We start from the raw sequence: 288,358 nt of genomic DNA, 5'->3' as shown, positions 1-288,358 counted from the left end.
TTCCTTATGTTTGAGCTCAAGCAAATTCAAAATAGACATCATTCAGCCCAATTAAAAAAACAAAACAAAAACCAAGATACAATGATCTGGGTAAGAAATTCATCCAAATCACATCGACAGAACCAAATCAACTCATGGCAAGTCTATCCAACCTAACCAAACCTTTCTTCAATGCTTTTAATAAATGAATGTAAACCATTTAAAAAAGTTCTAACAAAAAAAAAGAGTTAGATATTTACCTATGGAGAAGGAAGCCTCCAGATCGCAAAAGCGTGCATGTGAAATCGACACCAGGAGACTTGGATGCAGGATACTGCCGATATACGGCTTACCCTGCTCTGCCCAAGTCCCGGCGGCATTAATTACTATTCCCCCTCCAGGTCAATGTGGATGGTGGGGAAAGAGGTAATTCGGCTGCCAGGTATTGCTGGCGGCCGAATTACAGTGTTTTAAAAGTAACTTCAGCTCCGTCTTCAGACGGCGCCAAAGTTACTCACTGTGCACCGCTATAGCCGTAATTCCTATTATGGTCTATGGTGGCGTCGGCTACGCCCAAATCTACTGCGCTGTATAGGCCGAGTGCGTCCCCGAGTGCGTCCCCAAATCTACTGCGCTGTATAGGCCGAGTGCTTTCCCGGTCCACTCTCCGCCCCCCACGTTCCAATGCTATCCCCTGGCTGTTTCTTCAGGACTTCTTGTGCAGGCTTGGGAAGTATTTTTTTTCCCCTGAGAACTTGAACACCAGATATCCTCCAAATGAGAGTTTAAATCAAACTTACAAGGTACTTGTATACTCTGCAATCTCCCTCTCTTGTTCCCACCACAGGAACTAGGGGAAAATGTATACCTTCTGGTGTTCTGGGGGAACACTCAGAAATATTGCCATCTCCTTCTCTCTTTAAAGAGATGCTTACCTGAGGAAAATGTATGCGTGCTCTAACACCAAGTTTTAACCCTAGCAAGTCTGGCTCTGCAAATCTGGCTCAATTGGCTATTCATGAGGCAATGCTCATGCAAATATGCATTTGCTTTCGCACGCCAAACTATGCAGGGTCAAACGAATACCGCAAAGCGGTCGCCCTGCGGGAATTAGTTCATGCCACATAAGCACTATCCAGGAGCGCCACAGGGAGGCTTCTCAATGCCCCCATACAACCGAGGGACTGCGGGGTCCCAGGCACTCTCACCGCCTGGGAACCACAGCAGCACCCCGGAGGGGGAGGCTGGGTGGCGCAGGCGACCCCCCCCCCCCCAAGCGTGGCCAGCGCCGGGGGGAGCCATCCGCTCCAACCTCCCAATATTAAAAACAGGCACTTACCTTAACCACTTGAGGACCGCCCCCAGCCGATGGGCGGCGGCAAAGTCCGGGCCCAAGCGACCGCAATACGCCCATCGGCGGGGGCGGCATCAGCGGTGCCTGTGCGGCGATCGCGTCATCAATGACGCGATCGCCGCCGGCAATAGGCTCCGCCCACCCTGCACGGAAAGCCGCCGGCCAATTAGCAGCGCCGGCGGGTTTCTAATGCGGCGATCCAGCCAATCAGGAGAGTATAATACACTTTGTTATTGTAACAAAGTGTATTATACTGGCTGCCTCCCCCGCTGATGGTCACTCGTCGTGCAACCATCAGAGAGGATGGCAGCCTTGCAGCTAAGTGTAACACAACACATTTTCACCCACACAGACCCCCCGATCGCCCACGCCAGCCCTCAGAACTCCCCCTGACCACCCCAGCACACCACTGCTAGCACCCCACCACCCACCTAAGAACCCATCAATCACTCCCTGTCGCTATCTAGGGAAGCTATCCCCTAGGTTAGGTCCCTAACTGCCCCCTAGGGTCCCCTGATCACCCCCCCTACCCTCAGATCCCCGCAGACCCCCCTCCCAGACCACCCCCCTGTATGCTGTATACAGCTATATAGCTGCCTTACCCACTGATCACCTGTCTATCACCCATCTATCACCTGTCTATCACCCCTTGTCACCACCACCCATCAGCGCAGACCCTAAACTGTCCCTTGGGGGCACCTGATCACCCACCCAGACCCTCAGATTGCCCTCAGACCCCCCCTCCTGATAACCTCCCCAGTGCATTGTTTACATCTATTCTCCCCTGTAATCACTCACTGATCTCCCATCGGTCACCCCCTATGTCTGCCACCCATCAGATCAGGACCCAATCTGCCCCGTGCGGGCACCTAATCAACCCCCCATAACCCTCAGATCGCCCTCAGAACCCCCCCCCCAAATCACCTTCCCAGTGCATTGTAGTTGATTGTGCTGTAATTGTATTTCATTGTGCTGACATTCAGTTTGATTGTGCTGTAATTGTATTTGATTGTCCCGTGATTGGCTTTGATTGTCCCGTGATTGCCCTGTGATTGGCCTGTGATTGGCTTTGATTGTCCCGTGATCGGCTTTGATTGTCCCGTGATCGGCTTTGATTGTCCCGTGATCGGCTTTGATTGTGCCGTGATTGGTTTGATTGCCCTGTGATTGGCCTGTGATTGGCTTTGATTGTCCCGTGATCGGCTTTGATTGTGCCGTGATTGGTTTGATTGGCCTGTGATTGGCTGTGATTGGCCTGTGATCGGCTTTGATTGTGCAGTGATTGGTTTGATTGCCCTGTGATTGGCTTTGATTGGCCTGTGATTGGCTTTGATTGTGCCGTGATTGGTTTGATTGCCCTGTGATTGGCTTCGATTGTCCCGTGAATTGAGTGCCCTGTGATTGGCCTGCGATTGCCCTGTGATTGCCTTTGATTGTCCTGTGATTGTTTCTGATTGCCTCTGATTCCCCACTCGCCACCACCCCCCTGTCACTATCCTAGTGATCTAAAAACAGTGATCAGTGAAAACTGTCACTTTTTTAGTATCACTAGTGTTAGCAGTTAGGCCAGTTAGCTAGGCCCCTTTGTGTCAGTTAGTGCTCAGCCCACTGCACCACAGTCACTAATTAGCGTCATCACTGTCGCTAATCAACATTGGTACTATATAGTATCTGTAAGTGATCATTACTGATAGCAGTCAGATCTATTAGGGTCACTAGGATCCACAAAAAAAAAACCGCAGTGTTTGCCCGATCAGGCCTGATCGTTCGCCTGCACTTGCGTTCAGCCCGCCCCACCGCAGTGACAAAATTTTTTTTCTGATCACTGCAAAAAACACTGTACAATAGCTGTGGCACTGTAAACCTCAGTTTTGATTTATTTTTTTATCAAAACTCAGTGACTACAGCTTTCTACCTCTCAAATACTCCCTTTTGCTAGGTAGGTGCTCTTTTTTTCTGGGTAGTCTCAGAGGAATACCCCCTAAATTTAGCAGACCCCTGATCACCCCCCCTACCCTCAGATCCCCCCAGACCCCCCTCCCAGACCACCCCCCTGTATGCTGTATACAGCTATATAGCTGCCTTACCCACTGATCACCTGTCTATCACCCATCTATCACCTGTCTATCACCCCTTGTCACCACCACCCATCAGCGCAGACCCTAAACTGTCCCTTGGGGGCACCTGATCACCCACCCAGACCCTCAGATTGCCCTCAGACCCCCCCTCCTGATAACCTCCCCAGTGCATTGCTTACATCTATTCTCCCCTGTAATCACTCACTGATCTCCCATCGGTCACCCCCTGTGTCTGCCACCCATCAGATCAGGACCCAATCTGCCCCGTGCGGGCACCTAATCAACCCCCCATAACCCTCAGATCGCCCTCAGAACCCCCCCCCCCCCCAAATCACCTTCCCAGTGCATTGTAGTTGATTGTGCTGTAATTGTATTTCATTGTGCTGACATTCAGTTTGATTGTGCTGTAATTGTATTTGATTGTCCCGTGATTGGCTTTGATTGTCCCGTGATTGCCCTGTGATTGGCCTGTGATTGGCTTTGATTGTCCCGTGATCGGCTTTGATTGTCCCGTGATCGGCTTTGATTGTCCCGTGATCGGCTTTGATTGTGCCGTGATTGGTTTGATTGGCCTGTGATTGGCTTTGATTGTCCCGTGATCGGCTTTGATTGTGCCGTGATTGGTTTGATTGGCCTGTGATTGGCTGTGATTGGCCTGTGATCGGCTTTGATTGTGCAGTGATTGGTTTGATTGCCCTGTGATTGGCTTTGATTGGCCTGTGAATGGCTTTGATTGTGCCGTGATTGGTTTGATTGCCCTGTGATTGGCTTTGATTGTCCCGTGATTGGCTTCGATTGTCCCGTGAATTGAGTGCCCTGTGATTGGCCTGCGATTGCCCTGTGATTGCCTTTGATTGTCCTGTGATTGTTTCTGATTGCCTCTGATTCCCCACTCGCCACCACCCCCCTGTCACTATCCTAGTGATCTAAAAACAGTGATCAGTGAAAACTGTCACTTTTTTAGTATCACTAGTGTTAGCAGTTAGGCCAGTTAGCTAGGCTCCTTTGTGTCAGTTAGTGCTCAGCCCACTGCACCACAGTCACTAATTAGCGTCATCACTGTCGCTAATCAACATTGGTACTATATAGTATCTGTAAGTGATCATTACTGATCGCAGTCAGATCTATTAGGGTCACTAGGATCCACAAAAAAAAAAACGCAGTGTTTGCCCGATCAGGCCTGATCGTTCGCCTGCACTTGCGTTCAGCCCGCCCCACCGCAGTGACAGAATTTTTTTTCTGATCACTGCAAAAAACACTGTACAATAGCTGTGGCACTGTAAACCTCAGTTTTGATTTATTTTTTTTATCAAAACTCAGTGACTACAGCTTTCTACCTCTCAAATACTCCCTTTTGCTAGGTAGGTGCTCTTTTTTTCTGGGTAGTCTCAGAGGAATACCCCCTAAATTTAGCAGACCACCATGGCAAGAAAGGGGTATTCCGATGATGAGGTTCTCAGGTACATGGCCCAGTCGGATGAGGACGATTGGGACGCCTCATTCGACGAATCTTCCGGGTCAGAGTTTGAACCTGAATTGAGCAGTGGCTCACTGACTGATAGTGATGACGAGGTTGAGGTCCCGGCTAAAGCCAGGCGTACCACACCCCATGTTGTTGGACCGCAGGTGGCGCAGGATCGGCCTCAAGGGCAGCAGAGTGGTGTTCGTGCTGGTCTGAGATTTCATGGTGGGGCAGGCACCAGCAGCACAACATCTCCTGGACCTAGCACCAGTACTTCCATAGACCCTGGTGAAGTGGCGAGCACCAGCATGGAAGTTGAAACTGGTTCGGTGGCACGTGCAGTAAGATCCCAGTCGCAGCCACCAAGAAGATGGGCCCGTACTACCCCTAGTTTACCAGCGGTGCTGGCAAACCCAAATTGGCAATCCCCTGATTGCGCCGCACCCGTACTTCCCCCTTTCACCGCCCAGTCTGGAGTCCAGGTGGAGACAGATAATCTAGGATCGGCCCTAGACTTTTTCTATCTGTTCTTCACCCAGGATCTCTTAGACTTAATTGTGGCAGAGACCAACCGTAAGGCCACACAATATATAACACCCAATCCGGAAAAGTTCCTTGCCCAGCCTTTTCGGTGGAAACCAGTCCAAGTTTCCGAAATGAAATTTTTTTTGGGCCTTCTCCTTCACACGGGACTAGTAAAGCAGAATGTGTTGCGGTCTTATTGGTCTACGGACCCAGCATATCATGTTCCCCTGTACTCTGCTGCCATGTCCAGGACACGATTTGAGAACATCCTGCGCTTCCTGCACTTCAATAACAACGAAACCTGTCATCGAAGTGACCACTCTGCTTTTGACCGGCTCCACAAAATTCGACCCCTCATAGACCACCTGTCATCCAGATTTGCAGATGCTTATACCCCTGACCAGGACATATGCGTAGACGAGTCCCTCATACGCTTTACCGGGCGCCTTCGCATCAAACAGTACATCCCAAGCAAGCGCGCCCGGTATGGGGTGAAACTTTATAAGCTCTGTGAAAGGGCCACAGGCTATACATCTTATTTTAGGGTCTATGAGGGAAAAGACTCAAAATTGGAGCCGGTCGGATGCCCTGACTACCTGGGGAGCAGTGGAAAGGTTGTGTGGGACTTGGTGTCACCCTTGTTCCAGAAAGGGTACCATCTTTTTGTGGACAATTATTACACAAGTGTGGCCCTCTTTCAGCACTTAAAAATCGAAAAAATCCGATGCTGTGGCACCGTGTGGCCTAGTCGCCGGGGCTTCCCCCAACGGCTCATTACCACCAGACTTGAACGGGGGCAGAGGGCCGCCTTGTGTGCTGACGACCTGCTCGCGGTGAAATGGAAGGACAAGAGGGAGGTTTACTTCCTGTCCACCATTCACGCAGACACGACAGTTGAAATTCAACGGCGAACTCAGGTCATTGAAAAACCCCTTGTCGTCCATGAGTATAATACTAACATGGGAGGGGTGGATTTCAATGACCAGAGGTTAGCGCCCTATTTAGTTGCCCGAAAAACAAGACGCTGGTATAAAAAAGTGTCTTTTTACCTCATTCAATTGGCAATTTACAACAGCTTTGTTCTCTACAGTAAGGCTGGGAGAACTGGATCGTTTATTCAATTTAATAAACAGATCGTGATGGAACTCCTGTATCCAGGAGGTGCCGTGGCCCAACCCCAAGATGCAACTAGCCGGCTGCATGGAAGGCATTACGCCTATCCAATTCCGAGTACCCCAGGTCAACGAATCCGAAGAAAACGCTGTCGTGTCTGCAGCAGGGCTGGAATAAGGCGTGACACCACTGTTTATTGTCCCACCTGTCCTGACCAGCCTGGCCTATGCCTAGGGGAGTGTTTTGAGAGGTACCACGAGCAGGTACACTATTAGAGAGTAGGGAACTCCACACACAGCGGTAGGCACACAAGGGTCTCTCAGTGCTATTTCACACTGCTGCGATGCGTTAGGGCAAAATGCCTAGCAAAAGTCACACTTTGCGGTCCCCCCCTACGCCGGAAGTGCTTGACTTAACGCTAGTGCATGCCTACGGTACTGCGTGGCTTCTGTGGCAATATCGATCGGCCCGGAAGTCATGTTGGTCTATGGCGACGCAGTTCATTACTAGGCCGAATGCTACTCTTGTGGTATTGCCTGAAGGTCTGTTTTGGACGATACGGTGCGGCGGGCTCGACCCACCGGATATGTCAATATGCAGTGTGAAACCAAACATCGGGTTTCCAGAGACCCTAATACACAGGGCTGCCAGAAACCTCTCCTTTCACTTGGGACAAATTGCGTAATGTACTTCGCCACAACTCTGTGCGATTTGCACTTCGCACATTGTTCCATGGGGGAGGAGAGGTTTGTCCTCGGGAGGTAAGTTAAAAAAAAAACAAAAAAAAACAGGTAAGCAAAGAAGTTAATGTTTGGTTTGCAATGTTAAGTTTTTTATTAAAAAAGTTCAAAGTTTATTAATGTTAATGAAGTAATTGCTTTGCTGCTTGCTTGTTTTTGGGGGTTTTTTGTATTTTTTTTTCTCTTTTTCCATCCAATAACCTTCCAGGTGGACCGAGCGAACGACTAACCAGCTGCAGCACTGATGGTGCATCCTGACAGAACATTGCGCGTCTGTCAGCTTACACACAAGTCGGTGCATGCAGTGCTGCAGGACGAGATTTCTCCTCCGCAGTCAAAAAGATACGTATGCCAAAGCATATGGGCCGAGGAGTGGTGTTGGGGTTTCATATGCTTTGGCAAACACTTTGTATCAAAAAAGAACTCTGGCAATGATTTGTTCATTCACATCGATCGGTGTGAATGGATAAATCAGGTTTGCCAGGGCATATGAGCTGGTGGGTTTGGATTTTTGGGGTGGCAGCTCCTATGTCCTGGCAGACGCCTTCCCCTCCTTTTTGTATTGTTTTGTCTTTTTTCTTCTCTCTTTTTTCTATCCAGACCGACCAATCAGCTGCAGCACTGATGGTGCATCCTGACAGAACATTGCGCGTCTGTCAGCTTACACACAAGTCGGTGCATGTAGCACTGCAGGACGAGATTTCTACTCCGCAGTCAAAAAGATACGTTTGCCGAGCCATATGGGCCGAGGAGTGGTGTTGGGGTTTCATATGCTTTGGCAAACACTTTGTATCAAAAAAGAACTCTGGCAATGATTTGTTCATCCACATCGATCGGTGTGAATGGATGATAAATCAGGTTTGCCAGGGCATACGAGCTGGTGGGTTTGGATTTTTGGGGCGGCAGCTCCTATGTCCTGGCAGACGCCTTCCCCTCTTTATTTTTTTCAAATTTTTTTGGCAGATATTTTTTCATCCACATTGATTGATTGATTGTTTGACGTTCATTTTTCCTTTCAGCCCAGAGTGCATTACCCTTATGCCCAATATAAGGCGTATAGCAGAAACTCCTAATACTGGCCATACATGTAATGATTGCAGAGACCCTAAAATGCCAGGACAGACCCCACGAATGATGCCATTTTGGAAAGAGGACACCCCAAAGTATTGCAATAGGTGCATGGTGAGTTCATAGAATATTTTATTTTTTGTCACAAGTTAGCAGAAATTGTGTTTTTTTTTTCCCACAAAATGTCATTTTCCGCTAACTTGTGACAAAAAATAAAATTTTCTATGAACTCACCATGGCCCTCATGGAATACCTTAGCTTGTATTCTTTCCAAAATTGGGTCATTTGTGGGGTTTGTTAACTGTCCTGGCAAGTGGGAGGGGAGGGGGGGGTGCTAAATTGTAAGCATCCCTGTAAAGCCTGAAGGTGCTCATTGGACTTTGGGCCCCTTAGCGCAGTTAGGGTGCACAAAAGTGCCACACATGTGGTACCACCGTACTCAGGAGAAGTAGTTTAATGTGTTTTGGGGTGTATTTTTACACATACCCATGCTGGGTGGGAGAAATATCTCTGTAAATGGACAATTGTGTGTAAAAAAAATCAAAAGATTGTCATTTACAGAGATATTTCTCCCACCCAGCATGGGTATGTGTAAAAATACACCCCAAAACACATTATACTACTTCTCCTGAGTACGGCGATACCACATGTGTGGCACTTTTTTGCACCCTAACTGCGCTAAGGGGCCCAACGTCCAATGAGTACCTTTAGGATTTCACAGGTCATTTTGAGAAATTTCATTTCAAGACTACTCCTCACGGTTTAGGGCCCCTAAAATTCCAGGACAGTATAGGAACCCCACAAATGACCCCATTTTAGAAAGAAGACACCCCAAGGTATTCCGTTAGTAGTACGGTGAGTTCATAGAAGATTTTATTTTTTGTCACAAGTTAGCGGAAAATGACACTTTGTGAAAAAATCTAATAAAAAGCAATTTCCGCTAACTTGTGACAAAAAATAAAATCTTCTATGAACTCACCGTACTCCTAACAGAATACCTTGGGGTGTCTTCTTTCTAAAATGGGGTCATTTGTGGGGTTCCTATACTGTCCTGGCATTTTAGGGGCCCTAAACCGTGAGGAGTAGTCTTAAAATGAAATTTCTCAAAATGACCTGTGAAATCCTAAAGGTACTCATTGGACTTTGGGCCCCTTAGCGCAGTTAGGGTGCAAAAAAGTGCCACACATGTGGTATCGCCGTACTCATGAGAAGTAGTATAATGTGTTTTGGGGTGTATTTTTACACATACCCATGCTGGGTGGGAGAAATATCTCTGTAAATGACAATCTTTTGCTTTTTTTACACACAATTGTCCATTTACAGAGATATTTCTTCCACCCAGCATGGGTATGTGTAAAAATACACCCCAAAACACATTATACTACTTCTCCTGAGTACGGCGATACCACATGTGTGGCACTTTTTTGCACCCTAACTGCGCTAAAGGGCCCAAAGTCCAATGTGTACCTTTAGGATTTCACAGGTCATTTTGAGAAATTTTATTTCAAGACTACTCCTCACGGTTTAGGGCCCCTAAAATGCCAGGACAGTATAGGAACCCCACAAATGACCCCATTTTAGAAAGAAGACACCCCAAGGTATTCCGTTAGTAGTACGGTGAGTTCATAGAAGATTTTATTTTTTGTCACAAGTTAGCGGAAAATGACACTTTGTGAAAAAATCTAATAAAAAGCAATTTCCGCTAACTTGTGACAAAAAATAAAATCTTCTATGAACTCACCGTACTCCTAACAGAATACCTTGGGGTGTCTTCTTTCTAAAATGGGGTCATTTGTGGGGTTCCTATACTGTCCTGGCATTTTAGGGGCCCTAAACCGTGAGGAGTAGTCTTGAAATGAAATTTTCTCAAAATGACCTGTGAAATCCTAAAGGTACTCATTGGACTTTGGGCCCTTAGCGCAGTTAGGGTGCAAAAAAGTGCCACACATGTGGTATCGCCGTACTCAGGAGAAGTAGTATAATGTGTTTTGTGGTGTATTTTTACACATACCCATGCTGGGTGGAAGAAATATCTCTGTAAATGGACAATTGTGTGTAAAAAAAGCAAAAGATTGTCATTTACAGAGATATTTCTCCCACCCAGCATGGGTATGTGTAAAAATACACCCCAAAACACATTATACTACTTCTCCTGAGTACGGCAATACCACATGTGTGACCCCTTTTTGCAGCCTAGGTGCGCTAAGGGGCCCAACGTCCAATGAGCACCTTTAGGCTTTACAGGGGTGCTTACAATTTAGCACCCCCCAAAATGCCAGGACAGTAAATACACCCCACAAATGACCCCATTTTGGAAAGTAGACACTTCAAGGTATTCAGAGAGGGCTATGGTGAGTCCGTGGCAGATTTCATTTTTTTTTGTCACAAGTTAGCAGAAATTGAATTTTTTATTTTTTATTTTTTTTGTCTCAAAGTGTCATTTTCCGCTAACTTGTGACAAAAAATACAATCTTCTATGAACTCACCATGCCTCTCAGTGAATACTTTGGGATGTCTTCTTTCCAAAATGGGGTAATTTGGGGGGTATTTATACTATCCTGGAATTTTAGCACCTCATGAAACATGACAGGTGGGCGGAAAAGTCAGAGATGCTGGAAAATGGGAAAATTCACTTTTGGCACCATAGTTTGTAAACGCTATAACTTTTACCCAATCCAATAAATATACACTGAATGGGTTTTTTTTTTAAGCAAAAACATGTTTGTCCACATTTTTCGCGCTGCATGTATACAGAAATTTTACTTTATTTGAAAAATGTCAGCACAGAAAGTTAAAAAAATCATTTTTTTGCCAAAATTCATGTCTTTTTTGATGAATATAATAAAAAGTAAAAATCGCAGGAGCAATCAAATAGCACCAAAAGAAAGCTTTATTAGTGACAAGAAAAGGAGCCAAAATTCATTTAGGTGGTAGGTTGTATGAGCGAGCAATAAACCGTGAAAGCTGCAGTGGTCTGAATGGAGAAAAAGGCTCTGGTCCTTAAAGAGACTCCGTAACAAAAATTGCATCCTGTTTTTTATCATCCTACAAGTTCCAAAAGCTATTCTAATGTGTTCTGGCTAACTGCAGCACTTTATACTATCACTGTCTCTGTAATAAATCAACTTATCTCTCTCTTGTCAGACTTGTCAGCCTGTGTCTGGAAGGCTGCCAAGTTCTTCAGTGTTGTGGTTCTGCTATGAACTCACCCTTCCAGGCCCCTCTCTGCACACTGCCTGTGTGTTATTTAGCTTAGAGCAGCTTCTCTCTTCTCTCTTATCTTTTACAAGCTGGATAAATCGTCCTCTGAGCTGGCTGGGCTTTCACATACTGAGGAATTACAAACAAGGGCAAAGCTGTTTGCAGGAAGAAAAGAGCAGCCTGAAACTTCAGTGCATGAGAACAGGGGGAAAGAAACACACAAATGATCTCTTGAGATTCAAAAGGAAGGCTGTATACAGCCTGCTTGTGTATGGATGTATTTTTCTATGTGTGGACATACTGTACATCAACCTACTTCCTGTTTTGGTGGCCATTTTGTTTGTTTACAAACAAACTTTTTAAAACTGTTTTTAACCACTTTTAATGCGGCGAAATTGTGACAGAGGGTAATAGGAGATGTCCCCTAACGCACTGGTATGTTTACTTTTGAGCGATTTTAGCAATACAGATTCTCTTTAAGGGGCGAAAAGACTGTGTTCCTTAAGTGGTTAAAGAGACACTGAAGCGGAAAAAAAATTATGATATTATGATTTGTATGTGTAGTACAGCTAAGAAATAAAACATTAAGATCAGATACATCAGTCTAATTGTTTCCAGTACAGGAAGAGTTAAGAAACTCCAGTTGTTATCTCTATGCAAAAAAGCAATTAAGCTCTGTGACTTTCAAAGTCGTGGAGAGGGCTGTTATCTGACTTTTATTATTTCAAGTGTTATTGAACTAATTACTTTTCTGTTGCCAGAGGAGAGGTCCTTAGTTCACAGACTGCTCTAAAAGAATCATTTTGAATGCTGAGTGTTGTGTAATCTGCACATATTATAGAATGGTTCAATGTTAGAAAAAACGCTATATACCTGAAAATAAAAATATGAGAATATTTTCTTTGCTGCTAAACTTCTAGTAATCATTCATAGTACACAACCAATTCATTATATCATATATTTTTTCGCTTCAGTGTCTCTTTAACATCCATTGCGTTCTGCTACATGCGCATTAACTTGGGGGCACCACATGAGAAAGGAGTGAAGCATGGGTCACCCCAAGCTTTAGAGCTCAGGGCTGGCTCACACACAACACTCCAGAGGGGGGGGGGGGGGGGGAGGACAGGTGCACCACCCAGCCTCCCCCTCCGTGGTGCTGCTGTGGTTCCCAGGCGGTGAGAGTGCCTGGGACCCCGCGGTCCCCCGGTTGTATGGGGGCATTGGGAAGCCTCCCCATGGCGCTCCTGGATAGTGCTTATGTGGCATGAACTAATTCCCGCAGGGCGACCGCTTTGCGGTATTCGTTTTTTTGACCCTGCATAGTTTGGCGTGCGAAAGCAAATGCATATTTGCATGAGCATTGCCTCATGAATAGCCAATTGAGCCAGATTTGCAGAGCCAGACTTTGCTAGGGTTAAAACTTGGTGTTAGAGCACGCACAAATTTTCCTCAGGTAAGCATTTTTTGTGGTTGTATCCTTTGGAGGCAGGTGGAAGATGGCTTGCTCTGGTGGTGTGAGCCCTGGAGTGAGTTGTTTGCACCTGTCCTCCCCCCCCTTCTGGAGTGTTGTGTGTGAGCCAGCCCTGAGCTCTAAAGCTTGTGGTGACCCATGCTTCACTCCTTTCTCATGTGGTGCCCCCAAGGTAATGCGCATGTAGCAGAACGCAATGGACGTTAAGGTAAGTGCCTGTTTTTAATTTTGGGAGGTTGGAGCGTACGGCTCCCCCCGGTGCTGGCCACGCTGGGGGGGGGGGGGGGGGGGGGGGGTTGACAGCGCCACCCAGCCTCCCCCTCCAGGTTGCTGCTGTGGTTCCCAGGCGGAGAGAATGCCTGGGACCCCGCGGTCCCCCAGTTGTATGGGGGCATTGGGAAGCATCCCCGTGGCGCTCCTGGATAGTGCTTATGTGGCATGAACTAATTCCCGCAGGGCGACCGCTTTGCGGTATTCGTTTTTTGACCCTGCATAGTTTGGCGTGCGAAAGCAAATGCATATTTGCATGAGCATTGCCTCATGAATAGCCAATTGAGCCAGATTTGCAGAGCCAGACTTGCTAGGGTTAAAACTTGGTGTTAGAGCACGCATACATTTTCCTCAGGTAAGCATCTCTTTTTAAAGAAAACCTGTGACAAAAAGTTCCCCTGGGGGGTACTCATCTTGGTAGGAGTAAGCCTCCGGATCCTATCGAGGCTTCCCCCATCCTCCTGTGTCCCACGGCGGTCTCGCTCTGGCCCTCCGAATGCCGGGAATGAAAGTATTTACCTTCCTGGCTCCAGTGCAGGCGCAGTATCCGCTCTCCGCTCGGAGGTAGGTGGAAATAGCCGATTGCTGTCAGGCCAGTCTACTGCGCATGTGCAAGTCTATTGCGCCTGCGTAGTAGAGCAGACCTGACGGAGATCTGCTTTTTCCGCCTATCTCCGTCCGGAGAGTCGCAACAGCGCCCCTCCTGGAGCCAGGGAAGGTAAATAAATTTAGCTTCTCAGGCTTGTCGAGCCTGGATTACCGGAGACTTCGGGGGAGCCAGCGCTGGTATGCCCTGGGGGGTACTCACCTTGGTAGGAGGAAGCCTCAGGGTCCCAATGAGGCTTCCTGCTACCGAGGTGAGTACCCCTCAGGGGAACTTTTTTTTGTTACAGGTTCTTTTTAAGAAAAACATGTCCACATCAGACACAGGTGCTGAGAGCAGCACATGAAATTCCCCTTGCAGAACATCTTGGTTCTAAGATGACCTTAGCCTCTGTCGTCCTCTTCTTCTTTTACCCAAGCATCAAGGATTTCTTCAAATAATCTGGTCTTCTCATCATGTGACCAAAGTATTTGAGTTTCACAGGTAGTATCAGCCCTTCTAGTGAACACTGTGGCCTTATTGACTGCTTAGATCTAGCAGTCCAGAGAACTATCAGTAGCTTTCTTCACACCCACAGTTATTAAGCATAGATTTTTCTATGCATGACCTTATTTACAGTCCAACTTTCACAGCCATATGTTACTATTGAGAAGACTATGGCTATAACTATCCCAATCTTTGTTGGTAAAGTGACATCTCTATCCTTTAGTGCCTTGTCCAAACTTGCCATAGCTTTCCTACCAAGCAACACGTTTTCTTAATCTCATGGCTGCAGCCAGTCACCATCTGCAGAGATCTTTGATCCCAGGAAGAGTAAATCTTTTACTTCTACTTTTTCTCCATCTAATTGCAGATGGTTCATTTGAGTAGATAACTTGACTTTAGTTTTCTTGATGTTAAGTAGTGGACAAGCTTTAGCACTTTCTTATTTGACATTCATGATTAAAGCGGAACTGCAATATAGAAAATAAATAAATAAATAAATAAACATACCAGTAGATTCTAAATTATAAACTCTATCTGTCTGTATGATTTTTGCCGCTCCCCGCTGCTGCAATCACTGTATTTTGTAATTTTTATTCATTTCCTGGTTTCAGCCAAGATGGCCACAGTGCCTGATAACTTCCGGGTTACTGCTCCTCATTAGTATGTTTTTTTTTTTTTGTGGTAGCGTGCACGAGAGGATTACAGCACTGCACATGCGTAACTTGTCCTCTCGTGCACTCTCAATCAAGAGCCCAGCTACCATTGCGAGTACACTTGTACTGTTTGTAATAACCTCCCTAGCGGTGAGAAGGAGCCTGGCTCGTCCAGCTAACAGTTGCTAAAAGTGGTATGGACGAGCCAGGCTCGTGAACGCAGCTAGGGAGATTTGTAGCAGCTGATACACCCTCTCTCCACTGTGCATCCCTTCCTCCTCCTGCTGTTCCCCAGCGTTAGGCTGTAAACCCCCCCCTCCCACCACTGTACATTCATTCCTTCTGATTCCCCAGCGTTAGGCAATACATCCACCCTCCCTCCACTCTGCATTCCTTCTGATCCCCCAGCGTTAGGCTGTAAATCCCCCGTCCCTCTGCTGTGCATTCCTTCTGATTCCCCAGCGAGGCTGTAAATCCCCCCTCCCTCCACTGATCTCCCCCTATTGTGGGCAGTGTCCCTGGCAGCGCTGTGAATAGGGCAGGGGGTGATTTACTCACGGAGGCTCTTTCCAGCGATGAACGAGTATTCTTCTCTGCATCCAGCTCTGGGCTATTGTAAACAGCACACGTGGCTGACTGTATACAATAGCCCAGAGCTGCATGCAGAGAAGAATACTCGTTCATCGCTGGAAAGAGCCTCGGTGAGTAAAACACCCCCTGCCCTATTCACAGCGCTGCCAGGGACACTGCCCACAATAGGGGGGAGATCAGTGGAGGGAGGGGGGATTTACAGCCTCACGCTGGTGGATCAGAAGGAAGGGATGCACAACGGAGGGAGGGTGGATTTACAGCCTAACGCTGGGGGATCAGAAGGAAGGAATGTACAGAGGCCTGTCTCCTCCTCGTTCATGTGTCATATCAGCGCTCACGCTGCGCTGAAGGAACGAGTGTGGAGTGGCACTGGTGGGGCGGAGAAAGGGCGGGTACCTGGCCTGAGGGGAAGTAAACCATTTAGCAGGGAGAGGAACACTGACTCGTCTGCCTGATTTTAGCATCGACTTATAAGTCGATGCTGTTTACCGGCAGAATCTCGGGATGGAGAGAACACACAAAGAGCTCCATAGGGCGCACAGAGGTATGTCATCGTTAAAGGTACATACCCATATTATTACATTGTATTAAAAAAAGATCCTTCAGTTCTGCTTTAAGCTCTTTAATTCTTCCTCAGTCCTCAGTTTCAGCCATCAGAGTGGTATCATAGGCATATCTCAGATTGTTTATATTCCTGTGACTCATCCAAACCAGCTTTCTGAATTAAATAATCAGCATACAAGTTAAATAAATAAGGAGAAAATATGCAACATATAACCAAGTTGTTTAAAAAAAACAAAAAACTTTTTTATTGGCCACACAAGAACGTGGAAGTATTATTGCCAATATTGTGTTGTTTGTGAAATGGTGGTATGGAGATGTCTGCAATTTTCCTTTGCTTTTTGCCCGTTATAGAAGAGCACAGGAAAAAAGGGTGGCCATTGATCTAATTGAGCCACTACCCACTGTCAGCAGCTCTGGCAAAAAGTACAAATTAATGGTGGTGGATTATGTCACTTGCTACCCAAAGACATGAGCACTTTCCTCCTTGAAAGCAGAGTAGGTTATAGGTGCACAGCTTGTCAACTTCACCTGAGGAGAATTCCCTGCAGGGATGTTCAGACCAAGGTCTGCAATTTATGTCAAACTTCGTGGAGGCTTACTGTGCAAACATACAGGTGATGCACACTTTGAACTCCCATAGTAACGCCAAACGATGCTAATACAAGCATCAGGCGGCCTCCTACTATTGCGGTGAGCACTTATACAGCACTTCCTCCTTTCGTTTACTGCTTACTATCACGCAAATTTGAAGTTCTTGTGGGCCACATAAAATAGGGACAGGCCTTGAATTTGATGTGGTTTGTAGCAGTCTTCTGGCATACTGGTATCTTAGCAGTGTTTTGCCTTTTTTCTGTGTATTTTTGATGAGATGTCTGAGATTGACACAGTATGCTGGGTAAAAGGGCAAGTGTGCTGGCTGATTAGATTGTCACTGTTCAGGTAGAGATATTGCTTCATGCACTGAGTATGTGATTGTGTAAACTAGAGGCTGGTGAATACTGAATATGCGCAGTAGTAGTAGGCAGAGACAGGAGTACACAGGATACTATCCGCCTCATGTGCCGCATGTCATACAGGTCCCTGTCACCGCCAAGGTTACTGATGGAGCCAGAGTGCAGAGTGGGCGTGGCCATGTGCAGGCGTGTCACCAGCTGTCCTATGAGGAGCACATTCGGGAGTTCTATGAGCGGACTCTCCTCCCTTATTGGACGGCTCCCCGGCAGAATGGAATCCTCGGGATGGTCCACAGTGTGCAGTGTGTCCGGACTCGGAGCTCAGCAGCCTGCAGGCTGGACATGTAACAGTGGCATGGCTCGGGACTGCACGGAGAGCCGGTTCCGGGAGGTACTGAGCCGCTATGGGGGAGTGCAGCAGGTCCAGTTAGTAGGGGAATTATGGGATCGGCTGGAGAGCCGGGCTCTGCTGGATGGATTCTTGCGGGAGCTCTTCCCAGCGGAGTTGCCGGATGAAGCGGACACCCTGCGGTGTAAAGCTGCTGAGCAGAGAGCTGAAGGTGACCCGGGGCCCGAGCAGGATGCATGCGACTCCAGAGGCATCTCCCCCGAAAAGCCGCAGCCCAAGCAGGATCGGACTTTACGCTTTGGCCTGATATTCTTCCTGTGCCGGCCGGAGTCTCTCTCGCTCCCCGGGGCTAAGCGTCAGCTGCGGGAGATCCTGCGGGACGTGCGGGAGCGTATGGCTGCGGGCGGCGCAGTGGTCGGGGTGATAGTGCGGCCGGACAGCACGGCGAGGAGGAGCGGCAGTGTGAACGGGCAGCAGGAGATGGGGGAGGACGGGCATGGTGACTCCAGGGCTGAGCTGTCCGCTCTGCTCTCCATGCTGCAGTCTGTCTTCCGCCTGAAGAGTCGGGGAAAGATCGGCTCAGAGGTCCGTGCAGCGGTGCTGATCCCCGGCCAGCCGGAGACCAGGAGGGACATCCAGAGACTCGCCTGCGAGGCACTCACTGCTGCAGGTATCCATAAAATGTAGAGACGTCTTGTGGAACATCTGGGATGTTAGAGGCTCATTTATTTTTTTTGTAATGTCGATTTTATCACCATTGGGAATACTTTGCTTCTATGCAGTTTGTCCCCGTGACTGAAATCATCTCGCATATACAGTCCTGGCCAAAAGAGTTGAGACTGTCAAAAATATTCGTTTTCACAAAGTTTGCTGCTAAACTTCAGTTGTTTATGTGATGTACTGAAATATTATAATCACTTCATACATTTCAAAAGCTTTTATTGACAATTACATGAGATTTATGCAAAGAGTCAGTATTTGCAGTGTTGGTCCTTTTTCAGGACCTCTGCAAGACTGGGCATGCTCTCAATCAACTTCTGGGCCAAATCCTGACTGATAGCAACCCGTTCTTTCATAATCACTTCTTTGAGTTTCTCAGAATTTGTTGGTTTTTGTCCACCCGCCTCTTGAGGAATGACCACAAGTTCTCAATGGGATTAATATCTGGGGGGTTTCCATGCCATGGACCAAAATTTTACCGTTTTGGTCCCCGAGCCACTTATCACTTTTGCCTTATGACATGGTGCTCCATCGTACTGGAAAATGCTTTGTTCCAGATGCTCCAAACAATCAGAAAGGAGCTTCATCGGAGGAATATGACTTTGCCCCAGTCCTCAGCAGTCCATTCACCATACTTTTTGCAGAAGATCAATCTGTCCCTGGTGTATTTTTGGGGGGAGAGAAGTGGCTTCTTTGCTGCCCTTCTTGACACCAGGCCATCTTCCAAAAGTCTTCTCCTCTTTGCTACTGCTACCATCATTAGAGACTCTGAAGTCTCAAAAAAAAAAGCTTCTTTTTATTTAATAAAAGTGTTTAACCTAATAGCCCTAATTAAACTGCCGCATTCCCGCCGCTCTAATCTAACAAAATTCCCCCCCCCCCCCCCAACCCCCCGGGGGGCAATCCGGGCAGCGATTCCTTGTGAGGCAGGGCTATGAGCCGCAGCTCTGCCTCACACGCATCTGTCAGCGGTGGATCTCCGCCTCTCCCCCGCCCATCTCAGTCTTCCTTCGCTGAGAGGGGCGGGAGTGCGGCTAATAGCCCTGCCTCACACGGAAGCACTTAGGGCAGCAAAATCCACGACCAAGAAAGTTGTGGATTTTGCAGGGGAGAGGGAAGGGCGGCGCATTAGGGGGGATTTAGACAGTTTACAGCAGCGGGGATGCGGCAGTTTAGTTAGGGCTATTAGGCTAAATGCATTTATTATTTTTTTTTTTTTTTTAGGCACTTCAGTGTCTCTTTAAAATCTATGTATTTTATTTGTCCCAGTTATTACACCATTTCCCCCCCCCCCCCCCCCCTTTTCAGTGCTCATTCCTTTCATTTGCCAATAGCTTAATCACTACTAATCACAATGAAATGATTTATATCTTTTTCACCACTAATTGGGCTTTTTGGGGTTTACATTTGTTTTCAGTAATTACTTTATTTTCTATGCATTTTAAAGGGAAAAAAATGAAAAAATGCACTTTCTCCAATTTCATCCCCTATTGTTTGAATATTAACACTGCTACTGTGCATAAAACCCACACATTTTATCTGTCTGTTTGTCCTAGTTATCACAAGATTTTAATTCTGTCCTTAGTACAAAGTATAGTGACAATATAGTATTTGGAATTAAAGGTGTCTGGTGCCATTAAGAGGCTCTAGCAGGACGTTTTAATAAGTCAGGTTGTCATAAAGTGGTTAAAGTTCAGACCTAAAATTTTATTTGGGTAAATTTTGGTGTGGGAGCTAAGCAGATCATTTTAAATGTAATAATGCGGGTTTATTTTATTAAAAATGTATGTAGATGTAGTTTTACTATTTGGCCACAGTGAGATATATTTTTTTTTCTTTTAGTCCTGGAAGCGAAGTTCTCGCTTCCAGGAAGCATAAGGACGACAGGAAACGTTTCCTTTTTTTTTTTTTTTTTTTTTTTTTTTTTTTTCTGCCGGGGACTTAGATCAATGAAAGGAAACTATGTTCCCATTCATTGATCTCCGGGCTACCATGGTGGTGGCGCAGGAGCACGCAGAAGCACAACAGCAGTAGCCGCCTGGCTGTGACAACCATGTCCAGGAGGCTTAAGTGGTTAATACTGTATTGTCCTTATGTGTATTGATAGCTTTCCTATTTAAATGTGTTTCTATTCATTTAATTTGTACCTGAGATGAGTGGATGCAAAATATTTATACTTGGAGCTTCCTCCAGCCCCTTCAGGCCGAGGGTTCCTTCCCTTCCGCTCTGGTTGTCCGCTAGCAGTCCCTATTCTTCTGGTCAGTCGCACATGCATGGCCACACGTGCGGAACGGAGCGTATAGACAGGTTAAAATTTGTGATTTTGTTGTATGTGATTTCTCTCCCCCCCCCCCCCCCCTTTGAGGAGACTCTGGCAATAAATGACAGTATAACAGTTGGTACCATGACAAACCTAAAATAAAGCAAATTCCAAATATCCATTCTCTCTAGCTCCTGTTCTGGAGACAAGTGTCCCCATTTGGGAAGCTTTTGTTGTCGCTGTGTGTTGAGCCCTGCTTATTTGTCTGGTCACCCAGCTGTCACAACTAAGCCTTCAAATCTATCTGCAGACATAGGTGGTCTCGCTGTTGTCATTGGTAATTAAAGGGAACCCTGAGAGGGATATTTATGTTTCCTTTTACACAATACCAGTTGCTTGTCAGTCCTGCTGATCTCTTTGGCTGCAGTAGTGACTGAATCACACACCTGAAACAAGCATGAAACTAATCCAGTCTGACTTCAGTCAGAGCACCCGATCTGCATGCTTGTTGAGGTGCTGTGGCTAAACTTATTAGAGACACAGGATCATCAGCAAAGTCAGGCAACTGGTATTATATTAAAATGAAATAATCCTTATACTTCTCAGTATAGGTTCTTTTTAAATGACCACTGAAGTGAGAAATATATGGAGGCTGCCATATTTATTTCCTTATATACAATACCAGTTGCCTGGTAGGCCTGCTGGTCTATTAGGATGCAGTAGTGTCTGAATAATGCCAGAAACCAGCATGAAGCTTATCTTTGAGATCTGACAGTATCAGAAACACCTGATCTGCTGCATGCTTGTACTGGGTTTACAGCTAGAAGTATTAAGGTGGCCATACACTGGTCAATTTGCCATCAGATTCGACCAACAGATCCCTCTCTGATTGAATCTGATCAGAGAGAGATCGTATGGCCACCTTACGGCAAACAGATTGTGAATTGATTTCAGCCTGAAACCGATCACAATCTGTGGAGCTGCCGCCCCCCCCCCCCCCCCCCCCTCTGCATACATTACCTGTTTCGGCCGGCGCGAGTCCCCTGGTCCCAGCTGTCTTTTTCTCCGCTCCGGGCTCCAGACCGTTGCTGCAGCTGCTGAACCTCCTGTCCAGGGAAAGTTTTAACAGTAGAGGGCGCTCTACTGTTTAAACTTCCTGCCGGGACAGGAAGTTCTGTGTAGCTACAGCCGGTCCGGAAGACAGCGAGGACCAGGGGACTCGCGTCGGCCGGAACAGGTAATGTATACCCGCTGTATTGCGTCGGTCGTCGGGCATTCGACCGCTGCTATCGACGCACTACCGACCCGCCAGCGATCAGGAGAAATCTTCCGCACGGACGGATCGACGGGAATGATCGTTTTTGGATGGAAATCGATTGTTCTGTCAGCGGTGTTCGCGGCGATTTCACAGCCGATTCGATCACTGTGATCGAATCGTCCGTATATCGGCGGGAAAATCGTTAGGTGTATGGGCCCCTTTAGAGGTAGAGGATTAGCAGCATAGCCAGGCAACTGTTATTGTTTAAAAAGAAATAAATATGGCAGCCTCCATATCCCTCTTGCTTCAGTTGCCCTTTAACCTCCCTGGCGGTATGGACGAGCTGAGTTTGTCCAGCAAAAACTTGCAAAAAACGTTAATGACGAGCTGAGCTCGTCCATGCCGACAGGGAGATTTCCTGTTTCTCTGCCCCGCCGGCTGCATTTTTTTCTTATCAGAGGGATTCCCCAGGATGGCTGGATGCCTGACTGCACGCTGTGGGTAGCGATCTGTGCTACCCACAGCTTGCAGAACAAGCATTCAGCCACCCTAGGGAATCCCTGGGCAGCCAGCGGGGCAGAGAATGTGCGGGGGATCCCCCTTGTATGTGGAGGCTGTGCTGGCGGGGGATCCCCCTCTGTGCGGGCAGGAGGAACCCCTTTATATGGTGGCTGTTGCGGGCAGGGGATCCTCCTCTGTGCGGGCGGGGGGATCCCTCTTCTATTGTGGCTTTTGCGGGCGGGGGGATCCCCCTCTGTGCGGGGGGTGGGGGGATCCCCCTTCTATTGTGGCTGTTGCGGGCGGCCTATCCCCCTCCTCCCTCCCGATGTCCCCCCTCCCGATCTCCCCCCCCCCCCCCCCTTCTCTAAGCCCATTGAGTAAATAGATTTACTCACCGAGGGCTTTCTCCAGCGACGGCAGCAGCACTTCCTCCTCCATCTCCGAAGTCCCGGTCTCTGTACAGTTACATTACGAGGCTTGGTGACGTCACCAAGTCTCAAAATGTAACTGGGTGCTGGATGCTTGTTCTGCACGCTGTGGGTAGCACAGATCGCTACCCACAGCGTGCTGGGGGGGGGGGGGGGGGGGGGGTTGGGGGGAGGATCGGGAGGGGGACATCTGGCTACCTATAAATTTGGCTAAGCATCTGGCTCACTATATACCTGGCTAAACATCTGGCTCGCTATATACCTGGCTAACTATACTTGGCTAACTATACCTGGCTGCACATCTTCTACCTATACATCTGGGTCTTATACTCACCATTGGCATGCTGATCCCTCGTCGCGTACCTCTGATAGCTTCCCCAGTGTCTTCTTCCATGTCCCTTGGCGGATTTTGCTTCTTCCTCAGCGATCACATGTCCCCTGTTGATCGGCGTTGATGACACCAGGGTCACACAGCGTCAACATCTTGCAGAAAACACTTTTTTTTTTTTTTTTTTTTTAAATTGAATTCAATACAATAATCTGTATTAAATTTAATATTAAAAAAAAAATTGGTTGCAAAAAAAATGGTTGCAAATTATTGGAAATTAATTGAAACACTTTTTGCACGGAAATCCTGGGGAAACTGAACGCCAGGGTGGTTAAGAACTACTAGGGCTGCTAAGGTTAAGCTACAAGGTGCTGGTGGTGAGTTCCATGCAGATCAAGAAAGGTCTCTGTGAGGCCCAGTGCACACCAAAACCGCTAGCAGATCCACAAAACGCTAGCGGTTTTTGGAGCTGATTTCAGAGCAATTCTAGGTATGTTTAGAGACGTTTTCTAAACACACCTAGCGGTTTTGGGTGTGTTTTTGGGTAGCAGATTACACATATTGTTACAGTAAAAGCTGTTACTGAACAGCTTCTGTAACAAAAACGCCTGGCAAACCGCTCTGAAGTAGCGTTTTTCAGAGCGGTTTGCGTTTTTCCTATACTTTACATTGAGGACAAAACGCTTCCGAAAACCGCAAACATGCAGCAGGAGGCGCGTTTACGGCTTGGCAAAAACCTCAAACCGCCGGTGTGCACTATCCCATTGCAATACATTAGCCAAGCGTTTTTACAGGCGGATGCGGCCGGCGGATCGCTCCAAAAACCGCTCGGTCTGAGCGTTTGTGGGAGTTAATATACAGTGGGAACTTTGGCAGAGCACTAGGTGTGTAGCTAGGTTATGGGAGCACAAGAAAGATTACCCACACAAATGTCAACACACTACTGGTACAGCTTTGGCACACGCCAGTGGGTCACATAAACTCTAACATAAGTCAAAACCACCTCCCAGGAAAATGCGGCTCAACATTGAGTGTTTTGTTTTTATAAGTGATTAATATAAACCCATTCTAGCTACAAACATCCCCAGGAATAACGAGCACATGCTCTGACATGGCTACATCCTTTTCACATAACTGATGACAAATGGAATGTGAATATGCTGTATTGCTGTCATCAAGCGTGGAAGCGCCCTGTGCCCTTATTGTATTTTTATTGGTTTATGGGGTGGGGGGGGGCAAAGGAAGGATGAGGTGTGTTGTGTGGTTTTTTTTTTTTTGTTTTTTTTTTGTTTTTTATCAAAGAACTGGTGCTTTTTATGTACTGTAAACCATGGTTCTAAGTATAGAGCTGGATTGTATCAGTCAAGCAGCCTTTGAAATATTATGTATGGATGGTCCCATATGTAAAAAATATGATGTAATGGATTTAGTGTTGTCTTATTGTTATAATTTCATTTCCCCTTAATAGATGAGTTGAGGAAGCAGAGGCCAGAAATTAAGCCTCGGTGTTTCTCTTGGAGGAGGCGGAGATGGGAGGACTCTATACAAAAAGGTAACGACATTGAGCGGCTTCAGATTTTTGTTGTGGCCATTCAGGCCCCCCCCCTCCCTTGTGTAGCTGGCACTTGTTAGCACTGACAGGACACTTACTAACACCAGAGTTTACAATAGTAGATAACTAACAAGGAAGACTTCCATCATGCCATTTCCCCCCCCCCCCCCCCTGCTTTTCATGTCCCAAGGTTAGTTGTTGCAATCACACTTGGCGTAGCCAATATTTACTGTACAATATCCAAATGTCCTACAGGTATCTGAGGTTATTTACACTGGATTCTATTTACTTCATGCAAAAGGAGTACAGCATTGAATGAAAGAAGAACACTAAAGGGCCAGCAATGCTAAACTGAAATAGGAAAACTAGGAAACTATCTGCTATAATAAATATCTTCCAAAATGCAGTCAGGACAAATGGCACACGTAAATCCTTTGCTTATACCAGGATCAGTCCCATGTTGCTAACCTTGGGCCTAGTTTACATAAACATTGTTTTAATGGGAGGGAAGTGCATACCACTAATTTATGTCTTTATACATTTAAACCAGGCATTTATTTATTTTTACATCTGAAATTGCTATAGATATTCATGGAAAGTAAAGGGGAGATTGATCTAATGATTTAGGGCTGGTGCACACCGAGCGGCTTTTTCAGCGTTTCTGCAGCCGCTTGCGGCTGCGGATCCGCTTGGTCAATGTATCTCAATGGGGTGGTGCACACCAGAGTGGGAGGAATTTTGCAGAAACGAAAAATGCCTGGGTGAGGCATTTTTTGGATTGCGGATGCGTTTCTGCCTCAATGTTAAGTATAGGAAAAACGCAAACCGCTCTGAAAAACGCCTGTTCAGAGCGGTTTTGCCGGCGTTTTTGTTACAGAAGCTGTTCAGTAACAGCTTTACTGAAACAATATATGAAATCTACTATACTGAAAACCGCAGCAGCAATCCGCAAAACGCTAGCAAAACGCCATAGAAAAATAAAAAAAAGCGTTTCAAAATCTGCTAGCATTTTGCGGATCTGCTAGCGGTTTTTGGTGTGCACCGGGCCATAATGTGTTTTGAGTTATATTGGCTCTGTCTGTGTAGAAAAGTTTCAGCAAAGAAAAAAAGCGGTCGCGCATCTAACCAAGATGCACCTGACATTACATAGGGCTACCCAGCCTCTTAAAGGCACAACTGTGCTCATTGCAGTAAAACAGGTGCATAAGAACTAATGCATCTCACAATACAAATAATGGAAGCAAATCCATGCGTTACACATTATTAATTTATTAGGGGGCCTTACCCTTGTCTTATTGAGAGAGACATCAATTCAGTAGCAGGGACGGCTCGTGCAGCCTTCTCTCGGGGTCCCCGCCCTAACCTACGTTTAAAATCACCCAGCAATATGGGAATATGCTTGCAGCATTGCCTTGGGAGCAGCAGGCCATATAAAGGGGAAGTGGCGTGGGTGGCGCCCCAGGCTCTCTCACTGCCTGGGGACACCGCCCAGAAAAGTTTGTGCATAAGGCTGGGCAGAGGACAGGCGATTTCCTACCCGTATGCAGTTGTTTCTAAACATGGCGGTTGCTGTGCTCAGACACGACATGAAACTTTTGTTGTTGCTGGGTAATGCAGTCACAAGTCAAATGTGACGTGTAGCGTTGCTAAACTCTGACATTCCACTGCATGCAAGTTTAGCCAAATGGCGCTTTTAACTGGTAGCCCGAGCAGTTCAGCCATCCGTCTTAAAGAGCCCTATGTAAGTGAGCAATTCCAATGTAGCAGATTAGCTGCTCACAGAAATGAATCATATTCGCACGTCGGTACATTAATATATCTCTTTCTTTTTCTCTTTTTTTTTTTTTTTTTCTTGGCTGAGTACATAGAGGGCACGTTGGCTTGATAAAGAGAGGAAGCTCCTCTTGAAACGTCTTCTTTGCTTGCCCTATTTGCTGTATTCCTATTGTTGCCTTAAAGAGAACCCGAGGTGTGTTTAAATAATGTTATCTGCATACAGAGGCTGGATCTGCCTATACAGCCCAGCCTCTGTTGCTATCCCAAACCCCCCTAAGGTCCTTCTGCAATCCCTCATAAATCACAGCTGTGCTGTGAGGCTGTGTTTACATCTGTAGTGTCAGCCTGCTTTTTTTTTTTTTTTTTTTTTTTTTGCAGATAGTGTTTTTTTCCCCCGATATTTATCTGTCAGCTGATTTACTTTTTCTGAATTACAGAACACCTTGAAGAGGGAACCGCTCTAGCTGTCCTGCAATATCCCAATGGTGACTGTAGTAAAACAACTGATGCCTAGGATCTGTGGATAGCCTGATTTCTAGAACCAGATCTAGACCTATCCTGGGAGAAGGCTGGTACCTGAAAGAAGCATTGCTGTGCAATAATAGTTCTTCAAAATGGTATGACTGTAGGACCGGGTTCTTCTGGAAGATGTTTGCCTGCTCATAAAGATTGCTGCTAAAACGAGGCTATAGCAAAGACACATTATTGAACTGACATTAAAACTTTTTGAAATATAGATCCTGCTAAAAACTGGCTGGATATCCTGGAGACAACTGTAACTCATATTTTTTTTGTTTCTCTGTACATATACTATAGCTTTGAACATGTATAACCTCTGTGAATATCCTGATTTATCTGGAAGGGTATCTCCCATAAATAAGTGCTAATAGACCTGTCATCCTATAAACTGTCACTCATTATTAAGCCTAGATAGGACCTATAGATATACAGTAGGCAAGAACTCTCCTGAAGTGCCATGGAACAGCTGGCAAGATGGGAGCTAAAGATAGTTTCTACATGCTGGACACAGGCCCGGCCCACCCATGACGCCAAGTGAGGCAACTTCCTCAGGCGGCGGAAGTATGGGCACAGCACCAGGCTGGCCGTGGTGGTGAGGGGGAGGGGGGCTGCAATGACTGGGGGGGTAGCAGCACAGGAAGGAGGGGCAGCGGTGGGGAGGGGGGCCAGACCCTCCCCACCTGGGGCTCCCCCTTACCCATTCCTCCCGCCAGATATTTCAGGCAGCAGGAGCATGGCAGTGGGGGGGGGAGGAATTATTCACTCTCCTTCCGCGTTCCAGCCAGGCGTCCACTGCGTGTGAGCGTGCATGCGTCACAGGTCTCCTGCTTCAATCCCGCCCAGTGTGTACAGTACGTAGTGGGTGGCATTGAAGCAGGAGACCTGTGCCGCTTGCACGCGGTTAACGCCTGGCTGGAACGCGGAAGGGAAGTGAGTAATTATTTCCCCTGCACGCTGCCATGCTCCCGCTAATATCTAGAGGGGGAGCCCCAGGTGAGGGAGGGGGTCTGGAGCCTCTACCCACCGCTGATTGCCCGCTCCTCCTTCCTGGGAGGGGGAGGTGGAGCATCCTCACAAGTTTACCTCAGGTCGACAAAAGGTCTAGAACCGGCCCTGGCTGGACACACACTGGCAGATTGATCTGGTAGGTATCTATTATCAAATCAACATAATGTACAAACCGTGTAGGCAATAAGTGAAGCAAAGGACTGGAATCCCTTGAAACTTGCTGTAGTGAGCAAGCCTAAGGGTGCATAAACATATCAGACCATAGTCTTTGGAAAATGAAAGATTACAGACCAATTTTACCCCCTTCCATGTAGTATGAGAGCCATACCAACACAGTCTATTCTATGGAGCTGCGCTTCCCCATCAGATAGAAATATTTTCAAGATGCTGGACACATTCAACAGATCAGTATCTGCAAAAGATCTGTTCCTGCAAAATGCAATCATAGTCTGATATCTGCAGATCCTCATACACACCTTGTTTAACAGACACTCATCTGCAGATCAGATCCACCAGGATGGATCTTCAGATCTGCAGATGATTGTCTGATCTGCAGATGAATGTCTGTTAAACAAGGTGTGGTTATAGTAGCAGGAAAATACTACACAGCATATATTCTACTGTTACATAAGGTGTAATCCTGTGGAGTTCAACAAGATATTGGTTGTATGTTAAATAATATGAATAAGCAGCCTAAGTTGAATGTAAGGAGTCAAAAATGGAGACCTCATGCTTAGAATTTTGACAATACCTATTTAATACCCAAATATAAAGCCCTGTGAGTCCAGGGGAGTTGGCCTTTTTTTAAAGTGGTGGTTTCTATCAAATAAATTAGCTTTAAATTTTCTTGCTTATCATAGTGATGTATATTCGACTAAGAACGTGCATATAGAATAAGGACCTTTTAAGCCATTGAGAAGCTATGTACATCTCGTGTTTACAATCACAATGTATGAGCATGTTTTTTTTGCATAAGGCATCTGTTCAGATTGTAAACCTACAGGTGCTCGTGTCTAACCTAAGGTTACCCATACATCTAGTTTTTTCTTTTTTTGGTAGATCTGTTGGCTGCCATAAACCACTGCCACACCACCTCGGCACCCCAGCCGATGTTCTCTCAATGTTCTATGCCCTCCAACCCCTCCCCCCCCCCCCCCGGTGCCTGTGTAGTTAAACTTTACCTGTCACACTGTTCCCAGAGTGTCTGCGCTGTACTTCCGCATTCGCGCGTTCTACGTGGTTGCCGCCTTTGTAGTGCATGTGTGGCAGCCAGGATGCGAATAACGCAAATAACTGCATGGGCACTGGGGGGGTATATAAAACATTAGGGGGGGACAGCAGCTAGGGGTTTCCTCCATGTTTTCGTTTGTGATTATGGCATGCTGTTACAGCCGTGTACCCGATCGAGCATGTCGGCTCGAGATTTTCCAGCATATCTGATCCGAGATTTTCCAGCGTAACCAATTTCGGCCTGAAATGAGATCAATTGATTATCGGGCATGCACTTGGCGGCAAAGATTTTCATCAAACTCCATAATTATGGAATCTGATAGTCGATTGGATTCCAAATCTACAAATGTATGGCCACCTTAACCACTTGCCGACCGCACGCTTATACCGTGCGTCGGCAAAGTGGCAGCTGCAGGACCAGCGACACAGTACTGCGGCGCCAGCTGCAGGCTGATTAATCAGGAAGCAGCCGCTCGCGCGAGCGGCTGCTTCCTGTCAAATCACGGCGGGGGGCTCCGTGAATAGCCTGCGGGCCGCCGATGGCGGCTCGCAGGCTAAATGTAAACACAAGCGGAAATAATCCGCTTTGCTTATATTGTACGGCGCTGCTGCGCAGCAGCGCCGTAAGGCAGATCGGCGATCCCCGGCCAATCAGCGGCCGGGGATCGCCGCCATGTGACAGGGGACGTCCTGTCACTGGCTGCACAGGACGGATAGCGTCCTGTGCAGCCTCGATCGCCGGGGGGGGGAGCAGGTAGGAGAGGGAGGGGGGAATTTCGCCGCGGAGGGGGGCTTTGAGGTGCCCCCTCCCCCGCAACACCCAGGCAGGCAGGAGAGATCAGACCCCCCCCCCCCCCTGCACATCATCCCCATAGGGGGGAAAAAAGGGGGGCAATCTGATCTCTCTGCCTGCAACCTGATCTGTGCTGGGGGCTGCACCCACCCAGCACAGATCACTCAAAACAGCGCTGGTCCTTTAAGGGGGGGTAAAGGGTGGGTCATCAAGTGGTTAAAAGACACATCCGAGGACTTTTAAAAATAAATCCACTTACCTGGGGCTTCCTCCAGACCCTGTCAGCTGTCCTGTGCCCACACCGCACCTCCGCTCCATGCCGGTGGTCCGGGTCCCCTCTGTTGCAAGATGCCGACTGCGTCTGTGCGAGCGGCTCTTAGAGTCGCGCTGACATCATCCGGACTGTACTGCGCAGGCACAGTAGTTCTGTAGGGTAGGGTACAGGTCGGCTGCCAGGGGCAGGAAGCCAGAGATAAGTGGATTTCTTTTTTTATATGTTTGTTAGCCTTCCCTTTAAGATGAGGTGATAGAATTTTTTTTTTTTTTTTATTAATTAGGTTAGTTATCTTGCAGCAAAGTTTAGCCACCACTGGGCGCAACCACCCGATATGGTGCATAGTGCCAGTATTCTGGCATCCCTGGAAATGGGTTATAGGCTTGTCTGCAGATATCCAATGTAGCCTCTCAGGTGCCATGTAAAGGTAGCCATACATCACACGACTTGGTGGCCGATCAAGTGCATGCCTGACTGACAATGTGACCAATTTCAGGATGAAATTGGTTACATGAGCTGATCGCGCATGCTGCAAGATGTTGGGCTGCTTGCTCGGGTGTGTGGTGGTAACTGCGTGCAATTGTGGGACGATCGGACACAATGAACCCCCCAGCCCCCCCCCCCCCCCCAATTGGTGAGTGTCCCCCTGGTGCCCCATGCATGTTATACATTACCTGTTCGCTGCTTCCGCTGCTCTGGGAGCATTCTGCCCTATATACACACGCGTCCTACATGGTTTCCTAGTAAGTGTGCGTGTATGATGTCCGATGTCATACACGCGGCCACGTTACTAGGCAACCACAATGCGCACGTGTATGAAGAATAGCGTGTGCTCGGAGCCAGAGGGGACAAGCAGAGATTGTAGACGGGTAATGTATAACATGCACAGGGCACCAGGGGGACACATTTGGGTAAAGCGTCGGGGTGGTGAGTAGGTTGGATGCAGCGTCAAGGCCGATTCCGGATCGTTTTCAGCATGAAATTTATTGGGAATTTGCCTGGAGTGTATGGGCAGCCAACAGATCTCTCTCTCTCTAATCAGATTCTATTAGAGAGAGATTTGTCTCTTGGTTGAATCTGCCCATCATTGCTAGAGGTATGGCTACCCTAAGAATTATGCAAGAGACATAGTGATACCTCCTTATCAGTCACCTGCAAACTACCTTTAGATAATGTATCAAAACACTGCAGCCATTGTTCAGCATCCAATTTTGTGTGACAATCCATTTCCCATTCAGTCTGGAATGTTAATTTGGTGTGCTGGGGCCAAGCATTCAGTAGTGAGTTAAGAAATTGTAAAACACCTTTGCTTCATTGACTTTGGGTCAGTCGAGCCGATGTTTCAAAGGAAGTGGTTTTGACTTCCTGATCAACCCTGGCAATGGAGACAACATCATGGCATAACTGGTGCCCCCCGAAGAACTCAGCAGCAGGTACAAGAAAGTGGTCCATAAAATATTGTTTGGAGTAGAGATTTCCATTTTGGTTGACTGGGGGGGGGGGGTCCTTATTTGAAGAGTCTCGATGGTAATATATTCCCACTGCTGAGCCCAAATTTATTTATTCCTTTCCAACTCAGTTTAATTCCCCCCCCACCACACACACACACACACACACACACACACACACACACACACACACACACACACACACACACACACACACACACACACACACACACACACACACACACACACACACACACACACACACACACACACACACGTTGAGTTATTGTGCCTTCCACTTTCTGAACCGTAGTATTGCTGGTTTTCATTTTCACACATTCTTATACTTTTACTTGAGGGTTAGGCTAGGTTCACAATGCTCAGTTGCGTTGCAGGAAAAATCTGCATGTCAACTTACTGCCCATACAATTCTGTGGGTTTGTTCACAGTAATGGATCGCGTTATTCTAACTTGCTGCATGCAGGCTTTGCATTAAAGTCTATGCCCAGTCTACATTGCAGTTCACACTCATTTTAACTCGTGCGTTATGCAACTGGCCACTGTGAATCCAGCCTTAGTGAGATTGACACCCTTTCTTTCTGGATTAATTTTAGTCTTAAAATCCAGAAAAGGAGACAATTGCAAGCAAAGCTAAATCTCAAGTAAAGGTGGCTGAAGATTGAGTACAATCTAATGTCTCTTCAGCTAACCCAACAAAGAAATCCGATCCTGGCAGGGCAGGACAAACATTTGACCCCAGTTAAATGTGATTAAGGGCTGGTTCACACGGGCTTCTGCCAAGCTTCCGCTCGGCTCCACGTTCAAACGCCAGCTTTTGAAGGCTTTTGGGAAACGTTCAAGGCTAGCAGTTCTGGACTCTGCTCTTGTTTCCTGGCGTTTACCGCCTCTGAAAGCAACATGTTGCTTTCGGGACTAGACGCAACGCCGGGATCTACCGCCAGGCTTTCATGAAAGCCTGCAAAAGCCAGCTCTAAACGCTCCCATTCACTTGAATGGGACGGTGGTAGATTCTTAAAAAACGCTGCGTCTTCAATGCCATGTGAAACTCCACAAAAACACCCGTGTGAACCAGCCCTAAATCTTGAAGATGTGAAGTCTGTGATGTTAAGCTGCCGCCTCAGTATCGGTCTAAGATTTGTCAAAATGTGAACTGTCAGGTTCTGAAAAAAAACAACGCAATACTGAAGGATTTGATAGAAGTAATGAAAACTGAACTGTGTAATACTTTTCAAGCATTTTGCACAGCCATGTTTGACCCTGTAACAAGATTCCCAGTTGTTTCAGGGCCTTTTTACACTAGCAGGTAATCCCTACGTCATATTTACCCTTTTTTTCCGCAAGAGGCCGCAAAAGCAATGAAAGACTTTTACTTAAATTTTTATGCATTGAACCAGTAACGCGTAAAAATGTATGTGTTAATGTTCCTACACCAGCGGGGGACTGGAGCAGCAGTGAGTGACTACGAGGGCACAGGATGGCTGCATGGGGCTGGTAGAAGCCCCAGGTAAGTGAAACTCATTTTTTTTATTTTGCTTGGACATTCCCTTTAAAGAGTTTAGCCTGTGTACGGTAATTCACCCTCATTTGTGTCTAATCACTAGTTGTATTTTGATCCCTCCCCTGTGCCACATGACTGCCTATGGCAGATGAGCAGATAAGCCTATTTGAAAGCACAGGCTGGAAACAATATGTCTGCGTCCATGAATCAGGAAGTAGAAACTGCAGATTCATTTAAGGATTTGTATCAGCTGTAACAAAGAAATGTTTTTTGTTTAAAGGTTATTATGCTGTTGTGTAACTTTTTAGAGCAGATCTGAGTTCAGATACACTTTTAAGGCCTTGTTTACATTGCGTTCCGTTCACGTGTCCGTCTGCGGTGAGCGATTCATTTTTGTGCCTAGCAGTTTTCTAAGCGGTTTTTCCAAAGCGGTTTTGTAATTCACTCCCTGACGTCAGTCAGAAAGTGAACTCTTTCACCCGGAAAAGAATAAATACAATGTATTTATTCTTAAAAACGCAAGTGCAATCGCCTTAATGCACATTTTTGTATGCGTTTACCGATTTTCTTATACCTTCCATTGAGGCGGAATAGCCCCGAAAATGGTACATGCACCGCTTTCCTAGCCGCACAGCGCACGACCTGCGCTGATATGAACCTTGTCATAGACATTCATTGTCCATGTAGTTGGGGGGAGTTTTTAAAAACCGCAGGTGGGTGAAAAAAGCCAAAAACGCCTGCAGTGAACAAGTCCTAAGGGAGTCCAAGAAAATATTATTGAAGCAATTCTACTTATCATTAAAGCTGTGGCCTTCCTGGCAGATACTGCTGCACAATCGGTCAGACACTCTGCTAGAGCTGCAGCGCTTGAAAATGCAGTCCGAAAGAGCTGTATGTTAAAACAGGGGAAGGTCATATTACATCTGAGCAACGGTTATGCTCTAGGCCTTTTGAAGGGGGATCTTCTATCTGTCATGGGAAGAAACAAATCTTTTCCCTCCAAAACAGAGAAAGTATATCATTAACACTCTCCTCTTACAATGTGACCAGTTGCATGACAAAACACTGCTAGAAATATGTCTAAGGTAACTGGGATTTTAAAAATAACTATCAACTATGCCAAATCAGGTAAAAAGGAAAAGTTGGTAAACAAACACACTACCAGTATATGCCGTTCAACCACCTGATATTTATTGAGAATCAAAGGTTATTTTTTACCTTGATTGATAATAATTGAGTCTGTAAAAAAAGTTTTTTTGTAGCACACCATAATAATGCACAATTTTTCATTAAACGGGGTATTACCCCACAATGTCTCAAACAGAAAGTCTCAGGGGACTGTGCACAGACCAGAATATAGCCAGTTGACCATATCACTCCCTCAACATGGGGAGAGGCGGGCACAGACACCTACAATGCCAAAAGATTAAAGCATCTAATATGCTAATTGCCCGTCAAACGTGTCCGCATCACCCCATGCGCTAATATCACAGTGGTCAACAGCAATGAAAATGTGCCCCCCCCCCCAAAGCCCCCCTATGCCCCCCCGCAATCACTGGTAACTATGTGAAACAGTGCATACGGCATCTATATCCGCAAAGTTCATGTGTATATCCAATTATGGTGAAGTATTACATGCATGGAAACTTCGTTGTCACGATATATGGCTTGGCTGAAATACTGAACTGTTTTGTCCGCATAGGCCTATAACTTTATATTACAGCAAACTGGCTAGGTGCACCAGCCTAAATGGTCTGAAAAGACTCTTGAAGGAATTTAGTGATCTTTCTATGACGATCTTCCTAACGTGGAACTTTATCTCATGCCATTGAATTTTGAAAGCAGGACTTGCCGTGGGATATTTTGCATATATGCCTCTCATGGACTGTGTTCTCAAGTGTATGATTTTTCCGTGGGTGACGACCCATGTTAGTTGGTATTTTGATGTGGATGTCTGCATGCAGGGCATGGTGTTGTGATTGCGGGGGGGGGGGGCATAGGGGGGCTTTGGGGGGGCACATTTTCATTGCTGTTGACCACTGTGATATTAGCGCATGGGGTGATGCGGACACGTTTGACGGGCAATTAGCATATTAGATGCTTTAATCTTTTGGCATTGTAGGTGTCCGTGCCCGCCTCTCCCCATGTTGAGGGAGTGATATGGTCAACTGGCTATATTCTGGTCTGTGCACAGTCCCCTGAGACTTTCTGTTTGAGACATTGTGGGGTAATACCCCGTTTAATGAAAAATTGTGCATTATTATGGTGTGCTACAAAAAAACTTTTTTTACAGACTCAATTATTATCAATCAAGGTAAAAAATAACCTTTGATTCTCAATAAATATCAGGTGGTTGAACGGCATATACTGGTAGTGTGTTTGTTTACCAATTCTAGTTTTTGGACCAGTGCATGTACCCACTTGTTTAGCACACCCTAGCATGTACACTTTCTGTGTAGTAGGTTTTTGTAAAAAGGAAAAGTTATGCATGAGGAAAGGTGCAATCATGCCTTTACTGGCACAAGGATATAGTGAGTGTCAGGTTGCCTCCATGCTTAAAAATTTCAAGACTGCGGTACACAAAAGCAAAGTCAAAACAATAGGTACTGGGAAATCTAATAATAATTATAATGCTAACGTGTCTAGCGCTTTTTTCCACTTGAAGTCAAAGCACTTGAGAGCTGCAGCCACTAATGCTTTGTTAGGGAGTCCTGCCTACTGAATAGGTACTGCCAGGGGCGTAGCAATAGGGGTTGCAAAGGTAGCCACCGCATCGGGGCCCTGAGGGGCTCTCCCTCAACTGCAGTATTAGTTCTCTATTGGTCCTGTGCTCATAATAATCACTTATTTAGATACTTTGAATAGCTCCTTAGCTACACCACTGGGTACTGCTGTAGCCAGGATTCAAACCCTGGCCCCCTACAGTATCTGATGAAGAGGTAGAGCCTCGAAACGTGTAGTGGGTGACCCAGCTGAACACACAGTCAGTGAACTGTAAATTTCTTTCCATCCCTTTTGTACAGATATTGCCGCTGACCACAGTTAGACGATTTGTTGGAGGAGGTTTCTTAAGGTGCATACACACATCAGTCTATAGTCTTTGGAAAATGAAAGATCACAGACCAATCTTACCACCCTTCATGTAGTATGAGAGCCATGCCTACACAATCTATTCTATGGAGCTGAACTCCCCATCAGAAAAAAATCTTTGCAAGATGCTGCACACAAACATGCTGCACACACTCAAAAGATCTGTAGCTGCAAAAGATCTGTTCCTGCCAAAAATCCATTCCTGCAAATTGCAATGATAGTCTATGAGATCTGCAGATCATCATACACACATGATTTAACTGACATTCATCTGCAGATCAGATCCACCAGGATGGATTTTCAGATCTGCGGATGATTGCTTGATCTGCAGATGAATGTCAGTTAAATCATGTGCGTATGATGATCTGCAGATCTCATAGACTATCATTGCAGTTTGCAGGAATGGATTTTTGGCAGGAACAGATCTTTTGCAGATGCTGATCTTTTGTGTCTGTGTACAGCATCTGTGTGTGCAGCATCTTGCAAAGATTTTTTTTTTCTGATGTGGAGTTCAGCTCCATAGAAAAGACTGTGTAGAGTATGGCTCTCATACTACATGAAGGGTGGTAAGATTGGTCTGTGATCTTTCATTTTCCAAAGACTATAGTCTGATGTGTGTATGAGCCTTTAGAAACAAAGCAGTGTAAAAACAGCACCAGACATTTGGGTGCTGTCAACATCCCCATAGGCCATAATAGGAAGTACGGCTATAGCGGTGCTCAGTGAGTAATTTGGGCACCGCCAAAAGACAAAGCACAAATTACTATAAAAACACTGTAATTCGGCCGCTAGCAATAGCTGGAAGCGGAATTGCATCTTTCCCACTATCCTCGGCAGCCTGGAGCGGGAATAGTTATTACTGCTGCCGGGACCTTTGCAAGAGCAGGGTGAGACATTTTTTGTCTTTACCCTGTGCCCAAATCTCCTGGCGACTTAATTATACATATGCCTAGAAACATGAGCCATGATATGCTGATTGTTTATACATGCGTTGTAAGTGCAGTTGTAGAAGATTTACCAAATCCCTGATGGAGATGTTTTTTTTTTTTTTTATTCTCAAAGACTGGATGAATCTCTGTATCCTAAAGGCTGGTTTCACAGTGGGACGTTAAAGTCCCACGTTACAGCAGCCAGTAACGCAGCCTAACTCACAGTACTGTAAAATCAATGTTCTGTTCACAGTGCACACGTTGCGTTACATAGTAACGCAGCACGTTTAAACAAAGTGCTGCATGCAGTACGTTATACTGGCTAAGCCACGTTAACACTGTTTTCATATGCTCAGTAATGTTGGAGGAGGAGGTCTCCCCTCCTCCTCCTCCGCAGCCAGCCACCCCTCCTCCTCCTCAGCCAGCCACATGGCTAATTACTATTCAGTGCACTGTGGTGACTCCTGGTAGGACTGTAGTGTTGTCCGGATCATGAACGAATCGTTCATTTGATCCGGATCTTTTTTGTGAGTCGAATTAGCGCTATTGCAGACCTTAATTACGCACGCATAGATATGCGGCAACGCATATTTTTGTACGCGTTGCGGCCCGCAATAGCGCTAATTACAGTCGGGAATGCGGAAAAAGCGACGCGTGGCCAGTCCTGACAGGCCTGTCGGCAAAAAACGAAACTAGCTGGCAGCGGGGGACCAGAGGATTAGTGAGTGGCTGTGAGGGCACTGGACTGCTGCAGGGGGCTGGTAGAAGCCCCAGGTGAGTAAAACTCATTTTGTTTTTCTGGCTTAAGGTTCACTTTAAACAAAAATACTGTCATTAACCACTTGAGGACCTAGGGCTTTCTACCCCTTAAGGACCGGCCACTTTTTTTCCATTCAGACCACTGCAGCTTTCACGGTTTATTGCTCGCTCATACAACCTACCACCTAAATGAATTTTGGCTCCTTTTCTTGTCACTAATAAAGCTTTCTTTTGGTGCTATTTGATTGCTCCTGCGATTTTTACTTTTTACTATATTCATCAAAAAAGACATGAATTTTGGCAAAAAAATGATTTTTTTAACTTTCTGTGCTGACATTTTTCAAATAAAGTAAAATTTCTGCATACATGCAGCACGAAAAATGTGGACAAACATGTTTTGGATAAAAAAAAACCCATTCAGTGTATATTTATTGGTTTGGGTAAAAGTTATAGCGTTTACAAACTATGGTGCAAAAAGTGAATTTTCCCATTTTCAAGCATCTCTGACTTTTCTGACCCCCTGTCATGTTTCATGAGGGGCTAGAATTCCAGGATAGTATAAATACCCCCCAAATGACCCCATTTTGGAAAGAAGACATCCCAAAGTATTCACTGAGAGGCATAGTGAGTTCATAGAAGATATTATTTTTTGTCACAAGTAAGCGGAAACTGACACTTTGTGAGGGAAAAAAAAAAAAAAAAGTTTCCATTTCTTCTAACTTGCGACAAAAAAAAATGAAATCTGCCACGGACTCACCATGCCCCTCTCTGAATACCTTGAAGGGTCTACTTTCAAAAATGGGGTCATTTGTGGGGTGTGTTTACTGTCCTGACATTTTGGGGGGTGCTAAATTGTAAGCACCCCTGTAAAGCCTAAAGGTGCTCATTGGACTTTGGACCCCTTAGCGCAGTTAGGCTGCAAAAAAGTGCCACACATGTGGTATTGCCGTACTCAGGAGAAGTAGTATAATGTGTTTTGGGGTGTATTTTTACACATACCCATGCTGGGTGGGAGAAATATCTCTGTAAATGACAATTTGTTAATTTTTTTTACACACAATTGTCCATTTACAGAGATCTTTCTCCCACTCAGCATGGGTATGTGTAAAAATACACCACAAAACACATTATACTACTTCTCCTGAGTACGGCGATACCACATGTGTGGCACTTTTTTGCACCCTAACTGCGCTAAAGGGCCCAAAGTCCAATGAGTACCTTTAGGATTTCACAGGTCATTTTGAGAAATTTCGTTTCAAGACTACTCCTCACGGTTTAGGGCCCCTAAAATGCCAGGGCAGTATAGGAACCCCACAAATGACCCCATTTTAGAAAGAAAGAAGACACCCCAAGGTATTCCGTTAGGAGTATGGTGAGTTCATAGAAGATTTTATTTTTTGTCAAAAGTTAGCGGAAAATGACACTTTGTGAAAAAACACAATTAAAATCAATTTCCGCTAACTTGTGACAAAAAATAAAATCTTCTATGAACTCGCCACACTACTAACGGAATACCTTGGGGTGTCTTCTTTCTAAAATGGGGTCATTTGTGGGGTTCCTATACTGCCCTGGCATTTTAGGGGCCCTAAACCGTGAGGAGTAGTCTTGAAACGAAATTTCTCAAAATGACCTGTGAAATCCTAAAGGTACTCATTGGACTTTGGGCCCTTTAGCGCAGTTAGGGTGCAAAAAAGTGCCACACATGTGGTATCGCCATACTCGGGAGAAGTAGTACAATGTGTTTTGGGGTGTATTTTTACACATACCCATGCTGGATGGGAGAAATACCTCTGTAAATGGACAATTGTGTGTAAAAAAATCAAAAGCTTGTCATTTACAGAGGTATTTCTCCCACCCAGCATGGGTATGTGTAAAAATACACCCCAAAACACATTATACTACTTCTCCCGAGTACGGCGATACCACATGTGTGGCACTTTTTTGCACCCTAACTGCACTAAGGGGCCCAAAGTCCAATGAGTACCTTTAGGATTTCACAGGTCATTTTTGTTTCAAGACTACTCCTCGCAGTTTAGGGCCCCTAAAATGCCAGGGCAGTATAGGAGCCCCACTAATGACCCCATTTTAGAAAGAAGACACCCCAAGGTATTCCGTTAGGAGTATGGTGAGTTCATAGAAGTTTTTATTTTTTTGTCACAAGTTAGCGGAAATTGATTTTAATAGTTTTTTTTCACAAAGTGTCATTTTCCGCTAACTTGTGACAAAAAATAAAATCTTCTATGAACTCACCATACTCCGTACGGAATACCTTTGGGTGTCTTCTTTCTAGAATGGGGTCATTTGTGGGGTTCCTATACTGCCCTGGCATTTTAGGGGCCCTAAACCGTGAGGAGTAGTCTTGAAACCAAATGTCGCAAAATGACCTGTGAAATCCTAAAGGTACTCATTGGACTTTGGGCCCCTTAGCGTACTTAGGGTGTAAAAAAAGTGCCACACATGTGGTACCGCCGTACTCAGGAGAAGTAGTATAATGCGTTTTGGGATGTATTTTTACACATACCCATGCTAAGTGGGAGAAATATCTCTGTAAATGACAATTGTTTGATTTTTTTACACACAATTGTCCATTTACATAGAAATTTCTCCCACCCAGCATGGGTATGTGTAAAAATACACCCCAAAACACATTATACTACTTTTCCTGAGTATGGCGGTACCACATGTGTGACACTTTTTTGCAGCCTAGGTGCGCTAAGGGGCCCAACGTCCTATTCACAGATCATTTTGAAGCATTTGTTTTCTAGACTACTCCTCGCGGTTTAGGGCCCCTAAAATGCCAGGGCAGTATAGGAACCCCACAAGTGACCCCATTTTAGAAAGAAGACACCCCAAGGTATTCCGTTAGGTGTATGGCGAGTTCATAGAAGATTTTATTTTTTGTCACAAGTTAGTGAAAAATGACACTTTGTGAAAAAAAACTTTTGACAAAAAATAAAATCTTCTATGAACTCGTCATACACCTAACAGAATATCTTGGGGTGTCTTTTTTTCTAAAATGGGGTCACTTGTGGGGTTCCTATACCGCCCTGGCATTTTACAGGCCCAAAACCGTGAGTAGTCTGGAAACCAAATGTCTCAAAATGACTGTTCAGGGGTATAAGCATCTGCAAATTTTGATGACAGGTGGTCTATGAGGGGGCGAATTTTGTGGAACCGGTCATAAGCAGGGTGGCCTTTTAGATGACAGGTTGTATTGGGCCTGATCTGATGGATAGGAGTGCTAGGGGGGTGACAGGAGGTGATTGATGGGTGTCTCAGGGGGTGGTTAGAGGGGAAAATAGATGCAATCAATGCACTGGGGAGGTGATCGGAAGGGGGTCTGAGGGGGATCTGAGGGTTTGGCCGAGTGATCAGGAGCCCACACGGGGCAAATTGGGGCCTGATCTGATGGGTAGGTGTGCTAGGGGGTGACAGGAGGTGATTGATGGGTGTCTCAAGGTGTGATTAGAGGGGGGAATAGATGCAAGCAATGCACTGGCGAGGTGATCAGGGCTGGGGTCTGAGGGCATTCTGAGGGTGTGGGCGGGTGATTGAGTGCCCTAGGGGCAGATAGGGGTCTAATCTGATAGGTAGCAGTGACAGGGGGTGATTGATGGGTAATTAGTGGGTGTTTAGGGTAGAGAATAGATGGAAACACTGCGCTTGGGTGGTGATCTGATGTCGGATCTGCGGGCGATCTATTGGTGTGGGTGGGTGATCAGTTTGCTTGCAAGGGGCAGGTTAGGGGCTGATTGATGGGTGGCAGTGACAGCGGGTGATTGATGGGTGGCAGTGACAGGGGGTGATTGATGGGTGGCAGTGACAGGGGGTGATTGATGGGTGGCAGTGACAGGGGGTGATTGATGGGTGATAGGTGATTGGCAGGTGATTGACAGGTGATCAGTGGGTTATTACAGGGAAGGACAGATGTAAATATTGCACTGGCGAATTGATAAGGGGGGGTCTGAGGGCAATCTGAGCGTGTAGGCGGGTGATTGGGTGCCCGCAAGGGGCAGATTAGGGTCTGATCTGATAGGTAACAGTGACAGGTGGTGATAGGTGGTGATTCATGGGTGATTCATGGGTAATTAGTGGGTGTTTAGAGAAGATAACAGATGTAAACTATACATTTGGGAGGTAATCTGACGGCGGGTTTGCGGGCGATCTAATGGTGTGGGTGGGTGATCAGATTGCCCGCAAGGGGCAGGTTAGGGGCTGATTGATGGGTGGCAGTGACGGGGTGACAGGGGGTGATTGATGGGTGATAGGTGATTGGCAGGTGATTGACAGGTGATCAGTGGGTTATTACAGGGAAGAACAGATGTAATTAATGCACTGGTGAATTGATAAGGGGGGGGGGGGGGGTCAGAGGGCAATCTGAGCGTGTGGGCGGGTGATTGGGTGCCCGCAAGGGGCAGATTAGGGTCTGATCTGATAGGTAAAAGTGACAGGTGGTGATAGGGGGTGATTGATGGGTAATTAGTGGGTGTTTAGAGGAGAGAATAGATGTAAACAATGGATTTGGGAGGTGATCTGATGTCGGATCTGTGGGCGATCTATTGGTGTGGGGGGGTGATCAGATTGCCCGCAAGGGGCAGGTTAGGGGCTGATTGATGGGTGGCAGTGACAGGGGGTGATTGACGGGTGATTGACAGGTGATCAGGGGGATAGATGCATACAGTAAACAGGGGGGGGGGGGGGTCTGGGGAGAATCTGAGGGGTGGGGGGTGATCAGGAGGGGGCAGGGAGCAGGGGGGGGATAAAAAAAAAAAAGCGTTGACAGATAGTGACAGGGAGTGATTGATGGGTGATTAGGGGGGTGATTGGGTGCAAACAGGGGTCTGGGGGGTGGGCAGGGGGGGGGGGGGTCTGATGGGTGCTGTGGGCGATCTGGGGCAGGGGGGGGAAGAAATCGGTGTGCTTGGGTGCAGACTAGGGTGGCTGCAGCCTGCCCTGGTGGTCCCTCGGACACTGGGACCACCAGGGCAGGAGGCAGCCTGTATAATACACTTTGTAAACATTACAAAGTGTATTATACACTTTGTATGCGGCGATCGCGGGGTTAACATCCCGCCGGCGCTTCCGTATAGCCGGCGGGATGTTGCGGCGGGCGAGCGGTGACAGGCGCCGGCGGAGGATCGCGTCACGGATGACGCGATCGCTCCGCCCATGCCCTTAGAAGGACCGCCGCCTCTGTGGGTGAGCCGGTCCTTCAGGGCTCCACTTCCCGGCCGCCGCTGTGCGTTAGGCGGTCGGGAAGTGGTTAAGTTACATTAGTTATGTTAATTAAAATAGATAGGTAATATAATCTCTTACCCATCCTGTTTTAAAAGAACAGGCAAATGTTTGTGATTTCATGAGGGCAGCCATCTTTTTGGTTGAAAGGAGGTGATGGAGCATGAGCCACACTTCCAACTGTCCTGTGTCCTGATCACCCTTCCCAGTTGCTAGGCAACAAGAACATCAGAAATCCCATCATGCTTTGCACAGCACCAGGGGAAAAAAAGTTTTCTTTGATGGGGTGGAGCTTAGCTAAAAATTCAGCTAAAAATTAGACTTCAGTAAGAAAAGCAAAGTTCTGATGCTGTGAAACACCAAGCCTTTTCAGTGCTGCTGAGTAGATTTTAGTCTGGAGGTTCACTTTAAGAAATGACAGTTTGATACAATGTAAAGTAGCCAGGGTACAGCTTCTGTAACAGTGTAAATTTTGCCATCAAAATAACTCAACACACGGCCATTGATGTCTAAACCATTGGCAACAAAACTGAGTGCAACCAGAGTACACCCCTTAGTAAATGTCAAAATGTAAATGTTTTGTGTGCCCACCATTATTCTCCAGCATTACCTTAACTATTTGGGCATGGATTTCACTAGAACTTCACATGTTGCCATTGGAATTCTCTTCTGCTCCTCCATGATGAACCTGGTGGATGTTAAAGACCTTGCTTCTCCATCTAACGTTTGAGGATGCCCAAAAGATGCTCAATAGGATTCAGGTCTGGACACATACTTGCCCACTCCAGCACCTTTTACCCTCAGTTGCTTTAGCAACTTTGGCTATGTTTTCTACCCTCTATTTTTGTACGATGGTCCTATAATAAAGGTATTTTTCATCAACCATTGGGTGTGGACTCTTCTCTCGATAACAAAGCTACAACCTGGCAGAGGGCAAAAACTGCAAACTCATTTGAATGTCTCTCAACCACCGTAGGCTGACATTGTGTGACTTTTAAATACAGTGGCATACTGACAGAGCTGGGACAAGGTCCTCCAGCACCCAAGGCTTAGACACCAAAGTGTTACCCCTCCATCCCTCTCACCCTAGCCGTCACAAACTGATTGCTATTAGACTAAGAGCTGCTCCAGGGCCCCCAACAGCTCTCTTGTTATCTGGCTTGCATCCTTGTATCCCCTTTTTTATTTCTCTCTGCTTAAAATACAATAGGGGAATGATAGCTAAGTGAGTTGTGTGCCCAGAGGCTGGAGCCACTCTCCCCTCTGCCTCAGCCCGGCCCTGCATACTGAGACTGAAGTGAAGTACACCACAAGAACAATTCAAAACAGACTCCTACAGGCAGGGCTAAAATCATGCAAAACTAAAAAAAAAGAAGCCCTTAATGTGAACCCAAGGTGAGAGTGATATGTAGGCTTCCATTTTTATTTTCTTTGAGTGTAGAAACACACTAGGCAGAATCGCATATGCGTTTTCCACTATGTGCTTTGGAAAATGCATATGCGATTCTGCCTAGTGTGTTCCTATCCTTACGCAGTACCAGTTGCCTGGTTATCCTGCTGATCCTCTGCCTCTAATACTTTTAGCCATAGGCCCTGACAAGCATATGCTGATCAGATGTTTCTGACAATATTGTCAGAACTGACAAGATTAGCTGCATGCTTGTTTCTGGTGTGATTCGGACACTGCTACTGCAGCCAAATAGATCAACAGGGCTGCAAGGCAACTGGTAATGTTTAAAAGGAAATAAATATGGCAGCCTCCATATCACCCTCATGTCAGGTTCACTTTAATCAGTGAGGGCTGAGAGGAGCAGGGAGATTCTGGTGAAGAGGCAGAGCTACCGTGCATAGCTCTGCCTCTACCTAGAATCGACACCTGCGACCACAGAAGTCGTAGAATCTGTTTAGGGCATTTCTGGGGGAAATAATCCTTGTTCTGCCACGGGGATGTGGGAAAACAAACTTGATGTTAATGGTGAAGATGCTTGCACAAGAAAAAAAGGCAAAACAAATCCGCTTCAGCGTCTCTTTAAAGAGTCTGAAGCGAGAATAAATCTCGCTTCAGACCTCATAGATAGCAGGGGCATGTGTGCCCCTGCTAAAACGTCGCTATCCGCCGCTATCCCGCGGCTTAACGGGGGTCCCTTCACCCCCAAATCCCCTCCGTGCAGCCGGGGAGCGCTTCCGCATTGGGGCAGGGCTAACCGCCGCAGCCCTGCCTCATGCGTGTCTATCAGACGTGTACCTCCGCCTCTCCCCCGCCCCTCTCAGTCTTCCTTCACTGAGGGGCGGGGGAGAGGCGGCGATGCGCGTCTGATAGACGCGACTAGAGGCAGGGCTGCAGTAGTTAGCCCTGCCTCCAGGAAGAAAAAATTCACGACCAAGTTTATGACCAAGTTTTGCGGGGATGGGTTTGGGGGTGAAGGGACCCCCGTTTAGCCGCGGGATGGCGGCGTTTTAGCAGGGGCACACATGCCCCTGCTAACTATGAGCTCTGAAGCGAGATTTATTCTCGCTTCAGAGTCTCTTTAACCTATTTTGGTTCCTGGACGTAGAAACTACGTCCAGGAACCATGCGCGCTGTTATAATTTAAGTAGGCCTCAGTTATTTGGACTGAGTTAGTCAAAAAGGCTTGGGGAGCAGACCTGCCCTTTAAGGGGATTTTCTCTTAGATAGAAAATCTTCAGTTCTGTCAGAACTAGAACATACCAAGAAGCTGTTCTATGGACAAGGCCACAGGTCTCCCTAACCTGGGGATGTACACCACTAGAACAATAAACATCAGCCATATTTATTAAACACCACATTCTTGTATGTATGTCAAAAGCCGCATTTATTATTATTATTTATTATTATTATTGTATTTATAAAGCGCCAACATATTGCGCAGCGCTGAATATTCGAGTAGGTGTGTATGATGACACCACGAGTGGGACCACCAATAGTCTGATTTAGGGGATGGCGAAGATGATGTCATATTTAACTCTTTCTAGTCGGTATTAAAGCCCGAGTGAGCGATGGGAGCTCACTCTGCTTCTTACTTTCACACTAGCTCGCAATGCTGACTGGGACCTCTAAGTATGTTCATTCCTTTCTGTAATCTGATATAATGTATGCTGTACATAGGTAGTCTAGTGTAACGTAGGTTAGAAAGAAGGTACCTGATTGACTTCAGCAGGAAGTTTAATCAAGAAGCTTGTAACGCAACATGAAGATTGGCGTGGATAGGATATGATGAACTGTATCTATCTGTATTTCTGTTTTCTGAATAAACTCCGTAAACATTGAAGAAGCCTGAGAAAAGTCTATCTCCTGCTTGCTGTGTTGAGAGTCAAGTTATCTCACAATCTGTGAGACGCAACTATAAGAAGTTGATGGTGTCGAAGCAAGGTGATTTAGAACAGTTTCTAACAATGGTGCCGATGAACCCTTCGCCTAGCAAAACAGGCAGACGGGGCCAGGGGCTGAAGAAGTTTTCAAGATATTCAACAGCGACACAGGCGGAATAGACGCGGACTGGAAAAGCTTATCAAGCTGATAAGTGGTGTGTGCGTGAGCCAAGCACACGGGCTGCAATTCGAGGGAATCAGCGGCGAAACTCTTGGACGTTAAACTTTAACTGCAGGTGCACGGCAGTTAACAGCCTAAATTGGATCGGAAGGGACCCTCTGATGGCCAGCTGGCAACTTGCTGCGAGAGGTCGATCCGCTGTGGGGAAGTGGGAGCCCCCCAGAAGTTCCGGGGTCCAAACAGTTTCGTGGAGAACAGTTGCGGAAAGCTGATGAATTGCCAAGTGTCCGCTGATCAGGCAAGTATAGTTTACGTTGTTATATTGCATTATCTTTATTGTACAAGGAGATGATAATGTGTTCTGTGTTTTGTGTTAATTGCAGTTTGGAGTCTGCGTATTTCTTTAGCTTCGGTGTAAAGCATACATAGGACTGGATTTAATGTTCCTGTGGTGTATGTTACAGCTTATATAGTGGTTATATCCACATTTGTCACGGGCTTGTTTGTTTCGCGGGTCACAAGTTGACTGTTTTTTTTTTTTCTTTCCTCCTTCGCGTTCTGTTGGTAGGCTGTATACAAGTTTTTTTCTCTTCTCTCTCTCTGTTTTTTTTTTGTTTTTCTCTCCCCCTGCCCAGAGACTGGGAAGGATGCCAGATGTGTGTGTGTGTGTGTGTGTGGGGGGGGGGGGGGGGGGTCGGTCCCCCGCGGCAGAAAGAAGCCAGCAGTGTTTCAGTCTGTTAGTAGTGGATGAGGGGGAGAGAGGAGGGGAGACTAGTAGACAGAAGAGGGAGTGTGAGACAGTTGTGAGCCATGAGGTTTAGAAGGATGTTTTTTTCTTCGGGGAGCTGGGGAGACAGGAATGCACAGCCATGTCTCTGGGTCGCTGTAAAAGTAAGTTATAGCTACAGCTGAGATAATGGGTGAAGTGCGACTGTACTCTGGCGCGTTCTTTCCGGGCAGCATGTTTGTTTCCCTGTCCATAGGGGTGTTTGTGAGATGTTCTGCAAGCTTCTCTCGTTCCAGTCAGACCTGCTAAAATGTTTTTAAATGTCTGCATATGTTTAATGTTGTTTGGTCAGTTTCGGCTGCTAAATGTTCATTTCAGAAGAAGTTTCTAGCTGGGATGGTAACAGTTAAAGTGGTTTAGAGTTCACAGCACGCTCTAGTGGGTCTGAGCTATGTCTGTGTTAATCAGATAGTTGTGAAGAGAGAGAGCTTTCCACGTCCCTGGGTGATACTACGATGTATAGTATTTAGAATTGCAGCTGGGACAAGTTTTTTTTTCTCCGGTTTTGAAGACAGTGTGTGTGGCGGAATGCTGATTTTTTTTGCACTGTGTATCGATGCTATGTGTAACTATGCATGAAATGTTTGTTCTGTTGTTTTTGTTTTACTCCTAAAGTGTATAGGATCAAGAGGTTGCTACGGGAGATTGATAGCAGCCATTTTAGCTGGCAGTCCAGGACTCAAAATGGCGGCATAGGGGAGGGCCCGCCCCCAAGAGTCATGGCTCCCACACGTCATGGCAGGGGGGGAGAAGGGGCTGGGGGATCCACGTCACGTCAGCCTGTGCTCGCGGCTCAGGGCAGAGCAGCTGAAAGGAAGGGGGGTAGAAATAATGAGACATTCTACTGAGTATCTCGGATCCCGAATATTTCCCCATAGCCTGGGTCCAGGGATAGGAATGCCAGGATACGTGCACCAAGCAGTTGCTGTGAGTCTAGCTTGGTCACGGATAGGAAATGTTTCCCAGCTAGGTGCAGGGAGACAAGGAACAGCGCAGATCAGGAAAGGGTCTGTACTGAGTTGCTTATGGGATTATTCCTTTAAGTGAGGCACCTTACCGGGTGGTGCAGCATGAGTTCCCAATAGAGAAAAGAGGGGACAGTGCATCAAGGGGGTGCCAGAGTTGGAAAAAAAGGGAGTTGACCAATCCAGGTATCCGTCGCCGCTGCTGCAGAGCGGTAACGTTTTTTTTCCGTTTTTTGTCGTGGACAGGTCCAGAGTTTGACTAAGAGGTCTATGCTGGGCTGGGGCTGTTTTTTTGTGCATTTTTTTCCGTCCACTGATTGGTCAAATATGTTTTTTCCCAGCTCCTATCAAGTGTAGCACAAAGAACAAGAACTGACAGCAGTTCATGGGGCAATTATAGAAATGAAAGAATTGCCATTTACAGAGTGACAGTGTATCAGTACGGTGTTTGCCATATGGCTACCTACCACGTGGGCATTCAGGGATCTGCATACAGGCATGTGACCCTGGTATGCTTAGCCCTGCTCCCTGTGTAGTTTCAGTGCAAAGTGCTCCTTCCTACAGGGAGGCAGCCATTTTTTTGTGTAGTATGGGGGGTAGTAGCATGGCAAACCTTGGTCAGAGGGTACAACACACAGAACTTCTAGCAGAGCTGGTATCGTAATGAGGTTCTAGATAAGTAAATGTGAAAATGAGTAAGAGCGTTGCAGGCTCACCTGCAAAGCAGCAACAAGTGTGGCATCCGTAATCTGTGCATGCGACGGCCGTGCATGGACAGATAGGGGGGGATGTGGAGGGAGCTTGCAATGAGGTGAGAGCTTCCAAAGGTGAAGTCCGCGGGAGCATATTTTACACAGGTAAGTACTTCGGATAGTACTTAGGTAGGGGAGAGAGGTTTAACTCCAATCTACCAAAAAGAGTAAACCGAGTTCATGAGAACCATAAAGCAACGAGATCAATTACGGTATATATTGATCAATTTAAAGTGTACAGAGTACAAGCCGCAGGGCGAATCCCAAATCATTAATAAGAATTGATTTGTTTGTATTTCGATTTCAGGAGTTTGGCAATATGGACTCGAGTTAGCTGCAGTGCTGGCAGGCAGCAAAGATGGAGATGTCAGTCGGATAAGCGAAAGGTTCCAGATGCCAATCTGAGGTTGGAGAATAGCGAGATTCCTGAAATTGGAAAGAGACTAAAACACGAGATTCCTGAAATTGGAAAGAGACTAAAACACGAGATTCCTGAAATTGGAAAGAGACTAAAACACGAGATTCCTGAGATCGGAAAACGACTAAAAAAAACTGACTGAGCAAAGCATAGTGCAAATTGCTAATGTTTTTCTTTCCCAAGGTGGTGCTTTTATAATGAAGAGTACCGTGCTGATAGTGATCCTAGGTTGCCATTTCGTCCTAGGAGAACGAAGAGAGGACATTCTCATGTATAATAAGGGGTTAATGAGAACACAAGTGCCAGGTGCAGACAAATTTCATGGCACAATGTGGGTGAAAGGTCTGAAAGGTCAGGTGTGCTGGAAGGGTGACGTGAACGGCAGTGTAAACCTGCTATTGAATGTCACACTCCCAGAATCGATGCACCGATCCAAAGTTTTGTTAAAAGGTACATTGCATTACAATGGGTACATGCAAAAGGTGGAGTGTGTGATTCAGGGGTACCTTGTCTTGGTTATGCAGAGTGAGATGGTTCCAGATTGGAGAGGAACGAGCAGGAGGCGTCAATTCTCCTACCAGAGAGACGCAGGGGACAACATCACACTCTGGAACTACCAACAGAGAGTGCCTCTGAAACAACTATACACACGTAAAGGCTGGAAAGCCGAGGGTTGGTGGTTCTCAAAACAAGAAGTAAAAATCGAGATCCAGCCACAGTCTCAGGGGACCAAGAGGGTGGGGAGAGCAATCCCGAGCAGGGGAGGGTCCACACAGGTAACATCCTCACTACAGGGGTCACAACATGAGACGATATTACACAGTCCATATGCAGCCGCTTATCCTCATGCTAGTTGGGTAAGTGAAGAGGTACTCTTAATTGAAAGATGGCAGAGAGTACAGTCTTCCCGACCTCAGGTACATATTGTGCCTCAGGACATAGAAGGGATGACAGAGGTCATTCAACAATTAGGCACATTGGGACAACAGAATGTGGGTACCCAACACCATCTGAACTTGGTTTTGGAACAGTTAACGCACAACACCTATAGAGTTCAGAGGTACACTCAAAGGCACATTCAAATAATTCTTCAGAAGATGATTGAACATGCTAGGGGTACTGCATGGGAGACAGCATGCCTGTCAATGCAGACCGAGTTAACAGCAGATTTTAAGATAATGGCTCAAGCCTTATCAGAAGGTAAAACTCCTTTACAGCTGAGACTTGACAAGGAGCGATTTGTCGATTTTCCGGGGGAAGGATCTTTTGCATGGAGGCACCGAGAGGTGTGGATAAACAAATGGATGGGGTGCGACAATTTTTTATGCACCGCTACTTCCTTAGTTCCTACCGGTGGAGAAACTCAGGTAGTTTTTCCAGTAGTATCCCTGGGTACACCTGTTTCCTCAACACATGTCTTACACTATGACCTGAGGGGTCAACGGTTTTTGGTGCTAGACGGGGAGGTGAAACAAGTAGATTTGTCATCATGCTGGCAATTCTCAGAGAGGTACCTGTGTTTGCCGGGGCAAGTCCGATTTAGTGAGGAAGCCTGCTGGCTTAACCTCCCTGGCGTTCTATTTCCCCAGGATTTCCGTGCAAAAAGTGGTTCAATTAATTTCCAATAATTGTCAACCTTTTTTTTTTTTTTTGCAATCATTTTTTTTTAAATATTGAATTCAGGTTATTGTATTGAATTCAACTAAAAAAAAGTGTTTACTGTGAGATGTTGATGACACTGTGTGACCCTGGTGTCATCAACGCTGATCGCCGGGGGACATGAAGCAAAATCTGCCAAGGGACATGGAAGAAGGCACCGAGGAAGCTATCAGAGGTACGCAACGAGGGATCAGCACGCCAATGGTGAATATAAGACCCAGATGTGTAGCCAGGTGTATAGTTTTGCCAGATGTATAGGTAGGCAGATATTTTACCAAATGTATAGGTAGGCAGATATTTAGCCAGAGGTATAGGTAGCCAGATGTTTTACCAGACGTATAGGTAGCCAGTTATTTAGCCAGATGTATAGGTAGCCAGGTGTCCCCCCTCGCCCCCCCCGATCCCCCACCCCCCAGTCTCCTCCAGCCCCGATTTACTAACCCGAGGGCTGTCTCCTGCGGTGGCTTCTGTGCAGGGGAGGGGGGGGGATTCCTCTTCCTTGTGGGCTGGTGGCTGGTCGGGGATTCCCCCTTCTGCGCAGGGGGGGGGGGAGATCCCCCTTCTATGCGGGCTGGTGGCCGGGTGTCTCCTTTCTGCGCAGGGGGGGAGATTCCCCTTCTATGTGGGCTGGTGGCCGGGTGTCTCCCTTCTGCGCAGGGGGGGGGGGAGATCCCCCTTCTATGTGGGCTGGTGGCCGGGTGTCTCCCTTCTGCGCAGGGTGGGGGGGAGATCCCCCTTCTATGTGGGCTGGTGGCCGGGTGTCTCCCTTCTGTGCATGGGGGGAGATCCCCCTTCTATGCGGGCTGGTGGCCGGGTGTCTCCCTTCTGTGCAGGGGGGGAGATCCCCCTTCTATGCGGGCTGGTGGCCGGGTGTCTCCCTTCTGCGCAGGGGGGGGGGAGATCCCCCTTCTATGCGGGCTGTTCGGGGACTCCCCCTTCTGTGTGTGGGGACGTCACCAAGCCGCGTACTGTAATTACACAGACCGGGACTTCAGCGATGGAGGAGGAGGGTGCCAATCGCGGCCAGCGCAGGAGACAGCCCTCGGGTGAGTAGTGTAGGGCTGGATACCGGGGAGGATAGGAGATCAGGAGGGGGGAGGGTACGGGGGGACGCACGTGGGATGCGGAGGGAGGAAGAGGGAAGAGCCACCCCCAGCCAGCCCGCACAGAAGGGGACCCCCCCACACATAGAAGGGGGAGTCCCCGAACAGCCCGCATAGAAGGGGGATCTCCCCCCCCCTGCGCAGAAGGGAGACACCCGGCCACCAGCCCGCATAGGAGGGGGATCTCCCCCCCCCTTCGCAGAAGGGAGACACCCGGCCACCAGCCCGCATAGAAGGGGGATCTCCCCCCCCCCTGCACAGAAGGGAGACACCCGGCCACCAGCCCGCATAGAAGGGGGTTCTCCCCCCCTGCACAGAATGGAGACACCCGGCCACCAGCCCGCATAGAAGGGGGATCACCCCCCCTGCACAGAAGGGAGACACCCGGCCACCAGCCCGCATAGAAGGGGGATCTCCCCCCCTGCACAGAAGGGAGACACCCGGCCACCAGCCCACATAGAAGGGGGATCTCCCCACCTGCACAGAAGGGAGACACCCGGCCACCCCCTCCGCACAGAAGGGGGAATCCCTGCCCGCACGCACATTCTCTGCCCGCCGGCTGCACAGGGATTCCCCAGAGTGGCTGGATGCTAGTTCTGCACGCTGGGGGTAGCACAGATCGCTACCCACAGCGTGCTGACAGGCATCCAGCCACTCTGGGGAATCCCTCTGATGAGGGAAAAGTGGAGCCGGCGGTGCAGAGAAACAGGAAATCTCCCTGGCAGTATTGACGAGCCCAGCTCGTCATTACCACTTTCAGCATGTTTCTGCTGGACGAGCCAGGCTCGTCATTACCTCCAGGGTGGTTAATAACACAGAGTGCGCAGCTGCCATCCAAAATATCCCTCCTAATGCCAAACCAATATCTCCGGTGGCTGAAGGAAAAGTGTGTTTTTTAAACATGAGGTCTAATGACACATTCATTGTACATTTTCATAATTGTTCCAATAGGGTTGGTCTTTTAAGGGGAACATATTGTGTGAGCGGAGATCCCATACGGATCAAGTCATCCAGGTTTGACTACGTGATTCCTCAAATTGTTAGGAGAACTCTAAAGTTCAAAGCTCAACAGGAGGTGCCCATCCTGAGGGATAACACGCCATGGGACAAATGGGTACAGGTTTTGACACAAGATCACACTTGTTAAAACGGTTAAACAAACAGAACACTAAATTAGAGGTGATATTTCGTCATGATCAAGGTGATCTTAAAGAGGTTGAACACAAATATAATCAGGTGAGTTCTGTTAGAATTTAAGTAGGCCTCAGTTACTTGGCCTGAGTTTTATGTAAAAGGATTGTCCACAGTGTATACCTTTAAAATAAATAGAGTTTTTTGTGATGCAGGCAGAGGCATCTCAGGGTCTGCGTGTAGCAGAGGATACACGAAGATACTGAGAACATGTTCCTAAAAGAAGGCCATCGGCCTACTCTGACCTCAACACGTACACCACAGGAACAGTAAACATCGGCCATATTTACTAAATACCAAATTCCTTGTAAGTGGGGCAGAAGCATCATTGAATATTAATCGAGTAGGTGTGTATGATGACACCACGAGGGGGTCCACCAATAGTTTGATCTAGGGGATGGCGAAGATGAGATCACAGTTAACTCTTTCCTAGTCGGTATTAATAGCCGGACGAGCTGAAAAAGGGAGCTCTCTCTCTGATTCCTGCTATGCTTCAATACTGACTGGGACATCTAAGTATGTCATTCCTTTCTGTAATCTGATATAATGTATGCTGTACATAGGTAGTCTAGTGTAACGTAGAGTAGGCAAAAGAAGACCTGATTGACTCCAGCAGGGAGTTAACCAAGAAGCTGTAACGCCAAGGATTGAAACATGAAGATTGGCTTTGCTAGGGTGTGTATATATCTGTATATCTGTTTCATGAATAAACTCCTTAAACGTTGAAGAAGCCTGAGAAAGTCTATCTCCTGCTTGCTGTGTGAGAGTCAAGTTATCTCACAGTCTGTGAGACGCAGCTATAAGAAGTTGCTGGTGCCGGAGCAAAAGGTGGTTATTACAATTGGTGCCGTGAACCCAGCTGCGCTGTCTAGCAGAAAAGGCAGGCAAGGACCGGGCCAGATGTCAGTCTGTTATCTAGTTTTCAAGATATTCCACAGCGACACAAGCGGAGTTGACGCGGACTGGAATGCTTATCAAGAGGATAAGTGGTGTGTGGGAGGCCGCTAGAGAGGCCAACACACGGACTGCAATCCGAGTGATGATCAGCGGCGAGTCATGGACCTGTTTTATTTGGATTGTGATGTACACGCAATCTAGCCGAACAAAGGATTCCGTGGTGAGGTATCCCAGGCAGAGGTTTCGAGCAAGTTACCTTCGGGACCAGAGAATCCGCTGAGAGAACGCTCAGTAAACGCTCACCAAGGTCCATCGACTCATGGAAAGAACTTGCCGTCAGCTGATCGAATTGGAAGTCGGTACAAGTCTGTAGAGCCAGGCAAGTATAGTGTTTCATTTGTTTAATTCTAATGCAAGTGTTTTGGTATTACATGTTGACAGTTTGTTCCAGCAGTGTTTTCTCTCTAAATTTTCAAGTGTGTGTTTTTACTGGCTTTTTTTTTTTCTCTCTCGGGTTGTGCTAGTGGCTGCTGCGTGCAGTTTCAGGTTTTTTTTTTCTTTCTCTTTCTCACAGCGTGAGGCTGGGAGGTTTGCCAGATATGGGTGTCCCCCGCAGGAGAGATAAGGGGGGGCTAAGGCTTTCGAGTTGGAGAGGAGAAGGAGAGGGAGGGAAGAGAGAGGAGACTGGTTGTGAGAAAAGTGAGAGAGAGATAGCTGTGCGTTATTAGAACAGTTTATGACAGTGGCACTGTGTTAGCTATTGGAAGTATTTTTTATTTTCTTCTCGGGGAGCAATACAGATGCATGCAGCACACGTCCCTGGGTCGCTTTGAAGGTATGCAACAGTTAGAGTCACAGCTGAGATAGTGGGTGGTGCTACTGTATGGGGCTCGGACATAGGTTTTTTTTTTTTTGGGAGATGTTCTGCAGGGTAGAGTCTGTGGTTCAGAGATAAGAGACTCCACGGTGGAATTTCTGGTATTTCTCTTTTGGGATGTTTTTCCATCCGAGAGTGTATAGAGCGGTATGCTAAGCTTGGGGAAGAGCTTTTTCTGCTGAAATGTTTAGTGTGCATATACATTGTATGTATGTTCTGTTTTTTCTCCTAATGTGTTTAGGATTAAGAGGTTGCTACGGGAGATTGATAGCAGCCATCTTGGCTGGCATGCCATGATTCAACATGGCGTCGGGTTTCTGAGAAAGCCACTCCCATCTGCATGATGTATCAGGAGGGGAGGGGGCGGGAAGCGCCCACTGATAGGCACGCCCCGATGGCAGGGGGGAGGATGTGCTGGGGGGATTCCACGTCCCATGTCACAGCTGTGCACAAGGCGCCGTGCACGGAAGCAGCTGGTGGGAGGGGGGTCCAGAGTGGGGACAGTAAAGAGATTCTACTGAGTTTCTTGGCTTCCAGATGATTTCCTCAGAAGAAGTCTGGACACAGGGAGTGTCCGCATACGTGAGCCAAGCAAGTTGCAGGCTCACGGATAGGAAGTGTTTCCCAGCTAGGAAAACACGTATAAGTCAGATAGTCCCCAGGGAGTGATTTGCAAGTGCTGCGCAGATCAGGGAAGTATCTGTACTGGGTTGCTTATGGGATTATTCCTTTAAGTGAGGCACCTTAAAGTGCGGTGCAGCATGTGTTCCCCATAGAGATAGGGGGACAGTGCATAGTTGGAGAGGGGGAAAGGAAAAGAGAGAAAGAAAGGAGTTGACCAATCCAGGTGTACTCGCGGCGACTGCAGAGTGTTTGTTTCGGGGGTTTTTTTTGTGTCAGGGACAGGACCAGAGATTGACAAAGATGTCATTGCTGGGCTGTTAGCGTGTTTTTCCTCGCCCACCGATTGGTCATAAATATATATTTTTTTTTTCTCTCTTCTTTTCTCCAGCTCTGATTCAGTTTAACACAGAACAGAACTGGTAGCAGTTCATGGGGCAATTATACAGATGATAGAATTGCCATTTACAGAGTGACAGTGTATCAGTACGGTATCTGCCATGCGGCTACCTACCAAGTGGGCATTCAGGGATCTGCATACAGGCATTTGACGCTGGAATGCTTAGCCCTGCACCCTGTGTAGTTTAAGTGCAGAGTGCTCCTTCCTACAGGGAGGCGGCCGTTTTTTTTTGGTAGTATGAGGGTAGTGGCGCGGCAAACATTGGTCAGAGGGTACAACACACAGAACTTCTAGCAGAGCTGGTATCGCAATGAAGTTCTAGGTAAGTAAATGCGAAAATTAGTAAGAGCATTGCAGGCTCACCTGCAAAGCAGCAACAGGTGTGTGGCATCCGTACTCTGTGCATACGACGGCCGCGTATGTACAGAAGGGGGGGTGTGGTGAGAGCTTGCAATGAGGTGAGAGCTTCCAAAGGTGAAGTCCGCGGGAGCATATTTTAAACAGGTAAGTACTGAGGATAGTACTTAGGTAGGGGAGAGAGGTTGTAACTCCAATCTACCAATAAGAGTAAACAGAGTTCATGAGAACCATAAAGCAATGAGATCAATTACGGCATATATTGATCAAGTTAAAGTGTACAGAGTACAAGCCGCAGTGCAAATCCCAAATCATTAATAAGAATTGATTTGTTTGTATTTCGATTTCAGGAGTTTGGCACTATGGACTCGAGACAGCTGCAGTGCAGGCAGCAAAGATGGAGATGTCAGTCGGATAAGCGAAAGGTTCCAGATGCCAATCTGAGGTTGGAGAACAACGAGATTCCTGAAAGTGGAAAGAGACTAAAACACGAGATTCCTGAAATTGGAAAGAGACTAAAACACGAGATTCCTGAGATCGGAAAACGTCTAAAAAAAACTGACTGAGCAAAGCATAGTGCAGATTGCTAATGTTTTTCTTTCCCAAGGTGGTGCTTTTATAATGAAGAGTACCGTGCTGATGGTGATCCTAGGTTGCCATTTCGTCCTAGGAGAACGAAGAGAGGACATTCTCATGTATAATAAGGGGTTAATGAGAATGCAAGGCCCAAGCATGTTAATGTTTGGTGACCAAGGTACTAATCCTTTCACACCTCCCTCCGCTTGGCACAGATAGACCAAGCAGGGATGGAGGAAAAGAGCACTTGTGCCAGGAGAAAACAAATTTCATGGCACAATGTGGGTGAAAGGTCTGAAGGGTCAGAGGTGCGGGCAGTATGAATTGAATGGCATTGTAAATCTGCTATTGAATGTCACACTCCCAGAATCGATGCACCGATCCAAAGTTTTGTTAAAAGGTACATTGCAGTACAATGGGTACATGCAAAAGGTGGAGTGTGTGATTCAGGGGTACCTTGTCTTGGTTATGCAGAGTGAGATGGTTCCAGATTGGAGAGGAACGAGCAGGAGGCGTCAATTCTCCTGCCGGAGAGACGCGGGGGACAACATCACACTCTGGAACTACCAACAGAGAGTGCCTCTGAACCAACTATACACACGTAAAGGCTGGAAAGCCGAGCAGTGGTGGTTCTCGAAACAAGAAGTAGAAAATTGAGAACGAGCCACATTTCCAGGTGATAAAGAGGGTGAGGAGAGCGGTCCCGGGGGAGGGAAAGCCAACCCAGGGAACCCCATTCACATTACACAGGTCACAACAGGGGCCGATATTACACAGTCCATATGCAGCCGCTTATCCTCATGCTAGTTGGGTAAGTGAAGAGGTACTCTTAATTGAAAGATTGCAGAGAGTACAGTCTTCCCAACCTCAGGTACATATTGTGCCTCAGGACATAAGGGGGGAAGAGGTCCAATCAGGACAGTTGGGGGACATATTTCGTCAGGGAGATGCTTAAAGATCCTGTCCAACTGAGATTGGACAAGGGGAGGTATATACATTTTTCTGGAGAAGGATCTTTTGCATGGAAGCTTGGAGATGTTTGGGTGAACAAATGGAAACGGTGCAACATTCCTTTAGGCACCGCCACTTCCTTAGTTCCCACCTCAACACATGTCTTACACCATGACCTGAGAGGTCAATCTTTTTTGGTGCTAGACGGGGAGGTGAAACGAGTAGAGTTGTCCTCATGCGGGCAATTCTCCCAGAGGTACCTGTGTTTGCCGGGGCAAGTCAAATTTAGTGAAGAAGCCTGCAGGCTCAATAACGCAGAATGCGAGGCTACCATTCAAAAGATCCACCCCGAAGCCCAACCAATAGTTCCGGTGGCTGAAGGAAAGGTTTGGTTTTTTAACATAAGGTCTAATGATACATGCAAGGTATATTCTCATAATTGTTCCGATAAGGGGGATTTTCCAAGGGGAACATATGGTGTGAGCGGAGATCCCATATGGATCCAGTCATCCAGGTGTGATGATGTTATTTCTCAAATTGTTAAGAGAACTCTTAAGGTCAAAGTTTCACGGGTAGTTCCCGTCCTAAAAGAGAACACGACATGGGACAAAGGGGAATAGGGTTTGATCCGAGACGACCACACGTTGTTACAACGGTTAAACAAACAGTACACTAAGTTAGAGGTGATCTTAACGAGTTAGAACACAAAAATAAGCAGGTGAGTTCCAGTCTGACCTGGTGGAAAAGTTTTCCGGTGATGTTCCAGGGACACTCGGACTGGGCCTCTGCAGTTCAAAAGTTCTTCCTACACCCACTGGTCATCTGGATGGGGATGACAACTTTAGGCATCATGATCCAGGTGAGGTTGCGTGTTAAAATTACGTAAAACAAATTAACCTGGTCAAGAGATTGGTGCCTCATAAACAATCTCCTGAACTAATATTTTCAAATTAAGGGATATACAGGGTTACGGGTATAGGTTTAGTAGTACCGGTGATGGAGCTGATTGTATAAAGGCGCTCTTTTAGAAGGCACCTGGCACTGCTCCGTTTTGTAACAACCAAACGAGTTTCACTTTTCTGTGGTCATGCAAGTTTGTGAGTGATACGCAAGTGACGCAAATGCTGAGCATGTGGTATAGAGGGACTTAGAAGTAGGGCATCCCCAGAGAGCCTGGTTACAGGAAGACCAAGAGGTCTGGCTCTCTCTCCCAGGGATAACCGCCTAGAGCAGAGAAGTTGTGTGAGCACGAACATCGAAAAGTGAAACATAAAGAAACGAAACCAGGTACTGTGGGGTTCAGAAGCGGGGATCTGCGCATCAAGCCATTTTAGGGGGGATTGTTAGAATTTAAGTAGGCCTCAGTTACTTGGCCTGAGTTTTATGTAAAAGGCTTGTCCGCAGTGTATGCCTTTAAAATAAATAGAGTTTTTTGTGATGCAGGCAGAGGCATCTCAGGGTCTGCGTGTAGCAGAGGATACACGCAGATACTGAGAACATGTTCCTAAAAGAAGGCCATCGGCCTACTCTGACCTCAACACGTACACCACAGGAACAGTAAACATCGGCCATATTTACTAAATACCAAATTCCTTGTAAGTGGGGCAGAAGCATCATTGAATATTAATCGAGTAGGTGTGTATGATGACACCACGAGGGGGTCCACCAATAGTTTGATCTAGGGGATGGCGAAGATGAGATCACAGTTAACTCTTTCCTAGTCGGTATTAATAGCCGGACGAGCTGAAAAAGGGAGCTCTCTCTCTGATTCCTGCTATGCTTCAATACTGACTGGGACATCTAAGTATGTCATTCCTTTCTGTAATCTGATATAATGTATGCTGTACATAGGTAGTCTAGTGTAACGTAGAGTAGGCAAAAGAAGACCTGATTGACTCCAGCAGGGAGTTAACCAAGAAGCTGTAACGCCAAGGATTGAAACATGAAGATTGGCTTTGCTAGGGTGTGTATATATCTGTATATCTGTTTCATGAATAAACTCCTTAAACGTTGAAGAAGCCTGAGAAAGTCTATCTCCTGCTTGCTGTGTGAGAGTCAAGTTATCTCACAGTCTGTGAGACGCAGCTATAAGAAGTTACTGGTGCCAGAGCAAAAGGTGGTTATTACAAGTTCCAGTCTGACCTGGTGGAAACGGTTTCTGGCAATATTCCAGGGACACTCGGACTGGGCCTCTGCAATTCAGAATTTCTTCCTACATCCACTGGTCGTAGTGATGGGGTGGCAATCTTGGGAATCATTATTCAGGTGAGTTTGTGTGTAAAATTACGCAAACAAATTAACACGGTCGAGAGATTGGTGCCTCATAAACAATCTCATGAACCAATATTTCCAAATTAAGGGATATACAGGGTTACGGGTATAGGTTTAGTAGTACCGGTGATGGAGCTGATTGTATAAAGGCTCTCTTTTAGAAGGCACCTGGCACTGCTCCATTGTGTAACAAACGAGTTTCACTTTTCTGTGGTCATGCAAGTTTGTGAGTGATACGCAAGTGACGCAAATGCTGAGCATGTGGTATAGAGGGACTTATAAGTAGGGCCTCCCCAGAGAGCCTGGTTACAGGAAGACCAAGAGGTCTTGCTCTCTCTCTTCCAGGGATAACCGCTTAGAGCAGAGAAGTTGTGTGAGCACGAACATCGAAAAGTGAAACATAAAGAAAAGAAACCAGGTACTGGTGGGTTCAGAAGCTGGGATCTGCGGGTCAAGCCTTTTTAGGGGGGATTGTTATAATTTAAGTAGGCCTCGGTTATTTGGACTGAGTTAGTCAAAAAGGCTTGGGGAGCAGACCTGCCCTTTAAGGGGATTTTCTCTTAGAGAGAAAATCTTCAGTTCTGTCAGAACTAGAACATACCAAGAAGCTGTTCTATGGACAAGGCCACAGGTCTCCCTGACCTGGGGATGTACACCACTAGAACAATAAACATCAGCCATATTTATTAAACACCACATTCTTGTATGTATGTCAAAAGCCGCATTGAATATTAATCGAGTAGGTGTGTATGATGACACCACGAGTGGGTCCACCAATAGTCTGATTTAGGGGATGGCGAAGATGATGTCATATTTAACTCTTTCTAGTCGGTATTAAAGCCCGAGTGAGCGATGGGAGCTCACTCTGCTTCTTACTTTCACACTAGCTCGCAATGCTGACTGGGACCTCTAAGTATGTTCATTCCTTTCTGTAATCTGATATAATGTATGCTGTACATAGGTGGTCTAGTGTAACGTAGGTTAGAAAGAAGGTACCTGATTGACTTCAGCAGGAAGTTTAATCAAGAAGCTTGTAACGCAACATGAAGATTGGCGTGGCTAGGATATGATGAACTGTATCTATCTGTATTTCTGTTTTCTGAATAAACTCCGTAAACATTGAAGAAGCCTGAGAAAAGTCTATCTCCTGCTTGCTGTGTTGAGAGTCAAGTTATCTCACAGTCTGTGAGACGCAACTATAAGAAGTTGATGGTGTCGAAGCAAGGTGATTTAGAACAGTTTCTAACACGCGCTACCGCGGGCGATCGCGCGTGTGCACGCTCCCGGCCCGCGGTTCGTTAGCCAGGCAATCAGTGAATCGGGCTATGGTGCCCGATCACTGATTGCTCTCTCCAGCTGAAAAAGTGACAGCTTCTCTCGGAAGCTGCGCCTTTTCTGGCTGTTACCTCCCCCATGCGTCGCTCTAAGCGTGTTACGCTTAGAGTGACGTCATGTAAACAAACTCATGGCCAAAAAGTAATACTACAACTAAAAGTTAAAAAAAAATGAAAATTAACACACATTTACATTATAAAGCTATTGTTTACCTCCCACCCTCCCAAACTACCCAAATAAAATGTTTACTATAAAAAAAAACGACATGTAAATATTTACCTAAGGGTCTAAACTTTTTAAATATCAATGTAAAGATGAAATATTTCTATATTTTTTTTATTTTAAACTTGTAAATAGTGATAGATGCAAAACGGAAAAAATGCACCTTTATTTACAAATAAAATATTGTCGCCATACATTGTGATAGGGACATAATTTTAACGGTGTAATAACCGGGACATATCGGCAAATACAATACGTGAGTTTTAATTATGGAGGCATGTATTATTTTAAAACTATAATGGCTGAAAACTGAGAAATAATCAATTTTTTCTGTTTTTTTTCTTATTCTTCCTGTTAAAATGCATTTACAGTAAAGTGGCTCTTAGCAAAATGTACCCCCCAAAGAAAGCCTAATTGGTGGCGGAAAAAACAAGATATAGATCAGTTCATTGTGATAAGTAGTGATAAAGTTATAGGCTAATGAATGGGAGGTGAACATTTCTCAAGTGAAAACAACGGAACGCGAATAGGTTAAAGAGTAACTGTCAGGCTGCAAAAGCTAATTTAAACCTCTATTCTCCTGTGTTAAACAGTTTAGAAGGAAGACAAAAAGGCAATACTGAAGTTAAAAAATCTCTCTTACTTTTGATGTGTGCTGAACAGCAAGGCTGTTAGACCCAAGCTCTTAAGAGGCCGAGAGGCCGCATACCATACTGCAAAGCATTCTGGGGCTGCTTTTTCCCACCTTTGGTCCTCCCCTCTGCTGCTAGTGAGAAGTTACAGGCTCATGTTACAACAGCGTGTAACGCAGTCCAGCTCACAGCACTGAAAAATCACAGGGCATATGTTCAGTTAGAGTATACTGCATGAGCCCGCTATTGTTCCGAGCCACATGGGTAATTAATATTCACTGCACAGTAGTGTTGTCTTTTTTCTAAATCGAATCATCAGGAAGCAGGGAGGACATGACGACACATTTGGCTTCATAGGAGACAGACAAACATGGAACCTGCCATGAGCTGTCAGGAGCATCATTCTCTGCAAATACTATATAAAAATTCTGTGAAATCCAAACGTGGACAGTGAAATGCATATGTAATGTAAGTACGGCCAGTCTTTAGCTACTGATATATGTGTTTTTTTCTCTGAGACCTTATACCTAACAGCTCCTCTTTAAGCACCTTAAACTATTATTTATTGTATTTATAAAGTGTCAACATATTACAGAGCCCTGCACAATAGATAAATGGGGTAACATACGTGGTAGGATTTACAAAGAGCTCACAACATAATAAGATCATACTAACATTTTTTGATAACAGTAGTTCAGTGTCTTGTGTAGTTCAATGGAGTCTGCTCTAGTCTGCAAGAGGGGTGTCAGACAGCGAGATAATTAAGCTGGAAACTAGGGGGAGGGCCCTGCCAGAGGCTTACAATCTCAAGGGTAGAGGTAGAAACAACAGGTGCATCTGTTGAGAGGGTGCCCATCAGACCGTATTATGGTACTGATGTGGGTGGGGTAGGCAAGCATAAAAAGGTGAGTCTTGAGGGCTTGTTTGAAGGTATTAAAGGTGGGAGTGAGTCTCATGGTTGGTGGGAGCAAGTTCCAGAGAGTGGGGAAAGCCCTAGTGAAGTCCTGCAATCATGCATGGGAGTGAGATATGTGCTATGCGAACAGGCGCAGGTCGTTGGAGGAACGGAGGGGATGGGCCGCTATGTGCCTTACATCAGCAAGTTCCAAAGCTTACACACATTTAAGGCACGTTGCCCAACTGGGATCAAGACTTGAGCCCAGGTGGCATTGCAGGGCCAAGGCTGCAAAGAGTTGTAGGTTAGCAACATGTTCTGTTGCTGTGCAGGGAGGAAAGGAGGAGGGCCAAGGAAGCAGCATGAAAGGATGTGTTACAGCGGGAGGGGTGAGTGGGGAAAATTTTGTTCTCTGCCAAACTGATCTTCCGGGCTGATTGATGGGCAAGGCAACTGGGGCTGCTGTACACGCACTAGATTCTCGACAGAGGTGGTCATTATCAGCTGCCTTGGATGAGTTCCATCTAGTGTGTGTACACAGCTTTAGCATTGTTTAGATTGCCACTATTCACACCATGGTGCACGATTCTCTTTAAGTACCCTTTAAAGAGGCACTATGGCAAAAAACTGTAAAGTAAAATTCATGTTTTTTTTTTTTTTCAAAAGCTCTCCTTAAAGTGCAACTGAATACTGCTAAAAAAATAAGAGTTTCACTTACCTGGGGCTTATGCCAGCCCCCTGCAGCCGACCTGTTCCTGGACCGATCCTCCGTTCCCCCACTGCGGCTCACTTTTTTTCCCATAATGGAGTTAGACTTCTAAATTGACATCCATTGTGCCCTGGCCACGAGTGTCCTAGTACATGCTCCTGTAGCCAGGAGCACCCTGTGCAGGCGCAGCACGAGAAAAGATCTACTCTACACTACGCGTCTGGCTACAGGAGCAGGAACAAGGAGGCACAGTGCACTTGAACTGCGCAAAGTGAAAGTGAGCCACGGCGTGGGACCAGAGCATCGGTGAGTGACTGCGTGCGAACAGGTCGGCTGCAGGGGGCTGGCAGAAGCCCCAGGTAAGTGAAACACTTATTATTTATTTTTTTAAAGCAGTTTTCAGTTCCGCTTTAAATGACAGTAGTTTAGTTTAGCTGCCAGAATTGGTGGTACAGAATTAGGCAGGCTGCCTGGCATTTTTCTAAACCTTCTTTCTAGGGAGTGCTTTTGAAACCATTAAAATTAACTTTCAGAATTATCCATGAGGAGATGGACTAATACAAAACCTGTTGGTAAGAGGTTCAGATTTGGAAGACTACAATACTTACTGTAATTGACAACTACACAGGAAGGAAACATTTACTCTGGGACAAATGTACATCTTATAAGTGTGTTCATAGTAATTTTTACAGATTTTAACCATAGTGCTACCTTAAAGGATGTCCACCAATTATAGCTATTAATATTAAAGTGTACCCGAGGTGGAGCAAAGTTGGGCAGATGAGACACAGAGGCATGTTCCCTGCTCCATAACATTCCCCTCCCCCACACTGCTCTCTGCCCTCCCCAGCACCGTGCTGTCACTCCCCGAAACTGGCCACAAACAGCTTTTTGGCAGGTAACGGGGAAGGGGCGTCCGTTGCAAAAGAGATGGGTGAGGTACATCTTTTCAAAAAGGTATATCTCTGGCATTAGGAACACCCCTTCCTTAGCTTATTGGCCATACACTGCCTATCTACCACCCATTCCCCGCCTCCCTGCACCCTACTCTGTGATGAGACTCACAGAGCTGCAGCGTCGTGGTGACCCCAGGGTTGCGGCCATTTAAAATTTTTTTTTTTACAAAATGAAACTGCGATTTTGAGGCATTACCACAGCAGGGAGCAGTGGTAATGTATGCTACCCGATCCGGCTAGCCCCCTGGATCAAGTAGTGCGGATTGTTTTATGTTATTTTACTGCCTTAGGTTTAGTAACAACGCCAAATACTGTATAGTTAAGTAAAAAATGCATTCATTTTAGCATTTGTGCAGTGCACTAGGTTGTTCTCTTTGTTTATATACATAATAGTGGCAAAATCTGTAATTGAGTATGCAGTTAAGTCAGGTGTCTGGGTGAGGTTCACTTTCTGCAAATAAATACCATCCAGTGTAATCATTTACCAGCTGTATTCTGCTCAGCTGTCGTCATAACCATATATTTCAGCTGTCAGGATGTATTTACACTCTTATTTTACAGCGTAATCCTGTGATGATAGAAAGGATAAGGTTACAAATCACTGACGTGATCTCCTTAGTGTTTAACTCTCCCCATATGGGGAGCCTGCATGCGGCAGTTTATAAGATGTAATTAATACATTGGTGCTGAGGTGGCTCTAGCAAAGCAAATCCATGTATTATTATTTCTCTGGTTGATCTTTTAGTATAACTAGTAGACTGTCCCAGCGTAATGGTACTTAATATACAGGTGTATCTGAAAACTAGTTTAAGGCCTCTTTCCCACTAAGACGTTGCGTTGGATGCGACGTTAAGGTCGCATAACGTGCCCCTAATGCAACGCACCATGCGTTGCATTAGGGGCACGTTATGCGACCTTAACGTCGTATTAGAGGACACGTGGTATTAGAGGACACTACATAGAGCCGCGTTCGTGATGCGTACTTTTTGACGTATGCGCCGGTGGAGACCACGTGAGCGGAACACTCCGCATTACGTGGTCCCGCCAGCCAATAAGCGGCAGCTCCAGGAAAGTGGATGTGAATATTAATTAGCCATGTGGCTGGGATCACTAGCGGACTCTCCCCTCCTCCTCGTGCACGGAAAAAACAACATTACTGAGCATGTGCACACAGTCTAACGCGGCTAATAACGTGTATAAAGTACTGCATGCAGTACTTTCACTTAACGTGCAGCGTTACAATGTAACGCAACGTGGGCACTGTGAACAGCCCATTGATTTTTCATTACTGTGCATTGGGCTGCGTTACAGGCTGCTCTAACGTGCGCCTGTAACGTCCCACTGTGAAAGCAGCCTTAGGGAAAACGGAGCCTTCTGAAACAGTTTATATTGCATATTTGCGCTGCTTCCTTTTCAACTATATATAAATTGTAAGTTGTGTTAACAAATGCAGCACGCTACAGAATACATCAAATAAAGAATTACTGTGCCTCATGCTGGGTTCACACATATATCTGTACTGATTCTTTCCATTCCTGTCAGTCCTGCATCAGTTTTCTATTTGTTTTACCAGACAATAATGGAACTGTATACTTTTTATGTGTGAACCTAGCCATAGAAAACTGATGCAAACTGACAGGACTGGAACGGAACTGTAAACATTTTATTTGTGAACCCAGCAGGGTGAAATCGCAGGTGTTTTGCCACAATGTGAAAATGCAACTAATGCTTTTCTGTGGGCCTGCTGCATTTTCATGGGAACATGTGCAATTCTGTATATTGTTTTAAAAATAAATACAAAATGCAGTAATTTTCCACACCACATTCAAGATTCAAGCACAAGCGATTTCTCATAGACATTCACTGGCTAATGTAAAAACAAAACAGAATAATGCATTCTATCACAGACAAAAGCACACGTTGTGCGGAAAAATCAGCATTTTATGCAGACAAAAGTGTAATCCCTCCCTTTAGACGATATGTAATTTGGCAGGAAGAAAGAAACGATAGCTGTACACACAGTGGTGTAGCTAAGGAGTTGTGGGCCCCGATGCAAGTTTTACAATGGGGCCCCCCCAAGCACTCTATACATAGCAATTGATACACAGCACCAAAACCTGCCAAGGACAACCACAGTGTCAGAGGTGCAAGAAGGGGATGGGAAACAGTGTGTTAATGATTACCACTATTCAAAGTATCTATAGAAGTGATTATTATGAGCACAGGACCAATAGAGAGCTAATACTGTAGTTGAGGGAGGGCCCTTTAGGGCCCCTCTGGCCCAAGGGCCCCGTTGCGGTGGCTACCTCTGCACCCCCTATTGCTACGCCCCTGTGTACACATGAATGTACTTGTAGAAAGTGACACTCTAAGGTACAATCAGTGCATTCTACTTTGACACCATAGTTAGTTGGGTTGAAAAAGACATTCGTCCATTAAGTTCAAACAGAAATTATGGCACTGTAGTGGCATAACGCTAACATTGGACTACACCCTGATATACAGTGGCTTGCAAAAGTATTTGGCCCCCTTGAAGTTTTACCACATTTTGTCACATTACTGCCACAAACATAAATCAATTTTATTGGAATTCCACGTGAAAGACCAATACAAAGTGGTGTACATGTGAGAAGTGGAACGAAAATCATACAGGATTCCAAACATTTTTAAAAAATAAATAACTGCAAAGTGGGGTGTGCGTAATTATTCAGCCATCTAAGTGAAAAAGGAATGCTCCATAGTGCATTACTGTATAATTGATTTTATTCGCAAGATAAAAATGTACTCACAAGATAAAAATGAATCTGTGCTTATCAGCGGGCAACCTCCGCTATGCGTACTCAACCTCAGCAGTGCGTACTCAATCGGACTTATGCTCGTCTCGCTAGGGGGTGGGCGGAGTTAGGTCCTGGCGTGCCTGTAGCGTCATTACGCGTATCGGCGCTCTGCGCCTTCGTCAGATGACGCCACAGGCATTGGCACGCCCCATATATTCACAGCCATCGCCTGGGTAACGGCGGCGGCTGTGTGCAGGTAAAATTATTGTATACGCATGACGTACGTCATGGGGATAGGGGTAGGGCGGGGATGCTGGTGGGAGGGCCTTATGGCGTAAATGTAAATAAGCTGGCCAGCATGCTTCAGACTACCCGCACAAGGATGTAAAATATTACATAATAAAATGCAAACATAAATAACAAATAGAAAAAAGAAATCCACATTAGCATATTAACATAACCATATGATTACACAATTCAATAAAATCCATTTCTGATCAACATAATAACATAATTACATAGGTAAACTTAGTTCTATAAAACCAATTCTGAATAAAACCATAAAAAATCTTGCACTAATACAAGCTCTATGGGAGTTTTTAGGACTCACATATTATGATTAGTCACAAAATTTTTATGAAGGAACAGTGCTTAATAGATCGCTATATAAAATCATTCTATTCATATGTAAGAAAGAAGATTGTTTGTGGGATCTACTATAAATAATTTAATGACACTAACAGAAGCAGCATATTATAGCTACCAATTACCAGGAGAGTATTTCCCATAACTGGAAGTTTATGACACGGAAGCATAAATGACATTCAATATACACTCCATCTGGTCTTAGTAATAGAAGTGATCAGCTGACCAATGAAGACGTATCAGGGAAAAGCAAATAACCAAAAGCCATACTGGACTGTCAGGGTTCCTTAAGACCAGCCTGTGATGTGGCCTGCGGCCACACGGCACACAAGCACTGGCAACCATGCGTCCTGTAGGGTCTTAATGCAAAGCAGAAGAGGATGGTGGCTAAAGGGTACACACAAAAGAATATATATATATATATATATATATATATATATATATATATATACTAAATGTAATACAGTCTATTCTAAGGATCTAAGGAGTACTCACCACCTCCTACTAGTGATTGTAGTATAGACGACTACTAGATATTATAGGGGATGGCTGCGAAGAGAGGGAAAAGGGGAAAAGACATAAAGGGTTAATAACCAATAGGAATGCATACACTATTATAGCTATTCACACTTAGCTTATAGAAATGTTGAAATCTCTAGACCCTCATTCAAACCTTTGGGTGAGAGAGAGTCCATCTTAAAAATCCAAAAAGTCTCTCTTTCGCACAATCTCTTGTATCTTTCCCCATGATGAAAGTCTTTAGATATTGTTTCTAGACCCATGATCTGAAGTGAGTCAACACTACCATTGTGGTGATCTTTAAAGTGTCGGGGAACACTGTGTTTATCATTTCTATCTAGAATGTTATGTTTGTGTTCCCCGAATCTCTGCCTGAGTGGTCAACATCTGACCAGAGCACCTTCTTCCACGTTTGCTGTGTCCCCCACATGGCTTGTGGCAAACTGCAAACTGGACTTCTTATGCTTTTCTGTTAACAATGGCTTTCTTCTTGCCACTCTTCCATAAAGGCCAACTTTGTGCAGTGCATGAATAATAGTTGTCCGATGGATAGATTCCCCCACCTGAGTTGTAGATCTCTGCAGCTCATCCAGAGTCACCATGGGCCTCCAGACCGCATTTCTAATCAGCGCTCTCCTTGTTCGGTCTGTGAGTTTAGGTGGACGGCCTTGTCTTGGTAGGTATACAGTTGTGCCATACTCCTTCCATTTCTGAATGATCGCCTGAACAGTGCTCCGTTGGATGTTCAAGGCTTTGGAAATCTTTTTGTAGCCTAAGCCTGCTTTAAATTTCTCAATAACTTTATCCCTGACCTGTCTGGTGTGTTTTTTGGACTTCATGGTGTTGTTGCTCCCAATATTCTCTTAGACAACCTCTGAGGCTTTCACAGAGCAGCTGTATTTGTACTGACATTAGATTACACACAGGTGCACTCTAATTAATCATTAGCACTCATCAGGCAATGTCTATGGGCAACTGACTGCACTCAGACCAAAGGGGGCTGAATAATTACGCACACCCCACATTGCAGTTATTTATTTTTAAAAAAAATGTTTGGAATCATGTATGATTTTCATGCGCAGTAGAGCCCGGAAGACGTCCGATGACGTCAGAGCGCCGGCGTGGGACGCAGAAGTTCCGGGCCTTGGAGCGCAGAAGAGCCCGACCTAGCAGCCGGCCTGGCCAGGTCAGGCGCGCCACCGGAGACCACCGGGAGCCTGCGGAGCGGCGGCGAGGGCACCTCCTGCCTGCCACGGGCTGGAGGAAGCCCCAGGTAAGTGGAAATTGATTTTGATTTTTTACCCACCCTCCCTGAACCTTCCCTTTAACACTGGGCAGGAGTGCTCGCAGAACCAGTAGTTGGAGTAAACAGGAACTGGAGACTCCTGCAGGACGGGTCTGGTAGTGCAATAACCCGTCCACCAGTAGTACTGCAGATGATCTTGACACGCAGGTCCTGTAAGGACGACACACAGAAGCAGATCCTTGGACAGGCCGGGGTCGGTAACAGAGCGGGTAGTCAGACAGGTAGGGTTCGGCAACGGAGCGGGTTCTCAGACAAGCAAAGTTCAGAGCGGGTAGTCAAACGGGCCAAGGTCAACATGGAGCAAGATCAGAAACAGGCAGACAGAATGTCAGTCAGGTCACGGGAACCAAACTAGCTGCAATACCACAGCAAGGCAGCTTGGGATCTCCAGACTTAAATAGGCCTTTTCGCGCGCACAGCGTAGTGCGTCATGCGCGCACGGCTCAACGCGTCACGTGCGCATGCACAAACGTGAGCGAAACAAGAAGACATGCATAAAGCAGACGTCCTCATGCGCTCACGTGCCCAGCATTCACATCAACGCCTTGCAGCGCCAACGCTCCCGCCGCGCAATGCAACGCGCACTGGTGAGCACCGACAGACCGCCCCGAGAAGAAGCCTGCCGAGACCCCCCAGGACGACTGCCAGCATCCGTATGTGCCAGCCGCCTCACCTGGACAGGTAACTGACCGTGACACTGTGGTAAATGGTGTTTTCTTGTGGTTAGAGCTTCATCTTCAGTACAGTCAATCTGTCCCTTTTTTGATTTTAATACTTCCCTAAAAGGAACTGTTTCAGTCTGTTGTAATAAAATAATTTTAATGTATTATGTTATTCCTTTCTGTTTTCTTACGAAAAAAGCCTACACACTAGATAACTGTCACTGGAAACGAGCAACCCACAACTCAGAGCTGGGACAAGGGCCTCCAGCACCCAAGGCTGAGACACCAAAGTGCGCCCCCCTATCCCTCCCACCCTAGCCATCATACACTGATTGATATTAGACTAAGAGGCGCCCCAGGGCCCCCAACACCTTAATCTCTAGTTATCTGGCTTGCAGTCACTCCCATGTATCCCCTTTCCTTATTTCTCTCTGCTTCAAACACAATAGGGGAATGATAGTTTAGCGAGTTGTGCGCCCCTCCTACACTGCGCCGAGGCTGGAGCCTCTCTCGCCTCTGCCTCGGCCCGGCCACAACTGAACTTCAGTCACTTGTTGAAATCCAGCCCAACAGCAGGCATGGAAAGATAGTGACCAATGACTGTTCTTGGGTGTAATGAGTGATTTATCCTGACATATCCATTAGGACAGTTACTCTTTATATGAGATCATGTGTACAAATATTGTTAGCTCATGAATGACTGATGGTGCTAGTATTCATGCACATTTTATCTGCATGAACTTCGAATGATCAATGCCATCTTTGGGTGTGCATGTGTAATTTTGGCTAACACTACTGCATGGATAATCGTTTCTCTGCAGTCTCTCTAGTCTGTATAGTGTTGCGATGCATATAACTGTGTGTTTGCAGTATGCACAGAATTGTTGCGCCTCACATTTGTTCTCAGATGGCGGTTGTTTATATGGAACAACTTTTATCTCGTACCCTTAAAGAGGAACTGTAACCCAAGACTGAACTTCATCCCAATCACAGATGATACCCCCTTTCCCACAAGTAAACTTTACCTTTTCTCGAATAGATTATAGGGGTGTCTGTGTGGCTGATATTCTGAGGAAACCCCTCCCACAGTGTGATGTCATGACCATGGTCCTGACAGTTTGCTGTCTATGAACCTCATTGCATTGTGGGAAGTAACAGCTTTTTCCGATTGCCAAGCGAGCAGTATCTTCCTCTGTGCATAGAACGCTCAGCAAGCAAACATTCTGTGCAGATCACCTGGCAGAACTTAAGATGTCACCACCAGTGAAACATTTCAGAATGTAAATCGGGGAGAGGAATGATTTTGCAATGGGCAAACAATTACTAAATAATCTACAAATAAATATTTTTATTCATTATGTTGTTTTCACTACAGTTCCTCTTTAACTTTAATGGTCCAGTGTCACTAAGACTGTACAATAGCTTAGATATGTGGAGATGCTGTTATCAGCCAGATCATGAAGCACCAATACAAGGCCTCATTTTCGAAGCTATTGTAACTAAGCCATGCCGGCGAGGTATTGGGGTATGTTTGCGCATCAAGACCAATTGCTTTGATTTTGTTTGGCACTATTCCTGCTTACATGGTCAATAAGATGCTAATAACTTTGTTTATTTTATTTTTTGTTTATTTTATTTATGATGCAGTAGCTCATAATTTTGATTGGCCTAGTTGCAAGTTGCATACATTTGCATGTACTCCAAATTATTAGCATCTCATTGACAATATCTGAGGGAAAAGTAAATATTTAGAAAATCCTCATAATCATGCTCCATTAGGAGAGATGAGCAGAGGTGAGAGGGGTAAAATAAGGTATGAAGCACGAATGGGATGGAGGTCAAATAATGATGAGACACTGGGAGGACCAAGATCAATACATGAAGGGCTGAGGATCAGATTCCAACACAGTCTATGGAGGAAGGTGTTTGGAGCGTCTGAGCGTGCAGAGACAGTGGGGCCCATATGCAATTCATTTTTTCACCCCAGTTTTTTCCTAGGTGATATTTTCACAACTTTTAAATTAAAATGCTTTTTAAACCAGCAACAAGCAAAAAAATGCTCAATATAATTATGGCAGTACTTTTTAACCTACTTTTTGGTATTGTTTCCATTGCAAAGTGCTATAAAGTTATTTTAAATCGAAGATGAAAAAATGTCTCGTAGGAGAAAACTCAGGAGAAAAGATGAATTGCATATGGGCCTGGAAGTCATAGCACATACTTTTCCCCTCTTTGGGTGCTTGCTACATACTGAGGGGCTGAGGATCAGAAGCGGAAGTCTTGAGGAATCAAGTATTCTAGTAAAATGTGATACCTGTAATAGACTTCTATCTAAACTAGAGAGTGGGAATGAAAAGCATGGCAGAGAAGGAGGTGCAGAAATAGGAGAGAAAAATGTGACAGGTCAGCCAAAACTAGTTTTGTGGAAGGGTCTTCCACAACCACAGAAAAGCTATCTGAAAGAACAAAAAAAGGAATCCAGTAGACAAAAGGAAGTTCAAACAGATGAAGAAGAGTTAAGAATAATTAATTTTAATGTAGAGTGAGCTATCTAGTGTTTAGAGCTATTGGGTAAAAGTTTTGAGCGTCTGCCTCAACGGATTCTGATTTCCAGAAAGTTTATGTGGACTTGTATAAAGCTACTAGGCCAATTGAAATTGATACACTTTTCAATAAGCCAGATAAAATAAGACTGGTAGGACAGTTGTCAGGTGCCTATTTTTTAGCGGGGTGTTATGTGCAATGCCTCTGCAGTCATTGGAACTATTAAATGTACGAAGAATGTATGACAATTCAATGGGACTGACCCCAATCTCACAGTATTAGTAGAATACAGAAAGTAAGTAACCTTTTTCTCCTAGTTTTGTAGTTTGCCATGTCCATCCTCACTGTTTCTAGTTATCTCACCTTTTTTTAATTTTGATACAGAAATGAAAAATATTTGAATACACGATAAATGGAAGAAATTCTAGCATGAATGTGGACATTGTTTTTAATTCATTAGGTTGCTCTCTGTGCATCTTATCAGCATTCCTAGTGAATACAAGCTCTCAGTTGTTCAACTTGGAAAATGCTACTGGAATTGTTTTACTTGTTGCCATAACAATGTTCCTTTCTTTTTCCTTTTTGGAATTTAAGGAATTAATCAGAAGTCCAGTCATGTGCGTTACAGATTCTTTTGAATGACTGAACAATATTATATCCTCTCTTCTTAGCTTAGTTTGTGTGGATATTTTTTTTTCTGATGTTGTACATGTAACAAGCTGATGTAATACCTTTTGATTTTTTACATTTCTAGGATCATGTCCAAAGAATATACTAGGAAGCCTGTTGTGTTTGACTATAGTACAATTTCTTTGCCATTGAATTATTTGCATCTCACTGACCAGCTCTACTTGCAAACTGTTGAATACATAACCTAAAAGAACTGCTCACTATGCCCTAATTGTGCCCCAAAATATCTTGTTACTATATGCAGGTGACATATAATTGTATTAGCAAACTACATAATATGTCATTAACAGATGGTAAGTGATTATTTTTCTCACACAATAAAAACAGGTAAAGGACACCTGAGGTGAAAATAAACGAATTAAATAAACAATTGTATCTATCCTCCTCCTAAAAATGAAGTTTTAAGATATTCCAGTTTTATTTTATATTTAAATCTACTTTTTAAGTTTATTGTTTTTGCTCAATGACACATTCATTGAAGTATGTCAGAGCTAAAATCTATGAACTATTGACCTTTTTTTTTATCTCTGACCCAGTCCTAACTCAGACAGGAACTGCCACTTACATACCTGATGTTTAACTCTTTCAGGCAGAAAAAGAAGAAAAGGAACACAACATAGTTATTTGTGTGCTAGGCACTGTACATACACATGTCTATCTCATCATGTCACGTCACCTCGGGTATCCTTTAAACGTTGATCTCAAGTTCTCTTTAGTACTTGCTTTTCAATATTATTATTATTAAATCGCTGCCCACTTACAGAATGACCAGGGTACTGCTCATCTGTAATCCGTAGCCCCCACATTCCCCACTTTACGGTCGTACAAAAGCACAGAAGGGATAAGCAGTGAAGGGGACCACATAGGCGCCTGCGACTATATATGAGTATATTTGAATGGTGGCCATAAATTATATATTGGGTTCCTCTTGCATCCTGCATTGTTGTTGTTTTTTTTGTTTGTTTTTCTTTTACCTTTTTTTTATTTTTTATGATGCACTATTTTATTTTTGTGATACACCAAATCATTTATTTATGTTTTTTATGATTCACAATTTATTTTCTTTGATACATTTTTTTCTAATTAAACACCTTTAACCTGGAAGCAGTGCACTAATGTTAGACATACATTTACAGATTGATTCAAGTTCAATCAGCTGCACCACCAATGTGACTACATTTATAAAGCCTTGGTCTAATGTTCTTTGGGTTCGTTGCAACAAGTGTTCCAAATGACAGTTTGATCAAATTGTTGTTGCACACTCCAATAAATCACAGCCTAAGAATAGAAACAAAACTGCACATAGCGTGATACTGTTTGTCTCAAAGTACACTCCACAAGCAGCAATCCACGAAGTGTAGGGTGATCTAGGTGCTTGTCACTCTGTGCTCCACACACTGCTCACCCCCCTACTGTTGCCCAGTAGATCCTATTGGATTATATGTGAACACTAGGACCATAAGGTGGAGTCTATTTGGTAAGCATCCACAATGTGGTGGTGTGCAGTGTAGGGAGCACAGAGTGACAAGTACATTTATAGATTGCCAACTGATGTGACAAAAAGATAGATCCATATCTGATCTGAGAGGGACTGAATCCTTCCACACACTGCACATAGATTATCAATATATTTCGATCAATTGCCTAGATTGGAGCATTAGTTGCCATCGTAGCACTAACCTCCCCTCTCATCTGCCTAACACAGACCTCTCCTCTCTTGTGCCTAACACTAACCTCTTCTCTCCTCTGTCTAAAGGTGGCCATACATTTCTTGACTTGGCGTCCGATCGACCATCCGATTCAATAATTATTATCAAAACGGAAGAAAGTTGGTGCCGCCAAGCTGCATGCCCGATCGACAATGTGACCAATTTCAAGGTGAAATTTGTTGCATGTATCAATTGGACATTCTGCAAGATGTCGTGCCGTTGTGGTCGATTGGGTGCGTCGCAGTAGCAGTGAGCGATAACAGTATGAGCATCGAATGAGACTAACTCCCCGGCGCTGTTCCCCCGGTGCATAAATGTTCACCACATTTGTGCATTTATATATTACCTGTCCTGTGTCGCTTACCTCGCTGTGCCCATCCTTCTTTGAAAACCCCACTCCTTCATTATGTTGGAATATGCTAGCGCTTTATGAATCAATAATAATACACACTGCCATTGTATAGCACATGGCGCGTGTGTGATGGCGGAGTACCCGGAGGAAAAACATACTGACATGGGGATAAACATACAAAACTCCATGCAGATAAGTGCCCTGGCTTTGAAACAGGGACCCATTGCTGCAAGGTGAGAGGGCTATCTAATGACTCTAACCTTTATTCAAGGCCAGAGGTCTTAGCTAACCACTCTACAAGCCAGCATGCTTCCCACAGAGCTTCAAGCTGAGGAAGAACTCCATAGGGCTATCTACCACACTTACCTAGCACTACTATAAAGCCACTGTCGGCCTACAAAGCTCAAGGCGGACAAAGAGCTTCTTGCCCAATTAGCTCTTCTTCATGATTGGCAAATTGGATCGTTAGACTGACCTCATCCCTAGCGACACTAAGAAATAGTAGTAGATAGCCAGCCCTGTGGGAAGCATGGTGCCAGCTCTAGAGTGGCTTCTCGGGTGGTTAGAAAGCCCTCTTGCCTAGCAGTGCTAGGTAAGTGGGCTAGATAGCCAACTCTACAGTGGCTTCTAGAGTGATTAGATAGCCCTCTTGCCTAGCAGAGCTAGTTAAGAATGGTAGGTAGCCAGCTCTACAGTGGCTTCTAGTGTAATTAGATAGCCCTCTTGCCTAGCAGCTCTAGGCAAGAGTGGTAGATGGCCATCTCTGTGGGCAGAACGGTTGCCTGTAGAGTGGTTAGCTAAGCCCTCTCACCTTGAACAAAGGTTAGAATGGTTAGATAGCCCTCTCAACTGTAATGACTTAGATTTCTCTTGAAGTTCCCAGCTAGCCAGGGTGTCCTTGCCAGTGATAGCGTGGTGACTCAGGCAATAATCAGAATGGATGATTGGCGATATGTCCACAAGGTTCTGCATGATCAAGATTTGTGCGTTCTTTCAAGTAGTTTTCTTAACCTGTCTATTTCTGTGCATCAGGTTTTGTTTCAGCCAGTTGAAGTTCCCATACGTGTAAATTGTAAATTCTGAATTGCTCTTCAAGTTGTTAATGAGTATTAAAAAAGAGTCGGTATAGTCTAATATTGGAAATACCTTGTCAGACAACGCCTCATCAGTCTTGAATTGAAAAGATATTTAAACATTGTATGGTGTGTGGCCACCTTTAAGATTGCTTCTACCATCTTGGCATCTTTTTAGTTTGGAAAGGATGTTTTCTATTTCATTTAGCCCAGATATCACAGTGTTTCACATCCTGTCGGCATTGTGTGAGCAGTCATAAAATGCTCTCTGTAAACAAGAAAAAAGATGGAAGTGCGGCACTCTCTATGTGTGACAATCAGGTGGAACGCAGTGTGACCAAGTGTCTGAGTGACATGAAACGGCCGTTGCCTTTCCTCCACCAGTGCCCGCCACCCACCTCCTCCACCATGATCGCCAATTAGGTCAGATTGTAAATTTCTGCATGACTGTATAATTTCTTCCATCTGGATGTCCTGTTTTGGCCAATAAACACTGATAGCAACGGATGGAAGGTGCACGTGCCTTTTCTTGTGGAATACAAGTCATAAAATGCTCTCCATCAGTGGAGGATCTCTTTATCTGTTATGTCCACAGTGACCATTGAACCTTGCACTAGCAGGCGGATTGTTACCCGGGGTGTGGGATCTATGTGACCACAAGCCTTCATCAGAGTGCCACACAAGGGATGATGGACTTTGCAGCCTAGTGCTCACTAGGTCACCCCTAGGATAACTCCAGCTAGTGGTCGAGAGAAAGTTGACACCTCAATGCAGAAGTCCAGCAAGCCACAGGCATGACAGAGCAGGCAAGTGTAATCAGTATCCAGGCCAGTCCAGTCATCAGGGCAGGTGGCAGACAGACAGTAATGGTATCCAAGCCAAGGGTCAGGGCAGGCAGCAAACAGGCATACACGGTATCCAAGACAGGGTGTATTGCCTGTGCCCACACACTAGATGGTTCTCTGCCAAGGCAGATGGTCAGGGCTGGCTCTGCCGAGAATCGTGTGGACAGCAGTGCCCAAATCTCCTTGCTGTATCAGTAAATGATCAGCCTGGTGAACAGGGGCATTGCTAGGATCCTAAGAGATCCAGGGTACTTATGGGCACTCCAGCTGGGAAATGGGTGGGGCCAGGCACCAGCATGTGGTGTGGTCATGGGTGGAGACAAATTTACATGAACTTAACAGCGGTCTAAGTAGGCCTGCCCAGCAAAATGTTGGAAGAAGCCCCCCTCTCCATTAATAAAAATAAATAAAAATAATTTCAGCATATCACATAAACAGGCAATGACACTTAAACATAACTAGGCAGAGTTACTTGGCTTCTGTGCTGGCTGGTCTGGCTTTCTGCTGGGCGGCTGGCCTGCTGCCAGGTTGTCTGGCAGTCCCCCATAGCATCCCCTGACCTAGTTGACTCCCTCCCATGCTCCCACAGGCCTTCCATTGAGGCACCACAACTCCCGGCATGCCCCCATATAGGCTCCACAGCTCCGACTCTGCTTGGGGGACATCCAGGGAACACTAGAATAGATCCATGGCAGGTGCCATTGATCTTTGGGGCTAGCAATGCCCCTGCTGGTGAATAGTCTGTCTTGCACTGACCTGTTTGCCCTTTTCCCCCTTGTATAACAACAGTATGTGTCACTAGCTTAGTGACACATCTGTACAGCATTGGGCTCCAAACTGTCGCCGAAGAATCGAGTCCTGATCCCTGTAGGCGACAGTAATCCGTGTGTATCCACCTTAAATGGTAAATCCTTAAGATTTCTTATGCAGAGTACACATTGCTCAATTTCTGTCGCTCTTAACAACAATTAGGACAATTGCTCTGTACAGACACATTGTTTGGATGTAGCTGAGCAGTGCATGTTGTCCTATGGAGAGGAGGGACAATAGAGCAAACAAGCGGGTGGTATCCTCCAGATCAAGGATTAAAGAACACAATGGCGTCAATCCAGAAAGCATTACTGCATACAATAAGCAAAATATAACTGATTTTACCAAACATTTTGTGATACGTCACTTCACTAAGGTGTTACCACATGGAAAATTAAAATTGCTGACTACTGAGGCTGAATTGATTGCTTGGTGGGCAGTTCAGTCTCATGGCTGCCAGCCACAATTACATGCAGCCAAATAGCAGTGTTTGGTAACACCATGTGTGTCACATCTGCCAAAATACCATCTCATATTGTGTCTAAAGCTTGGCACACACATTCAGTTTTCATGATTGGCGAATCATTGACCGATTTTACCACCTCCATGTAGTATGAGGGTTTACTGAAAACTGAAACTGAAAAATAAACATGCACACATCATATTTACCTCCTGTGTACTCTACTCGTCAATCTCCTTCTTCTTTCCTATGTCCTGTTGGTCCTCTCTGAGCAATGAAATTCTCCATCCTCCATTTTGAAAATGGTCATTACCCCATAACAGCTTCCTGGTCAGCAGACTGTTAAACTGTAATATTGCCCACCTGAGCCATAGGGAAACATGGACATTACTTTGCTTATAATATATATAACTGACAGCAACTGATTTATTTCAGTTCTAACAAAATCTTGTCAGAACTGGAAGGATCGTTGTAGAAAATGGTGAGCTTCTGAGAGGAATTGAAGACAAGGTAAGTATGTACTATTTATTTGCAGGTACATCATGAGTTTATTTTAAATAATGTTACTCGGATCAGGTTCACTTTTTTATGGAACTCAAATGTAACTTCATGGGGGAGCTGCCTGTACACTGCCCTTGCCTTTGCTAGCAAGCAATCTGCCAGCAAATCGAAGCAGCTTACCGGTGGTGAATTGACAATCTTCAGTTGCCCCTAATAAAAGAGGCCTTAGTAAATTGAGCCCAATGTGCTTGTTGTCCTGTAGAAATGCTCTATAGCAAATCGTTAAATGACAGAGGAGCAACACCACAAATGCTAAACATGATTGTCTCTACCGTGGATTATCCAGGGTGTACCTGGTTTCATAAAAATGTAAGGGCGATTATGCTGAAAATGACTCGGGAAAGACGAGGTTGACTTACTGAAAGGACAGCGCCCATCTGTTCCTCTCCCTTTTTTTTCTCTAAAAATGATTTTGTGACGCATCATTCTGTGTTGTCTTTTTTTCTAAGTGAGTGAGGTCTGGTGCACACCTAAAAGCGCTAACATAATAGCAAATGCTTACCATTTTTAGAAGTGATTTTTCTAAGTGAATCTAGGCATGTGCCTAGCAATTTTCTAGGTATGCCTAGCGATATTTGAAGCATTTTGGTGTAGCATTTTTTTTAATTTTTTTTTTACAGTAGAACTGGAAATGTACAGCTTTAAACAAAAAAATGCTTGGAAAATCGCTCTGTTCTAGCGTTTTTAGAATGATTTTCCATTTTCTTATACTTAACATTGAGGTTGAATCGCCTCAGAAATGCTGCAGGACCCGCGTTTGCGACTCTCTAAAAAATCACACCGGTCTGGTGTGATCTATTCCATAGAGAATCATTAGCCAAGCGCTTTTGAAAGCGCCAGCGTTTTAAAAAGTGCTCAGAAGGGCTTTAGGTGTGCACCAGCCCAGAGTGTTGCTTTCGCTGTTATTTATACTATATGCCACTTATTATTATAATTTATGTCTAGATCCTATTCAGTGATAGTGGAGTAGGACATCATTCAGGTGTAAGTCTTTCCCAATTACTGAAAAAGATGTTATTGGTAAATCAATTTTTTTTTTTACTTTAGTGGTACTTTAATGCCTGTGCCAAGAATCTACTGTGTGTACGGCAGCCTCGCTCCTTCCCAGTACGTCGGTGATGTATCCAACTTGCTGGATCAGCCACGGAACTATGCCCAACAGTTATTCTCCCTCCTTTACCCTTTGCTGCCCATTCGCCACTCATTGTAACTCCACCCCCAAAATTGGCCAATCAAAATCGGATGAGTGTACACACCCTTAAATGCTACCTGAGAGGATTAAAACTGAATCATTTATACTTTCCTGGGGCATCCTCCAGATGGGCTCCCTTGATGTTTTCCCAGGCTGCTCCATTGTCCTGCGGTCAGCTCCAGTAAATTGACCAGTCGTGCATGTGCAACCCGACCACGTGCGCACCCCTATCACTCTCCTGTGGTTGGGAGCTTTCTGCACCTGCACAGTACAACTGTGACAGTGCATGCGAGGCCGGGCATGCGCAGTAGAGTGTGACAGGACAATTTGTCGGAGCTGACCACGAGACAATGGAGCAGCATGGGAGGACGGCAAGGGAGCCCATGACCTGCATGGGGCTGGAGGTAGCCCCAGGTAAGTATAAATGCTTTGATTTTAATTCTCTCAGGTTTCCTTTAACGTGAATCTGTAGAGAAAATAAGTAATAAAAACAGATACTTAACTAAGGAGAAGGAAGGCTCTGGGTCCTATAGAGCCTTCCCGTTTTCCTCATGGTCCCCTCATTCCCCTGCAGGCTCTTCGGTTTAAATCTCCCACCATTGAAGGCTTCGGAAATCTTTGGAAGCACTCGGATTCCCAAAGATAGACGACTCTGTACTGTGCATGCGCGAGTGTGCGAGAGAGGGTACTCTCTGCGCAGTACGTAGCGGCTGATCTTCAGGAGCCTGAGTGCTTACAAAGACTTACAAACCCAGCCAAAGCGGAAGAGAGCAGTCTCCGACAGGAAGGCTCTATAGGACCCAGAGCCTTCCTTCTCCTTAGGGGAGTATCTGTTTTTTTTTTTTTCACGTCAGACTCACGCCTTGTGCACATGGATAAGGCATGTCCCTTGGTAGTTATCAGGACTTCATCTCTCAGACATTGGGCTTGATTCACAAAAGAGTGCTAACTGTTAGCATGGCTGTTTTTGCGCGAATGTTCGCATTGCGCGCGATCGCGAATTTTCACGTGAAACGATAACGTTTTTGCGCGCAAACACGAATTTTCACACAAAATCGATATAGCTTTCGCTGGAAAATTCACGTTTGCGCGCGAAAACTCGCAATCGTGCGCAATGCGAAAATTCACGCGAAAACGGACGTGCTAACAGTTAGCACTCTTTCGTGAATCAAGCCCATTGTGTTGCTATGCAGGTAGAGGATGGCCGATGGAGCAGCAAATGAGTGATGTACACATGCCAGATTCTGTTTCATCTACTGTGTGTACGCAGCTTTACTACCAGTAGCATAATTATTGCAGGTGCTGAAATTGAGTAACAAGTTATTTAACTAATAACTCATTCATAATGGTTCTAGTAATACTCCAGAAAGTGTATAGGTTCTATGTTTGCGAGAAGTGCATTTTGAGCTAAACATTTTCGGAATTCTTGCCTGATTTTAAAAATATTTATAACAAATTACACATCTGCAATATTCTTCCTGCTCGTACAAGAGGTTGCTTAGGAAACTGGTAGCAATAAAGCAAGTGGTGTATCTTAGCTCCACCTCGTGGCTATTCAGCAAGCTGCAATCTCAAGCATTTTATTACCATAACCTGAACTTCACGACTCTTAACACCGTATATCAAATAACATGACACCATAACTACAATGTATGACCTCTTAACAAAAAGGAAGTGCTAACTGGATAATGTCCTTAGCATTGATTTTTCAAACAAGTAGTTGTACCTAAAAGACATGATCTGACATTTAACCCTATTATGCTAATATAAATTAAAATGATGCTTTCATTCCACTTGAGAAGAAATGGATTATCTGTCCAGATTATCTGTCCACAGAGTTACATATCGCCCAGAAAGCTCATAAACCAGAATTCCTAGGAGTGTGTGACTGGCTAAAAAGGACCAAACAGCCCTCTTACTAAAATGCTATGTAAAGCAGACGTATGCCAGAAGGTATTTGCGATTATTCAGGTTGGAGTATGCAAACAGAGGTATCCCACAGTGCATCACTTTCCAGCACGTAACATGGCGCAGCATTCTTGCTTTGTCACTTGCCAGAAACCGTGTAACACTACTTCCGGCCCTTGATGACGTGTACTGTGCGCCGGACATTGTAGAGTGATACAGGGATTTGCTGAACAACTTGCCGGGTCACCGTCGGAGTGCGGATAAAAGGCTCGGGACAAAATGATCACCTCGGCAGGTGAGGCGTAGAGTGTTGGTGGACAGAGCTGGAGTGCTGGCATGCAGGGCGGCATGGGGAGACTGGCACCTGCTGACTCATTGTTAAGACTAGTGGCATGACTTTCGGCCTCATTCCTGTTGCTTGCTGCTCCTCACCTGCTGTGAAGTGGTGAGAGTGAGGTGATAGTGGGTAGCGGTATGGGCCATGAAGGGGGACAGCAGAGCACGGGCGCATGCTGAGTCACCCCCAGAGGGGCCTTGTGTTGCATCTACTTATTCGTACTGAACCACCGACCCTGATTTCCCTTCATTTCATTTTTGCCTTGGTTATGGTTTTAATTTATTATTGTTGTTCTCGGTGCTAAATTGTAAAAAATGTCCATATGTGTGACTACTTTTTTTGTTTAGTCACATTTATTGCAGGAGTAGCATGGAAACCTGACTACAACAGGAAAGGAATTAAAAAGGACGTGATGTGGAAATTACAATTTTGGATTTTTTTTTATACATATCATACCTATGTAGATGGAAGGCTCAGAGCCTTCCCGACCCTCACTTCATAATGTCGTTCCTGTGCAGTTCCCAGTTGAAGCTAATTGACTAGCTCTGTCTAATAGCAATTGGACGGTTATAAAAACTTGCAAGTTTTTAACCTTTTCCCATCCTAAAGTTTTCTGCTATCTTTGTAATTGATACTTCTGCAACCCTAAAATATTTGTTTTGCTTGTATCTGAACCTTGAAGCAAACCTGAGGTGAAATAAAAAACAAAAAGCAAGTACTTGCCTAAGATGGTCCAGAGGCTTCCTGTATCCTCCTTAACTGCACCGCAGCTGGCTGGGACTCGCTTTTACTTCACGGCCGTGCTTCCCTTCTTGCACAGGTGTGGCCATACTGTGCCTGCACAAGTATGGCCAAGCGCCCAAGGTAGCACAAAGCTGCTTGTGCATGCACCGTGCGGTTGAGCTGGTACACGGTGGAGACTTGTTCAGATCCTATGGCTAAAAGTATTAGATGCAAATGGTCAACAGCCAGGCAATTTGCATTATCTATCCAGGGCTGTGGAGTCGGAGTCGAAGAGTCGGAGTAATTTTGGTTACCTGGAGTTATTCTCGCTGGTTTCAATAAACTGAGGAATCGGAGTTGGATGATTTGTAACTAAATCCATAGCCTTTGTAAAAATTAGGGATTGTTCACGCTGAGGGTTTTCTCTCTTTTTTTGGGGGGTGGCAATTTTTAAAAGTACTTCTGCAATGTTGCTCTATGTGAATGTTCTCACATGAGCGATGCTCTTTCTTTCCAATCGCAAACGCGGCTCCTGCACCATTTCCTGAGCATTTTCACATCAATGCAAAGTATAGGGAAATTGCAAAGTGCTTGAAATAGCGCTTTGAAAAGCAATTTGTCCAGAGCTTTCAAGAATAAATACATTTGTATTTATTCTGTTCCAGGTCAAAGAGGTCACTTCCTCAGTGTTGTCAGGAAGAAAAAACTAAATCGCTGGACAAAAACGATTAGAAAAGCTTACCAAAGCATAAATCGATCTGAAAGCGAAGGGGAAATCGCTTTTGAAGGTGCTTAGCGATTGCGCTAGCAGTTTATAATGTAATCTAGGAAGGCCTAAGGAGTTGGTATCGAGGCGTCAGAGCAATTTTGGGTACCTGAAGTCGGAGTTGGGGGTTTCATAAACTGAGAAGTCGGATGATTTTTGTACTGGCTCCACAGCCCTGTGTCTATCACCCGTAAACCTTGTTCAGAACGTGCACGAAGAATGTGTAATAGAGGAAGAATCCCCTCATTCCTGCAGAGTACATATACATCACTCTTACATGTACCCACAGTTAAATTGCCCAGGACCTGATTAAAGTTATTTGTTTCTGTCTTTACCTTCTACAAGTACTCTTAGCAAGTACTGGTTTTTATTTCTATTTAACAGCTACTCAACCGCTATATCCTAAGTTTAGTTAAATTGCATCTCTGGTGTACATAAAAAATACAGAAATACACTAGTACTTAATGAGACTCCGGAACGAGTCATCCTGCCATCTCAACTTACTCGGGTTTCCTCCAGCTCTATAAGCATGAATTTGTCCCTCGCCATCCTCCCACAGTCCTGCGTTCAGCCACAGTCAACCCCCGGTACACGGCTCAGTCTGACTGAGTGACGTCAGCCGGAGTCCTCTGCGCTTGAGCAGAAGGTCAGTGCATGCGCAGAAGGTCGTCCCCCCCCCGACTTCACTGAGCCGCTTAACGGAGGAGCTAAGGAGGACGGTGAGGGTCACATCCATGCTTCTGGGGCTGGAGGAAGCCCTGGGTAAGTAAAAAAACCGCCAGTATGACTCAGCTCTAAGTCACTTTAACCAGCTGGGCGGTATGGACGAGCTCAGCTCGTCCATCACCGCCGGAGGCTGCCGCTCAGGCCCTGCTGGGCCGATTTTCATGAAATAAAGAGCAGCACACGCAGCCGGCACTTTGCCAGCCGCGTGTGCTGCCCGATTGCCGACGCTCTGCGGCGATCCGCCGCGAGCAGCGGCGAAAGGGGGTCCCCCCAGCCGCCTGAGCCCAGCGTAGCCGGAACAAAAAGTTCCGGCCAGCGCTAAGGGCTGGATCGGAGGCGGCAGACGTCAGGACGTCGGCTGACGTCCATGACGTCACTCCGCTCGTCGCTATGGCGACGATCTAAGCAAAACAAGGAAGGCCGCTCATTGCGGCCTTCCTTGTTTATTCTGGGCGCCGGAGGCGATCGTTAGAACGCCTCCGGAGCGCCCTCTAGTGGGCTTTCATGCAGCCAACTTTCAGTTGGCTGCATGAAATAGTTTTTTTTTTATTTAAAAAAAACCCTCCCGCAGCCACCCTGGCGATTTAATCAGAACGCCAGGGTGGTTAAAGGAAACCTTAGCTCTAAAAAAAACAAACATGAGTTTTACTTACCTGGGGCATCTACCAGCCCCCTGCAGCCATCCTGTGCCCTCGCAGTTACTCATGGCTCCTCTGGTCCCCCGCTGCCAGCTAGTTTCGTTTTTGCCATCTGGGAGTCGGCTGGCCGCCATGCGTACCTTGTTACGCATTCCCGCTGGTGCAGGAAGCTATTGCAGACATCAACAAGTACATTTTTACGCATTACGGGTGTAAAATCAGGTCCAATCCCAGCCGTTCCGCTACTCTGCGGTCGCCACTGGTATCTTCTTCAGTCAGGGCCAGTCATGGTGTTCTCACGTTCCCACGGTCAGCCGTACAGTTCTACTGTGAAGGCACTCAACACTCCCAGCCGCGGGAGTGCCACAGGGGGTGTGCGTACACTCAGGCAACGCATGCACAGAAAAGCTCGACTGAAGAAGATACCGGAGGCAACCACGGGACAATGGAGTGGCCAGGGAGGAGTATGTTGGTTGCTTATCTTTTAGAGCAGAGAGGAAGATCTGAGTTCAGGTCCGCTTTAAAAGGTGAAACCAGGGCTGTGGAGTCGGTACAAAAATCATCCGACTCCTCAGTTTATGAAACCACCGGCTCCAACTCCGACTCAAAGTACCCAAAATTACACCGACTCCTTAGTCTAATTCTTAACAGGGCGATGGATTTGGTACAAAAATCATCCGACTTCTCGCTTTATAAAACCACTGACTCCGACTCCAGGTACCCAACATTGCTCCAACTCCGACTCTACAGCCCTGGGTGAAACTAATATATGAAATAGGAACCCTTTGCAGGTGTTTTGGATTAACTGATTAAAGTCTGAAGTTTTAATCAGGATGATACCATTTATTGGCTAATTAAAAAGGGATAAGAATAAGCAAGCTTTCGGCCTTGCAGCCTTCGTCGGGCTTACATCCTGATTAGAGTCTGACACTTTGAGCCTAGAATATTGAACATTTTCTAAATATTCTAATGCTACATACAGTGGCTTGCAAAAGTATTCTACCCCCTTGAAGTTTCCCACATTTTGTCATATTACTGCCACAAACATGAATCAATTTTATTGGAATTCCATGTGAATACTATGTGGTGTACACGTCAGAAGTGGAACGAAAATCATACATGATTCCAAACATAAAAACCCCCCCAAAAAACTGCAAAGTGGGGTGTGCGTAATTATTCAGCCCCCTTTGGTCTGAGTGCAGTCAGTTGCCCATAGACATTGCTTGATGAGTGCTAATGACTAGTGTGCACCTGTGTGTGTAATCCTAATGTCGGTACAAATACAGCTGCTCTCTGATGGCCTCAGATGTTGTCTAAGGCCTGGTGCACACCAAAAACCGCTAGCAGATCCGCAAAATGCTAGCAGATTTTGAAACGCTTTTTCTTATTTTTCTGCAGCGTTTCAGCTAGCGTTTTGCGGTTTTGTGTAGCGGTTTTGGTGTAGTAGATTTCATGTATTGTTACAGTAAAGCTGTTACTGAACAGCTACTGTAACAAAAAACGCCTGGCAAACCGCTCTGAAGTGCCGTTTTTCAGAGCGGTTTGCGTTTTTCCTATACTTAACATTGAGGCAGAAACGCATCCGCAATCCAAAATCTGCTGCAGCCCGGGAGTATGCGTTTCTGCAAAACGCCACCCGCTCTGGTGTGCACCACCCCATTGAAATGCATTACCCTAGCAGATCCGCACCCGCAAGCAGATCGCAAACCGCAGCGGAAACGCTCCGGTGTGCACTAGGCCTATGAGACTATTGGGAGCAAAAACACCATGAAGTCCAAAAAACGCACCAGACAGGTCAGGGATAATGTTATTGAGAAATTTAAAGCAGGCCTAGGCTATAAAAAGATTTCCAAAGCCTTGAACATCCCACGGAGCACTGTTCGAGTGATCATTCAGAAAAGGAAGGAGTATGGCTCAACTGTAAACCTACCAAGGCAAGGCCGTCCACCTAAACTCACAGGCCGAACAAGGAGAGCGCTGATCAGAAATGCAGTCAAGAGGCCCATGGTGACACTGGACGAGCTGCAGAGATCTACAGCTCAGGTGGGGGGAATCTGTCTATAGAACAACTATTAGTCGTGCACTGCACAAAGTTGGCCTTTATGGAATAGTGGCAAGAAGAAAGCCATTGTTAACAGAAAAGCATAAGAAGTCCCGTTTGCAGTTTGCCACAAGCCATGTGGGGGACACAGCAAACGTGGAAGAAGGTGCTCTGGTCAGATGAGACCAAAATATAACTTTTTGGCCAAAATGCAAAACGCTATGTGTGGCAGGAAACTAACACTGCATATCACTCTGAACACACCATTCCCACTGTCAAATGTGGTGGTGGGAGCATCATGCTCGGGGGGTGCTGGGGATGTACAGCATCTTTGTGTACATCATCTTAAAGATTTTTATCTGATGAGGAGTTCAGCTCAATAGAATAGACTGTGTAGAGTATGGCTCTCATACTACATGGAATAGGGTAAAATTGGTCTGTAATCTTGCCTTTTCCAAAGACTTTTATCTCAAGTGTGTATGTAGCATAATGGTCTGAGATTTTGATTTTGGGGTTTTCATATGCTGTAAGCCACAGGGCTGTTGGGTTGAGGAGTTGGAGCAATTTTGGGGTACCTGGAGTCAAGAAAAAAATGCACCGACCCATAATATGTAATTTAAGGAGAAAATATTATAAAAATGTTCTATTTCTCAGATAATAGTAATCATAAATAACTTACCGTATATACTCGCAAGCACGCCGAATTTTTGACCCCCCAAAAGTGGGCCAAAAGTTGGGGGGTCGGCTTGCTTGCGAGTCATGGGTGGATAGGTGCTGTCCCTCCCCGCTCCCCCCGTGGCCGCCGCCGCTGCTATTACCTTAGGCGGCGCCGCTTCCTCTATCCCCGTCCTCCTCCGGTAACTCATTCACAGCAGCGCGCCCCCCGCTGCTGTGATGACGCAGGAAACCATAGAGAGCGGTTCCCATAGTAACGGCATCGCCGCTACAGGTTTCCTCGTCATCACAGCAGCGAGAGGCGCGCTGCTGTGAATGAGTTGCCGGAGGAGGACGGGGATAGAGGAAGCGGCGCCGCCTAAGGTAATAGCAGCGGCGGCCGCGGGGGAGCGGGGAGGGACAGCACCTACCCACCCACCTTCCCACCCATACTGGGGCACTATGCTAGCTATATGGGGCACTATGCTAGCTATATGGGGCACTATACAAGCTATACTGGGGCACTATACAAGCTATACTGGGGCACTATACTAGCTATAATGGGGCACTATACTAGCTATAATGGGGCACTATACTAGCTATACTGAGCACTATACTAGCTATACTGAGCACTATACTAGCTATACTGAGCACTATACTAGCTATACTGAGCACTATACTAGCTATACTGAGCACTATACTAGCTATACTGAGCACTATACTAGCTATAATGAGCACTATACTAGCTATAATGAGCACTATACTAGCTATACTGGGGCATTTTACTAGCTATACTGAGCACTACCTACCTATACTGGGCACTATACTAGCTATACTGGGACATACTGGGGGGATCACGCGGCCAGCGTTTCCTACCCCCGGCTTACATGAGGGTCAATCATTTTTTCCTGTTTTTTGGGGTAAAAGTGGGCAGGGGGGGGGGGGGGGGCGGCTTACATGCTTCGGCTTGCTTGCGAGTATATACGGTATACTGTATATACAGTAATAGAAGTGATTAATCACTGATGATGCCTAATTAGAATCTGATAAACCCTGTGCAGTTTTCTTGTTCACACCTTACAAATTCTGCTTCATGAAGTATAGTGTTAGGTGGAGTTCTCACTTAAAGTGACACTGAAGCTGAAAAAAAAGTATGATATGTTGATTTGTATGTGTAGTACAGATCATTAATAGCAAAGAAAAGAGTCTCATATTTTTATTTTCACTTATATAACTATTTTTTTTTTATAACGTTGCATCATTCTGTTATATTAGTACATGTAGTCCTCGACTTACGAACGCCCGACTTATGAACGACCCACCGATACGAACCGCATGGCTTCTCTATTTCTATGGGAACAAGTCAAATTTTTTTTTCCAAATTAGACTTGTAGTTTTTGAGAAAATCGATTTAAAAAAAAAAATCAAAGAAAAAATGTCTTTTAAACTTGTATAAACAGGTACAAAGGGCAGATGTGACACAGAGGAGGTACAGGGGACAGATGGCCCAATGTTCCGACTTAAGAACAGATTCAGGTTAAGAACGAACCTACAGTCACTATCTCGTTCGTTAACCAGGGACTACCTGTAGTTTACAAACCACACTCTGTATTTTTAACTACAGGGTGGGCCATTTATATGGATACACCTTGATAAAATGGGAATGGTTGGTGATATTAACTTCCTGTTTGTGGCACATTAGTATATGTGAGAGGGGAAACTTTTCAAGATTGGTGGTGACCATGTCGGCCATTTTGATGTCGGCCATTTTGAATCCAACTTTTGTTTTTTCAATAGGAAGAGGGTCATGTGACACATCAAACTTCTTGGGAATTTCACAAGAAAAATACTGGTGTGCTTTATTCTTTGATGAGTTATTTACAAGTTTCTGACCACTAATAAAATGTGTTCAATGTGCTGCCCATTGTGTTAGATTGTCAGTGTAACCCTCTTCTCCCACTTTTCACACACTGATAGCAACACCACAGGAGAAATATATAAAATGTATCAAAGCGCTATAGCTAACACGAAATTAAAAGTCTAGTCGGAGTGCGCTACCACAAGGTCAGGCAGGACCTAAAAAACTTGTACACAATCGTTTAAGCGCACATCCTAATTCATATAAAAGTCCACATAAAAATCACTTCGGAATCCTCATATGCAGTTTCTTGGTCTCTTGTGCCACCATCACCATGGACACCCAACAGTAAACAGACTCACCAGATGTATTGCCCACTGCTAGACTGGCCAACCATGCACAAATCCAGGAGCCTCAGTACTTCAGGATCCTGGTGCCGCTTTGATGCTGTCCTTTTAGACCACCATCATTCTCCACATTATCCATGCATAGCACCTCAAAGAAATAGCCTGCATAGCGTAACTCCGTATAACACTTAAAATTTTAATTATAAAATTGCACTCACATGCTCCAAAAGGTATTGCACACATAGAGTTTTAGGGGCTCTCCCCCGTTGCCTGGCAGGGCACTGCTTGTATTGGGTCCTTCAGCTCCCCCTCCACTCAGCTTGCGGACACCACCGCCTCCACCGGCTGTTCACTTCCTGGTATATCCAACCTCCCGCCCGATCGATTTCGTCACTCCCTCGTGACTCATCAGGTGCCCCGGCCGGTGGAGGCGGTGGTGTCTGCAAGCTGAGTGGAGGGGGAGCTGAAGGACCCAATACAAGCAGTGCCCTGCCAGGCAACGGGGGAGAGCCCGTAAAACTCTGTGTGCAATACCTTTTGGAGCATGTGAGTGCAATTTTATAATTAAAGTTTTAAGTGTTATACGGAGTTACGCTATGCAGGCTATTTCTTTGAGGTGCTATGCATGGATAATGTGGAGAATGATGGTGGTCTAAAAGGACAGCATCAAAGTGGCACCAGGATCCTGAAGTACTGAGGCTCCTGGATTTGTGCATGGTTGGCCACTCTAGCAGTGGCCAATACATGTGGTGAGTCTGTTTACTGTTGGGTGTCCATGGTGATGATGACACAAGAGACCAAGAAACTGCATATGAGGATTCCTAAGTGATTTTTATGTGGACTTTTATATGAATTAGGATGTGCTCTTAAACTATTGTGTACCACAGGAGAAATTCTAGCACAGGCTCTCAATATTCGTAGTTTTAGGTGCTGCACATCTCGTCTCTTCTCAGCATAGACAATTGCCTTCAGATGACCCTAAAGATAAAAGTTTGAGTGGGTCAGATCGGGAGACCTTGGGGGCCATTCAACTGGCCCACTATGACCAATCCACTTTCCAGGAAACTGTTCATTTAGGAATGCTCGGACCTGACACCCATAATGTGGTGGTGCACCATCTTGCTGGAAAAACTTGGGGAACGTGCCAGCTTCAGTGCATAAAGAGGGAAACACATCATCGTGTAGCAATTTTGCATATCCAGTGGTCTTGAGGTTTCCATTGATGAAGAATGACCCCACTATCTTTGTACTCCACATACCACACCATTGTTTTTTCAATAGGAAGAGGTTACGAGATGTGCAGCACCTGAAACTACGGATACTGGGAGCCTGTGCTAGCATTTGTCCTGCGGTGTTGCTATCAGTGTGTGAAGAGTGGGAGAAGAGGATTGCATTGACAATCCAACACAATGGGCAGCACATTGAGCACATTTTATAAGTGGTCAGAAACTTGTAAATAACTCATGAAAGAATAAAGTTACGTTAAAACCAAGCACACCATTGTTTTTCTTGTGAAATTCCCAATAAGTTTGATGTCACATGACCTTCCTATTAAAAAAAAAAAAAAAGTGGATTCAAAATGGCCGACTTCAAAATGGCCACCATGGTCACCACCCATCTTGAAAAGTTTCCCCCTCACATATACTAATGTGCCACAAACAGGAAGTTAATATCACCAACCATTCCCATTTTATTAAAGGGGAACTTCAGCCTAAACAAACATACTGTCATCAAGTTACATTAGTTATGTTAATTAGAATAGATAGGTAATCTCTTACCCACCCTGTTTTAAAAGAACAGGCAAATGTTTGTGATTCATGGGGGCTGCCATCTTTGTTATGGGGGCAGCCATCTTTTTGGTTGAAAGGAGGTGGCAGGGAGCATGAGACACAGTTCCAACAGTCCTGTGTCCTGATCACCCCTCCCAGCTGCATACGCTAGGCTTCAAATGTCAAATAAAAAATGTCAAAAAAAAAATTGCACCAAAACAGCAGAACGAGAACAACAAAATCAGAAATCCCATCATGCTTTGCACAGCATCAGGGGAAAAAAGCCTGGGCAGTTTTCTTCTGTGCAGCTAAAAATGAGGCTTGTATAAGAGAAGCAAAGTTCTGATGCTGTGAAACTGTTAAAGAAACACAAAGCCTTTTCAGTGCTGCTGAGTCGATTTTTAGTCCGGAGGTTCACTTTAAGGTGTATCCATATAAAGGGCCCACCCTGTATAAAACAGAGCAAAGCTAATGACCCTTTGAACTTCCCTGCAGTGAAAGCTTTTCTGAAGCTGTCTCTCACTGTTTCTTAGATGTACAGTGCTGCCCATAATTATTCATACCCCTGGCAAATTTTGACTTAGTTACTTTTATTCAACCAGCAAGACCTTTTTTTTATGAGAAATTACATAGGTGTCTCCCAAAAGATAAGACCATGTACAAAAGGCATTATTGTGGGGAACAAAATCTAATCTTTTATTTACATTTGAGCAAAAAAGTGTCCAAAATTATTCATTATATTTGTATTTTTTAATAATACTTTGCACTGTTGCCACTGGAACTTGAAAACATTTAGAAATGGCCTTGTAGCCCTTTCCTGACTTGTGAGCAGCCACAATGTGCAGCTACAGGTCCTCACTGAGCTCCTTTGTCTTCGCCATGACTGTCCACAAACCAACTGCAGAGAGCTGCTGTTTTTCACCTGTTAAGTTGATTAAAACAGCTGTTCCCAATTAAGAAGGGTAATTAGGATGCTATAGAACTGCTCTATTTGGAATGGTATAGAACTGGATTTTTCCACAGACTGTGACAGTTTGTGAAGGGTATGAATAATTTTGGACTGGATCCTTTTTGTTCAAATGTAAATAAAAGCTTAGGAATGTTTTTTTTTTCTCTCCTCAATAATGTCTCTTGTACATCATCATATTATCTTTTGGAAGACACCTGTGTCATTTCCCGTCAAAAAATTACTTGCTGGTTGAATAAAAGTAACTAAGTCCAAATTTGCCAGGGGTATGAATAATTATGGGCAGCACTGTATATGTGCTTCAGAAAACAGGACGGTCTTCGACCCAAGTTGGGTCAGAGAGCTCAGAAAAGTTTTTTTTTTTACATAGGTAACAACTGAAATTTAAAAGTGGCCATCCATCAGGCAACATGGTGGCCGATCGACCATTTGATTATTACAATCGAATAAAAATCTGTGCCAAGTGCATGCCCGACCGACAATGCGACCAATTTCGATCCTGTAATTGGTCGCATAGTCGATCGCACATGCTGCAAAATGTGTGGCCGACTTGCTTGTTTGAGTGCACGGCGGCAACGGCGTGCAATTTCGGGATGATCGAACGTGACACGAAACCCCCGGCGCTGTCCCCCCCTAATGTTAAGTGTCGTTCAAACCCCCCCCATCCCCCGGTGCCCCGTGCATGTTATACATTACATGTCTGCAGCCTCCGCTTGTCCTTCGCTGCTCTGGGCACATTCCGCTGTAAATACACGTGCACCCCACATGGTTTCCTAGTAAGGATGCACATATGACATCAGACGTTATACACACGGCCACGTTACTAAGCAACCACGTGGCACGCTTGTATGAAGAATAGAGTGCGCCGGAGCCATCGGGGACAAGCGGAGGTTGCGGACAGTTAATGTATAACATGCACGGGGCATCGGGGGACACTTAAAATTAGGGTGGAAAGCGTTGGGGTGGCGAGGCTGTCGGATGTGGCGTCACAAGGCTGGTTCCGGATCGATTTCAGCATGAAATTGATCGGCAATTGGCCTGCAGTGTATGGGCAGCTGACAGATCTCTCTCTTGTCAGATTTGATTAAGTGAGAGATTTGTCTCCTGGTAAGATCTACTCATCATCACTAGATGTATGGCTACCTTTAAGTCTTCCTGTACTGGAAACCGTACGAGACTTTGCTACTAATGTTCTATTTCTTAGCTGTACTACACATACAATTCATAATCTCATATATTTATTTTTGCATCAGGCTTGCTTTAAGCTTTGTTTTTTTAAAAGAGACCCCGAGGTAGGCTCATATAAATAAAAAAAACAAACAAAAAAACCTAGACTACCTGATCCGAGGGGTTAGGCGGATCAGGTAGCCACCATCCAGGGGGCAGAGAGCAGTATGTGGGGGGACGGGACATAGAGGCATGACATGAGGCAGAGAGCAACATGCCCCCTCCCCTCCACACCGCCTCGGGTTCTCTTTCTTTAAAGTGGATTCGAGGTGAACTTTTACACATTTCATAATTGTGTTCCTTTCCTATTGTTTATAGGGCATTCCTCAAGCCAAATACTTTTTTGTTTTTGTTTTAATACTCTAATTCCCTATAAACTAAAAAAAGCCACACCAACAGGTTTTCAGAGAGCCTTGGCAGTAGCAAGGGCTCATGGGAGCTCAGTCTGGGCAGGAGGAGGGGGAGGGGTTACTAGCCATTGATTTCAGAAGCAGAGGGGAGGAGGGAGGAGGAGAGGGGATTAGGCTGATGGCTCAAAATACAGATAAGCCTGCCTCTGTGTAATGTTTACAAACAACATGGCTGCTGTCATTGTATCACAGGAATAAATAATCATATTCTATTAAAGCTGTTTGCAGCTAGATTTGCTCTGTAAACCATCTAAACTTTTTATATAAGATATATAGACAAGTTACTTGTTATAGTTAATTTTTCATCTCGGATCCGCTTTAAATAAGCTTCACAGTGATTGGTAATGCTTTAGCGCTTTCACTGAATGTTATGTTTCAGTCAGTGCTTTATGCTGGGAATACATGTTTCATTTTTGCCTTCGTTTCGATTGTGCCTTTTGTCCTTTTCGTTCCCGAAATAATCGAACGTACGGTTAATATCACCACCCACGGTTTCGTTTTTTTTTTTCCGATTCTGATGGTTTCGTTTTTCCAATAATCGAAGGCTGCAAAGAAACGAAACGAAAATCCCTTTTTACAGGGACGGACTAACATAAACGAACATATAATCGATCTGAACAGCCATCAAGCCTACCAATGGCTCGATTAGATGGATAAAGAGAGATAATATCAAACATGTTCGATCACTAGTCGTTCGTTTTTGGGGTCTATTAATCGAAACTATAATGAGATTATGACTATTTTCACATACGTTTTCAACACTCGATTCGTTTACTGAACGAATCGAAGGCTAAAACGAAGGCAAAAACGAAACGTGTATTCCCAGCATTACCCTGTTACTAATATCTGATTTGCTTTTTACATGGATGTGACTTTTTAAGGTGGTTAAAGTGAACTTCCGGACTAAAAATCGACTCAGCAGCACTGAAAAGGCTTGGTGTTTCCTTAACAGTTTCACAGCATCAGAACTTTGTTTCTCTTATACAAGCCTCATTTTTAGCTGCACAGAAGAAAACTGCCCGGGCTTTTTTCCCTTGATGCTGTGCAAAGCATGATGGGATTTTTGATGATGATGTTCTCTTTCTGCTGTTTTGTTGCAAATTTTTTTTTTTTTTTTGGTTACATTTTGAATTTGACATTTGAAGCCTAGCGTGTGCAGCTGGGAGGGGTAATCAGGACACAGGACAGTTGGAACTGTGTCTCCTGCTCCTTGTCACCTCCTTTCAATCAAAAAGATGGCTGCCCCCATGAATCACAAACATTTGCCTGTTCTTTTAAAACAGGGTGGGTAAGAGATTATATTACCTTTCTATTCTAATTAACATAACCAATGTAACTTGATGACAGTATGTTTGTTTAGGCTGAAGTTCCCCTTTAAGGCATGATAATGTTTTCTCCTCGCATCCTCCGAGGTCCTGTATATGACAGTAATTGTATTGTTTTGCACTTCTATAGCTGGTATTCTTTCCCTTCTTGATGAAGAAGAACCTCAGCTCAAGGTAAGAACATTTTTTTTTGTTCACATTTATGCTTTAAATCTGTTTAACTAAGAATAGTATTAACAGTCACTTGTGTCTAACAAACTCTCTTGTTTCACTAATCCTGTTTATGAAATTTGATTTAAACCAGCTGGAAAATGAGAGCTCTCTTTAAGACAGCCCATAACAACTTAGCACAGCAATGCAAGTGGTGTTTACTATAGTATGCTCATTATGTTTTCTCCTCAACCTCACTTAACTGTGCTTTCGAACCAGCTGTTCTTAAGGAGAAGCACTTTTAAAATGAACTTGTCACCAACTGTTATAAGTAATCTCTGCACACCCCCTAATGGCCAATATGTACCATTAGCACCCAAACACAGTTCCCGAGCCCCCCAGAAATGTTTAAACTTTACTATCTGACGTAAGTAAGAGGTCTGGCAAATGCTCAGCAGACAGTCATATCAAGTGTAGGCATAATAATCTGTAAGTCTTTGTTAAAGCCGTACTGTCACCATAAAAATCAAAATTTCAACAGCAACTGGTCTGAGTGTATTAAGTGATAAAGATGCTAATCCTGCATTCAAAACTTTTTCTGCTGTTATGGTTTGGAGTTATCACATACTCTAGGAGCACTGGCCCTTTAGTAGTCAGTGCCAAACAGTTGAATGCTGGGGGTTCTTTTTATCTATAATATATTCCTCCACTTCCATTTATTTCATGCCTAGCTTCTTATCTGAAACACCTCTTCTCACTTGTGTTTACAAGCAAGGCTGAGGTGACTCAGCGATTGGAGGAGAAACAAAAAAAGACAGTGCAGATCCTAGTATACACCTCAGTGGGAGTGTCTGAAGACTCTGGGAGGAGGGCAGATAATGAATACACAATGAGCAAGAGAAGGGAGGTGGGGGAAACTAGAGTCAGGGAGGATATGATGTCAGCATTAGCTTGGCAAGATGGCCACTGCCTAGAATAGGATTTTCTGCTTTTCCTTTATTAAATTCACAGGAATCATTACGTGGATAGCACAATATATCTGTTATGTAAGTAGAAGTAGTATTTATCTACTTATAGATGTGTTTTTTTATTTCTAGGTTAGCATGGGTGTCGCTTGTCCTTTAAAGGAAAATGTTACATTTATAGTAACAGAGGGGCCAACGCAGAATAAAATAGGTTAAAACTAGATTAAAAGGAAGGTAGTAGTGGACTTACCTCCAGGAAGTTAAGCTGGCCATACACTGGCCCGATTTGCCGCCGTTTCGACCGCAGATTCGATCACTGGGATCGAATCTGCTGCCAATCGTTCGCGCTACACGCCGAATTTCGATCCATTTCGTCCGATCGCTCCGTGCGGAAAATTACCGTCGATCGCCCGCGGGTAGGGAGCGCGTCGCTAGCGGCGTTCGAGTGCCCGACGACCGACGCTATAGAGCGGCAATACATTACCTGCTCCGCCGGCGCATCTGCTCCCGGTCACCGCTGCTCCGTCTCCGCGCTGGTCTCCGGCATGCTTCAGTTCCTCCTGCCCGGGAAGGAAGTTTAAACAGTAGATGGCGCTCTACTGTTTAAACTTCCTGCAGGGCAGGAAGAAGTAAAGCATGCCGGACCTGGAGACCAGAGCGGAGACGGAGCAGCGGTGACCGGGGGCAGTCACGCCGGCGGAGCAGGTAATGTATGCGGCGGGGGAGGGGAGCGGCGGCAGCAGCACCACCACCACAACAGATTGTGAACGGTTTCCTGCTGAAATCGGTTCACAATCTGCAGTAAAGGTAGCCATACGATCCCTCTCTGATCAGATTCGATCAGAGAGGGATCTATCTGTTGGTCGAATCTGATGGCAAATCGATCAGTGTATGGCTACCTTTAGACTTGTTTAGTCTAATATCAAAAACGGCTTTCATTTTCATAAAAAAAAACTTTCAAAGTGTGACACCTTTTTAGGTAAACCTGCTTCCTCAGGCAAATTTGTTGGAGGATCTGTATCAAAAACCTGGCACTTCTTTGCCGCATTGCATTTTGGATTTTTTTCCAAAAATAAAAGCTGTTTTTGATATTAGACTAACAGAGTCCGACTTCCTGGAAGTAATCTGGTTTTAACCTATTTTATTCTGCGTTCAGCTCAATCTTTAACTATCCTTGCTGTGAGGGTTGTGTTCCCCTTTTTCTATACTACATTCATAGCTTGCTTGGCTTAACAAGGGCGAAAAGGGATAATTTGCATATTTAGTGGTAGTGCATTGTGGGTAACCACAAATGTTCATTTATAACTGAATTATTGCAAATTTCCTTCTGTTTTAAGAAGGCAATTACACCAAGCTTTGCTTTTTTAGTAAGAGGCCTTTTTGGTCCCTTTCATCCCCCTACACATTCCTTCACAACAAACTTTATTTGAATTTTCTTTGACCATCAATGATAAGAGCATGTTTACAGGAGTGCAACATAGTCAAACCTCAATAACAAAAGAAATACAATAATCACATTTCGTTACTGTAAAGACACAGTATAAGGTTTGCAAATAAAGCACAGTGTTCTCCCCAGAGCCTTTCAGCAGGGCGGAGCGCCCACCTGACCCTGCCCTCCCGCCCGGCTGCCGTTTCCCCTGGTCTGTAGCAGAGTTACTTCCTCCTCCTTGAATCATTACAGCAGCAGCGGCTGTGTCTGTGCAGCCAGCTCGCTGTTATTCAGGGTTGCTATCTCCGCCCTCTTCCCCAGCTCCCTTCGTAGTGTAGAGGGGCGGGGAAAGCTCCTGTGAAGTAGTTACACACAGGACAGATAAACTTGCACCGCGGGACGCCAGGCTCTATTCATTCCGGCAAGTGTCTTGTCACAACGGGGGAGGGGGGCTGTCTTGCAGCCGTTGCTGTGTGGCAAATGCCTTTTATGTGCAGACAGAATTAGTTTAGCGTCACACACTTGTACTACCCTCACTAATGAGTAATGTGGAGAGGAGAGCTGTAACCTTGCAGAAGATTTCTGCTGATTATAAAACGGGACATTACTGACCTTCTAGAAAAAAAAAAAAAAAAGCAAGTTAGCTGTAATCTTAGCTAAACTTGGAAAATACTTGAGAGAGAGAGAGAGAGAGAGAGAGAATATGGTGGGTGGGTGTGTGTTTGTTTTATCCTGGGTTGTCCCAACCTATCCAGTAGTACCTGACCTCGGCACGCCGAGGTTTACGCGCATACACCATTACTCCGCATGATAAAGGAAGGTTTGCGCGCGAGCGGCCCGCGTGTTTCAAAATTTTGTGAGTCAACCCCCCAGTGTGACCCTCCCCACCCGGCTACTTTTTCATGCCACCCGGCTGGAAAAATATTCTGGGGAGAACACTGAAGCATAATTACTTGTTTCATACTATGTCTCTCTTGTTAGGATAAGGGAAATATTTCAGTCAAAGCCCTTTCAACCACCGACCCTCCCAACCCTCCCCACCCTCCCCCCTCCCATGTCATCTCCGATTGTCCTATTAACTGGTAGGATTAATCTTGTGTTATCTCTAATCTCCCTAGTGTTCCCATTAATTGCTCTGTTAGGTACCATTTAGTATCTTTAAAAGGGGACACTAGCTCTTTAAGTTCATCCTTGGTAAAGGATTTCAGCATAAACTGTCTCCACGTTTTGAAGAATGATTTAGTTTTTTTATCTTTATGCGTTAAAGCATCTAGCCGATTCACCCTAAATAGATGAATGAGTTCCTCCTTGACATCCCATACTGTAGGAGCACTAGGATAAATCCATTTGTTGAGAATCACCTTTCAGGCCGCCATTAATATTAAATGTGCTAGTTTGGATATGGGGGCTTGGGGCGTCGAGGGATTCCCCGAGGAAGAAGGTTGAGATGAGTGATAGTGGAATAACATCAAGAGAGGATCAAGTTCCATTCTAGTTCTACAGATTGTTTCCGTATAATTCACTATCTTTGTCCAGAAGGTTGAGACTACTGGACATGTCCATAGGCAATGGAACAGATCCGCCTCTGGACAAGTACATTTGGGGCATACTGGGGAATAATGAGGGGGGGGGAATTTTATATTTTATGTTGAACGCGTATATGGCTCTATGGATAAGTTTTAATTGAGATTCTCTCCAATTTTCCCCTAATATCAATTTGTGGGCCACACGGTACCCCTCCAAAATTTTTCTTCCTATGTCCTCCCCCGGTATATCCCTCGACCACCTTGTCAAGTTATTGGTAGCTTTCGTGGTTATACGAATCTGTTGTAAATTTGATTGTATTACTGATAAGGATAGCCTAGGAGTTTGTGGGGAAAGGAACTTATTGAGGTCATTTAGGGAATAAATCAGCGGTGATTTGCCTCCCTCCTCTCGGACATATGACTGGAGCTGACCAAAGTATAAAAAGTGGTGTCTAGGAATGTTATATTTTGAGCGAATCTCTAGGAAGGACATCAGTCTATTTTTTCTCAGGTCGATGATATTCCCGAGTCTCTTTATCCCTTTTTCTTGCCAATTCAAGAAACCTCTATGTGCAATACTGGCCTGAAACCCAGGAAGGCCCCATATAGGCATATATTTAGACACACGGTAAGGTACCTGAAATAATTTTCAAATTTCTTTCCAAGCTATTGCTGTGTCCCTAACTGTTCTGCTTGATTTACCGTATTTGGCGCCGTATAAGACGCACTTTTTCTCCCCCAACAATGGGAAGAAAAAGTCCCTGCGTCTTATACGGCAAAGGCAGGGAATCCCCAACTTGCAAACGCCCGCCGATCCGAACCGCCGACCCGCCGCCATGTTGGGGATTCCCTGCCTGTGTGCCCGCAGCGTTAGACTACCCCGTGCCTCAGCTTTTGCCCTCTAATCACCTCTTGCCCCCCGTGTGTGACTCCCCCGGTCCCCTCTGCGTGTCTCCGATATGCCTATTGTATGTATTTCCCCCCTCAGTGTCTGCAGCATCAGCGGCTTACCAGATCCATGCCGCCGCGAGAACTGCAGACACCCGGCATCTCCATACGCTTCCTCTATTGTGCGCTTGTACTGATGACGTCATCAGTACAAGCGCACAATAGAGGAAGCGTATGGAGATGCCGGGTGTCTGCAGTTCTCGCGGCGGCATGGATCTGGTAAGCCGCTGATGCTGCAGACACTGAGGGGGGAAATACATACAATAGGCATATCGGAGACACGCAGGGGGGGCTGAGGGATTCGCACACGAGGGGGGGGGGGCAGGAGGTGATTAGAGGGCAAAAGCTGAGGCACGTAAGGAAAGGGCACAGAATGACATGAGGGAGACGGGACACAGGAGGACACATGGGGAGAAGGGGCACACATTAGGACACATGGGGCACACTGAAACACACATGGGGCACACTGAAAGACACATGGGGCACACTGAAAGACACATGGGGCACACTGAAAGACACATGGGGCACACTGAAAGACACATGGGGCACACTGAAAGACACATGGGGCACACTGAAAGACACATGGGGCACACTGAAAGACACATGGGGCACACTGAAAGACACATGGGGCACACTGAAAGACACATGGGGCACACTGAAAGACACATGGGGCACACTGAAAGACACATGGGGCACACTGAAAGACACATGGGGCACACTGAAAGACACATGGGGCACACAGAAGGACAGATGTAGGACAGATGGGGCACACAGTAGGACAGATGGGGCACACAGTAGGACAGATGGGGCACACAGTAGGACACATGGGGCACACAGTAGGACAGATGGGGCACACAGGAGTACCATTTGGGGGATAACATGTACAAGACGCTCCTGGACCATGGACGCACCAGGTTTAGAATATATATTTTTTTTTCACTGGTTTTAGCACTCTAAACCTGGGTGCGTCTTATATTCCGGAGCGTCTTATACGGCGCGAAATACGGTAAGTTTAGGAGGGAAATTTCTTAGTGGGGTATGTAATAGCCCTGCCAAATCCCATGGCTCTGCAAAGGACGATTCAAGAGTATAATTTGAATAAAAACTAGTGCCATTTATCCAATCTCTTATATTTCGGGTTAGACAAGCTAGATTATATCGACGAATATTAGGGATAGCTAGTCCACCCCACTCTTTTGGAAGGTGGAGCTTGGTAAGTGCAATTCTAACCTTCCTACGTTTCCATAGAAAGTTTGAAAAGGCTCTATTTAGAATTTGTACATCTGTATGTTTTAATAACAGCGGTAGTGTTTGTAGAGGATAGAGTAATCTTCCAAAACTAACTGATTTTATTAGGACCGCTCTGCCCATAAGATTTACAGGTAATGTCTCCCAACTTAGCAACTGCCTTTTGATATCCGAGATGAGGGGTTGATAATTTAACGCATAAAGTTGACTGGTGTCTTTATGGAACTTTATTCCCAAGTAGGTGACTTGTGTACAAACCTTTACTGGTATTTGAGTTTTGTCAATTAAAGGTGCTGAAGGGGAAAGAAACATTAACTCGCTCTTTGCAACGTTTATTTTAAAACCACTATGGATCCCGATCTCTTGTATCACTTTAAGTACCCGAGGTAACTGGGTGTTGGGGTCATTCGTAAATAAAAGTACGTCGTCTGCAAACAAAGCTTGTGTCACCTTAGCCCCCCCAATATCTATTCCTTCATTTTCTACTGCTAATAACCTAGCCATTGGTTCTAATGCCAAATTGAATAATAAAGGTGATAACGGACATCCTTGACGGGTCCCCTTTTCCAAGGATATAGTATTAGATAGAAAACCTGGGGTATAGATCCTTGCTCCCGGGGCAGTATGCATTGCCTTAATCAATTTGCGTATTGACCCATCAAAGCCCATTTTGTCCAATACTAGATCTAGCCATCCCCAATCTACATTATCGAATGCCTTTTCGGCGTCTATTAAAAGAATTGCACTATTTTTGCATGATTTAGGGTAGGCCTTTACATGGTCTTGTACCAGCAAAAGTTTGCGTATGTTGGCTGCTGCCGATCGGTTGCGTATGAAACCTACTTGATTTGGATCAATCAACCTAGGTAATATGTTTGCAAGCCGATCTGCTATAATTTTAGAGAGTAGCTTTAAATCTTGGTTGATCAAGGAAATTGGTCGATAGGAGCTAGGTAGCATAGGATCCTTTCCTGGTTTAAGAAGGAGTTTTATATAGGCCACGTTTGCAAAATTTGGGTACTTTCCTTCTTTTAGAATTTTATCAAATAGGGATTTTAAGTAGGGAATCAATTCCAGACGCAAAAGCTTATAAAATTCGGGGGTAAACCCATCTGGGCCTGGGGATTTCCTGTTTTTTAATTGCTTTATGGCATCACTGATCTCCCCCTCCGTAATTGGAGCATTCAGCTCGGACAGCTCGTCTTCAGAGAGTATGGGAAGTGATATTTTATCCAATAGAGCTAGTCTTTGTTCTAATGATCCTCCACCAGCTGAATTTGTATATAGGGAGTTATAGAAATCGCAAAAGCAAGAATTGATTTCCTTGGGATTATTTATGATATGGCCTGAGGGGGAGCGCAGCGATGCAATCACAGTTGATTGGTAAGGGGGCTTGGCCAATTTTGACAATAAGGTGCTCATTTTGTTACTAAATTTATAATAGTATAGATCTTTGTACGATTTTACGTACATTTCCCTGCTTTTAAAATTTGCGTCTGAAATAGATTTAGCCTTTAGCCACCTCATCCTGGACTCTGGAGTTGGACTCTCTAGGTATATTTTATGTGCCATACGTAACTCGTTCAGGGATTTGGTATATGCTTCATGAGATTGCTTGCGTTTTCCCGCAATGTAACTAATAATTTTCCCCCTAATGGTAGGCTTGGCCGCCTCCCAAAATAGGAAGGCATCTTTGACATGTTCTTTATTTTCCTCTTTATACTCCCACCACCAATTAAGTAGAAGCTGGGCGAATCCCTCATCCTCATAAAGGTAAGAGGGGAACTTCCAAATAATGTCTGTCCCTCTAGGAATTATTGGGGAATATTCAACTTGGATCGGTGCGTGGTCTGATATGACCAGGTCAGAGATGGTGGACTTGATGACTTGTGACATGGCCTGTGGGGAAACAAGGAAGTAATCTAATCTTGACCAGGCATTATGTGGTGCTGAATGGAAAGAGAATTCCTCTCCATCAGGATGAAGCAGCCTCCAGCTATTATTTAGAGTGGATGATTGTAAAAAGTCTTGAAATAGTGCTGACTTGGATAGCGTTAAAGGACTAGGATGGAGTTTTGAAGACCTGTCCTCACGAACATTAGCGAGGGCATTAAAGTCTCCTCCTTGTATTATCTTAACTGGGCCTGGGGACAATGTGGCTGACAATAAAGAGGTGAAAAAGGGTTTGTCTTCCTCAGTAGGTGCATAGACATTGAATAATGTAATAGCTTCTCCTGCTAACGTTAACTGGAGTTTTACCCAGCGGCCTTCTTCATCTGAGGTTACATCTGAAACTTCTCCTTGCAAATTTTTGTGCAATAAGATAAGAACCCCAGCTTTACGGCCTTTGGCAGACGACCCGTATACCTGACCTACCCATGATTTCTTCATGAATTTAAACTGATCAGAGGATAAGTGACATTCCTGAAGGAAGGCTATGTCTGACTTCAACTTCTTCAAGTGACGTAAAACTATAGATCGTTTACCTGGGGAACGAAGCCCCTTTACATTCCAAGAGGTTATACACAGAGACATTTCAGCCAAAAGTTATGCCTTATGATGCTATAACCTAGTTTTAGAGATAGCTTGAAACGGAGAGAACCAGAGATGACCAATACCCCACAAACAACCCCAAATTTCTCTTCCTTTCTCTTTTTTGACCTTAGACCCTTAAGGGGTCTATTGCCTTGCATTTTGAAAGAGAGTAAACAGCTATAGAGAAAGAGTATCATAAAAAAAAGAAAAACATAACAAGTTAAACATTTGTTCATGACTTCACTTTTTCCCCGGATGACGACCACCCCTCACAGCTCCAAGTCCGAGAACCTCCCCCTCTTAAGGCTTTTAATTAGTATTAACAATAGTAGAAACACCTAGGACAGAAAGGGTTTAAAATGCATAGGCCTACTACCTAGAAAAACTCAAAACCTTTTGTCTAGACTAGTTATAGTGCTTGCATTTCTGTTCATTGTACAACATCACCCCCTACTGCCCAAATTGTGTAAAAACCACCAAGCTCAATAAATACTAGCCAACGCTTGTATCAGAGTTATTGTTCAAAAAGGACATTGCTTCGGTTGGCGTTGTAAATATATGAGTAGTATTAGTGTCATCGGTGATCCGCAGAATAGCTGGATATTGTAAGGCAAATTTCCAGTTCTTTTCTATACATTTTGCACATGCAGAACTGAACAACTGGCGTTTTTTAGAGACCTCCACCGAAAAGTCATTAAAGAGACGTATTTTGGCCCCTTGATAGTCGATCGGATGTCCAAGATCCCGGAAGGCCCGCAAAAGATCAGTTTTTTCCGCATAGTCCAGGTATCTAGCAAGGACTAGTCGAGGGGGTCGGGTATCAGTATCTGCTCGTGGAGGACCAACTCTATAAGCACGCTCGACTTTCAGGGGCCTTTTAAAGCCCAGCATTTTTGGTAATGTGGTCATGCAAAGTTCACGTAGGGCAGTGGTTGCTATGCTCTCTGGCAGACCCACTACTCTTAAATTGTTCCGCCGTGAGCGATTTTCAAGATCTTGCAGCTTATCACGGAATTGCTTGTTTTCCTCGAGTAGTTTTGTGTATTTCTTGCCCTCTTTAACCCCCTCGTCCTCTATGGCCTGGATTCTGTGTTCAGCCTGGTCCAGCCTTTTATTATGATCCTGCAACTTATGTATGTCCTGTATTGATTTATCCAAAGTGGCCTGCAATGTCATCTGTAGCTCAGGAGCAAGCTGCCTTGCCACCTCTGTTGCCAGCATCTTATAGTCTAATGGCAACCCAGCGAACCCAGTGAGCCCACCTCCCTCACCTGTCTGTTGCGAAAGGGATGTTTCTTCTGCCTCCCAGTCCGCGGCCCGCTGCGGGGAAGCTTCCCACTCCGGAGACTGGCTCTGTGTCTCATGTGCTGGGGATGTCCCGGCGGCCATCTTGCCGGCCTCCTCCTCCATGTGCTGGGTCTTCCGAGGTGACGACCGCAGCAGGTAACGGTCCATCGGCGGGGCTATTTGCGGCGGGGATGTCGGGGCTTTGTCCTGCAGCTCTGGTGGGCAGATCAGGGGCGCTTTGTGGGGCGTGCAGCCTTTGGAGAGTGTCACGGCATGCGGAGCTTCTTGCTCACACTCCCATCACCCGGGCGCCGGAACCGGAAGTCCCCCCCCCCTACACATTCCTATTAGTTTGGGTCACCCTGAGCTGCTTGGTTACTCTGTTGTACTCGTCCAAGCCCTATTTCATACAGCCTTATTAATCCCTGCTATGTACTGATGAGGACCAAAAGTCCGAAACAGGCTGTCTACATGTGGGTTTGATATGGCTGTGTAAAACTTAAAGCTATAGGCTTGCTATATACCAGCGGTTCTGGATGCTTGCTTGGCTTAACAAGGGTGAAAAGGGATAATTTGCATATTTAGTGGTAGTGCATTGTGGGTAACCACAAATGTTCATTTATAACTGAATTATTGCAAATTTCCTTCTGTTTTAAGAAGACAATTACACCAAGCTTTGCTTTTTTAGTAAGAGAGCTTTTTGGTCCCTTTTATCCCCCTACACATTCCTAGTAGTTTGGGTCACCCTGAGCTGCTTGGTTACTCTCTTCTATGCTACAGAGAGTGACTTCTTAAACCGGAGTGGGGTTAGGTCTAATCTCCCCACTTGCCTTCACAGTGGTTACCTTGAAGGTAACCCTGTTTTGTGAGTATTCTTCTTCTCAATTTTACAAACTAACCATCCTTTACAGTACGTAACGGTACTTCACCATATTGGTCTCTCGGTGTCCCTTGTCCCAATTTTTTGTCTTGATAGCATACCATATATACTCACAAATGAGCATGTTGTGCCTCCATACCGCTCCTTAGTAATAGGTGTCAGTAGTCTCTTGGCTAGTGATGCGACTGGACAAAAGCCAATGACAGTAATTAAGAGTGTGCATGTAGTTTACCTTACACTTAATACGTTACTCTAGATATGGTAGGCCACTCGTCTGTCTGCAGACCTTGCACAACAGTGTCTGCTAAAAAAGAGCCTACAGGCCATGTTTAGTTGACAGTCTTCAGCCAATGGTGCTGCACTGTAATTTACTTATTCACTCTTGGGTGACTTTGCCACAAAACACTATCCCAGAATTTGACAGAGAGAATCAGTCCTGGCAGGTCATTTTTGTCAGTCAAAACTACTGTTTGTTCTTGTGATTAAGTGTCATTTATTTGCATTCCTTAATTGCTTTAAAGGAGTGCAGACATGCCTATGTCTATAGCTGTATTTAAAAAAACAATAATCAGTATGTCACTGCTTAGATCTTGATTTTTAATTGCTTCATCTGTCCATCTTTTCTTTTATTGCAGGAATTTGCACTACACAAGTTGAATGCCGTTGTTAATGATTTTTGGGCAGAGATATCAGAGTCTGTGGATAAAATGTAAGTTTGTCATATTATTTTTTTGAGTAAAGTGCAGTTGTAGCAAACTTATGAATGGTACATACCAAAGATGTGATTCATTTGAAAAGGGCACCTGGAATAAGGACGCATGATATAGCAGAGATTTCGGCTGTAAAATGATGCTCAATATTGCCATTTTTTTTTAACCTTCCCTGGTGGTGCCTAACCCTTAGACCCCTCCCCTCCCCCTCAGGGTGCATAAACCGAAGACCACCCTTGCAGGTGGCTAACCCTAAGATCTCCCTGTTGTGATGCCTAATCCTAGCCCCCCCCCCTCGTGGTCCCTAAAGGCCCATACACACGCCTGATCAAAGGCAACGACTGGTCCGTCTTCTCCTCCCACTGGGTGGGCGTTCCAGCGACAGTCCGGCGTGTGTACAGTCTGTCTACAGACTGACGAGGCTGTTTCTGAGCGATCCGCCCGGCGGATCATTCAGAAACAGCCTTAGCAGTCCACCGACAGACTGTACACACGCCGGACTGTCTGCTGAAACCCCGCCCAGCGGGAGGTGACGACGGACCCGTCGTTGCCTTTGATCAGGCGTGTGTGCGAAGCTTAACCTTAATCCCTCATGGTGGTGCCCAATGTTTGCCGCATTTCATATCAAACATATGTTATTTTGAACCAGATTTAATATAACCAGATTAACTGATAAGGCCTAATTTAGTGACCTGCTGATATAACCAATCTTGTAGCCGTATTTATATAGCCTGAAAAAAATCTTTGCTGTATCCAGCGCCCTTTTATAGCAGAAAACAAATCTTGGCTATGAAAGGGCACCTTTTCATAACTGAAAATAAAAAATCTCAGCTATAAAAGTCACCCTTTTTATAGCTGGAAAAAAAATCTCGGCTATAAAAGGGTGCCATTTTACAGCCCCCCAAAAACTTGGGAGCCCTTTTTTACCACCTTATAGCTGAGATTTGCAGCAAATAGCATTGAAGTCTATGGAGGCGACCTTTTTACACAGATGGCTCAGGCACCCTTTTCAACTGATACCGCGATAGTTCCCTTGATATAAAACACTGTACATAGATAACAGAATACAGGAGTAGTAAACACACCACACAACCTTAAAATAATTCCACACACCGAGGACATAAAAAATGCATTCAGAACATACATGGGACGCATAGGCGCTAAGCAGTCTGGGTTACACATACTTACAGTCTGAGCCTGTCTTTAACCATTTCCCAATCAGCCAGACTGGGGGTGCCAAACCAGAGGCCCCAAACCCTCTCAAATATGGCTGGATGTTTCTGTGATGATAGATTCATTTTTTCCAGCTTAAAGGGAACCTTAACTGAGAGAGATATGGATGTTTCCTTTTAAACAATACCAGTTGCCTGGCAGTCTTGCTGATCTCTGTGGCTGCAATAGTGGCTGAATCACACCCTGAAACAAGCATGCATCTAATCCAGTCTGACTTCAGTCAGAGCACCTGATCTGCATGCTTGTTCAGGGGCTGTGGCTAAAAGTATTAGAGACACAGGATCAGCAGGCGATTTCAGGCAACTGGTATTATTTGAAAAGGAAAAACCCATATCCTTCTCAGTTTAGGTTCCCTTTAAGCATTACTATTAACTGCAGACATCCACAAATCAATGGATGGAGGAAACTCGTTCTGCAGGAGGAGCAGCCTAGCCTGAAATAAGGTCCTCACTATTGCCTGGAAAGGGAAATCGTCAATTGTAATGATCTCTAAAAAGGACAATAAACAAGAGTTCTCTTATGGTTGAAACCTTAAAGGGAAGGTCCAAACAAAATAAAAAAAATGAGTTTCACTTACCTGGGGCTTCTACCAGCCCCATGCAGCCATCCTGTGCCCTCGTAGTCACTCACTGCTGCTCTAGTCCCCCGCTGGCAGCATGCCGACCTTGGAGGTCGGCGGGCCGCATTGCGTACATTTTTACGCATTCCCACTAGTGCAGGAACATTAACACTTACATTTTTACGCGTTACTGGTTCAATGCGTAAACATTTACGCATTGAACCAGTAACGCGTAAAAATGTATGTGTTAATATTCCTGCACTAGCGGGAATGCGTAAAAATGTACGCAATGCGGCCTGCCGACCTCCGAGGTCGGCATGCTGCCAGCGGGGGACTGGAGCAGCAGTGAGTGACTACGAGGGCACAGGATGGCTGCATGGGGCTGGTAGAAGCCCCAGGTAAGTGAAAGTCATTTTTTTATTTTGCTTGAACCTTCCCTTTAAAGACACAATTGTGTCCAAAGATCTCAGACCAGTACCTGAAAAGCTTGGTGCACTTCCATAGCATATGGCCTAGGTCCCCTGTGTGCAGTTTGCATCTGTGACATAAGGAGTCCGCTGCATAAAACCCATCTGGCTAAGTCTCTTGGGAGTTAAAGGGGATTTATGTATTTGTCAAACATTTCTATTTGTCTTCAAAGAGAAAAAACTATTTCTAAGATCATCTTGACAAAAAATTTTCAACTCTAATGAAACGGGGCAGGACACAGCTCCTCTCTCCATTTGTTTTTATTATTGTCTCATGTCTCAGGAAGCAAGTTCCTCTTCACACTTACACAAGGAAGTGACAGACCTATTTTACTAGTATCTCCCATATATTCTTGCAAGTTATTTTCATATTCCGATGGATTATCTGCTAAAACAGGATATCTCAGATCTTTCCTAGTAGGGTCTAAAATACTTGGTTAGTATGTGGGTCTCAGCAATAGACGATGTCAAACCCAAAACTCAGCTTATTGACACTACTTATCTTGTGGGGTGTTTCAGTATGCAGTAGCTAGTGGTATAGGGAAGGACAACTGTCAACAGGGTCTTGGATGCTGGAACTTGCGGAGCAAGCTATATTTGGATAGTGTTATGACGTTGGTGGGCTGGCTAGTTTTTCTTTAATCTGGCTTTTTGGTTTTAGTTTAGCACAATTTGCTGACTGGCTTGTCTTACTATGCTCATGATTGCTCATAAGTAATATTGCTTCCAGTTAGCATGCAGATCTTTCTCAAGATTACTCTCTATTCTGTAATCGTGAAAAATTTTATGTTCAGAAAATGCCCATCACAATGAACTCCAGTGGCCATTTTGTGAGAGATCTGTGTTATTGGAAATACTACTCTCTTATATTAGCTATATATGGAATAGTAGACAAAAGGGTTTCTGCTGCAACTCTTTGGTAACAACTGAGTATTCTCCAGGAAGTTCTGAAGTTGAGAACTTTGAAAAGAAAAGCACATTTTTTCCCCAAAAATGCTTTCTATGAATATTAATATGGTTGGGCTATCTTAATTAACAATTTTTGGTCATGTAGTACTTATGTATATAGACGTTATCAGTGATAATTTGGTCATGGCATCTTTGTACAGTATATGTTTACAGTACGTACCTGCTAACTTGTGATTATTTTCCAGTGAGGTGCTGTATGAAGATGAGAGCTTTAGAAGCCGACAATTTGCTGCCCTTGTTGCTTCCAAGGTGTTTTATCACCTAGGTGCATTTGAAGAGTCTCTTAACTATGCCCTTGGTGCTGGAGATCTATTCAACGTGAATGACAATTCAGAGTATGTGGAGACTATTATAGGTAAGTTGTTGTTAATTAGTAATCGACCAAACATAGTTTGTGGAAGATCAATGCTTACAGGAAATGCTAATTGCCTGTAAGCTTACACACTGCCATTGTATAGTAGTGAAATGTTGAAAGAGTAGAGGACTTTAGTCTAAATTTAACATCTATCTTTCTGCATTAGAGCCCTGGAAAAAGTGAATTCCACCTTTTGCCTGTCTAGTGTTGTTGATTCTGATATCTGCCAGTAACAGTCTACGCTCCCCTATGCTCAAGCTCTGTTACTCAGCAATGAATGCCATTTTCCTACATCTGTTGTTAAATCCAGATCGGAGCTTCTGACATCATGGCCACAGAGAATTGAGGCACTTTGAGGATGTTGTAAGCTTCAGATTCACTTTTTGTTGAGCATTTGGGTGGAGAAGGGCGTACGAGAGGAATCGTCGCCAGGATACTTGGACTCAGGATACAGCCGGTATGGCATATCCTGCTGCTGCACAAGTTCCCGGTGACGTTAAATGCTATTCCACCTCTAGGTCTACGTGGATGGTGGGGAATGATTAAATTCGTCTTCCAGCTATTGTTGGAAGGCGAATTACAGTATTTTGAAGGCAACTTCAGCTCTGTCTTTTGACGGCGCCGAAGTTACTCACTGTGCACTGCTATAGCCGTAATTCCTATTACGGTCTATGGTGGCGCCGGCTGCCCCCAAGTCTCCTGCGCTGGATTGCCAGTGTTCGTGGAGAAGGATGGCTGAAGAAGGATACCTGAAGGCAAAAAAGAAGTAAAATTGAATACTTACCTCAGTAGAGGGAAGACTTTGCATAGCCCAGAGGCTTTCCCCATCCTTCTCAACTCCACGGTCCAGTGATGGGACCCTCTGAACATATTCAACAAGAGCTCCTGTCTGTTTACAAGCACAGGTGCAAGTACAGCCTGCATAGTAGCATTGGGTTGCTCATGAATGGCTTTTAGCTTCGTGCTACTGAGCAGGCTGTTCTTACTCCTGTGTAGTGCAGCTGCGTTCGCACACGGACCAGATCGTAGCCACGAAGAAGATGCTCCCAGCGAGCGTTGGTGTAGTGTCTAGGTAACAAAGAAGCCTCTGGATCATCCTAAGACTTCCCTTTACTGAGGTAAGTATCTAACTTTATTTTTTTCTTCCCCCACAGGTTAGCTTTAAATTCACCTCCAGCCAATGCTGCCTGGGAAATGTATGCAAAAAGTCTCTCTGTAAATAGAACAGACTCCTAAATAAATTCTATTTTTATTTGATGGGTCTGCAAATTCCTCAAAAGCTGTGCTTCTAATAGTGGGCCTGAACTCATACTGACAAGTGCATGAAAAAAAAATAATTACATCACCCACTGCTTTACAAGTCTATCCTTCCCTGATATCATCGTTCATCCTCTGCATAAATACAGAGGTCAGAGCATGGCTGTAGTGATCGCTGAAATGTCCCATTCTGATCAGTCCCTACACTAATCCTGTACAATTCACTGCAATGTAAACATAATTATTATGCATGATATCTTTATTCAGAATAATCTTAGGCTTGTTGTAACCTGTGTTGGGAGCCCATATACCACTGAAGCGGAAACAAATTATGATATAATGTATGTGTAGTACAGATAATTACTAGAACATAAGTAGAAGTATATTCTCATATTTTTATTTTAAGTTATATAGTTTTTTTTTTATAACAATGCATCATTCTCTAATATTTGCATTTCACACACTATTCGGCATTCTAAATGATTTTGCAGAGCAGGCTAGTGAACTTTTGAACTGTTCTCTGCAGGGAAAAAAACAACAATACAGTGCCAGACACTTGAGATAACCAGCTTCAGAAGACAGAGCTCTCTGCGACTTTGGTTGTTTAGTTCAATGGCTCTTTTGCATAGATAACTGGAGTTTCTTAACTCTTCCTGTACTGGAAACAATATTAGACTTATGTCTCTGCTCTCTTAATGTTTTATGTCTTAGCTGTACTACACAGGCAGATCAATATATCATAATTTTTTTCGCTTTAGTGTCTCTTTAAAACCAGAATAACATCACCTTTTATTGCAGCATTGCAAAAAAAATAAAAAAAAATAAAGTATCTTGAGATCAGTGTGCAATGGGTTAAATGGATATATACTTTAAAGTAGAACTCTGATTTTGATGTACAATTTTTTTGGACTCCTGACCCATAAACAATACTAGTTTTACCAGCTGAGTGTGAATTTTGTCATGCTGTTCAGCATATAAAGTGTCAAAAAGGCCAAGTCACTAAAGTACTAAGTGGAAACACAGAGGTTTCAGTTAATGTTGCAGGCTTATATTAATGTTTATCTTCCTAGTTATATCCAGTTGTTTATATTATTGTACGTACCTAGGTGCTCACATTTATTGCATTTGTTAATTGGTCAAACCTTTATAGACAGTGCCCTTCTTTTTTTTTTATTATTATTATTTCTGGATATTTTATTTTTAGTTTTATTGCTTTTCTGAGCTTTTAACAGTGTTTATATCCTGCCTAATTATCTTTGTAGGGATCTTTAGTAGTGATGTGTGTCATCTGTAGCATGGCTTTTAAGCAGACAGCATGAATACGTTTTATAACAGAGCTCACCCTGGGGAGTGTATTTCTTAGAACTGCTTTTTCATTATTTCCTTTCTTTTTCTTGCATTATCCTATTGAGTAAATTATAATTCTTAAATCACAGATTGATTGAGGTAGAGCATATCTTCATTGTGGGATAGATTTTGACTAGACACCTGCACTATTCTAAACATGATTTTCTCTTTTGCTTTGCAGCAAAGTGCATTGACCATTACACCAAACAGTGTGTAGAGAACGCTGAGCTCCCTGAAGGAGAGCGAAAACAAGTAGATGAACGCTTAGAGGGGATAGTGAATAAAATGTTCCAGCGCTGCCTTGATGACCATAAATACAAACAGGCCATTGGTATTGCATTAGAAACCCGCCGACTGGATGTCTTCCAGAAAACCATTTTAGAATCTGTGAGTTCTGTGATTTTGTTCTGTAGATTTCTCTAAAAATCATCTTTAGAGTCTGTATAATTTAAGATTAAACTAAACACAAATTCTATTAGAAGACAAAATAAGTGAATAAAAGAAGCATTGTGGTGGGTAGAAGCAATTTTATGGACCAAAGGTGTTTGTAAAACCGCTTCTTTCCTTTCCTCTTTAGGTGCAGCTTTTATACTTGGACTGGTCTGGGGCTAAAAAATAAATCTACTTACACGTTTGCGCTTCCGTAACTGGGAGCGTTCTGTGTAGGTGCAGTACTTCTGTGTCTGCGCAGAACGCTCCAGGCCATGTGATTGCGAGCGGCGCGGAATCGCATGTGCAGAAAAATGTCGACCTGGCGAGGTCAGCATCTGCAACGGAGGGGACCACGGGACACTGGCTGTTGTAACCAAAGTTGTGGCGAGGGACAGATAGGCTACCAATAGATTTTGTATTTTTACCCCGGACCTGTCCTATAAAGTATGAAGAACAATAGATCATCTAGTGATATTGCCTAGCATTGACACAGTAGAAACCTATATATAAGGAGGGGTAAATTGGAGTATCCAGGAAGTTTGTTGTGACCAAGATGTAAGATCTTGATCTGCTAAGAGGAAATTAGCCAGGCAGTAAAGGGCTTAAAGCAGTAGGATCAGCCATACTATGCCAGGGAAAAAAACACATATAAGTAGATAAATACTTGATCTACTTACATAACACATGTATTATACTGTCCACGTTTTGATTTCAGTGAATGCTATATAGTAAATTACGAGAATTCTGTTCCTGGTGGGGGCCATGTCTTTTGCCCACAGTTAAGGCTAACTGGTGATGTCATTTCTGCCCTTTACTTTTTTCTTGTCTCCTCCAATCGCTGAGTCGCCTCAGCCTTGCTTGTAAACACAAGTGAGTAGGGGATTAGGTTTCAGATAAGAAGCTGGCAGGGAAATAAAAGGAAGAGGAGGAATAGTTTATAGATAAAAAGAACCCCCAGCATGCAATTCTTTGGCACGACTACTAAAGGGCCAGTGTTCCTTAAGTATGTGATAACTCCAAATCATAACAGCAGAAAAAGTTTTGAATGCATGCTTAGCATCTTAATCCCTTAATACACTCGGATCAGTTGCTGTTGAAATTTGATTTTTATGGTGATGATACCGCTTTAAAGGAACTGTAGTGAAAATAACATAATAAATGAAATTGCAAATGTTTTGTAATATTCATTTATAGATTATTTAGACAGTGTTTACCCATTGCAAAATCTTTCCTCTCCCTGATTTACATTCTGAAATTTGGAGCCTCTTTGGAAATAGAGAACAGCCTGTACTAACATCAAGCCGTGTGTGTTTCACTGTGTGCCATGGAAAGTTAGTTTTTGTTAGCTAGGACCCGCTAAGTCAAGCCTGGCGATTCCAGTTCCCAGAGGAGTGCAAAGCACTGGGGAGGATAGCAGAGCCACTCACCACTACACTACAGAAAGACTGTGGCTGTGCTCGTAGCACCAGCTTTGCCAGTAGGTTGTTAATTATTGGCTGTTGATTGGCTTTAAGTCTATATAGAGAGGTGCACAGCTGCAGGCAAGCATTGCTGTGCAGTGAGGTTTTTTTTATTATTTAATTCTCATACTTCAGTTTACTGTAGTCTCATAAGTGACTAGAAATTGAGTTGATTCCATCTATAATAATAATGTGACAATTACTTTCTAGTAGTAACCAGGGCTGTGGAGTCAGTACAAAAATCTTCCGACTCCGACTCCTCAGTTTATGAAACCACGACTCCGGGTACCCAAAATGGCTCCGACTCTCCGACTCCTTAGTCTAATACTTAACCACTTGAGGACCTAGCCTTTACCCCCCCTTAAGGACCAGCGCTGTTTTTTATGATCTGTGCTGGGTGGGCTCTGCAGCCCCCAGCACAGATCAGGTGGCATGCTGAGCGATCAGATCGCCCCCCTTTTTTCCCCCCTATGGGAATGATGTGCAGGGGGGGGGTCTGATCGCTCCGGTGGGCAGGCATGTTGCGGGGGGGGGGGGACCTCAAAGCCCCCCTCTGCGGCGACATTCCCCCCTCCCTCTCCTACCTGTCCCCCCTGGTGATCGGGGCTGCACAGGACGCTATCCGTCCTGTGCAGCCTGTGACAGGATGTCCTCTGTCACATGGCGGCGATCCCTGGCCGCTGATTGGCCGGGGATCGCCGATCTGCCTTACGGCGCTGCTGCGCAGCAGCGCCGTTCAATGTAAACAAAGGAGACATACGTCTCCTGCGTTTACATTTAGTCTGCGAGCCGCGATCAGCAGGCTATTCACAGAGACCCGCTCCGTGATCTAACCAGAAACGGCTGCTCGCGCGAGTGGCCTTTCCTGATCAATTAGGGAGGCACCTGGCGACGCAGATCTGCGTCGCTGGTCCTCCAGCTACCACTTTGGCGCCGCACGGTATGAGTGTGCGGTCGGCAAGTGGTTAACAGTGCTGTGGATTTTGTACAAAAATCATCCGACTCTGACTCCCATCAACGACTCCAAGTGCCCAAAATTGCTCCGACTCCTCGACTCCAACTCCGACTCTACAGCCCTGGTAGTAACCCTTCATGATTAATTTTGATTTGTTTTTTTGGTTTGAAATAAACATTATGCTGTGTTACTAAAATATCTGCATTATGTACATTGTTCATCTTCTTTCCTTCTAGAATGATGTCCCAGGAATGCTGGCATACAGCTTGAAGGTCTGCATGTCGTTAATGCAGAACAAACAGTTTAGGAATAAAGTTCTTAGAGTCTTGGTGCAAATGTACATGAACTTGGAGAAACCAGACTTTATCAATGTGTGCCAGGTAAACTCATTCATACATATGCTGCATAGAAAGCCAAGTATCAAATTCAACAAACATTCACACTTCATATAACATCTGCCATATTTGCAAATTCATTGTTATTTGCTGACGTTCGTTTTTTTTTTTTTTTTGTTTTTTTAATATGATGTTGAGCTCAGCAGTGAGGAGGGTTATTCAGTCAGGTTGATGGGGTAGCAGTTATATGAACCTTATATATAGTATATAACCTTATACATAGTGTTTCACCTTTTAAGCATTAGTTCAGTTAGTGGCTTGTCAGTGTTCAGGTAAGAACTACAAATCAAAATCCTATCAGATGGACAGTCCTCTCTTTAGCCACCCCTCTGCTGCACATAGTGGCCAGTCCTCTTTACCCATCTCTCTGCTGAACATAGTGGCCAGGCCTCTCTTTACCCACCCCTCTGCTGCACATAGTGGCCAGGCATCACAAATTACAGATTGAATTCCTAAATACTCAGTCCAAAGAGCTTCATGGAGTTCTTCTTTTTATGGATGAGTAAGTCATTCAAGCAAACCTGAATCGAAAAATGATGGGGTGAAAAAATGTAGTCCTACTGCTACATAGGACGCCCTTGAAACCCTCTGTCTTTTATAACATATAAATCACAAGGGTTTTTTCTATCAACAATAGTTTTCACGTTACATCCATATAAAGGAACTGTCATATATAAAATTGGCAGCCTACCAGTGCTGCCTGCATATACAACCCATGAAGTGTAAAATACACCCACCAGGCTCAAGAAGTAAAACCAAAAGGCGGCATGCGCATGCTGTCCTGGGTTTAATTTGCATCCCCTCATATGTATATTATCATTCTAATGATGAATACATGGCTGCCCCCATGTTATCACACGAGAATTCATAAAACACAAGTTTCATGTTTTTATTGTCTCAGCAGCTCCCATCCTAAACTTTTGAACTTTTCCTTTCCCTACACATTTAGTGCAGACGACAAACCAACAAACTGATTTAAACTGATAACGCGTATTAATCAATGGGCTAGTTCACACTTGAATGCGTTTTTCATGTGCAGAAAAAAACCTGACGTACTGCAGCATAATTCTGCACATTTTTTCAGTTTTCTCCATCAATTACAGCTGCTGTGAAAATGCACACTTTTTTGCATGCAAACACACATAGTGTGCAGAAAAAAAATGTCCAGAAGACAAGGGTAACTCTTGCCTTACAGTGAGTTAAAGAGAAACTGAACCCAGGTCTATGCAGGCTTGAGACGGTACACAATTATCTCATCATGTCGCGTCGGTTAAAGTACCCTTTGATTTCAATTTTTTGTTATAATTTGGTATAGGAATATCTGTATACAGGTAGTCCCTGACTTACGAACGCTTGACTTACGAACGACCCATCGATATGATCGGCATGGATTCTCTGTTGCCATGGGAACAAGCTCCCCAATTGTTTTTCAAATTTTTTAGAAAATCGATTTTAAAAAAATTAAATAAGAAATGGCTTTTTAACTTGTATAAACAGGTACAAAGGGCAGAGGTGACACAGAGGGGGACACTGGAGGCACAGAGGAGGTACAGGGGACAGAGATGGCACAATGTTCCAACTTAAGAACAGATTCAGGTTAAGAACGTACTTGCAGTCCCTATCTCGTTCATTAACCGAGGACAACAATAAAGTAGTTAACAATTTAATAATGTGTCACATATTTCCGGTTTGGAGATTTCAGGATACTTCGATGTCAGGAAAATATCCTGCAGTCTTGCTTCATGGTCTATAATTTAACCAGTTCACCCCCAAGTGGTTTTTACTCTAACGGACCAGAGCAAATTTCACCTGTCAGTGCTTCTCCCTTTTATTCCCTAATAACTTTTACTACTTATCACAACAAAATGATCTATACCTCGTTTTTTTCGCCACCAATTAGGCTTTCTGTGGGTAGTACATGTTGCTAAGAATTTTTTTATTCTAAATGCTGTTTAACGGGAAAAATTAGGAAATAATGGAAAAAATTCATTATATTTCTCAGTTTTCGGCCATTATAGTTTTAAAATTAAACGTTCTCCTGTGGTTAAAACCGACACATTTTGTTTGCCCAGTTGTCCCGATTATTAAACCGTTTAAATTATGGCCCTATCACAATGTATGGCGACAATATATTATGTGGAAATATAGGTGCTATTTTTCTGTTTCGCCCTGTCCATAATTACAAGCCCCTATGTAGTAAAGTTATAGTAATATTCCCTAATAAAACAATATATTTATCAAGTTTTGTTTTTTTATTTGGGGGGGGGGGGGGGGGGGGCTTTAGAAGTATAAGTTATTTATATTATTAATATAGTGTATGTGCCTGTATGTGTAATTTTACTTTTTGGCCACAAGATGGCTCTAGGAAACACATTCCCATTTAATAGGAAGGGTTCGCTTTTTTTTTTTTTTACACTTGGTTACATTGTGACGGCTTCCTGTTTTATGAATGCACGCGGCCATTGTTCGCGGCCACGTCTATTTATTCCAGGCATTGCCATTGGGTAGATGACCGCTCGGTCCTCTTCCCTAATCACGGAACGCGGTGATCCGACTGTAAACTGCGGCGGGAGTGGCGCGCATACGTGCGGATTGGAGGCGGGAGCAAGCGACTTATTAAAATGTCCTGTCGCCTTTACAGGGTAAAACAGGACGTTTTAATAAGTCAGATTGCCGTTAATAGGTTAATTTCATTTTTATCTTGACAGTGCCTCATCTTCTTAGACGACCCTCAGGCGGTTAGTGATATCTTGGAGAAGCTGGTAAAAGAGGAAAACCTGCTCATGGCTTATCAGATATGCTTTGACTTGTATGAGAGTGCTAGCCAGCAGTTCCTGTCTGCAGTCATACAGAATCTTCGCACAGTGGGATCCCCTATTCCGTCAGTTCCTGGCTCAACAAACACTGGCACAGTTTCTACTGCTACAAAAGACAGGTGATTACACCAATAACCAGTTTTGTTTTTCAATCATATTTTAAGGCACACTTTCTTCCAATGTACGGTAACATTGCAGATTGTGTAATTCTTTTTAACTTAAGTTTACAGTACTTTGCTGTGGACAGTGGCTATGCCTACAGTTCAGGACACATGGTTTACAACATAAAAATTACTGCTAATAGGTGTAAGCCTAAGATAACCATGTGATGTACAATACATGCAGCAGTAGACTATAAACAAAGATTTATTTTTTTTATTTTTTATTTTTTTTATTTTTTTTAGAAAAGATGGCTTTCTATCAAATCTTTGTTTATAGTCACATCAGAAATGCAGCGGAGATGTGTCCGTTTCTAAACACCACTAGCCAATGGTGTTGTCCATCATTGTTTTTAAGGGCACAGTGCACAGCAGATCACGTTCCCCCACACCCAGATTTCACTAGTGTTTCTCTTTAATGCAGAGTTGTGTCCTGTGGAGATCATGCTGTAGATTGGGCACATAGTTACCACTCCTCCATTCAATTGCTGGCCTCTGCTTTTGCTCTGCTGTGTACCTGCCTTATGCTGGGCATACACGGCTCGATTTTGCCACTCGATTTCTCCCGCTCGATCAATTCCCTGCTCGATTCTGCAGGAGATTCTCTTATCTTTCGCTCGTTTTTCTTATCTTTTTTCCATTGTCCAGTGCAGAATCGAGCGGCGAAACACTCGACCGTGCATTCCCAGCATTACATCTGAATTCCAAGTCCTTTAGGATGGCTGTATCCTCTTATTGTAGCATAATTCACAAAGCTTTGACACCTGTTTTCCTCTGTTTTCACTTTATCAATGTTACTGTTTTAAGCTCCCAAGGAGCAAAAATATAATATAATAATAAAGTAAGAAAGTAATATTGAAATGAAGTTAATCAGGAACCACTTACAGAGTGATCATTTTGCTTTTAAATGTACTGAAAGGTTTATTTTTTTTATCAATCAGGTGATAAGTCATTTATGAGAAGTTTTGTGAATAGAGCCCATTGTAGCATGTTTTCCACCTCACAGAACTGGAGCAGCGGATGTGGGACAAGCAATAAAGGGGGGACCACACTAGTGGTTAGACCAACCAGAGGAAAGTGGTGATGGCCAGACCACCAGAGATAATCGGCTTGCAGGTGGAAGCAGCGATGATGCAGTAAATCCTTACTGGACAAGGATCTTTGTAGCGATCCCAAGCCGAAGCTTGGAATCAAAATAAGATACTCCCCTGAAGAGAGGAAAGCCTCAGGATCCTATTGAGGCTTCCCTCGGTGGTCTGATGTCCCCCATCGCTGAGTGCGGCCCCTCTCCACATCGGGGCCGCACTGCTCTTCTTCTTGCAGTATGGCCGCACATACACAGTAGCACAGAGCCCATGGCTCCGGCTTACTGTGCGTGCATGTGCGGGCTCACGCAGCCTTACTGTAAAAAGAGAAGCTGCGTGGCCCTGATATGATTAACGACAATCCCTAATCTTTCGGAATCCATACTCCGCAACGGAGAACATCAGAGCAGGGAGGGAAGCCTCAATAGGATCCTGAGGCTTCCCTCTGTTTAGGTAAATATCTCAATTTGTACCTGAGATTTAGCCTGGCTGTACTTTCTACACTTGATGTGGTGTGATTTGGAACATTTGCACCGCATTGGTGCATCTCGTGTTCTAGCTTTACCCAAGAAAAAAACAAAATCGGCACACTTCCTTTGTACGTATGAGATTACTGTGGAAGTTGCATGGTGATGCACTGCAGTTTCTGCATTAGCCAGAGTACCTTTGTTGCATTGCAGGCAGTGTGTCACATTCCGTTGACTGTAATGGCCATTAACACGAGCTGCGGTAACAAGAGTACCATGACGCAATGTAACGCAGTCGCAGTAAGTGTAAAAGTGCTATTACAGTTGAGTCAACCATTTTTGTCCATTCTCTTAAGTAAAAATATGGTGCTTAGTTCATACACAGCTTGGTTTATATTATTTAACTAAACAAATCTTTTAAACTATTTTTTTATCTGTGGAAAAAAGCGATATAATTTATGGGAGCTAGGATTGCCAAAGAAAGTAATAAGTCTGCTTTAATGAGATGTGAACACAAATGGAAGGAATCCTGGCAGAAGAATTTACTATATTTATATATATTTACTTGACGGACGAATATCTTTTTTCATCCGAACTGTTTAAGTCCGGAACTAAAGGGAATTGTTAGTCAGTGAATAATAAAAAGTGAACAGAAAACTAAAGCTACCCACAGACTGTTACTGTTGACCAAAACAATCACTGGGGATTGTCTGAGTGGCAGTATGAGAGTAAGAGCTGCAGGCACACTACTCTACTCCCGGCCAAGCTGGATGTTCTGCTCTTTGCAGTGGGGAGGACAAGTGAGCTTGCCCCTAATCACCACCTTCTTACTTCATATGATTCTACACTCATAGGACCCATATGCAATTCAATATTTCTCCTAGGTGATGTTTTACACCTTGTCAATAAAATGCCTTTGAGACCAGCAAGCAAGCACATAGTCCAAAATTATTTAATGGTATTTTTCAGCACTCTGCAATTCAAAAAGTAAGTGAAAAGTGCTGTCAAAATTATACTGAGTATTTTCATGCTTGCTGGTGGCATTAAGGGCATGTTACTGATAAAGAGTGAAACTATCAAGTAGTAAATAAAGTGAATCGGATAACGGCTGCCATAGTCTCTTATCATGGAAGGTCCCAAGACTTCTCTGGAACTTCCTTAATGCTCTGTTACTGCCTCTCTTATTCTGTTAGACGTGTCTATATTTTTAAACCCCCAGTTCAGTCCTCCAGTGGTTTTTCTTATGCTGGGGATACACGGGTCGACCGGCGGCTCGATTAGCCGCCGGATCGACCCCAACTGCGTCCCTGCTCGTCCGCGCGTGTGCGTATCGATTACCGCTCGCCCCCGCCGGCGCTTCCTTGTCAGTGCTCGATTCCCTGCCATTGTCCGCAGGCGGGAATCAAGCGGACGGGGGTCGAGCGGCTTGATCGGGCCAGCTGAATATTATCAGCTGGCCGGATCAGCTGGTCGATACATGGTACAGAAACGTACCGTGTATCCCCAGCATTAGATTTGTGGACACACACACAATTTGTAGAGCTTATTTATATCTGTGTGGAAATTCCTTGTTTAGCTGATGCCAAGGCAGGTCCATACTTGCAAGGATCATGTTTGTTTTCCCTGCCTGGGAATCTGCATTAGATCTGATAGCCCATGTAAATCAGTGGGCTTCTTCACATTTATTGTGATTTCTGCATGGGAGAAAAAAACTTGCAGCAACCACTCATGTTGTAATATAGACACTTGCGCATGTTGTCCACATGCTACAAGTCATAACTAATCTGGTATTCAGACAATGGCCACTTCCTACATTGCTTTATGTTCCTGTTACAGGCTGCAGACTTTAAACATAGATTCAGACATGAAGGTTCCCTTCCAGCCTGAGCAATCGTTTAATATAGACACTGGGAGCAGCCACACCCATGGAAAATGAAAGTGACCTCCACTTTGTTGCTTCTGTTCATGTAATCAGAATTCAAGACATGATTTTTAGCTGCAAAAGTAACATTTTTTTCACACAAAGGAAACATTTTATCACACTGACATCTAAGCTTTTAGATGGTGCTTTTAGATAAGTGTCTGGACGTTTGACGCTTTCACACAAACCCTCAAGGCCCACCTCTCCAAAGCTGTGTACCCATGTTCTTTTCCATTGCATCACTTCATCATTAATTAGCTGCTGTAACCTGTGTTTTTACCTACCATATTATGCTCCCCTTCATTTTCTACTCTGATGTCACAGCTTACAACTGTTATGTAGGTAGTTTGCAATTTGCACCTTTTATTATTTACGGTACAAATCTGTGTAATATGCTGCAGTTTCATAAATAAATAAAGATAATGATAAACACTGAAACGTAAGAATCACGGCATCATCCTTGCAGCTGCTATATTTCATTGGTCCATTTTCAAGCTGCATGAATTAGCATAAAGCTTGCATGCTCCATTTCCAAGCTGCATGAATTATTACCATCTCATTGACCGTACTAGTTAAACAGTTGGGAAGAGGACATAACAAAATACGAACGGTCTTCCCTCTTCTTCTAAGGTAACCTGTTGTTAGGTAACAGGAAGTTTTTATAAATGCAGTAGAGAACAAGAAAGCTTTTCAAATTCTGAGAGGAAATTTAAACCAAAGAAGAATTTGAACTTTTTCGTAAATATAGGTTCAAAAGAAGGTAACCAGAAAAAAAGCAATTTGCATAAAATAAAAACAAAAACCGATCCTTCTAATGTTAAGTCAACTGCTGCAAAACCCTCAACTGTGAAGAAAACCAGGATTACGACCTGGTAATTCTATTTTTGACAACCCTCCAGGACAGTGACATTGACATGCTTAACGGGTGGGAACTAGGGACTGTCCTGGAGGGTTGTCAGAAATAGAATTACCAGGTCGTAATCCTGGTTTTTTCATCCAACCCTCCAGGACAGTAACATTGAGATGATAAACAAGGAATCACCCACCTTAGGGCGGGACCACAGCCTGTAGAACTTTCCTCCCGAAGAACTGTTCTCCTGCTGTCATCAGATCTAGACGGTAATGTCTGATGAACGTTTTGACACTCCTCCATGTTGCTGCCCGGCAGATCTCCGATGCCGAAGCCCCAGCTCTATAGGCCCAGGAGGTTGCCATAGCTCTAGTAGAGTGTGCTGTGATCTCTTTAGGTGACTCCAACTACCTCAATTTGTAAGCTTCCTCAATACAAACCTTGAGCCATCTTGCTATCGAAGCTTTTGTCATTTTTTCTCCCACTTTATTTCCAGTGAAATTGACAAATAACCTGTCTGTTTTCCTGAGTTGCTTCACTCTTTTTAAGTATATTAGTAAGCACCTCCTTACATCCAGCTTGTGCCACTGCTTCTCTTTTGGATGAACTGCTTTATTGCAGAAGGTAGGCAATATTATCTCTTGCCCCCTATTAGACACCGATGATACTTTTGGTAAAAAATCAGTTACCGTCTTCAATATCACTCGGTCTTCAAATATAGAACAGAATTGTTCATCACTGCTTAGTGCCTCTAATTCGCTTACTCTTTTTGCAGAGGTAATAGCTACTAAGAATATGGTTTTAATTGTAAGATTCCTTAAAGTGGATCCGAGATGAACTTTTACTCCTTGCATAATTGTGTTCCTTACATATAGTTTATAGGGCATTCCTTAAGCCAAATACTTGTTTTGTTTTAATACCCTAATTTCCTTTAAACTAAACAAGCCACACCCACAGCTTCTCCAGAGTGCCTTGGCGCTTGCAAGGGATTGTGGGATTTCAGTCTGGGCAGGTGAAAAAGGTGTTACTAGCTATAGATTTCAGAGGCAGAGTTTTCACAATCTGAGAGCTGCAGTGCAGATACAGATCAGTTGCCTGTGTAATGGAGGATATAAGAGTGGAGTTTTCACAGAATATGCAGATTAGCATGCCTAGATACAGATAAGCTTGCGTGTGTGTGTGATTTGTGTAATAGTGACAAGCAGAAAACATGTCTGCTCCCATTGTATCACAGGAAAAAATATTAATATACTGTTGAAGCTGTTTGAAGATAGATTTGCTGTGTAAACTATCTAAACTTTAGATAAGATTAATAGACAAGTCGCTTGCTATATTTAGTTTTTCATCTCGGATCCGCTTTAACGAAATTTCTTCTAGAGGTTCGAATGGCTCTTCCATAAGTACATTGAGAACTAAAGATAGGTCCCACCTAGGACATGATTTCTTAACTATTGGCCTTGATCTTTCTACTGATTTCATAAATCTGATCACCAGGGGATCTAAGGCTAATTTCTTATCAACGAAAACAGAAATTGCTGCTACTTGTACCTTAATTGTACTTAAGGCCAAACCCCTCTCAATTCCATCTTGCAGGAACTCAAGAATTGTCGGTAATTTATTGTCTTTAACTTTATTTCTCTTTTTCCAGTCTAAAAAAGTCTTCCAATACTTAGAATAGATCGATCTGGTTACTTTCTTTCTGCTATTCAGAATAGTCTTGATCACTCTGTCTGACAAGCCCTTGGACTTCAGAACATCCCTTTCAGAAACCACGCTTTTAGATGCAGATTTGGAACATGTACCCATCTGTGTTCCTCTTGATCTAAAAGTAATTCCTCCTGAGGGAGGAGTAAAGGATCTTGTTTCAGCATTTTTAGTAACAACGGGTACCATGATCGTTTTGGCCAATCTGGTGCTATTAATATCAGTCATTCTGGACAGTTTCAACTTCTGTAATACAAGAGGAATCAAGGGGATTGGTGGAAAGGCATATGCTTTGCTGAAGATCCAATCTTGGGCCAACGCATCTATTGCACATGCTCCCTTTGGATCCAGAGAGAAAAACCTTCTGCACTGAGAGTTCGTCTGATTGGCAAAAAGGTCTATTTCGGGCCACCCCCATCTGGCCATTATTATTCTGAATACTTCTGGGTTGAGCATCAGCTCGGAATTTTACAGTCTTTGTCTGCTTAGAAGGTCGGCCATTCAATTTAATGTCCCTTTCAGATGGACTGCTGTTAACGATAGCAGATTCAGCTCTGCTCAATCTAAGATCTTCAGTGACATTTCTAGGAGTTTTCTGGACCTTGTCCCTCCTTGTTTGTTCAGATAGGCTTCTACTGTTATGTTGTCTGAACGAACCTGAAGATGATGCCCCTTTAGACACTCTGATGCTTGTAATAGGGCCATCTGAACTGCCTTAATTTCTCTGAAGTTGGATGACTCTTTCCTTACTGGGTCTGTCCATGACCCTTGCAGGTATAGTCCATCCACGTGGGCTCCCCAACCCATCAAACTTGCGTCTGTTGTTATAATCTTTGTTGGGGGAGACCTCCATAGTCTTCCTAACTGAAGATTTTTTTATATCTATCCACCAAGACAGTGATTCCTTTACCCAGGTTGGTATTGATAACACTCTTTCTAAATCATCCTGATTTCTGTTCCAGTTTTCCAGTAGCCAGTTCTGGAGAACTCTTACGTGAGCCAATGCCCAATCTACTGCTGGTGCTGTTGAGGTTAGTAGACCCACTATACTCATGCACTGCCGTACTGAGATGGCGTCTGCCTCTAGAAGGCTGACTATTGTCGACTGTACTTTTGTGACCTTGTCCTCTGGCAAGAACAGTCTTTGAAGGGGTGAATTTATTATGAACCCCAAAAATTTGATCACCTGGGATGGATCCAGATGTGACTTTTGGTAATTTACTAACCAACCCAGGGTTTCTAACTGACCTAACACCCTCTTCAGATCTCTTTGAAGAAGTACTGCATTGTCTGCTAGAACTAATAGATTGTCCAGATAAGGGATTATTATAATGTTCTGGAGATGAAGATTTCCTACCACCTCTGCCATTACTTTCGTAAACACTCTTGGTGCTGAAGATATTCCGAAAGGAAGGCACGAGAATTGATAATACAGCACTCCACCGTCTCCTTGTACACTGACTCTTAGGTACTTTTGAGACTCCCTTCTGATTGGGATGTGCCAATAAGCGTCTGTCAGATCTATGTTCACCATAAACACGTCTGCACTCAGTAAGTTTCTCATCGTATACACAGTTTCCATTCTGAACTTTTCGTAGACAATAAAGGGGTTCAGTGGTTTTAAGTTCAGAATCATTCTGAATTTTCCTGTTGGCTTTTTGATCAGAAAAATTCGAGAATAGAACCCTCGGTTTCTTTCCTGAGGTGGTACCTCTTTTATGACATTTCTGTCCATCATGTCTCTCAGTAATTCCTGTAATGCCATCCTGGCTTCTCTGTCTTTCGGCATTAAAGTCTTTACAAAACTCACCGGGGGCTTTTTTATGAATCTTATCTTGTACCCGTCTTTTATTAGGTCTAAAATGAATTGATTCGAGTTTATCTTTCTCCACTCTGGATAAAAGCGAGATAACCTGCCCCCTACCTTCAGCCTGGCGTCACTGGTGCTTGCTTTGGGGCTCCGCTGGCTTATGGCGCGGAGTCCTCCTAGGCCCTTCCTTATTAATTGGCCAAGTCCTTCTTTTTTGGACCCCTTTATCTCTCGCCTGGTTATTACGGCGAAAAAAGGGCCTATTCGGCTTGAATTTCTTTTTCTTCGGAAAGGATAATTTCCTGCTTGCCGTCTTCTCCAAGACTTCTTGGAGCTGAGGGCCAAATAACAGATCCCCCGTAAAGGGTAGATTACATGCCTTAGACTTGGATGATTGGCTACCGTCCCATGTCTTGAGCCACAGATTTCTGCGGGCATTATTAACTAGTGCTGTTGTCTTTGCTGTAACTCTTAGTGACTCTGTTGAAGCATCAGTAACATAATTATTAGATTTCTTAACGACACTCAGAGCTTCTAAAATGTCCTTTTTAGGAGCATCAGTTTTGACTAATTCTTCCACCCTCTCTATCCATAATAAAGTGGTCCTAGAGACACAGGTGGTGGCTGCAGCAGGCTTAAAGTTAGTTACTGCTGCTGTACAAGCTTTTTTAAGTGACAAATCAATTTTCTTGTCTGCTGGGTCTTTAAGGAAACCCAAATCCTCAAAAGCAAGTTAATTCTCCCTATTCATTAGACTGAACACTGCGTCTAACTTGGGACAACCTTCCCATAGTTTTGCATCTTCTTCTGAAAAGGGGAATCTCTTTCTAAACCCTCTGGAAATAAAACGTTTTTTCTCTGGGTATTTCCATTGCGTATTAATTAGGTTTTTTGTTGAGAGATGTACAGGAAAATTTAAATGTGGTGTGGGATCCATACCAGAATATAACTTATCATGTATGGACACAGGAGCGGGAGTGGTCTGAGTAATATTCAAGGTAGTGTGAATAGCCTGCACTAATTCATCAGTCTCTTCCACCGGAAATCTGAATCTTGAATGCATAAGTTTCTCATCCGCATCACTTTGATCTGACGTATCATCCTGTGATAAATCCCTGTTAACCTGTCCTCCAGGAAGAACATCCTGTATTTCCTCTTCTTCTTCATCTGAAGAAATTAAACGTCTTGTAGTCTTTACAAGAGCTTTTCTTGGCTTAGGATTCTCCTTGGGAATAACTGCCACAGGAGGTACCACAGGAGTTGACCCTGTAGGCAGATTTTCCCTGAATGCTCTAAATGTCTCTACCATTTCATGCCTCATGGTAGTCATAAACTCTTTGCAGGAGGCAGTATTCTCTTCATTAATTAACTTTATAATACATCCTTGGCAAGATGATTTGGTCCAGCTAGTTGGCAAAACAACCTTACAGACAAGGCAACTCCTGGACCTGTTAGAGCTATCGGATAAGTCCGAAGTCTCCTGAAAAACATATGAAGAGAATAATACCATGAGATTAATTACTATAATTCATTAAAGCCTGTAATTAATCACATAAATCTTTTCCTGAACAGATGTGATGTTTATTCATATATACTCTGTATATATACTGAGCTGTTTAACATGAAAAAGGAATATCATATTATCTGTAAAATAAGCTTAAGTACAGCAATCAGACAGATAATTTAGGATGCATACCAACTCAAGTGTAGCTCATCTAGACAGAATGTAGATGCATCCAGCTGCTAAAATATATTGCAGGAAAGAGAGAGGGAAAAATATTTATTTTTATTTTTTGAAACTTAATATATTTGGTAATACTGCACCAATAAATCCCTGATTCCTGCAAACTTAGCAGGAAAAACATCCAACATTATATGCAGCTAACCCAGTAACCAGCTCACTCCACACAATGAATGCACCATGTAGTTAACATTCATTCAGGTAGCTATGCAACAATTACTTATGCAAAACACATTGAGCTGCACAAAAAACAATCAGTCACATGTGAACTAATGCTTTTCTGAACTACCATACTTATACTGGTAACAGACCTATTGCTCCATTTAAGTAATCAATCACAAAGTAGTCAAACATGCTTTTTCTGAGCTATTAATTAAACTTAAGATCAGTGCAGTTATCCATGTTTAACTGGTGTATAATTTCTTCTCTTCCTTGTTACTATCACTATGTTCCCTATATGCACCGTGGGGTTGTCATGAAAAGTAATTTCGTTGTGTTACACAATGACAATAAAGTAAATTGAATTGAATTGAATATGCCACCACAAAAAGACAGCTTCAGCAAATATCCTTGATCTAGCCACTGTTATTAATATGCTGACTAAATACATCTGAGCAGCATAATCAAACCTCAGACCAGTGCGGCGACCAGTCAAACCGTGATCAGACGCGGATCCCCGCAAGATCTCCGCCGGCTTACCTGATCCTGAAGTTTTCGTGCGTCCATCCTCGGCAAAGGCCAAATGCTAAGTGCCACAAGGAACGCACACAACGCTGTTTTGCAGCCGCGCAAATGCGGAAGTGACGTCACTCGTCGGCGGAAATACCGCTAGACTCGGGGCAAAGCCATCCTTCCTCCGTGCAGAGCCGACATTCCCCCACCGCTGCGTCCAGGACCTCAGTCAGGGCTGCACCACGCTGTCCTCCCTCTAGCACGCACAGCCACTCAGGTGGCTGCTAGAGGGGAAAACCTGTTTGAGCAGGTAAGGAGCTTTCTGCTGCAACAATGTTCCAACCCTCCAGGGTAGTGAAGCAGGCGCCCTCAGGGAACTATTACCAGCCTCAGCACTACCAGGCTGCTGACCAGCTAGCTCCCCTTACAGAGCTCATGTTCCCAGGGAAGGAAACACACAACTGAGGTGTGGATACCTGGGAACAGATTTATAGAGCTCACGCTGGGTGTTTCCTGTTTCCCGGGGGGGGGGGGGGGGGGGGGCGGAGCCCAAGTCTCAATGTCACTGTCCTTGTTTATCATCTCAATGTCACTGTCCTGGAAGGTTGGATGAAAAATAAAGAATGTTCATACTGTAGATATATATTTGGCATCTGTAGCAGGTTCAATGTTCACAAATTTTACATATGAAATTTTTTGGGCAATCCCTACTTCTCAAGGAAGATGACTCCACATCCTCAAGGCTTTCCTGTAAAAAATGGTAATGGAGAAGTTTGTGAAGACACTTTTTTCACCAAAAGTTTAATCACATAGGTGCATGGTGGGTGGGTTATTCAGTCCAACCTGCTTTGTGTTCCAAAGCTGAATGAACCAATTCACCATCAACCTTTGGGATCTCAATTGCTTCTTGTATATACATTCAGGATAGAATCGTGGTCATCAGCAAGGACCCCGATGGGGAAAGATTACTTCACGGCATCAGTAGAGTTGTTGGATGCTTATGCTTCCACATTTCCATTCATCAGACATTCTGGAAATTCTTGAGCACCACAGTGTTGGTGGAAAACTCTTTAACTTTCATTTTTGGGCTATGCCCTTCAGACACAAGCATTTTCTTAAAGGTGGTAGTGGAGTTTGCTTGTCCCTTATCTGGACAACTTTGTCCTAGTCATTTGTAAATATCAGGGGTTGTTGTACAATCTAGATTGGATAATAAAACTCCAATCCAATGTATTCTCCTTTCTGGGAATTGTATTGGCCTAAGGCTTTTTATTGACAATTGTCATTTTAAGATGCTTTTTGCTTGGAAAAAGCTTCTTTCTTCCAATGCATGATTTCTGCATGCAGTAGCGAGCACACTGCCCGCAAATATGCATTGGCAGACAACCAAGCATACGTTACCACAGCACTGAAACAAGGAATGGAAGCTGTTCCAGGTCTAAGGTTGCGCGGGCGGTATCTCTTTGAGTGATGCATTCCAAGTGCATATAACTGGAGCCCCCCCCCCCAACCCTGAAAAAGCGTGAAACGTCTGTCAGGCCATCAGTTCCTGTACCATCAACAGGGACTGCTTTACAGCACCTGCACTGGTATGTGTACTGTAATTTTTTGTTAATAGTATGTGGCACTGTACATAAATAAATGTGCTTACTAGGAGTGCCACCTTTTCCTCTACCTTAATAATAATTTCACCCACCGCTCTCAAGTGGAATTTCAAACACAAAATTGACAAACCTAAAACAAAAAGAAAAAAAGTGGATTGCGGTGGTCCCCCACCTCCCATTTCCAATAGGATGTCAGGAATCCAGAGGGTGACATAGTTTTCAACCCCCAGGTGCCTTTGCCTTTATTCAAGGCCAAATGTTGACGCAGTTAGTGACTGTTGGAAGGTATTTATATTGTCCAAGGTTTCCAAATTTTGTGGAATTGTTGTGGGCATCCTCTTGTCATGTATGCAGCTATATAGAGATGAGTTCATCTTTTTCTGTAAGTGCTATGCAGGGGAATACATGAATTTTAATTTTAAATAGACTCTGAATAGAGCTGCAGCACTAATGCAAACACTTATTTATTCTTATCAAGCCATTTGCTTAATTATTCTGTGGCTCCATCTTGGATCATTAGGCATGAAAGGTACAGCATGCTGTATTTTCCTTTTTATCTTTCTCTCAGGCACCTGCATATTATATAAAAGGAGCAGCATTTTGCTATATTCTTAGAAGTTGTCTGATGACATGAAAATACATACATTTTCAGATATTTCTTTGACTATATTAGGATCCAGCTTCTTTGTCTGCAGCTAACAAATCTCAGTAGAAAGCTCTTTGATATGCCCTTTGGATGGAAGGTTTTGTGAGGAATGTATTCACTCTCTCTGCCACACTAGTAGTCAAGGTATATTTAGTGAGAGAAGTTCATTTAGGAAGTCTTCAGCAAATATGGCTGGGTGTCTATGTATGGCTGGATAGTGTAATGGTTAAGGGCTCTGCCTCTGACACAGGAGACCTGGGTTCAAATCTTGGCTCTGCCTGTTCAGTAAGCCAGCACCTATTCAGTAGGAGACCTTGGGCAAGTCTCCCCCTAGTGGCTGCAGTTCTGGCGCTTTGAGTCCGCCAGGAGAAAAGCGCAATATAAACGTTTTTTTGTTGTGTTTGTTTGTTTGTCGTGTATTCTAGGTGTCCAGTATTCTGCACTTTGTTTCTTCTGTGCCTTTTCTCTTAAGCTATGTACACATGCTGGTTTGAGCTGGCAGATGATAAAGACTGCCTCGGCCAAGTATCTTGAATGAAACCAGCGGCTGCCTGTTGTCTGCTAAAGATCTAGAAAATACCAAACGAACCAGCACTGGAAGAAACTATGTCTTTTATCCACGTGAAAAAAAGGAAAGAGGGTCCGCTGCAATGTCACGTAGCATTTATTGAAGAACTTGTCCCAGACTGTAAAAGGAGCACTTTGCTGACATGTTTCGGACCTGGTAATGGTCCTTAATCTTAGCCTTTAATCCACATGCACAGTGAACAAAATACAGCCAACACCAGTCTCAGTTTGTGGATGTAATATTAGCTCTGTGTATTAAAGATCATGCTGCCGTGTAATTAAATCATCACAGGGTGGTGGGAGTGGAGTCACATTGCGGCGAAGTTCCTAGGAACTGAGCTTCAATACACAGAGCTATAATTGCATCCGCATTCTGAGACGGATGTTGGCTGTATTTTGTTCACATTTTATCACACTGACATCCAAGCTTTTAGATGGTGCTTTTAGATAAGTGTCTGGACGTTTGACGCTTTCACACAAACCCTCAAGGCCCACCTCTCCAAAGCTGTGTACCCATGTTCTTTTCCATTGCATCACTTCATCATTAATTAGCTGCTGTAACCTGTGTCTTTACCTACCATATTATGCTCCCCTTCATTTTCTACTCTGATGTCACAGCTTACAACTGTTATGTAGGTAGTTTGCAATTTGCACCTTTTATTATTTACGGTACAAATCTGTGTAATATGCTGCAGTTTCATAAATAAATACAGATAATGATAAACACTGAAACGTAAGAATCACGGCATCATCCTTGCAGCTGCTATATTTCATTGGTCCATTTTCAAGCTGCATGAATTAGCATAAAGCTTGCATGCTCCATTTCCAAGCTGCATGAATTATTACCATCTCATTGACCGTACTAGTTAAACAGTTGGGAAGAGGACATAACAAAATACGAACGGTCTTCCCTCTTCTTCTAAGGTAACCTGTTGTTAGGTAACAGGAAGTTTTTATAAATGCAGTAGAGAACAAGAAAGCTTTTCAAATTCTGAGAGGAAATTTAAACCAAAGAAGAATTTGAACTTTTTCGTAAATATAGATTCAAAAGAAGGTAACCAGAAAAAGCAATTTGCATAAAATAAAAACAAAAACAGATCCTTCTAATGTTAAGTCAACAACTGCAAAACCCTCAACTGTGAAGAAATAAAGAATATTCATACTGTAGATATATATTTGGCATCTGTAGCAAAATTTTACATATGAAATTTTTTGGGCAATCCCTACTTCTCAAGGAAGATGACTCCACATCTTCAAGGCTTTCCTGTAAAAAATGGTAATAAAGAAGTTTGTGAAGACACTTTTCACCAAAAGTTTAATCACATAGGTGCATGGTGGGTGGGTTATTCAGTCCAACCTGCTTTGTGTTCCAAAGCTGAATGAACCAATTCACCATCAACCTTTGGGATCTCAATTGCTTCTCATATATACATTTAGGATAGAATCCCGGTCATCAGCAAAGACCCCGATGGGGAAAGATTACTTCACGGCATCAGTAGAGTTGTTGGATGCTTATGCTTCCACATTTCCATTCATCAGACATTCTGGAAATTCTTGAGCACCACAGTGTTGGTGGAAAACTCTTTAACTTTCATTTTTGGGCTATGCCCTTCAGACACAAGCATTTTCTTAAAGGTGGTAGTGGAGTTTGCTTGTCCCTTATCTGGACAACTTTGTCCTAGTCATTTGTAAATACCAGGGGTTGTTATACAATCTAGATTGGATAATAAAACTCCAATCCAATTTATTCTCCTTTCTGGGAATTGTATTGGCCTAAGGCTTTTTATTGACAATTGTTATTTTAAGATGCCTTTTGCTTGGAAAAAGCTTCTTTCTTCCAGTGCATGATTTCTGCATGCAGTAGCGAGCACACTGCCCGCAAATATGCATTGGCAGACAACCAATCATACGTTACCACAGCACTGAAACAAGGAATGGAAACTGTTCCAGGTCTAAGGTTGCGCGGGCGGTATCTCTTTGAGTGATGCATTCCAAGTGCATATAACTGGAGCCCCCCCCCCCCCAACCCTGAAAAAGCGTGAAACGTCTGTCAGGCCATCAGTTCCTGTACCATCAACAGGGACTGCTTTACAGCACCTGCACTGGTATGTGTACTGTAATTTTTTGTTAATAGTATGTGGCACTGTACATAAATAAATGTGCTTACTAGGAGTGCCAGCTTTTTCTCTTCCTTAATAATAATTCTGCACTATGCTTCTTCTGTGCCTTTTCTCTTAAGCTATGTACACATGCTGGTTTGAGCTGGCAGATGATAAAGACTGCCTCGGCCAAGTATCTTGAATGAAACCAGCGGCTGCCTGTTGTCTGCTAAAGATCTAGAAAATACTAAACGAACCAGTACTGGAAGAGACTATGTCTTTTATCCACGTGCAAAAAAAGGAAAAAGGGACCGCTGCAATGTCACGTAGCATTTATTGAAGGACTTGTCCCGGACTGTAAAAGGAGCACTTTGCTGACATGTTTCGGACCTGGTAATGGTCCTTAATCTTAGCCTTTAATCCACATGCACAGTGAACAAAATTCAGCCAACACCAGTCTCAGTTTGTGGATGTAATTTTAGCTCTGTGTATTAAAGATCATGCTGCCGTGTAATGAAATCATCACAGGGTGGTGGGAGTGGAGTCACATTGCGGCGAAGTTCCTAGGAACTGAGCTTCAATACACAGAGCTATAATTGCATCCACATTCTGAGACGGATGTTGGCTGTATTTTGTTCACTGTGCATGTGAATTAAAGATCAATGTGAAAGTCGTCCAGTGCTGGTTTGTTTGGTATCTTCTGGATTGATAGGGCTTGCCAGTGTCGGGCAGATTGCACTTTGTATGGATTTATTCCTTAGCTGAGGTGTGCCTTCTTATACGAACACAAGTCTGCTAAAGATCTGGCATGCATGCATCCCGAAGCCCAATTGCACTTTTCTCCTCACTTCCCTGCCCGCAATAAACTGCTCTCTCATAGGACGCTCGTTATCTCTCCACCATCCTCCACACCATCAGACGCATCACTAGTCTGGAGGCTAGTGATGCATCTGTACAGTGTCAGCTGTGTACTGTTTCTCAAGGTACCGATCCCTGCCAGGCAACAGAAATGCCTTGTTGTGTATGTGGATTTAATCTTTTGATCTTTCAGTGAGAATTTCCTCTTGCCATTGCAAAGTATAACTTTCATAACTTTCTGCAACCAATGATGATCAGGTGTTGGCGAACACTCGACCCACTACTTCTGGTTGGTGCCTTTTAAATTTTGTATTGATCATTCCAAATAAAAATAATCTTGGTTTGTTAAAGTCTTCATTCAGAGTGTAATTTGAACATTAGCACTGCTGTCAGGTCCTTTCTTTTCACTGGCCCCTGCTGCTTGCTTGTCTCAGAAGCATCTATCCCATTGGCTGACCATAGAAATAAGACATTTTCAGTTTTTGCATGGTTGCCTGTTCTGCGCCTTCTTTTTAGTCTTCAGGGAGACATCATTTTACTTTAGCTTACTGAGAAGTAGGTTATGGTTCAAGTGGGTAGTTTAGATGGTGACCTTTGAAAGGTATGATGTGCTTTTGTTAATTTTTAAGGCTATTTGAGTGACATGTGAAGGCATTTGAAATTGCTCTCTTTCTGCTTACCATATGATCACTCACATTTGTATTTTTATATCGTTGACATTTTCCCCAGCTCTTTACACAGTACATAGTCATGTCACAAACTGTGTCTCAGAGGAACTCCCAATCATATGAAGTTAACTTCCTATGCGATAGCTCATGCTCACGTCCTGTCCACTGTCCAAAGCAATGGTAAATTTAATTGGCTACTCCCTGAAATTGGTTATGGTAGGAACATTATCATTTTTGGTCTAATGAGGGCCAATGACTTTTCAGTCAAATAAAAACAGGACATAATACAGGACATAGCTCGGTAGATAGCCAGCTGTAGTTGTAAACAGAGATCATTATTTTAGTGCTTTAAACACTGAAAATTAAGATGTCAATTAGAAGGTAATTGCCTTCATAAAACTATAAATCAACTGCATTTTCTATTGTTTTGTCCACTAGAGGGTTTAATGCTAATTTATTATATCTCAAACAATGAAAAAACACTTGTATTTTAGTTTTCTTTATATACAAAAAAAAAAATTACTAACTGCTTTGTATGACTGTTTATACAGTATTGCAGTTGTTGATGCTGAATTCACTGTTGTCATAATTTTCTGTATTTTAGGTGTATTCGTTTTTACTGTACAGTATTCATTTAATTTCTGTTACATTTCTTGCTGTACATTAGATAACCCTTTCTTCTGTTTTCAGTGAACCAATGGAAGTGGAGGACAAGGCAAGCAGTACAACGGGCAGCAAATCGCCTGATGTGGTTAGTGTCAACTTTTTTTTTTTTTTTTTTTAATAAACATAACACTGTGTATTGCAAATTATTATTTTATGTTAAAAACAAAATAACCCCAGCATATCCCGTAAAATGTTCCCATCCCACCTACCTTTACTGTAGTCTTCTAGCCTGTTCTAACTAACTAACCCCATCCTCTTTCCAAATATGTTATTTGCTCCCCCATATCTGATAGTAACCATAAGCTGTACTATACTAACTGCGAATTTCCTGAGAGCTAGAACTACAGTCTAGCACTTACAGTGAAGGGAACCTGTGGTAAAATTGCATGACAAAATAAAGGTGCATAATGTGCACGGCTGCTGCCAGTAACAGAGCTCTTTAGTCCGATCAAGTTCCAGTGTTTGGCTGGACATGGTCATTCATGTTTGGAGGTCCAGCTATTCTCCTTCTGCCCCTGATTTATTTAACCTCCCTGGCGTTGAATTTCCCCAGAATTTTTGTGCAAAAAGTGAACCAATTAATTTTCAGAACTTTTTTTTCCTGTAACTTCCCAAAATGTGTCAAGCAAGGGTCTAGGATACAGTGCAGAAGAGTGACAGGTATGCATGTCAATACTGTTCACAGCATGTTTTGTATTGACATTTATATCCGTCAATAACGCTAGGGAGGTTAACAGTCTGTCTGCTAACGCCTCTTTGACTATTCATGCGAGCCCACTAAACTGCACGATCTGCCTTATAGGAAAGTTGGAGACTTTTAACAGGGATATGTGAGGGAGCAGGCTGGAGATGTACTTTGTACTGGTTGAACTCGATGGATGTATGTCTTTTTTCAACCAAAATAACTATGTAACTTCCTGCAGTGCCCAGAGACAAAGCATTGGGCTAAAACATGTGTTCTGGACCAGCAGAAGAATGCCAGTGCCTATATAGACTTCAAACTGATCGCTGAAATAATGGTTATAGCAACCAAAGCTTTGTTTGTACTCACCCTGATCTTGCCTAAACATAACTGGAACCTTCCTTTTAACACTGAGCTTTTTTTTCCTGAACTGTTGATAACCCCATCACTGGGTAGTGATCTGTCTAGTGAGATCACTGTCCCCCGATTCATATTGATACTTTTAGGAACTTTTAAATAAGTTGCCACAATGTGAAGTTGCTCACACGTTAGCCCCTCCCCTCATGTTGAATAGTATATGCTGCTCAGATGGGATCCCAACAGCATGTTTATATAATGATTATGCACTCAGTGCCACACAATCTGTATAGATCATTTAAGGTGACAAATCATTAAAATTTGTAAATAGGTTATCTTTAAAGGGGCGCTATGGCGAATTACTGTTTAAATTAATGCAGCATAAAATTAAGCCAGCATCCAAAAGAAGCTGCAATAAAAAAGCTTTAGCTTCAGAAAAATAAACAGAGCTGCTTGCTCAATCACTTTAGCTTTCAGTAGCCCGTCATTTGCATTTATGAAACTAAAGCTTTTTTTATTGCATCTTCTTTTGGATGCTGGCTTAATTTTATGCTGCATTAATTTAAACAGTAATTCGCCATAGCACCCCTTTAAATCCTACGGTGATCATAACGCTACAGGAAAATTGAATCCCTATTTCCATGGCCATAACTTGCTGTACCTTTCAACCCCTTGATTTAACCTATTGGTCCCTCTTGAGATAGTGTTCCATTTCTTAACCTCCCTGGCGTTCTATTTCCCCAGGATTTCCGTGCAAAAAGTGGTTCAATTAATTTCCAATAATTGTCAACCTTTTTTTTTTTTTTGCAATCATTTTTTTTAAAATATTGAATTCAATACAGGTTATTGTATTGAATTCAACTAAAAAAAAGTGTTTACTGTGAGATGTTGATGACACTGTGTGACCCTGGTGTCATCAACGCTGATCGCCGGGGGACATGAAGCAAAATCTGCCAAGGGACATGGAAGAAGGCACCGAGGAAGCTATCAGAGGTATGCAACGAGGGATCAGCACGCCAATGGTGAATATAAGACCCAGATGTGTAGCCAGGTGTATAGTTTTGCCAGATGTATAGGTAGGCAGATATTTTACCAAATGTATAGGTAGGCAGATATTTAGCCAGAAGTATAGGTAGCCAGATGTTTTACCAGATGTATAGGTAGCCAGGTGTCCCCTCTCGCCCCCACCCCCCAGTCTCCTCCAGCCCCGATTTACTCACCCGAGGGCTGTCTCCTGCGGTGGCTTCTGTGCAGGGGAGGGGGGATCCCTCTTCCTTGTGGGCTGGTGGCTGGTCGGGGATTCCCCCTTCTGCGCAGGGGGGGGGGGGGGGGAGATCCCCTTTCTATGTGGGCTGGTGGCCGGGTGTCTCCCTTCTGCGCAGGGGGGGGGAGAGATCCCCCTTCTATGCGGGCTGGTGGCCGGGTGTCTCCCTTCTGCGCAGGGGGGGGGGGGAGATCCCCTTTCTAGGTGGGCTGGTGGCCGGGTGTCTCCCTTCTGCGCAGGGGGGAGTGGGAGATCCCCCTTCTATGCGGGCTGGTGGCCGGGTGTCTCCCTTCTGCGTGGGGGGGGGGGGAGGAGATCCCCTTTCTATGTGGGCTGGTGGCCGGGTGTCTCCCTTCTGCGCAGGGGGGGGGGAGATCCCCCTTCTATGCGGCTGTTCGGGGACTCCCCCTTCTGTGTGGGGGGGGTCCCCTTCTGTGCGGGCTGGCTGAGGGTGGCTCTTTCCTCTTCCTCCCTCCGGATCCCACGTGCGTCCCCCCGTACCCCCCCCCCCCCTCCTGATCTCCTATCCTCCCCGGTATCCAGCCCTGCACTACTCACCGGAGGGCTGTCTCCTGCACCGGCTGCGATTGGCACCCTCCTCCTCCATCACTGAAGTCTCGGTTCTGTGTAATTACAGTACGAGGCTTGGTGACGTCACCAAGCCTCGTACTGTAATTACACAGAACCGAGACTTCAGTGATGGAGGAGGAGGGTGCCAATCGCGGCCGGCGCAGGAGACAGCCCTCCGGCGAGTAGTGCAGGGCTGGATACCGGGGAGGATAGGAGATCAGGAGGGGGGGGGGGGGTACGGGGGATGCACGTGGGATCCGGAGGTAGAAAAATAGAAAGAGGAAAGAGCCACCATCAGCCAGCCTGCACAGAAGGGGAGTCCCCGAACAGCCCGCATAGAAGGGGGATCTCCCCCCCCCCCCCCCCCCTGCGCAGAAGGGAGACACCCGGCCACCAGCCCGCATAGAAGGGGGATCTCCCCCCCCCCCCCCCCCCCCCTGCGCAGAAGGGAGACACCCGACCACCAGCCCACATAGAGGGGGGATCTCCCCCCCCCCCCCCCCCCTGCGCTGAAGGGAGACACCCGGCCACCAGCCCGCATAGAAGGGGGATCCCCCCCCTGCACAGAAGGGAGACACACACCCGGCCACCCCCTCCACACAGAAGGGGGGATCCCTGCCCGCACACACATTCTCTGCCCGCCAGCTGCACAGGGATTCCCCAGAGTGGCTGGATGCTAGTTCTGCACGCTGGGGGTAGCACAGATCGCTACCCACAGCGTGCTGACAGGCATCCAGCCACTCTGGGGAATCCCTCTGATGAGGGAAAAGTGGAGCCGGCGGTGCAGAGAAACAGGAAATCTCCCTGGCAGTATTGACGAGCCTAGCTCGTCATTACCACTTTCAGCATGTTTCTGCTGGACGAGCCAGGCTCGTCATTACCTCCAGGGTGGTTAAAGGACTTACGAGGCCAAAATGGCTAAAAAAGCTAAGTACCTGCAAGATGTTTAAACGCCGATCGTGACCCCACAGGCCGGGTCGGGCTCTCGTGCCGCTCCCAATATGGCCGCTTCCTTTGGCCGCGGCTGCGCAGTCCGCCTGGCCACGAGTGCGGCTGCGCAGCTCTAGGGCCAACCCCCCGAACCACGCACTGTAGCGTGGATCGGAGAGGTTGGCCCTAGAGCTGCCATTTTGGCCTCGTAAGTCCTTTAAAGAGAGTCTGAAGCGAGAATAAATCTCGCTTCAGACCTCATAGATAGCAGGGACATGTGTGCCCCTGCTAAAACGCCGCTATCCCGCGGCTTAACGGGGGTTCCTTCACCCCCAAATCCCCTCCGTACAGCCGGGGAGCGCTTCCGCATTGGGGCAGGGCTAACCGCCGCAGCCCTGCCTCATGCGCGTCTATCAGACGCGTACCTCCGCCTCTCCCCCGCCCCTCTCAGTCTTCCTTCACTGAGAGGGGCAAGGGAGAGGCGGCGATGCGCGTCTGATAGACTTGCTGAGAGGCAGGACTGCAGCCGTTAGCCCTGCCTCCAGGAAGAGAAAATTTTACGACCAAGTTTACGACCAAGTTTTGCGGGGGTGGGTTTGGGGGTGAAGGGACCCCCGTTTAGCCGCGGGATAGCGGCGTTTTAGCAGGGGCACACATGCCCCTGCTAACTATGAGCTCTGAAGCGAGATTTATTCTCGCTTCAGAGTCTCTTTAAGGGACAGCAATTATTATTTCACCTTTTATTTTATAGTGCTCCCAGTTTCTTTGAATCCTGCTGAATTACTGGTGGAAATAGTCTTCACTAATCGGTCTTCAACATGTTACTCTCTGATACACTGCTTTTAACTGTTGTTGGATCTGATATGACTTTAATCATTTAGGCCTGGTGCACACCAGAGGAGTTTTTCTGAGCGTTTTGAGTTTTTTTAAATCTGCTGCTAATGTTATCCTATGTGTCTGTGCACACTGGAGCCATTAGGTTTTGTAAAAAAACCCATAGCATTACATTGGGAAGAGCTTTTGAAACCTCTAAAAGCTCTTCCCAATGTAATGCTATGGTTTTTTTTTTACAAAACCTCATTTCTCCAGTGTGCACAGACACATAGGATAACATTAGCAGCAGATTTAAAAACTCAAAACGCTCAGAAAAACTCCTCTGGTGTGCACCAGGCCTTAGTGTGGCATAGCTGCAGCAGTTTCTTGCCTACATTTGAATACAATGCTGTGTGTGCTCTTTTACCAAACCGCATGGCTCGGTTCCCACTTGTTGCAAAAACGTCCCTGTTGGGTACGTTCTTTGCAAGCTCCACTCAGTGCAGAAAGCGGATCTTATTGTTAAAAATAGAATCCACTTCTGCTTGTAAAAAAAAAAAAAAAAAGACTGATCCGTTTAACACATTTTGGCAATTAAAATGCTGAACCTTAACCTGCTCCATTTTTTAGGATGCGATCACAACGACTACAGGGGGCTGGAAGAAGCCCCTGATAAGTTAAACTGGCAAGAATTAATTCATTCAGGTTCCCTTTAACGTTTAACCTTCCATTAGACAGAACATAAACCCAATATGTAATTTTACAGCAAGCAGTATACAGCTATCAGTAGTGCAATGGATATTAGACAAGATTTTTGTTGAAATATCATTTAATATATACTGGTGCAAGGTAGTAGATTCAGATAAAGCATTGCTATTAACCACTTCAGGACCACAGGCTTTACCCCCCCCTTCCCCCCCAAGACCAGGCCATTTTTCACAAAAAGGGCCACTGCAGCTTTAAGGCCTCGCTGCAGGGCTGCACAACTCAGCACACAAGTGATTCCCCCCCCCCCCCCTTTTCTCCCCACCAACAGAGCTCTCTTGGTGGGGGTCTTATAAATATTTGATTTATTTCTGAATATTTTTCCCTATTTTTTAAATTTATTTTGTAATCCCAAACAGCCAGCTAATCAGCGTGATCGGCTGTCATAGGCTTCAGCCTATGACAGCCGATCACTTTTGTGCCACCCAGGGGGCCAGCCGTGTCACACGGCTGTCCCTTGTACAGCGCTGCCACAGATCGCAGCGCTGTACCCTGTTAAAAGACGTCAGTTTCATTGTCTAACAATCTCCTAGCGGCGATTGCTGCTGGGAGACTGATGGAGGAGCGTAGCTCCATCATCCAATGCGGAGATGCACGTGCATCTCCTGCGAAACCCTGCCACAGGAGTTGACGCCAATTGGCGTTAGGTGGTCCTGGGGCTGCCGCTTTGGTCACGCCCATTGGCGTTAAGCGGTCCCCAGAAGGTTAAACACATCTTTCATTTACCTGATCCACCAATTCAACAGCTCAAGCCTGCGAAAAGGTCCTTGCTAGTCATTGCAGGTGACAGAAAATAATAATCAACAATATTCGAGAATAAAATACAAAATACTCCTTCACAACACACAGAAGAAAATAAATCCCCCTCCTTTTTCAATACCAAGTCTATAAATCAATATAACAGAATCCCAATTCTAATCTAATTATATGTTCACTATAAGATGAGAAGAGTGAGGAAAAAAATGGGGTAGGGCGGGGGAACACTGAAATATGGTTTTAATTGGCAAACTAATCATTGTGACTTAAAGAGACTCTGTAACAAATTTTTCAGCCTTAGTTCTTCTATCCTATAAGTTCCTATGCCTGTTCTAATCTGCTCTGGCTTACTGCAGTCTTTCCTAACTGCACTGTCTCTGTAATAAATCAATGTATCTTTCCTCTGTCCTGTTTGTCGGGCTAAGGCTTGATTGTGTGGAATGTGCAGGGCTGCTTGTGATTGGTAGAAGCGATACACACCCTCTGCAGGCCCCCTGCACACTCTGAATGACTCACACACTATGCTTAGCTGAGCCTATTAGAAGCTGGTTAGTTTGTTTGTAAACACTGCCTAAAACTGTTAATTACAAGCCAGGATTGCAGCAGAGAGTGGCAGAAACAGCACAGAGGGGCACAGGAGAAAATAATGAATAGAATAGTATGCTTTTTATTGTAAGAATATTAGAGTACAGATTCTCTTTAAGGGGTAACGTTTCACACTGGGTGTGAGCGGACAGTCATTATTTGCTGAGAATTTATGAATTGGAGTAGGAAGTATTTTCTTGTGCAAGGTAATTTTTAGTATTTTTTTTTAATTAGTAATTCATTTAAATAATAATCATTAATGTGCATTTACATTGCCTCAACTGGGGATATATTAGTCATCCATTCTGTACATTGTGTTTTTCTTTTTGTGTTTTAGAGTTCAGAACCAAAGGACCAGATTTCAAAAATGATAAAGATCCTTAGTGGAGAAATGGCTATAGAGCTGCACCTGCAGTTTTTGATACGGAACAACAACACAGACTTGATGATTCTAAAGAACACCAAGGTTTGTTGGCTTGAGAATTTATTGCAGTGTCACAATTTGCTTAACTGTGTCTCTCTGCATACACTGCGTCTTTTGCATGAATACGCAAAGCAGTTGAAAAGTTTTTAGCAGAAGTAAACATGGTAAAATCACAGCTGTGTGTTCTGGTCACAAAGTATGAAGGTCAAATATAACCCAACACTAGAAATTTATATATAAAAAAATATCTTTATGAACGTCTTATTTGAGCAGAATAATCAAATGCCACGCATTATTAGTATGACATAAAATGCATGATCTAGTTAAAAAACAAATAACCTAAAAAATGGTGGCTCCACTGCAATACATCATTATATAAATATGAAACATTTATCTGGCAGTTGTAGATTACGCTACTAAGTTTAACTGTTTTCTTTTTTGAAGCTTTAGTCTACCTAACAGATCCCCTGAGTGTTACATTGCTGGAGCCATGATCATTTTGTTGCTCTGTGGCTTTTCTATTTACTATTTTGGCTGCTGTTTTATATTGTCCATGAAACTTGCATAATGCTATTGCTACATAGCTTTTCCTTTGCATATGAGTAGCACTGGTTGTGATAGCCTTGTGTTTCTTCACTGAATGTTAATGCCCTTTTGTTTCAGGATGCCGTGAGAAATTCTGTGTGTCACACAGCTACGGTAATAGCAAATTCTTTTATGCACTGTGGCACCACCAGCGACCAGTTCCTCAGGTGAGCCTGCCTCCTTCCCGCCTGTAAATTGTCTTGTCAGGTTTTAGCTGCAGGAAGGTTTCCAGTGAAAGCAGAGTCTCCACTGCATCCTTCCTGAGAAATATCCCTGGGCACAGTATGCAAATGCCAAATCTTGGCTGTACAAGAAATACTAATGCTTGCTCCAAGGTGTAGGGCGCTTGGAATGTGCTTTTCTTAGGACACTTCTGTTGTGTATTTTGAAATGTCCTCCAGCCAAAACCGGATAAGTTCTCTTTATGCTGCTGTCTCAAGTGACTTATTATATTTAGTATCTCACTATTGCCTACTGAGCTCAGCCACAGATTATTGCTGACTCTGCATTTCTTTAATGTTATAGTGGATCCGAAATAAACTTTTCCTCATTGCATAGTTGTGTTCCTTTCATATAGATTATAAGGCAGTCCTCAAGCCCAATACTTTTTTTTGGTTTTGTTTTAATACTCTTAATTCCCTATAAACTAAACAAGACTCGCCCCCAGCTCCTCCAGTGCCAAGGCACTCTCAGACTCATGTAGCAAGGGCTTATGAGAGCTCAGTCTGGGCAGGAGGAGGAGGTGTTACTAGCCAGAGATTTCAGAGGCAGAGGGAAGGAGGAGAGGGGAGTGGAGTTTTCACAGGTTAAGGGCTTGAGATGCAGATCAGCTTGCCTGTGTGTAATGATCACAAACAGAACATGGCTGCCCTCGTTGTATCACAGGAAGAAATAATCATATACTGTTGAAGCTGTTTGCAGCTAGATTTACTGTGAAACTATCTATCTAAACTTTAGATAAGGTATATAGATAAGTTACTTGTTATAGTTAGTTTTTCATCTCGCATCCGCTTTAAAGAGGAACTGTAGTGAAAATAATGTAATGAATACAATTGCTTATTTTTTACATGTATTTGTACATTATGTAGTCAGTGTTTATGCATTGTAAGATCTTTCCTCACCCTGATTTACATTCTGAAATTTCTTGAATGTACTGATATCTTTAGTCCTGTCTGGTGCAGCGCCGCTGTATATTTGTTTCTGAGAATTCCAAATTCTGGTAAAATAATACCTGGCCTCCTAAATTGCTCTGGGAGGAAAGTTCTGCATAGCTAAACGGCTTAAGGCTCATACACACATCAGACTATAGTCTTTGGAAAATGAAGGATCACAGACCAATCTTACCACCCTTCATGTAGTATGAGAGCCATACTCTACACAGTCTTTTCTATGGAGCTGAACTCCCCATCAAACAGAAATCTTTGCAAGATGCTGCACACACAGATGCTGTACAGACACAAAAGATCAGTATCTGCAAAAGATCTGTTCCTGCCAAAAATCCATTCCTGCAAATTGCAATGATAGTCTATGAGATCTGCAGATCATCATACACACATGATTTAACTGACATTCATCTGCAGATCAAGCAATCATCCGCAGATCTGAAAATCCATCCTGGTGGATCTGATCTGCAGATGAATGTCAGTTAAATCATGTGTGTATGATGATCTGCAGATCTCATAGACTATCATTGCAATTTGCAGGTATGGATTTTTAGCAGGAACAGATCTTTTGCAGATACTGATCTTTTGTGTCTGTACAGCATCTGTGTGTGCAGCATCTTGCAAAGATTTCTGTCTGATGGGGAGTTCAGCTCCATAGAATAGACTGTGTAGAGCAGGGGTCTCAAACTCGCGGCCCGCGGGCCATTTGCGGCCCGCGATACAATATTTTGTGGCCCCAGGGCCCCAGAGCTTGTAGGGGCCCCCAGTGGCTACAAGAGGAAAAAAAAATTTTTCAAATCGGCCTTATAGTTTTTGAGAAAATTGATTTTAAAGTTGCAAAGGAAAAAAATACACATTTAAAAACCCGCTGACTTTAATGGTTAATAGCAAATCCACCTTAAATGCTAGAAACCCTAAATTTGCAGGATATGTTAAGGAGATCATTAGGAATAAGAGGAAAAAACAATTTTTCAAAAAGACCTTATAGTTTTTGAGAAAATCGATTTTAAAGTTTCAAAGGAAAATAGTATACTTTTAAATGCGGTAAATGTCACTTTTAGTAGCAAGCCTAACGGTAGTGTAATTTTACATGTATCAAAAGAAAGAGCAATACATTTCCTGACGGGGTTTCCAGGGGGTCCATACGCAGCCGCAGCGCTTTGGCCAGGGATCGCTATACAGCCGTAATATGGCTGTATGAAGATTCCTGGCATTTTTTCCTATTTTCCCAATTTTTTTTTTTATGTTTAGAGTGGGCGGGCAGAGGCGGCGATCCGCCGCGATTGACTTCAGGAGGGGCAGAGCTGAAGCTGAAAGCTCTGCCCCTTCCAGGAAATGCCGGCGGATTGCCCCCCGGGGCGATTTGGGGGCTCTGCAGCCCTCGTTTTGCGGCGGGGACATGTGAACTCCCTTATGCGGCCCAGCCTCATCCTGACTTTGCCTCCTGCGGCCCCCGGGTAAATTGAGTTTGAGACCCCTGGTGTAGAGTATGGCTCTCATACTACATGGAAGGGGGTAAGATTAGTCTGTTGTCTTTCATTTTCCAAAGACTATAGTCTGATGTGTGTATGTGGCCTTTGGCTAAGCAGCGCTGGGAGGGCTGGGCTACATGCCAATATACAGCAATATATAGATACAGGTAGTATTTCTGATGCTGAAAACAGGAATATTACTGTTAAAGTCTGTATCTTGAATACTTTACTGCATTCTACTGTCACTATAGTGCCTCTTGAATTCTTCTCTTTTTAAAGGGTACCAGAGACGAGGAAAAAAAAACTTTAAACATACCTGGGGTTTACTCCAGCTCCTGATTGGTCCCTCGCTTTCCTCGCTCCACCTGCTCCGCCTGGATCCTCTGTTTTCTGGTAATTTCCCAATTCGGTGCAGTCCGGCCGTGCGCAGTTCTCCGTCGTGCTCCTGCATTCAGAAGCATTATGCACCTGCACAGTAGTACTGCACAGGTGCAGAACTCTCCTGCTGATGGAAGCGTGATGGGGCGTGGCCGGGCCGCCTATGCACAGAAAGCCCCGACTTGGGAAACTATCGGGACCCATACTGGAGGATCCAGGTGGCGGAGGAGGACAGTGAGGGACTGATCAGCCTAAACGGCCTGGAGGAAGCCCAAGGTATGTATAAAACTTTTTTTTTGGCTCATCTCAGGTTTACTTTAATAACAGCAACTTTGGGAATTTCTCTACAGAATACAAATATTTGCTTCAATTATAAAAATTTGTGTCATTTTATTTTATGTTTAATTTTTCTTTGTTGGCAGAGATAATTTGGAATGGTTAGCGAGAGCCACAAATTGGGCAAAATTTACTGCGACAGCTAGCTTGGGGGTTATCCATAAGGTAAGTAATGTTATTGGAATGTATAGAACTAATTTAGTGTGTATATTGTCGATCATTAGCTATTGACTGCAGTGATAAACATGCTGCTTTGTCAAACATTCACAGCATTTTTTTTTATTAGGGTCATGAGAAGGAAGCGCTACAACTTATGGCTACTTATCTACCCAAAGATACATCACCTGGATCTGCATACCAGGAAGGGGGAGGCTTGTATGCTTTAGGACTTATTCATGCCAATCATGGAGGTGACATAATAGACTATCTACTTAACCAGCTGAAGAATGCAAGCAATGATGTAAGTGTTCTACTTGCCTTATGAATTTAGCTGTACAGTTATCCACTGGTGACTACTGCTAATTTTAGTATTCTTTCAACACCAATTTTTTTTAGCCAGTTAATGTGTATGCAAGTCTTACTAAGCTCTTATATGCCTATGTGAGGAAAAGAGGAAGGCAAGTTGAGCAGTGCAGAATTAGGGTAAAGTGAGAAATGTATTAATGTGTATGGCTAATCTCAAGGGTTTTATGGCTTACGCAATCTAAATAGCCCACATTTGTATGAATAATTAATACCCACATAATACCCTTTTTTTCTGCCCCAAAAATGCTGGGTATGTGGTCTATGGGTACTAGTTAATTTCAGTGTCAAGATATTCTTGAGCCACTGTTAAAAATATGCCCTGGGGAGGTTAATGTTGGGTAGAGTTTATGATTATAAATCAGGAAAACGAATTAGCAATGCACTGCATTCCAAATTATTATGCAAATTGTATATAAGTGTCATAAAGATTAAATATGATGTTTTCAATTAAACTTCTGATTGGTATTGTGTCTCACGGCTCTTATGATCACTGAAATCAATCTCAGACACCTCTGATAACTAGTTTGCTAGGTGAGCCTGATTAAAGGAAAAACTACTAAAAAAGGGTGTACCACATTATTAACCACCCTGGCGTTCTATTAAGATCGCCAGGGCGGCTGCGGGAGGGTTTTTTTTAAATTTAAAAAAAACTATTTCATGCAGCCAACTGAAAGTTGGCTGCATGAAAGCCCACTAGAGGGCGCTCCGGAGGCGTTCTTCCGATCGCCTCCGGCGCCCAGAATAAACAAGGAAGGCCGCAATGAGCGGCCTTCCTTGTTTTGTTTAGATCGTCGCCATAGCGACGAGCGGAGTGACGTCATGGACGTCAGCCGACGTCCTGACGTCAGCCGCCTCCGATCCAGCCCTTAGCGCTGGCCGGAACTTTTTGTTCCGGCTACGCTGGGCTCAGGCGGCTGGGGGGACCCTCTTTCGCCGCTGCTCGCGGCGAATCGCCGCAGAGCGGCGGCGATCGGGCAGCACACGCGGCTGGCAAAGTGCCGGCTGCGTGTGCTGCTCTTTATTTGAACAAAATCGGCCCAGCAGGGCCTGAGCGGCAGCCATCGGCGGTGATGGACGAGCTCAGCTCGTCCATACCGCTAAGATGGTTAAGCAGACCACCATTTTCAAGCATTATAAGAAGGAAAAATGAGTTATCTGCTGCGGAAAAGTGTGAAATAGTTGAATGCCTTGAACAAGAAATAAAAACCTCAGATATTTCAAAAAACTGTTTATGAACTGTTTGAACTGTCTATTTAAAAAATTGTGGCTGACTCAGAGCACACACAGGTTTGTGTAGATCAAGGCAAAATGAGGAAGGTTTCTGCTAGAGAAATGTATTGGATTAAGAGAGCAGCTGCTAAAATGCCATTACAAAGCAGCAAACAAGTATTTAAAGCTGCTAGTGCCTCTGGAGTCCAACAAGCAAGCATCAGGGTGCAGGATCCTCCAGAGGATTGCAGTTATGTATAAACCTTCTATTCGGCAACCCCTAACCAATGCTTAGAAGCTGAAATGACTGCAGGGGGCCCAGAACTACACGACAACACATTTTCAAATATATTAGTAGGTGAACAGAGGCGCCAGAAGGATAAAAGTACATAAAATTTTTAAAAAATTGCTGGGAGGAAGTGGTGGACTCGCCTCCGTTAAAGCAGACACCAAGGACTGTAAATATATAGATATACACATTTATTGAAAATACCCCAAAGATAGCATCTTTGGGGTATTTTCAATAAATGTGTATATCTATACATTTACAGTCCTTGGTGTCTGCTTTAACGGAGGCGAGTCCACCACTTTCTCCCAGCAATTTTTTAAAAATTGTATGTACTTTTATCTTTCTGGCGCCTCTGTTCACCTACCAATATATTTGAGTCCACCCCAGGTGGAGGGGTGATCTACCCCCTTTCTTCCTATCTACAGAGAGCGACTTCTTAATCCTGAGTGAGGACAGGTCTAATCTCCTCACCTGCCTAATGAGTGATTACCTAGGTGGTAACCCGTGTTTGTGAGTATTACCATCTCACTGTTTCATTTATCCAATCAATTTTGACATACTACACCATATTGGGCTCTCGATTTCTCTCCAACTTTAGTTTACACATTTTCAAATGGTCTTATTTACTGTTGAGTGCCATGCAACCCTGAATTATCAAAAAGGATGGATTGGTAGATGATCGCCATGTCCCAACAAGGCTGCAACGTCAACGAGGAGGTGGCGAAGTAATGTTTTGCGGAGCTGTTCAGCCCCTTTAGGGACCTTGAAAGTGTGAAAATTACCACTGAAAAGTATGTGGAGTTTGACTGACCATATTCTTCCATGGCACAAAAAGTACTGTGTTTTTTGTGATCATCCTAATGCATCATTGACTGCTTTGGCATAAAAGCAGAGAAACTCATGGTGTGGTCCCCATCCTCCCCTGACCTCAGTCCTACTGAAAACCTTTGGCGCATCCTCAAGCAAAAGATCTTATGAGGGTAGGAGACAGTTTACATCGAAGAGGCTTTATTGACATCTTTCAAAGAAGTTCAAGCAGAAACTAGTTTAATGGATGCAAGAATAATGAAGCTGCTATCAATTAAGGGGTCCTATGTTAACATGTAACTTGACCTGTTAAGATGTTTTTGATAGAAATAGCTTTTGATTTCAGTAAATTTGACTTCCTAATGCAGAAAATTCAACAAATGACCGTTTTCAGATTTTCAGTTTTTCACGCATGTTTTGAAACTGGGTTATTTGTAATAATTTGGAACTGTGCATTTTAAGTTTTTTTTTTATTGTTTAAAAATATGCAGTTATCATAAGCAGGTTTGTTCAATAAAATCTAAATTGGGTGATGATTTAAACATCATGCCGACTGCCACTGGCATCCACTATTTAGGAAAATTAGAAAAATATAATATGCATAATAATTTGGAATGCGGTATAAAGAGATGGTTTAGAGTCAGGTGCTGGAAGATGGATAATTGCTGAAGTTGATAACTTAACATCACCAAACTGCATGTAGAAAAGTATCAGCAAGTGCATTTAATTGATTTTCTTGATGATGGCTTCTCTTTGTGCCAAAAGCCACAAGCAACAAAAACATTTTTTTTCAGATCACAAAGATCCTCCTGAGTATCGCCCCCAGTTTTATGTGCTGCTCTTTTCACACCACTTATTTTTTGCATTCGCTAGGTTGGGTGAATTAAATTGAACCCAGCATAGGCTCACTCCAGTGGATGTTCGTAAACACATATCTAGGGACTGGATGGGGGGGAGAGGGTTTTCTCATCTGCTCTTTTAGGTAAAAGCTGTATGTAATTTGTCTGGAGAACTATTCAGATATCGGTTGCAGGATTTTATTGAAACTAAATTCAGTAAACCTGAATTCCTGATTGTTTAAAGTATAGTATATAAGACGTTAAAGCAGCAAGATTTGATACTTACCTGGGGCTTCCTCCAGCCCCATAAGCACATCTGAGTCCCTCGCTGTCCTCCCGCGGTCTACTGTTCAGCCGCAGTCGGCCCCGGTAACTGGCTCAGTCGGGTCCAGCCTGGGTCTTTGCATGCACGGATCTCCCATTCATGCACAGTAGACCTAGACTGATGTGACTGAGCCGGTTACTGGGGCTGACCGCGGGAAGATGGCGAGGGACTCAGGCATGCTTATGGGGCTGGAGGAAGCCCCGGGTAAGTATCAAAGCTTGCTTCTTTAAAGTCTGGTTTACTTTAAATCCTTAACCATACAATTCCATGGGTGGCAGAATACCCGATTAGGGGTAATGGGGCGCATGGCATTGGTAAAATAAGTTTTTGACACCTGTTATAATCCATGCACATGCACAAGTACTGGCTCTTCTTCTGAAACATAAAGATGTGACTTACTCTGCCACAGCACTTTAAGGGCCCGCTTCTACTAGTGCGGAAATGGGGCCGAATCCGCAGAGTTTCCCCGCAGGCAAATCGCGTGGGGAAACTCTGCCGTAGGTGATAATGCAGCAGCTGTCCGAATTGCTTGCCATAGCGATTTGGGCAACATTGCAGCAAGTTTAGACACCAGTGGCAGTGAATCCCATAGCCGCAGCTTCCGGGATTGGGCTGCGTACTTGCACAACAGTGTGTCTTGTAGGACGCACGAAAGCTAGTGGAAACGTAGCCATAGGCCTGGTGCACACCAGAGGAGTTTTTCTGAACGTTTTGAGTTTTTAAATCTGCTGCTAATGTTATCCTATGTGTCTGTGCACACTGGAGCAATGAGGTTTTGTAAAAACCCCATAGCATTACATTGGGAAGAGCTTTTGAAACCTCTAAAAGCTCTTCCCAATGTAATGCTATGGGGTTTTTTACAAAACCTCATTGCTTCAGTGTGCACAGACACATAGGATAACATTAGCAGCAGATTTAAAAACTCAACACGCTCAGAAAAACGCCTCTGGTGTGCACCAGGCCTAAAAGTCAATCTAAATTGGGAAAAGAGCAAGGCTTGGGCTCTCACAGCTGTAGCTCCCAAAGGAGAAGGGGGGGGGGGGGGGGATTGTGTAAACAGGCAAGTACAATCTGACTTGCTTGTTCAGACATGTCCAGGAATGGGTGACTGGTATGGCTGAATTCTCAAATACACCCCGGGATCGCCATATTCCTAAGCCCTGGGAACTCTGGTCTATCATGCCATTGCATTCAAAGCATAGTGCACTTTATAGACATACAAAGGTGGCCTTAAGGGAGGCGAGGAAGAGCTTTCATCTTCAGTGGAACATTTCTAAATACATGCCACTGGATGATAACTCTAGCTTCAGAATTATGTTAAATGGTCTGGTATAGCAATAATGAAACTTGGTAACCCATTTGATTTGAAAAATACTTTAAAAGGGTGGATGTCCTATAAGAAGGTTAGACAACAATGTATTGGTATCCAGGGGCTGATTTCTTAATATTCTGGCAGATACAATCATTTGTTAGAGCCGATTTGCAAAATGTCTCAGCTATAGCACGTACCGTATATACTCGGATATAAGTCGACCCCCAAAATTTGACCCTCACAAGGTGGATTTTTCCAATTATTCAAGTATAAGTCTATAGGTAAGTCTATAGAGTCTATAGGTAAGCCAGCCAGGTATCTGCCTCCAGTATAGGTAGCCAGCATAGGTAGGCAGCCAGGTATAGTTGCCCCCAGTATAGGTAGGTAGCCAGTATAGTTGCCAGTAGCATAGGTAGGTAGCCAGTATAGTTGCCAGTAGCATAGGTAGGTAGCCAGTATAGTTGCCATTAGCATAGGTAGGTAGCCAGTATAGTTGCCAGTAGCATAGGTAGGTAGCCAGTATAGTTGCCAGTAGCATAGGTAGGTAGCCAGTATAGTTGCCATTAGTATAGGTAGGTAGCCAGTATAGTTGCCAGTAGCATAGGTAGGTAGCCAGTATAGTTGCCATTAGTATAGGTAGGTAGCCAGTATAGTTGCCAGTAGCATAGGTAGGTAGACAGTATAGTTGCCATTAGTATAGGTAGGTAGCCAGTATAGTTGCCAGTAGCATAGGTAGGTAGCCAGTATAGTTGCCAGTAGTATAGGTAGGTAGCCAGTATAGTTGCCAGCAGCATAGGTAGGTAACCAGTACAGTTGCCCCCATGTATAGGCTGCAGCGGTGGGGAGAGTGGGCATGGAGGCAAACATCTCACCTTCTATCCTCCATCTACTTCCTCTCCCAGGCATCCCATGCGTTGATACCAGCGTTTCCTGTGATGACATCATCACAGGAGACGCTGGTATCAGCACAAGGGGATGCGTGGGAGAGGAAGTAGATGGAGGATAGAGGCTGTGGAAGGTGGGATGTTTGCCTCCATGCCCGCTTTCCCCGCCGCTGCAGCAGTCTCCTCTCACCATCCACCGCTGGGCGCAGTCTCCTCTCTTCTGCTCGCTTCTCCACTCGCGCGGTAACTTCCGGTCCCGACGTCATGTGACATCGGGAGCCGGACCATCTCTCTTAAGGGGGCAGACGCGCGAGTGAGGGAGAAGAGAGGAAAAGAGGACACTGCGCCCAGCGATGGATGGTGAGTAACCCCTCCACACACACACACCCCACATCCATAACACACACCCTCACCCCACTCAGGCTGTAAGTCGCAAAATTTAGGACTATGCGACTATAAGTCGACCCCCCCACTTTTTTACTTTGAATCAGTCCTAAATTTTGCGACTTATACCCGAGTATATACGGTATATTGCCTTTTGACATGTTTCTAAAACCAAGAAGGGGTAAGATGTCACTGTCTGACATTTAGAGGGAGTTGGGGGGGGGGGGGGGGGGGATGTGGGGATCCAAGAGAAGGTGATAAGAAATATGGCAAGCTGGAATAAACCTTTTACAGTCCCACAGCTTGAAACAAGCATATTGGATGGCAATAACAAAGTCAGGAGAGTAGTGATTAGTGAGAGGTGGAGGGGATCACGTTTGTTAATAATTTACCAGGCTAAATTTGCTTTCAATATTGTATAGAAAGTGCCTAGGCTAGGATTATTATTATTTAGTATTTATATAGCACAGACATCTTACGCAGCGCTGTACGCTACAAAGTATATTGTCTTGTCGCTTAACTGTCCCTCAAAAGGGCTCACAATCTAATCTCTACGATAGACCTATGTCTACGTATGTATTGTGTAGTGTACGTATCGTAGTCTAGGGGCAATTTTAAGGGGGAAGACAATTTACTTATCTGTGTGTTTTTGGGATGTGGGAGAAAACCAGAGTGCCCGGAGGAAACCCATGCAGACATGGGGAGAACATACAGACTCCATGCAGATGTTGACTAATTGGACAATTTGGATTCAAACCGGGAACCCAGTGTTGCAAGGCAAGAGCGCTAACCATTACGCCACCATGCTGCCCAGGATGTTAACTATTGCCCCAAGTGTAAACTTCCAAGAGCAGACATGGTACAATGTGTGTGTTATCCTGTCCAGCTATCCAAAGACACTGTGACAAGGTTATAAAGTTTGCGGACAAGTTGGCAAGTATAAACTCCCCAAAGGTCCAGTTAAGCTCCTTTTCAATTCCCCGGAGGAAATTACTCTGCTAACCAAAGTATGATGTGCCTTTGATAAAAATTACCATAGGTCTTATTTTGTTCCCTCTGTAAAATGATAAATAAATGATATCACTGGAAAGAACACGAGATGAATTCGAGATTATTGATTTAAACATTGTAGCAGTTATTTCACCTGCATATTTTGTTTATTAAAGATTGTACGGCATGGTGGCTGCCTAGGATTGGGTTTGGCTGCGATGGGTACTGCCCGCCAAGATGTCTATGACCTTCTTAAAACCAACCTTTATCAAGATGATGCTGTGACAGGTAAAACAAGATTTATGCTTTTTTTGTGTTAGACAGGTTTTCAGCATTTCCTGTTTGCCATAATTTTGCCAATTATGTACAGTAGTTGTGTTTTTTTTTGTTTTTTTTTTACCAAAATTATTAATAAAAAACTGTGTTTCAAGTAAGACAAAGTCTGACAATACCATGTTTGGTTTACTAGGAGAGGCTGCTGGCCTAGCTCTTGGCTTGGTGATGCTTGGATCGAAGAATGCTCAGGCCATTGAAGACATGGTTGGATATGCTCAAGAGACACAGCATGAAAAAATCCTCCGGGGGTTGGCTGTAGGCATTGCACTGGTCATGTATGGGCGTATGGAAGAAGCAGATGCTCTGATTGAGAGTCTCTGCAGAGACAAGGCAAGAAATGTGAAAGTATTTTTGTCTTAACTTTAAGATAAGGCAGAGAGTATATTACTTATAGCAGTGGTGTGAAAAACTTTTTAGGCCAAGGGCCCTATCACAATTCTTCAAAGTGCTAGGGGGCCGAACTAGTGAAATTGCACACAATTTTTGCTTATTGCCATTAGGTAGACTATTCCTGTGACATTTTGTCAAAATAAAACGTTTCCACTGGAAATAACCCAAATACCTTGTAAAGTTAGCACAGTGGCAGCAGCTAATCAGTGGCTGTTACTGCTGCTGGCATAGTGGCGGCTGCTAATAAGTGGCTACTACTGCTACAGTGGTGGCTGATAACCTACAGGCGAACAAAGGGGAGAGGCGGAGCAGGGACACGAGGTTGCCCCTGCATGCGGCAACGCTGCTCCGGCCTGCTAACAACTGTAGAGAGCTTTGGGGACCACTAGAAAAGGCTTGGTGGGCTGCATTTAGCCTTGGACTTTGGACATGCCTGCCTTATAGTAACTGGTAAAAGGGTTGATTGCTAGGACACTCTTTTTTGTATAGCTTTATACTACCCCTCCCAGTGTTCTCCCCAGAATTTTTTTTCCAGCTGGGTGGCATGAAAAAGTAGCCGGGTGACATGAAAAAGTAGCTGGGTGGAGCGAGATGATAGAATGCAAGGCTGGCGGTTCTCTGCACAAGTCTGCTTACAGCTGTGGAGGAGGTGAGCCGATGACAGCTGGGTGCTCACCAAAACTAGCCGGGTGGAGCAACCAGCTAAAAGAGCCTGGGGAGAACACTGCCCTCCATTGTACGCTACTGCAAGTAACTTTTAGGAGAACATCACAAGGAGAGGACCAAAGGCAGAAGACACTTTATGATGATCTTTGCTTGGGTGGGAGGAAAGAGAATCACCACTAAGCTGCAGTACAGGGTCACTAGTGGCTGTGAACCTGTGATAAGGAGGCTCGGTTTATACTCAAACCAGTTTCTATTTGAATATATATAGTAGTACTTTAAGCTGCATTTTTGCTTCATTTTTTTTTTAGTGGACAAAAAAAAATGCTTTAAATATTAGCACTTAATGTGGATTGCAAAAAAAGATTCCTTCTGTCTTGGCATCGTCTTCTCGCAACATCCTCCTCCAGTGTTTAGCTTGTACTCATTCCTGTAGAATTTATAAGCCATGTCTGTTTTACCTCCCTGTAGCAGACAACTCTGGCTTCCAAGCAGTCTTTAGGTATGAAGCAGCGGTATTGCATCAATTTCTGTCTCCGATTAGTCAAGTGAGATTAGCCAAGAACAAACTGCACAAAAAAACAGGGACTTCAGAGTTATTGTGCAAAACATCCCACAAATTAATGTTAATAGTATTCCATGCTCTCTGTGATGTAAGCTGTGTAGTGCAGGAGCTAACATTTATCAGTACGTGTTACAATTGTTCTCTTTTCTGTTGTTCCTCCTCTTAGGACCCAATCCTACGGCGCTCTGGCATGTATACAGTGGCAATGGCATACTGCGGATCAGGGAATAATAAAGCCATTCGTCGCCTGCTACATGTTGCTGTAAGTGTGACTTTTTTATAATAAGTAAATGCACGTCTTCCATTTCATGTTTGTTGGACAATTTATAAAAGGATGAATGTTGAATTCAGCCAGCCATCAAAACACTGTAAATTTTTTTTTTTTTTTTGTAAAGTACTATCCTCCCAAATAAAAGAACGCTTTTCTTTTTTTGCCATAAAATGTCCCCTTGTTCCTAAGAGATCATCATTCATTCATTCAGTGGTAACACTATTGAAAGATATACTGGGAAGACCTGCTTCTCGCTGAAGATGTACATATTACATGTCTCCAGTAATTTCTTATGGTTACACCTTTCAAACCTATATGTATTCTAGAGAGTGACCTTGAAGCCATAAATCTAAAGGTACTTACAGAAGGCCACACCACTCCCACCCTCTAGTGTCCTTTTACAGTGGTGTGGTGCGATTTGGAACAATTGCACTGCACTAGAGGCAAAAAGTCGCTCCGCACGTTATAGCCACGGTGTAACCAAAAGAAATAAAAAACAAAGAAAATGAACATGTAACTTCCGGCATTACCGCGGAAGTTGCACGGTAACCCACTGCAGCTTCTGTGTTACCCTAAAGCACTTCTGTTGCATCTCAGGCAGTGTGTGTGGCCATTGCGACGAGCTGCGGTAGGAGAGAGCATTGTGACGCAATGCGATAATTGTAAAAGGACCCCTAATCTTGGCGATATGGCTATTTTCATAAACCAAAAGTAATGTCCAGGAAGCAATAAAGGGCTACCAATTTTATAGCGGTTTTTAAAGCCATTTTCACAGTGCCTTTGCTTTTCTAAAAGAATTGCAATCTTTTAAAAAATGTTACATGCATCGCTTTTGGGATTTTAGTGAAAACAAATGTCTGGCGTGACATAGCTCATTAGGATTTAATTGTCCAAGCACTTTTCAAAACACTACAGAGTGTTGTTGGAGAGTAGAAAAACTGTTTAAAAGTCCTTTTGGTCTGAAACCGTCTAATGGCTGCACATCTTGGAATGGAAAGTTAAAGAGACACTGAAGCGAAAAAAAATATGATATAATGAATTGGTTGTGTACTATGAATAATTACTAGAAGATTAGCAGCAAAGAAAATATTCTCATATTTTTATTTTCAGGTATATAGTGTTTTTTCTAACATTGCATCATTCTCTAATATGTGCAGATTACACCACACTCAGCATTCAAAATGATTCTTTCAGAGCAGTCTGTGAACTAATGACCTCTCCTCTGGCAGAGGAAAAGTAAAAAATTAACTAACAGTTGAGATAATAAAAGTCAGAAAACAGCCCTCTCCACGACTTTGAAAGTCGTAGAGCTTAATGGCTTTTTTGTATAGAGATAACAACTGGAGTTTCTTAACTCTTCCTGTACTGGAAACAATTAGACTGATGTTTCTGATCTTAATGTTTTATTTCTTAGCTGTACTACACATACAAATCATAATATCATAAATTTTTTTTCGCTTCAGTGTCTCTTTAAAGACCAGTTGAATTTAAATGGGGATTTTCACGCTTATTGGAAAATCAGCTTTCAAACTTGCTATTGACACCCATCCTGTCCATGCAGCTCTAAACAGTATGTTAATGATGAAACCTCTTGAGTCATCCTTTGTTAAGCTGGCCAAACACTGGCCCGATTTGCCGCCGTTTCGACAGCAGATTCGATCACTGGGATCGAATCTGCTGCCAATCGTTCGCGCTACACGCCGAATTTCGATCCATTTCGTCCGATCCCGTCGATCGCTCTGTGAGGAAAATTACCGTTGAACACCCGCGGGTAGGGAGCTCGTCGCTAGCGGCGTTTGAGTGCCCGACGACCGACGCAATAGAGCGGCGATACATTACCTGCTCCGCCGGCGCGGCTACCCCCGGTCACCGCTGCTCCGTGTCCGCGCTGGTCTCCGGCATGCTTCAGTTCCTCCTGCCCGGCAGGCAGTTTACACAGTAGAGGGCGCTCTACTGTTTAAACTTCCTGCCGGGCAGGAAGAAGTAAAGCATGCTGGACCTGGAGACCAGAGCGGAGATGGAGCAGCGGTGAACTGGGGACTGGAGTCGCGCCGGCGGAGCAGGTAATGTATGCGGGCGGGGGGAGCGGCGGCAGCACCACCACCACCACAACAGATTGTGAACGGTTTCAGGCTGAAATCGGTTCACAATCTGTTTGCAGTAAAGATAGCCATACGATCCCTCTCTGATCAGATTCGATCAGGGAGGGATTTATCTGTTGGTCGAATCTGATGGCAAATCGACCAGTGTATGGCTACCTTTAGTCATCCACTCAGCCACCTCTGAAAGAGAGACCATTAAAGTGTTTCCTAGTCTAGTCTTACTGCTCAGTCTAGCCTAGATCGGATGTCTGAAATTCCACCTAAGTAGGTATTACTCGTTATATTCTTTACCTACTTCTCCATTATATGGACAAATGGTCAAAAAACCTTGGATCTTTCATTTGTTGCATATTGGGGACACTTTTCCAGTGTAACACATACAAAACATATACAAAACATACAAAATAACACATACAAAAACCTATCTGAAAGTCCACCTCTTAAATGAACATGGACTGTCGATCTTCTTGCTGGTGAAATTTCTCCAAGTAATACATACACTAAGCTTTTGTTTGAGAATGACCATTTTTTCTTCCTTTTTAATTTATTCTGTTATGTATCTAGAAAAGTGTGCATTTTTACAGTAGACTGTTGGTTTGGTCATGGCTGGAGGATTTTGGAGTTGCAGAGGTGCCTTTTCCTGCATTTCAATGTGGAAGGAAAATCAGGGCACTGTTAGAATTATAGTTTGTGCCTTGTACATATGATAATGCATACACTGTATAAGAAGCCCCTGGATGTGGATCCCTGTACATTTAACTACAGTGAAAATATTTGTGGTTGAAACACTTCAGAAATTCTGAGCTCAAGAGATTTGAGAAGCTGTGATTAATGTGGGTAAGCAGCATGGTAAAATGACACTTCTTTTCATCTGCATTTTTGTTTTCTTATAATCCCAGGTGAGTGATGTCAATGATGATGTCAGAAGGGCGGCTGTGGAGTCTCTTGGCTTCATCCTGTTCAGGTCAGTGATTTCTCCATTTTCCCTCCTATATTATACGGCGAGTCACCTGTTGCTCTCCGTTTTGTTGGAATTATGTAGCGCTGAAGAGTCTTGACTCATTTAGAGATGGTAAATGAGATGCTAATAATCATAGCTTGCATGCAAAGTTAACACAAATTTTGTGCATCTTGCAATTCGGGCATTCAAATGTACTTGCTGCTGACTTGGCTCAATTCCACCTTGCATATAGTTTGCATTCAGGCCCAAATGATTGGCATTTTATTCAGTGTCTGTGTGTAAAGCCTCAAACACATGTAAGAGGGCTGTTGCCTGCTGGGGTTGGTGCTCTCAGGGAATAGTCCAGGGCCAAATGCTGTACAGACGCATCACTAGCCTATGGGATTGCAACGTTTTATGTTGCTGTGGGGGAGGGCAGAGGGACAATAGTGCAGCTCACAACAGAGCAGGCGGGGTGAGTAGGAGAACAGGGGCCACAGCACACTGGTCACAGGCTGGATTCTTGGCAGAGGCAGTCCCAGCTGGCCTTCTCAGCCAAGAGCCTAGATGTGCGTGTGTACAAAGCTTAAAGGACACCTGAAATGAGAGGTATTTGTAGGCTGCCATATTTTTTTTTTTAATCAATACCAGTTGCCTGGCAGTCCTGCTGATCCCCTGCCTCTGCAGTGTTCTCTTCAGACATTTTTTTTAGCCGGGTGGCAGGAAAATGTAGCCGGATGGAGCGGGGCAGGGAAGTACAGGACTGGAGCTTCCATAAGGGCAGTCTGGGAAATTGTCCAGGGCCCCAGAGCCAGCTGAAAGGGGACAACTGAGAAATCCCACAGCACACACAGAGAAAACTCTCTCTCTCTCCCTGATAGGAGGGGAGCGAGAAGGAGACTCGATGAAAGCCGGGCACTCCACAAAATTCGCCAGACGAAGCACCCGGCTGATAGGGCTCGGGGAGATCACTGATTCTGAACCAGCATGCAGCACATCAGGTGTTTGACATTTTTGTCAAATCTGACAAGATTAGTTACATGTTTGTTTCTGGTGTGATTCAAACACTACTGCAGCCAAATAGACCAGCAGGGCTGCCAGGCAACTGGTATTGTTTAAAAGGAAATAAATATTGCAGTCTCCATATACCTCTCACTTCAGTTGTCCTTTAACACTTTATATAGCAGATTCTGTTAAAGAAGGCATATTTTCTTAAAGTGCGTTTGAGGTAAAAGTGATATGAAGGCTGCCATATTTATTTTAAACAATATCAGTTGCCTGGCAGACCTATTGATCTTATGGCATTAGTAGTGTCTGAGTTACAACTCTGAAAAGCATGTGGCTAATCCAGTCAGACTTCAATCAGAGCACCTGATCTGCATCCTTGTTCAGGGTCTTTGGCTAAAAGTACCGTATATACTCGCAAGCAAGCCGAATTTATGACCCCCCACAAGTTGGGGGGTCGGCTTGCTTGCGAGTCATGTTGGTCGGTTGGCTCGTAGGCTCCTTCCAATCCCCAGCCCCCCCGCCCCCCCCGGAGCCGCCGCTGCTATTGGCTTACCCGGCGGCTTCCAATATTCCACCCTCCGTCTCCTGCACGGGATTGTAAATAATTCACAGCAGCTCGCCCCACGGCGGTTGCTGTGTGATGCCGGAGGAAGCTGTCTGGTGGAGAACACTATCTACCTATACTGAGCACTATACTAGCTATACTGGGGCACTATTCTAGCTATACTGGGCACTATACTAGCTATGCTGAACACTATACTAGCTATACTGAACACTATACTAGCTATACTGAACACTATGCTAGCTATACTGAGCACTATGCTAGCTATACTGGGGCACTATACTAGCTATACTGGGGCACTATACTAGCTATACTGGGGCACTATACTAGCTATACTGAACACTATACTAGCTATACTGAACACTATACTAGCTATACTGAACACTATACTAGCTATACTGAACACTATACTAGCTATACTGAACACTATGCTAGCTATACTTGGGCACTATACTAGCTATACTGGGGCACTATACTAGCTATACTGGGGCACTATACTAGCTATACTGGGGCACTATACTAGCTATACTGGGGCACTATACTAGCTATACTGGGGCACTATACTAGCTATACTGGGGCACTATACTAGCTATACTGGGGCACTTTACTAGCTATACTGGGGCACTTTACTAGCTATACTGGGGCACTTTACTAGCTATACTGGGCACTTTACTAGCTATACTGAACACTATACTAGCTATACTGAACACTATACTAGCTATACTGAACACTATACTAGCTATACTGAACACTATACTAGCTATACTGAACACTATGCTAGCTATACTGGGGCACTATACTAGCTATACTGGGGCACTATACTAGCTATACTGGGGCACTATACTAGCTATACTGGGGCACTATACTAGCTATACTGGGGCACTATACTAGCTATACTGGGGCACTATACTAGCTATACTGGGGCACTATACTAGCTATACTGGGGCACTATACTAGCTATACTGGGGCACTTTACTAGCTATACTGGGGCACTTTACTAGCTATACTGGGCACTATACTAGCTATACTGAGCACTATACTAGCTATACTGAGCACTACCTACCTATACTGAGCACTATACTAGGACACTATACTAACTATACTGGGCACTATACTAGCTATACTGAGCACTATACTAGCTATACTGGGCACTTTACTAGCTATACTGAGGCACTACCTACCCATACTGGACACTATACTAGCTATACTGGGACACACTGGAGGGAATCACACGGCCAGCATTTCCTACCCCCGGCTTACATGAGGGTCAATCATTTTTTCCTGTTTTTTCAGTTAAAAGTTGGGGGGTCGGCTTATATGCAGGTCGGCTTGCTTGCGAGTATGTATACGGTATTATAAAGACACAGGATCAGGGGAACAGCCAGATAACTTTCTTTGTTTAAAAGGAAATAAATATGGCAGCCTCCATATCATTCTCGCCTCTGGTTTCCTTTAAGCAATGCTAAAGGTCGCTGTTTAAGTGGTTTACTAAAAGGTATTGAATTCTGTATTTGTTGCAGGAAAAAAGGCCTACAAATAATTTATATAGCCTTTAAAGAGACTCTGAAGTCTCTTAAAAATCCTCTTTTTATTACAAAATCCTGTGTAACATTATTGCCCTACCTAAACCGCCGCATCCCCGCCACTATAATCTTACTAAATCCCCCCAAACTCCCCGGGGGGCAATCCAGGCAGCGCTTCCATGGGAGGCAGAGCTAGGAGCCGCAGCTCTGCCTCTCAGCACGTCTATCAGTCCGGATAACCACCTCCGTCTTCATTCACTGAGAGGGGCAGGGGAGAGGCGGAGATCCGCCGCTGATAGAAGCACAAGGAGGCAGAGCTGCGGCTGAAAGCTCTGCCTCCAACAGCAGCAAAATCCACGACCAAGAAAGTCATGGGTTTTGCGGGGGAGAAGGAAGGGGGAGTTAGGGGGTATTTCGTTAATTACAGCCGTGGGGATGCAGCATTTTAGTTAGGACAGTAATGTTGCACAGGGTTTTGTACTAAAAAGATGATTTTTAAGAGACTTCAGTGTCTCTTTAAAAAGTCTTGGGTAGTCTATTTTGCTTATTGTTTAATGGAAACAATAGATTTCAATGGAAGGCATTACTGGTCTCAAAGAATATGAAAGTAGCTTTTACCGACCCTGTGACATTCTTTCTGTTTAGACATTCGACTTACTGCAAATAATATAATTTGTGATATTATTATATCTTTTTGGTATGTGTTTTTTTTTTTTTAATTACTACTATTATTATGATTATTATTAAATGAATGGATTGTTTTGAAAGAAAACAAGTGTAGTTTAGCCTGTAGTTACCAACTGATGTGGAATTTGTGCAGCTACTCTATAAGGTACAAAGTTGTAAGTAGTAGCTGTGGCGTGAAGGCTTAGGGAGTATGTACCGCCTGGAACAAGCTCTGTATTGACTGAACTTGCTGACGGGAAGTTGGTGTTTATACAGCCGGTGACAGCTCTCTCGGGATGAGATACAGGCTGGGCTGGACTTGGAATAATGTACAGGCAGCCTTGTTAATGGTGCGTTTAGGCCACAGGTAACTATTTAACTGCCGGCTGGGAGTTTGTGGCTTTTTCTCTTTTATAAAATTATGCAAATTTTCAGTGTGCATTTCTTTCTTGTGAACACTATACAGTACAAAAGATGTATAAATGCACCAACCCCTAGATGATCAATGTCAGCCATCCCCCTCAAAGCGCACCATCTCCGCCCCTAACCGCCGCCGCAAGTAGGTGTATACACCCATCGGTCCGCCGGACTTGATGGGGAACTTGCGGGGAGGCGGCGCCGTAACGTCACTGACGTTACCAGGGAGACGCGTAGGACGTGGACGGATATCCGCATGCGTCCTAAAAGGGCAGGACAGGACGTCACTACCCAATGCCGGCCGATCACGTGGAGGGAACGTGTATTGCTCCTGATTGTATTATATCAACCAGTTGTTTCTGCTCTGTATTGATGCAACATTCGCAATTCTCTGCTGGAGTTATGTTTGTGTCCCTATCCCCTCGGCGCATCCTTTCCTACCCCTTTGGTTCTTCATCGCCATGGCATTGCGGCTGTTTAGCCGATTTTTTGCGGCGGTCTAGCCGCCTTGTTGCGGCCGTCTGGCCGCTACAGCCATACAGGGAGACGCAGGGGCGGCTGATTGGTGGTTCCCTCCACGTGATCGGCCGGCATTGGGTAGTGACGTCCTGTCCTGCCCTTTTAGGACGCATGCAGATATCCGTGCGCGTCCTACGCGTCTCCCTGGTAACGTCAGTGACGTTACGGAGCCGCTTCCCCGCAAGTTCCCCATCAGGTCCGGCGGACCGATGGGTGTATACACCTACTTGCGGCAGCGGTTAGGGAGCGGAGATGGTGCGCTTTGAGGGGGATGGCTGACATGGACAGGTGGGTGAGCTTTAAATCTATTGGCTTAGACTATTTGTAACAAGTTCCCCATCAGGTCCACTTCATACATTGTGGATGGGGATTGGCTAGTGAGTTAGATAGCCTATGATTGGTAGGTTTGAATATGATGTACTATTTAAACTCATTGTTTCCATGACATATTGAGACTGTCATGGCTTGATAAAGGGGCATGTTCTAACGCTCCAAAACGTCGCACATTGTACCGATTTGTACTCGATGACAGTCTTTTTAATAAATAACCTAAAGAGCAACTTGATGGTGCCGGCTTTATCCTTTCTGCAATTCCTTGCTATGTACGTAACATAGGGATTACTGATTGGAAGTGTTATGTAGTTTACGTTATCTGAAGCATATTTAGATCTGTCTCTGCTTTCTAGTAACATGGTGGTTTTGTTTAAGTCTTTTGGCTACTTTAACTGTTATATGGGTAGAGTATATATGAAATAAAAAAAAAGTCTGAAATTGTTTAGTCAAAAGTTTATTTCCTGATCTGATTAGGTAGCTGTTCTTTCAGTACGAATTTCACCTTTTTTCTAAACTGGCCAGATTTCTATGGCTGAGGCTGTGCCACGGCTGGATTTACCATAAGGCACTGTGAGCTTGTGCCTACAGGCACCTAATTCAGGAGAGGATACCCAAATGTCCCCTTACATAGCTGACTCCCTATACTTTGGTGGGTTGGGCACATCTACTACCTAGAATAATACTCTCCTCCCTGGTGAGCCGCTGGTGGGTACTTTTCTCTTTTCACCGGGTTCGGCCAGGATGGCATGTATGCATCCCCTTGCCTCCTCAGTAACCGCACTGGTGCACAGGCCAGAGTCATTTAAGCCTTGGCCAAACAGTGTCCAGTGCTGTTTCATCTGCTACAGCCACGGCATGTTTCCCAGCTCGTCAGTCCTTTCAGTTACGCTAAGCCAGTTAAGCCAGTTCTGTCGGCCTCACTCACCAGCTGTTTCTGCCAGCCTTGTTCACAGGCTGCTTCTGGTTGGCCTCGCACCCCGGCCGCTTCTGGCAGCCTCGCACGCCAGCCAGCTGCTTCTGGCGGCCTCGCACGCCAGCCAGCTGCTTCTGGCGGCCTCGCACGCCAGCCAGCCGCTTCTGGCGTCGTCGTTAGCCAGCCACTTCTGGCGTCGTCGTTAGCCAGCCACTTCTGGCGTCGTCGTTAGCCAGCCATTTCTGGCGGCTGCTTCTGGTGGCCTAGCACGCCAGCCAGCTGCTTCTGGTGGCCTAGCACGCCAGCCAGCTGCTTCTGGTGGCCTAGCACGCCAGCCAGCTGCTTCTGGTGGCCTAGCACGCCAGCCAGCTGCTTCTGGTGGCCTAGCACGCCAGCCAGCTGCTTCTGGTGGCCTAGCACGCCAGCCAGCTGCTTCTGGTGGCCTAGCACGCCAGCCAGCTGCTTCTGGTGGCCTAGCACGCCAGCCAGCTGCTTCTGGTGGCCTAGCACGCCAGCCAGCTGCTTCTGGTGGCCTAGCACGCCAGCCAGCTGCTTCTGGTGGCCTAGCACGCCAGCCAGCTGCTTCTGGTGGCCTAGCACGCCAGCCAGCTGCTTCTGGTGGCCTAGCACGCCAGCCAGCTGCTTCTGGTGGCCTAGCACGCCAGCCAGCTGCTTCTGGTGGCCTAGCACGCCAGCCAGCCGCTTCTGGTGGCCTAGCACGCCAGCCAGCCGCTTCTGGTGGCCTAGCACGCCAGCCAGCCGCTTCTGGTGGCCTAGCACGCCAGCCAGCCGCTTCTGGTGGCCTTGCACGCCAGCCAGCCGTCTTGTTGTTTACACTCGTCAGTCCTTTCAGTTAAGCTCACAGCCAGTTCTGTTGGCCTCGCTCACCGGCTGCTTCTGTTGGCCTCGCTCACCGGCTTCTTGTGTTGGCCTCGCTTACCGGCTGCTTCTGTTGGCCTCGCTCACCTGACAGGGCACACCTGTGAAGTGAAAACCATTTCAGGTGACTACCTCTTGAAGCTCATCAAGAGAATGCTATATGTGTGCAAAGCAGTAATCCAAGCAAAAGGTGGCTACTTTGAAGAACCTAGAATATGACACTTTCAGTTGTTTCACACTTTTTGGTTATGTATTATACTTCCAGATGTATTAATTTATAGTTTGGATGCCTTCAGTGTGAATCTACAATGTTCATAGTCCTGAAAATAAAGAAAACTCTTTGAATGAGGAGTGTCCAAACGTTTAGTCTGTACTGTATGTGTTTAAATTTTTTGTGCGATTGTGGACTTTTAAAACCTAAAATGTATATTTGGTGTAACTGCAACACGTCTTTTGGTAGGGTTTTTTGGTGTAACTGCAACACCATTTGGTAGGGTCATTTATGGCACAGCCCATAAAGTTATTTGTTTCATAGAAAATATTAAAATCCAAACTTTTGGAGCCACATAGGGCCCCTTTATCAAGGCAAAACTTTCTCTAGGCAACTATCCACTGCACAAATCATTTTCTGTTCACTTCTATGAAAAATCGGTCAAAAATCGATTGAAAATCAGATTGGACATGTTGGAAATAATTGAACTGACAGCAAATATATCAGAAAATTGCATTGTGTGTACCTAGCATTAGAGCTCCTCTCTGCACTCTGCGATGTGCACTGGGCCCATGAACAGGTAAGGCAAGGAAAGGACGGTGTTGTCACATGAGTAATAAATAAATAAAACCAAAAAAAACCCCACAGAATTTTACCAGAAAAATCTTATACAAATTGTAAAATCATGGTTGGTATAAATGTTAGGTTGGGGCAGCTTTGCCAACTCAGGGCCTCGGCCTTTCACAATTGTAATATACATAGCTTTAACATTCCACAACCACTGAATGTTTTAAATAAAGGAAGAAATTGAGGGTAGGGATAATCAGTGAGGTGCAAATAGTAAGTAGATGCAGGATTATGCAAATGTACTGTATGCAGTTTGAAAATGGAATAATTGAATCTCACCTCAGCAAGGCTTGATTGGTTCATTTTCAATCTGCATAAATTTACAAACATCATTTGCATAATCCTGCATTCCTTTAGAAGGATTTGCATTTCATTGACCATCCCTAATGGAGGAGTCTGGAATGCTGTCACTGCCATCTTATGCCTATGTTGAGGGGTACTTTGTAAGGGAATTTGTGTGCAAATAAAATTCTCAAACATTGCTCAACTGTAGAAATTCTGCATGGAAGACATAGATATTTACAAGCAACACTTACCTTTACAACAGATTGCTGTGGTATACAGTCTAATTCCCTTTATAAGTACGCTTCAAGGGACCTGGCCAAATAGTTCACTATATCAGACATTTACTACCGTATATCAGAATTGGTCACACATTGTATATGCATACAGGCGCTAGACCGGGACCTGGGGACTGAGTTTACTATATCAGTTTTCTATCAGATATTCTACTGTACTTCTTGTTTTTTGTTTTATAAATTATTCCAAAGTCAAAGGTCGCACTTTTGTCTTCATTTGGTGTTTGAATGAAAACAAAATATTGGTATTCTGTACGTTAAAAGAAAAAAAAGCTTTGGCTCATTAGTTTTTTATATTGACTTATTTTTTTTTTTATCCATAAAATATTAAGCTTTTAATTTCTTATCTTTCACAAGTAGATGGTGTTTTGCCCCCTTTCCCAGTTTCATCTGAATACCCAGCAGATGGTGCTATCATGTCAATAGTTTGCCAGCACAGATCTGCTCTGATTGATTGTTCTTCATAGTCTGCATATACAGAGAGAATTCCACTCGTGCCTTCTGCAGCTTTCAGCCTTGTGTACAGATCCCTTGGCCTTCCTGTTGACAGCTATCTGCAACCCATCTGTGTAGTACTGAATGGTCTCTGTGGTCTACCTATGTATTCATATTCCTGATCCCTGCATTGGATTTTCAAACAGTTGACACATTGGAAATTGTAATTACTGCACTATTGGTAAACCGCTTTTCCATTTGTTAGAGAGGTAGATAACTTCATGAGAAATATCTGTGTATAAGGCAAAAGCAATCTGTGGCACTCCTCAGAGAATCAAAAATATTTGCATCGTACAAGGTGTTCAACAAAGGCTGTGTAGTTTCTCACCAATCCTGCAGCGCTGTGGATAAAGTTGCTGGACGTGTGCTCTGCTTGTCAGGAACAGAAGGAAGCATACAATCTTGTACAACAAGGAAGAAAAAGTGCGTGCACCACCATCCTTATTCAGTGTAATTTATTGTATCCATTGTGCGAGCCATGCACCATGCATGTAAAGAGCTCCTAGATTATTGCCAACATCCAGGCAACTAGGGCAGGCGTGGAGGTGGGGTGGTGGGCACCGAGGTGGAGAGGGCGATGGACATTTCGTATCCTGCTGGACACTTGGTCGCACTGCGTTCCATGCTTTCCCTAGTTGCTGGATGGTGGTGCACGCACTTTTTCTTCCTTGTTGTACAAAACTTCATGAGAAATATATGGGTCAAACCAAACTAGGATCTGCTGTAGGGAACTCAAGGCAATTGTGAAAAAGTACCATTCAGTCCAGTAATGTGTTCAATACAAAGCATTATGCCAGCTATGATTTATTGCTGGGCTGTCTGACTCACAGGACTGACTGGATTATTGAAAATGTCTTAATAAGTAAAACATTTCACATGTGCTCAAATACAGCCATGGCTTTATCAGTTTGCCCAGAGCTGATCTCTAAACTTTAAAATATTAAGGTGCCCATAAATGGTGACATTTTTAGTGAAAGATCAAAATCAGATTGAAAGGACAGTTGTTTCACTCCACAACATTAAAGGATCCATACAATTCCCAATATTAAAAGCAGTTGCAATGGTATGTTTTTAAAAAAATCCTTGCCGATTAAAGAGCTCTTTAGGTCCAAAAAGCTTTTATTAAGGGGCAAGTAAAGAAATATACAAAAGTAGCTCCAATAAAATGAACATAATACAGCAAACCGGGCTAATGCCTGAAAAGCGATCAGGTACAATATAATACATTAGGTACAAACTGCCCGAATGGGGGGTACAAAGGAAATGAACAAATGCAAACTATAGTCTAGAAAGACAGTTCTCTTGTAAGTACTATAGTCCTAAAAGTCACAATATGCTTTAATTTATAAATACAAAAATAAAAGCAGGGTGTGATGGGGTCACCCTCCCACGTATAAAACAAGGTCTAGTGGGGTTATCAGAACACACATCGGGGGGAGGGGGGTTCGGTCGTTGCTTATCCCACACCACTCTGTATCCAGCCAGGTCAGTTAGGTGTTGCTATCCTCCCTGTGTGTCTGTAAATCAGACCCCACTGTTGGTGAGGGATCACTGGACCAGGTGAGGTAGTCCTGGCCAGAGACTCCCAGCCCACACAATTGCTGGATAGACAAACTAAGTGCTCATAATATAATACAGTGACACAAACACATGACCCTCAACTGGTTCCACCTCAAAAGGTTTAGTCAGGAGGTGCTAAACGTGCAGTGGAGTGCTATACACATGATACAGTACAACCCATTAAAACAACAACATGCCCCCCAGCAACAATATAGCCGAAGTCAGAGCTGAATGCCGCCAAAATATGGTGGCCTTAAATATGGTTGGTGTTGGGGGAGAGTTCTCCTCCATGGGTGAATCCACAGAGCCCTTACCTATTTGTCATGCTCGATCCTAGTATGGGTCAGAGGTGCATGGCCCACTAGGGATATTGCCCAGTGTGTCCGTCCACTGAAACAAACAAACACAGAACATTTATATCACGCTTTTCTCCTGGCGGACTCAAAGCGCCAGAGCTGCAGCCACTAGGACACGCTCTAGGCAGTAGCAGTGTTAGGGAGACTTGCCCAAGGTCTCCTACTGAATAGGTACTGGCTTACTGAACAGGCAGAGCCAAGATTCCCAGGTCTCCTGTGTCAGAGGCAGAACCCTTAACCAGTACACTATCCAGCCACTATCCTTCTAGTAATGATTAGAAGTAGTTTTGCCTATACGATGTCTAGGTCCCAACCAAGCACTATTATAAGTACTGTATTTAGTAGGTTTACAGAACAAAAACCAGGGGAAAAAATACTAATCCTGGTGCATCTACGTTGTAGGAGTGTCTCATGGATCTTCTCCCCTCAATAATTTTGTCTCCCTTGTACCTTTTGTGTCCACATTATACTTTTTCTGTCCACCTGTTGTGTCCTTATCAGTTGTTCCTGAGTCCCCCTGTGTGTGGACTTTGTGTCTACCTCTCTCCCCTTATATCCTTCCTGTGTCCCCCTGTATGCTTCCAGTGTCCCCATGTCCTGATCACTCACTGTCCCCGGAACCAGGCTTCAGATCACCTGCCCCGCTGCAGCAGGCTGGCTTCGCTGCTGCTCGGGGACTGTTTTGGGATCGGGACACTGGGCTCATTATGTTGCTGCAGTGGGGCGGGTGATCTAAAGGCTGACTCCAACTGTGTCCAATCGCAGGTCATCTGAAGGTTGGCTTCACTACGCTGCTGCTCTGGGACAGTGAGTGATCAGGGGACACTGGGTATATTGGTATATGGGAGTAACCCCTGGTATAGTTAACTCTGATATAGTAGAACTTCTGCTATTTTTTTTTTGCCCCTGTGGTATTCTGTATCTGGCTATAGTGGAAAGTGGGCAGGCGCATGGGTCATATGAGCCATGGGTGGCGGGCGGGCAGGCTTGCAGCCACTTGTAGCCTTCTTTCTATTTACATACTACTCTGGGTCTGCGTGGATTACCTCAAAAGCACCAGCCAGTGAGGTTTCTGTCTTATTACTGAGGAAATTGCCTTTTATCTGTAACTTGCTTGGTCATGGCTGCAGTGCTACAGTATCTTTCAGGCTACAGAGAAATGTGGACAGATAAGGGCTCTTTCACATTAGGGCAGATTTTCTGCGTTTCAACGCAAAGGGTAAAGTTTGCGTTACCCAAGGTGAAATGAAAGTCCATAGACTTTCATTTTAGCTTTCACATATAACGCAGCCTTTTTGTGCGTTGCGTTACACTGCACCCAGGCGCAGTTTTTCGGCCGACGCTAGCTTTATGCGTTACTATGTTAGTCAATGTAAAACGCACACTATGCGCGTTTTTAATCCGTTAAAGCAGGAAATCAGTCCTAGAATGCAACCGAGGAACAATGTAGAAAGTTGAAAGCTAAAATAAAAAAAAATTACCTGCGTTTTACTATGTGCTGTAACGCATTGAAAACGGATTAAAAACGCACACTCACTGCAGTGCAACGCATATCAAAACACATTAAAACGCATACAACAAAACGTATGCTTTGAGCGTTCTCTAACGCAAGCTCTGATGTGAAAGAGCCTAAGTACTGTATCTGCATTAACCCGGCGAGACCTATGCTTCCTTTGCAAGCTGTTGCGTAAATAATTCATGCAAATCCCTGCATTTTCAGTACTGGGCATTTTGATCTAGCTTAGATACTGTCTGTGTTTGATTGCCGAAGCATTGAAGAGTGAATTCAGATACAGTACTACAGTATACTTTATGTGCTTGAGTATGACCATTTCTGATCTAGTAATCTACTTTGCCCAGTCCCTTGGAGTTCACTATAAAGGGATTCTACTGTACTATCTGAATAATCTGATAGAAAAAAAAAATCTAACTAAAATTGATACCATTATTGAGCACCTTCAAATCTGCTTAATAAGGGAGGTGTTAGGAAGAATGGAAAAGGGAATGTCCTGTAAAGCTACCTGTGAAGCGGTATGCCGCTGTGCTGTGCCTCCTGATCCTGCTGATACAGCTTCTTACTAGAGCATTGACTTCAAATTTGATTGATTATTCTAGAGCGAGTGAAGAATCAGATCACTTCTATTGCAGACATTATGTAGACCACATGACCTAACACGCTACCTTTGCTAGTAGTAGCAGTAGTGTATTGTACCATGTTAGCCATCAGCAAAGGAAGAAGTCTTGAGTCAGTAAATGGTATCATCCTGACTCAAAAGTTCTTGCTATTATCTGGACTAGGAACGCTCTAGGTCTGTACTGATTTGATGCACCTGAAACATTTCTTACCACCCCAGGTTAGCGGTAGCAAAAAAATTGCACAAAAATACGTTAATCGCATTAATAGCCATGGTCACATAACAGCTGCTGTATTCTATGTCTCGATAAGGACTTTGGTGGCACTGTACAACAGATTAGTGACTTAGTACCTCACTGACATTACAGAGCCGGCAAGGTGGGAGCTTGCTTTGTTCATGCTACATGATGCTTTGGTTTCAGTCTTGGACTTCTGGCTTTGCTGTTTTTGTATATACCACATTTTGCCATTACAAGGACTTTAACCTACCCAGCGTTCAATTTCCCCAGGATTTCTGTGCAAACAGTGATAAAATTTATTTTTAAAACTTTTTTTTTCCTGTAACTTGCCAAAATGTGTCAAGCAAGGGTCTAGTATACAGTGCAGGAGAGTATTGATGTGCATGCAAGTTTATACTGTTCACAGCATGTTTTTTTGAACGGACATTTCTGTCCATACCGCTAGGGAGGTTAATAAGTAACATTTAAATGCGTGCATACAAAGTATGGATCAGCTGTTATAGAAGCCTTCCCCAAATAATTTTTCAGTAATGAGCTTAATGAGTGTTTTATCTCATGCCAGTGGCTCAGGGCTTTTGTTGATGTGTTTACTTCTTCAATATGGATGTGTGAGAGGAAGCAAACAAGTCACCAACGTAATTGGATGCAGTTAGTGGCGTAATGGTCATAAGTTAGTGGTGCCAGCAACATGAGTCACTGAATGACAGCCATGTGCAGTCATTTGGGGCCAGCTGCTTCAAGGTTGGAGATAGAACAGAGATCGCCGAATAATTTAATTCAAATAGTGTCCGGGAAAGGGAAAAATATGATGCAGGCCGATGAGGCTATAAAGGTGAATTGTACTGTTAGTGTGCTGATGCGCTGCTTTATCAACTAGTTGAGGCTCTTTCGATTTGGGTAGGTTTAGACATTCATTAATCGCTATTAATTTTGGTTCATTTATAGGGGGCTCATATTAGGAGTTACACAAATAATTTAGGTTACAGCATGACCGTGTTGGCCAGCACAAAATGCTACAGAATGAAAAACGTTCCCGAAATAATTCTGGAGCTACTTACTGTATTGCATTGCCCTGCTGCACATTTATATTTGGGCTTTTTATATTATATGGCTAAAGTTTGAATTCCATATCTAGACAGAAGTATTTTTCTGAGTGCTTTGTAGATACTCATGGTGGATCTTGTTTTTATCTGTGTATAGCTTTTAAACTGACATCAGATTGAAACCTAGTTAGTTGACCTGTGATGACCTTCCAGAGCTGCAGGCTGCAATTTTTTTGGGGATAGCTCTGCCTGAACAGCATGGTAATATAAATGAATACTGAAGGAAAAAAAGAGCAGCTTTATCCATTACATTATTTTCACAACAGTTCCTCTTTAAACAGCACCTGAGTTCCCACGTTCCTATTTTAGTTTGAAAGGTTTGAAGATTTAACCAACTCACTGTCAGCTGGTGCTGCACTTTGAACATTTATTAAAAAAAAAACAAAAAAAAACAGCACACACTTTGCATATCTCTCTCTCTCTCTCTCTCTCTCTCTCTCACTCTCTCCCCCCCCTCTTTCTCTCTCTCCCCCCCCCCTCCTCTCCCCCCCCCCCTCCCCTCTCCTCTCTCTCTCCCCTAAAAAAAAAAGTAATTAGTCCTATGCAATCTCAAATTAATACGTTCATTTGGAATTCCAAACCTTCGCGAATAAGGGCTCAGGTTCTCTATAGGCATCCACTTCAAGGAGGTATTGGCCTCCCTAACCTCTGGAATTATTACCTTGCTTCTAAACTAAACCAAATTCTGGATTGGGGTCTCTCTGCCTCGCTTCCCCTTTGGTGGAGTTTTGAAGCCGAAGCAATTCAACCTTTTTTCTTATCTCATCTTATTATGGTGGTGACCAGCCGGGATATATCCGCTTTTTCTAAACTTAAAAAAATTGTTGCTTCTTTGGCCAAATGGGTTGACATTTCTCCTAAATTTAAGTTGGCAAAGTTCCTGTCCTCGAAATTATCTTTTTTAGGTACTCCAAGGTTTGCCCCTGCTTTCTATCACTCAACGCAATTTGGTTGGTGGATTGATGAGGGTTTAATTACAGCCTCTCATTTTTGGTTTGGTGATAACTTTCGTCCCTTTTCAGCATTTAAGATTCAGTAGATGTTCCTCTGAAGGAGGCCTACCGGCATTGCCATTTAAACATTATTTTAAATCTCAGTTCTCCTCTCCACATTCCCGAGAACTTACTACTTTTGAAAGCTTATACTTTGGTTTAACTAGGCAAAAAGGGGCTATTTGTACTTTATATGCACTTCTTTGTCATAAGTCTGAAGAAGAAAAACTAGCGTATATGAGAGCCTGGGAACAAGACCTGGGTTACCAACTTTCTTTTACACAGTGGTCCTCCAGTTGGGAAACAGTTACGAAGGTAATAAAATCTAATATTTTCAAGGATACTCCTGTGAAATTATTTAGGTGGCATCTTACCCCCGCCACGCTGCATACATTTTACCATGCTTTTTCTCCTGATTGCTTCGAGGCTGTGGTGGGCCCGGGACAATATTTCATATTTTTGGGGATTGTCCAACTGCAGGTCAATTTTGGTCTGCTCTACAGTCCTTATTTTTTTAGGTCTGTAAGATACCAATTTCTCTTGATGCCTCTCAGGCTCTCATATAGGTATCAAATGACTCTGTCCCGAGATCATAGCGTGTCTTTTATAGATATTTGATATGTGCTGGGCAAATGGTCCATTGCTTGCAAATGGAAATAACCTACACTTGTTATTGACCTGGTTAAGCACCGTTTGGATATGATCATGTTGATGGACTGGGTTCATTACTTAAGCACAGACAATTTGGATCGCTTCAATGTGATTTGGGTAGCTTGGTTATTATATCGAGGGCATAAATGAGTGAAAACTTATTTTTTGTACTCTAACGGATTCCATTCTGGGAGGTGGGGGGGGGGGGGTGTCTTGTGGGTTCGCTTGACCGTACACTGAGTTTAGTTTCGGTTATGCTTTTCTTTTAATGTTCATTTGACATGTTCTGACGTTTCTCAGATGGAGGTTCTGACTGCATTTATGTGTATGTTGTGGTGAATTTTGTAAAGATTGGCATATTTGTATTTATTCTGTACTTGCCAGTTACTATGTATTGTTATGTCTGTAATCCATTTTATTATGCACTTCAATAAACCTCGTCTATATATAAAAAAAAAGTTTGAACACCCCTACTGTAACTGAAAACAATAGGTAGGGTTTGGGTGTAGCTGGGCATATGTTAAAACTTTGTATAGCAATCTCTCCTTGTGAGATGATTATTAGTGCTGGATTTTGTTACAGTGAGGGATGGGTAAGTCAGTTTGGCTACAGTTTTTCATTTTTTGCTACTCAGTAAATCAATAAGCTGTAACCTAATGAAGTGCAGCATGAAACATCATAATTCTTTGAAAATACCTGTCCCTTCATTCAGTTGCTTGCTAGATCTGGTTGTTGCTACTTCCAGAATTTAAGTAAATAGAGCTGCTTGTCAGATGAGACACCTCTCATATGAAGGCAAATGACGAGAGGCGCCTCTAGGGACCAGCTGATAAGGCAATTGCCTGGAGTGAAGATTTATCTGGGGGCGGCATCCAGGGGGAAAAAAAGTTTTATTTTTCCTGTCTGTAGAGACTGAAAACTGAGGGTGTGGAGATAAAAAGTTCTATTGAAAGCATCTGCTGCTTAGCTTCTCATAAGGAATCTACAAAACCTTTATCTACAACACTTTGTATGACATTCCCTAATTAGTTGTTATCTCAGGATCTAGAGTGTGTCTGGTCACTCCTGTCCCGCCCCTCCTCATGACTGTGAAAAGAAAACCCATCAGAAGAGGAGGATGGTGTCTTTCTGGGAAGCAGGTACAAGGCATTCTAGAACCGACTGGCTGGGGACAAAGGGGGGAGATTTTCCTCCAGGCTGCTGGTACAGTGCCTGGTGCATTGAGGTTTTTCTTGTATAAGGCAATGTGAGGCACTAGGCTGGCCGAGAAGGCTTGCTTTATGCAGAGTCCATAGAAATAAACTGTCTGCTCTCTCACCATTGTAAAGACTGCATGTGGACAGCTTGATAAGGAATTACACAGGTTAAAAAGTTTTTGACAGTCCCTAGACTCCAGGAGGGCTGCTGCAGCCTTGTGTGAGAGATTGGCAAGGGCAGGAGTCATATTACAAGCAAGTAGCCTCTGTGTGATGTGGAACTGGAGTACACATAACCTCTCTGCTCCATGTCAGGCTATTCTCAGTATCTCTCCACTCCTCTTCTCTCCCTTATTAACCTCCGTCCCCTTCCCCTAGTGCTGGCTGTCTTCTTGTCATACAGGAAAGCTAAATAAAAGTGTTTTTCTCCCCCCTCTCTCTCTCTCTGGATAGTGTAATGGTTAAGGGTTCTGCCTTTGGCACTGGCGACCTGGCTTCAAACCTCAGCAAATCTCTGCTCTTCCTGGTCAGTTAAGGTGGCCATAACCTTAACGATTTGCAGCAGATTTGACCACCAGATAGATTTCTGTTAGATGCCTTTCAGGTCGAATCTGACAGGAATCTGATGTGTGCCACACACCAGGAATAGATTTCAGAATTAAATCTATTAAAAATCGATCTAAGGCCCCATTCACACTTAAAATCGCAAAATGCGGGAGTGATTTTTCCTCGATTAACTCAAAAAAATCACTGTACACTGCAGCGATTTTTCCACTATTGTGTTTAGCGCTTCTATAGCACTGAAACGCAATCGCCTGGAAATCGCCTGGAAATCGCCTGAAAATTGTGCAGGCTACACGTTTGCGTTTGGCGATTTGCGTTTAATGCAAATCACCCAAGTAAGAACGGACCCATAGGGTATTCTAGCACTTTAAAAAGAGCTATCGAAATTGGCTGAAAATCGATCGATTTTCTGATTTGAAATAATCTATTTCTGATCGTTTCTATAGAAGCGATTGATCGTTCTATAGCTGAAATTGACCAGTGTATGGGCCCCTTAAGCCAGCACCTATTCAGTAGGAGACCTTGAGCAAGGCTCCCTAACACTGCTACTGCCTACTGAGTGAGTCTTAGTGGCTGCAGCTCAATTTTAGTCCACCAGGAGAAAAATGCAATATAAATGTTCCTTGTCATTCTCTACTTTGCCCCCATCTTACCCTCACAATTTAATCACCCCAATCTTATTAGTAACCCTAGCCTGTAGCTGTCAATACATGCATTCATTTTTACAGACGATTATTTTACTATGATCGAATCTGTTGATTATCAACCACCCACATTGATTATACTTTCGATCAATCCGTGGCAAAAATGTATCAAAATTACGATCAAACAGTACATTTTTCAATTGGACACAGTGGTATAGAGGCGGTAGATCGGCAGCTCGTAGTATTGCACTGAGCCACTAATGTAATACGATTATTTTCGGGTGAAATGCTGCAGCATTGCAATTATTTTAATGGGGGGGGGGGGGGAGTAGGGGGGCACCACAAGTTTCCTCGCCTGGAGTGACAAAATAGCCAGAGGCGCCCCTGCAAATGACAATGAAGACACACTGCACGTTGCCCCTCCTCCACAGACAGAGTGGTGGGATTTGCTTTTTAGAATTTTTCTAAATCTTTTCTTTACCTACAATTTTATACTGTGCAGGATTCAAAGCTGTGCCTTAATTTGGTTCACATAATTCAGAACTAAAGTACCAAATGCCAAGGGAAAGAAAACAGGTTAAGTATATTGTTCAAGTGTATGTGCCACCAGGGCCAGATTTCTACTTTTTGGTGCCCTAGGCCAACTTTTAACCGCACGCACGCACACACCTGCTTCCCATGCCTGCTGCCACGACGCCCATATGTATTGATTTTCCTGGGAGATTTAAACAACCTCTCTGCTCCATGTCAAGTTATCTAATCTGCAGGGTATTCATTTCTAAAATGATTCCTTTTAGAATCCATAATAAGATATTGATCAAATCCGATGAAAGATTTAGATTAATTGGCCTGGTGTTGCAGTTGATCCACGGCCAAAAGCCTTGCACTGCACTGAACAGTGTAATGCTGCAGTTCAATCTTTTTTCAATTGATGTTCTGCTGGAATATATTGAAAATCTTGTATTGTGTGTAGTAGGAATCGATTCCACTCTGATTCGATTTTGATCAGAGTAAAATCGTTTGTTTCGCCACATTGCAGGCTTATATGTCAGGGCGGCGTGAATTCTCGCTTCCTCCTGTGTCTGGCATGTTTTTGAATAGTGATGTTAGTACATGCGTCAGTGTCATGTGGTACAGGCGCTCCAGCAGCAATAAAAAAATATGCTGGACACAGGAGGAGTCGAGGAGTCGCACTGGTGAGACAGGTGTGCTGCTTACACACACTTACCACGGGCTTGGGGGCAGAGGACACATACACTTTGAGGGAAGACTGGCTAGGGGCAGCACGGTGGCGTAGTGGTTAGCGCTTTTGCCTTGCAGCGCTGGGTCCCCAGGTTCAAATCCCAGCCAGGTCAACACCTGCAAGGAGTCTGTATGTTCTCCCCGTGTCTGTGTGAGTTTCCTCTGGGCACTCCGGTTTCCTCCCACATCCCACAAACATACAAATAGGTTAATTGGCTTCCCCCTAAAAATTGGCCCTAGACTACGATACATACACTACACGATATACACATAGACATATGGCTAAGGTAGGGATTAGATTGTGAGCTCCTCTGAGGGACAGTTAAGTGACAAGATAATATATACTCTGTACAGTGCTGCGTAAGATGTTGGCGCTATATAAATACTAAATAATAATAATAGGGGGTCCGTTGGTCGTTGACGATACCACCGCGCACCCAATCGAGCTCTGTGGACACAAATTTTTACACCTTGGAGGATTGGTGGTTTTAGCAACAAATCAATGGAAACATTCAATTGGGTGACCATGCTGTGGCATCAATCTCAGCCAGATTCGATCACTATGATATAATCGGCTGGATATTGATGCCTAAAATCAAATAATGTGTATGGGCACTCTCAATCATATAGGCTGTCAGCTGACAGACAGAGCATTCAGTAAGCAGCAGCAGCCCCCATCCCCAGTAACACAGCTTATCTAAATTGCATCTGAGTGCATTGTTTGTTTGTCCTCCCAGGTCCCTCCGTCCCCATTACACTCACCACAGCTGGGAATGGGATGTCTGTGCTAAAACTCCAAATGGTGGAAGGAGTCGGATCCAAGGGAAGGAATAAAGTTTACACATGTCTCCCGGCAGTTCTGGCAGTAGAAGAACTTAGTTGTGAGACGCCCCCGGGAGACAGAGGAGGCGGGGCGGCAGAGCTTGGGACAGCGAGGAACACAGAGCCGTGCCCTGCAAGATATCTCTGTGCTGCTGCTCTCATCCTCCATCAACCCCCGCGATGCGGAAGGGAGATCGGATTCGGCGAGCGCACACTACGGAGGACAGTCAGCTGAGCTGCAGCCAGGCAAGTAGGCAACATGTGTAAGTTGCCTGACCTGTTGCTGTGTGTTAACTCGCTGGCTGCCTCCAAGCTCTGGGCATGTTCCCCGCTGGGATATTTTATCCCGCGCCAGTTGCCCCCACATGTCGGATCACATGCCAGACTTGACTGTCCAGCCTGCCCGCGGCTATCTGCAAACTTCAAACAGCGTGGCTGCGAGTGGACTGGGTCTGTCTGCTGTCACAGCAGATGCAGAGTATGTTCAGTGGTGGAGGATGAGAGCGCACAATACAGCTGGCGGGCAGGGGGCATTAATGATAGCACGGTCGGGCGCTTTGATCTGATTGTGTTCCGTCACACTTTATAGCCGCTCTGCCGCCCTAAACCCTACTAATTTTCTGGCACCCTAGGCCGTAGCCTAGTTTGCCCTTGCCAGAAATCCGGCCCTGTGTGCCACATACATCTTTCTCAACCCCTAAAAGTCCTATGTGAAAACTGTCTGTTTAGCTTGACCTAGTTTACAGTACAGTAGTAGGGTAACAGTGTATAGTACTGTATTTGAGCATTTTAAACTGAGCAGTTGTTGCTGGTGTTTTTTTTTTTTTTTTTTTTTTAATCTCCCTGCCTAAGGTACTCGAGTCTTTCTCAGCTTACATGATAAAAACAAAACAAAACAATGAATTACTCCATTAAGTTAATGCACCTATGTGGTGCTCCGAAGAATTAAACCCTAGTGCCTTCCAAATGCTTGAAGATGCTGCTCGCCTCCAAAAAAGGGCTGGCGATATTGTTGATGAAAGATGAGCTCTGGAGATAAAGCACCATTAAATCATTATTTTAAATACGTCATCTCTTGAGCGTTAGGTACATGGAAGCCACACAAAAACAGTCTAACCTAGTGAGGCCAAATTTTGAATTGATTGATTTTATAACTACAATTAGTTCATTTTTTCCACTTCTATGTGTGTGAGGAAATATATTTTTAGAAGCAGCCTAACTGTGTTTTGTAGGCTTGTTTTTTCACATTCTAAGTTGTAAATCGGAGTGGTCTCTGATCAATAGAGAGTAATGCTTTTATTTTTAATTTATGGTGTATTACTGTTAAACATAGCCCTAAAAGAACAATTTGCAGTTAAAGTATGTGGTGGTCCGCGAAAAATAGGCCCGGTTGCCTGGTTAAGGTTGGTTAAAGGTTTAAAGCAAACCAGTCACTTAGAAGTCAACATTTATAAACATGTTTTTCAGCACATATTCTTTTAACATTAATTCATGTACAGTTTTTTGTTTTTGTTTACATTTGCCTGGACAATGAGAAGTAAAGCGGATCTAAACTTCCCTTAAAAAAAAATAAAAATAAATAAAATAAAAAAATAAAATAAATAAAAAAAACCTTAAAGTGAATGGGAACCGCATTTAAAAAAAAAATGAAGCAAATACTTACCTAAGGAGAGGGAAGGCTCTGGGTCACCTAGAGCCTTCTGTCTCCTCTCTCGGTGCTCTCTATCCTGTGCTGGCTCCCCCCCCCCCTGTTTCAATCCCCTGCCGAAAGGGTATTTGGAAGTCTTCGGGAGCCGTGTCCTCCCGAAGACGTGCGGCTCCATACTGCACAGGCGTGAGCGTGCTTGCGCAGGCGCAGTACAGGGCCGCCCTTCTTCAGGAGCATTCAGGCTCTCTGAAGACTTCTGAAGCCTCCTTCGGCCGGGTAAAGCAGTATTTGACTAAATTAGTCAAATACTGCTACCAGGCAAGCCAGCACTGGAGCGAGGGGACCAGGAGAGGAGCGGGAAGGCTCTATAGGACCCAGAGCCTTCCCTCTACTTGGGTATCTGTCTCATTTTTTTAAATGTAGTTCCCATTCACTTTAAGTCATCTCTACAAATTTTGTCCTAATCGCAGCTCCGAAGCTCTGCATAGTTCACTGTGAAACCTACCTTGCTTAGCTTTCAACTGGTAGTGAGACGAGTGTTTCCTCCCAACTGTATGTACGCAGAGCCAGCATCCCTATGAATTTGTAGGATTTCTCCTTCCTATGTTAAATATATGTGGCATTGCAGCAAAGCTGTAGGGGTGAAAAGTGATACAATATATTTTACTACCTACTTTGGGCAGATTTTTGAACCAATGAGACAGATGCCAATTCTGTGCATTTTTCACACTATGCTGCATACTGTTGTCATGGTTTCCAGCAAGTTACTTCAAAAGTATAGCAGCTCAAAGGGCCTGTTTCCACTCCACGCAGATTCTGCATGCAGAAAACTGACTCCAATGAATGCCTATGGGAAATATGCATCAGAAAAATCACGTTCAGTGGAAACAGGCCCATAGGCATTCATTGGAGTCAGTTTTCTGCATGCAGAATCTGCGTGTAGTGGAAACAGGCCCTAACACATTTTTAATTTTTAAAAAACTACAGCCTAAACTAAAAAATCAGATGGCAGATATGGAAAGATCAAATATAACCTATTAATAATATCGTCTTTTCTTGTTACGAAAGCTGGATGGGGGAGCTGCAGTCACAAAAAATACATAGTGAGTGTATGTATGGGTATATGATCCTCAAGTTGTCTTTAGACTGAGTGGCAGACAGTTGTGACTGGCCTGATATTTTCCCTAAGCACAGTCATTCATTGGCATCACAGATATGTAGTCAATAATCAATTTGGGTGCCATGATTCTCTCATGTAAGAGGCACATAAATTAGTACAGAAGAAAACAAAAGGAAGCAAGGCTATAGCAATCACTCAGGTATTGGTTTCCATTTGTCACCTGCTTTAAAAGGGAAAAAAATCAGGACTCTAGCTGTTGCTCTATGTGCCTTCACCATTTCCTTTCTTCTAGGTTAAATAAATCAGCTCTAGGGTTCTTAACAGTTTCTTACAAGTCTTAACAGCCATATCAGTCTTTTTATTTGGTACTATTTCAGTAAAGCAAACATTTACAAAGCATGGAGTGTAGGAGTAAGCAGAGGAGCTTTCCTGGCTCCCACTTGACATTCTGCACATAATTCGGCAGGAGAAGACAGGTGTTTCTGCTTGGTACCTTAGGGGAAAAAGAAAAATCTGGACTTTTTTCCATGTTCATATATTAGTGTCTCAATAATAAATTCAGAAGACAGTTTGTCCAGTGTATGTAGCAGTATGTTTTAAGTAGCCAATGCATGTCTACATCAATTGACATACATCATAAGGCTCAAAAAAGGTTAGCAACACAAACAGTATATAATAATCAGTGCATTCAGACATATATTAAAAAACATGATACAAATGCCGTAGCTGCATTATGATGATTCTTTCCTAAAGGAAAAATAATTTTAATGAGAAACACCAGTGTGTTTGCACCCACATTATTTTATGAATCTAGTACATTAAAAACATGTACAGTTAAAACCTGCATCTAAGGATAGGCACCAAAGAGTGTTGTAATTCTAAAATATCTCTTTTGCATTCATTTTTTTTAAGTATTAAGGTGACAATTGTCAGTAGGAGAATTTAATTTGGTTTTCTTTGCATTTTTGATGCTTTAATTATCTTTACACAGTATATGCTAATATAATATATACTCCACATTGGCTCAAGCTTATGACTGGACAGTGGTTATCTTTGCCTGAACAATTTTGTATTTAATTGGTGTGAATGACCATTAACATTGTTCACTATAGAGACACTCTGCCCAGCCACTGAGATGCATTCTTTGTTTAACCCATTAGCAGCTTCAGTAGAGTTATCTAGTTTAAGATAAGTGCACTGCTTTTGACCTAAGTCAGAAGTACTTGTGCTGTTAATTCTTGGAATGCTATGATGTCTCTTTTCTAGCAGAAAAGATAGAAACTGAAAGCAGAAGTCCTCTGTTATTGTCTCGCACTGCTCCATAGTGACAAGTGGCTATAAATAAACATTACAGCAGTACTAATTAGAGGCATGAAAATGTAGCAAGTAAAGAATAAAAACGTGCTAAAATAAATTGACCTGGAGTACTTGCAAGCCTATAAATAAATTGGCTGCTACATGGTTAACAGGAGAATATGAGCAGGTGGCATTGTGCAACTAGTGCCTGCAGGAACTTCAGGAACAGTGTGCTGAGGATTTTCAAAGTGGGTAAATTGCTGAAAAGTTGGAAGAGCACACCAGGATTAGCTTGAACACACCCATAAAGCCTACAGTAGCTTTCATCAGTTTCTGGTTTTGTATATTTCTGCCAATCACATTGGGCTGATGAAAAGGTATATTGCCATGGTTTAGGCCCCGTTCACATCACAAACGCGGATGGCCATGCGTGCGGAGCGCAACGCATGCGAACGCACGCCATCCACGTTTGTGTGCGTTGCGTGGCTGATCCCATCACTGAAAAGTGAATGGGACAGCCACACGTTTTTACAAAAAATGCGTGCAGCATGCGTTCCCGGACCGCACAGGTCCGGAACGCATGCAGTATGAACATCAGACAGTGCACTCTATGCACTGTCTGATGTCGTGCGTGTCTGCCTCCTGCACGCGTTTCCAAAACGCGGCTGGAAACGCGTGCAGTGTGAACGGGGCCTTGCGGTCTTCCCAGCCTTGTTTTTCAATAGTATCTGGACATATTTTTTTTTTACATTCTTATACCAAGTGTCTATTTTGCATTTGCTGACAACTGGGTAAATGTAATCAGGTTTGTAGTTCACCAACTAGATAGATTAGTTATGGTAACACTTAACTAAATATGCCATTTCCTTGTCATCAGGTAACTTCTATTTGTTTTAATGATTTGACCAACCTATGGGTAAATTGTGATGCAGAATTAATGATTGCTGCAACATGTGCAATAAAATATAAATGTATGCTTTCCAAAGTTCTCTGTAAAATGTGAATGGAATGATGGCACTACTTTGAATTTAATAATTTAATCCCACTGCAGGTTTATTTTTTGAATATTCTTTATAAACAAAGAGAAATAATTACAACATACTCAGCAGGCAGGGCCTGGTAAAGTGACTGTGCACCATGTAATGTCCTGCCATATTTTCTTCTACATGCTTTTATTTACATGAGAAAAAACAAGCATCTGTGCAAGGACAGCTCTTTTGCTGGGAATACACCTTGAGATTTTTTGGCAGATAGATAGTTCGATAGATAATTCCTGACATGTCCGATCTGATTTTCATTTTTCAGATCTATTTCTCACAGAAGTGAATAGATATCGATTGGAAAAACAATCGGTAAATCTGCTGAAAAATCTCATCGTGTATTCCCAGCATTAGGCTTGATAACCCTGCAATGATTTGCCTTACTCTGGAGCTGGACAGCGTGTAGCATTCCAGCTGTTAGGCATGTGAGAAGAGAACTGTTCGTCTTGCCCCCAAAATATTGTGGTAGCTGCTATTTACAACACCCATTATATGTGTTTTTTTTTCTTTATGGATTGTTTTTTTACACAGATTTTCAGAATAATTTTATAAAAACATAGTTTCAGCGTATATGTTAAAGTTAGCCTTTATTTTAGTGCTGTGTTCATAAATCTAAATCCCAGTAATCCCACTATCAAGCAGTTCAGAAGACCTGGAGCAATAAGGTGTGTTGCTGTCCAGGCGTAAGTGCTTTGATGTAGATAGGCTGGTCACTGCTAAGACCTTCAGTGCAGTTTGCAGTGGGAACACAGGGCTAGAGAAGACCTACTATGCAAAGTCTCATCATTTGTAGATGTATTCGTAATATAAATTAATCTATGAATCAATATCAGAGCATGGCAAGCAGTCGATGTGCATCATTGTGTAGACTTGTTTACACATAGCTTACTTGCTCTTCAGTCTTTCCAGCTTCATTTTCAGTGAGGAACAAGGTATCGAGCAGTATTGCTGAAGACTCGAGCTGTGAGTTGCGCAATCTCAGTGGACTCTGATACATTACTGGATTTATCCCGTTTTTCATTCCATTTTTCATGATGAGCTTTGAATTTTCTTTCACTGAGTTCCGGAATGATATCCTACTAGAGCAGTTCCGTAGGATGCTGACTGAGTGCATAGCTCGGAAATTACAAGTAATGTAGCGCCCAAAGGCATCTCTGAAAGTCTTGTTAAATAAAGTGTAGACTAAGGGGTTAACCCCAGAAGAAATATACCCAACCCAGACAAATACCTCCATCAGCATCTTGATTACATCGGGGTCACAGTCACTTGGGTCACAGAGGACAGAGGCCACATTGGTAATGAAGAAGGGACACCACATAAAAACAAACAAGAAAAAGACAATACCCAAGACTTTTGAAGCCCTTTGTTCATTAGTAATCGTCTGCATAGATTTCTTACCCACGCTGGATAGCCTCCGAATGGGCAGTTCATCATTGTTCATTTGTAATATACGCTCTCGCCTTGCTCCATCTAGCATAGCAACCTTCTCTGGAGAAGAGCTAGGTGTCATATCCCTCTGAAAGACAGTGGAAACTGTGGACCATGTTAGGCGCTGAGGAGGCTTATTTTTGATAAGATATGCCTTTTTTCTCAGTAAGTGAATGGTCAGAAAATAAATAACCACCATAATCCCAAAAGGGACAAAAAATGCTGCCATGGATCCATATATGATGAAATACTTGAAGTGTTCAGTCCGGACAACGCATGTGCTGTTTGAGTTGAAGATGGTGGTGGGGTCTATCAGACCTTGAATTGGGATGGGAAGAGCAATACCTGAAAGAAAACAAAGATCATTTTTTTTTTATGTAAAATCAAATTAATACTTTGTAAGAGCTGCTTTTAAGATGTTTATTGCAATCGCTATCAAGCACCTTTTGAGTTTCTTTTGCAGATATTTGTTTAATTTCTTTGATTGATGTCAAGAGAACCCGAGGTGGGTTTGAAGAATATTATCTGCATACAGAGGCTGGATCTGCCTATACAGCCCAGCCTCTGTTGCTATCCCAAATCCCCCTAAGGTCCCCCCTGCACTCTGCAATCCCTCATAAATCACAGCCACGCTGCTGACAAACAGCTTGTCAGAGCTGGCTGTGTTTATCTCTATAGTGTCAGTCTGCTGCTCTCCCCGCCTCCTGCAGAACTCCGGTCCCCGCCTGCATCCCTTCTCTCCCTGCTGATTGGAGGGAAGGAACGGGGGCAGGGACTGGAGCTATGCAGGAGGCGGGGGAGCAGCCAAGACTGACACTACAGATGTAAACACAGCCTCACAGCATGGCTGTGATTTATGAGGGATTGCAGAGTGCAGGGGGACCTTAGTGGGGTTTGGGATAGCAACAGAGGCTGGGCTGTATAGGCAGATCCAGCCTCTGTATTCAGATAATTCTTTAAACACACCTCGGGTTCTCTTTCAGGTTATCCTGAGCACTCGTGCTTAAAGTGAAACCCCACTCAAACCTTTTTCTTTTTTTTTGTTAGTTTTTACATAGAGCAGGGACCTGTCATGATCTTATTTTTTATTGTTGCACTTTGCATTTGTTTTAACCTTTGGGTCAATGGTCTTGGTGACAGCAGTTACCTGGACAGGTGGAAATATAGATGGCCGTAAAACCTGATTGAAGTTGTAACCTTTCCCCATTTTAATAGTTATGCTTCATAGCTACTAGTGCCCCGTTTGGGTAATTTACCCTCACTTCTTAGTGATGCCTGTGACGAAGGACATCTCTCCAACAGGGATGCAGTATTGAAGTCTTGGCAGAGGTTCAGTTTAAATCCTATACTATTCAAAAATAAATGTAAAAAAATACCAAAATTGTCTGGAAGTCTACTTTAAGTACTTTAGTGTTTTCAAGGCTTATGGTTTATTTACAAGAGCCTAAAATATTTTGGCAGTTAATTAAACTATTATGTGGACAGTATTTATAACTGTATGGCAGTGTAAAGCACATGGTTTTGTTACCAGTTACATCTTTCTGAAAATGTGATTTCCTGTCCTGCCATACAGCTGCTTCTGACTGATTACCAAAGCTTTATCATGCAAGACCCAAGTAATCTGATCATTATGCACTGTAAGCTATTTCAGGCCAGAGTAAATTAAAGGAAAGTGTTTCTGATCCGTTCTGTGGGGAAGCATGAGGATAGTTTTTCAGCATGCCCCAGTTATGCAGGGTACCTCCACAGCTGCAGGATTCAGAGAGGATCAGTGGGTTGTCATATCTTTTCTAACTAGCAGAGGTTGTTGCCAGTTAGTCTACTTGCCTGGGATTAAAAGCGGAGGTTGCACTAAGTGTGACATTTGTATAACCTCCAGCTGTGCATATTAGATGTGGATATTTTCATAAGGTAGTATGAAAAACTTCTGTTGTCCAGGTATAATTTGCATGGTCTTATCTTGCCCTCTTTCCATAATAATTACCTTTAGTGATGAACATAGATGTCTCTTTGCTGTGGTTTCAGATTTAGGAGTAGGTATGTAAAAAGCAAATAAAGAATAAATTAAACAAAGTTCTCTTCATGTTTGAACAGTGCTGAGTGGGCTAGACTGCTGAAACCGAGCTTGAAAGCAAACTTGTATCTCAGGGAGCTCGTGACAAACTTTTTCATAAATGCTGCCTACAGCGTGGATGGGCCGCTTGCACTGTGGAACTTTCTGACTTCTGTATTGAAATCTTTAGCTAGTGTGCATGAGCATATGCTGCTCTGCTATAACTTCTTACTAATATAATAAGTATTTCACAATCTCACTTCTAAGAGAAACATGCCAATTTGTAGAATTCATAGTCAAGGATAGGAGAATTGAAGGGCATGTTTCAGTATTTTTGATGTGAGCCACGATGTTATCATAGAGACTTGTCAAGCTTATTCAAGTGGATGACACCACCATAAGCCAAAGTCTATGTTAAAAAAAAAATGACACCTCCAAATAAAAGTTGTTAATAAACCAGTTTAAGATTAGGCAGAAGTACAACCAACTTTTTAGGGCCACACAGGGGTTTAGTTTGTTTTTCTCCTGAGTTTTCGTACAGGAAATGTTTTTATACCACAATAAAATGCCTTTTAAGCCCGTGCAAGCAAGGAAATAAAATGTTTGATATTTATTTACCTACTTTTTAGTATTTTTTTTTCAATTATCAGGTTATTTAATATATAGATGAAATAAAAAATGATCTCCTACAGGACTACTCAGGAGATAAGGTACTTAAATAGAATGTCTTCACAAAGGAGTCATGGTGAATACAATAGTGTTTTGGATCCTGTAACCAAGAGCATCTAATTTGATTCATTAATTGTGCTCCTTTGATGTAGAGCCCCTTGGCTGTCTTGAAAGGTTTTATTCTACTTCTGCCTGTTCTCACATTGGATTAACTTTATTATATTTGGAAGTGCTAAATTTTTGATACTGTGGTTGATGATGAGGTGCAGGGAGACTTGAACTCGAAGAGATGTCAGCAATTTGGCTACATCTCCTCTATGCACATGATTGCCCTCCAGTTCCGGTATTGGTGCACAAACCAGACATTGACTTAAGCTACATACACACACGGGGCACAATTGTCCCCCGTTGCATGCATACATGTGACCAGGGAGCGGCAGCTCCCTGTCGGCGACAGCTGTCCACACGTCTTGCCAGAAAGGCAGAGACGCGGCGGAAGCTGTTTGTGAATGTGAATGGAGCATCCCCCAGCCGGATGCTCCATTCACTCGCATAGGTCTCCTGTCGCTAGCCCGCATACACACGCGGGACTAGCGACAGCTGCGGCGAAGTTGCGGCGACAGCTGTAGCCGGCGATTGAGCATGTCAATCGCCTGGCGACAGCTCCGACGGGCGACGGTTCGGGGCGCGCGCGTCATACACACGGGCGACCTGTCGCTGCAACACGCGCGTGCCACGTGGTTGCGGCGACAGCCGTACCTCGTGTGTATGCACCATTAGAGGATGGACCTGCACTTGCTTTAGCTGGATGAGAGTGGGACCTGTTTACTATATAATATGTTTGTTGGGGGAGTTTAGTTCGAATGCCACTAATGCTATGGTATTCTTGCACTTCTTTTTAAAGAGAAACTCCGACCAAGAATTTAACTTTATCCCAATCAGTAGCTGATACCCCCTTTTACATGACAAATCTATTGCATTTCACAAACAGACCATCAGGGGGCGCTGTATGACTGATTTTGTGCTGAAACCCCTCCCACAAGAGGCTCTGGTACCGCGGTACTCTGGGCAAACTGCCACAATGTAACAAGGTTCACAGACAGGAAATGGCTGTTTACAGCTGTCTGTTAAAGCCAGAACAGCTAGAAACAGCTACATAGCCTGCCCACAGTAACAATGTCACCATGTAATACATGTCAGAATGTGAATCTGGGAGAGGAAAGATTTTACAATGAGCAAACACTGACTAAATCATTTATACATAATTATGGTAAAAATGAAGCACTTTTTTTATTACATTATTTTCACTGGAGTTCCTCTTTAAACTGCATTCAGACACACTTTTTTATGTGTATCTACTTAACAGAACATTATTTTAAATTGTGCATAAAATCCAATTTGTTAAAGTTTTTCAGTTTAAAAATGAATGTCTGCTCACTCCTTCATCTGAAACCATGCTTTTCTAGTAGAAACTTCTATCCATAATAGGCTGTCTGTTACCAAGAGGCATGGGTTTTGACTGACCAGGAGTGAGCAGGCATAGAACATGTCATTGTTTAATAGTTTAAGCATATTAATCTAGTATTTAGGCTCTTTTTAAAGGTGTTGTATATTTTTGGAAACCTCCATGTAACTGTTTTCATTTAAATCCTTGGCACCAGCCTGTTGAGTCACTGGGCATTGTAAACAAGAAACGTGGCTCTTTCTATCCCAACAAGCTGCATCAAGTCCGTGAGATCATATCTCCAGCTTGCAAATTGGATACAGCTTGGAACCAGGCCAATCAAATGCATTTCCTGCTGATTTTGATTGGCCCAGTTTGTATTAAATTAGCATGCAAGGTAAATTAGCATCTTACATTTCATTGACAGTGTCTAGAAGCTATGCAGTATGTTCAGATGTCTGCTTTTTCATGCCAGGTTTCTTATGGCTGCTGGCAGCTTAGGTAACTTTGCACGAGACAGGGTTGCTCTACCAGTTAATGCAGTATAGCAGTTCCAAATCAAACAATGTTCATATACAGAGATGTTTTCTGCTCTGAGACACCTTAACATTTCGGTTTGAACATTTCAGACAATACATTAGAGTGCAGAGATTTATGGTTGTATTATATATCCCATTTGAATTTGAGTAGTAGAAAAGTATTCTTTGTGGAGTTAAGACAACTGAAGCGAGAGGGATATGGAGGTTGACATTTATTTCCTTTTAGGGCCCGTTTCCACTAGTGCGGATCTGCATGCGTTTTCTGCATGCAGATTTGGATAACCAATACAAGTGGATGGGCCTGTTTCCACTTCTCAGAAATCCTGTGCGGTTTTCTGTGCAGGAAAAATCTGCACGGCAGAGCCCTTGCGGTGTGCGATTCACATACAATGTATTTATTAGGAAATTCGCATGCGTTTTTGTATGCGAATTTTACCGCAAATTTTACTGTGAATTCGCAGGCGTTTTCGCATAAAATCAATTTAAAAGCTCACAGGCACTGACATGGTTAAATTCGCATACTTACTAACATATGCGAAAAGGCCTGCGAATTTGCGGTAAAATTCGCATCCACGTGCGAATTTGTTTTACGTTTTCTGCGAATAATTCGCACCGCACAAGTGGAAACAGGCCCTTAAACTATACCAGTTGCCTGTCTATCCTGCCGACCCTCTGCCTTTAATACTTTCAGCCATAGACTCTGAACAAGCATTCAGCAGATCAGGTGTTTCTGACATTATTGGCAGAATTGACAAGATTAGCTGCATGTTTGTTTCTGGTGGGATTCAGACACTATTGCAGCTAAATAAATCAGCAGGGCTGCCAGGCAACTGGTATTGTTTAAAAGGAAATAAATATAGCAGCATCTATATACCTCTCATTTAAGTTGCAAGTAAACGCTAATGGCCCTTTTCCACTAGCAGTCGCTAGCGTTCACGCTGAACGCTAGCGACTGCTGAATCGCAAAAGGTAAAAAATTACCGGTGATTTCCCGACGTTTGTGGCTGCGATTTTGCTATGCTATGCACTGCATAGCAAAATCGCGGCAAATATCACTCCTCGCTGCGATCGCGTTTCAGGCAAAAACAAATCGCAGTAGTGGAAATACTCTACCGTGATTCCTATGTTATTTAGCAAACCCTAGCGATTGTAAAATCGCTAGCGGTTTGCGATTTTGCAATTCCGCTAGCGCAGACGCGCTAGTGGAAAAGGGCCCTAACTGCTTACACAAATCACTCCCGTATGTTACTGTAAGATGTGACCTAGGAAAGGGCTATATTGACAGCCGTTGTTTTATGTGCATCAGTTAACCACTTTTTCCACCACTACAGTATATCTACGTCCTTTGTGTCCTTCATCTAAGCCACGAGGACTAGATATAAGTTGTGTAGCTGAACCACACCTGTGCACAATTGGGATTGCTCCTGTGCAAAACCTTCGGCACTATCTGCTGCAGAACTAATTGGTGAAAGCGAATATATGTTCCTTGAGCCAATATGATTGAATTTTACCATTAAAAATACTTTTATTTTTTCAGTTCATAGTAAAAAATACACACTGTAGCATTATTTCAGAATCCAATATCTTCACCATAAATTGTGACAGGAACATAATTTAAGTTTTGTTATAAACAGTAGAAACAGCCAAACAAAACTTGTGTCTTTTATCCAGAATAGTGCTTTTTATTTTTTAAACTGGAATTAGTAAAACTGAGAAATGGTTTTTTTTTCTATTTTTCCCCTCTTTTTCCTATTAAAATGCATAGAAAACAAAATTGTTTGAGGGGGAAAAATGCCATACAATAAAAACCTAGTTTGTCTTGGAAAAAAAACAATATATATTTAATTGATGTGTCATACGTAGGGATAACGTTAATGCTGATTAAATTGGGACATAGCTAAAATGTCAAAACTACTGGATGCAAAGTGGTTAATATATCTTTTCCACTACCTATGGTTTTGTCTTTTGAGAAGGTAAGACGTTACACTTCTCATTAACGTTGGCTGGGTAGTGTACTGGTTAGGGCTTTGCTGACATAGGAGACCTTGGTTCAGATGTCGGCTCTTCCTATTCAGTAATCCAGCACCTATGTAGTAGGAGTTCTCGGGCAAGACTCCATAACCCTGCTACTGCTTACTGTGTGCAATCTAGTGGCTTTCTCGCAAGCGTTTGAGTTCGACAGGAGAAAAGCTCTGTACAAATGCTGGAAAAATTATTATAATAATAATGTTACTACTACTAGTTATATATCGTCAAGGGCGCCTTCACCAGTGTTTGTTAGTATAGTGCTGATATAAAGCTTGTGGTTCTCTGTGTGAGGGGAGGGTGGGCAGGTTGGAGAATGCTTTAAAAAGAGTCTGAAGTAAAAACAAAAAGCAGATACTTACCTGAGGACAGGGAAGGCTCTGGGTCCTAATGAGCCTTCCTCTCCTGGCCCCCACATTCCACCACTGGCTCCCCCGCTAGCAGTGTCCGAGCGATGGGTTAGAGACTGCTCTCTGCCACTGCTGCACTCAGGCTCCCAAAGACTTCCAAAGCCTCCCGCAGCAGGACTTTCGAATGGGGGAGCCAGCACTGGACTGCAGGGACCGTGAGAGGAACAGGAAGGCTCATTAGGACCCAGAGCCTTCCCTATCCTTAGGTAAGTATCTGTTTTTTAGCTTCAGATTTCTTTAAGTAACTTGTGGGTCCCCTATTGGTGGATTTTTATTTGGTAAACCGATTCAGGGCCTTTTTCCACTAGCCTGCGATTTGCGATTTGCTTCTGATCGCAAGGTACATTAAACTAATGGAAACTGCAGCAGCAATTTCCATTAGTGCGATCCAATTTTGGTCAAATCGCAATCGTTGTCCTGTCGCGTTTTGTATGTGATTGAGCTGGACTATAATGAGTATAGTAGCTCAATCGCAATCGTAATCGCATGGTGGAAATTGAAACGCGATTGCGATCGCATTTCATAGTGGAAAAGAGCCCTAAAGTGGTATTTTACAATAGAGCAGGACACCTATATTTGACTTATTTCTGTGAGGACTCATGATCTGTCACTGGATAAAGATCAGCAATCTGTAGATGAGCTTCTTTCTGTATTATGCTTTGTCAGTTTTGAAAAGAAATCTGATTTTAGGTATGCACTCAATAAGACCAGAAATAAAACTCTAGTCATTTGCTTTGCTTACCTGCTGATATCACCCACACTACTGCAATTTTAACAAGAGTTTTTGCTCTGGTGTTGAATTGACTGGCTTGAATGGGTTTTTTGATGGCAATGTAGCGGTCTAAAGATATGGCGCAAAGGTGTATAATGGATGCTGTAGAAAACAAGACATCCAGGAATAGCCAGATGGCACACAGGCACTGTGGCAGAGGCCAAACAGGTTCTGAAAAAGACAAAAATATTTTATATTGTAATATGAAGTTGCTTTGAGGCCTTTCTTCTAAAGTGTGACCTAAATGCATTATATTCATAAAACATTACTAATCAGTCCAACTCTACAAAGAAATATATGCATGTGTTCATTTACTTTTCCATATGCTTGACAGAGTTGGTATGTTTGTAAGCCGCGGTATTTCTTTTAAGCTGCCTTTAGTCGATTATAGGGCTTCTTGTTTTGAGGAAATACAGTGAAATACGCTGGATATGAATCAAACTGAAGTAAACAAAAGCGTATGCCCCTCTTTACAGTCCTGCTGAAAATATTGTTGTGGATTTTAGTTTTTGTTAGCCCAATAATTACTGTAGTCCTTCAAAGTGTGTGTGTGTGTGTGTGTGTGTGTGTGTGTGTGTGTGTGTGTGTGTGTATGTGTGTGTTCTCCGACTTATGATTGACCTGACTTACGAACGCCATGGATTCTGTTTCCATGGGAACAAGTCAAAAAAAAAATTGAAATTGGACTTTGTTTTTGAGAAAATCTATTTAAAAAAATTCAAAACAAAAATGGCCGCCAGGACAGCCTAACGCTGATCAGCGTAAAGTCCTGGGGCATGGATTTGCAGGAGATCGCGCCTGCTGATGCTAATGAGACTGTTAGACGGCGAAACAGACGTCTGTTTACTCCATACAGGGCTGCGATTGACGGCAGCGCTGTACTGGGGACAGCCATGTGACATAGCTGTCCCCCTGGCAGGCTCAGGGTGATCCGCTGTCATAGTTTGAAGCCTATAACATCAGATCACAGTGATTGGCGGGAGGGGGGCGGGGGAGACAAAAAAAAAATACAAGCTTTTATTAAAAAAATAAACCTATAAATATTTGTAATAAAAAAATAATGTCCTGGGAGTGATCATAGCCCACCAACAGAAAGCTCTGTTGGCGGGCAGAAAAGGGGGGAATCACTTTTTGTGCTGAGTTGTGCAGCCCTGCATCGAGATTTTAAAGAACAGGCGACACCCATGCTAACCTAGAAATAAAAAAACACATATATAAGTAGATAAATACTACTTCTACTTACATAACAGATGTATTGTGCTATCCATGTAAGATTCCTGTGAATTTTATGACTCTAGTTTCCCCCCTCCCTTCTATTGCTCATTGTATATTCATTAACTGCCCTCCTTCGCAGAGTCTTCAGACACTCCCACTGAGGTGTATACTAACAACTGCACTGTCTATTTTTCTATTTACACATCCAATCACTGAGTCACAGCAGCCTTGCTTGTAAACACAAGTAATCAGATGGTGTTTCTGATAAGCAGCCAGGCAGGGAAATAAATGGAAGAGGAGGAATATATTATAGATAAAAAGAACTCCCAGCATTCAACTGTTTGGCACTAGGGCCAGTGCTCCTAAAGTATGTGATAACTATAAACCATAACAGCAGAAACAGTTTTGCAAGTTTTGAATGCAGGATTAGTATCTTTATCATTTAATACACTCAGTTGCTGTTGAAATTTGATTTTTATGGTGACAATACCGCTTTAAAGCTGCAGTGGCCCAATTTGTAAAAAAATGGCCTGGTCTTTAGGGGGGTTTAAGCTCGTGGTCCTTAAATGGTTAAACTTGTGTAAGCAGGTACAGAGGGAGACACTGAAGGCACAGAGATGGCACAATGTTCCGACTTAAGAACAAATTCAGGTTAAGAACGAACCTACAGTCCCTATCTCGCTCGTTAAATGGGGACTACCTGTATACATATATTCACACTTGCGTACATACATACACATATACATACACACAAATAATTGTTTTTCTGTAGCTATCCTAGATGTGGTGACTTTGATTTGTATGGCTATGTTTTTGAGTAAATATACACACATAGGTGCCTTTTTCTACTATACGCGGTGCAGCAATAGAACTAAAACTAATGCATGGCAATGGAACAGTATGCATTGCGTGCTGGTTAAGTGGTGCAGAACGATCCAAGATTCTGCAACATGCATCCCCGTCATGAAGTTACACGAATGGGAGCAAAAGTGATGCGTAGCTGCATCACATCCCTTTGGATCCCATTCACCAGTGGAAACTGGCTCTTACTGTAGTCCTTTATACACATCCATGGGTCTGTGCAGAGTTCCAGGCCTACAGGTGTCAGGTGGTCTGTGAATGGTTACTTCCTGGGTATACGTGTTTATGTGTGATAAATCTAATTGCTCTTTATAAATGTAGTTCTCTTTTGAGACTATTGATTTTTATGTAAAAATACATGGCTAAGTAATTTGCAGATGTTAACTACCATATTAGAGTACTACCATATTGGAGTACTCCTTTTCTTAGGACTAAGGTGCATCAGCTCTAGATATTTAATTTCACTATTTTATTTCTGTTGCTTTGCTTGCAGAGCTAATAAACACAGCCTGGCCTTAGAACATTACTAGAGAGGAACCTTTGCATAGAAATCAGAAACGTTTGGCTTTGTCTTATGACTGGATGATAGAATGACAACCAATGCCTCTTGTACTTTGAACTTCGAAGCCGAAGCATTGTAGATGCAGGAGAATCTGCTATATCCATCCAAAATTATATATATATATATATATATATATATATATATATATATATATATATATATATATATATATATATATAATTACGGTTCACCAATGATCATCGGTCGCTTTCTGATAATTGTCCTTCCATGGAATACCGCGGAAATCGGAATTTCCGCATACCAATTTCAACAGAATTACTTTTTTTTCAGAATATATATATATATATATATATATATATATATTCTGAAAAAAAAGTAATTCTGTTGAAATTGGTATGCGGAAATTCCGATTTCCGCGGTATTCCATGGAAGGACAATTATCAGAAAGCGACCGATGATCATTGGTGAACCGTACTGTTCAGATGCAGTGCACTAGCTTCTACTGGCTCTGATAAAGTGGATTGTTTTGTTGTGTGTAAACTGTTACTTCACTACACAGAAACACTTGAGTTTGAGCAGAAATCTTAAATTTATGACTGCTTTGACCTAAGCTTGTGAAAAGTGAGGTCTAGCTTCTGAAAGAGCTGCTGCCTGACACTTCTCTTTGCAATGATTGATACATTAGTTTGAAGCCTGCTTTTGCATACTTTGGCATAGGCTAGTGGCTAATGGCCGTTTTGTGAAGAAAGTCTTTATACTGAAAATGATTTAGATGGAAAGGTTTTTGTCGCCAGTGAGGTTTTATCATATTTTTTGTGCCTCTTTTATATTTTTGTCAAGCAATATTTAAGTGCATAGATGTAGTACAGCCATTATTGACTGAGTAGTATTGTTTTGACTTTTTTTGATGCTGGGAATACACAGAGTTTTTTTTTTTTTTTTTTTTTGCCAGATTTACTTTCCGATCGATTTTCTGGTCCTCTCACTGATCGATTTTTTTGATGTTTTTCCGTTCGGTTTCCATTCACTTTGATGATAAAATCGATCAGAAAAACGATTGAAAATCAGATCGGACCTGTCAGAAATTATCTATCGAGCAAACTATCTTCCCAAAAAACCCATGGTGTATTCCCAACAATTACATTTTGCTGTTTATTTGTATCCATTGTAGTGTAAATTGACTTTTGCTTTGCACCGCTGTAGCTGTAATATGTGTTAACTTTCATTAGCTTATAGACTATTTCCCCTCCTTGGAAACATTTAGACTTTTTTTTTATATTTTTATTAGGCACTAAATTATGTGCATAATATACCAGAGATGAGAACAAGCTGCAGGCTCCTTAAAAATTGAAGTAGAGTTGGCATATAGTATTAGCCTGGACAAAGCCTCCATAATAATGAGGGTGAGAAGCCTGCCTCCAAACCCATCCTGCAGACAAAGAAAAACTTTCAGATCGCAAACCTGGTCTTACACCTTTCCTAGAATTAAGCATATTACTCTTCCTTTGGTTTGTGCTTGGTACAATAACAGCAATTTCATGATTACAGAAACCTTTCACTAAATAAAGTAAACTTAGATTTGTGAAGCAAGAATGGTTTATTTAGCTTGACTTCCATTATTATGTAGACTAATCTGCCTTTGTGAAAATACAGGGACTTGGAGAGAAGTAGTGAGTACTGCACATAACTCAGTATAGATGGAATAATATCTGAGGGTCCTTTTGCACTGACCATTTTGCTTCAAGATTTGTATTGCCTTCGATTCGGCCACACTTTGGACACTGATGCATGCTGCACTTTTTTTCTGTTTGCATATGGGTTAGTCAATGGGAGCATATAAGTATATTGCATATCAAATGTGGTGCTCCCTGTTTGAACTTTGGGGGGGTGGGGCCTCCATGGGCATATTCCAGGTTTAGTTTGCACACACGGGCCAATATGCAATTCACTTTTCTCCTACGTGATAAAATAAAACACATTTTGAATTACCCACAAGCAAGAACATACTCAAAATAACTTTGATAGTAGTTTTTCAACTACGTTTTGGTACTTTTTCCATTTTAAAATGCTGAAAAGTTATTTTAAATACAAGATGAAAAATTATCTCCTAGGAGAAAACTTTAGGAGAAAAAGTTAATTGCATATCGGTCACTGAGAGATATATTTTAATTGTTTGATATCTTGTTTTGCACATTGATTATTATTTATTAATTATTTTTTTTGCAAGATTTTTGCATTACTCAGATGGGGCCCAGTGTGAACGTACCATAGAAATATTGCATTGCCTTGGGGTGCAATGATATTGTCCATTGCTTTTGATGGAGTAAAACAAGAGTTTTGAGATGGCACACGTCATTGTTAACATTATTTCTGCCAAATTTATAACGCATATACTGGAATATGAGGAAACCTATTTTACCCCATAAAATGCTTGTTTTATATACCTGTAGCCTTTAAGAGTGCGCAGTGGAGTTTGCTGGTTCTGCTACCACTGCCACCCTTGTAATGCAAAGGGCATAGGAGGAAATTGGCATAGCTTCTTGTTCTGCCATCAGGTCTTAACAACTCACTCCCTGCCCACCCCCTTGCCATCTATTTCCAGCTGCATTGTCTTCTGCCTTCTCCTGCTATCCAGCCTTGTTCTCCTGCCATACTCCCACCTCGTGCTGAGTTCTGCTCTCCACTGCCAGCAGCTATCCTAGTTCTGGGTTCCGCTTTTCATCACTGTTATTCAGCCTCCTATACCCATAATGGGGCTGTGTGATGGTGAAATCAATGGTGGCAGGGCAACATGGACAACACTCCCAAGTGCACATGGACAGGCAGCAGCTGAACTGAGGAAGCCTGAGGGCTATAGCAACCTCACTTCACCATGCATTGTCTACTGCATTATTGGAACCATTTTTAACTTTTGTCTCAGGTAAAATAAATAGAAATTCAGTAACATAGGAATGGGAGAAAGTGAAGAACGGATGAAAGTGAAAGTGTCACTATAACATTTCAGTTTACATTTGTCATTTATTAATGTGTTACAAGCTTGCAGCGTGTATTTTATAGGAATTAAGCACTGTTGCCTGAGTTTTATGTCTTTTCATTTAAGTGTTTCATATTTATCTTAAAGAAGTAGCTTCTTTAGTTACACTTTTTTTTTCCTTTTGAAGTAGTCGCTTGTGTGAAGCCTGAACCCATTTTTTTATATACTGTATAAAGTACAGTGAGTGCTCACAGCCATACGCAGTAGCAGAGATTGCTATATAACTCTAACGGTTTGTTCTCAGTGTATATAAACATACATGAGATTTGTATATGAAGTGCTATCCTGTGCTCACAATTCTGTCTGTGCCTACACAGCATGTGTAGATTTATTGGAGCATTGTATAAACTGTCTACTAATGCTGTGTTTTTGAGAGCACATTTGAAAACCCAAGTGAGATTTCAGGTTTGTGTTGCCGAGGTGCAGAAGGAGGCCCGTAGTTCTAGAGTTCAGGAGATTAGCAATTACATATTCATTTTTTTTTTTTGGTCCCACTTTTTAGATTCTGGTTATAGTTGCAATGTTTACACCCAGTAATAACTGGAAATTTATTGGTGTTTTTTTTTTATTTTGTAAAGCATATTGCTGGGCATATATTTTTGGGTCTTGGGCTGATATTTTCCATTTGCAGTTCCTTTACTGGAGACTATATCATTGCCAGACTCTAGTAGTTTATCTAAGATGCAAAGGACAAGAGCAAAAAGTGGAGTAATCGCCCGGAGCAACTATTCAAAATTCATTTTATACAGCAGCCGAAACCTGATTGGATGCCCTGGGAAACTACCCAGATTTTGATCCTTTTCTTTGCAACTGCCTTCAAATTCAGCCCCAGGAACTCCTTTAGATGCAATTTCCCATACTGTTCTGGAGAACAAAACTATTATCAATTATGAATCCTGGAATTACTTTTGGATTACCAAACCTCAAGCAGCATTTGTTAGATTTACTTGGAAAAGTCTAGATCAGTGCTATCATGTTTGACCACAGATTTTTGTTTTCTTGTGCAAGTGCCTTAAGTTATGTTTGCAACCCAGAGAGTTTCAGTTTTAAAGAGTGACTTTGCTGTTTAGCTGCCCTTAGGCAACTTGTAAGAACTCCATTGTAACAACATTACACATGAGATAAAGATAGTTGGCAGTAATCTGCAGATGCTGAAGAACTGTTTACAATATCTTGAACATTTATATCTAGTGTCCAATCAACAACTTTTACTTTGTCAGATATTCTCTTTAGTAGACTGCATTTCTGATACTTACTGAACATAATGGTGAGGAGTGCGATTGGCATCACAAATATCCCAACCAGCAGGTCTGCCACAGCCAGAGACATAAGGAAATAGTTGGTGGCATTCTGCAGTTTCTTCTCCAGTGATATTGCCAAGATTACCAGGATGTTGCCACCTATTGTAGGCAAAATAACCATCAGTGTGAGAAGTGCCAGCCAGCACTTTGGAGGTCCAGTTTCAGAGCTGGTATCGTTTGACTGGCTGCCAGTGAAGGATTGGTTGAATTCTGGCATTTTGTACAAGAGGACATAGTCATGAGGTGCTCCAGATAAATGGGAGTATGTCATAACATCTTCTCTCATGTCTTTTTCAGCATTTTATCCAGCCAGTCCATATCCTTACCATTCACATAAATTTATATCCATCTTTTTTGTGCTTAGAAAAGCGACATGCTTTTCCCCATACATTAGCAAGCAGTTTTACTGCAGTTTTGATACCAGAATCTTATTAGTTGCTGAAGTATTTGTAACCACCTGTCCTTCCAGTATAGCAGCTAAAGGGGGTAATATTCCCTTTGAGACCGGTTATCGCTAGCCTTCACCATATTTTCTTGTACCACATGCAAGTCTTGATATTGTTTATCTGAGGTTCATCTTTTGCTCTTTCCTGTTCCACGGACCTTGCTCAGAGCGACAGGTTGTTGTTTGGATGTGGCATGGTCGTTTTTCTTGCAGAGTTTGTCTACACAAGGCAGAGAAGAGATCTATGTGAATAGCACTATAATGATTTTTAGAATATCCATGGTACTTTGTTTTTAATATCATTTAAATGCTGTGCTCAGCCCTTGTAATGAGGCAGATGAGGGATTTGCTTTATTTAAATCCATCTGTTTTAAGCAAGCTTGCTCGTATAGCTTTGCTGTCCCCCGCCTCCCGAGACTAACGTTATCTGCTGTAACATAACCCTGTATGAAAGCTTTAACTCTTGACTTTAGGGCGGCGTGGTGGCACAGCTGCCAGCTTTTTAAGGTCATTTATGGGGACACTGTCCAGCTTTGCTTGTGTGCCATACAATATTGTTATAAGAATCAAGACATATTACATTCTATTTTTATATGCCAGTGTATACTTTGTGCATTTTAATTGCCTTTTGGCAGTTTTATTACCACTTACCTACATTTACCTCAAAATATGATGTTACAATTGCCAGGGGCATCACTTCAAAGTTTGGGGTTGTTCTTAGAAATCAGAAATAATTGACGTTCACCTTATTAAATTGAGTGTTTTTGTCACTAAATTGAACAGTACTTATTTATCCTGCAGCCAAAGTTGACCTGCAATGATCTATATACCGTAATGATCTGCTGTTTATAGGGTAAATGGAATTTGTTGCCTCATAGTATGTAGCCACACATGGGGATGTTTTAGCTAGAATGTATGCATGTGGCTGAACATGGCAAATACTTACATATAGGAGAACTAAATATCAGTGTCGGTTCAGTAATATTCCTGATTTAGCACGTTTAGTGTTAGCATTTTACATTTAGGAAAATGTACTTTTTGGTAACAAAGCACATATCACACATTAGGTTTAACAGACTAGATGCTAGTTTTGTATAAAATGTAATCACCATCAAGCTTCGGCTACACAAATCTTTGGTTACAGGTCATAGAACAGTGACATTAAAGCACAATATTTTTAATCATACTCACCACAACTGAACAGTTGTTTGCTGGGAAAACTTCTCGTTCTGAGATTGTAAGTAACTCCTTGACATCCTTCTGTGTACTTTTCCTTCTTCACATTAGAAATCTGAGTAATCATTTGTCACTTTCTTCTCATGCAAGGAGGAGGCTGCAGCTTTCACACATGTCTGTTGCCCCAGGGACATGACTGTCAGCAACTGCAGTGTCTGTTGCATCTGTTCTCCTAAATTGAAATGTGCAGTCTCCTTAAGAGAATCCAGTGGAGGTTGAGAGCTGGAGGTCAGCCAGAAGCCAGGCTCTCTTGATTTCTTATTAAGCCCCCTCCTTTCTTTTCCTTCTGTCCCTCCCACCCAATCCAGCTGCACCCTTGGGGGCTTCACTGTCAGTTACGGACAATACAGACCCCAACCTCACATGCGGGAGGAGGGGGATCGTTAACACATAGTATTCTAGCAATAGTGCAGATTATTGTGGCACTTAATATCAATTAAAAATGCATACGGTGCATTTTCGTTTTGTTTCCCTTGGTTTCCACTGCATTGCCCACACTTGTCCTTTCCCTGCTTTATTTCACTCAGTGGATTAAAGGGTGATTCTTACCCTAGTGTATGATGTGGTCTCTGTTTTGAAAAAGTGCAGTTTTGTTATTAGCGAGTTTGTTAAACTTTCCTCAGGCTGATTCTGAGCCTGCATAGCAGGTTGGCTTCCTATGAGTTAAGAAAGAGAAGTGAAGTATAGTGTTATTACTGGGGGTCAGCACCTCTGCACCCTATGAGTCTGGTTATGTCTGCGGAGCTAAACAGTCTGGACAATTTCATGTGCAGATATTGTATACACAGGACAGGCATGGAATATACCTCTCCAATGAAAATGAACGTTTCTCCGCTCATAGCTTCAAAGGCACTTCCCACACATTAACCCCTCGATGACCTCTGTAATCCCCATCAAAATGTAAAACCTGTTCTTGGTGCATTCAGACATGTTTTATCCACTAGGTAAGCATAAGAATCCTTTTCTATTCTGGCCATCAGCCTTCAATGAGTGCATTTGTGACTTGTTTATATAGTGCAGAGATATGTAGATTCCTGAAAAGAAGTACAAAAATGGTTTTTTTTCTCTCGTATGAATACTGCACATAGTGGAACGTATGTCGATGACTCACAAGGTTATGGTGTGTTGTTTACTGAGTTTATAATATGATGAGCAACAGTTATTCATGAATAGTAAGGTTCCTAAAGCGTTTTGAATGAGATGTATTGGCATTGTAAGACTGCTATGATTAAGGACCAGTAGGTCTGGTACATGTCAGCAGTGCACGATGTGATGCTGTGATTGGATACGTCTGGAAATAAAATGTTGAATTGTGGCATTGTGCAGACCTCCTCTATCTTACATTTGTTACCACCAGGATCAGCCACCTTCTGTTCAGCACTGCCCGTTCATTGTGGATTGAAGCATTTTTTTTTTCACCCTCTTTTACACTTCCTAAAGAGTGGTTGATCGTCCACATGAAAAACTCTGGCCACGTGTATGCTGCTGTCTTCAAGGACTTGCATTAAAAAGCTTCCTTGGAATTACCTCTTTGGGCCACTGAAATAACGTTTTTTTGTCTGCTTATTCTCCCCCTCACTTGTTGTTATTCATTTTATAAAGCTCCAACATATTCTGGGGAGCTTTTTAAGAAATATAAGCAGTACATAATAATTCAGAAATTCAGACAATTGGTCTGAAGCCTCTGGTTTAGAGGCGTCCCTTTGCTTAGTTAAGTATCTAACTTTTTTTTTGGGGGGGGGGGGGGGGGGGTACAGGTTTGCTTTAAAAATGGATTTTAATTAATTAGCCAGAAAATACTGTTTTGACTTCTATTTACTTTTCAGAACATGCGTAGATAATGCTAGTTTATTAACACTTACCGTGCTGGAAAACAGAAAGGGACTTCAGACAATTTCTTAGTTAGGACTAAATCTATATATACCTCCAGTGTTCTCCCCAGAATTTTTTTCCAGCTGGGTGGCATGAAAAAGTAGCCGGGTGGCATGAAAAAGTAGCCGGGTGGGTTGAGATGAAAATGCAGGGCAACTCTGCTTACAGCATAGGAGGAGGTGAGAAGGTGAGCTAATGACAGCCGGGTGGTCACCAAATCTAGCCGGGTGGAGCACCCGGCTAAAAGAGCCAGGGGAGAACACTGACCTCTGTTTATCTCATCCTGTCACGTCAGGTCAAGGTACCCTTTAGGCCCCTGGCACATTGCGTCGCACCGTGGTACTCTTCCCAGCCGCAAGGGCCGTGCAAGTATTTGGAGACGTGCACAGTTCATGCAAAGCAGCGAGCCGGAAGAACCCAAATTGCCGCAATGCTGCTGCAAATTCTGCATCGCCTTACCGCATTATTAAAAGTTAATGGGTGACACAGGCAGTGTGCACGACAGTAGCACAGTGTGCATGTGTGGACTGATGGGAATCCCAGTGACGTACTTTTTCCCCAGCAGGGAGCATGTCACTAGCTGGGGAGACAGGCCTATGCATATGACCCTATCGCCGAACCTTGGCACCAGGTGAAATGAAGCCTCATCTCTGCGGTGCGCACACCGCATTGCAAAAAGTGTAAAACCAACCTAAAGCTATGTATACTTCCAAGATACCTGTCAGCTGAAAAATCTTTCAGTTCAGGTTATGGTTTGCTAATGCTAATATTCCATACATAATTGTACTGAATATTTACAGGCAAGAGGTAGCTCAAGCAGGAGAGCAGCAATTTTCAACTATGCAAACTGCTGATGAGGGAGGAGCCGATGTCAAGCGACCTCTGTACACGTGGCAGGTTATTGGCAGAAAAATAATCATGAAAGGTTGTGTCATGTATTCAGTTTATCATCTTTGCGTAGCTTTACTGCTGGATTTTTTCTTTCCCTTTGAGTTCTGAACTGTTTCAAACAAGCATTTTCTCATCAAGAGAGAGAAAAATGACTCCAAAATAAGTTAACAGTTCATGGATAGTAATTTACATTACATCTCTGGATTTTTCCTTTCTTTGATATAAGTTATAACTTTAAAGGTGGACAGTTCACATAGGCAATTGTACAAAAATAAAGTTAGCGAAAGGATCAGTTAAACCTTTCCTTGGCTGGGTGCATTCTTTCCAAACTGATGATCTGTGCTTATTTAGATAGGTGTTCTTAATCTTATGTTTAATTTTCAGGGATGATGGCTTGGCAGACCTGGTACGGTTTGATTATAAACTGAGTCAACATAAAAAAAGTTCTTTTTACCTTAAAAGATTTGTTTGAAATGATCTTCTGAGTAATTTGTTGGCGTTTCAAGCATGTATAGTCCTAAGCCAGACAAAATGAGACATCAGGCAGACAAACCATTATTTTCTATGGTAAAAATTTGGAACATGGCAGCTCAGAAGGTTCATGCCCACAGACATTGCATGTCCCTGAAAACTTTTAACAGACTGTAAGCACCCAGTGCACATTGGCACAGTAAGGCAGCTGTATTAATTATGGATTAACATGTTTTGTGTTAGATATATGGGATCAGACCCTGCCAAATTCTTAAAATAAAAGTAGCAGTTATTACACCTCCCAAAATTTTCTATCGATATCTGGCTAATTTGATCAAATCTGTTAGAAATCTATGCCACAGACCATTCCAGTACGATCGATTTCTGGCTGAAATTGATTGATTTGGTCAATCATAGCGGTAGGAAGATTTCATTAGAATGGTGGTGGGTTAGGAGTGTTTCGCTACCGGCTTTTGATTTAGGACCAACCAACGCAGTGGAGAGCTACTCTCACTTGTCCACCGTTGCTTTCTTTCACGTGTGTATTCTCTCCCTCTCTATAGGCTTCTTCCTGTCTCTTCTCTCCGGGGCAGCTGTGTATCACATATCAAACACTAGAAGCCAGATACTAGAGGCCTCTAGTGGTCCGGTAAGGTATGTGTAATGGTACTCCTAGTGTTTGGCCTCTAGTGTTAAGTCAGGTGATACCCAGCTCCATGAGAGTGAAGAGACAGGGAGAAGTGCCAGCGGTAAACAGAAGACACGAGAAAGCCACGGCGAACGGGTTGGTGAACCCCCGCTGCCCCCACAGGCTGCATGGGTCAGGGTGGAGGAGAAAGAGGGTGGGTGCTAGGACTGGAAGACCAGGGGAGTCAGCAGGCAGTGCGCACACATTTTCTATTAATGCTTAAATCTATTGAAAACCATTGTATAGTGTGTGGAGAGATCCTTCTCTGATCAGATAATGATCTGTGAAGGATCTATCTGATGACCGCATCGTCCAGTATATGGCCAGCTTAATATTCCTGTGGCTCCCACCACCACCACAAAAGAAGTGAAGTCTCATTTTGTTGACCATATATAAGAGTGGTAGACATAAAGGCCCATACACACGTCGGATTTCCACGAACGACGGGTCGTTTGAACGGGCCGTTGTTCGTCCGCTAAATCGGGCGTGTGTACAGACTGTCGTTCGCTTGATAAGAGTGAGTTTGAGCGATCCGCCGGGCGGATCGCTCAAACTCACTCTTATCAAGCGAACGACAGTCTGTACACATGCCCGATTTAGCGGGCGAACGACGGGACGTTCAAACGACCCGTCCGCGGAAATCCGACGTGTGTATGGGCCTTAAAAGTCTCTGATTTTTGCTTATATACCCCGGTATTTTGTTCCATGCCACACATGAAACAACACCACGATTCACGCTTATTTTAATTGCATCATATATCTTTTGACCCTGCATTTGCTGGGTATTCTATGGGAGTGCTTAGTACTAAATGATTTGGCTAGTCTCTAAACACTGCAAGTAGTTGCTAGCAGTAAATTTCCACACAAAACAGTAATCAGCAGTCGCTCCTGAAATGCTGGCAGCATTCCATCACTAGGCAACTACAAGTAGCAACAGCAGTAGTAGAAATTTGACATCTATTGATTCTAGTAACTAGTTGTCACTCACCACAACTATGATTCAGACATGACAAGGCCCTAATTGTGGATCCCACTTGGGAGAGCATTCTTATTAGCTGGATTTTATGCAGCACTGTACATTTAAGTGTTTATTACTTAAACTTGAGAAAATCAAGTACATTAACCTGACACAAGAGCAAGAGAGCTGACAAGAGAGCTTACAACCTACAGGGGATACAGAGACATCAATTTATTAAGCGTGCAGTAGTTTGAGATTAGCTTGTTTAGGATGGAAGATTGTTTTTGCAATTTTTTAGGTCTGTTTGAAGTTGCCAAAAGTTAAAGGTAAGTGTAAAAGATAGGAGAAGCTGCTCTAGAGAAATCCTGTAGCCATGTATGGGATGAGGTTATGAGATACAAGGACACTGACAGGTCAGTGCTGGTGCAGGGAAGGATTCTTGGGGTCCGTCTGTGAAGTTAGGGATAAAGAGGATAGGAGTTGTAAAGAGATTTAAAGGCTGGTAATGCTGGCAATACACCATGAGATTTTTTTTGGCAGAGTCCGACATGTCCGATCTGATTTTGATCGTTTTCTGATCGATTTCTCATAGAAGCGAATCTTCTGAAAAATCTTATCATGTATTCCCAGCATTAGTCATTTGAATTTTAGCATCAAGTGGATTGGATACCAATGAAGGGATTACCTGAGAGGTGCATAAGATTAGGATTTGGGTTAGGAGTGGCTGTATGATTGTAGTACTGACAATCGTTTTATGTAGGAGGATGTTAATTAAAGGTAATTTGTAATACTGGATCCAAGTTGATTTAAAACTGTGACTATAAATCCTATAGTGATTTCTGAGGGGGGTGGGGGGGGGGGCCGCAACATCGCTTCATGTACTTGCAAATGTGGAGGGTGGTCAGAACACACCCTAAAAGGAAAAAACACAGAGACAACAGGTGCCCCCTGTCAGGAATATACTGGGGTGCTTATGATGTAAGGATAATATTTTCATTTTCCTGTCTGCTATGTACTTCAGATGCGTATGTATGGGTCATCATCTGGTTTTGGGGAAGCTGTACTTGTCTGTGTGACAGTGTGGAATACAATTACCCTCAGTTCCTCTGAGAGCAGGGAGCTAATTACAAGCCCTATTGTCCCATTATACAAATCAGGACAGAGTCAGGGAACTTCAAAGGCTAACAAAGGACTCTAGAATTTACATCTGACAGGCCTGCTGGGATGGGGAGGAAGCCTCTATTGTCACCTGGAGTGGGGAAAAGACCTTTTTGATGATCTGAAAACTGATACAGGAAAGGTTTTCAATTGGCATATCACAGGAAAGGATATGACGTGCGTTATGTATGGACTAGGCCTCTGGAAATCCAATTATGACTGAGGATGTAATTAAATCTAGCTCCCCCCCCCCCCCTTCCACACAGGCTTACAGCCTCGAGGCGAACATTTCATTATAAAAACCAGGGGACAGCTACCTCAAATCAGTCCTCTCCTGACGGTAGCGGCAGCTGGTCTCCTGGCCCAAGCTAGTGGACTCCTGGTCTAACCAGAATTGTGTCCGTCCACAAAAGTCCAAGGTTCTTCTATCTGGATTCCTGTATTTTTGGTAAGCAAATTGCTTGGTGTGTATCTTTGTAACCTCTTATTTTTGTAACTTTTATCTTGTAACTTTTTTAATTTGTTTTTTGTACATCTTCTGTATATATTATTTTCTGCATTGTTCTATGTTTTTATGGAATATTAAATCGTTATTTAATAAGCTTGACTTCTGCGGTACTAAACTAACACTCATAGCCTAGAGGAGACTGCAGTGTAGCTGAGTATAAGTCCGTGCCTAATTGTATGTTTGAGCAACACTACCATATGAAATTGTAATTGCATTGTGTGTATGGGGCACTTCTGCGCTCGACAGCCGAGTGGGAAGTCTAACAGTATCGTTCGGAATGACTGCTAGTGGGTTTGCTGCACGACAGTGTAACTTGCATTACAAATCATTGTCTGATTGTGCTGTGTTACTGTACAACTGTACTGTGTGTGTGGGTGCGTGGCATTCTCGTATTCGGCCTAAGCGCAAAGCTGACCCAAATACGAAAACGCAGATTGCGTGTTTAGCCCTCGACAGCGGAGGGGACGTGTCTAGCAACGCTAGTGGTGGCAGTGGGAAGTGTTTGAGGGGTTCCAGCCTTGTTTGTAGCTTAAATAAGGCTGTTCCCCGCTTAATCTGATCAAACCCGCAGTCGGAACCCGTATACGCAGGCGTGCCGCGGGCCGGTTCCTGACCCCCCCCCCCCCTGTTTTTAACTCCATTTTTTCATAACTTGGGAGCATCTTTTGCTCATCGTTTGTATAGACTTGGGCACACCAAAACAGTTGCTTTGCGTGTTAATACTTTGGGGACTGGTGCTTGACTGCTTCACCTGCATTGAGGATTTACATTTTCTTTGGGATTTACTGGAAAAACTTTTCCAATCCATGGAGGCCTCATGTCGCAGTGTAAAGCATTAGTTCCTTGAAATGTTGACCTATGAGGTCTGGTGGAGGCCATTATTTGATGGCTGGAGCTATTTTGGTGGTACGGTGGACTAGAGATGGTTACTGAGATGCTAATAATTCTGGCTTGCATGCATATTTCATTCAAATTGTGTGCAGCTTTGAACTGGGACAATTGGATACACTTAATGCTGAACTTAATTGTGCCATTTCCAAGCCAAATACAGTGTAAACTTAATTTACATGCACACCAGGATTATAAGTATTTTACGGATAATCTGTACAAGGGAGCTACATAATATTAGGCGGTCTTCATGTTTTGGCTGATCATTGTATGGGTTAGTTTTGGTGAAGACATGGCCACATGGACACATGTCCTGTGGAAAGGTCTAGACATTATTTCCGAGGTTGGCATACCGTCAGTGGTTAGAGCGCTCTACGATTGAAATCATAGTTGGCAATGCAGTGTGACATCATGCACAGGGTGACAATGGAAGAAGGATTTCACCATTGTCACCACATCTGATAAACAGGAGTTGGCAGGACACAAGGCAAATTGCAGTGGGGATAGTATTTTACTTGTGTTTTTTATAAAGCAATTTTTAAGTTGTTTGCCCGAAGTACTTCAGTCCTCCAGCTTTACCATCTATAATTCTTGGGGATAAGCAGTGTCATCTTCTACCCATTAGTATTTTCCAGGGAATGGTCTAACATTTCTTTCCCTGAAATATGAGCCAGTGGAGACCTAAAAGACTAGTCCTTTTTATTCCCTGCTGAGCACTCCGCTATGCTTCTGGCTAGAGCTGTGTATATTTTTGTTGTACAGCTCTGAACACAAACACAATCAGCGCTCTAATAACGTGTGATATTATAGTAGTCTATCAGACCCTGGGCGGTAACGACGGGCGTAACCTGCAGAAGGAATCCAAGGGAATTAGTGCAATAGAAAGTGTTGAAATGCTTCTCGGGAGACTCAAAGTACAGTCTGTTTCAGAAACCCCTGTATTCTTGAGCTGGAATGTGTATATAATATCTATTTATATGTATATTTGTACAGACTCAGAGAATGGTACCATGTCAGCTGTTTAAATGAAGAGATAAACATTCTGCTGTGCTTGTCTTCTCTTTTTTCATTATAATTGAACACATTCACTAGTGCACATGCTTACATGATGTTTTCGTGTTCTGCAGTGTGACTTGCAAGACTGATCTGGAAGCTACCTTGTTTTTTTCTCTTCCATTCATAAAAAATGGTGTTTACTGAATTGCCATGGAATTTTACCTGAGTCATTTTCAGCGTGTTTGAAATTACAATGACATTTTGTTTACACGTTTGATGGCATCTCTAACTGTTTACACTCAGAGTATAACGTTTTTTTTAAAAGCTTATGCATTCCTTTCTGCTCCATCCTGCCAGTAGGTACGTGATTTGTTTGATGCTCAGATTAATTCGTTGTCCGATTCAAACCATATAAAGTAAAGAGCTGTGGAGTCGGTACAAATATCAACCGACTCCTCTAATTTGCATATTAAAATCTTGTTTGAAAGTATGTAACATAAAAGTAATTTCATCACAGCTAAAGCTTAGGAATTTTAAAACTTTATTAAGGTGGCATCGGCTTTTGGGACCAAAAGGCTCCTGGCCAGGAGGCTGACATTCTACCCTGTCAGCCATCCTGGCCTGTGATTGCCAATGTGAATGTCTCAGCATGTCTTTTGTATATTAAGATTCACCAGAGCCCCATATCAGTTGGGTTTCAGCGTGTAGCCTTGCCACCTTGCAGAAAAAGGCTTCTGCCTTTTCTGCATCTGATACAGAAAAAAGGCCAGGGCCAGCTACTGCAAGGGACAGATCTACCACTGTGTCCCAGAACCAAGCTGTTACAGGGTTCCAGTGAATCTTATTAAACAGACAATGTGTTGGGACATTCTAACTTTTAAAGCACTAGGATCAGCCATACTATGCCAGGGAAAAATAAATATATAGATATAGATATAGAGAGATAGAGAGATAAATACTTGATCTACTTACATAACACATGTATTATACTGTCCACGTTTTGATTTCAGTATATGGTAGTAAGTAAATGGCGAGAATTCTGTTCCTGGTGGGGGCCATGTCTTTTGCCCACAGTTAAGACTAACTCGTGATGTCATTTCTGCCCTTTCCTTTTTTTCTTGTCTCCTCCAATTGCTGAGTCGCCTCAGCCTTGCTTGTAAACACAAGTGAGTAGGGAATTAGGTTTCAGATAAGCAGCTGGCAAGGAAATAAAGGGAAGAGGAGGAATAGATTATAGATAAGAACCCCCAGCATGCAATTCTTTGGCAACGACTACTAAAGGGCCAGTGCTCCTTAAGTATGTGATAACTCCAAATCATAACAGCAGAAAAAGTTTTTAATGCAGGATTAGCACCTTTATCACTTAATACACTCAGACCAGTTGCTGTTGAAATTTGATTTTTATGGTGACGATACCGCTTTAAGCAGTAGTGTACTTCTGTGTTTTTTTTTTTCTTAGGTACACCAGAGATGTATTTTAACATAAAGGGAAGGTCCTGGGAGACTAAAAATAAAAAATTCACTTACCAGGGGCTTCTGACAGCCCCTGGCAAGCCGTCCTGTGCCCTCGCCACAGCTCTGGTGGCTCCCGGGCCCCTACGGTGCAAATGCCGACCTCGCTAGGTCGTCATCTTCCTGCACTCCAGCGTGTGACTCATGGAGTCACACTGACGTCATACAGGCTGTACTGCGCAGGTGCAGAACTACTGCACCTGCGCAGTACAGTCCGGATTATTTCAGTGCGACTCTGAGAGCCGCTCCCGCAGGCGCAGTGAGCATCTTGTGCCGGAGGTGACCCCAGGCCACCGGTGGGGAGCTGTGGCGAAGGCACAGGACGGCTGCAAGGGGCTGGAGAAATCACCGGGTAAGTAGAATTTTTTTTTTCCGGGATCTTGGTTGTGTCCTTTAACTTAGGATATTGCTGTAGAGTAAGCTGTGAAATAGAAATCAAAACTAGTCTTTGGTAAGAGTACTTGTAGAGGGTGCAGATAAAAACAAAAAACATCTATCCGACCCTAGGCATTCTAACTGTGGGCATATCTAAAGGTGACTATACATCAGGTGACTTGGCGGCTGATCTACCATCCAATTCGATTACTATAATTGGATCAGATGAAAATCTGTGCCACCAAGAGCAAACCCGATTGGTGATGCAACCAATTTCAAACTGAAATTAGTTGCATGTGTTGATAGGACATGCTGCAAGATGTAGGGCCAACATGCTTGATCGGGTGCGCGGTAGTAACTGCCTGCAATATCATGACGAGTGACGGGAGCCCTGGCGCTGTACCACCTAGTGTAATGCTATGAATGTTTGCATGTCTGCACTATGCATGTTACAGGGCCAGCGTTAGGACACCTACGTTTACCCGGGTACTTCTGCACAGTTTAGGTGACTAAGCATAAGAATGCATTCTTCTATGAACTAAGACCACGGCTTTTAACTTAGCTGTAGGGATAACAGTGGTGCCTGGATGAGTGGATGAGTGAATCTGTGAATGCATTTGTTTGAACATTTGCATGTGAGTGTGCGAAGGGTTACTATATGGGTGTCACCAGCTTTGTATCTGGTCTCACAGCTACAGTCAGAAAAAAGAGTTTGCTCTTTCTATTCAGTGGTTTGATATATTAGTGCACTCTACAAAAATTATCTGGCCATTAGCTGGACTGCCCTAAAAATTAAGTAAAGATGCACAACAAAATATAACATTTTATACCATCAAAATGCAGAAGCCGTTTGTAAAAAAAAACAAACATTAAGGTCAGGTGCTACAAATGAAATGTACTCAATCAGCAAGTGTGGCTATTGGACTATTTTATACTACACATGATTTGCTGCATTTTGTGATCTGTTTCCATTAGTTTGCCAATTGCAAAACACAAGGATGTATAAAATAACAATTGCTGCGAAAACCCTCTTACACTAGTGTGATCCAATCATGCCGGATCGCAACAGTCAGTCTTGCTGCATTTTTTGGGAGAAGCAATTGCTGCTGTCCATGAATCTCGGAAAGGTTATAAGGCCATCACCAAACACTTTGAAGTGCGTCATTCTACAGTGAGAAAGATTATTTGAGTTGACAGTATTCAAGACAGTTGCCAGTCTTTCCAGAAGCGGATGTCCCAGCAAATTTACACCAAGGTCAAATCTTGCAATGTTTTTAGAAATTGTGAAAAACCCAAAAGCTACTTCTCATTTTATAGACCTTAGTTATGGTGCCCATACACATTTAAATTGCCCCCCAATGTGGCAAACATGTCAATCCCTCTCTGAACTGAAACTGATCAGAGAGTGATTGAATCCACCCATAGGCCCAGTGCACACCGAGCGGTTTTTGGAGCGATCCGCCGGCCGCATCCGCCTGGAAAAATGCTTGGCTAATGTATTGCAATGGGATGGTGCACACCGGCGGTTTGAGGTTTTTGCCAAGCCGCAAACGCGCCTCCTGCTGCGCGTTTGCGGTTTGCTAAAAAACCTCAAACCGCCGGTGTGCACCACACATTGAAATACAATAGCCAAGCGTTTTCACTGGCTGATGCGGCTGGTGGATCGCATACAAAATCCGCTTGGTGTGCACCCGGCCAAATATCTGCTCTCTGCTCCCAAAACCGCTAGCGTTTTGACGATCTGCTAGCGGTTTTGGTGTGCACTGGGCCATACACTGCACGCAGATTTTCAGTACGTTTCACCATAAAGGTATTGAAAATCTATTTCACTACAGCATTGCACTGTTAAAACAGTGAAACACTGTGGGCTGTAGATCTGCTGCCACTCCCCCTCCATGTCCAATTGACCAAACTTTTTCATCTGATCATAATTTAGAGTGATCAAATCTATTGGAAAAAAAATTAATGCATGCGTTGCCTGCTTTAAAGAGACACTGAAGCGAGACTAAATCTCGCTTCAGGTCTTATAGCAGGGGCACGTGTGCCCCTGCTAAAACGCCGCTATCCCGCGGCTTAACGGGGGTCCCTTCACCCCCAACCCACCCCCCGCAAACCTGGGTCGGAAAAAGGTCGCTGGAGCTGATCTTCCTGGAGGCAGGGCTAACGGCTGCAGCCCTGCCTCCAGTCGCGTCTATCAGACGCGCATCGCCGCCTCTCCCCCGCCCCTCTCAGTGAAGGAAGACTGAGAGTTGCGGGGGAGAGGCGGAGGTACGCGTCTGACAGACGCGCATGGGGCAGGGCTGCGGCGGTTAGCCCTGCCCCAACCAGGAAGCGCTCCCCCGCTGCTCGGAGGGGGTTTGGGGGGACAGGGACCCCCGTTAAGCCGCGCTATAGCGGCGTTTTAGCAGGGGCACGCATGCCCCTGCTAGCTATGAGGTCTGAAGCGAGATCTATTCTCGCTTCAGACTCTCTTTAAGATGTTAAATGTTTAAGTTGAATCAACCATGAACTCCTCTGTATAACAATGTATTCTAGAGACAAATGTGAGGACATCCGTGTAATGGCTACATTTTGGCTGGAGCTCAATCAACATGACCATGATCCCCAGCGCACTAGCAAATTTACAACACAGTGACTGAAAACGAAAAGGTGTCACAATGGCCTTACTCAGTCCAGATCTCAACCTTATAAAAATGGTATGGTGGGACACAAGCATAGCTGTGAATAAACAAATGCTTACAAACCTTGGTGAACTGAAGCAATGTTGTAGAGAAAAGTTTGCAAAAAATCCCTCCTTAGTGAAGTGAGAGACTGATAGACATACAGAAATATACACACGGCTTCTCTATTTTGGCCTACTTTTTGTAAACGAAGTAACTACAAAGTGTAACTTGGTGTGTGTTTTACACCTAAGCTTAGAGCTTAATCAATTTAAAGCCTACTGAGGACCAGATGACTTTTAGTTTTTTTAAACTTGTCCTGGTATACATAACCTTACAACTGAAAAAAAGGGCGTGCTCTTGACTGTATTTGATTAGTTTTAACTGTCAGTCACTGTCTGAGTAGCTGAAATTACATATGTGCGCTTTCCCATCACTAGTGATGCCCAGTAGTCTTTCTGCTTGCTGGGAAGAATGGAATCCGGAAGCAGTCAGAGCTAAGATGTTGTAAGGAAAAGAGAGAGCCTTACTGCCCAGAATGTTGAAACTCTTTCAGTGGTTTTAGAGAGCCATACTTCTCCTTTCTTACCAGAATCTGTATCTAGGTCACAATGGGTTCTTTTTGAAGTAAAATTGTGGCATCTGTAAGCATATGCAATGTGGTGTTAATATGTGGGCTTAATGCGATATTTGGTGTAATGACAGGTTTACATTAATTCATTTATCACTTCCAAAGATTACTGACAGAGTTTTATTTAATTTTTTTTCTGGCAAGGTTTGTAAAAATATACTATATTAAAATACATAGGGATTTGGAAGAGGTCCAAATAGAACACCTATAGTGTTACTGCTTCTTTTAGATTGTGGTTAGGAAAAGTAAAGCCTCACTTGAGTGGAATAAAAGCTTCCCCTAAATGCTCTGTTGCACTGTGTTCTCAAGTTTCATGAGTCCATCTGAAAAAGATACTGAATAAATGTTTTTTAGTCAAAGTCTAGGAAAACAAATGTAATTTTAGTTTTTGGTAGCATGAAGAGATGTTAAAACTTTTTGTTTCTTTTTAACTGCTGTTTGTGCACCCATCTGAGAGACAGAGACTTTTATATTACCGATATTAGAGATACTGTTATATTACACAAAGAAAAGTAAGAAGCGACAGAATGAAATAAGCGCAAAAGAGAAAAATCTGTTGGTGAAAAAGCTGGCATATACACTCACTGAGCACTTTGTTAGGAATAGTTTCACCGGCAGTAATCTTCCATCACATAATTCCCAGCATGACTTGTGACCTGAAGCCAGTCAGCTGGGCAGTGGTGTTCATGAACCTGCTTGTCCTAACTGTCCAGTTGACTGCAGGTCAGAGGTGATGCTGGGTATTTTGGGGTGGAAGTTTGCTGCTAGATGTGTTTTGGCAAATTCCATCCCTAATCTATGAGCAGTGCCAGTCCTAGATGGAGCCCTCTTTTGCTTAAAAAATGGCCTCAGCTCCACAAGATGTTGGAAGCATTCTTTTGAGATTCTGATGACTCATGTTGACATGAATGTTGACATGAGTGCATTTGCAAGTTTGATTTGCTAGCTACACATGCTAGAAATCTATTTTACCATGCATCAAACTACTACTGTCCTGGACTGTTGACAAATAATGAATTTGGACATGGATTCAAACGGTTTGTTGCAAATTGTGGTCCTAACAATTGTGTGCCCAAGAAAAAAAAAATCAGGATTTATCAGATTAGAGTTGCTGTACATTTTTCCAGTCCTTGTAAGTCTTTGCTTTACCAGAACTCTTTCTGTTGATGGCTGAAAAAAGTGAAATGTAGGGTCTGCTGCATGAAGCAACCTGCGTGCAACCCCAGTAACACACTCTACCCCCTGCTGTTGGTACCGGTATAATTGCTGTGCTCAGCCAGCACACAGCTGTTTCACCGCTGCTTCGGGCATCAGGCCCTTAATGTGCTATGCATTTGGAGATACTTTTCTGTTCTTGACAAACTCAAACTACACTGACCATTTTCCCTCTCAGCTTTCTCATCAACAAGACATTTCTGTTCAGAGAACTGACTCTCTCTGTGTATTTTTAAGATCATCCTCCATAAACTTTATACGTTTTTGTTTGTTCAAGAATTCCAAATCTTCAACCATTATTGTAACTTGTATGACACCAACATACATGTCACAGTCAAAGTGACCTTGAGGTGAAATGGAGCCCGCCATATTTATTTAGTTTTTGCCTGGCGTGACAATTGCCTGATCCTTGGCACTTATTAACAGTTGACTATAGTAACGGCATCTTGCTAGCTCCCCTCATGGAGACACATCTGAATGTGGCTGCTCAGATGCAACAAGCCACGCCTTTTTTTTTTGCGGTTGAGTAACACCACCACATGTTAACTGGCTGCCAATTCGCTGCATGGAATAGTAGCCTAAAGGCACTCGTTGCCAGCAGCTAGGAGGCTGAACTGCCAGACGAGCATGTAGTGTTGTCTGTGGAAAAAGGGCCATACTTATCTGCATAGTTTTATGCATTGCAACGTTGCCACCTGATTGGCTGAAAAGCAACTGCATCACTAAGCAAGTGTATCTGTGCACGGTGTGCTTGTGTCGTTACAAATAATTTAGGAAATGTACTTAAGGGTGCTGGATGTCTCAGTATTTTCAGTGCTCACCCCCAGGAGATTGGCTCAGCAGTTCAAGAGGTTGCAGAACAGACCCTGCAGCTTATAAGACAATACAAAATGCTTCTGTGGTGAACATCATGCTGAGTTTGCAGTAGGTCCACCATCCATGCTAAATACAAGTGTTGGCACGATTGTGTGGCGTTATGGACCATTTATTTCTTGTATGAAATAGTTTTCTTGTTCATGGTTTTTAGAACAGCTTGTTCATTATTAATATTCAAAAACAGTAAACCATCTGTGACATCCACTTGTATCCATGAGAGAAACTACCACTTTTCCACTCCAGTTTGCTATTCCGATAACTGTGCAAGACAAGGATTTTCTTTGACATCTAATTGTTTTAGTATATGAACAGGACCAGCAAATCAGTCTGAAGATGACCACACGGCATACAATAAAAGGGTCCAGTTTTACCGCAATTCTATAAAAATGAATGGTTGTACAGGGAAAAAAAGTCTTTTATTTGTTCAAGCAAACTGAATTTCATGTTTTTTTGTTATTTTCTTTTTATCAAAGATGATCAGGAGTGGTGGATTTTTTAATCCGTTTTTATGGAAATTTAATGGTGTAGGATGGATTTTTTTAATTCTAGACCCAAGCATTTTTTTCAGAGTTTCCAGTCAGTGTGTTTTCATGGATGAGGGAAAAGTGTGTGTGTGTGTGTGTGTGTGTGTGTGTGTGTGTGTGTGTGTGTGTGTGTGTGTGTGTGTGTGTGTGTGTGTGTGTGTGTGTGTGTGTGTGTGTGTGTGTGTGTGTGTGTGTGTGTGTGTGTGTGTGTGTGTGTGTGTGGTGTAAGTGTGTGTGTGTAAGTGTGTGTGGTGTAAGTGTGTGTGGTGTAAGTGTGTGTGTGTGTGGTGTAAGTGTGTGTGTGTGTAATTTTTGAATTGAACGTGTGTGTGTAGTTTTTGAATTGAACGTGTGTGTGTGTAATTTTTGAATTGAACGTGTGTGTGTGTAATTTTTGAATTGAACGTGTGTGTGTGTAATTTTTGAATTGAACGTGTGTGTTTGTGGTGTAAGTGTGTGTGTAATTTTTGAATTGAACGTGTGTGTGTGTGTGTAATTTTTGAATTGAACGTGTGTGTGTGTGTGTGTGTAATTTTTGAATTGAACGTGTGTGTGTGTGTGTGTGTAATTTTTGAATTGAACGTGTGTGTGTGTGTAATTTTTGAATTGAACGTGTGTGTGTGTGTAATTTTTGAATTAAACGTGTGTGTGTGTGTGTGTTTGTGTGTAATTTTTGAATTGAACAGAAATTCTAAAAATTGTATGGTGTGTGGTCAACTTTACAAGTCTGCCAGCTGATCAAACTGGTCATTTGTTTCTGCATGAGCTTTACTACACACACAAAAAAGTAGTGGAAAACACTCACCCCTATTTGTCTCAATCAAGAGCAATCCAATGCCAAACCACCAGCTTTTAAATGTGCACAAGGTGCTTAAAGGCTGCAAAGTTTGTTTCTGTATACGTTAACCCACAATCTTTTAAAGGGACTCCTTTAGCTGTATCTCTAACAAGACACTAAATACAAGGACAAGAGCGTTCTATGGTGATGTACCCTTTAATAAGAGCCTGCACTCATAATTTACACTTGCATTAAAATTCTCTCAAACAAGAAAGTACCGTAAATGTCATAATCTCACACACCAGGATCTCCCTCCATACTCCGACAAGCCATGGCCAGCAGATTCTGATTTTCTAGACACTCAAGTCAGGGACACTCTTTTTATTACCAGGGTACTTTACCAAAGAGCACTTTAGTCTTTGAATTTAGGAATCAGATACCAGCTGCCTATGTGTGTGCTTTGTACATGCATATAAGGACTGTTGCTTGCTGTTAGGCTAGCAGCAAGACTGTTACAATGGAGCAGGGAGGAGGGACTGTGCATGATGGAATGACATCTGATGGGCGTAATATGAGTAAGAGAACAATGTGATTGGGGGTCAGTCCGACGTTGCTAAAGATCTGGCTTGTGAAATCTTTATGCAAATTCTGTGGGGTTAGTGAGGGGGTGGTATCCTGTCCACATGCTAGATTCTTGACAGTGTTTATCGGCTGAAATTAATCCAGCATGTGTTTGTAACTTCAAGTGTGATCTCACTATCCGTATGCTTACTTCAGGTGTGTGACTCAGACATAACTGAAGCCAACACAAACATTAGAACAGCCAGGACTTTTGCATTGTTTGAAATGGAATGTCTATGGCAGTCTCCATACACACTTCCATTGTCCAGGATAAACAGTAAAGGGACCCATACACTCAGCCAATTTTTGGCCAATCGATCTATCAAAATCGATCGATTGGTCGATTGCAATTTTCGATCGATTTCAATCGATCTGGCAGGCTGTAAAATCTAGGTGGATCTGTTGAGATTGCTTATGATTTTGCATTGGCCCTAATGGAAATCTAATGGCAAAAAAATGACATCAGATCGATTTTCAATAGATTTCAAACTGAAATCTATTGTAAATGTGTTCCTAGTAAAAAATGTTCCTAAACACATCAGATAGATCAGAAATCTATCTGATCTATCTGCTGCTAATCTAACGAATGTATGGCCACCTTAACTTGAGCCTACTGCCTCCCCACCATGACATGTTGACTACCAACCCTTTTTAATGTGCTTATATACCACTGTCTGTATTTTTTTTATGTACACCTTTTATTTATTCTGTATAGCGCCCCGTAAGATCATCATCATGGCACTATATAAATTAATAATACCGGTAATCATTTCGTGTTCGTAAGTCTTGGCATAAGAAACATATCTTTTTATGTAATGTACATCACACTCAGAAAGTAATGACAGGTCACATGCTGGCATTAAAAATCTGCAGTTCATCTTATGATCGTCGCCACTAGTTGCTCTGCTTACATTCTTTTGCAACACTGCTGTTAAACCAGCTGGATATTTCATTTAAAAAAATAAACAACCCCCATACAAGAAGCCTTTGTGGGGGTCTGTTGTCATTTATTTTGTCACACTGCATGGAGAACCTTGGCTAGTTTTCCCTGCCTGGGTCATCTCTATTGTCAAGCATATAAATAACTGTGGAAGTCCTTTTTTTTTTTTTTTTTTTTTAATTGTCATCAATGCCTTTTTAGTTTGTTGTACATATTTCATAAGTCAAATTATGTTTTCAAATAAAAACATAAATGTGTAAAAAATCTGTTTACCAACTGCACTTTGGGTGTTAGGTGTACGAGAGCTCAGTTCCAGGAATAATTTTTGTTTGTTTTAGATATTTTGGAAAAAAAAAGTTGGAACGTAGTCACTGTTTTTATTGCTGTTGCATGTTTCCATGTCTTAGTATTTCCTTTCTGTCCTGACAGGGAGTGTGGAAATCTCTAAGGCATCTAAAAATCCGACCTTTTTTGTGAAGTGAGGAGAAGTTAGAATCCTCAATAAGTTTGTATTCCTGTCCCTTATACTACCAGATTTTATATTAAAGCCAGGAAACACCATGGAGGTTCCAAGGCCAGGAATCCCTGCTATGTATACACAAACAGCAATAACAACTATTAAAAATTGTGTAGCCTCTTTCCACATCATCAAAAAAACAAAACAAAAAGAATATTCCTAGAACTGGGGTTTGTTAAATAGCCTTGGAACTGTTTTGGACAGTAAGGGCCCATTCATGATTAAAAGCGCAAAATGGTAGCGCTTAGCTTTGAGCAGGTGATTTTACAACGATTAGCACTGTAAAATCACTGTATACTTCTGTGATTCAGAGCTTGTTTAAGCACTGTACCGCGATTGCTCGAGAATCGCTGCAAAATGCTGCAGGCAACATGTTTCACGATTGCCGTTAATCACGGAACGCCCACGATCGATGGCAGTTGCGGCAGTGAGATCACTGCCATATAGTAATAATTGCAATGGAGCTTTAAAAAGCACTAGCGCTTCGGCGATTAGCCAAGTGAGAAGGGGCCCTAAGAGCTGTTTCACATGAAAGCATTGCATTTGTGCTGGCAAAAAATGCAAATGCATTTTCTTTTTTAATGCTTATATAAGCGTGTGTGTTTTTAAAGTTTTCTTATTCTGAACAGGAAATAAAACATGTGTATGAATAGTGCCATTGCATGATGTGCTGTTGTAAAAGCCCATAGTTCTTACAAATCCTTTATAACACAAAAATATGGTGCGAAAGAACCCCATTTCCCTGTGTGCCTTATAGTACAGCTACAGCTTGAGATTCTTGGGCTAAATAGATGAGCAACAAACTGTTTTCATACAGATATTACCTGCCTTGAATTCCGTGCAACAGACAAATCTCTTATTGTACTCTTTAGGCACTTTTAAGTTTGTTCACTTTTCAAAACTCATTCTGATCCTAAAGTATCATCCTTCCACAGAACGCCTGAGCAGTGTCCAAGTGTTGTGTCCTTACTGTCGGAGAGCTACAACCCTCACGTGCGATATGGAGCTGCTATGGCCCTGGGTATTTGCTGCTCTGGAACTGGGAACAAGGTAAATACCAATCCCTCATAATCGTTCACCCAGAGGTGACATTTGCAGTATACACATTAATGAAAGAGACTTACACTTATACATTTTCCCTTTCAATGCAGGAGGCCATCAACCTTTTGGAACCAATGACAAATGACCCAGTGAATTATGTGCGTCAGGGTGCACTGATCTCTTCTGCTTTAATCATGATTCAGCAGACTGAAGTTACCTGTCCTAAGGTCAGTAAACCTAAAAAGATTACTTGTCTCACCCAAATTCTTTTTAAAGCCCTATTCTATTGAGAGCTGGGTAGCTTTTTTTCTGTGTGTATTTAGCTTCTTGTGTAAACACCATCCACCAGTTCAATCAAAGAATAAAGGCCCGTACACACGCCGGACTGGAGGCAACGACGGGTCCGTCGTCACCTCCCGCTGGGTGGGCGTTCCAACGACAGTCCGGCGTGTGTACGCGCTGTCGGCAGACTGATACGGCTGTTTCTGAGCAATCCGCCGGGCGGATTGCTCAGAAACAGCCGTATCAGTCCACCGACAGCTCGTACACACACCGGACTGTCGTTGGAACGCCCACCCAGCGGGAGGTGACGACGGACCCGTCGTTGCCTCCAGTCCGGCGTGTGTACGGCCCTTTAGTCTGTCCTGAATCAAGGATACTCTCTTTAAAGTTCTCTTATGCTTTGTTTTAAAAATTATGCCATGTGTCAGTGCTTCACGAGCTGTTTTATGTTAGTTTACATAAAAAGTATCTTGTTTGTTTGCAGCCTGCCATGCATGTCCTAAAGATACTATAAGCTGAAATAGCAGTTCTGTACAAGCATAAAATCAGAACACTTGTGTGCAGTGTCTAAAGTACTCACCCAAGAAATTCCTGAGTTTGTGCATTAGTAATGAGCTGCACAGAGCAGAATGCAAATTTATACGATGACCATTGCAGATTGCAAACTGGAGCCCATCTCCGCCCCCCCCCCCCCCCCACACACACACACACACACACATCTCCTGCAGTCAGTGCCCCCTTCTCCACATGCACTAACTGCAGCTTGCAAGGGAATCAAATTCGGCAGCATGAGGTGAAGATTTATGGGTGCTGTGACTGGCCAGCAATAAGAGTCTGAGCTCCCTGCATAGTGACAGGCACCCCCACTATACTATAGAAAAAGGTGACTAGGGCCAGCACAATGTGAATATTTACTTTAGTAAAGATTATACTTTGTCTATATTCTTCCTTTGCCATATCAATGGTGAAAGCAGTTGAAGTAGATATATGAAGGTTTTGTTTTTATTCACAGAAGAAGATGGACATTTTTTGTTGTTGAAAATTGTATGATTTGGTAATACTGTCAAGCCCTATTGATGTATGTAAAATATAATTTTTGGCTTCAGGTCTTCAGACCCATGTCCATATTTTTGATGTTGGAATGGATGACGTCAGTAGGTTTACGTAGTGCTCAGATTTTCGCATTCATTGAGCTTTATTGCTAGTTCAGGAGACTGTAGCAACTTGCGCATATCATTGTAATAATGTCATGCCCTGTCTGAGTAGCTCAAAGAATTTGACAAAGTTCGATGAGCCATAACAGTAAAGCACACGGACCTCAACTTGCAGATCTTCACAACGTGGCCTTGACGTTGCTTATGTAGTTAAGACTTTTTTTCTTCTGCATAAATATTACATCAGCTTTCCATGCAGCTTCCTGCTGGTATTCTAATGCATATTTAGGCTGAATAGCTCTTTTCCTTACTTTCGATGTTCTGTCTTGGACGCAGATTGTCTCCACACCTTGGTATGCATCTCTCTCCAGCATGCTCTGTCTGGGAGAATCCACGCTGAAATTAAATAAACAGTCTATAAAGGAGATAATAAATTCTGTGTTTCCAAAGTTGGATTCAAGCATTGAACAGAATCCTTATAGTGAGTCAAATCTTGGCAGTCTGTCTATGGAAGATCCCTCAGCAAATGAACAAATGGAGAATTTGAGGAAGGCACAACTGGAATGTCAGAAAGACAGCTTGGTTTATGGAACTGTTTACTGTAATCATCACTATATTTACTTTTTGAAGCTATTCTTGCTCATGAGCTCATCATTTATGGCTGTTGAGAGGTTAAGTTTGACGACCATATACCATGCCTTGTCAGTGTGCCATTACAAGCTGTAGGCGTGACGATGCCCATGTCCAGCATCCTGAACATGGCTCTTCAAGCAGGCAGGCGCCAGCAGAGCGTTAGGTCTGTTGTGCATCTGCCTCAATGTATTCCTGCTTCCTGAAGATGTGGTTATAATGCAGAGTAATCTGGGCGCTGTTCTTGTCACTCTCTTTACTGACATGGATAGTGTTCACCTTGATTTTAGACACCATTCTGTATGTGAGGTAACGATATTCATGTTAACTAAAACTATAAAGGAAATGTATAAATATTACAGCCTTATGCTGCGAATACACGGGTCGATCCGGCTGGCAATTAGCCGCCGGATCGACCCCAGCCGCGTCCCTGCTTGTTCGAGCGTGCCCACGGATCGATTACCGCTTGTTGCCGGAGCTTCCTTATCAGCGCTCGATTCCCTGTCATTGTCCGCCGGCGGAGATCGAGCGGCTTGATCGGGCCAGCTGAATATTATCAGCTGGCCAGATCAGCTGGTCGATACACGGTACAGAAACGTACCGTGTATCCCAAACATAACAGTACATCTTCTACACTTAAACTTTCAGATGCAGTAAGAAATGAATGCACTTTATTAAGTTTAAATGTGATAATTGTAGATGTGTGTGTATATTTTTCATGCATGTTTCTGATCCTCTCTCTACCTGATTTACAGGTCAGCCAGTTTCGGCAGTTGTACTCCAAAGTGATTAATGACAAACACGATGATGTCATGGCAAAGTTTGGTGCTATTCTGGCACAGGGGATCCTTGATGCAGGTACTGGGATATGTTGCACTGGACAGATATGTTCTTTCTGTAGTCCTTTCTGTTATACACTGGAATAGAGGCTAAACCTTTTACTGGAAACCATCCAGAACTCAAAGGGTTATTTATATTGGGGGATGTCACTGTATATATTACTTCTTTCTAGAAGCCAGTCGATAATGGCTTTATAATGATATTAGAGGACTGCACCTGGCCCCTTGGCGGTAATGACCCTGCCTGCTGCCCTCTTCACCCTGCTTTGAAGAAAAAGAAGACTGGCCTTCAGCACAGAATTAACCTCTTGTTACCACAAACAGCTGTTGCTTGATTTTGTCAACATACTGATACTTCTACTGTCATTGGTTTTGAAGCATCAATGAGCATAATGTTTTTTCTTTTCTCTTTGTGCAGGAGGACACAATGTTACAATCTCATTGCAATCTCGCACTGGTCACACTCACATGCCATCTGTGGTAGGGGTCCTGGTCTTCACTCAGTTCTGGTTCTGGTTCCCACTTTCACACTTCCTGTCCTTATCTTTTACTCCGACCTGTGTCATCGGCCTAAATAAAGACCTTAAGGTAGGTAGCCCGAATTCACAACAGCAGATTATGCAGTACGTGTGGTGCATGCATGTCACTACTTATTGTAGTACTTGTAGTTTGTTATAGTTAGGAACGGGTTACTGTAAATGTAGCATCAAAAGTCCCCCTAAACTTAAAAGAGAAATGCATAATCCTCTTATAGACCTTATGATGCAGAATCACTCACCACTCATTAGCAACTCATAGTAATGACAGACGGCACCATTAATGAGATTTATTAACTCCTCCAGTCTCTTACTGAAATGTCTTCAGCTTATGTTGTAGAAGAATGGAGCCTAAAGTATTGTAAAAATTAGCTTCGTGGTCCTAGCTCTCATTAGAAAATCATTTGATTCTGAAATAGTAAGAATGCTAATTGTACAGTATACCATCGAATTAGGCAGCTATTGTTAAGTTAACAACACTTTATAATGCGACAGTGTATCCGGAAGGAGGTGTTTATTAAATGCTACGTCATCACTAAGCAGGGATCGTGCCAGGTGTTAGACACATAATAAAATGGTTGAATATGTTTCTGCCTTACCATATTTTCTGGAGACCTAATTAATTGAGTGATAATGCTTTGATCATTACTGGTCACATTGTGTTGCTAAGATGGGCAATTTAAGGACATGGGACTCTAATGCACATGTGCTTCAAATAATCATGTTAACCATTGCAATCAGCTTAGCTGGAAAGCTGTCTTGCTTATACTTTACTGCCTTAAAGGGCATGTGTGTTGTTTTGGAATATTTTTACCTATTATGGTTGACACAAACAGAAGTGTTTGTTTTTTGAAATGTATGAAATATTACATGTTTTTTCCCTGTGAAGCTTAATTTCTCTATAATGTTTATAGATGCCAAAAGTTCAGTATCGGTCAAACTGCAAGCCCTCAACGTTTGCCTACCCCGCCCCTCTTGAGGTACCCAAGGAGAAAGAAAAGGAGAAGGTATGACCACAGAGTAACAAGCCTATACTGCATATCAGGCTTTCTCAACCAGGGTTCCTTGAGTACTCTGCAGGGGTTCCTTGACATTTTTCCCTATCGTGGGGGAAATATAACAGAGCATATTATAATAGGGGGTACTGTAAAAAAGAAGCACTAAATTGGGGGCTAGAATAGTAAGCACATTAATAAAAAGCACTAGAATAAGGAGACAGTACAATGCGTGGCAGTGTAATAGAGGGTAGTGAAACAAACAGCCTCACCAACTTTTAAAGACCATGCCTCCTGCAAAATAAAAAATATTTGCAGGGTTCCTCCAGGGTAAAAAGGTTGAGAAAGGCTGCTGTGCGTACTGGAAGTGACCATCTGTATTATGGAATGAGTTTCAATAACAGTAAGGAAAGTATTTTGCATCATTGATCAGGGCCTAATTTAGGACATTTTAATCACACCTGCACTAAAATACACTTGCAGCGAAGTCTCCATTTTATTTTGACACGTTTATTACCCAGACATACTTGTACGATCTTACTTTGGTGTTTGTCTAGGTTAGCATTTTAAACTCTGCATTTTTTTAGGTAAAGCTGCATTGCACACTTGTGTCATTTGATGCATCGATGGAATGATTACATCCAACTGTGTGCGCACATATCCAGCATCACTGCAGATGGCAGTTAGCATTAGATATGTTAGCTCCCTCCTTTCTGTAGAGTCATTGAAATATTACATTAAAACCAGCAAAGTAGTTGAATTGTAAAGGAATGCAGTAAGCTTTATAGTACCTGTTTCCACTAAATGCACATTGGTGTTGCGATTCTCTGCAATGGATCTGTACCCAATGCATGTCAATGGAGTAATTTCTATTAAATGCGGTTGTGTCATTGTGGAGGCAAACGGTGCGCTGCAGGGGGGAAAATGGGGATTTCTGCAGCACGCATCCGATTCCCTAGCAGTGCAGTGTACACCCGCATTCGGACTTCTGCATTGTCCCCTAAGACAACCACAGGGAGATGCGATGCGGAAAGTTGGATGCAGAAAGCATGTGGCTAGTGGAAACGCATCCTTGTTGTCCTGCTTTGTGGAGACCTATAAACCAGTGAAACTTCTCAGACAGGAGTATTCCAGGTACACCAAGCCATTTAACACCAGGCATTCCATACAAGACACCGTTATGACACAATTTACACATCAGAATGTCTGCTGTTTTTATTCAGCATTTTTGGTTAAACCAGGACTATTAACTGTTCGTAATAAATGGATTAACTGGAACTTTGAGGGACTAATTACCGGTATATTCAAAAGCTGTTGATTAATCATATGGCAGTTGGTTAAAGCGTACCTGAACTTACATGGGACACATATAAAAAACATGGATACTTGCAGTACTATAGAGCTTGCCTGTGTTCATTTTCTATGTTTTTGCATTGCAAGAGTTAATAAACCAATGCTTTTGTCTATGTGACTGAAGCACCAGTTGAATGCAGCCCAAGGTTCTGAAAGGTAAATAGAAGTCAAAACGTTTTCATCTATCTGAACAAAGATTGTTGATAACACTATGTTGAAAAGTTCAAATGGTTGTTAATTTTCTGCCCTGGAAACTTGAGTGAACCAGATTCTACCCCACATTGTTTTGGCTTATTTTTACACTTCTCATTGGAATTGGAGTCCTTAAACTGGAAAAAAAAAGAGAATGCAAAAAAGTTTTACCATTAGTAAAACACATACAATTATTTTTTTCAATTCAGGTTTGATTTAATCATCAGCTCTTGAATACAGTTATTCCACTGTAATGCTATGGTTTAGCCTGTGGTAAGTGTGGAAGTGGTCTGCTAGCCCACCTCCTCCTATGTCCTGTATCTTCTCTTCATCACATGTACTCAGTGACCCAAAGGCACATCCGTGACCTTGCACATGCTGATTACTTGGCACTGGTGCCCGGCAGTGATGTAGAGAAGACACAGGACATTGGAGGAGCCACACCAGTGGACAGGTAAGCTAAGCACCACTTCCACACTCGCCACAGATCCGGGGGGTACTTATTACACATAGGAGGAGGCCGGCCAAGTAATCAAACACTGCTACTGCAGCACACCCGACAAGCCCTTTTGATTGATAACTTTTTAGCATGCCGGATCGGTTTCCAGTGTATACAATGCTACCATTAGATGAAAGAAATGATTGACTTTCTGGTGCCCTTTAACATTGCTTATTTACTCTTTAGGTTTCTACTGCTGTCCTGTCCATCACAGCAAAAGCCAAGAAGAAGGAAAAGGAGAAGGAAAAGAAAGAAGAGGAAAAGATGGAAGTGGTAAATTGTCTTTTTTAACCTCTGTATAATGAGTTGTATTACATGCTGAGTTTCTGATATCTTGTAATGACTATGGCTCTTATACCCGAACTCTATGAATATATGCAAACATACACAATACTTCCTGATATCTGATGAGCTTTTAGAATAATTTATGTAATGCATACTGATACCCAGTAGTCATGTCCTAAAGCAAGGGCTAATTACAAGTAGCAGCAATTTAAATAAGTGAACATCTTAAATACAGTTCTCTTATCATTTCGATCCTGCCTGGCAATTGCATCCCCTCCTTTGTGGTTGCTTTTTAGGCCAATGTGTTGTCTTGGTCTCCCAGCAGTGGCTGTAGGCTTCCCACAGACGTTGCCTTTTAAACACTGGGCCATGTGATTTGAAGGAAAAAAAAAAGCTGATATTTCCTTTGGGCCTTCAGCCACAAGTCCAAGTAACACTATCAGCACTGGAGTATTATACTGTTTATAAGTCTGTGGTCAGAATGCAGACACTTTATTGAGGCCAAGGAATACAATGAGGGAAAACAGTTGCTGACGTTGACTTTTTTAAAAGACAGGAAATGGTGAAAGTTCACTATCCTTTAAAGATGAATTTTTGCAAATCTTAAAAAAATTGGATATATTTTTATGTACAACTAGTAAAATGCATGAATCTGCCTTCAATAATTCTCCAAGTTCAGTGGTTTATCAAACATTACTCAACTGCAAACATGCCCCAATTTACTAAATATACCATTGGAAAATACACATTTATAGTGTCTTTTATTACCAGACCTTTTTGTGTAATTCTATGTTACAGGATGAAACAGAGAAGAAAGAAGAGAAAAAGAAGGAGCCAGAACCAAACTTCCAGCTCCTAGAAAATCCAGCCCGAGTTATGCCAGCTCAACTCAAAGTGCTAACTATGCCAGAAGGCACCCGTTATCAGCCTTTCAAGCCTGTGAGTACCACTCAGGTTTATACAGTGTTAGGTACACGGAGGAACAGTGCCTAAATTACCATACACTAGGACACACACAGTTTCGGCTCATCCATGGCAGCTTGGGTTTCTAGCACGCAGCTGGCTCGGCAGTGGAAGGCCTAAACTAGCACATGGGTGGCCGAGTGGTCCCGAGCTGCTGATTGTTCCCTCGAGTGTAGTAGCAGCAGGATTAGTCTGATTATAATGCCGACTGTAGGGCTAACTAAAAACGGAGGCTAAAAACAAGAAAAGGTGCGAGAAAAGGCAGTGGAAGGCCTAAACTAGCACATGGGTGGCCGAGTGGTCCCGAGCTGCCGATTGTTCCCTCGAGTGTAGTAGCAGCAGGATTAGTCTGATTGTAATGCCAACTATAGGGCTAACTAAAAACGGAGGCTAAAAACAAGAAAAGGTGCAAGAAAACACATATTAGAAAAATCCAGGAGCTCTTTGTGCCATTGCTGCATTTATAGTGACTTGGAAATTGGTAGCAGGTGCCTTTTTGCTTTCTAAGGCCTCTTGCACACTGCAAGCGATTCAGATTCCGCTTTTTAATCAGTTTTTACATCCGATTTAGATTCAGATTTGCAGTGTGCAGGGAGCAAACTGCAAATCTGAATCGGAATCAGAAGTAAAAAACGATTAAAAAGCGGAATCAGAATCTAAATCGCTTGCAGTGTGCAAGAGGCCTAAGACCAGCATAATGCTAAGCAAGTCTGAAGACTGTCTTGTGTGATTCACCAACATCATTTTTGTTTTATTTGTGTCGTACAGACTATGTACAGGCTATTTACACTGTGTACATAAAATTGGGAACAAAACATAAAAAACACTTGCCATTAGAGGAGCCACTAACTAAACTTAAAGTTGAGAAACCTGAAATCCAACTCACAAACAAATCTTGTGCAGCACAAGCTTGATACCTATTAGTTTGTTCTGTCCAGTACATTAAATGCCTCCCAGATTGTGACTGATTTAGGCTGTGCTAGCTCAGCCTTCTATACACACCCGAGTAACTCTCTCTTATGCTAATGCTGAGCATACACGGGTCGATTGATAATTTGCGACAGGTCCGATGACCCGCCGGATCGATTCCCTGCTCGATCCCCGAGCGGGAATCGATCCGGGCGGGGACGTGGCAAGAGTCGATCCGGCGGCTAATCGAGCTGCCGGATCGACTCGTGTATTCCCAGCATAAGAAAATAGCAAATTCTGGGGTGGATTTGCTTACTCACCTCATGGTGAACACAGTATCCCAGAGCGGTTTTTTAAAATGGTTGTGCAGAGGAAAGAAATCTGAGACATCTATAAACACCACTGATCACGTTCCCAGATATATCCCTATCCCTTTTTCGCACATTAAATCCTCATGCTCTGGGGCAATTGAGACTAAAGGTGGCCACATACCATACAATTTTTTAAATATTCAAGAATTGCAATACATTTTTCTGACTGATTGTAACATTTCAAACATCTGACCAATGTACCGCACATGTTCAATTATTCCCCAATCATGAATAAAAAAATTGAAAACTCAGAAAATCAGGTTGGATCTGTAAATCAAGTAATTGACAATCTACCCCACACACCATTAAATCTTCATAAAAATTGATGAGAAAAATCCAACACTTCCAATCTTCTTTTATCGAATAATGGAAAATTCAATCAGACTTCTCGAACGAATGAAGAAAAAAAAAAAAGCTTTCCTTTTTACAAGACAACCGATTGTATTTATGGAATTGGTGTAAAATTGGATATTTTAATTGCATGGTGTGTGCCCACCTTTTAGGCTACAATTCACAAAGCAGTACTGCATTAAACAGTTTATTTTATAGAACATTTAGTGAAATGTCAATTTGTTAAAGAGAATCTGTATTGTTAAAATCGCACAAAAGTAAACATACCAGTGCGTTAGGGGACATCTCCTATTCCCCTCTGTCACAATTTCGCCGCTCCCCGCCGCATTAAAAGTGGTTAAAAACAGCTTTAAAAAGTTTGTTTATAAACAAACAAAATGGCCACCAAAACAGGAAGTAGGTTGATGTACACTACAGTATGTCCACACATAGAAAATACATCCATACACAAGCAGGCTGTATACAGCCTTCCTTTTGAATCTCAAGAGATCATTTGTGTGTTTCTTCCCCCCTGAGGGGGGAGTGCATAGCAGAACCACAACACTGAAGAACTTGGCAGCCTTCCAGACACAGGCTGACAAGTCTGACAAGGGAAAGATACATTGATTTATTACAGAGACTGTGATAGTACAAAGTGCTGCAGTAAGTCAGAACACATTAGAATAGCTTTTGGAACTTGTAGGATGATAAAAAACAGGATGCAATTTTTGTTACGGAGTCTCTTTAAGCATGCAGTGGCATTGGCAGACAGCAGAGAGCCAATAGGAAGAACCTCCTGCTTCTCACCTCATTTGATCCCAAGCACTTACAGGCGGGACTGCAGAACAGCGGAGAAGGAGACATTCAAAAAGGCATTTCTGCATCACTTTAGATGTGCAGCTCTATGTACAGTAGTTATACACAGAAGAGTGGCCTCTAGTGACATGTAGGCACATGTAAAGTGATGCTGGAAGCCTTTTCCTCTCTAGCTGTCACAGGACACATGAAAGGCTGATATAGACCAGTCCGCACAGCTTGCAGCAGAAACCTACTCCACTGGTAAGACTTCTACATATCGAACAGGGCTTGGTAAATTGAAGCAACGGTTTTCAGTAAATTACCAAACTTCTACCGCACCTGTGAAAGTCTTTGTAAATTTGGAAAAATAAGTCGACCTGATTTTTTGTTTTTATTGACAAGCCCTTGGTAAATTGTAGCCTTTAAACTCCACAAGATCTCTGGATGTGCTGTGCCATATTTGACACCATGATGTTAGACACATCGTTTAACTTTTCCTGCAAAATAGTTTTATTTATGTATTTATTTAAGTACTTATATAGCGCCGACATATTACGCAGCGCTGTACAGAGTATAAATTGTCTGGTCACTAACTGTCCCTCAGAGGGGCTCACAATCTAGTCCCTATCATAGTCATATGTATGTATCATGTAGTGCATGTATCATAGTCTAGGGCCAATTTAGGGGGAAGCAAAATCGCTTATCTGTATGTTTTTGGGGTGTGGGAGGAAACCAGAGTGCCCGGAGGAAACCCAAGCAGACACGGGGAGAACATACAAACTCCTTGCTGATGTTGACCTGGCTGGGAATTGAACCGGGGACCCAGCGCTGCAAGGAGACAGCGCTAACTACTACGCCACTGTGCTGCCCAATAGACCGGTCTCATGCATAGCTTATACTGATTTGCTGTTCCATACTCCTGTTCCATATTCCTAAGATTTGCTCTGTACCTTTTTTTTCCCCCTTGTCTGTCTCTTGTAGAGCAGTAAAATATAGAGTTTTTTATTTATTTTTATTATTGATTTCAGTTTCCTTTTCCCAAACTAATTATGAAATAATGATCTTGTGATTATGCCTACCATTCTTTGCACAAGGAATCTTTGCAGACTGTTCAATCTAAAAGGTTTCCTCTGTTAACAGCTTTCAATTGGTGGCATAATAATACTGAGAGACACTAGCGAGGAAGAAGAACAGCTGGTGGAACCCGTTGCTGCTCATGGTCCCAAAATTGAGGAGGAAGAGCAAGAACCAGAGCCTCCAGAGCCGTTTGAGTACATTGACGACTGAACTCAGGTACCTACTAACAAGTATAATTATACTAATGTGAAGAGCTGTGAGTAAACTTATAATTTCGTCTGTTGAGAGCATTTTATAGAATATTCATGAGATGTAGTGATGCCATATAGGCAGTAAACACATTTGTCTGTAAGAAGACTTGCAGGTACTCGGAATTTTAGTCTACGGTTACATAGTTATGTGATTTGCTTATCTATGGGTACAATACCGCCAACAGACACCCTCCCGCCTGTATACATTAGGGTGGTATTGGAGAGTTCGCTTAACTTCCTGTTCATTGGGATCTCTATTGAGCTTTGTCACTTTAATATGAAAACTGGTAGTTCCAAAGATCCAAAATTAGTGGCTGCAATAAAAGATTTCAGGGTTTATAATTCTTCACACTACTACCAATTTTTTTGTTTCATTGTGGTTTGTCCCTTTCGGAGCGATTTCTCCACCTATTTACTGGACAGGAAATGATGAAAATTATTACAGGTTGGAAAAAAGCACAATAAAATAACTGTTCTAACCAATTGCCAATCTAATCAAATTGAAAGTATTTTTTTTCTGAAACTGAGCTTTAAAAGATGATGATTGGCAGCCCATCCCTAAAATCTGGGAAAGATTTGGGGATCTGGGAGTTACAATACTGGGCACTGGAAATCTGGGACTTATTTTGAAGAGCACTAGAAAAATATAGCCTAGGGATCACTGGAAAAGGCACTCTAGAGTAATCTTGGCCAAAGCAGATGGTCAGGCCCATCTCTGCCAACTATCTAGCATTAGAACAGCCGCCCTGATGCATCACTGAATGATCCATGGGGCCAATTCGCCTCAGCTGAGCACATTTTCCTCCCCCTTACCCTTCCCATGGGAAACTGCTCCATATTGCGCTGCACCTTCATCCCTTCTATGTGGCATTAAGTACTAGATACTCATGCAAAAGATCTGACCAAACAGCTAGGCAATGCACTGTTTCAATGCAAATAAATATGGCAACCTTCTCTTTCACATCAAGGTCTTTTTAATAAGTGTCCTCAATCTCTGTAGAAACCGACTTTCTGTCCTTATTATATGGGCGTGGGTCAGGGAGTTCCTAAAGTGGAACTAAACTCAAAACTTCCTCCCTGCTCCAAAAGATTAGCCACAGAATGATAATGCTTATTGGGGGGGGGGGGGGATATTCATTCAAATTTGTGAATCCTAAAAAAAATTATTTTAAACTTTATTTCACTTTGCAGGGAGCACTGAAAGGGTTAATCCTCTGTGTTTACTGTATAGGGAGACCTATGTAGGCAGAGCTCCTGCAGTCTATTCACAGTTGCTGATAAAAGCTAGTTAGCCACCTTGATCTGGCCAAACAAACATAACACAGAGCAGTGATTTTCTTCAGCAGCTATATGTGGTATAAAGACTTGTAATTGTGTGTTTTGCAAGAGATTGGGTTCACTTGGTAAGTTTTCCGGTTGTCAGCCTTTAAACAAGAACTGTCACTAAACATTTTAATGAAAAGGTAAGATAGCAGACAAGCCACCAATATACGCAGCTACTGCTTTTTTTATTCCTATGTTAGCTGGCCATACATGTCAGTGTTTGATGCAAAAACTGACAAACCTGCCTTTGCTGCTCCTCTTTTACTTGAATAATAAGCAACAGATAAATACTGTAAACAAAAAAAGTGTCTCTCAATCTACTTTTTACATTTCATTTGTTCCTTTGAGTGTCCTCAGTATTTACTAAAGAGTGCCTCAGCTTCACTTCTCAGCTGTATAAATATCACAGAGCACTTTTACTCACATACAATATGGTAGTTTTGTAAAGTGCTTTTCTCCCATAGGACTCCAGGTGCATAAATAAGTGTTAGATCATATAGGGTTGCAGGCTGGACTGTGTTACAGAGGAAATAGGTGTTCATAAATACAATATTATACAGGTGGCTTTTCAGTTTGGGCTAAAATGCTTCCAGGGATGGAGATGTCCTGATTGGGAGTGTCAGGAAGTTTCAAAGTGTAGGGGCAGCATCGGGCTTCTGTATGAGTTTGACTGTATATGAAGCTTGTTAGTGGACTCGTCCCCCACCATAGCAGAGGGAACTCTCTGTACTGTGACAGTAAACATGGAGGTACGGGGACAGCTAACCCTCATAGCAGAGTTTTTCAGAAATAGATCTCATCTTGGCAGGAATGCTGCATTTTATAGATAACTGTACAAGGGCATGTGTAGATGAGGGTTTAGAGTGCACCAGATCCCAATATGCTTCTTGCCGCACTCTGCACAACTTGACCTGCAGCTTATAGGGACCACATACTTTTGTGGGGTTCTTTGAACCCAGCTGAAATGCACTCTAGCAGGTTACACTTCCTTTGGTAGTTTTCCCCAGGACGGTAGTAGAAAGAAACGTGCAGTTCAGCTGCATTTCTTCTATGCTGGAGGAAACTACCAAATGATATTGTCCTCTGTCAGAGGGCTTTTGCACTAAAGCTTAATAATCCCTAAAGGCAATACATGGATGATCCTCTACAGATGTTAGACTGCTAGAAGTAAGCTGACTCCGTAGCTTTCAAAATTGCTATCTACTTGCAATCTAAAGTATGCATTTGGCAATTATGGTAATTGTTACAAGCAGAAACTATTGTATTACATCTTAATGTTTGAAGAGGCACAGGTTCCTACATTACAGATATGGCAGTCTCTGGTCACCAGTTGATGCCTATCCAGGCTACCTATGTTACTAAAGTAAATATGAACTAAAATTCTCTTCACTTCATTTCTTACATTCCTTAAAAAAAAACAAATGTTGTACAAAGTCTCGATACCTCATTCCCTGGAACTTTAACCTTGTACACATGCTAGATTGAACTGTGCCAGGCAACCGTCTGGGGCTGGATTAACAGTCTAGCGTGTGTACAGCGGCCCTGATGCATTGTCAAGAGATCCAGAGTGCTGGACCAACTTGGCCAAGCACATTGAGTAGAGTTAATACCATATTCCTGAGGTGATATGTATTGAAGCCAGTTGTATTAAAGAGAACCCGAGGCAGGTATTTTGAATCTTAAGAGAACACAGAGGCATGTCCTGTGCATAATCACATGCCTCTGTGTCTCTGTATTGCCGCCTCTAGTGAGATTGTCGCCAGCCATGCACTTTTTTCAGGGGGGCACAGCATACCCGGGGGGGGGGGGGGGGTGTGACTTGAGGCGGCAATACAGAGACACAGAGGCATGTGATTATGCACAGGACATGCCTCTGTGTTCTCTTAAGATTCAAAATACCCGCATCTGGTTCTCTTTAATACACACCTCCACAAATATTTGATATATCATTTTTTTCTTTCATTTGGTTTGTAATATTTTTCCTGTATACATATCTGCAGGAAAAAGTGTCTATTGAAAGGGGGAAACTGAAAAGTGTATTTTGTACTAACAGTGAGTGTTTAAATTCCACTGTAAAACTGCAAACTTAAATATAAACAGTAGCAAAGACTTGAAGTATAACATGCGTCATGAAGTAAGGTGACGTTACAGTATGTATCCATGTACACAAATAGTTTCTTTCTGGAAATAGTTTTATCTCCTGAAGGAAAGTGGAATCTCCTTTTCAGCTATGTATTGTAATGATGCTCTGAATTATTTGTTGTCTTTACTATATTCATTATGTTTGAAGGGAAGGTCAAAGCAAAATAAAAAAAAGAGTTTCACTTACCTGGGGCTTCTACCAGCCCCATGCAGCCCTCCTGTGCCCTCGTAGTCACTCACTGCTGCTCCAGTCCCCCGCTGGCAGCTTGTCGACCTCGGAGGTCGGCGGGCCGCATTGCGTACGTTGTTACGCATTCCCACTAGTGCAGGAACATTAACACATACATTTTTACACATTAGTGGTGCAATGCGTAAATTTTTACGTGTTGCACCACTAACGCGTAAAATTGTATGTGTTAATGTACCTGCACTAGCGGGAATGCGTAAAAATGTACGGTCGACAAGCTGCCAGCGGGGGACCAGAGCAGCAGTGAGTGACTACGAGGGCACAGGATGGCTGCATGGGGCTGGTAGAAGCCCCAGGTAAGTGAAACTCATTTTTTTAATTTGCTTTGACCTTCCCTTCAAACTGTCACAAAATGCATCTGCTGGCGAATTTCCTGAACTATTGATGAACTTCCTCCATTTCGCCAGCAGATGTCATCTGTGTCCTCAGTTTGAAACTGCTGGAAGTATCTTCTGCCACCAGCAGAGGTCTCACTCACAAGAACTGTTATTGCAGATTTAATGAGGGCAGCTCTGTGATCACCTGGACTCTGTCATCTGACTTTTTGGACACTATTTAAGCTGCCTTTACAGACCACTCTGTGCTAGCTCATCAAAGTCAGTTCCTGATCCTGAGTCCTAGCCTTCCTGTCTTGCTCAGCTTTGTATTTGTAATTATCGTGTTTGACCTGTTTTCTGTTTTTGACTAACCCTTTGCCTAAGTGATTTGTATCTTGTTTGTATCTCAGGTTTGACCCTGCATGTTTGACGTTCCGTTGCCTGCCGATTATAATTCTGATGCTTTGTCTCTGTATATAATGTATATGATTCTCATGTGTATATATTAGTCAGGTTTGGGGTTCAGTGTGCACACTATATTGTTATGCTTGGATACCTTTGCATATTATCCTATATGCAGGGGGTCCATAGCATCTGCAATACCTGATATATTCTGATTATGTGTTAGTTTCCAGTTGCTCCATTGCTTATATTACTTGCCTGATGTCTGCATGATTCTCTGCATAAACTTAATACTGATTGTTTATGCATCCTGATAGAGTAATTCTCTGCATAAACTTAATACTGATTGTTTATGCATCCTGATGGTCAGATTCTCTGCATAAACTTAAGCTTGTTTATGCGTCCTGTTTGTTTGACTCTCTGCATGATCTTAATGCTGATTGTTTGTTTGTAAGCTGTGTAACTGTTTAGTTGCATAACTCTGTGCATGAACTAAATGTGCAACATTTATGCTGATTACAATAAATCTTTATGGTTATTCCTTTAATTCCAGTCTCAGTGTTTCTTGCATACTGACAGAGCAATCTTCCGTGCGATTCCCTTGCATTGTATACCAATGCAACAGAATCATGACACAAACATAATGAATATAGTAAAGACAACAAATAATTCAGAGCATCATTACAATACATAGCTGAAAAGGAGATTCCACTTTCCTTCAGAAGATAAAACAATTTCCAGAAAGAAACTATTTGTGTACATGGATACATACTGTAACTTCACCTTACTTCATGACGCATGTTATACTTCAAGTCTTTGCTACTGTTTTTTATTTTTCTTGGACGTTTCCTTTAAAGCACACCTGTAATCAGAAAAAAAAGTTAGATACTTAAAGAAAACCTGAACTGAAAATTAAAACTCAAAATAAGCATACACAAGTCATACTTACCTTCCATATAGTCTACTCCTCAGTGTCTTTCTCCTGTCCCGCGTCCTGTTTGTTCACTGTGATCAAGGGAATTTTCCGTCCTCCATTTTGATAATGGCCATTACCCATAACAGCTTTCTGGTCACCACACAGTTAAACTGTAACATCGCCCACTTGAGCCATAGGGAAACATGGACATTACCTGGTACATCAGTTTTCCTCTCAGCTATAACTGACAGCAACTGATATATAACTGACAGCAACTGATATATTTCAGATCTGACAAAATATTGTCAGAACTGGAAGGGATTATTGTCAGAAGAAAATGGTGAGCTTCTGAGAGGAACTGATGGCAAGGTAACTATGTAATGTTCATTTGAAATTACCTCATGTGTTTATTTTAAATATTTTTACTCAGTACAGGTTCTCTTTAAAGAGAGACTGCAGTCTCTTAAAATTCAGGTTTTTATTTTAAAAAATCTCTTTAATATCGATGCCCTAACTAAAACGCTGCATCCCTGCGGCTGCACACAAACGAAATCCCCCCAAACTCCCTGGGGCACATTGCGGGAAGCGCTTCCGTGAAGAGGCAGAGATTTGGGCTGTAGCTCTGCCTCTACACATGTCCATCAGCGCCACCTCTCCCTGCCCCTCTGTCTTCTTTCACTGAGAGGGGCGGGGGAGAGGCAGAGATGCACGCAGATTGACGCGCTTGGAGGCAGAGCTGTAGTTCAAAGCTCTGCCTCCCTGAGTAGCTAAATCCACGACCAAGAAAGTCGTGGATTTTTGCTGGAGAGTGATTTAGTTAGTGTTCAGCCGCGGGGATTTTAGTTAGGGCATTGATGTTAAAGAGATTTTTAAAATAAAAACCTGAATTTTATCAGACTTTAGAGTCTCTTTAAAGGTTACCAGAGCCAACGTAAATAGGAAAAATGGGGGAAGCAGGCATGTAGTGGATGCTGTCCTGATGCTCTCCACTCTGCCCATTCTCCTCTCTGCCTCCCAATCCTACTTTAATGCGCCCGACAGCCTCTCAGGTCGCCTGAGTTGGGCATCAGTGCATAGGCCCAGCTGCACACATCCTACATTGCACGAGCGGTCTGGAGCACACTGCGCATGACATCATGTGCAGTGCGCTCTCAGGTGCTGGCGTGTGAAGTAGGCTGTGAGCAGCTGGGCCCCTGTTTTTCCTATTTACTTTAGCTCTGGTATCTTTTTAAACTGCTGAAGAGGGAGGCCTCTGGATCCTCTAGAGGCTTCCCAGATCCTCCATGACCCCTCCACTGCCGCTCAGGACCCTCTTCATCTTCATGGCAGTGCTCCCTTCCGTGTACAAATGCAGCCACACTGTGCAGGTGCCAGGTGGGTTCGCGCCCACACCGTAGCACAGAGCCGTTTATTCTTGGAGAAAATCAGCTGTTACTGTACAGGCGCGGACCTTCTTTATACCTGCGTCGTGCGGTCCCGCTTGTACATGGGTGACTTCTGTGCTGTTACAGTTGTTCAGCCTTTTTCTGTAAGGTGGGAATTTGTTAAAAGAAAAAAGTGGAAGTGAATTTTAACTGTAAAGTTAAACATTTATGAAATGGTACTGCAGTAAACACTTGAAAAAATTCCTCCAAGAAGTCCTTGTAACCCCATGGTATTTTCTCTCTGCAGGCCTCCTGTGGTTTATTGTATGATGCTAGAATCAGTGCCACCACCAGCAATACCACCTAGGCTGCATGTTGACTGTCGTGCTGTTCTGTTTCCCCCCTCATGTAGACAAGCCCTGGATTCAGTGTTACCAATTCAAATGGTCTGTTTTCAATAAAATTTTGAAAAACAAACTCTTATGTGTTTCCTTTTTTATGTTTTGCTTTTGCTAGTAAAGTGAAAGTATTAAATTACAGGTTGCAGGTGTGTATTTTAGTGTAACCATGACATGGCTGTGAGCTAGGGGTGAATCAGAGGTGGTATATCTGCAGATTTGTATAGTAAGACAAGAGTTGGCTGAGGACATAAAAGTAATTCGTGACTGGGGGAAGTGTGTGTGTGTGTGTGTATTTCAAACTATTGAAATAGTTTGTAGAGCAGTGTACAAAATGTTTATAAGGGGCCCATACCCTGGTCCATTTCAGCCATCGATCGATTGATTCTATGGAATCGATCGATCAGATATCGATTCTATCAAATCTATCGAGTGCAGTGTTCTCCCCAGAAATTTTTTCCAGCCGGGTGGCATGAAAAAGTAGCCGGGTGGGGCGCAACAGGGGGAATGCAGGGCCGTGTAAGGTCTGCTGACAGCATAGCAGTAGGAGGAAACGAGCCAATATCAGCCGGGTGCTTACCAAAATTAGCCGGATAGAGGCCTGGGGAAAACACTGAGCCTCCATATGACTCTTGCTTTAATGCTAGGTACAGAGATGCTAGGTGAGATTTTCTGCCCGATTTACTGTCAGAACGATTATTTCCAACATGTCCGATCTGCTTTCTGATCAATTGCCGAGCATTTTCCGATCGATTTCCGTTCACTTCAATAGGAAATTGATTAGAAAATGCTCAAATCGATCAGAAAGCAGATCGATCATGTTGGAAATAATGGATCTGACAGTAAATCAGCCAGAAAATCTCATAGTGTGTACCCAGCATTAGATATGCACCATCTGTCTTAAAAGTGAACCTGCCAAGTCAAAACCAGGAAAACCGGTTGTTTGGTTGTTTTTAATGTGCTATTACTGTGCTTTTTGTTTGCGTTTGAAAAAAACAGAACAAAAATAGGCTTGATTTGCAGTACACAAATCCGGTTCACAGTGCAGGTGAAACAGACATCATATTGTTATACGTATTGGGCATCATTAATAGTTCTGATCAACCACTATTGTTCCGTCAATGTTTTTGGGGTTGGTTCCTCTACCAATCATCTGATTGGTAAGGTTTTCATTATTTGTGGACCCCATTGTTGTGGAACCACAAGGCTCAGCATGTCCTACAGATTTAACTGAGAAGCTGCAAATTCACACATAGGTATGAGCTGGTTTTTTTGAGAAAATGCAAAGCTCAGCATGGTCTGAAAGGACATGCTGGCCCCTTGAGAGTCCAGAGATTAGTGTATCTTAAGGGCTAAAAAAGAGGGGGTGGGATTGGGAATACACTTCAGGACAGAGCTTTATGTGTGCAAGCTGACCGAAGGTCACAGCTTTTTTTTTTTTTTTTTGCCTGTACCTATCAGATCAGACGGCTTTTTCCCTATTCAGTGCTGCTGTCTGTGTGCTCTGTTCTCTGGGCAGCCAGGACATCCCGCTCTCTGCAGCGAGTGGAGATCTGCTCCGTGCGTCTGACACCCGGGGGAGGAAGTGAGTGATTGCCGGCTGCACTCCTCTCTTCAGTCAGACGAAAGTGCCGTAATTCACAGAGATGGGAAAGTTAGTACGGCACGTAAATGTACAACAATTGTAAGGTGGGGAGGGAGAGAGACAAGTGACACAGCCGTGAGGGGGGAAGGAGGCACTAAATACCCGATAGTTTGCCCAGCTCTGCTTTGTCACAGGCTCCAGCATCCCTTCACGATCGTGCAGGCAGAGTGAGAGACTGCCTGTAATGTGCCCCGTTCCTGGAGGAGGAGCACTATGCAGTCAGTATGGTCCCGCCTATTGCCATGCTGAGGCAAGGAGTGTACGAGCCCGCCAGAAAGCGCGAGATCTCGTACGTAGAGGAGCTGAGCTTGCTGGGCAATCTGCTACAGAGGAGTCAGCGCTGAGTGCAGAGAACAGCGCTGGCTTTTCTAATATGCAAAATAGCAGCCGGGCGGGGCCTTAATTCACCCGGGCGGCCCGCCCACTTAATTGATCCTGGGGAGAACACTGGAGTGATTTGATCTATCTGACAGGATGGAAAATCTAGATCAATCTGCTGCTGGCAGCAGATCAATGACCCATAGAGTTGCATTGGATCTAATGGTCCAATAATGCATTTAGATCGATTTCCAATAGATTTCATTCTGAGATCAATTGGAAATCTGTTCCTAGTGTGTGGCACACATTAGATAGATTCCTGTCAGATTCAACTTGACAGGCATTGGGAATTTGTCATACCTTATTGTCAATATCTTTGTTTATCATAATATTAGTAACTCCCTAGAGAGCTACAGCCACTAGGGCGCGCTCAAGAGGCCACCCTGCAGTGTTAGGGAGTCTTGCCCAAAGGCTCCTTACTGAATAGGTACTGACACAGGATTCAAACCCTGGTCACCCATGTAAAAGGCTTTCGGCTCTTAACCAGTAAACCGTCCAGTCAACTGCTGATTTCAAACCAGAACGCAATTAGGTAGGGCAAAATCAACCAGATGTGTTCAGTATAACCTTCGTATTTTAATCTTTTTTTTTTCTGAGTACTGGAGAGAAGTATATCCTGTAAGACAACCGCACAGATGTCTCAATAGTTGAGTACTAAAGGCCTTGTCATATATCAGGATTGACACACTACTCTAAAATCTCCTGAATAACAAAATTGTCTTCAACCCGCCATATATTAAATGTGGCAGTGTCCCCTTCAAAGTACACCTGTCACAAGTGTGGTGAATTTATATTAAACATGTAGTGAAAATCTACATAAGAGTTTACATGAAGTGAAAAGTAGTAGTTCTAGTAATACTGGATCCCAGGTAATATGTATATTTTGTAATGTTGACATTGCTCTGCCCTCCTTGTGTCGTCCTCTATGCCCCTTTGTGTCCTCCTCTGCATGGGCACAGTACAGGGAGTCCACCTTGTATGAAGATAATGGTCCGCACCACATCCAAGTATAAATCGGCTTTATTGAAGATCCATAAAATGCTGTGTATGGATCTTCAATAGAGCTGATTTATACTTTGATGTGGTGCGGACCATTATCTTCAAACAAGACGGATCTTCACCCTGTTGGGACAAGGGGTTGGTTCCCGCACACCCACAGAGGATTGTCGAAGTGCTGTTCCATCTCTCTTGAAGTACAGGGAGTCCCGGCATTGTGGTGGGTTGGAGGTTCGTATTGGCAGGCATTCACAAGTCAGGAACTCCCTGGATTTGGACTATAAGACGCCGTGACCTTTTCCCCCTACTTTGGGGGGAGAAAAAGTGAGTCTTATGGTTCAAATAATACAGTACATAAATTTTCGCCAACCTCAAACTCTCTATGGAATGTAACTCTGTGTTATATCGCTGTATGATTACTGTAGAATTACTTTCTCTTGGCCTGTAGAGATGGTCAGTGGCATGCTAATTTTGTACTTGCATGCAAATTTCATGGAAATGATATGCAGCCTAGAATAAGGCACATCATATGAACTTCCTGATAATTTGGCCTAGCCCTATTCCAAGCTGGATGTAATGTGCATTAAATTTGTGTGCAAGTTGGGAATACATACCTTCTTTAGTCTCTAATGTTGGTCAGGCATGAGAAAGTTCTTCCTTAATCCTGGAAGTCTTTGTGGTATTTTATCATGGGACTATATATGCAAAACAAACTCAGAAGCACTTTACTGAAGTCAGGGCAATAAGAGGTACCTTATTGTCTCAAAATAATAGTTTAATGTGGTCTTTTGGGTCACGTGCCTTATTGGTTTATGTGAAATGTGGCTTTAGCGTCTAGTCCAACTTAAAGGATACCCGAACTGAAATGTGACATAATGAGATAGACGTGTATGTACAGTGCCTAGCACACAAATAACTATGCTGTATTCCTTTTTTTCTTTCTCTGCCTGAAAGAGTTAAATATCCTGACTCAGACAGGAAGTGACTACAGTGTGACCCTCACTGATAAGAAATTCCGCTTTTTTTACCTCTTTCTTGCTCTCAGAAGCCATTTTCTGCTAGGAAAGTGTTTTATAGTTGGAATTTCTTATCAGTGAGGGTCACACTGTAGTCACTTCCTGTCTGAGTCAGGACTGAGTCAGCCACTTGCATACCTTATTTTAAACTCTTTCAGGCAGAGAAAGAAAAAAAGGAACACAGCATAGTTATTTGTGTGCTAGGCACTGTACATACACATGTCTATCTCATTATGTCACATTTCAGTTCAGGTATCCTTTAAGCAGCTTGAGTGAATTTTGTTTTCTACAATTGGTGAGACATGATAAATTGGCCATGAGGTCATGTTTTACCATCTTCCTAAGAATGTTTTTGAAGATTTGCTATATTTGTATTGTAGGACAATGAGCTGTGAGCAATGATATTAGTACGTGGATTTGGAAACAGAGCTAGTAAATCTCTTATGACTACAGCACTTTCGGACCACAGTTACTGTTGCCATTCATGAAACGAGTATGTCACAGACATAATTCAAAACAGCTATTCTTATACCCTGTGTTAGACTTAACTGGGGAGTTCCGCTAATATTTCTAGTGAGGCTCATAAAGCAAGTTATAAATGTTTAAATTACCAGCCTGTTCTCCGAGGCCTTTTTTTCCTATATAAAAAAAAAGAGGCTGCTCTGTGAGCTTGATGTATTGCTCTGCAAGCATTCTATTGGATGTTGTCTCCACTGGAAGAGAAAGGGAGCAGCAGGGATGTAACACAGTCGAGAGCTACTACCATTGTTGGTCCTCATGCTGAACAAGATCAGAAAAAGGAGTTTGCGCTGAAATTCACCAGAGAACAAGTGGTCAGGAATGAGATAACAGAAGAGGATCAGGTACAGAAGTTGGGATAGAGGGCTGTGAGCAAATGGAGGTGAATGAAGATTGAAAGATTAGCTGGAAACTTTCAGTGAGTAAACTGGGAATGTAGCAAAATGACTGTGATGTACTGCACAAAGGGGCTCTAACATTAAAAACACAATATTGGCCTCAATTCACTAAGCTTTATCGAACACTTTATCGAACGTTTGATAATTTACCTTGTGAGTGAAATAATTTTGAATTCACTAAGGTATTATAGATTTATCTAATGTTTTATCTATAAAATGTTCAATAAATCTATAACACCTTAACCATTTAGGGACATCGTAACGCATTAAAACGTCATGTTCGCCGCTATTAATGGCAACAGGACGTTTTAATAAGTTACATTGTAACTCTGCTGCTGTGTGCGAGCGGGCGCGCTCCCGCTGCGCGCGCACGTCGGGTCCCGCGGCTTGGTGATTGGACCAGGGAATCACATGGTCCCTGGGCCAATCAAGTGCCAGTAACAAGGCAGATCATTGTTACAAGCCAGTAACAATGATCCGTCCTGTAGTGTCAGTAAACAAAGTTGCTTTCTCCCTCCCAGCTCATCTGTCACCTCAGACTGCTGTCAATCAGCATTCAGAGGTGACAGGAGCTGTGAGGGAGAAAGACTGTGATTGTGGTAGGATTTTTATATTTTTAAATAAAATTTTATCCCCATACTTTTTTATTAACCCCTTATCCTCCCCCTCCTTTGCCATTTACTGGTTTTCTGTTTTATTTTAGTACTTTTTAGTACTTCTTAGTACTTTTCTGTACTTTTTCACCCCTCTTTTACCCTTACTCTGATATTTCTATCTATACTTTCTATCTATATTCTTTCTTTTCATCTTCATATAAAAACAAAAAAAAATCTTTCTGTTATTGATCAATCGCTTGGTTGATCGATCGATCTGTCTGTCTGTCTGTCTATCCGATCCATCCCATCCATCCATCCATCCATCCATCCATCTATCTATCTATCCCCTTTGCTTACTATGGCGAGGAGACTGTATTCTGTTGAGGAGGCAGCCGTCTACCTTCAGCAGAGCAGCAGCAGTGGGGACGATTCAGGGAGCGAATGGCACCCAACGAGCAGCAGCTCTGAGTCAGATTCTGACAGTTCAGAGAGCGTTGGGCAGCCGTCTCGCCGCTTCAGGAGGGATGATGAGTCCACTGTTCAGGGCCCTTCAGAATCCACCGCAGGGGGCTCGGTGGGTAGCACAGCTGCAGCTAGCAGCACAGGCCAGAGGGGAACCACTGTCCAGGGCCCTTCAGATGCCACCGCAGGGGGCTCAGTGGGTAGCACTGCTGCAGCTAGCAGCAGAGGCCGAAGGGGAGCCAGGCAAAGGCAGGTACGCCCACCGGTACCTGAGGACATAATTCGGGGCACCTGGTCACCCGCTAACCTTGTAGCACCCAACATCCCGCCTTTTACAGGGGCAAGCGAAATATTAGTGCCCACTGACAACTTAGGGCCTGCTGACTTCTTCCAGCTCTTTGTGGGTGATGATTTGCTGCAGCACATTGTGGAGCAAACCAATTTGTTTGCGCAGCAGTATATTGCCCAGAAGCCCACCTGCTATTTGGCTGAGAAATGGGAGCCCACCACCATACCTGAGCTAAAGGTGTTTCTGGCCCTAACACTACACATGGGCATACTCCAACAGCCAGAAATAAGACTGTACTGGTCTAAGGACTTTATGCACGCAACACCCCTGTTTCCAGCTTCCATGAGCAGGCAGCGCTATGAGGCTCTTATGAAGTGCCTGCACTTTGCCGACAATTCGGACAATGTCCCCAAAGGTGATCCTGGCCATGACAAGCTTTTTAAGCTGAGGCCCATACTCACCCACCTCAGTACAAAATTTAGCGAGGTGTACACTCCAGAGAGAGAGGTTGCAGTGGATGAATCCCTCCTACCCTTCCATGGCAGATTAGGGATAAAACAATATATCCCAAGTAAGGCTGCCAAGTATGGGATAAAATTTTATAAACTTTGTGAGAGCAGCACTGGCTACACCTATTCTTTTTTTCTGTATGAGGGCAAAGATAGCCATTTGCAACCAGCTGGGTGCCCACCATACATGCCAACCAGTGGGAAAATTGTGGTGGAACTAGCCAACCCACTCCTCCACCAAGGCTATCATCTGTACGTGGATAACTTCTACACCAGCATTCCCCTTTTCAAATTTTTATATTCTGCAGAGACTGGTGCCTGTGGGACAGTGAGGCCAAACCGCAAAGGCCTCCCACCACAGGTGGTTAATAAAAAATTATCGAAAGGGGAAACACACAGTCTCAGAAGTGGTGAGCTCCTGGCTATAAAATTCAGGGACAAGAGAGACGTCATGGTCCTGACTTCAATCCACACTGAAGAAGTGGTTCCTGTCACAACCTCCAGAGAGCGGATCGAGAAGCCAATGGCATTGGTCGACTACACAAAAAATATGGGTGCGGTGGATCTTGCGGACCAAATGCTCTCCTACTACTTTTTTTAAAAAAAAAAGAGGGCCTGGTACAAAAAAGTTTTTTTTTACCTCCTGCAGATGGCCATGCACAACGCATTTGTGCTTTATAAAAAGAAATGCCACGGTGACAGCTACCTCCCGTTTATGCGACAAGCTTTGAGATCGCTGATCAATGAAAGCGTCAACCTTATGGAGGAATACAATCCAATGCAACTGGATGGAGCAGTTCGCCTAAGGGGAAAACATTTTCCTGCCCTGATCCCCCCGAACCCAATTAAGGCGAAGCCACAGAAGCGATGCCGGGTGTGCACCAAGCACAAGAGGCGGAAAGACAGCAGATACCACTGCCCAAAGTGCCCCTCACAGCCGGGACTCTGCGTTGCCGGCTGCTTTGAGGCATACCAAACCCTCAGCAGCTATTAGACTTTATTTTTTATTTTATTTTTTTTTCTTCATTACCCTAAATTTTCACTGGACTTTTTCCTCTCTACTTTTATTTGCCACTTACTGTCCCTCAAAGGAACTCACAATTACCACTAGTTAACATTACCACCTTTTTTGGGGGTGTGGGAGGAAACCCAGAAGCTTAGAGGAAACCCAAGACTCCTACAACCTGCAAATAGTTTTTTCCCATTTGGACTTGCTGCTGCAAGGCGAGAGTGTTTGCCACAGGACTTTACTCTGCAGACCACCCCCCATCTTCTGACCACTGGCTTTCCTTGGCGTATGACCTCTGGCCTTTCTCCATCCTGTTAGACCTGCAATGGTGAGTTCCAATGTATCTGTCATTCATGTTATGGATAGTGATTTAGGCCTCACCTAAATTATTCTATTTGCAACTGAGTAGGCCTGAGTCTCTAGTTTTCAGAATGGTAACATTTGTGTCTTTTATTGAATGGTCTTAGGGCCGGTTCACACGGACGCTTGGCGGCGTCTACCGTCAAGCGTTCGGGACCCATCGGCTAAACTCTCCCATTCAAGTGAATAGGAGCGTTTAGCATTGCGCGGTTACCGTCGATTACCGTCGATTGCATAAACGCGGCGTTCTGATCCCGATTTAACGCATCGTTTCGGCCGTCCCTAGAAGCCGCATGCAACGTCTAGGGACGGCTAGCCGGCGCGTCTTCATGTCCCCCTGCGGGGACGAGAAACGCCGATCGCGACGATCTCTGTACCGCCGCCACCGAACGGGACGTCACAGGACGACGCGACTTCCTGGCCGCCCCAACGCCGCCTGCCGTCCGTGTGAACCGGCCCTTACACTCCTGGGGCTTTGAGAAGAAAGAATTACATTGTTGCATTTGGTAAAAAAAGGCCTTAAAAAATACATTGGCGCTGCTCATGATTAACAGTGTATTATGTGGCCAAAACACTATCTGATGATGTGTATAGGGTATCATTTTAACCGTGACAAGCAAGAGAAGAGAATTTGGGGTGTTTGAGAGATTATGCATATGTCATTTGAATTGTTTTTTCATGCCAAAGTAAAGAAAACTGTAAAAAAAAAACATTTTCAAAGTTACGGTGCAATTTCATCAAAACCGCAAAAGTGCAAATGTTACAAAATATGTATATTTGGGTAGGTCTGGTTCTCTAGTTTTCAGAATGGTATAATTTATGACCTATATCCAATGTTCTGAGACACCAGGGGTTTTGCTAGGAAAGTATGACTGTATTGTTTCTGGTGCAAAAAATGGCCTTGAAAAATACATTGGCGCTGCTCATGATTAACAGTGTATTATGTGGCCAAAACACTATCTGATGATGTGTATAGGGTATCATTTTAACCGTGACAAGCAAGAGAAGAGAATTTGGGGTGTTTGAGAGATTATGCATATGTCATTTGAATTGTTTTTTCATGCCAAAGTAAAGAAAACTGTAAAAAAAAAAACATTTTCAAAGTTACGGTGCAATTTCATCAAAACCGCAAAAGTGCAAATGTTACTCAATATGTATATTTGGGTAGGTCTGGTTCTCTAGTTTTCAGAATGGTATAATTTATGACCTATATCCAATGTTCTGAGACACCAGGGGTTTTGCTAGGAAAGTATGACTGTATTGTTTCTGGTGCAAAAAAATGGCCTTGAAAAATACATTGGCGCTGCTCATGATTAACAGTGTATTATGTGGCCAAAACATTATCTGATGATGTGTATAGGGTATCATTTTAACCGTGACAAGCAAGAGAAGAGAATTTGGGGTGTTTGAGAGATTATGCATATGTCATTTGAATTGTTTTTTCATGCCAAAGTAAAGAAAACTGTAAAAAAAAAACATTTTTTAAGTTACGGTGCAATTTCATCAAAACCGCAAAAGTGCAAATGTTACAAAATATGTATATTTGGGTAGGTCTGGTTCTCTAGTTTTCAGAATGGTATAATTTATGACCTATATCCAATGTTCTGAGACACCAGGGGTTTTGCTGGGAAAGTATGACTGTATTGTTTCTGGTGCAAAAAATGGCCTTGAAAAATACATTGTGCTGCTCATGATTAACAGTGTATTATGTGGCCAAAACACTATTTGATGATGTGTATAGGGTATCATTTTAACCGTGACAAGCAAGAGAAGATAATTTGGGGTGTTTGAGAGATTATGCATATGTCATTTGATTTTGATTTTTTTGGCAAACTGAATGAGAAGCAATAAAACTGTTATTTCCATATACTCTGTACCAAAATAAAACACTTGTAAAAAACACCAAAAGTGACAGAATTGAAAACCGAATGCATAAATAGTTACCTTAGGGACTCAGCTTTTAAAATATGTATGCTATGAGGGTGAACTACTGTTATATTTGCAAATAAGGGCTTGAATTCATTGGTAGTATGCAATGAGAAAACAAAAACACAACATAGGAAAAATACACCTTTATTTCCAAATAATATATTGTCACCATACTTTGCACTAGGGACATAATTTATATATTGTAATAACCAGGACAAATAGGCAGATAAAATGTGTGTGTTTTATGCACATTAGCAGTGTTTATTTTAAAACTATAGGGGATGAAAATGGAGAAATCGTGTATTTTTTCATTTTTTTCCTTGTTTTTCCCTTTAAAATGCATAAAAAGAAAAGGTATTACTGAAAATAAATATCGCCTCCAAAAAGCCTATTTAGTGGCAATAAAAACAAGGTATTGATCAATTTGCTGTGATAAGTAGTGAAAAAGTTATTGGTGAATGAAAGGGAGGAGCGCTGAAAGGTGAAAATTGCTCTGGTCCGTTAGGGTAAAAACCCTTGGGGGTGAACTGGTTAATTAGATTTTACTCATGAGGTAAATTATCAAACGTTTGATAAAGTATTCGATAAAGCTGAGTGAATTGAGGCCAATGTAGCAACAGGAATGTGATATATTGCACAAAAGGCTCTGACATTGAAGATACAAAACTTTGAACTAACCCTTCCACATGAAGAGCCATTGGCACATTATTATAATAAAGTCCTATTTCAGCCTCTCATGTTTAATGCATATGATAGTAAATTTGCAATTCTTATTCGTTTTTTTTTTTTGGGGGGGGGGGGGTCAATAAATTGATTTAAAACACCTGGTGGGTGGCTCCTGTCGTTCCTTCTTGCTAGAAGAGTGTGAAATTCCTCCCCAGCATGCAGCAGGTTACCTGCCTACACCCACCCCTTTTTATTTAACCCTTTTTTAGAACCTGGGGATAGCGCAGGATGCGTTAAATGTTTTTTTCATCCATTAAGCAGGCACAGGGGCAAATGACTACTTAGCTGTAGTGTTGTAAGGCTTGCAACAAACCGTTACATTAGAAGAGGGGGAAGTTTGGAGAGATCTAGTGATCTGTGAACGCAGGTAAAGACTGCCTGCTGCTCTGTCCCAGCTCCTTCCTTACTGTGTAATGTGGGTGATGATGGGATTGGGGAGGAGTTTGCACAACTATCTCTCCAATAGAATTGAACTGTCATCTCAACAGGAATTGGAGCTAGAGGCGCCAGCGGGCAGCTTTTTTAACATTTGTTGCAAAAAGTACAGACGCAATGCACAGAAGTATATATTAATATTTAATCAATGCTTACTATCAGATGCATTACAGTGGGAGGACTTTAAGCCCTTACACAATCGAAAATTAGTGCAGTGCTAGCAAGACACATTTAGGGAACACACAGTTGCTTACTAGGAATGTTGTGAAATAATGTCTATATAAATTGTAGTAACTATAGAGGTTCCCTTACAGATGGGTAGCATATCAATATAAACTTGAATTATTAACATTTTAGTTTAAATGTTTGTTGCCTGAGTTATGTAGGGTCCCCAGAGACTGGTGATGCCCCACTGGTAAACATTTGGGAAATTCTGACTTGAACAAAATGTTTTTAAGTAGGCCTCAGTTACTTGGCCTGAGGTTTATGTAAAAGGCTTGTCCGCAGTGTATGTCTTTAAAATAGAATTTCTTGTGATGCAGGCCTAAGCATCTCAGTGTCTGGTTGTTATTCATTTTGTCTTAAGCAGATACTGAGAACATGTTCCTAAAAGAAGGCCATCGGCCTACTCTGACCTCAACACGTACACCACAGGAACAGTAAACATCAGCCGTATTTACTAAATATCCACATTCCAGTAAGTAAAGGAAAGGTGACATTAAATATTAATCGAGTGGGTGGGTATTATGACACCACGATAGGGCTCATCGAATAGTCTGGTCTAGGGGATGGCGAATATGATGTCACGTTTAACTCTTTCCTAGTCGATATTAAACATCTAGGGGGGCGCTCAGAGCTCACTCTGCTTCATACTTTCATGCCCTCCATCTCTGACTTCTACTGGCTGGAACCCAATTATTTCTCTAAGTATGTTCATTCCTCTCTGTAATCTGATATGATGTATGCTGTACATAGGTAGTCTAGTGTAACATAGAGTAGATATAAGAATACCTGACTAACCACAGGGGGTTAGGCAAGAGCGGTAACGCCAAGAAACATGAAGATCTGCTTTGCTTGCTAGGATAAGATGAACTGTATCTATCTGTATATCTGTTTTCTGAATAAACTCCGTAAACATTGAAGAAGCCTGAGAAAAGTCTATCTCCTGCTTGCTGTGTGAGGAGTCATGTTTGCAAACTCCTGCTGATGAGTTTGCTGGTGCCGGAGCAAAAGGTGGTTATTACAATTGGTGCCGTGAACCCAGCTGCGCTGTCTAGCAGAAAAGGCAGGCAAGGACCGGGCCAGATGTCAGTCTGTTATCTAGTTTTCAAGATATTCCACAGCGACACAAGCAGAGTTGACGCGGACTGGAAAGGAAGCTTATCAAGAGGATAAGTGGTGTGTGGGAGGCCGCTAGAGAGGCCAACACACGGACTGCAATCCGAGTGATGATCAGCGGCGAGTCATGGACCTGTTTTACTTGGATTGTGATGTACACGCAATCTAGCCGAACAAAGGATTCCGTGGTGAGGTATCCCAGGCAGAGGTTTTGAGCAAGTTACCTTCGGGACCGGAGAATCCGCTGAGAGAACGCTCAGTAAACGCTCACCGAGGTCCATCGACTCGTGGAAAGAACTTGCCGTCAGCTGATCGGATTGGAAGTCGGTACAAGTCTGTAGAGCCAGGCAAGTATAGCGTTTCATTTGTTTATTTGATTTTGTAGCAGTGTTTGGGGTCTGTTATATATTGACAGTGTTTTTTTTCTACAGCTGTGTGTTATTTTTCTGTGTTATGCTGGTAGCAGCGTACATAATTTCGGTTTCTCTCTTTGCAGTTCTGGGCGGGGAGAGAGGCCAGCGATGTTTATTTTTCTCCCATGCTCTGTAGAGCAGATGGTGGATAGTGAGGAGAGCAGTTAGGGGGAGAAATAGGGAGGACACGTTGGTGGGAGTGCCCAGAATAGTGGGAATACTGGTTCCAGTCAATGCTATTAGTTAGTTAGTGCTATGTAATGTTTCTGTAATCTCAGCATGATTCAGTGTCATGGGTTTTATTGTTTTTTTGTATATACTATAAATACAACACTATCTGGCGCTGGATATTAGGATCCTAAATGATAAGCTGCGTGACCCGTGGAGGGAATCCCTAAACCCTCAAAATATAGAATTCAAATTTGTGTATAACACTGGCACGCGCTAAAAATTCTATAGCAGTTTATTAGACATATAAAATGAAAGAATTTAATCACTCTCCACACACTTTCAACACTCACACATACTTCAGAGAGGCCTCTCTGTTCCGCCTGCCTAACTACTGCCACTAACATATATCTAAAAAATCTAAAAGTCTTTTAAGGGGATTTATATTCAATCTATTGTCATATTGTTCATTTCTGGTAAATGAGTCTGATGGTCTTCAATGTTAAAAAGTCTTTCCAGTTCAAGAGTGTAGTTTCCTGTATAAATGGATTACATTCAGACCAGCGATATTAATACACTCACGTGCTCCCCGGTATTGGGTTTGTCACTCTCTTTAGATTTACTTGGGATCCTGACTGGTTACCGTTCCTATGTAGGTCTCACCAGGCTCAGCGTCCTCCGGTTTCTCTCCTATGCCCGCCGCTCGCCAAACTGATACCTTTGTGCAGCATACGTCACCTCCGCATCCACTACGGAAGTGCGCCCGCTGTGTTCTCCGTCTGTTGGCTTCTCGCGTGCACTGCTTCTTGGTGACGTCACCTCTCTAGGCTGTTGGAACTTCGCTGGCGGCTGTTGCGCGCTAACAGTCCGCTTCTTCCAAAACCTTTGCAGATTTCTGTGGGCAATTCATATGCTTCTATTGTAACCTCTACGCGTTTCTGCCGATAACTCGTCGGCCTTCTTCAGGAGGGTTTCAGATTATGGGGCACTTTGAGCCGCCAGCGAAGTTCCAACAGCCTAGAGAGGTGACGTCACCAAGAAGCAGTGCACGCGAGAAGCCAACAGACGGAGAACACAGCGGGCGCACTTCCGTAGTGGATGCGGAGGTGACGTATGCTGCACAAAGGTATCAGTTTGGCGAGCGGCGGGCATAGGAGAGAAACCGGAGGACGCTGAGCCTGGTGAGACCTACATAGGAACGGTAACCAGTCAGGATCCCAAGTAAATCTAAAGAGAGTGACAAACCCAATACTGGGGAGCACGTGAGTGTATTAATATCGCTGGTCTGAATGTAATCCATTTATACAGGAAACTACACTCTTGAACTGGAAAGACTTTTTAACATTGAAGACCATCAGACTCATTTACCAGAAATGAACAATATGACAATAGATTGAATATAAATCCCCTTAAAAGACTTTTAGATTTTTTAGATATATGTTAGTGGCAGTAGTTAGGCAGGCGGAACAGAGAGGCCTCTCTGAAGTATGTGTGAGTGTTGAAAGTGTGTGGAGAGTGATTAAATTCTTTCATTTTATATGTCTAATAAACTGCTATAGAATTTTTAGTGCGTGCCAGTGTTATACACAAATTTGAATTCTTTATTGTTTTTTTCTTGCGGATCGCAGAGCGTAGGTTTAGTGGGAAGGGGGGCCAATACAGTGCATCCTCCCACCCCCCTCTCTACAGATTGGGGGAAGCACGGTTAAGGTTTGTGTCCGCGGATATCTGCTAAGAGCTGGAAGAGTTGTTCAGTTTCTGTCACTCCGCATTCCAGGCAAAGGTTTATGATATGAGTAAAGTTTCGGTGTAGTTGTGGAGAATTCTTTCTGTTCAGGATGTTTTTTTCAGCCGTCATAAGATCAGGGTTCAGTGGGTGCATGTTTTTTTTTTTTCCCTCTATCTACATGTTCAAGATGATTTGCGTTTTTTTTTCTGGGAAGGAGATAGGAAATTTCACACGCTGCTGTGTCTGTTTTGCAGGTACCCGAGAAATATATATGCTGAAATGTTTAGTGTGCATACTATGCATTGTATATTCTAACTGTTTTTTTTCTCCTAATGTGTATAGGATTAAGAGGTTGCTACGGGAGATTGATAGCAGCCATCTTGGCTGGCATGCCATGACTCAACATGGCGTCGGGTTTCTGAGAAAGCCACTCCCATCTGCATGATGTATCAGGAGGGGAGGGGGCGGGAAGCGCCCACTGATAGGCACGCCCCGATGGCAGGGGGGAGGATGTGCTGGGGGGGATCCCACGTCCCATGTCACAGCTGTGCACAAGGCGCCATGCACGGAAGCAGCTGGAGGGAGGGGGGTCCAGAGTGGGGACAGTAGAGAGATTCTACTGAGTTTCTTGGCTTCCAGATGATTTCCTCAGAAGAAGTCTGGACACAGGGAGTGTCCGCATACGTGAGCCAAGCAAGTTGCAGGCTCACGGATAGGAAGTGTTTCCCAGCTAGGAAAACACGTATAAGTCAGATAGTCCCCAGGGAGTGATTTGCAAGTGCTGCGCAGATCAGGGAAGTATCTGTACTGGGTTGCTTATGGGATTATTCCTTTAAGTGAGGCACCTTAAAGAGACTCTGTAACAACAAAAACCTCCCCTGGGGGGTACTCACCTCGGGTGGGGGAAGCCTCCGGATCCTAATGAGGCTTCCCACGCCGTCCTCTGTCCCACGGGGGTCTCGCCGCAGCCCTCCGAACAGCCGGCGACTGTGCCGACTGTCAGTTCAATATTTACCTTTGCTGGCTCCAGCGGGGGCGCTGTGGCGACTTTCGGCACGGAAATAGACGGAAATACCCGATCTCCGTCGGGTCCGCTCTACTGCGCAGGCGCCGGAAACTTGCGCCTGCGCAGTAGAGCAGACCCGACGGCGATCGGGTATTTCCGCCTACTTCGGCGCCGAGAGGCATCAGAGCGCCTGCGCAGGAGCCAGGAAGGTAAATATTGCGTCACCGCTGCACGGAGGGCTACAGCGAGACCTCCGAGGGACACAGGACGGCGTGGGAAGCCTCATTAGGATCCTGAGGCTTCCCCCACCCGAGGTGAGTACCCCCCAGGGGCCGTTTTGTCGTTACAGTTCCTCTTTAAAGTGCGGTGCAGCATGTGTTCCCCATAGAGATAGGGGGACAGTGCACAGTTGGAGAGGGGGAAAGGAAAAGAGAGAAAGAAAGGAGTTTACCAATCCAGGTGTACTCGCGGCGACTGCAGAGTGTTTGTTTCGGGGGGGTTTTTGTATCAGGGACAGGACCAGAGATTGACAAAGATGTCATTGCTGGGCTGTTGGCGTGTTTTTCCTCGCCCACCGATTGGTCATAAATATATATATTTTTTTTTCTTTCTCTTCTTTTCTCCAGCTCTGATTCAGTTTAGCACGGAACAGAACTGGAAGCAGGTCAAGGGGCACTTATAGGGATGCAGCAATTGCTATTTACAGAGTGACGGTGTATCAGTACAGTGTTTGCCATTTGACTACCTACCAAGTGGGCATTCAGGGATCTGCATACAGGCATGTGACGCTGGTATGCTTAGCCCTGCACCCTGTGTAGTTTAAGTGCAAAGTGCTCCTTCCTACAGGGAGGCAGCCATTTTTTGTAAAGTCTGGGGGTAGTGGCACGGCAAACATTGATCAGAGGGTACAATACACAGAACTTCTAGCAGAGCTGGTATCGCAATGAAGTTCTAGATAAGTAAATGCGAAAATGAGCAAGAGCATTGCAGGCTCACCTGCAAAGCAACAACAGGTGTGGCATCCGTAATCTGTGCATGCGACGGCCGCGCATGGACAGATGGGGGGGATGTGGAAGGAGCTGCAATGAGGTGAGAGCTTCCAAAGGTGAAGTCCGCGGGAGCATATTTTAAAGTACTGAGGCTAGTACTGAGGTAGGGGGGTGAAGTTTAACTCCAATCTACCAAAAAGAGTAAATAGAGTTCATGAGAAACATAAAGCAACGAGATCAATTACGATATATATTGATCAATTTAAAGTGTACAGAGTACAAGCCGCAGGGCGAATCCCAAATCATTAATAAGAATTGATTTGTTTGTATTTTGATTTCAGGAGTTGGGCAATATGGAATTGAGACAGCTGCAGTGCTGGCAGCAAAGATGGAGATGTCAGTCGGATAAGCGAAAGGTTCCAGATGCCAATCTAAGTTTGGAGAAACACGAGATTCCTGAAAGTGGAAAGAGACTAAAACACGAGATTCCTGAAATTGGAAAGAGACTAAAACACGAGATTTCGGAGATCGGAGAGAGACTAATAAAACTGTCTGAGCAAAGCATAATGCAAAGTGCTAATGTTTTTCTTTCCCAAGGTGGTGCTTTTATAATGAAGAGTACCGTGCTGATGGTGATCCTAGGTTGCCATTTCGTCCTAGGAGAACGAAGCGAGGACATTCTCATGTATAATAAGGGGTTAATGAGAATGCAAGGCCCAAGCATGTTAATGTTTGGTGACAAAGGTACTAATCCTTTCACACCTCCCTCCGCTTGGCACAGACGGACCATGCAGGGACGGAGGAAAAGAGCACTTGTGCCAGGAGAAATCAAATTTCATGGCACAATGTGGGTGAAAGGTCTGAAGGGTCAGGTGTGCGGGCAGTGGGAATTGAATGACAGTGTAAATCTGCTATTGAATACCACACTCCCAGAATCGATGCACCGATCCAAAGAGTTGTTAAAAGGTACATTGCAGTACAATGGGTACATGCAAAAGGTGGAGTGTGTGATTCAGGGGTACCTTGTCTTAGTTATGCAGAGTGAGATGGTTCCAGATTGGAGAGGAACGAGCAGGAGGCGTCAATTCTCCTGCCGGAGAGACGCGGGGGACAACATCACACTCTAGAGCTACCAACAGAGAGTGCCTCTCAACCAACTATACACACGTAAAGGCTGGAAAGCCGAGGGGTGGTGGTTCTCGAAACAAGAAGTAAAAATCGAGAACGAGCCACATTTCCAGGTGATAAAGAGGGTGGGGAGAGCGGTCCCGGGGGAGGGAAAGCCAACCCAGGGAACCCCATTCACATTACACGGGTCACAACAGGGGCCGATTTTACACAGTCCATATGCAGCCGCTTATCCTCATGCTAGTTGGGTAAGTGAAGAGGTACTCTTGATTGAAAGATTGCAGAGAGTACAGTCTTCCCAACCTCAGGTACATATTGTGCCTCAGGACATAAGGGGAGCAGAGGTCCAATCAGGACAGTTGGGGACATATTTTGTCAGGGAGATGCTTAAAGATCCTGTGCAACTGAGATTGGACAAGGGGAGGAATATTAATTTTTCTGGAGAAGGATCTTTTGCATGGCAGCTTCGAGATGTTTGGGTGAACCAATGGAAACGGTGCAACATTCCTTTAGGCACCGCCACTTCCTTAGTTCCCACCTCAACCCGTGTCTTACACCAGGACCTGAGAGGTCAACCTTTTTTGGTGCTAGACGGGGAGGTGAAACAAGTAGAGTTGTCCTCATGCGGGCAATTCTTGCAGAAGTACCTGCGTTGGCCGGGGCAAGTCAAGTTTAGTGAAGAAGCCTGCGGGCTCAATAACGCAGAAGGCGAGGCTACCATTTAAAAGATCCACCCTGAAGCCCAACCGATAGTTCCGGTGGCTGAAGGAAAGGTTTGGTTTTTTAACATAAGGTCTAATGATACATTCAAGGTATATTCTCATAATTGTTCCGATAAGGGGAAGTTTCCAAGGGGAACATATTGGGTGAGCGGAGATCCCATATGGATCCAGTCATCCAGGTTTGATGACGTTGTTTCTCAAATTGTTAAGAGAACTCTAAAGTTCAAAGTTTCACGTGAAGTTCCCAGCATGAAAGATAACAAGACATGGGACAAAGGGGAACAGTTTTTGACCCAAGACGACCACATTGTGTTACAAAGGTTAAACAAACAGTACACTAAGTTAGAGGTAAGATTTCACCATGATCCAGGTGATCTTAACGAGGTAGAACACAAAAATAAGCAGGTGAGTTCCAGTCTGACCTGGTGGAAAAGGTTTCCGGTGATGTTCCAGGGACACTCGGACTGGACCTCTGCAGTTCACAAGTTCTTCCTACACCCACTAGTCGTCTGGATGGGGATGACAACTTTAGGCATCATTATCCAGGTGAGGTTGCGTGTTAAAATTACGTAAAACAAATTAACCTGGTCCAGAGATTGGTGCCTCATAAATAATCTCATGAACCCATATTTTCAAATTAAGGGATATACAGGGTTACGGGTATAGGTTTAGTAGTACCGGTGATGGAGCTGATTGTATAAAGGCGCTTTTTTAGAAGGCACTTGGCACTGCTCCATTGAGTAACAAACAAACGAGTTTCACTTTTCTGTGGTCATGCAAGTTTGTGAGTGATACGCAAGTGACGCAAATGCTGAGCATGTGGTATAGAGGGACTTAGAAGTAGGGCCTCCCCAGAGAGCCTGGTTACAGGAAGACCAAGAGGTCTTGCTCTCTCTCTTCCAGGGATAACCGCCTAGAGCAGAGAAGTTGTGTGAGCACGAACATCGAAAAGTGAAACATAAAGAAACAAAACCAGGTACTGTGGGGTTCAGAAGTGGGGATCTGCGGATCAAGCCATTTTAGGGGGGATTGTTAGAATTTAAGTAGGCCTCAGTTACTTGGCCTGAGGTTTATGTAAAAGGCTTGTCCGCAGTGTATGTCTTTAAAATAGAATTTCTTGTGATGCAGGCCTAAGCATCTCAGTGTCTGCTTGTTATTCATTTTGTCTCAAGCAGATACTGAGAACATGTTCCATCGGCCTACTCTGACCTCAACACGTACACCACAGGAACAGTAAACATCAGCCGTATTTACTAAATATCCACATTCCAGTAAGTAAAGGAAAGGTGACATTAAATATTAATCGAGTGGGTGGGTATTATGACACCACGATAGGGCTCATCCAATAGTCTGGTCTAGGGGATGGCGAATATGATGCCACGTTTAACTCTTTCCTAGTCGATATTAAACATCTAGGGGGGCGCTCAGAGCTCACTCTGCTTCATACTTTCATGCCCTCCATCTCTGACTTCTATTGGCTGGAACCCAATTATTTCTCTAAGTATGTTCATTCCTCTCTGTAATCTGATATGATGTATGCTGTACATAGGTAGTCTAGTGTAACAAAGAGTAGATATAAGAATACCTGACTAACCACCACAGGGGGTTAGGCAAGAGCGGTAACGCCAAGAAACATGAAGATCTGCTTTGCTTGCTAGGATAAGATGAACTGTATCTATCTGTATATCTGTTTTCTGAATAAACTCCGTAAACATTGAAGAAGCCTGAGAAAAGTCTATCTCCTGCTTGCTGTGTGAGGAGTAATGTTTGCAAACTCCTGCTGATGAGTTTGCTGGTGCCGGAGCAAAAGGTGGTTATTACAGGTAGCATATCAATATAAACTTGAATTATTAACATTTTAGTTTAAATGTTTGTTGCCTGAGTTATGTAGGGTCCCCAGAGACTGGTGATGCCCCACTGGTAAACATTTGGGAAATTCTGACTTGAACAAAATGTTTTTGTTTGCCTTGGAGTTAAAAGATTGAACAGCAGTCATTTGTGGCAGGGAAATCGCAGCAAGAACGCACACTAATATAGCTTGAAGAATCTCAGCTTTTTAGTCCAGCTCTATTCAGAAATGAATAGTTCAGATTTGTACTCTAAGGAAAACTGAGGTTAGCCTGCTGCCTTCTAACACTCTGCCAATAGCATCCAGGCCGACCTGAAAGATAAATAAGAAATGTGGTCCATCTTTGACAGAATTGTGGACTTAACAAGCAGGTAGATATTTCTGATAAGATTGCTATTCAAGTGGAATTCTACACATTTTTATTAAGGGCTATACGTTCACCATGCAGAATACACTAGTGGCTTACTATAAACCTCCTCATACTATGTGGCGTGAGCTGTCCTGTTTTGCAGACTTACAGGCTCTCCTGCTTGCATTTTCTGGGAGTGTGGCTGTCTGGGACACTTCCCACCACCCACTCCATAATGTTCTGCAGGACGGTGGGTGGGTAACAGCTGTGGTCATTCCTCTACCAGAAGATGCTATGGAAAAGAGGCAGGATGCCCATTCAATTCCCCCCTATCAGAAAGCACTAAGGGAGGGGAGGTCAAGGTACACTAAGATGACACAGTTCCACTGGCTTCAGAAGGGAGGGAAAACTGAAGAGCCCTGGGCTGTCTCATACTGCACACTGCTAGGCTGTCTCCTGCATTTTCTGTGGGCTTAGTTGTCCTTTCCAAATACCCATTCCTCACCCCTGAAGTCTGTCTACGTTCTGGTCAGATAGCCAAGCCTCAATACATATTCCAGAAGATAGTCTCCTACACTCTGTGAGCTTAGCTGTCCTGACCAAATACCCATTCCTCACCCCTGAAGTCTGTCTACATTCTGGTCAGATAACCAATCCTCAATACATGTTCCAGGAGATCCCCTTTAAACAGCAATGGTTGCTTTATATACTGCAGTTTGCTACACCAACATATGTACCCAGTACATAGCATTACATAACCAAAGATCAGTCTTGCATTTCTTCCAAATCTGGCTGCTTTGGTGTTCTGTACTTCTTTGTGCACTGCCTTATCAAATACACCTACCTCTCATGAGTTTCAAAATATGAATACAATATTATTTGTTATGAGAGTTTTTAACAAACGTATATTGTCGCTGTATTGATGTCAAGCCTTGTTTTATTGCTTGGTATATATTTTAGATGCCTTATAGCAGTATGTGTGTAAGTAGTTAAATCATGCTTCTCTGTTCCATAACTTTTAAACTGGGAACACCATTCAACATTCAGACTGCTGCACTCCGTGCATTTAAATAGTTTCCTATGGAACAGTAAAAGCAGTGGCTGTATTAAAGGACATTTAGATATAATAGTCAAAATGTTTATATAATAGTTTGCTGGTATGTTTCATGCAACAGTGGAATAAGGACAGAAATTTAGCAGTGGTAGAGGAGGTAATCAATCTTACCTTGCAGCCTTGGGGTCCCAGGCTTGACTCTTGGTGAGGACACAGTGCTCTCCTACACCAAAAACATACTGGTAAGTTTATTGGTTTCCTCTCAAATGTGCCTTGAAGGACACCTGAAGTGAGAGGGATGTGGAGGCTGCCATATTTATTTCCTTTTAATGCTGCCTGGCTGTCCTGCTAATCTCACTTTTTTTTTGGGTAATTCAATTTTTATAGTTTATTTTTTTTAAACATTTTTAACAGACCTACAGATCAGAATAAAGCCAGTAATTGTATCACAGGACAATATCAAACTTAAATGGCTTCGGGCCTATAGCAGTCCCAGAACATTGAGTGGGATAACCTAACATACAATATAGGACTTATATCTACCATATAAACATCTTAGCCCCCATACAATACTACATCCGATCTGTAAACAACAGTACACACACATAAAACCGCTACCTATAAAGCACAGTTCACTCCTTATCTGATTCCCTTGCAACTATCAGACCTTGCCAACATGGGATAATGTCTCCTTAAAGCCACATTGAACCTCAGAAATCTGATCTTCAGAATGGCCTACTGAAGGGATGGTGGTTCTCCTGCCCTCCACCTAGTAGCTATAGCTATTCTGGCCTATGTCAAAGTATGATTCAACATTTGAGTGTGCTTTCTGATTCCTTTGTGTGGGTGACCTAAAACATATACCCAGGGATCTAATGGAACCTCCTTTCGTATCACCTGTTTTCTTCTCCCTTTCTTTTAGCCATAGACCCTAAACATGCAGATCAGACGTTTGACTGGATTTGCCTTATGTTTGTTTCAGGCGTGTGATTCTACTGATGCATGAAAGATCAGCAGAACGCCAGGCAAGTGGTATTGTTTAAAATGAAATCCATATAGAGCCTACTCCATCCCTGTCACTTCAGGTGTCCTACTGTGCTAAAGACATATTACTTTGGTAGGGACTGAGGCTCCTTGAGGTTAGGGGCATTAACCACTTGCCGACCGCCCACAGCCGATGGGCGGCAGCAAAGTGGACGCCGAAAGGACCGCAATACGCCCTTCGGCGTTGCGTCCTTTCGGCATGCCCGGGGAGCGATCGAGTCACTGGTGACGCGCGCTTCCCCTGGCAACTGGCTCCGTCCACCCGCAATGACAACCCGCCGGCCGTTCGGAAGCGCTGGCGGGTTGTTAACCCCACGATTGCCGCATACAAAGTGTATAATACACTTTGTAATGTATACAACTCCTGCCCTGGTGGTCCCATTGTCAGAGGGACCACCAGGGCAGGCTGCAACCACCATAGTCTGCACCAAACACACTGATCCTGCCCCCCCTTCCCTCTGATCGCCCACAGCACCCCTCAGACCCCCCCTGCCCACCCCTCAGACCCCTGTTTACACCCAATCACTCCCCTAATCACCCATCAATCACTCCCTGTCACTATCTGTCAACGCTATTTTTTTGTTTAGGTCCTAACTGCCCCCTGGGGGCTTCTGATCACCCCTCAGATTCTCCCCAGACCCCCCCCCCGTGTACTGTATGCATCTATCCCCCTGTAATAACCCACTGATCACTTGTTAATCACCCATCAATCACCCCCTGTCACTGCCACCCATCAATCAGCCCCTAACCTGCACCTTGCAGGCAATCTGATCACCCACCCACACCATCAGATCGCCCGCAGACCCGCCGTCAGATCACCTCCCAAGTGCATTGTTTACATCTGTTCTCTCCTCAAAACACCCACTAATTACCCATCAATCACCCATCAATCACCCCCTGTCACTGCTACCCATCAGATCAGACCCTAATCTGCCCCTAGGGCACTTAATCACACACCCACACCCTCAGAACACCCTCAGACCCCAGCCCTGATCACCTCGCCAGTGCATTGCTTGCATCTATTCCCCCCTCTAATCACACATTGAGACATCCATCAATCACCTCCTGTCACCCCCTAGCACACCTGCCCATCAGATCAGGCCCTAATTTGCCCCGTGTGGACTCCTGATCACTCAGCCAAACCCTCAGACCCCCTTTCCGATCACCTCCCCAGTGCATTGATTGCATCTATTTTCTCCTCTAATCACCCCTTGAGACACCCATCAATCACCTCCTGTCACCCCCCTCAGCACTTTTATCCATCAGATCAGCCCCAATACAACCTGTCATCTAAGAGGCCACCCTGCTTATGACCGGTTCCACAAAATTCGCCTACTCATAGACCACCTGTCATCAAAATTTGCAGATGCTTATACCCCTGAACAGTCATTTTGAGGCATTTGGTTTCTAGACTACTCGTCACTGTTTTGGGCCCCTAAAATGCCAGGGCAGTATAGGAACCCCAAAAGTGACCCCATTTTAGTAAAAAAGATACCCCAAGGTATTTCGTTAGGTGTATGACGAGTTCATAGAAGATTTTATTTTTTGTCAAGTTAGCGGAAATTGATTTTTGTTTTTTTCACAAAGTGTCATTTTCCACTAACTTGTGACAAAAAATAAAACCTTCTATGAACTCACCATACACCTAATGGAATACCTTGGGGTGTTTTCTTTCTAAAATGGGGTCACTTGTGGGGTTCCTATACTGCCCTGGCATTTTAGGGGCCCTAAACCGTGAGTATTCTAGAAACCAAATGCCTCAAAATGACCCGTGAATAGGACGTTGGGCCCCTTAGCGCACCTAGGCTGCAAAAAAGTGTCACACCGTACTCAGGAGAAGTAGTATAATGTGTTTTGGGGTGTATTTTTACACATACCCATGCTGGGTGGGAGAAATATCTCTGTAAATGACAATGTTTTGATTTTTTTTTACACACAATTGTCCATTTACAGAGATATTTCTCCCACCTAGCATGGGTATGTGTAAAAAGAAGACACCCCAAGGTATTCCGTTAGTAGTATGGTGAGTTCATAGAAGTTTTTATTTTTTTGTCACAAGTTAGTGGAAAATGACACTTTGAAAAAAAAACAATCAATTTCCGCTAACTTGTGACAAAAAAATAAAATCTTCTATAAACTCACCATACTACTAATGGAGTACCTTGGGGTGTCTTCTTTCTAAAATGGGGTCACTTGTGGTGTTCCTATACTGGCATTAATATAATGGCATTTTAGGGGCCCTAAACCGTGAGGAGTAGTCTAGAAACCAAATGCTTCAAAATGACCTGTGAAGTCCTAAGGCTAGTTACACAACAGGACGTTGCATTTAGGGGACGTTATAGGGCACATAACGTGCCTCTAACGCAACGCCTGGTGCTCTCTGATGTGGACGTCAGAGTGAGGCGCGTTGTGCAGCTCACTCTGGCGTCCGTGATGCGTACTCTTAGACGCATGTGGCATCACGTGGTCCCGCCCGGGCCAATAGTCGCACAGAGCGGCCGCTCCAGGAAGTAAACACTGCACGTCACTCAGTGCAGTGAATATTAATTAGCCATGTGCCCGGCCGCTCTCCCCTCCTCCCCAACATGACTGAGCATGTGAAAACATTCTAAAGCGGCTTAGCCGCGCATAACGCACATGCTGCAGCACTTTGCTGCGTTACAATGTAACGCAACGTGGGCAGTGTGAACAAACCCATTGATTTTTCATTACTGTGCGGTGGGGCTGCGTTACAGGCTGCACTAACGTGCGCCTGTAACGTCCCACTGTGAAAGCAGCCTAAAGGTACTCATAGGATGTTGGGCCCCTTAGTGCAGTTAGGGTGCAAAAAAGTGCCACACATGTAGTATCATAATACTCAGGAGAAGTAGTATAATGTGTTTTGTGGTGTATTTTTACACATACCTATGCTGGGTGGGAGAAATATCTCTGTAAATAGACAATGGTGTGTAAAAAAATAAAAAAAAATTGTCATTTACAGAGATATTTCTCCCACCCAGCATGAGTATATGTAAAAATACACCTCAAAACACATTATACTACTTCTCCTGAGTACGGCGGTACCACATGTGTGGCACTTTTTTGCACCCTAACTGCGCTAAGGGGCCCAAAGTCCAATGAGTACCTTTAGGATTTCACAGGTCATTTTGAGAAATTTGGTTTTAAGACTACTCCTCACGGTTTAGGGCCCCTAAAATGCCAGGGCAGTATAGGAACCCCACAAATGACCCCATTTTAGAAAGAAGACACCCTAAGGTATTCCGTTAGGGTTATGGTGAGTTCATAGAAGATTTTATTTTTTGTCACAAGTTAGCGGAAATTGATTTTTATTGGGTTTTTTTTCACAAAGTGTCAATTTCCGCTAACTTGTGACAAAAAAAATTCTATGAACTCCCCATACTCCTAACAGAATACCTTGTGGTCTTTCTGAAATGAGGTCACTTGTGGGGTTCCTAAACTGCCCTGGCATTTTAGGGGCCCTAAACCGTGAGGCGTAGTCTTGAAACCAAATGTCTCAAAACGACCTGTGAAATCCTAAAGGTACTCATTGGACTTTGGGCTCCTTAGCGCAGTTAGGGTGCAAAAAAGTGCCACACATGTGGTATCGCTGTACTATAGTATAATGTGTTTTGGGGTGTATTTTTACACATACCCATGCTGGGTGGGAGAAATCTCTCTGTAAATGGACAATTGTGTGTAAAAAAAAATCAAAACATTGTCATTTACAGAGATATTTCTCCCACCCAGCATGGGCATGTGTAAAAATACACCCCAAAACACATTATACTACTTCGCCTGAGTACAGCAATACCACGTGTGGCACTTTTTTGCAGCCCAACTGCGCTAAGGGGCCCAAAGTCCAATGAGCACCTTTAGGCTTTACAGGGGTGCTTACAATTTAGCACCCCTCAAAATGCCAGGACAGTAAACACACCCCACAAATGACCCAATTTTGGAAAGTAGACACTTCAAGGTATTCAGAGAGGGGCATGGTGAGTCCGTGGCAGATTTCATTTTTTTTTTTTGTCAAAAGTTAGCAGAAATTGAAACTTTTTTTTTTTTGTCTCATAATGTCATTTTCCGCTAACTTGTGACAGAAAATAAAATCTTCTATGAACTCGCCATGCCTCTCAGTGAATACTTTGGGATGTTTTCTTTCTAAAATGGGGTCATTTGGGGGGTATTTATACTATCCTGGAATTTTAGCACCTCATGAAACATGACAGGTGCTCAGAAAAGTCGGAGATGCTTCAAAATGGGAAAATTCACTTTTGGCACCATAGTTTGTAAACGCTATAACTTTTACCCAAACCAATAAATATACACTAAATGTTTTGTTTTTTTATATTATCAAAGACATGTAGTACAATAAATTTGGACAAAAATGTATACAGAAATTTTACTTTGACAAATTTTATCACAGAAAGTTAAAAAAAAATCATTTTTTTGACAAAATTCATGTCTTTTTTAATGAATATAATAAAAACTAAAAATCGCAGCAGCAATCAAATGGCACCAAAAGAAAGCTGTATTAGTGACAAGAAAAGGAGGGAAAATTCATTTAGATAGTAGGTTGCATAACCAAGCAATAAACCGTTAAATCTGCAGTGGTCTGAATGGAAAAAAAGGCTCTGGTCCTTAAAGGAATTACGAGGCGAAAAAGACCTAAAAAGTTAAATACCTGCATGTAATAGCAATGCACGGAGGGCGCCGTCCGCGCCTTCCGTGCCGTTCCGCCGGGTCCCCGCAGCTCAATGTGCCCCCCGGCCGGTCCTGACCCCCCAGCCCGGGTCGGGCTCTTCCTCCTCCACAAAGATGGCTGTCAGAGCTGGCCGCCGCTGCGCAGTCCGCATATGCGCGAGTGCGGCTGCGCAGCTCTAGGGCCTCCCCCCCTGATCCACGCAACAGTAGCGTGGATCAGGGGGGGAGGCCCTAGAGCTGCGCAGCCGCACTCGCGCCTATGCGGACTGCGCAGCGGCGGCCAGCTCCGGTGGCCATCTTTGTGGAGGAAGAGCCCGACCCGGGCTGGGGGGTCGGGACCGGCCGGGGGGCACATTGAGCTGCGGGGACCCGGCGGAACGGCACGGAGGGCGCGGACGGCGCCCTCCGTGCATTGCTATTACATGCAGGTATTTAACTTTTTAGGTCTTTTTCGCCTCGTAAGTCCTTTAAGGGGCGAAAAGACTGTGGTCCTCAAGTGGTTAATTGTTTGATGTACTTTGTAAAGTGCTGTATAGTAATGACTTAGAACATCCCTGTTTCCTGCAACATGGATTTCCAAGTGTTACTTTCAGAAGTCTGATAAGTAGAAAACCCTTCAGATAAAAAGTTAAAGATCAAAAAAGAACAAGACTTATTTATTTCTAGCATGCTGACCAGGGGGTGACGGGATCAGCTTGTACATAATGAGTGGCCAGTGCTACAAAGTTCTGAGATTCTGTGACCGATATCAGAAAGTTTATGAACTCTGGCTGTCAGCAGTAACTTTGACAAAAGCCAGCAAAATATATTTTCTTGTGGGATTTTACACGTTGTTGACTTTAGGAGAAAAACATTATTAGCATAGCATTCAATGAAGCTTCTTGACACAACTCCAGGCTTAGCAAAGAATTAGCTGTGATTCAGACTCAATGTACTGTTTTGCTACCTAATAAGTGGTTTTAAAAAAAGTATGTACAGTATGTATATGTCAATATACTTGAAAACTGTAATTACAGAATTTAATTCAAGAATACTGCACACCGTGACGTGTACCTAAACCAACTGATGAAAAAGAGTTTCACTTACCTGGGGCTTCTCCCAGTCCCCTGCAGCTGTCCTATCCCACGCCGGTCCTCTACGATCCTCCGTTCTCCCATGGCGGCTTAGTTTAGTTTTACACTGACTGGGAGTCGGTGAGCCACTGCGCCTGCACAGCCCTCGCCGCATGTAGCTTCGCTCACATTCCTTTCCGCAATAGAGTCCTTCCTACCTCAGTACCCACAGTGATCCCTCCTTCCACCTAGCAACCACTGTCACCTCTCCATCCTCAGCACTAGTAGTGATCCTGCTTCCCCTAGCACCCACACTGACCTCTCCTTCCTCCAGCAGCCACACTTGACCTATCCCTCACCCAGCACCCACAGTGACCTTTCTCTCCCCCTGCAGCACCCCTCTTGTCCCCAGCAGACCTTTCCCCCTTCCCTCAGCAGCACCCACAGTGACTACTCCCTCCCCCAGCAAACACACTAACCTCTCCCTTCCCCAGCATCCACAGTGACCTCTCCCTCCCTCAGCACCCACACTGACCCTTCATGGTTGCCTGTTGCCTTGCCAGTTTTAACACCAAGCCTGTCAAGCATTGATAAGCAGTGGTGTTATTGGGCAGCAAAGAACCACGACATGCCGAGTCTGAGCGCAGCTGCGGCCAGGCTCAGGTCTAACTCCACTGGGGACCACCTGTACAGCACAGGTTAGCGCCCGGACGGTGCAGGAGAGCAGCTGACAGGCACTGACTTCACCACTTTTCAGCTGCTTGTGAGAAAGGGTACCAGAGATGAAAAATGAAAAAAAATTTATACATACCTGGGACTTCCTCCAGCCTCATCTGCCTGGATCGCTCCCATGCCATCGTCCTCCACTGCCCGCAGCTACGAGAAACCGGGTGCCTGCAGCTACGAGAACTGGGTCCTGTCAGTTACGTCAGTTGGAGCCAGTCTACGTAGAAGTGCTCCCTCTATGTATCTCTCCAGCGGCTGCTAGAGAGATACGCAAACAGCGCACTTCTCTTACGCTAGACTGGCTCCGACTGACCGAAGTGCGGGGACCCAGTTCTCGTAGCTACAGACAGCGGAGGACGGCGGCGTTAGGAGCGATCCAGGTGGATGGGGCAGGAGGAAGCCCCAGGTATGTATAAAATCTATCCATTTTTCATCTCTGAATCAGCTCAGAAGTTGATACCAATAGTCAGAGAATGTACAACTGAAGCAGATGTACGAGACAGTATGCAAGCATCTCATTATAAGGGGATTTCATGACAGCAAATTTAAATGGACATCTTGCCTGTCATGCTTGCATTCTTAGAGGAAAGGTAGCCTACTGAACTTTTTTCAAAACTTACTAAAATACCTTTTACAGATGGCCATTGGTTTCTCTGCAAGTTAAAGAGACACTGAAGCGAAAAAAAATATATGATATAATGAATTGGTTGTGTACTATGAATAATTACTAGAAGATTAGCAGCAAAGAAAATATTCTCATATTTTTATTTTCAGGTATACAGTGTTTTTTCTAACATTGCATCACTCTATAATATGTCCAGATTACACAACACTCAGGGCCCTTTTCCACCAGCGCGTTTGCGCTGGCTGAATCGCAAAACCGCAAACCGCTAGCGATTTTACAATCGCTACGGTTTGCTTTTTAACATAGGAATCGCGGTAGGTCATTTCCACTACCGCGATTCGCTTTTGTCGGGAACGCGAACGCGCGGTGGAGCGATAATTGCCGCGATTTTGCTATGCAGTGCATAGCATAACAAAATCGCGGCCGCAAACGTCAGGGGAATCGCCGGTTTTGCGATTCAGCAATCGCTAGCGTTCAGCGTGAACGCTAGCGATTGCAGGTGGAAAAGGGCCCTCAGCATTTAAAATGAGTCTTTCAGAGCAGTCTGTGAAGTAATAAACTCTCCTCTGCTAGAGGAAAAGTAAACAGTTCAATAAAGGCCCGTACTCACGGGCTGCAAATGTTGCCTGTCGCCAGCACACGTGAGCGTGTGGGCGACAGGCCGGCGACAGCTTCTCGCCAGGTCCCTCCGCGTACACACGCGGAAGAGGGACCAGCGGCGAGGCGGAAGCTGTCGCCGACGTTCCTCCTCCCCCCGCCGGAAGCTCCATTTGATACAATGGAGGTTGCTGTCGCTAGTCCGCGTACTCACGCGGACTAGCGACAGTTGCGGGGGAGGTGCGGCGGCGACTGTCGCCATGCGATTGAAACTTTCAATCGCATGGCGACATGAGCGGCGGGCGACAGTTCGGGGTGCGCGCGCGTGCGGCGGCCCATACTCACGAGCGACCTGTCGCCGCAACATGCGCGCGCCGTGTGTTGAGGCGACAAAAGTCCCTCGTGAGTATGGGCCATTACAGTTGAGATAATAAAAGTCAGATAACAGCCCTCTCCACGACTAAGTTGGTCGGAGAGCTTAATAGCTTTTTTGCATAGAGATAACAACTGGAGTTTCTCAACTCTTCCTGCACTGGAAACAATTAGACTGATGTATCTGATCTTAATTTTTTTTTTTTTTAGCTGTACTACACATACAAATCATAATATCATCATTTTTTTTTCGCTTCAGTGTCTCTTTAAATGGTTTTGTTCACTGTTTCAATTGAAAAATAAATATACTTAACATCAGATTACAGCAGCAAAGAATATCTCTATTAAAACCTGCCAAAGTACTTTCTCTTCTAAGGTCTTACTAAATATCTTATGAAAATATTTTTTATAGTTTACAGACCAACTGAGCAAAGAGAATAAAATCCTCTGAAAATAATGAACATATGTTATGCGTGTTAAACAGTAGAATGCACAATATTTTTCCAGCTGATGGTTGTAGCTTAATCAAAAAACATCTTCTAAATAGGTATATTAATATAGGCCTTAGATTTACTAAAATAACAACATGAGATTTGCAGACTATCATTTCGGAGCTGATAAAGAGATTTGCACCATATGATTGTCTTGCTCTGTTTTATAACAAGTACCAAGCACAAATGCTTTCATAAAGTGGTATTTCCATCCATAAAATCAAATTCCATTTACCCACTGCTTTGTGATTATTATGCAGCGTACAATCTAATCAGAAATGTTTCTGCTGTAATATATCTTATCTCAGTTAGCCTTTCTCTATTTAGTACATTCCCCACAAGAAGGAAGGTTGTCCTCACCCCTCCCACATTTCTGCTCCTCACTGATTGGCAGTTCAGTGAGCTGCTGAAATACAATCTATGCTGTGCTCACATGTGTTTACAAAATGAGCTAGATTTGACAGTGCAGTTTCTAGGAGAAAAAAAAGAGTAAGGGGGAAATTACATCAGGAATGGCTTCAGTGATCAGCAATAAAAATGGAAAATGCCAGGAACAGTTTTATCTTTATTTACGTTATAAAATTCACTGAAATCAAAATGTGGACATTACAATACATATGTTATGTAAGTAGATCAAGTATTTATCTACTTAGATATGTGTTTTTTTTCCTGGGAAACTGTGGCTGACCCTCATGCTTTAAGCCTCATATGCACATAGGGTCGAGGTCTGTTGCATGTTAGGATAGGGATTCAATATCTCGGGAAACAGTTCAAGCCGATTCTGTTCCAAACCGGGGGTGGGAAGGGACAGCGCACGATGAAGTGGGAGAGGTACTGAGGAAGGACAATGGAGTTTGGCTCAGGTGAGATGATCCGACAACTACAAATATATTGGTGCAGGCTTTGTGAACACTATACACATCAAAAACTGGTGGAACAATTAAAAAACTGATGAAATATCGAAGAGAAGTGTCAGTTTTTCTGTATGTTTTTGTGTCCCCATTTCAGTGTATTCATTGGTGCTTTGCAGAAAAATAACAACCGTACCTGTATTTTCAAAAACTAGTGGGACCAGTATCATTGGGGAAAATTGATACATTTTTGATGAAAAAAAAAAAAACGAACACAAAAAGCATAGTGTGCATATTACACTTGGGTCATACCAAAACAGTAATACCATATCCTTAAAGGGGCATTATGGCACAAAATTGTAAAATTTAAAATATGTGCAAACATAAACAAATAAGAAGTATGGTGTTTTTTTTTCCTGAGTAAAATGAGCCATAAATTAATTTTCTCCTATGTTGCTGTCACTTACTGTAGGTAGTAGAAATCTGACAGAAGCTACAGGTTTTGGACTAGTCCATCTCTTCATGGGGGGATTCTCAGGTATTTATTTATTTTCAAAAGCACTTAGAGCATGGCAGTTGCTCTGTCCAACTTCCAAAAAACTGTAGCGAGCAGGGAAGCTGGCCAGCATAATTGTTTAAATCCTTGTTAGGGAATATCTTTATAAAGATAGAGAATACCCTATGAAGAGATGGACTAGTCCAAAACCTGCCGCTTCTGTCAAATGTCTACTACCTACTGTAAGTGACAGCAACATAGGAGAAAAGTAATTTATGGCTCATTTTACTCTGGAAAAAACGTACTTCTTATTTTCGCCATAGTGCCCCTTTAATTGTAGCCATATGTTGTATGGCTCCAGGGATGTGTATTGTCCATGTGGATGTCCATTGCAGGGTCCGGAATAATATATACCCAATATGGCAGTATGGGTGGGGCCCTCTAAAGTAAACCTGAGATGGGGAAAAATACATTTATACATAACTGGGGCTTCCTCCAGCCCCCTCTAACCTGCAGCCTCTGCTCCCTTTATGCCCTCTTCTGCTGCCTACATCATAATAATAAAATGGACTATGGTAGGATTAGATTGTGAGGCGGCTCACTCCCCCTCCCTTAGTGACTCACTCCCTCCTTCCCTACAGGGTCGGACTGGGACACTAAGGGCCCACCAAGAAAGTTTCAGCCTGGGGCCCGCCCCCCCAAATCCCCCCATTTTGGGCTCACATACATATGTACTCTAGAAATTTTGCATGATTATGGTAGGGAATAGATTGTGAGCACTTCTGAGGACAGTCTCCAATAAGGATATATCCACATGCGGCGCACGCAGCGGTCGCAGCAAAAATAGATGGGTGTCACCACACACTGGAACATGGGTGTGGTCATTATGGGCCATGGGCAGACTTAAAAAAAATAAAATAAATAAGTAGCGGTGTTATTCACAGAGATTAGGTCCGACCAGATAGAGTTTAGATAAAATAATCAAGTAATGATAAGGATAATCAAGTAGTCAAGTGGCAGCAGATATCCCCACAAAATGCAATCAGATTGGCGGCAGATATCCCCACAAAATACAATCAGATTGGTGGCAGATATCCCCACAAAATGCAATCAGATTGGCGGCAGATATCTCCACAAAATGCAATTAGATTGGCAGCAGATATCCCCACAAAATGCAATTAGATTGGCAGCAGATATCCCCACAAAATGCAATTAGATTGGCAGCAGATATCCCCACAAAATGCAATTAGATTTGCAGCAGATATCCCCACAAAATGCAATTAGATTTGCAGCAGATATCCCCACAAAATGCAATCAGATTGGTGGCAGATTTTCCCACAAAATGCAATCAGATTGGTGTCAGATTTCACCACAAAATGCAATCAGATCGGTGTCAGATATCCCCACAAAATGCAATCAGATTGGCGGCAGATTTGCCCACAAAATGCAATCAGATTGGCAGCAGATATCCCCACAAAATGCAATCAGATTGGTGGCAGATTTCCAGATCATTTCCCTTGTGGTTAGCACATCACCTCCAGCCCTCTTGCCTCCTCACATGCAGCCTTGCCAGGTGCCAGTGACCAGACATTTGTCCATTCCTTATCTGTGGGGGAGGGAGCCCAGCACCAGTGAAAGCAGGATGCAGGCAGGGTCAGCAGTTCATGCAGAGAAACGGACACTCAGACTGAAAGCCAGCTGAACAGTCGGTGTCTTCTGCTGTGCAAGAATACATTGCTCTGCATCTTGTCTGTCACATCCATGTCGGCTTCCTGCAGCAGCCCAGGCACCCCCTCTGATAGCTGTACTATCATCAGCCTGCAGAGGAGGGGGAATCTTTACCACAGATAGCAGGGAAAGGGAATACACTTTTGAATGATTCCTTGCAACTGGAGTAAAGCAAGAGGGCTATGGCATAAAACTCGTGGGTGCTCTGACACATACACACTAAATATATACACACACACTTCTTCCATGACTTTGAGAGGGCTGACCTGGGCTCATTGCACACATTCAGGCAGCTGCTCCTCGTGGTCTGCAGTCTCTATGATTCGGCTCTAGTAAGTTGCAGGGTGAAGTTAACAAGTGCATCATTAGCACTGCAGCCAATGAAGGAGAAGGACAAGAGAAAAGGGAGCCAATACAAAGCCCTGCAGTCTTTGGCCTGACGTGCACCCAGGGCCGGCCCGCTCATGAGAGGGGGTGAAACTTTTGCCTCAGGCGGCAAAATTCCAGGGGCGGCACCCGCCCGTCCGTGGGTGCGGGGAGCCGGCCGCCGAGCTGGAGGGGTAGCTGGCAGGACGGGGGTATTGGGCCTAGCGGCGGGGAGGGGGGTCGGACCTCGCCTGGGTCCCCCTCCCTCGCCTGGGTCCCCCGTGCTCCGCTCCCCTCCAGCCTTAAATACAAGCAGCCGCTATGTGTAAGAGGCACGGGCGGGTAGGACTCACCTCTTCCTCATTCCAAGCGTGCGCTCCACTGACGTCACTTCACTGACGTCACTGAAATTTTTTTTTTGCTTCAGGGGGCAAATAGTCTAGGGCCGGCCCTGCGTGCACCAACAGGACAGCCTGGGCTGTGGGCGTGGCTGAGTTCCTGTACTACACTAGCCCAGCCGGCACTAATTGTTTGATGAGGAGTTGGCCAGTAGGGAAATCGCCACCCGTCGCCCGGGCCAGTCCGCCTATGATTGGGGCTGCTGCTGGCCCGGATATAAGAGAAAGAGGAGAGGGGGCCCTCTGGTCATGTGACTGGTGACGTCACAGCTCTTAAAGGGGGCCTACCGAATTTTACAACGGTAATTCGGTGGGTCAGTCCAACGCTGCTTCCCTATGCAGAGTGCCGAGCAGAGCATAAATGACAGGTTACTCACCCAGCTCTCGGCATTCCACTGACGAGATCTACCTACAGTCGGAGACACCCCTAGCTTCTTAATACTGAGGGTACCTCTGGCTACCTAATGCTAAGGGGCACCTGTAGCTACCTATGACGGGTAAGGGAGAAATGACATCTGGGGCAGCCAGCACACTTGTGGTGCGGTTCGGCGGGGGGTTTATAGGTTCATGGAGGGCGAAGTCTAGGGTGCCAGGACATCTGTGCCTATAGGCTTCTGTGATGTAAATCCGGGCCTGCCCAGCAGAGCCGGGACAAGGTCCTCCAGCACCCAAGGCTGAGACACCAAAGTGTGCCCCTCCATCCCTCCCACCCCAGCCTTCACACACTGATTGCTATTAGACTAATAGGTGTCCCAGGGCCCCCAACCCCCCTAACTCCCTAATCTCTAGTTATCTGGCTTGCAGTTCCTGTCATGTATCCCCTTTTCTTATTTCTTTCTGCTTCAAACACAATTGGGAATGACAGCTGAATGAATTGTGCACCCCCTCCTACACTGCGCCCTGAGGCAGGAGCCTCTCCAGCCTCTGCCTCGGCCCGGCCCTGCTGCCCAGGAGCGCAATTTACCATCATGCATGCGCCTTGATAAAATCTCTGAAATGTAAGGCAAAATCACACTTATTCCACCACACTAGACAGTGTTTCCAAGGCCGGTTCCCCGGTGCCAGACTCCAGCAGGTACATCATATTTCCAAGGCCGGTTCCCTGGTGCCAGACTCCAGCAGGTACATCACTCCTGCAGCACACTGGATACAATTCAAGAACGGAGACGGCACACCGAAGGTTCAGCATACAACTGTATTGGAGCAGACAAAAGTGTAAGATACACATGACGTTTCGGGCGTTGCCCTTCCTCAGGTGTCTCTCAATTAAAAAATGACAAACCGTAATCTCATCTGGGGAACTACACCATCAGGTGTCTACCCCAGTCTAAGGCTGAGGAGAGCGTCTCCCAGAACACAATACCAATTTCAAGTTTCTTAAATTTTATACAATCCTATTCAAACACGCCCGAAACATGTCGTGTGTATCTTGCACTTTTGTCTGCTTCAATACAGTTTTATGCTGTACCTTTGGTGTGCTGTCTTTGTTCTTGAATTGAAATTCCTGAAATGACAGTATTCTATTCACAGATACTCAATGCAGAAAATGATTAATATATAAAAAGGCACGCACTAATTGTGAAGCCTAAGCAGTACATCTGCATAAGGACTTTGGGTTTAGCAAAGTGAAGTGCAAGGTAATAATTAAGATTTTGCAATATAGGGGTCCATTGTGATTATCAGAAAGGAGGGGAAATTTGGGCGCTCGCTGTGCCCGATAGACATTGGGGAATTTCCCCTCCTTGCTGCTAATTACAATGGGCCCCTGTGGCGGCGCCCAAACTTCCGCCACTAGCGAGTCCCGAAATTTCCTGCTCCCATGGGGAGGGACTGCAAGCTCGGCTGCACCTCTCTCATTTTCATTTGATTGGAGAGAAGAGCAGGTGGAAAAACACTGACTAGAGGGAGGAAGGAGGAGGCTCTGTTATCTCTGCTACAGTCTCCTGGGAACCTCCTGTCTGTGACCCTCACATCGATGAGCTGGGCGCAGGGTGAGCCGTATGACTGCTCCTCCCGCTACCACTCAAACCCTTGGTGTTCTAAAGTACTATTCCCTCTCGTCACAACTCGGAGCCGGAGGGAGCTGTAATTCGTGGTCCAACCTTTACGCGCATCGTGCAGTATAACATTAAACGGTGGCGCCTAGTTTCAGTGATCAGCACTGTGCACTAAAACCACCTGCTTTGTTAACCATTACATTATCCAGCCACTACTCTGATACCCACCTCCTCCTTACCAGACCACCATTTCACTCAGTCAGGCAACACATCTTTACTAACCTCCCTCCTGGCACCAAGCTCTAAGCTCTTCTAATTCCCAAAGTTTCGATACCCCTCCTCTCATCACAGTTGCCGCCCCCCCCCAACACCCATGCCTTGCTTACCTGCTTTTTATTGGTGGTCAGTGGCAGTGTATCACTGCCCACGACCCACTTCACTATAGTATGACACCCTTTTGGCCACATACATACTCAGTACTGATAGGTGAAAAAGCCATTATGATAACCTGAGCCAGTCGGGTGCATGCATGTATGATGCATCCAGGGCCACTATCAGAAATTCCTAAGCCCCATACAAACCTACAGGGCCCCACCCCTAATCTCAATCTTCTTAAAAAACAAAACAAAAAAAACATTTTGAACAGAACAAAAAATAGTCACGTTTCCCACAGAATGCACCACCAAACATAAGTAGGCATAGTACCCTCATAAATGCCCAGTATTCCCTAGTTGTCTAGTGCCCCCACCACAGCATTCCCTGGTAGTCCAGTGGTCCACCCTCCTCCCTTATAGTATTCCTTGGCGGTCAAATGGTCGCCCAATCCCCATATAACTTTCCCTGGTGGTGTAGTGTTTCTCCCCAACCCCCTAAACTATATATTCCCTGGTGGTACACCCGCATAGCTCTTTCTGGTGGTCCCCCCATCTCCTTCACAGTATTTCCTGGTGTGGACTAATGTTCATCCCCTACCCACATAGCTTTCCTTTTCCTGGTTGTCTAGTGGTCGGAGCAGTGCTTTTCGGTGCTGCTACATTTGGGCGCAGCCAGCGCCGCCATAGACTATATTGGGAATCAGTCTATAGCGGCGCTCAGTGAGTAACGTCGGCGCCGTCAGAAGACTGAGCCGCAGTTGCTTAAAAAAAAAAAATAATTCCCCACCATCCATGGCTGCCTGGAGGGGGGAATAGTAATTAACACGGCCCGGACTTGTGCAGAAGCTGGATCAGCCATATACCGGCTGTATCCTTCCTTCGCCCAAGTCTATTGGCGCCGTTTTCATATGTACTCCTAGTGGTCCCCAGTAGAAGCAAAGCTACATGCTGCAGTGGAATTTGAGATAAGACTCTTACCAACACTAGTGCTGAATGTATCATCCATCCTCTGATTCAACTGGCCACTCTGCCTGTCTTGATTTCCTTCAAGAGAACTGGGTAGTGGACAGCTGGTGGCTACTGCAGAAGACAGACAGGATATCCAGCCCTGGAGAAGGTGTAGCTCGATCTCAAATCCCACCACTGTACAGAGCTCTGCACATGCCTGGAGAGCAAAGATCCGCCTGGCGGATTGCTTCAGCCGAGGGACAGCCAAGAGCTTTGTTCTCCCCACTCACCTCACCCACTGTAACAACTGTTCTGCTATGTTGGACCTACAACTCCTCCGCACACATAGCAACAGAACACATTGCTAGCCTGCAGGCTAGGGATACGATTGTATAGGGTCACCCTACAGTGTCACCTGAGGGATCGGGTATACCAACATTCCTTATACATGTGTACAAACTTTTAATAGGGCTATCTGTTATGGGAAAGAAGTGTTTGTTTCAAAGCAAACCTGAACTGAAAATTAAATTAAAAGTCAAAATAAACATCATACCCCCTGTGTAGTCTACTCATCCGTCTCTTTCTTCTCTCCTGTGTCCTATTTGCCCACTGTGATCAATGGAATTCTCCTTCCTCTGTTTTGAAAATGGCCTATACCCCATAACAGCTTCCTGGTCTGCACTATAGGGAAACATGGACTTTACCTTAATCATCAGTTGTCCTTTCAGAAACTGATATATAATTTAAAGCAACTGACATTTCAGTTCTGACAAAATGTTGTCAGCACTGGAAGGAATTGTAAGAAGAAAATGGTGAGCTTCTGAGAGGAACAGACAGCAATGTAAGTATGTAATATTCATAAGCAGGTACATCATGTGCTTATTTTAAACAATTTTACTTGGTTCAGGTTGACAACTAAGAATTCTGAGAAATTGGGATCAGGGTTAAGCATTTAAATGGGAAGGAATTAGGTAAAAGTATCTTACATGGAGGAGGTTAGGGGAAATTAGCATTTGGACAATTTAGGGTTAGGATTAGGGATTAGGATTATGGAAATAGTAATACAATTACAGGAAAGTATTAAGGTGGCCATACATGCATAGATTTTTTACCCCATGTGGCAAACAGATGAATCCCTCTCTGATCTTAATCTGATCAGAGAGGGATTGATTATCTCCGTGCAGAAGATTTTTAATAGATTTCACCATGAAATCTATTAAACTGCAGTATTGCACTGTTCGATACAGTGCAATGCTATGGGCTGTCTATCTACTGCCACTCCACTGCTGTGTCTAATTGATCGAAATTACCCATTTGGTAGTAATTTTGATTAACTTTTCCCCCGGATCGATCAAAATTACGATCAGTCTGTCTGGTTGATGAATGCTAGACATGTATGGCCAGCTTTAGATTAGGGTTATAACAAGATTGGGGTGATAAAATTGTCCCAGGTTGGACCCAGAAAAATCTGGTCACTGTAGTCAAACCCATTTTTCAATAGATAAAATACATACAGTATATTTACATAGATCTGCACATCAGTCCTGAAAGAGGGACAAATGAGGAAGAAAGGGGGACAGGGTTAGAGGTGTAGCGAACGGTTCGCCGGCGAACGGTTCCAGGCGAACTTCGGGGGTTCGCGTTCGCCTGCAACAGGCGAACTTTTGCGGAAGTTCGATTCGCCCCATAATGCACTATGAGGGTCAACTTTGACCCTCTGCATCACAGTCAGCAGGCACATTGTAGCCATTCAGGCTACACTAAGCCCTGGAGCCCCACCCCCCCTTATATAAGGCAGCCTCCGGCGGCCATTACAGTCATTCGTCTGCCTGCTATTAGACAGACTAGGGAGAGCTGCTGCAGACTTGTTCTTCTAGGGACAGATTAGTTAGGTTCTTGGCTGCTTAACTTGCTCCTGGCTGATAGTTATTGCTTTTATAGCACCCCTCAATAGCTCTTGTCAGAGCTCATCCTGTACTTTTTTTTTTCTGTGTGTCAAACTGACACTTTTGTTGCATGCACAGCATTGCTAATTGATAGTGTGTGTGCCACTGCCAGCAGCCCAGCACATTCAGTGACTACCTGTGTGTGCTGCACATTGTACTACCCAGTACTGCATATACCCCAGTACCTGTTGTGTATACTTAACCCACCTCATCACTGCATATACCTAGCTTTGTGTTGAGTGAACCCAGCTCACTGCATCTAACTAGCTGTTGTGTTGAATGAGAACCCACCTGGCCACCTCACTGCATCTAACTACCTGTTGTGTTGAGTGAGAACCCACCTCACTGCATCTTAAGTACCTTTACTGTTCAGTGAACCCAGCTCACTGCATCTAACTACCCAGTACCTGTTGTGTATACTTAACCCACCTCATCACTGCATATACCTAGCGTTGTGTTGAGTGAACCCAGCTCACTGCATCTAACTAGCTGTTGTGTTGAGTGAGAACCCACCTGGCCACCTCACTGCATCTAACTACCTGTTGTGTTGAGTGAGAACCCACCTCACTGCATCTTAAGTACCTTTACTGTTTAGTGAACCCAGCTCACTGCATCTAACTACCCAGTACCTGTTGTGTTTACTTAACCCACCTCATCACTGCATATATCTAGCGTTGTGTTGAGTGAACCCAGCTCACTGCATCTAACTAGCTGTTGTGTTGAGTGAGAACCCACCTGGCCACCTCACTGCATCTAACTACCTGTTGTGTTGAGTGAGAACCCACCTCACTGCATCTAACTACCTGTTGTGTTGAGTGAGAACCCACCTCACTGCATCTTAAGTACCTTTACTGTTCAGTGTACCCAGCTCACTGCATCTAACTACCCAGTACCTGTTGTGCATACTTAACCCACCTCATCACTGCATATACCTAGCGTTGTGTTGAGTGAACCCAGCTCACTGCATCTAACTAGCTGTTGTGTTGAGTGAGAACCCACCTGGTCACCTCACTGCATCTAACTACCTGTTGTGTTGAGTGAGAACCCACCTCACTGCATCTTAAGTACCTTTACTGTTCAGTGAACCCAGCTCACTGCATCTAACTACCCAGTACCTGTTGTGTATACTTAACCCACCTCATCACTGCATATACCTAGCGTTGTGTTGAGTGAACCCAGCTCACTGCATCTAACTACCTGTTGTGTTGAGTGAGAACCCACCTCACTGCATATAGCTAGCATCCCCCCGAGATGGACAAAATGGACAAACCAGGTAGAGGAAGATGTAGAGGCAGACCCAGAGGAAGGCCACCAGGCATCGGCAGGTCTGTGCGAGGTGGTGTTGCTCTGATTTCGTGCGGACCTGCCCCAAAATACAGTGCTCAGAAGAAGGTACGTGCCATTACTTCCTAAAATCGTGAGGAGGTGCTTGAGTATTTAACACAGAACACCTCATCTCCCGCAGCCACCAGCGCTACAACAAGCACCACATCCGCTGCATTTGACACTTCGCAGGAGTTATTTGGTGGTGGTGGTGGTGAAATCACTGATTCCCAGCCACTACTGTCACAACAACAAGAAGGCGCAGGTACACCACCTCATACGTCTGAGTTAGGTTGCGATAGTATGGATGTAACGTGTGTGGATGGGGATAATGGTGGACCACCTGAAGTTGGTGCACTTGAGGAGGTGTCTGAGAAAAGCGCAGCTGGCCAGGAGGATTATGATGACGATTATACGGATACCACATATGTTCCCGGTAGAGGAGATGACCAGGGGGACAGTTCAGAGGAGGAGTCAGAGAGGAGTAGGAGGAGACGACTCCATGATAGAAGCAGAGGGAGCTTGTCCTCAGAAACAGCTGGGGGCAGTGTCCGGCGCCATGTATCGCCAGCTATAGCCAGCCAGCACACATGCCCTTCAACGTCAGCTGCTGATGCCACCGTAGCACCATCACCCCAGGGGGGCTCAGCGGTTTGGAAATTCTTTCACGTGTGTGTCTCAGATCGGAGCAAAGCCATCTTTTGTCTCTGCCAGCAAAAATTGAGCCGTGGAAAGGCCAACTCTCACGTAGGGACAAGTGCCTTACGAAGGCACCTGGAGAGAAGGCACAAACAGCTATGGCAAGAACACCTGAGGAAAAGCAGCACCCCTCAAAAGACAAGCCACCCTCCTTCTCCTCTTCCTCCTTCAGGTGCATCGTCTTCATCCACTTTCTCTCTTGCACCTTCACAGCCACCCTCCTCCACACCGCCTCTTCCCTTCAGCGGTTCCTTCTCCTCTGTCCACAGCAGTACCCAGCTGTCCGTGAAGGAAGTATTTGAGCGTAAGAAGCAAATGTCTGCCAGTCACCCTCTTGCCCGGCGTCTGACAGCTGGCGTAGCGGAACTATTAGCTCGCCAGCTATTACCATACAAGCTGGTGGAGTCGGAGGCTTTCCGTAAGTTTGTGGCCATTGGTACACCGCAGTGGAAGATACCAGGCCACAATTATTTTTCACAAAAGGCCATACCCAAACTGTACCGTGCAGTTGAGAGGCAAGTGGTGTCATCTCTGGCACACAGCGTTGGGTCAAGGGTCCACCTGACCACGGATGCCTGGTCTGCCAAGCACGGGCAGGGCCACTACATTACATACACAGCCCATTGGGTCAACCGGGTGACCGATGGCAGCAAGCAGGGAGTACGTGGCTGCGCAGAGGACCGACTTGTCACACCTCCACGGCTTGCAGGTAGGCCTCCAGCCACCTCCTCTCCACCTGCTACCACCGCTTCGCTGCCGTCATCCTCCTCCTCCTCCTTGGCTGGTGCCACGATCTCCTCTCCAGCTACACAGCCCCAGCACCCCAGGGCCTATGCTGCATGCCAGATACGACGGTGTCACGCAGTGTTAGACATGTCTTGCCTGAAAGCAGAGAGTCACACTGGAGCAGCTCTCCTGGCTGCTCTTAACAAACAGGTGGAGCAATGGCTGACCCCGCACAAGCTTGATATCGGCAATGTGGTGTGTGACAACGGCAGCAATCTCATTGCTGCGTTGAATTTGGGAAAGCTGACACACATACCCTGCATGGCACATGTGCTGAATCTGGTCGTGCAAAGATTTGTGTCCAAGTACCCAGGCTTAGAGGACGTCCTGAAGCAGGCCAGGAAGTTGTGTGGGCATTTCAGGCGCTCCTACAAGGCCATGGCACGCTTTGCGGACATTCAGCGTAGAAACAACTTGCCGGTGAGACGTCTGATTTGCGATAGCCCGACTCGCTGGAATTCCACCCTGCTGATGTT

The 288,358-nt window shown here is 43.9% G+C and overlaps 3 protein-coding genes and 1 long non-coding RNA gene across 5 annotated transcripts; 2 read left to right on the top strand and 2 right to left on the bottom strand.

Moving 5' to 3' along the window:
• Positions 1–17,366: 17,366 nt before the first annotated feature.
• On the top strand, positions 17,367–27,191 carry C4H2orf72 (chromosome 4 C2orf72 homolog). The gene is made up of 3 exons (XM_068279338.1): positions 17,367–18,131; positions 24,425–24,508; positions 26,722–27,191. The coding sequence occupies exons 1-3, from the start codon at positions 17,384–17,386 to the stop codon at positions 26,796–26,798; spliced, it is 909 nt and encodes a 302-aa protein (XP_068135439.1). The 5' UTR covers positions 17,367–17,383; the 3' UTR covers positions 26,799–27,191.
• A 56,216-nt stretch (positions 27,192–83,407) lies between these two features.
• Positions 83,408–244,429, top strand: PSMD1 (proteasome 26S subunit, non-ATPase 1). The gene is made up of 25 exons (XM_068281284.1): positions 83,408–83,521; positions 97,145–97,188; positions 108,618–108,691; positions 112,106–112,275; positions 115,061–115,266; positions 117,963–118,106; positions 120,830–121,056; positions 138,478–138,538; positions 145,513–145,641; positions 146,263–146,351; positions 149,620–149,698; positions 149,820–149,993; positions 157,274–157,385; positions 157,567–157,763; positions 159,218–159,313; positions 162,324–162,388; positions 225,672–225,786; positions 225,888–226,004; positions 228,599–228,701; positions 229,101–229,270; positions 230,133–230,225; positions 232,444–232,530; positions 233,341–233,481; positions 237,054–237,206; positions 244,260–244,429. The coding sequence occupies exons 1-24, from the start codon at positions 83,506–83,508 to the stop codon at positions 237,198–237,200; spliced, it is 2,856 nt and encodes a 951-aa protein (XP_068137385.1). The 5' UTR covers positions 83,408–83,505; the 3' UTR covers positions 237,201–237,206; positions 244,260–244,429.
• On the bottom strand, positions 187,715–205,831 carry HTR2B (5-hydroxytryptamine receptor 2B). 2 transcript variants are annotated; one of them, XM_068279336.1, is made up of 4 exons: positions 205,613–205,831; positions 203,932–204,641; positions 197,013–197,213; positions 187,715–189,475 (listed from the first exon to the last, which is right to left on the bottom strand). In XM_068279336.1, exons 2-4 carry the CDS (start codon positions 204,260–204,262, stop codon positions 188,577–188,579), a joined length of 1,431 nt encoding a protein of 476 aa, XP_068135437.1. In that variant the 5' UTR covers positions 204,263–204,641; positions 205,613–205,831; the 3' UTR covers positions 187,715–188,576. The 2 variants fall into 2 exon arrangements, with proteins under 2 accessions (XP_068135437.1, XP_068135438.1); XM_068279337.1 differs by lacking the exon at positions 197,013–197,213.
• LOC137571727 (uncharacterized) lies at positions 244,049–274,047 on the bottom strand. Its single transcript, XR_011031417.1, has 3 exons — positions 273,971–274,047; positions 266,534–266,585; positions 244,049–244,114 (listed from the first exon to the last, which is right to left on the bottom strand). It is a non-coding gene; the product is annotated as an uncharacterized lncRNA (long non-coding RNA).
• Positions 274,048–288,358: the final 14,311 nt, after the last annotated feature.

The sequence above is a fragment of the Hyperolius riggenbachi genome, chromosome 4 (genome assembly GCF_040937935.1).
Source record: "Hyperolius riggenbachi isolate aHypRig1 chromosome 4, aHypRig1.pri, whole genome shotgun sequence".
Classification (NCBI taxonomy): Eukaryota; Metazoa; Chordata; class Amphibia; order Anura; family Hyperoliidae; genus Hyperolius; species Hyperolius riggenbachi.
The sequence above is the reverse complement of the archived record's forward strand: the minus strand, read 5'-3'. Positions and strand labels throughout refer to the sequence as shown.

What these genes read in the sequence shown, in the direction of transcription:
- C4H2orf72 (XM_068279338.1), top strand. Translation starts at nt 17,384, where the DNA reads ATGGAATCCTCGGGATGGTCCACAGTGTGCAGTGTGTCCGGACTCGGA. An exon ending in CGAGGCACTCACTGCTGCAG is followed by an intron (nt 18,132 to 24,424) that starts GTATCCATAAAA and finishes TCCCCTTAATAG; the next exon opens with ATGAGTTGAGGAAGCAGAGG. An exon ending in GGAGGACTCTATACAAAAAG is followed by an intron (nt 24,509 to 26,721) that starts GTAACGACATTG and finishes TCTGAATTACAG; the next exon opens with AACACCTTGAAGAGGGAACC.
- PSMD1 (XM_068281284.1), top strand. An exon ending in GCTCTGGAACTGGGAACAAG is followed by an intron (nt 225,787 to 225,887) that starts GTAAATACCAAT and finishes CTTTCAATGCAG; the next exon opens with GAGGCCATCAACCTTTTGGA. An exon ending in GCCTAAATAAAGACCTTAAG is followed by an intron (nt 229,271 to 230,132) that starts GTAGGTAGCCCG and finishes TAATGTTTATAG; the next exon opens with ATGCCAAAAGTTCAGTATCG.
- HTR2B (XM_068279336.1), bottom strand. Translation starts at nt 204,262, where the DNA reads ATGAGAGAAGATGTTATGACATACTCCCATTTATCTGGAGCACCTCAT. An exon ending in ACTCCTCACCATTATGTTCA is followed by an intron (nt 197,214 to 203,931) that starts GTAAGTATCAGA and finishes TGTCTTTTTCAG; the next exon opens with AACCTGTTTGGCCTCTGCCA. An exon ending in AGTGTGGGTGATATCAGCAG is followed by an intron (nt 189,476 to 197,012) that starts GTAAGCAAAGCA and finishes GTTTTCTTTCAG; the next exon opens with GTATTGCTCTTCCCATCCCA.